Here is a 250,074-nt window from a genome sequence, read left to right on the forward strand (position 1 = left end):
CACACACACATGCTGCTGCTGCTGTCTATTATCTATCCTGTTGCATAGCCACTTTACCCTTACCTATATGTACATTGCTATAGTACCTCAACTACCTCGTACCCCTGCACATTGACTCAGTACTGGTACTTCCTGTATATAGCCATGTTATTTTGACTCTTTATTGTTATTAGTTATTCACTGTGTTCCTTGTGTCACTATTTATATTCTTTATCTTCAACGCTGCATTGTAGGAAAGGGACCCGCAAGTAAGCATTTCACTGTTAGTCTACACCTGTTGTTTACGACGCATGTGACAAATGAAATTAGATTTTTGGTGCTCGGCCATTCATCTCGGCGGATGCCCCCCCCACCCCCACCATAGATATTTAATATCTGTGTCAGCAAGTGTCTCTCCCACAATTCATAGTAAATCTTTCATGAGTGTACAATGTAGGCCTCTGTATTTGTTACCATGGCTACAGTGGCTGGCTTTAACACTACCCAGTCAATCAACTCAGTGGCCATTACAGCTAAGACCAATTTATAAAGACACATTGTATGCTTACCTTATTGAAAAACAAGTGTGTTCTTCCCCCTTTTGAAACTCAACAAAGGAATGCAACTGTTCATTTCTCTCTATGGTTTGACATCGAAGGGAAATGAAAAATAAACCTTTTGTGACGAAGAAAGTCAAATGAGAGATTGTTTTTTAAAGTCCATCTGCTATTGGTTCTCTTAAATCTATCACAGCCCTGGTTAAACCTGTGGTTGAGCAGTAACTGAGGCACATGGCTGATTTGACAGTGGCAGAAGAACATTTATAAATAAACAGGGCTCTTTCTCTCCCTGTTGGTTGATCTTATACAGTGCAGCTGGGAGGTAGCTCATCTCTCGAACCCTGGAGCTGGGAGGTAGCTCATCTCTCGAACCCTGGAGCTGGGAGGTAGCTCATCTCTCAAACCCTGGAGCTGGGAGGCAGCTCATCTCTCGAACCCTGGAGCTGGGTACTCAGCTCATCTCTCGAACCCTGGAGCTGGGTACTCAGCTCATCTCTCGAACCCTGGAGCTGGGAGGTAGCTCATCTCTCGAACCCTGGAGCTGGGAGGTAGCTCATCTCTCGAACCCTGGAGCTGGGAGGTAGCTCATCTCTCGAACCCTGGAGCTGGGAGGTAGCTCATCTCTCGAACCCTGGAGCTGGGTACTCACTGTCAAAGTCAATGACTATCTCATTGAGAGCAATATGAAACAATGGCTTTTACAATAACATACAAGCGCTGTATGATTGAGCTAGGTCATTTCAGACAAGTGGCTAAGCTGCAAGGTCCTTCTTCCTCTCTCAATTTCCTTTTCACGGTCTCCACCTAGTGGGTTCATATTGTGCCTACAGTCAAGGCAGACATTGAAAGTACAGTACATATGCTCTGTCGAGAGAAAGTGTGACATGAGCAAAAAGACATTCAGAATTATTTCTCACATGTACTTTTATTGTAAAGGTGAATTATTCCAAAATATGGTGTGATGTGGTATAGAGGCAAAAAAAGAAAGAGAGAGGACAGAAAAAATAAGAGAGTGAGAACATCTAAATATGAGTTTGGCAAGTCTTGGCTGACATTTTTATCAAAATACACAACAAAAAGAACACAATATCTAATGATGCGCACAATCGCTGCCCTCTCAATGAGGCATCTCTATGTTTAAGCCTCTACATGTTTTACAATGGAATAAAAAGTCACAACAGATTCTTGTCTTGAAAAGAATAATCTATTTGAGGCATACAAAAACCTGGAATGATTGTTCACCTGTGCTTTGTTTTGGAATATAATTGTCAAATTAACAAACTAACCACAGGATACAATATTTTTTATAAATGACTTGGTTGGTATTTTCATTTAATAACGTTTCATTACAATCAACACTTATTTTCGAAAAAAAGTCTTACTGTGTATACAGAGGTACTTTGTACAAACTGTATGGAGTATTGTGGTTCAACCAACGGGGTTATTATGCCCAAATCAACAGGGCAGTGATGTTTGGAGACCTGCCTTAATGATACAGGAATGCTGGAGTGACCCGGATAAAAACATTTGGGTCAGGAAAAAAAATGCCAAAAGCTAATTCCTTGTGATGCCCTAGGCTAGAAGCCTGGACTAATGCAGCTCTTTCTAAGATTTGCAACTGCCCTTTTAAACATGGTGATCATCATAATCTGGCCACAGTTTGAAGTCTAGGGCCACAACCAGTGAAGTGAAGTCTTCTGACTGAGAAACGTTAGACATGCAAGAGTGTCATCACTGCTAGCTAGTGAAGCCAATACAACGGTAGTATAAAGACAAAAATAACATTGTAAAAAAACGTGTTGTATTGTGTGTGGTTTTGAAGTTGTGGTGTACTGTATAGTGTTGGTTACATAGTAATACATAGGCCTGCTGAGTGATGAGGCTACTAGAAGACTAATGACTGACGCTGGTCTCGTCCTCAGCCCAGTGATCCACTAAATGCTTACAGTAATGGCGTCTCTGGAGAATCTCTTATCTCCATCCAATACACAGGTGGACTGTCTCCACCACACTGACTGCCAACCTTGGCTAAATCAACACTGACTGAGTCTGCTTCTCCTTCCTCCCCACAACCCTAACAGAGTGCATCGTATAATATCACAGAGAAACACAGATAAATAGCAGCGCCCCCTAGCAGGGATGGACTTTACAGGCGCGGATCTCCTTCCTGTCCTTGCAGCTGGTGACCTGTGCCGGTGTGTTCTTGGCTCTCTTCTTCACCGCCATGAAGCGCTCCTGGATCCCCCCGCCGCAGTGTTTGGTACAGTCTGTCCAACTGGACCAGGGCCTCATCTTGCAACCTGTGGGAACAAGTCAATGACATAAGAGGGGAGGGTTTCAGATTACTTTCTTTAGTTTGCCAAATCCATCCCGTTTAGTAATATCCTAATTGAATATGACATATCAGTTAAAGATGCACTACGCAGAAATCATTCCGCCATTTCCTGGTTGCTAAAATTCGAATAGTTCGCCTAATTTCAGTTTGTGAAAAACAAGCAAATATAGTACACAGCAGGGTTTCCAAAAGTCGGTCCAAAATGGAAAGTAATGTTGCAGATAAAGTCTGAAGACCTGCATCACTATACTGAGAGTGTTGACGTTTCAAAAAAATGTGGGTGCTTTAGTTCATATTTTATCCAAGCCCTGGCACTGCAGAACGAGCATGAGGAAGGGTATCGCTGGTTGGGGTAAGTTGCTCCAAACCAAGTGAAATCGAAAAAAAAAGTGTCTGAACTCTTCTATAACATGCAATTTACATCCACAATACAGATTTGATTCAAATAAAGTGAACTTCAACGTGAGTGATCACAAGTGAGACCTATCAAATGTGCAATGTTCAAGCCTCCATTGCATGACCAATCATCATCATCATCATTCGTAACTGATTGATCTGTCATAAATTGACAGTGTAAGAACAAGGAGTCCCTGTCCAGCCTCCATTTCCCATTATTACTGATTATGCATGGTAAGTGGTGGGGGGGTAATGCTGCCTAGCAACCCTAGAGGATATACCACGGCGGGGGGATTTGTCACTGTCTACAGCTCATTAGCCCCAGGTTAAAGAGGCCTGCCCCTGTCTCTGTTGGGAGGCAGCAGTCCAAAGCCCACCCTGACTATTTGGCCTCTACCTGCTTGGATCATCAGGACGGCCATCTGTGAGCTGGACCAGTCACTGTAACACCCTGACAGGGCTGATCAGCATTGAGTGTAGCCGCTCTAACAGCCATCGCTCTGCGCCCGGCTGGCAAGGCAGAGAGGGGGTGAGGAGGGGGCAGAGTTGATTCTCATGCCTTGGGCAGGGCGATTTGAGAGTGGGCTGCATGGGCCCCTTGACTGAGAAATGTCTATTTACATTCAGAGGTACAACCGATACCTCAGCGGGACTCATGGAGAATTAATGATGAGTGACTGTGAAATCATCGTCAATGACTTGCCCTATAAATGTTTTGCCCTTTATATTTGGGATATAAAGGATACATCAAGATGGTGTATAAATCATGAATTAAGCATGGCTTGACAATGACATTAATCAAAATGTGGAACATGGCTGAAACAGTTAATGACAATGATAGAGGTGATGAAGATGGTCTTGATGAAGATGATGAAGGCAGTGATGAAGATTATAATAAAGGTATATACAGTGGCTTGCGAAAGTATTCACCCACCATGGCATTTTTCCGGGATCGACTTGACAACAGCCAGTGAAAGTGCAGGGCGCCAAATTCAAACAGAAATCTCATAATTAAAATTCCTCAAACATACAAGTATTTTACACCATTTTAAAGATAAACTTGTTGTTAATCCCACCACAGTGTCAGATTTCAAAAAGGCTTTACGACAAAAGCACACCATCTGATTATGTTAGGTATGAGCCAAGTCACAGAAAAAGACAGCCATTTTTCCAGCTAAAGAGAGCATTAACAAAAAGCAGAAATAGAGATAAAATGAATCACTAACCTTCGATAATCTTCATCAGATGACACTCATAGGACTTCATGTTACACAATACATGTATTTTTTGTTCGGTAAAGTTCATATTTATATCCAAAAATCTGAGTTGCACGCAGCTAACTCTCACGGGGGCGCCCTGGAGTGAGCTTGTGGCACTCTGCCAGACCCCTGACTCAATCAGCTCTTATTCCCTCATCCTTCACAGTAGAAGCATCAAACAAAGTTCTAAAGACTGTTGACATCTAGTGGAAGCCTCCGGAAGTGCAATATGACCCCATAGACACTGTATATTGGATAGGCAAACCTACAAACCTTAGATTTCTCACTTCCTGGTTGGATTTCTTCTCAGGTTTTTGCCTGCCATATGAGTTCTGTTATACTCACATACACAATTCAAACAGTTTTAGAAACTTCAGAGTGTTTTCTATCCAAATCTACTAATAATATGCATATCTTAGCTTCTGGGCCTGAGTAGCAGGCAGTTTACTTTGGGCACCTTATTCATCCAAGCTACTCAATACTGCCCCCAGCCATAAGAAGTTAAACCACTCGAGTGTTGCTTTAGCAGTATGCTTAGGGTCATTGTCTTGCTGGAAGGTGAACCTCAGTCCCTGTCTCAAATCTCTGGAAGACTGAAACAGGTTTCCCTCAAGAATTTCCCTGTATTTAGCGCCATCCATCATTTCTTCAATTCTGACCTGTTTCCTAGTCCCTGCCGATGAAAAACATCCCCACAGCATGATGCTGCCACCACCATGCTTCACTGTGGGGATGGTGCTCTGAGAGGTGTTGGGTTTGCGCCAGACATAGCGTTTTCCTTGATGGCCAAAAAGCTACATTTTAGTTTCATCTGACCAGAGTACCTTTAAGCAATGTTTCTTTTCTGGCCACTCTTCCGTAAAGCCCAGCTCTGTGGAGTGTACGGCTTAAAGTGGTCCTATGGACAGATACTCCAATCTCCGCTGTGGAGCTTTGCAGCTCCTTCAGGGTTATCTTTGCTCTCTTTGTTGCCTCTCTGATTAATGCCCTCCTTGCCTGGTCCGTGAGTTTTGGTGGATGGCCCTCTCTTGGCAGGTTTGTTGTGGTGCCTTTCCAATTTTTTTAAATAATGGATTCAATGGTGCTCCGTTGGATGTTCAAAGTTTCTGATATTTTTTACAAGCCAACCCTGATCTGTACTTCTCCACAACTTTGTTCCTGACCTGTTTGGAGAGCTCCTTGCTCTTCATGGTGCCGCTTGCTTGGTGGTGCCCCTTGCTTAGTGGTGTTGCAGACTCTGGGGCCTTTCAGAACATGTGTATACAGTGGGGAGAACAAGTATTTGATACACTGCCGATTTTGCAGGTTTTCCTACTTACAAAGCATGTAGAGGTCTGTCATTTTTATCATAGGTACACTTCAACTGTGAGAGACGGAATCTAAAACAAAAATCCAGAAAATCACATTGTATGATTTTTAAGTAATTAATTTGCATTTTATTGCATGACATAAGTATTTGATCACCTACCAACCAGTAAGAATTCCGGCTCTCACAGACCTGTTAGTTTTTCTTTAAGAAGCCCTCCTGTTCTCCACTCATTACCTGTATTAACTGCAACTGTTTGAACTCGTTACCTGTATAAAAGACACCTGTCCACACACTCAATCAAACAGACTCCAACCTCTCCACAATGGCCAAGACCAGAGAGCTGTGTAAGGACATCAGGGATAAATTGTAGACCTGTACAAGGCTGGGATGGGCTACAGGACAATAGCCAAGCAGCTTGGTGAGAAGGCAACAACTGTTGGCACAATTATTAGAAAATGGAAGAAGTTCAAGATGACGGTCAATCACCCTCGGTCTGGGGCTCCATGCAAGATCTCACCTCGTGGGGCATCAATGATCATGAGGAATGTGAGGGATCAGCCCAGAACTACACGGCAGGACCTGGTCAATGACCTGAAGAGAGCTGGGACCACAGTCTCAAAGAAAACCATTAGTAACACACTACGCCGTCATGGATTAAAATCCTGCAGCGCACGCAAGGTCCCCCTGCTCAAGCCAGCGCATGTCCAGGCCCGTCTGAAGTTTGCCAATGACCATCTGGATGATCCAGAGGAGGAATGGGAGAAGGTCATGTGGTCTGATGAGACAAAAATAGAGCTTTTTGCTCTAAACTCCACTCGCCGTGTTTGGAGGAATAGAAGGATGAGTACAACCCCAAGAACACCATCCCAACCGTGAAGCATGGAGGTGGAAACATCATTCTTCGGGGATGCTTTTCTGCAAAGGGGACAGGACGACTGCACCGTATTGAGGGGAGGATGGATGGGGCCATGTATCGCGAGATCTTGACCAGCAACCTCCTTCCCTCAGTAAGAGCATTGAAGATGGGTCGTGGCTGGGTCTTCCAGCATGACAACGACCCGAAACACACAGCCAGGGCAACTAAGGAGTGGCTCCGTAAGAAGCATCTCAAGGTCCTGGAGTGGCCTAGCCAGTCTCCAGACCTGAACCCAATAGAAAATCTTTGGAGGGAGCCGAAAGTCCGTATTGCCCAGCGACAGCCCCGAAACCTGAAGGATCTGGAGAAGGTCTGTATGGAGGAGTGGGCCAAAATCCCTGCTGCAGTGTGTGCAAACCTGGTCAAGAACTACAGGAAACGTATGATCTCTGTAATTGCAAACTAAGGTTTCTGTACCAAATATTCAGTTCTGCTTTTCTGATGTATCAAATACTTATGTCATGCAATAAAATGCAAATTAATTACTTAAAAATCATACAATGTGATTTTCTGGATTTTTGTTTTAGATTCCGTCTCTCACAGTTGAAGTGTACCTATGATAAAAATTACAGACCTCTACATGCTTTGTAAGTAGGAAAACCTGCAAAATTGTCAGTGTATCAAATACTTGTTCTCCCCACTGTATATACTGAGATCATGTGACAGATCATGTGACACTTAGATTGCGCACAGGTGGACTTTATTTAACTAATTATGTGACTTCTGAAGGTAATTGGTTGCACCAGATCTTATTTAGGAGCTTCATAGCAAAGCGGGTGAATACAAATGCACACACCACTTAATTTTTTTGAATTTTTTGAAACAAGTAACTTTTTCATGTCCATTACATGAAATCCAAATAAAAATCAATTTAAATTACAGGTTGTAATGCAACAAAATAGGAAAAACGCCAAGGGGGTGAATACTTTTGCAAGGCACTGTATACAGTATATGTCATAAAGGTGACAATGATGACTGACCTGGCTGTTCCTCCACTGCTGCATCTCGTTCTTGCTGTTTGCCCCTTCTCTTCTCTTTCCCGCCGCCCACCTCTCCCCCCCGCCGTCTCTTCCTCTCCTCACTGGCCCTGGAGCCCCTTTTGCACTTCCTGATCTTACACTTCTTCCTCTGGACCGTCTCGGGGCAAGGCTCCCCTCCAAACTGGGGCTCCAGCTTCACCATGCGCGTCCTGATGGTGTGGCCTTTACCGCAGGACTTATTACACTCAGACCACTCCGTCCACTCTGATACCATGCAGTCCGTAGCTGGGGAGAGATAGGAAAGGGTTTGGGGGGGTATTGAAAGGTTGAGTGAAAAGTTACATGCTAAAGTCTCTATTCATGCTCATTGGACAACTACTTACTTACCTGACAATGATGAAAACTCCTTAATTTAAGCGACATAAACTTAGCTGTGTGTTATTATTGCAAGTCAACCCTTGCTGAAAGACACTGAGGGCTTATAATGTCCAGTAGGGGACTGGTATGGTTTTCATTTCAACCAGAGGAACACAAAGAAATGTTTATTGATAAGAACTAAATTGTCATCTTTTCATATGTTATATCAGTCTGCCTGAAAACTAGAAAACTATTTCTTCTTTCAATAATTCTTTCCATAATCCATTTTCACATTTGACTGCATCATTCATGGAATAATACGATTGTGTATTTTTGCGGAACATTTGTTATTACTTTGCAGGGAACAATTGTGTATTTGTTGCAGAACATTTCGTTTTTTACTTTGCAAGGAATCCGATTAGAATATAAATCATGGAGCTCCGCTTTAAATGTCAAAGTACAAGGAGACGGAAGATGTCAAATCCTCCATGACGGAAATCTGCCTGGTGTCTGATTTCCACTATGTCTGTCTCGCAACACCATTTTTAACAACACACAGGCTATTGTTATGCAAAACCAACCATAGGAGTCAGCTATACAACACAGAAAGATCTGGGACCAGGCTATGACAGTGCTAAAAAAAAACATGAATGTAAAATATTACGCACAAAGTTGGCCACTAGTTTCTAGTGGTCACACTGTGTTTTGGCGTTGATGGTAGTGGTAAACAGCATGGCAACATCTGATGGTGATACTTACGACACTCGGGCTGCATACACTGCTCCACCTGTTCCAGCTCCTCAGTACACTCCCCCAAGTCTGGAGACTTGAGCATGCGCTGGCGTGTACGCACTCCCTTCCCGCATGTCACACTGCAGTCGCTCCAGTCGGACCACGGAGACAGCATACACGGAATAGAGTCTGCAGGGATAGATAGACCAAGCATGGGACTGTCAGTCTGCACATAATAATGTCCCCTGCTCTTCAGATCAACTGCTGTTCGGTAGTTTCAACATACAACATTCATTTACGCTACCTTCAACTGCTGTTTTTCATACCTGGGACTTAAAATGATCTTAGTGGGTGAATATACAGAGTGTACAAAACATTAAGCACACCTTCCTAATATTGAGTCTCCCTTCCCGCTTTTGCCCTCAGAACAGCCTCAATTCTTCAGGGAATGGACTCTACAAGCGTTCCACAGGGATGCGGGCCCATTTGGACGCCAATGCCAATATCCTTTGGGTGGTGGACCATTCTTAATACACACAGGGAAACCTTTGAGCATGAAAAACCCAGCAGCGTTGCAGTTCTTGACACAAACTGGTGCGCCTGGCAGCTACTACCATAGCCCGCTTAAAGGCACTTCAATATTTTGTCTTGCCCATTCACCCTCTGAATGGCACACATACACAATCTCTCTATATTGTCTCAAGGCTTAAAAATATTTTTTTAACCGGTCTCCACCTCTTCATCTACACTGATTGAAGTGGTTTTAACAAGTAACATCAATAAGGGATCATACTGTACTGTAGCTTTCACCTGGATTCACCTGGTCAGTGTATGACATGGAAAGAGCAGGTGTCCTTAACATTTTGTACACTGAGTGTATTCTCATGTATTCTCTCCTCTGAGATATTCTGTCAATTTTAGTGTGTACCTAGCCTGTTGGATCTAGATACATAAAAACTACAGATGCCCCTTGGCAGATGGCTGAACAAGGCTGCCTGTCACAGTGCTTTAAGATGTAGTGTCTCTGGCCTGCAGCCCGGGACCTGGGGGATGAGGCAGGTGTTGAGTGGGTGTGGAGGGGCGTTACTCACGGCACTCGGGCATCATGCATTTCTCCACCTCTGCCACCTCCACTTTGCACATGGAACCATCCGAGGGGGGCATCTTCACCATGCGCTCACGTCGCTTCATGCCCAGCCCACAGGTGGTGCTGCAGGGATCCCACTCACCCCACTCCGTCACCACACAGCTACTGGGGGCTAATGGAAGGGACAGGGACAGATAAACGCTCATACAATGGGATGGTTCTTTGTCATGGCAGCTTGCGATTACTGTTATTAACATTACTTGAGAAACTTGGTTTCATTAACACACTGACTGAATAAGCCTGTTGGCATATAGCAGCTGGTCAAAGGAAGTATACCTCAAAAGAACAGAAAGGCCCGAACACTGAATATGCTCACAATTACCACATTTATTGACAATGTTTCGATTCAAACTGATCTTTATCAGGTCAAACGGAGTGAGTGCTCACATCCCAAAAATATTGACACATTTCACCTCACATGACCATTATGCACATGGCTATACAAAGGGCACTAACCATTCATCACAGAGGTGCATATGGTGATAAAGGATCAGGTTCATACAAATAGGGCCGAGTTTAAACCTAGGCAACAGTAAAAAAGATCATGTTGGAAACTGTTAGAATGCCGGCCCACATGACCATTATGTGAATAACACCCACATGACCATTATGTGTATAACACCCACATGACCATTATGCGCAGGTATATCTTACGCATAGTTCGAAGATTTTCAACATAGGATTTGTGGTTGTTTTCATGTCCTGTTCTAGATTACTTTGACTATACATCATCACGCCATCATATTATAGACTAAACATCATATCGTAGTCTTTAAAGCTACAATCCTACGTTGAAACAAAAACAAATGAACACCCCGCCTCTGTTTTGGTAAAAAGCTGAGGGTGGGCCTGGAGAAATGTAACCACTCTCAAGTTGATAGACAGACCAAATGATGCAAGGACTGACCATCCATTATATAAAAATTATAGCTTTAAGCATGTTTTTAGGCTATTCAGTGTTTGTTTACAGTTACATTGTTTACAAACATTGGAGTAAAACTAGCTTCTGTTTTGGGTTCTGATGGGGTATGACAGTTGAGCTAAACTCATGAGACAAATAAGCAGGGTTGGGGAGTAATGGATTACATGTAATCCATTACATGTAAGGGATTACAAAAACAGTAACTGTAATCTCTTACAACAAAAATATTGTAATCAGATTACAGATACTTTGAGAAACTAGATGATTACTTTGAGGATTACTTTTAAATTCAGAAAGGATGTTTGCGGAAAAAAATACTTTGACACTTCTGTTCTCAATGACATTCAAATCAGCATTGAAAAAAGGTGCAAGTTCAAGTTTGTTCCACCTGAGCGAGTCTGACCACAGGTCAGAGACCACTATGTTGACACACCAAATGTGTTTGATGGATTGCGGGAAAAGAGCAGGAATAGGCTTTTGTAGGCTACAGTCCAATCTATGTCTTCCAATGGTGCGACTGCTGTCGACATCCAAAGAGTATCCAACTTGAATAAACGCTTGGAGGTAAGGATGACAGCAGTGGTGTAGTCTACGGCGATACGGATATAACTTATTATTGATATATACCAGTGGCGGTCAGTGCCATTTATGATGAGGGAGGAAATTTTATTTTCATGAGCATGGCCTTATTTCTATTACAGCATGTTGGATGTTTGTCATTCATATTCCATTCACCCAGCTCAATGTAACATCAATAGGTTTAGGCTACTACATGATACTCAAGTTTTCCCTATACCCATCATGAGGTTGCTACAAATTAGCCTATGAATGAAAGTTTACAATGTAGGAGCACACAGGTCGAGAGAGAAATTTGAGATGACAGACAGTGACACTTTCAATACCGCCTTGCACAGTCTTGCCTGCATCTAGTTTATCTAGGGTATAATCAGTAGTCCAACAGTTACAAAAGAGAGTTTCTATTGGACAAATTCAGGTATTTTTATCCCTGCTTTGTTTGCTTTCGCTTAAGAAAAGTTTTTCAACAGAATCGGCGGAATGAATACACCCTTGATCATAGCAGCCACGCTGTATTCATTCTAGAATCTATGCACTCTCACCTTTTCCCTTCGTTTGTGGACTTCAATGAACAACACATCAGCTGTATGTGACCAGGACAAAAAACCTTTCCAAGCCAAACCATGTCATAATCACTGCACACAGCCTACATCGTTGTTCCCATATTAGCTAAATTAACATCCTAGTCAACATAGCTAATAGAACTAATGCGTTAGTAAACCAGCTAAAATCAGTAATGTTACAGTGTATAGTCAGTAAGCAGTTACACCGGCGGGCCCCTTTTGGCAATTATTTAATAAAACCAAAAGCTTACCTTGACTTGGAAGAGTTTCAGTGTTGTGTTGGATAGTCATAGCCAGCTAGCTAACATAGCATCCCTCTGTTTGAGCCAGGCATTTGAGTAACTAAAATAGCCAGCTACATTTGCTAGCTAAAGAAATGACACTCTTTCTTTTGCATTCTCTGTCATTTATGAAGAAATTAATTTGTTGAAAACTATTCAACTATTGTCTTTCTCCTTCGAGTCAACTACTCGCCACATTCACCACATTTTATGCACTGCAGTGCTAGCTAGCTGTAGCTTATGCTTTCATTCTCTGATCCTTTGATTGGATGGGCAACAGTTCATTCTGCAAGAGCTCTGAGGTTGGAGGACGTCCTCTAGAAGTTGTCATAATTACTGTGTAAGTCTATGGAAGGGGGTGAGAACCAAGAGCCTCCTAGGTTTTGTATTGAAGTCAGTGCACCAAGAGGAGGACGGAAGCTAACTGTCCTCCAGCTACACCATGGTGCTATCTCTACAGAGTGCTGTTGAGGGTAGACCTTCATTGCAAATCAGCGTGTTTTAATTAATTATTTGGTGACATGAATATATTTAGTCTAGTTTTTGAATGTTTTACCATTTTTTATTTTAAGAAATTCACTGAGGAGGATGGTCCTCCCCTTCCTCCTCTGAGGAGCCTCCACTGATATCTACATAGCGCATTGATGTGAATCACACTGCTGCTCTCTCATTTAGCTACAACTGATTGCCCACCTCAACAACAGCCCCTTCACATTACACTCCATGCAGTTTTGCTTCAGAGCGAAACACTCCACAGAAACGGCCAACTGCTTTCTTCAGGAAAATGTGAAGTCCAAGATGGACAAAGGGGGCATTGTTGGGGCTGTGTTTCTGGACCAAAGGAAGGCCTTTGATACTGTTAACCATGAGATTATCATCACAAAATTGTCCAAGTTCAACTTTTCCCCCGATGCCTTGAGATGGATGAAAACATACCTTGAAGAGCAATGAGCTGTCGCCCACTCTTAGCTATGATGTTGGCGTGCCTCTAGGGTCAATACTGGGGCCCCTCCTGTTCAGCCTGTACATTAATGATCTGCCTTCTGTCTGTACTGGGTCTGAAGTTCAAATGTATGCAGATGATACAGTGATATATGTGCATGCAAAGAACAAACAACAAGCTGCACAAGAACTCACTACTGTAATGGTCCAGGTTACAAAGTGGCTCAGTGACTCGTGTTTGCATCTCAATGTGAAAAAAACAGTTTGCATGTTCTTCACAAAGAGGGCAACAGATGCTACTGAGCCAGATGTCTATGTGTCAGGGGAGAAGCTCCAGGTGGTATCTGATTTTAAGTACCTTGGCATCATACTTGATTCCAACCTCTCTTTTAAAAAGCATGTGAAAAAGGTAATTCAGATAACCAAATTCAACCTAGCTAATTTCCGATTTATACGAAATTGTTTGACTACAGAGGTAGCAAAACTGTACTTCAAATCTTAACATACTGCTTGACTAGTTGGGCCCAAGCTTGCTGTACAACATTAAAACCTATTCAATCTGTCTATAAACAGGCTCTCAAAGTGAGTGATAGGAAGCCCAATAGCCATCATCACTGTTACATCCTCAGAAAGCATGAGCTCCTGAGTTGGGAAAATCTTGTGCAATACAACGACGCATGTCTTGTATTCAAGATCCTAAATGGCCTGGCACCCCATCCACTCAGTATTTTTGTTAAACAGAAAACCCAAACATATGGCAGCAGATCCACAAGGTCTGCCATGAGAGGTGACTGTATAGTTCCCTTAAGGAAAAGCACCTTTAGTAAATCCGCTTTCTCTGTGAGAGCTTCCCATGTCTGGAATACACTGCCATCAGACACACATAACTGCACCACATATCACACTTTCACAAAATGCATGAAGACATGGCTAAAGGTCAAATCAGATTTGTGAACATAATCCCGAGCTGTGTATTGCCGCTTTCCATGTTGTCTGTAGCTTGTGAGGTGTGGAAACACTTTGTTGCTTTTATGAATTTTGTCTTGCTGCTTTTTGTTCTATGTTGCTCTGTCTGTATGCTACGTCTTGTTTCTCCTATCTTGCTCTGTATGCTATGTCTTGCTTGTTCTATGTTGCTCTGTGTGTGCTCACTGCTCAATGATTGTCTATATTGTAATTGTTTTTAATAACCTGCCCAGGGACAGCGGTTGAAAATTAGCCGGCTGGCTAAAACCGGCACTTTTACTGAAACGTTGATTAATGTGCACTGTCCCTGTAAAAATAAAATAAACTCAATAAAAAAAAATGTAACCAGTGGACAGCCGGTGAAAAATGCGCTCTTGCAACAGCTGCATAGTGTGGATCCCAGCATATGGAATAAAAATGGGGCTTTATTGCTCAATCTAATTCATGCTGATAAAACAAAAGAATCCATAAGCCTAATGGACACATGCTCAAACTCGCACACTTTTGATAGACTTAAAAGGGGCAATCTGTAGTTGCTACATACATTTTTGCTTATAAATTATATATATTAATGTAAGGATATAATTTATTCTTATTATTGTATGTAGTAGAAAGCGGTGGGTTACAAGAAGTCTACATAACCAACAAATAAAGTAAAATGAACATCCATATATGGCCAGCTATGTAAACTTTAACATAGATTTATCCCGCAATAGATGTCGTTCAATTGGTAACATACATGTTTCTTCTTCTAATGCCTCTTAAGAGGGAAGTAATCTAAAAGTAACTGAATGTAATCAGATTACGATACTGAGTTTGGGTAATCCAAAAGTTACGTTACTGATTACAATTTTGGACAGGTAACTAGTAACTGATTACATTTAGAAAGTAACCTACCCAATCCTGGAAATAAGTTATATTCTTACAAAATCAATGTGTATACAGTATATCATGAATTATAAGTACAAAAATGGGAAAGGGAAAGGGGGATACCTGGTCAGTTGTACAACTGAATGCATTCAACTGAAATGTGTCTTCCACATTTAACCCAACCCCTCTGAATCAGAGAGGTGCAAGGGGCTGCCTTAATCGACATCCACGTCTTCGGCGCCCCGGGGAACAGTGGGTTAACTGCCTTGCTCAGGGGAAGAACGACAGATTTTTACCTTGTCAGCTCGGGGATTCGATCCAGTAACCTTTCGGTTACTGGCCCAACGCTCTAACCACTAAATGATGTAGCAACTAAGGATTCTAGCTTTAACACAGAAGACCTGAACCCACAATATGATCCTAATGTCACAAAGACTCAGAGCAACAAGTACCCCCATGTTTCAGTGAGACTCACAGCAGTCATCGTTGACCACACACTTCTCCGTCTCCTCAGTGTTCAGAGAGCAGATGGATCCATCCTCCGGGAACTGTTTGATGTAGCGCTCCCGAGACCTCATCCCCATCCCACAGGACACACTGCACGGAGACCAGTTGATCCACTCTGACATCATACAGGTAGACGCTTCTGGGAATGACGAGGCAAAGACAAAGCCTGGTTAAACCACACTGGAGGCTGTGGTCACCATTGTGTAATGGTGAGTGCAGGGTTCAGTCTGGTTTAACCAGGCTAGAGAAAACGAGCAGGGTAATTAACATGCCATACATGCAACAGCTCTGTCCATTCATTTCATTAATACTAGCTGACACCTCTGAATTACACCTGCACCTTCTTGTGGTAACAAGTAACACACCCGAAAATAATTGATTTAGTCCTACCTAATCTTACTCTGCTCTCTCCAGTTATCTGGGAACAGAGCATGTAAATAGATTTTTTTTCATAGAGGATGGATAAACTTTGGGGAACTTTCCATGGATTTCTCTTTCGTCTGGTCCATCTGCCTGCCTGCGGATTGGAAGCAGCTGTGAGTGTAGCTTAATAAAGCAGAACTAAGTGGATCATTAATAAGAGCTGTAAATAAATGTGGCCCTGATGAGGCCCCCAGGGGCCACGTCCAGCTTCAGGAATATCAATCAACCACGGACGTTAACGGAGCGATACAAGAAAGGAAAGGAGTGACGTGCAGGAAGAAAAGCATACGCTGCCAGTCCTATTAATCGATAGTGTGTGTTGGAGGGAAACAATAGCCTTGAACAATTCAAACACACTTATCAAGCCCTGACAAAGCTGAGATTTGGGGCACGAGTAGAGATAAAGGGAGGAATGACAAACACCTCTGCATGACTGATCATGTGCCTTTTGGCATAGTGGACTAAACTGACAACTTTGATAAGAATTGGACAAAGGACCAGTTAGTTCCTGAGAAACAAAGTTGATGTCAATCTGACTGAATAGAACAGCTTTCAGATCTGTCTTGTGTACTGGAAGAAGAAGCTTTTGTGGAATATCATATTCTTGTCTTTGGATCTTTACCTGGTTGTGGGACTTGATGAAACTCCAAAGTCCCATCTTTACATGTTGTATTTGAATGCAAACAACAAAACTGTATTAATTGTGCATCATACGTAGCATGTAAACCGGGAAAGGGAAAACAATGGCAACAATGTATTTTCTCGTGCTTGGCTAGTAAATTGGAGGAGCGTGACACCATTTCAACCCTAATCCCTGTTCTCATACATGGATATGCTGACTGTCTTTAGTCAATATGACATGTACACGATTACACAGGGGTCACCAGCTCAGCCTGCAGAGCAGCAGACAAACCTTTAGCCAACAACCTCTTCTTTATGACCTGCTTTCTTTTAAACAATAACATATAATTCACTGTCTTTTCCCAATTTTTGGAAGCTATTTTACAGCCATTGGAGATGGAACAACATGTTCTGAGAAAGACAAAACTGTTGGATTTCAATTCTCACAAAAATTCAGACGTTTCACGTTTCACCCAATTTATCAGGCAGGCAAACAACTGTATTCATGTCTAAGCTGAGGCGTCTTTGTCAGCTGACTCATACCAGTGATTGAACGGTGCTATTGAAGTGCATGCATTAGCGCTAAAGGAGAAACAGGCCTATGACACTGTCCTTAGTCCTCACCCTCCTCGCTGCAGCCAGGCCCCATGCAGGGCTTGAAGTCCTGGGTGTGAGGGCAGGGAACACCGAGGTCCAGCTGGGCCTTCAGCATCCTCTGTCTCATCCTCCGGCCCTTGTCACAGCTGGCTGAGCTGCAGGCTGACCACGGAGACCAGTTGGAGTAGATGCACGTCTCTGGAGTGTCATCTGGAGGAAGAAATACTCTCAGACAATGCATTGACAAGTCATCTTGGTCAGCTTGGGTGACAATAACTGCATTGGTTAAATGTCACTATCTTGTCATATTCTAATGAGATCATGTAAATGGGGGTATTCAAACTCAATTTTCTTGCTTATAACCCTATATTTTCACTGCTTTAGAATGTGCTGGTGCTGTATAGGTATGGACTAATGTGCCTAACTGCCTAAAAAAGTCAATGCAAGTTCATACAGTTCAGGTCTTGCTCTAACCACAGTGTATAGTTACTGTACAGTACCCACAGTACGTGTATTGTAATGTACTAGAGACCTTCCTGTTAAGGAAACAGACAGTGTTGCCCTCAACAGAAAGAGGTTAGAGAGAACCCGGTTCAAAGGTAGAATTGGACGTTAATTGCAGAGTGTGGCTAGAAACAAAAACTCCACAGGTTCATTTCTCCTGCTTGCTGTGTTGATGGTGTTCAGCAGACAGACATCTGGAAGTTTAAACATGGATTCAGGCAAAGCAAGTCCAGCAGCTAGAGTGTGTGGCTTTTAAATTGAACATCCCAAATTGGTTGAGATAAAGTGCTTCCACACCTTCCTCCTTCTCCTCCTGGCCAATATCTGCCACGATATCGTCCACAGTGTCCGGGACAATATTGCACTGCTCTCCCTGTGGACAAGAAACATGATTCAACATCACAAACACTGATAAGATTCTCAATTTACCATTTAATATCACATTCTCATCGGAGACAAGGGTAAACACCCGAATATGTGTAATTTATTTTCTTGGCAATCTTCTGTAAAATGGAGGTTCGGTCAATATGACATCTGGTTGTCAGTTTAAAAGATAGATAGACTTTTTTTATGAATTCTTTGCTTCAATTGTCAGGAGATAAACACTGTCATTTTTCTATGTGTTTTCCAAAGACTTGCTATGATCACTATGGCAATATACGCTGAGTGTACAAAACATTAGGAACACCTTCTTAATATTGAGTTGCACCTCCTTTTGCTCTGAGAACAGCCTCAAGTCGTTGGGGCACGGGCTGTACAAGGTGTCGAAAGCGTTTCACAGGGATGCTGGCCCGTATTGACTCCAACGTTTCCCACAGTTGTGTCAAGTTGGCTGGATGTCCTTTGGGTGGTGGACCATTCTTGATACACACGGGAAACTGTTGAGCGTGAAACAGCGTTCTTGACACACTCAAACCGGTGCTCCTGGCACCTACGACCACACCCCGTTCAAAGGCACTTAAATCTTTTGTCTTGCCCATTCACCCTTTGAATGGCACACATACACACATCATGTCTCAATTGTCTAGAGGCTTAAAAATCCTTCTTTAACCGGTCTCCTCCCCTTCAACTACACTGATTGAAGTGGATTTAACAAGTTACATCAATAAGGGATCATAGCTTACACCTGGATTCACCTGGTCAGTCTACAGCCCATTCAAAGAGCTATGTATCCAAAGCAACATTACATGTATAGTGACTGTGAGGAGAGTTATATTGCATGGACATTCACATCTCTTCAGAGAGAGGGAGCAGACACAGACAAAGATAGTGGAATGAATGAGCCAGGTGCTGAAGGTACCTTTCTGGCTATCCTTTCCACCACCACCCGGGCCAAGGCTGTGATAGGGCCTCCCTCAGTGTCGTAGAAGGGACTCTGGGGGTGGTCCAGGCTGGTCAGGGGCCGGATCCTCTCCTGGGGTATCGTAGGCTTGTTGGGAGACTGGAATGGTACGAGACAGGGTGGACTATGAGTGACACAATATGGACATTGGGCTAGGAGTAAGTGTAAGACAGGGTAATATGGGTCCACGGAAGTGGAGTTATTAGAATTACTGTTAGCACTGTTGTACTAGGAGTTAGTATAGGTGCAGAGTTGGTATTAAAGGCCCAGTGCAGTCAAAAATATGATTTCCTGTGTTAAACTGTGTAAATATGTGTGTATATACAGTGGGAGAAAAAGTATTTGATACACTGCCGATTTTGCAGGTTTTCCTACTTACAAAGCATGTAGAGGTCTGTAATTTTTTTATCATAGGTACACTTCAACTGTGAGAAACAGAATCTAAAACAAAAATCCAGAAAATCACATTGTATGATTTTTAACTAATTAATTTGCATTTTATTGCAAGACATAAGTATTTGATACATCAGAAAAGCAGAACTTAATATTTGGTACAGAAACCTTTGTTTGCAATTACAGAGATCATACGTTTCCTGTAGTTCTTGACCAGGTTTGCACACACTGCAGCAGGGATTTTGGCCCACTCCTCCATACAGACCTTCTCCAGATCCTTCAGGTTTCGGGGCTGTCGCTGGGCAATACGGACTTTCAGCTCCCTCCAAAGATTTTCTATTGGGTTCAGGTCTGGAGACTGGCTAGGCCACTCCAGGACCTTGAGATGCTTCTTACGGAGCCACTCCTTAGTTGCCCTGGCTGTGTGTTTTGGGTCGTTGTCATGCTGGAAGACCCATCTTCAATGCTCTTACTGAGGGAAGGAGGTTGTTGGCCAAGATCTCGCGATACATGGCCCCATCCATCCTCCCCTCAATACGGTGCAGTCGTCCTGTCCCCTTTGCAGAAAAGCATCCCCAAAGAATGATGTTTCCACCTCCATGCTTCACGGTTGGGATGGTGTTCTTGGGGTTGTACTCATCCTTCTTCTTCCTCCAAACACAGCGAGTGGATTTTAGACCAAAAAGCTCTATTTTTGTCTCATCAGACCACATGACCTTCTCCCATTCCTCCTCTGGATCATCCAGATGGTCATTGGCAAACTTCAGACGGGCCTGGACATGCGCTGGCTTGAGCCGGGGGACCTTGCATGCGCTGCAGGATTTTAATCCATGACGGCGTAGTGTGTTACTAATGGTTTTCTTTGAGACTGTGGTCCCAGCTCTCTTCAGGTCATTGACCAGATCCTGCCGTGTAGTTCTGGGCTGATCCCTCACCTTCCTCATGATCATTGATGTCCCATGAGGTGAGATCTTGCATGGAGCCCCAGACCGAGGGTGATTGACCGTCATCTTGAACTTCTTCCATTTTCTAATAATTGCGCCAACAGTTGTTGCCTTCTCACCAAGCTGCTTGCCTATTGTCCTGTAGCCCATCCCAGCCTTGTGCAGGTCTACAATTTTATCCCTAATGTCCTTACACAGCTCTCTGGTCTTGGCCATTGTGGAGAGGTTGGAGTCTGTTTGAGTGTGTGGACAGGTGTCTTTTATACAGGTAACGAGTTCAAACAGGTGCAGTTAATACAGTTAATGAGTGAAGAACAGGAGAGCTTCTTAAAGAAAAAATAACAGGTCTGTGAGAGCAGGAATTCTTACTGGTTAGTAGGTGATCAAATACTTATGTCATGCAATACAATGCAAATGAATTACTTAAATCATACAATGTGATTTTCTGGATTTTTGTTTTAGATTCTGTCTCTCACAGTTGAAGTGTACCTATGATAAACATTACAGACCTCTACATGCTTTGTAAGTAGGAAAACCTGCAAAATATATATATATATATATATCCATCCACACTAATAATACTGTAAAATTGTGAAAACTGATCATGCCCTTTTAGTGCAAGAGTGGGTTGAAAAGACTTGAAAAGAGTTCTGCCTGTTTTGGTTTGATGGAGTTTTGGTCTTCCATGGTGACATCACCTAGCAGTAATTTAGTTAAGAACAATAAGAAAGTGAGTTTCAAACCTCTCTGCCAATAACAGCACATTTTCAGTTTTCCACTCCCCACGTGGACCTCTCCCAGACAGTCAAACTCTTGCTTGAGAAATTGTCTTTTCCTAAGAAGCTATTTTTGTTTATTTTTTACCATTTTAAGGTACTTCATTGTTACCCAGAAATGATTTGATATTGAGATTGAAAAAAATGTCTTTATTGGACTTTTAAGTGTAACATGTGCACAGGGCTGGCAGTAACTGTAACACGGGGTATAGTGTCTTAAATAAGACATGTCAGTCTTAAAACGCCTGAAATATCTCTTTTGTATACAAGTTGAGCACACCTAAGATGTAAATGCGGAATCAATAGTAAACTTTGCAATAAAAGCACAACATGTGGTACAGAGGTACAGTATGTACCCTGAAAATAAATAGATATGGATCCACCACAGATTTGGCCTCTGGGGGGCGTGGCAGCCCCGATAATTCAAAATATCTCAAAAATGTAAATACATATTTAGGTTCCAGTCAATGTCTCTACACCAAGTCGAGAGTCTCATCTTTTAGATGAAATTTGAACTAGAGCAAAAAGTCTGATGTCACCGGCACCCATATCGCCTAAATCGGCCTTATTTGTGGCCATACCGGTATGTCAGATTAGCTCAATCGTCACATTATCAACCTCTGAGTATCACAGAAACACTTTGAATAACAGACAAATGTTCATAACAAGTGGCTATGGATGAGATGTATCAAAATATATTTTCAAAACACTTAAAAAACGGTGTATTTTGAATAATGGGGAATTAAAAGAATTTACTACAAAAGGTTAATAAAATCAAAAAGGGTTACTGTTTGACAGAAAGTGTATTTTTTCATCACATCCCAAAATGACCCCTGTTGTTGCTTTTAGGGGTTGAAATACTGTGTGTTGTTGCTTTTAGGGGTTGAAATACTGTGTGTTGTTGCTTTTAGGGGTTGAAATACTGTATGTTGTTGCTTTTAGGGGTTGAAATACTGTATGTTGTTGCTTTTAGGGGTTGAAATACTGTATGTTGTTGCTTTTAGCGGTTGAAATACTGTATGTTGTTGCTTTTAGGGGTTGAAATACTGTATGTTGTTGCTTTTAGGGGTTGAAATACTGTATGTTGTTGCTTTTAGGGGTTGAATTACTGTATGTTGGTGCTTTTAGGGTGAAGATGAATGCACTAACTGTAAGTCGCTCTGGATAAGAGTGTCTGCTAAATGACTAAAATGTAATGTAATATGTAGTATGGGCACAGGGAAGGGAGCTAGTGAAACAGTATGGGCACAGGGCTGAGAGCGAGCACCTCGTCATGTTCAGCTGCCATCTGTTAGGGGCTTCTGTGTTTGATCTTAATATGCATAATTGATCAGCTGTGTAATATTCCTTTTATGAGTGATTTATGACATTGTTTCCTGCTTGGTGCTTTGTGAATCACCTTTCATGCTGCGGTTCCATAACAGTAACTTCAGTTGAAGAGAAGAAAACAAAAGCAATTGAGTCCCTTTCTACTTTAACTCCAGGGAATATAGTTTTAGTTCATTTTTGGCTGATATATTAATTGGTGCTGCAGCCAACATATGGAGCCAAAAACGAAATAACTAAATCACATCTGGGGTATATGAATGCATGATTCATCTGCTTTCTTTGCATAGAAAGTATAAAGGCTATTTACAGAGTGTGTATGATTATGCTGTGTGTGTGTGGGTATGCATTGGATATACTGTATCTTCAGTGTCTTTTCTGGCCTATAGATGGCAGTGTCTTTCCTTTTCTTTTCCCAGTATCTTTTCAAGCCAGCAGAAAATTAACTATAAATTCCAGCGCAGGATTTGTTGGGTACATATTTACAGGGTAGCGACACAAGACTAGTCAGTGAGGCAGCCTCTTGGGTAAATATGTCCGCCTCAATAAAACGACAACACAGTGGATGTGCTGTTTTATGTTTGCAGTGTGTTTTTCGCTGAATCTGTTTATGCTTTTTTCAGCCGAGGTTTGATGATTTGTATATTCATAAGTTATAAACAAGAAATAAAAAAGCAACGCTCCTGCACTATTAATGAAAGTAGATCAACAGCTTTCGTTCCAGATTTATGGCAAAATACAGACGCCTGGTTATGGAAATTAGAATGGCAGAAATATTTTTACTAGATAACTGAAACCAGAGCCATTTACTACATATTGACCCCCATGTCTGGGGCCCCAGGGCCTCACCTCGTAGGTGACCCCGTTGTCGGTGCCTGCGTCCCAAGGGATGAGGTCTTGGTCCAGCCTCTGGACCCAGCCACACTCCTTGGTGCAGAGGTCCTCTGCAGACAGCCCCACGTTCCAGTCAGGGCTGGGCCCCAGCATGCTCAGAAAGGACATGAGGTGACGCGTACGGTCCACTGAGAACTCAGCCGAGGGAGCTGCCCGCCTGAATAGACAAACAGATACAGACATGCATCGTATGCTCCTCAATGTGCAGATTGATCTGATTGATCAACACACAATGACATAATGTTAAAGACTGGTGAAGCCAGCTTGGTTTTCATTTTAATGCATCACATACCACACCAATTATCTGCTTTAAGTGTTGAAATGAGCTACATACTGTCCAAACAAAAACGTATAACACATTTCGTTCATAACAGCTCAACATATTAATAAATAATGACTTGTTTCTATTTAGAACTTAGAGAGAATAATGTTGTATCACTAGAACACATAAAATAAGTGTGAATGAAATAGATGTTACGTCGGAAATGTTTAGGCTGGTGAATGTGCGTGGAGGCAAATAGACAGTTTCTATCCCAAATGGCCCCCTATTCCCTATATAGTGGACTACTTTTAACCAGAGCCCTATAGGCCCTGGTGAAAAGGAGTGCACTATATAGGGAACTGGGTGCTTTTTGGGACTCTATTTATGTGTTAATTTCCACAACACAAATACTAAGAGGAGAATAACAGCCAGTAACATCTGAATAGTTACTGACATGTGAAGAGATACTTATATAATATTTCTCCTTGTCATGTTAATTAGGTGATAAACAACAAAACTCTGTACATTTCTGTAATATAACACGACGTGGGAGTGTAGTACTGCTCAGTTAGATACAACTGATCTAATTCAAGCAGTTCCTGTGAGATGAATAAACAAGTATCGAAACAACAACCTATACTTCGCTGTGCCTTATTTAGAGAACTTATTCCACAAGCACATCAATCTCTTTAAACAATCTCCTTCCCGTTCAGACATCTATGTTGTTCTGATCCCCCTTTACATAAAACACATGTATATGACTTCTCCAAACAGCCTCTTCTAAAGAGAGAAAATTGCCCGGATTAATTGGTTGGCTAATGTTAAAATAGGTAAATGTAACGTCTTAAAATATTGGAACTGGAGGCAGTCAATAACACTAATCACAGAAACACCCAGAGGAAACACATCTCTCATCAAAACAGGAGTCTTCCTTTTGCAAACAAAATACCTCATGAAAAATGTACACAATCATTAATGAATTTAAAGAAAACACCCGCAGGCCAGGCAGGTAGCTATTGAATTAATGCTGGGTGATTATCTCCTCAGCCTGTTTTCTGATTAAGTTAAAAAAATTATGAGAAATTCTGTTTTCATCTAAATTCTCAATTAATGATTATCAAATGATAATCTCTACAAGTAATTTCACCGTTTTTTAGACAGACAATTAACATTTTCAAACCTGTGAAAAGTGAGGGTACTCTTGTACATCACAGTGTACTCACACATTCAGGGGCTGCCATGCTGGCCACTGCGCCTTGGTTTTGATCACAGTCAGAACTTCATCACCCTGTGGATGACAAACACAGAGAGAGAAAGATACATTAGTTTGGTCAAATTAGAGAAAACTGCATGGATAACACAAAGATACCCAACAGGGTTAATTCCTCTCTTTCGTATGAAATCTAAAACACTTTCCAAAGTTGAGAGCTGTGAAAGTGGGCATCTTGGGACCAGATGTGTCTGTTATTTTATAATGGCTGTTTTTTCCACAAGAGGATCCCTCTTGTGAATCACACACAATAGCTCAGCTAAGCTGGCCGGTCTGGGGGAGCAGGGTGTTAACATAGCAGCATTGTCACCTGCTGCTGAAAAATTAAAAAGTCCAGTAGCAAACAGACCCTTTTGATGTATAACTAAGCAGGGGTTGTTGCTGCTCTGTGAGACAGTGTGGTGTCTGAAATCAAACAAAGGAAAAACAGGGTGGTAGAGATCTGTGGTGTTGCCTACTATTGTGCTTTCACACACACACTCCTTCTCTTTGTGGATTTCTATAGAAAACAAGTCATTTTGAGAAAAGAGATATTGACATGGCTACAGGGTCTCCTTGTAGCTTTTTTGTTGTTGAGAATATCAACAGTAGCCAGCATATTGCTTTAACGTTCACTATTGAAGGTTTACTTTTGTAAATCACTTTCCCGAAAAGAAATAAGCTCAACGAGCAGATTGATGGGAACACCACAGGCTACCGTTTGTCACACACCCTACACAGATTTGTAAGCTTCAATCTTGTTCTAAAAAGTAAATGAGCCAATCCAGTTCAACAGTGATTGAACCGAACGGTAGCCGAGCGAGGGCTTCGGAGCTAGCAGACGTGTGGCATGGCAGCGGCTGGCGGATCGATACTGAGTTTCCTGAAGTCCCACACAGAGATGGAATTCATGTCGGAGGACCGGGCGAGGAAGATGACTGATGGCGAGAAGAAGTGAGACAGAAAAAAGGGTGCGAGGTGCAAACCCAAACCGGCTGTGAAATACAAGCACAAATATCATACCCCTAAGACATACTAACCTCTCACCATTACAGGGAAGGTTATTTTTAGCATTTTTCGGGGGGTATGATATTTGTGACTTTGTGACTTTCTTACTCATCATTACTCACGATTCATTCAAGGTTATCTGTAATCATGGGAGCATCCACATTAATGTAGACGTTTTAGAAACATATTCTATTAATATTTAGAATAAAAGTGACTCTAAAATGACACAATACATTATTTACCATTAATTTCTATTGGGCACAAAGTAATCTGAAACACAACCAAAACAAGCAGCAAATGCATCCAACAAGTTTGTAGAGTTATACGCTTGATGTAATCATTATGTGCTAGGAATAAGGGACCAAATAATAAACTTTTCACTACTTTAAAGTGAATTTGTCCCAATACTTTTGGTCCCCTAAAATGGGGGGACCATGAACAAAAAGTGCTGTAATTTCTAAACGGTCCATGCGATATCAATGAAAATACTCTCAAATAAAGCTGACAGTCTGCACTTTAACCTCATCATCATTGTATCATTTCAAATCCAAATTGCTGTTATACAGAGCCAAAACAACAAAAAAGGAGTCCGTGTCCCAATACTTTGAGCTGACTGTATTTGGCAGCCATTAAATAAATATTTGTTTTCAGATTATCCTTCCGGCCTCCCACTGGCTTTTCCCCCCCCCGTAATAACACTCTCTCTCCTTCAACATATACACATTACCACTTCAATTACATACAAGACTGTAGGGAAGACTAAAACACAACCAGGTCTATTTATCAAATCTGTTTGGATTTAACTACGGTCGATTTCATGAACAACGTTTCCGTAAGTATTCAGACCCTTTACTCAGAACTTTGTTGAAGCACCTTTGGCAGCGATTACAGCCTCGAGTCTTCTTGGGTATGACGCTACAAGCTTGGCACACCTGTATTTGGGGAGTTTCTCCCGAGCTTCTTTGCAGATCCTCTCAAGCTCTATCAGGTTGGATGGGGAGCGTTGCTGCACAGCTATTTTCAGGTATCTCCAGAGATGTTCTATTGGGTTCAAGTCTGGGCTCTGGCTGGGCCACTCAAGGACATTCAGAGACATGTCCCGAAGCCACTCCTGCGTTGTCTTGACTGTGTGCTTAGGGTCGTTGTCCTGTTGGACTAAGGTCCAGTCTGATGTCCTGAGTGCTCTGGAGCAGGTTTTCATCAAGGATCTCTCTGTATTTTGCTCTGTTCAACTTTGCCTTGATCCTGACTAGTTTCCCAGTCCCTGCCTCTGAAAAACATCCCCGCACCATGATGCTGCCACCACCATGCTTCACCATAGGGACGGTGCCAGGTTTCCTCCAGACGTGACGCTTGGCATTCAGGACAAAGAGTTCAATCTTGGTTTCATGAGACCAGAGAATCTGGTTTCTCACGGTCTGAGAGTCTTTAGGTGCCTTTTGGCAAACTCCAAGCAGGCTGTTATGTGCCTTTTACTGAGGAGTGGCTTCCGTCTGTCCACTCTACCATAAAGGCCTGATTGGTGGAGTGCTGCAGAGATGGTTGTCCTTCTGGAACGTTCTCCCATCTCCACAGAGAAACTCTGGAGCTTTGTCAGAGTGACCATCCCTGACCAAGGCCTTTCTCCCCCGATTGCTTACTTTGGCCGGGCAGCCAGCTCTAGGAAGAGTCTTCGTGGTTCCAAACCTCTTCCATTTAAGAATGATGGAGACCACTGTGTTTTTGCGGACCTTCAATGCTGCAGAAATGTTTCGGTACCCTTCCCCAGATCTGTGCCTCGACACAATCCTGTCTCAGAGCTCTACAGACAATTCCTTTGACCTCATGGCTTGGTTTTCTGCTCTGACATGCACTGTCAACTGTGGGGCCTTTATATAGACAGGTATGTGCCTTTACAAATCATGTCCAATCAATTGAATTTACCACGGGTGGACTACAATTAAGCTGTAGTAACATCTCAAGGATGATCAATGGAAACAGGATGCACCGGAGCTCAATTTTGAGTCTCATGGCAGAGAGTCTAAATACTTACACTACCAGTCAAAAGTTTCAGAACACCTACTCATTCAAGAGTTTTTATTTATTTTTACTATTTTCTACTTTGTAGAATAATAGTGAAGACATCAAAACTATGAAATAACACATATGGAATCATGTAGTAACCAACAAATCAAAATATATTTTATAGTTGAGACTCTTAAAATAGCCACCCTTTGCCTTGATGACAGCTTTGCACACTCTTGGCATTCTCTCAACCAGCTTTTCCTGGAATGCTTTTCCAACAGTCTTGAAGGAGTTCTCACATATGCTGAGCACTTGTTGGCTGCTTTTCCTTCACTCTGCGGTCCGACTCATGTCAAAAATAGTCCTTACACAGCCTTTACTTTTTACTCATTATTGCTGAATGTGAGCTCAATGACACACAGCGTGTCGCCATTTTTATAGAAAGCTAAACAGTAGCTAGTTTTTTTAACATACTTTTTTTGTAGTAAGTAGCCTACCTAAAGTTTCTCTGATAAATAGCACTCTGACAAAGAATATATCTTAGCCTTTGTCTTCACTTTTATCTTTGCTCTTACCTCCCCAGAATCAAGGCGCTCATATCTTTTACCTTAAAAAGTTTGTATTTTAATTACTTGTCATGTTGACCCTAGGCTGACTTCATGTGATGCCCTGTCCAGCCTCTTGAATCGCCTAAATGGACCCGTCTGTTTGTCTATATCCAGCTACAGAGAAGTCTGGGCCGTAATTGATTTGATTTCAGTGAGGTGCCAGTCAGGCCAGTCACTCCTGCAAGCGGAGAGGAACTGAGAGGCAGGGCAATAAGCCCCCATAACCACACTGCTCTCCCCCATCACATCATGCTCAGAGGCAGGCAGGCAGAGCAGCTCCCCTGACTCAGCCGTCTTGCCAGCGTGTGGCACTCCGAGGACCCAACGTACCCAGTATACTTCTGCCTCCGCCATTGCCGCTCCCATCCGATGCCCGAGCACAATCAAAACCTAGTGACTTTGCCAAGGGATCTGTTGCACGGCAGCGGGAGAAATATTGTCAAATCGTAATAATGTTAAATGAGCTGGGAGCCTCTGGGAGAGTGTGTAATAAAGAATAAACGCTGTCATATTGGAGTTTAAAAGCAATTCTGGGTGACTGTCTGGAGAATGAGACTGGGCTGTGGGAGGTGATGGTGTGGTCTTCTGTTGTGCTGCAACCGTGCAGTTCGGAGGGTGTATTATGCAATCATTACAGGAAACAATTACCCACATAACCTTGTGGCGGACCTTTTTAATCTCTTAGTTCAAACAGTGTGGAATGAAGTACACTATATACTGTGCAGACAACAAAGCACATTGTTAGATATCAATGTATGTATATGTAACAGTTTAACTTTACGTCCGTCCCCTCGCCCATACCCGGGCGCGAACCAGGGACCCTCTGCACACATCAACAACAGTCACCCACGAAGCATCTTTACCCATCACTCCACAAAAGCCTCGGCCCTTGCAGAGCAAGGGGAACCACTACTTCAAGGTCTCAAAGCGAGTGACGTCACCGTTTGAAAGGCTATTAGCGCACACCACCGCTAACCAGCTAGCCATTTCACATCGGTTACATATACAGTAGGCCTACTATTTTAAATAAGGCAAATTAACTCCTGTTATATAATGTACTGTACAGTGCCCTCAAAGTATTCACACACCTTTTTCTACATTTTGTTGTGTTACAGACAACATTTAAAAATTATTAAATTTAGGTTTTGTGTCACTGGCATACATACACACAAAACCCCATAATGTCAAAGTGGAATAATGTTTTTTGTAATTTTAACAAATTAATAAAAAATGTAAAGTTGAAATGTCTTGAATCAATAAATATTCAACCCCTTTGTTATAACAAGCCTAAATTAGTTCAGGAGTAAAAATGTGACCGTTTCAGGAAGCTAGGCACATGTCCCACGTCATTACTTTACAGGAGACGCATTTGAATGCAGTTATATAATTTTTTTATCAAAATTAGTTTTTTGGGCAAAATGCCTTCTGGAACATGTGAACTTTCATGTGCCCTAATAACACACTTGTATGCCATCTGTAAATACGAATAAAATGTTAAATTAGGAGCCTACCTGGTTTAGCCACGGAAAAAGGCAGGAACTTTCCCAATAGCCATGATTGTCTGAAAGAATGGATGGGATGAAAATGCCGAGAGACGAGTTCGGATTGGTCTGCCATGTAGAATGCTTCTGTTTATAACATGAGCTGCTCAGTATGTGTAGATAATCCTTGCTACCGTGGAGTTCTTTAAGATATGGAGAACTGCAAAAATGTTGCTACTGCTCTCAACATTGCTGCCCTGAATTTAACAGGCGCTATCGATGAAGATCAGCGGGGAAAAGTTGTGATGAACTACTTTCTGGAGGACGATCGTCCCATGCTGACTCTCTCTGACTCTGAAAATGAATCAGACGATGAGGAAATCCCTGTTTTAGTTCAAAACTTTTTAATTGAACCAGACAGTGATGGGAAAGAAACGTCAATCAACAGTGTTGTTGTCACGGAAGATGTTGACCAAGTTTTGAAATCAGTGCAATGCCCGGTGGAAGTAGAGTATGCTTGCAAATGCGGAAGGAGTCGAAAAGACACCACAGAAAGCTGTTTAAAACACCTGTGTCCGGACTACATCTTCAAATTAAGGGCAAACATGGCATCCGTGACAGAGAGAGGAGAAGCGTTCATCCATGTACACAGGTAAGAGTCTAGCTACATTTTCAGATATGATATGTTTCTAATTGTGTCCGAAAGTAATTTCATTGCAAGTTAAAGCGTACTGTTAGCTAGCTAGATAACATTAGCTGGCTTGCTTGCTAGCTAATGTTACGTGTATGATCTGTGTAGTAATATTATTCGTATCTCAGAAATCTATTTGCATTGCTAGTTATAGTAATGTTAGCTAGCTAGAAGTTGGAAAATTGCTGCGGGGACTTGTTTCCATTCAGCCACGAGCATTAGTGAGGTCGGGCACTGATGTTGGGCGATTAGGCATGCCTCGCAGTCGGCAATCCAATTCATCCCAAAGGTGTTCAATGGGGTTGAGGTCAGGACGCTGTGCAAGCCAATCGCATTAAGATTTCCCTTTACTGGAACTAAGGGGCCTAGCCCGAAGCATGAAAAAGAACCCCAGGCCATTCTTTTTCATCCACACTTTACAGTTGGCTCTATGCATTGAGACAGATAGCGTTCTCCTGGCATCCGCCAAACCCAGATTTGTCTGTTGGACCCCATAGAACGCATTTCCACTTCTCCAGAGTCCAATAGCAGAAAGCTTTACACCACTTCAGCCGACGCTTGGCATTGCACATGGTGATCTTAGACTTGTGTGCGGCTGCTTGGCCATGGAAACACATTTCATGAAGCACCCGACTAACAGTTCTTGTGCTGACATTGCTTTCAGAAGCAGTTTGGAATTCGGTACTGAGTGTTGCAACCGAGGACAGACGATTTTTACACACTACTCACTTCAGCACTCGGCGGTCCCGTTCTGTGAGCTTGTGTGGCCTACACCACTTCGTGGCTGAGCCGTTGTGGCTCCCAGACGTTTCCACTTCACAATAACAGCAATTACAGTGGACCGGGGCAGCTCAATCGGCTAATTTTAATGGGTGTCCACATACTCTTGTAGATATAGTGTAGTTGGTTAGCCTTAGCTACCTGAGGATTCATGCATGGTGGCGAGCTATGAGAATCAATTTGTATTTGCTAGTAGTATGGGTTGGGATTATAGTTCATTGTTTAGCTAGCAAGCTACCTAGCTACATGTCTAATCAAAAGACTACACTATGCAAGTAACCATTTCACTGTACCGTTTACACCTTCTGTATCCTGTGCATGTTTACTACACTACCATACTAACTTTGTTTAGCACATGGCCTCACATGTCAATCCTTAAAGAGATGGGTGGGGTTAACCTGTCTAGGATGAGAGTGCCGCTAGCGGCACTCCCCCCCCACCCCCACTGAAAAACCAGTGCCGCGAAATTCAAAAACAATATTTTTTTTAAGGCTTAAGAGGGTGTGAACGATGATGAATGGTTGTAGACAAAGAAGAGCTCTCCGGTAGGTGTACCAAAAACATTCAAGGGCCATTTTCTCAAAAGTTGGGTAACAAGTTTAACTTTCAAAGCAGAATTACTTTCCCATTGTTCCTCAACTGTATAATACAATTTTCTAGCACTAAGTCTCTACTTTTATCCAATGTAAAAAACACAATTTTATATTTTGGTACATAAGACCGAATCGAATCGACCGAACCAAATATTTCAAGACTAAAGGCTGGTTTATACTATGTCTATCTACATGTCTGTAGACAGTTGTCACTGTGACATCATGAACATTCTATTGTCATCCGACATCAAACTTGTCGTTGTCATTATGAAAAAGTATAAACAAAAACAACAAGCTGCATGATATCAGCAGCCTGGTGGTCAAAAATAGCATAACTGGTGTAATTTGACACCAACAAACCCAACCGTTTAAAAATGAATTAAGGATATGTCAATCTAGCAAACCAGGCAACTAAAATACATTTTCTAAACAATGTTTTGGTTAGCTTGTTAGCTAGCTAGCTAATGTTAAGTTAGCTCGATAGCCAGTTCAAATAATGACCATATCATAGCTGACAACGTCTTAACTTCAGTACATTTTTTACAATTATCACAGGAAAATTCATTCACAACAAGATCATTATTTACAAGTTAATGGCGAGCTAATTACAGAAAATAGCGGTTGTGAGTGTGACAAAATAAAAGCAGGGCATTCTACCGGAGAATTTTAGAACTTGGACACTGTCTCGTTGGTATAACGTTATATCCTAATTTGACTTTGGTGCAGGTCATGTTGTTCTTTGCATTACCGCCTCTGGTAAACACACACTATATAAAATAAAACCGTTTATTTGTCAAATGCACAGAATACAGAAAGTGTAAACGATACAGTGAAATAATTACTTGCATAGTGGAGTTGTTTGTTTAGACATGTAGCTAGCTAGCTAAACAATGAACCATAATCCCAACTCATACCGAATCTGCAGGTAACTCAATTTATCCAACTAGGTTCAATGTTAGCTAGCTAGTTAACATTAGGCTATAACTAGAATTGCAAAATCGATTTCTGAGATACGAATAGTATTACTACACAGATCATACATGTAATGTTAGCTAGCTAGCTAACAGTATGCTTTAACTTGCAATGAAAACAACTTTGACAAAATGAGAAATATATAATATCTGAAAATGTAGCTAGCTAGACCCTCTTACCTGTATACATGGATTACCGCTTCTCCCTCCCTGCCACTGATGCCATGGTTGCCCTTAGTTTGAAGATGTAATCTGGAGACAGGTGTTCTCTTTTCGACTCCCTCCGTAATAATATTTGCAATCAAACTGCTTCTACCGGGCATTCCACTGATTCCACTGAGGGGTGGCAGGTATTCTAGTGGTTAGAGCATTGGGCCAGTAACCGAAAGGTTGCAAGATCGAATCCATGAGCTAACAAGATATAAATCTGTCGTTCTGCCCTTAACCCACTGTTCCTAGGGCGTCATTGTAAATAGGAATGTGTTCTTAACTGACTTGCCTAGTTAAATAAAGGTTTAAAAAAAATTTAACTTCTTTGTTGCAGTTCGAGATATCTTTAAAAAAAAGCCACGTTAGAAAGGATTACCTACACATACTGAGCAGCTTGTGGAATAGACAGAAGCAAGCTACATGGCAGACCAATCAGAACTCATCTCGCGGCATGTCCAGCACATCCATTATCCCAGCCAATCATGGCTAGCGGGAAGGTTACTGTCTTTTTTCGTGGCTAAACCAATTAGGCTCGTAATTGTTTTTTTAAATTCGTATTTACAGATGGCACACAAGTTTGTTCCAGAAGGCATTTCTGCCAGAAAATGCATTTTGATTGTTTTTAAATTACGATGAAATGCCTCTCCTGTGAAGTAGTGAATTGCGAAATATGCCTAGTTACCTGAAACGAGTCACAAATGTGGAATAAGTCATGGGGTATGAATACTTTCTGAAGGCACTGTATAAGAGAAATAAGCCTTATGCATTTGCATGAATATAGCCTTTATATGAGAACTAATCCTACCTTCTAATAGTTCAATCCTTTACATCCTGACGTTCAAACAAATTGCCCTTACAATGTTTATTTCAATGCAAATCATGGTAGATACTTGTTTTGAATTTTTTACTTTAATCCTTAAATTATACTTTGGCAAAAGGTCATTGTTCTTAATTGATCAAACTTCCTGGCGATCCCGTGTCCTGCCTATTTCATTATAGATAGATTACCAGTGTACTATACCTTCCCCTAATCCTATGTATGGGTTGATAGAGGTTGCTTGATTTCACACAAATTAATAAGATATGGATGTAACATTACAGTATCTGAGCTGGCTGAAAAGCATTACATATCACTGACTTTCCAAGTTAGGTTAAAAAGTATCTCCTGTTACGTGGCATATTCCCAAAAATATGAACTGATACTACATTGAATATAGATTTCTTTGATATCAACAATGACATTCATCTGTGTCTCTCATCTACAGTGCTTGGCATCATTTACACATTACTACTGTGCTGTAAGTCAAATGAGGGAGTGCAAATGGGAAAATGGAGGAGTGCATGGGAGCACTAAACCAGGTTAAATTACATTGACTAAATAAGGTATAGCAAGTCAGGAAATATATATTTACATTAAACATTTTAGTCAACAGACACTCTTATCCAGAGCAATTAGCGTTAAGTGTCTTGCTCAAGGGCACAGACAGACTCTTCACCTAGTCGGCTCGGGGATTCGAACCAGCAATCGTTTGGTTACTGGCCCAAAGCTCTTAACCGCTATGCTACCTGCCACCCTTCATAAATAAAATCAATATGACATACATGATTCCAGACTCCCTGAGCCAGTAGCGTAGCCCAAAATTTGTTGGTGGGAACTGCTAACTTCCTGCAATTCTACACATTTTGCTACAGGGCAGAGAGGAACATTTGCCGTTTCATAGCTCATCTCATGCAATTGAGCACACAATGCCATGAGGCTAATTAAAGCTAAAATAAAGATGTGTTGACTGTGATAAAGGCACTGGATTATGAAATGTCTTGTTTGCTAAATTAACAAATGCAGTAGGCAGCGGTATGGTCCATATAAACATAGAAGCACTGCGACATTTGCCTCAATGCGGTCATATTTGTGGCTTGCTGGGGATGTGGCTTTCATTTAGTTCTTTTTCGCCACCCATCCCATGAGAGTGAATTGTCATTCCAGTTCATCTGAATGTCATTCCAGTGCACTGCTTGCTATGAATTCTATCTGATGGTGTTTGCATGTTTAGGTAAAAATACATAGAATTATTGGGTGGGCCTTGCTCCCCAGTGGGCGGGTCTGGTTATTGTGTGATGTATTTTCAATTCACTGTGGAATTATCTCTTATAGGATGTACGCGGTTTTACGTAATCCCTGGGATGCAAGATATTCAGACTATGTGCCTGTGCTTGCATGCGTGTGGGTTGTCTTTAATGTATTTTTGTATTTCGAAAATAGGGAAATGGGACTATTACACAACATTGGTTTAGGTTGTTATGTTTTTTCGTTTGAGACGGAGTGCAAGGTTAGTTCTTAAGCATAAACATCATTTTGACTGTAATCTGTCTTCTGTCTGACCTAGACTGCGAACTGTGACCAGCTTTTCTCCATTGAATTTCACGTTTGATAATAAGTACATCTCAATGCCTCTCACCGGTCTCTATGGAAAAATCATATGTGGAAAAGATGTCATGATCAAACAGTCTGCTGCCATTTAGTGATTTGCCTCGTCAATTGTGCCGGTCTCTAATCGTTTCGGAGGCTAGCGTTTATACACACACAGCTCTGTAGTGTATTTTATTAATAAATGTCTCGCAACATGAGACAGGAGCCATATGACCAACAACTTGTCTTTCTTTCTCTGCCTCAGGCCTGGAAAAATACTGTGTGATTAAATATGGCCTTTTAATAACATCACTGCGGCAACAGCAAAAGCATCTAGTGTAAGTTTACTCCGGCTCATCAGATAAGGGTAATTTGTCATGTTTGGGTGCTGGAGGATGTTTTCTGCGGCGCCAAGTGATAAATCATCCATAATTCAGAATTTATGTTAGATATTACTTGACTAGAGATTACATTAGTCAAACATAAATCACAGACTATTTAATCATGTCAGGGTATAGGCTCTGTTTTATCAACCAGGGGAATACATTTGTAACAGCAGATCTGCAGGTAAAAGGACATCATGGTATAATGTTGTCTGAGGCTACTCAAGCCATAATAGATACTGTATACCAGTGACGCCTGAGGCTAACCAAAGCTACGCACATTATAAATAATATCAGTGCCTGTCTAATGAAAAAAGAATTCAATCAATCATGGGATTTACAGTGTGCATGTTATGTCAAAACTCCAGCGCATTCTAACATTAAACACTCTCACCTCTATTGGTTCCAAACTACATTCCAAACTACATCACATCCTTTAACAAAGCTAGTCGTGGATACTGAGCATGGTTGATGTGACTAAAGGAAAAACCACATTTCTGTGACACGCTAAATTAGTTGGACTTAAACTATATATACAAAAGTATGTGGCCACCCCTTCAAATGAGTGGATTCGGCCATTTCAGCCACACCTGTTGCTGACAGGTCTATAAAATCATGCACACAGCCTCGCAATCTCCATAGACAAACATTGGCAGTAGAATTGCATTACTGAAGAGTTCAGTGACTTTCAATAAGGCACCGTCATAGGATGCCACCTATCCAACAAGTCAGTTCGTCAAATTTCTGCCCTGCTGGAGCTGCCCCGGTCAACTGTAAGTGCTGTTAATGTGAAGTGGAAACATCTAGGAACAACAACGACTCAGCCGCGAAGTGGTAGGCCACACAAACTCACAGAACGTGACTGCCAAGAGCTGAAGCGTGTAAAAATCATCTGTCCTCGGTTGCAACACTCACTACAGAGTTCCAAACTGCCTCTGGAAGCAAAGTCAGCATAAGAACTGTTCGTCGGGAGTTTTATGAAATGGGTTTCCATGGCCGAGCAGCCGAACACAATCCTAAGATCACAATGCTTAATGACAAGAGCCGGCTGGAGTGGTGTAAAGCTCGCCACCAATGGACTCTAGAGCAGTGGAAATGCGTTCCCTGGATTGATCAGTTACGCTTCACCATCTGGCAGTCCGACGGACAAATCTGGGTTTACCAGGTGCCAGAAAAACGCTACCTGCCCGAAAGCATAGTTCCAACTGTAAAGTTTGGTGGATGAGGAATAATGTTCTAGGCTGTTTTTCATGGTTCATGGTTCAGGCTAGGCCCTGCTTCCAACTTTGTGACAACAGTGTGGGGAAGGCTCTTTCCTGTTTCAGCATGACAATGCCCATGTGCACAAAGTGAGGTCCATATAGAAAATGGTTTGTCGAGGTCGGAGCCCTGACCTCAACCCCATCAAACACTTTTGGGATGAACTGGAACGCCGACTGCCAGCTAGGCCTAATTGCCCAACATCAGTTCCCGACCTCACTAATGCACTTGTGGCTGAATGGAAGCAAGTCCCCACAGCAATGTTCCAACGTCTAGTGGAAAGCCTTCCCAGAAGAGTGGAAGTTATTTTAGCAGCAAAGAGTTAGACCAACTCCATAATAATGTCCATGATTTTGGAATGAGATATTAGACGAGCAGGTGTCCACATACTTTTGCCCATGTAGTGTATGTCTAATTAGCACGAAGCGGCTATACAGATGGTTAAAGCCCTCTTGCAAAAACATACTCTATTGTAAACCTACAGACATACGAGCTACCAGATCTGGTCTCAGAGATGGCTAACTCCAGAGATCCCTTCGGTCTCTACTGAGTTAGGTAGATCTGTGTTTAGTTTTTTTGCACCTGGAATGATCTCCGGTCATCTCTAACATTTGATGTTTTGGTGCCGCTAGGGCAGTTCAGACAGCTGGTTGATATCCTTTTTACTGAGGAATGTGTTTGTTTTCCATTATTGTGTTTTATAAGTTACTGTTCTTGAATTACTTGTAAATATTGTATGTTTTATTGCTTTGGAATTGTAAATATTATGAATTTGTATGATTGTGTGCAGGGCTCCCTTGTAAAAGAGGATTTCATAAGATTTCCCTGTTTAAATAAAGTTTTTAATTGACACTTAAAAACAAGCTTTATGTCTTTCTGTCTGTCTATACTGCTTCGTTACATGGTATTTCTCTAGACAATGTTTAGACCGACGCATGAATTGTTCTGTTGTCAGTGTTCTGTTGTCATCAGACCAGCATTAATTAGTTTAGGCTATGACTCAATTTAATTAACCCAGCCAAAATGAAATAATATTGCAGATACGCTATCATAGCACTTTGACGTGAGACATGACTGAAAACACACCGGCGCATAATGATGAGAAGAAAGTTTGCAGAAGAAAGACACTTAAGATGTTTGGTTTCTTAAAACTTTGACATATTTTTTCAACATTTTTTCAAACAATTTAACATGAAGATGAATAGAAGTACACAAACAGTGTCCCCTCATTTGCCTTTAAAGTTGTAAACATTTCAAAGTCAGTTTTCAAAGCATTTTTTCGACCCTGCCATGGACATTTCAAACTTTCATTCGGGTGTAATTTGACAATTCAAATTTCCAACTAGCATGGGCCATCCATATGCTACTGGTCACACCAGAAAAGTGTCCATCCCTGTGAGAAAGAGCTCCTGAGTGGCGCAGCGGTCTAAGGCACCGCATCTCAGTGCAAGAGGTGGCACCACAGCCCATGGTTCGAATCCAGGCTGAATCACATCCGGCTGTGATTGTGAGTCTGATAGGGCATAATTGGCCCAGCATCGTTGGGGTAGGCTGTCATTGTAAATAAGAACTTGTTCTTAATTAACTCACTTTCCTAGTTAAATAAAGGTTACATTTAACAGTGAGGAGGCTGACAATGAAGATAGTTCTTGTTGCCCAGAGTTACACGTTTATTAGCAAACGTGACAAATAGCCGGCTACAATGTGTACAAAAAAAAATAGCAAACAGGCTGTTATTCAAAGACAATCTGAATCAAAATAAGTAGAGCTCTATCAAAGAAAAAAACATGCTTCAAATATAACTGTAACCGACAGCATGCCAACCTGTTCCCCGTCCTGTCTGACAAACAAGGAAATTACAGGGTTTAAATACCACTAACCATAACGCATCAGCCAATAGGAATAACCATATCATTTCATGATCAATTAACATTAACAATGCAAGACCGAGGTGAGAAGGACGACAATACATGGCGTTACATCGGGATGCCACAAAGTCGGGAGAAGAAGAATATTGGGACAGGGACACAGAAAGGTGGATTTCTGAGGAGGAGTGGAAGGGAAAAAGAAGAAGAGGTCAAAGAGAATGAGGAAAAGAGGTTGGATTTGAATTTGAGGAAGATGGTGATAAAAATTCAGATGGTTTGTCGAAAAAGAGTGGTGTCAAGTGCAAACAAAGTGTGCCGTGTGCCAGACCGAGTTCTGGAGGTGAAATGGAAGTAAATGAGGGCGAGTTAAGTGAGGTGGAAGGTGCGATGAAGAGCTCAGAACCCGACCCTGGCACCAATGAACATGATAAAGAACGATAAAGAACCTGATTAAGAATCTGGTAGTAGGAGTGACATTTTTTAAGAAAATGGATCCTTGCCTTTTGGCGGTTCCATTTGTGGTTTCAGGTTGGGTGGGAAAGGAGTTGGGTGCAGTTTAAATCAGTGACGGTAACCTGTAGAGGACTTGAGATATTTGTTTGTTTTTCTTCTGACCAGAGGGAGCGGGCACTCCGTGTCACGCAACTTGGGGTCAAGATCTGTTTCTTGCTTTGCTCTTAGGAACAGGGCAACATTGAAAGGAGTGATTTATGGGATAGCTTAAAGGGTGGATTTTGAGCAATTTAAGTTAAAGATTCCTGGTGTTTTTGATTCCCGCCGTTTTGATGCGATGCAAACCCAGTGGTGAGCATGGTGAAACAGAGCAGTCACTGTCAGTCCTTTTGAGTTTTGAGTCTTGACCCGACAAGGTCATGTTAGGCTGTATGAGTTATCCTCTTAGAACTTTTGTGCCCAATCCACTGCAGTGTTGCAACGTTTATGGTCAAGTCGCAGCACTTTGTAGGAGGGAGATTCCAACATGTGGGAAGTGTGCAGGAGGGCATGAGCTAGCTGCTAGAGGATTGTGTTTCAGCGGATAAAATGTAGGGGTGCCCATTTCAAACCAAGGAGGATTTGAAACTTTAAAAGACAATTATCTCAATCATCTTTTTGTGGATAGAACCTTATAATCCCAAGTTCTCAATTTGTTAGTCAACTGTTTATAATTACATACATACAGCTTCTCTGCTGTCATTATACGTTGCCTTAGAAGACTAAATAAACCCTTGATCACCAGAATAAACTTCTCTTTGTCATCTCTGCTTCTTTCACGGAGCAAAGACTTTTAGGCACCGGAGAGAAAATGCAATAACTTTCTTCCTGAGCAAAATGACCCAACATGTTTCTGATAATATTTAAATTCGGCTTTGATGCATTTTATGTGGTTGAATATCAGCTTTTATGAAGCTGATAAAGATAGCACTTCTACTGCAAGAAATGCTTAATTCTGCAGGAGTTAATATTAAGGCTATGTGAGAGGTTGTAGACCTAAAGTCAGTGTACAGATTTCAGTTTCCATTTAACCCATCTGAACAGTAGGCTACAGTTCCCTTGACGTGCCATAGGCCTGTTTGATGTCCCCGTCTTGTCACACTGCTATCATCCTCTTTGACCACTTCACCAAATCTTTCCCAAACATTATTTTTCTGACCCTCCCTTCTCATTATTTTCAACTCTCCACTTCGCAGCTTTTCTCTTCTTAAATTAAACTCAGACATTGTTCTTTTTGCCTCAGTGGCTCTACATTTACTTTTTCTGCCCGTTCCCAAAAGCTTTTGGCGATTGGCGTGTAGGCTATTTGGTGTGCGTACAGTTGGGCCCTACAGCTTATAGCCCTATGCATTAATGCCAGATAGCCTAAAAAGAATGAAAGAAAAACCTAAACCTCATAAATTGAACAATAATTATACATTATACATTTATATGTTTTTTCTTTATTCAACCCACCTGCCCTTCATCCACACAATATTTCATGACCCTAAACCTGCCCGCCCCATAGAGTCAACCCACGAATCACTAGCGGTAACTGCTTCGACTGCTTTGCCAGCAGCATACCACCCTGCATCCCACTGCTGGCTTGCTTCTAAAGCTAAGCTGGGTTGGTCCTGGTTGGTCTCTGGATGGGAGACCAAATGCTGCTGAAAGTGGTGTTGGAGGTCCAGTAGGAGGCCCCCTTTCCTCTGGTTTAAAAACATAACCCAATGCCCCAGGGCAGTGATTGGGGACATTGCCCTGTGTAGGGTGCCGTCTTTCGGATGGGATGTTAAACGGGTGTCCTGACTCTCTCTGGTCACTAAAGATCCCATGGCACTTATCGTAAGAGTTGGGGTGTTAACCCCAGTGTCCTGGCTAAATTTCCAATCTGGCCTTCATACAGTCACCTAATCATCCCCAGCTTACAATTGGCTCATTCATCCCCTGTAACTATTCCCCAGGTTGTTGCTGTAAATGAGAATGTGTTCTCAGTCAACTTACCTGGTAAAATAATAAATACAATTTAAAAAAAGACCTTCAGCTGAGTTGACTTTACTCAGTCTGGCCAGGTAGGCAGAGTTCCAAATGAGTTTCTGGCCCCCTGCCCATCCAAGAAATCATCTGACTGGGAGGGATGTTGACTCCATTGATTCAGCTTCTTACAAAAACAAGTAGTGATGAAGTCAATCTCTCCTCCACTTTGAGCCATGAGAGATTGACATGCATATAATTAATGTTAGCTCCCTCTGTACATTTAAGGGCCAGCCGTGCTGCCCGGTTCTGAGCCAATTGTAATTTTCCTAAGTACCTCTTTGTGGCACCTGACTAGGGCCTGTGGGACCTGCCTTGTTGATAGTGTTGTTATTAAGACAGACTTCGCCCCATCTAAGCTACTGTTGTATCAATATGTTTTGACCATGACAGTTTACAATCCAGGGTTACTCCAAGCAGTTTAGTCAACTCAACTTGCTCCACATTATTCATTACAAGATTTAGTTGGGGTTTAGTGAATGGACTAACTTATTTCTTGCTACCCATTCTGAAACGGACTGCAAGTTCTTTGTTAAGTGTTGCAGTCATTTCAGTCGGTGTAGTAGCTGACGTGTATAGTGTTGAGTCATCCACATACATAGACACACTGGCTTTACTCAAAGCCGGTGGCATGTTGTTAGTAAAGATTGAAAAAAGTAGGGGACCTAGACAGCTGCTCTGGGGAATTCCTGATTTCCTGAATTCCTGGATTATGTTGGAGAGGCTTCCATTAAAGAACACCCTCTGTGTTCTGTTAGACAGGTAACTCTTTATCCACAATATAGCAGGGGGTGTAAAGACATAATACATATGTTTTTCCAGCAGCAGACTATGATCGATAATGCCAAAAGCCGCACTGAAATCTAACAAAACAGCCCCCAATCTTTTTATCATCAATTTCTCTCAGCCAATCATCAGTCATTTGTGTAAGTGCTGGGCTTGTTGAATGTCCTTTCCTATAAGCGTTCTGAAAGTTTTGTCAATTTGTTTCCTGTAAAATAGCATTGTATCTGGTCAAACATAATTTTTCCCAAAAGTTTACTAAGGTTTGGAAACAGGTTGATTGGAGCTTTACTTTTCTTAGGTAGCGGAATGACTTTAGCTACCCTCCAGGCCTGAGGGCACACACTTTCAGGTAGGCTTAAATTGAAGATATGGCAAACAGGAGTGGCAATATCGTCTGCTATTATTCTTAGTAATTTTCCATTCAAGTTGTCATTGTTGATAGACAACAATCATTTATTTCACCTCTTCCACACTCACTTTACGGAATTCAAATACAATGCTTGTCTCTCATAATTTGGTCAGTTATACTTGGATGTGTAGTGTTGGCATTTGTTGATGGCATGTCATGCTTAAATTTGCTAATCTTGCCCATGAAAAAATCATTAAAGTAGTTGGAAATATCCGTGGGTTTTGTGATGAATGCGCCCTCTGATTCAATGAATGAGTTCATTTAAGGTGCTCCAAAGCTTTTTAGTATCATTCTTAATATAATTTATCTTTGTTTCATAGTATAGTTTCTTCTCCTTGTTATTCAGTTTAGTCACATGATTCCTCAATTTGCATTACGTTTGCCAAATCAGTTCTGTTGCCAGACTTGTTTGCCTCATCTCTCTCAACCATACAATTTTTCAATTCCTCATCAATCTAAGGCGATTTAACCGTTTTTACAGACATTAATGGGTGCATGCTTATTTGTTACTGGTATAAGCAATTTCATAAATGTGTCAAGTGCAGCATCTGATTGATCCTCATTACACACCAGCAAATATTCTTTACATCATTAACATAAGAATCACTACAAAACTTATTGTATGACCTCTTATACACTATATTAGGTCCAGCCTTTGAAACTCAATCGCAATTGGATATCACAAAATTGGCGAGAAAAAGGGGGTAAAATTACAACAACAATTATTTTTTATTTTTTATAACGTCATCATGGCTAAATCACTGAGCCATTTTCTTCCTCTCCGGGAACTGAATTAGGAAGATTTGCATGTATCATTGTCATGACTGGATGTATAGATACACCATCCAAAGTGTAATTATTAACTTCACCATGCTCAAAGGGATATTCAATGTCTTGCTTTTTTTTACTAGCAATAGGTGCCCTTATTTGCGAAGCATTGCAAAACCACCCTGGCCTTTCTAAAAACATAATTCTACTTTGACATTATGGGGCATTGTGTGTAGGCCAGTGACAAGAAAATCTAAATTAAATCAATTTTAAATTCAGGCTGTAACACAACAAAATTTGGAAAAAGTCAAGGGGTGTGAATATTTTCTGAAGGCACTGTATATGCATGCAGGTATAAGCCAAGCTTGGATCTGTCTTTTATAGAATTGTAGGGAGTTACGCACTAAATATTCTATATTGTCTTGTTCTTAGGCCCATCTGATAGACACTTTTCTTTTGTAGTTTTTTGTACCACTTTTTTGGAGAACTCTTTTCTATAGTCACATGATTTTATCTATATAAACATGTAAAATACACGTAGCCTAACTGTAGAGATACGCTTTTAAAAAACACTGTTTTCCCCAGCGTCAAACTGCTGATAAAAGTATTACCATACCATCCACGTACATTCAGGTCTGAGGTGCTGTAGCTACCCCCACCGAAGCTCTATGGAGATGACTAAATGTAAAATGTAAATGTGTGATTCAGGCTGTTAGGATAGCAATAACCACATAAGCCACGCAATTGCAATTATCTTGTCTCCTCTAGTAACTCTGAACTACATTAATTGAAAGTGACGGTAGAGATAACTGAGTCAAACAATTATAATGAAGAGGGACGAGAACCAAAGTCATCTACTTGTCACACAGAAAATATAATTCACAAATCATCTCTAACAAAGTTAACAGGGTCATATCCAAGGCCTTTGAATGTCTCATCATCAATAAACCAGCCTGTCAAATGTTTAATGAAACAAAGGAATCAACAGCCAGGCCTACTATGATTGTGGGTTTGAAGGGATTGTTCACCGCTCTTTCCCCAAGTTTTTCAATGCACGGCTAACTGATACAATACGTTTCCACTAGCATTGCTAAATGGTACACTACAAAGGCTTGAGCAGAACGTTCCTTGTGGCTAAGACACACGTAGTTTGTTAATCGCTAACATGCTACAGTAAAAAATGCACTCTGGATTTTGATGACGTGGCAGGTGGCAGCATGAAAGGCACAGCTTGTCCCATGAATTAATCACAAAAATTGAGGATTAGCTGATAACTACGAAACAAACATTCTGGATAATATAGAGAATCTGGAACTATTTATTGATCAGCATTTTGATACGCTCGAAAAAGAAGCGGATACATCGAAGCGAACAAGAGAAGACCTTTCCTCGAGTTCTGCGAGCGAAACAGGAGGAAAGTCTAAAATTACTAATTTAACATTGGGGGGGGGGGTCGTTTTTATAACTATGTATCCAGAAGATAGAGTATTGCTTACAAGCATGAGCGAGCAGTTAAAGAACTGGATCTATAGCCTGGGCTACTGGGGGAGGTTGAGGCCTTAAAAACAGGAATGGATTACACTAATAAAATGATGGAAGAAATACGAGTGGAAAATAAGATATTGAATACTACCGTGGACTCCTATAAAGACACTACTACAGAGAGGCTACGGTATGATAATATAACAATGAAAGCCAAATGACTTGCTCTAAAGTGCAGAAGTATGAAAAATAATATTGTTATAATGGGAATAAAGGAGGACGAAAACTATCAGTTAACGGAGGAAAAAGTCAAGTTGTTCTTGAAACATAATCTCAAGATGACGGACAAACAGGTGGAAACAATTGATTTTCAAAGAGCTCCCCGTCCGATCATAGCTATGCTAACCCACTCAAAATGAAAATTGCCTTTTTACAACAGGGTAGGGAATTGAAGAACACCCCATTCTCTATTAATGAACAATTTCCTCATGAAATAGTGGACAGACGGCGTGCCCTGTACCCCACTTTCAAAAGGCTCTGAGCAGAGAAGCAGAATGTTCGTCTAGTGGTGGATAAATTATAAGTAAACAACCAAATGTTCAAGGACTTGAAGATTACAACGTGGCTGTGAGTGATAGCTACCTCCTGTTGAAGTAGTCCCCGACACATATTTGCACCGCATTACACAGTACAAATATGGATTCATTTGTTTTTTACAAAAACATTTTGTAATTATTTTTTTATTTTCTTTGTTGCATGAAATATTTTATATATACAGTGGGGAGAACAACTATTGGATACACTGCAGATTTTGCAGGTTTTCCTACTTAAAAAGCATGTAGAGGTCTGTAATTTTTATCATAGGTACACTTCAACTGTGAGAGACGGAATCTAAAACAAAAATCCAGAAAATCACATTGTATGATTTTTAAGTAATGAATTTGCATTTTATTGCATGACATAAGTATTTGATCACCTACCAACCAGTAAGAATTCCAGCTCTCACAGACCTGTTAGTTTTTCTTTAAGAAGCCCTCCTTTTCTCCACTCATTACCTGTATTAACTGCACCTGTTTGAACTCGTTACCTGTATAAAAGACACCTGTCCACACACTCAAACAGACTCCAACCTCTCCACAACGGCCAAGACCAGAGAGCTGTGTAAGGACATTAGGGATAAAATTGTAGACCTGCACAAGGCTGGGATGGGCTACAGGACAATAGGCAAGCAGCTTGGTGAGAAGGCAACAACTGTTGGCGCAATTATTAGAAAATGGAAGAAGTTCAAGATGACGGTCAATCACCCTCGGTCTGGGGCTCCATGCAAGATCTCACCTCGTGGGGCATCAATGATCATGAGGAAGGTGAGGGATCAGCCCAGAACTACACGGCAGGACCTGGTCAATGACCTGAAGAGAGCTGGGACCACAGTCTCAAAGAAAACCATTAGTAACACACTACGCCGTCATGGATTAAAATCCTGCAGCGCACGCAAGGTCCCCCTGCTCAAGCCAGCGCATGTCCAGGCCCGTCTGAAGTTTGCCAATGACCATCTGGATGATCCAGAGGAGGAATGGGAGAAGGTCATGTGGTCTGATGAGACAAAAATAGAGCTTTTTGGTCTAAACTCCACTCGCCGTGTTTGGAGGAAGAAGAAGGATGAGTACAACCCCAAGAACACCATCCCGACCTTGAAGCATGGAGGTGGAAACATCATTCTTTGGGGATGCTTTTCTGCAAAGGGGACAGGACGACTGCACCGTATTGAGGGGAGGATGGATGGGGCCATGTATCGCAAGATCTTGGCCAACAACCTCCTTCCCTCAGTAAGAGCATTGAAGATGGGTCGTGGCTGGGTCTTCCAGCATGACAACGACCCGAAACACACAGCCAGGGCAACTAAGGAGTGGCTTCGTCAGAAGCATCTCAAGGTCCTGGAGTGGCCTAGCAGAGACAGTAGTAGCTAGTAGACATACTTGGCATTCACATCTCAAAAAATATAAATGAACTTACCACAATTCATTTCAATAGAAAGTTATCAAAAATAGATAGGATTCTGCAACCATGGAGAGATAAATAGTTGACTATTCATGGTAAAATCACATTGATTAACTCTTTGGTCCTGTCACAGTTTACTTACGTACTAATGGCACTGCCTACTCCAGATGACTAGTTTTTTTAAATCATATGAGCAAGAAATATTTCATTTTATTTGAAATGCTAAGCCAGACAAAATTAAATGTGCCTATTTATATAATGAATATGAGTTTGGGGGACTAAAATTATTCAATATTAAAGGTTTAAACCTCTCACAAAGCTTCACTCATACATAAGTTATACTTAAACCAAAAATGGTTCTCCAGTACATTATTAAGAAAGGCTCATCCTTTGTTAAAAAAAAATCATTTTTGCCTTTATACAGATTACAACTTCTCATTTCCAACTAATTGAAAATGAAATGTTGTTTAAAGTATCGCCCTTTCTTAAACAAGCCATACAAAGCTGGTTACAATTTCAGTTTTATCCTCCAGAAAAGATAGAACAAATATTGCAACAAATGTTATGGTTAAACTCAAATATACTGATTAATTAAAAAAACTATTTATGGAAAAAATGTTTTAAAAAATGTATTATATTTGTTAATGATATTATGAATGGAAACGGAGGAGTTATTTTACATATGGGAATATCTGCTTAATCCAAAATTACAACCAACTGATTGCAGCTTTACCACAAAAATGGAGGAGGAAAGTGGAAAACGGAGAAGGTAGGGAACTTGTTTGCCTGCCATATATTAAAGATACAAATTGGCTGAAGGAACTGGCATAAAAAAATTTTAAATACCAGTTTCATCTGAGGACAAAAATGTTGACAGCTGCGCCATACAGGTTGCAAAATAAATGGGAGGAGCTTTTCGATGTTCCAATTCCATGGCATATGGTTTATGAACTGGTACAAGAAACTACACTTGATTCAACACTTAGTTTTTCAATTGAAATCATTATATAAAATTCTTGCCACCAATAGAATGATATATACAGTTGAAGTCGGAAGTTTACATACACTTAGGTTGGAGTGGTTAACTTGTTTTTCAACCACTCCACACATTTCTTGTTAACAAACTATTATTTTGGCAAGTCGGTTAGGACATCTACTTTGTGCACAAGTAATTTTTACAACAAACAAGACTGATTATTTCACTTATAATTCACAGTATCACAATTCCAGTGGGCCAGAAGACTACATACACTAAACTGACTGTGCCTTTAAACAGCTTGGAAAATTCCAGAAAATGATGTAATGGTTTTAGAAGCTTCTGATAGGCTAATTGACACCATTTGAGTCAATTGGAGGTGTACCTGTGGATGTATTTCAAGGCCTACCTTCAAACTCAGTGCCTCTTTGCTTGACATTATGGGAAAATCAAAAGAAATCATCCAAGACCTCAGAAAAAATATTGTGGGCCTCCACATGTCTGGTTTATCATTGAGATGTAACGCTCCTCCTCTTCGTCTGATGATGAGGAATAGGAATCATCGGACCAACACGCAGCGTGGTAAGTGTTCATAGTAAATTTAATCAAAAACTGAACACTAAATGACAAAAAACAACAAATAGAGTGAACGACACGAAACAGTCCTGTAAGGTGAAAAAACACAAAACAGGAAACAACTACCCCCAAACACAGGTGGGAACAGGATACCTAAGTATGGTTCTCAATCAGAGACAACGATTGACAGCCGCCTCTGATTGGGAACCATACCAGGCCAAACACATAGAAAAGGACAACATAGAACAATACATAGAATGCCCACCCCAACTCACGCCCTGACCAAACCAAAATAGAGACCAAAAAAGGATCTCTAAGGTCAGGGCGTGACATGAGAGCAATTTCCAAACACCTGAAGGTACCACGTTCATCTGTACAAACAATAGTGCGCAAGAATAAACACCATGGGACCATGCAGCCGTCATACCGCTCAGGAAGGAGACGCGTTCTGTCTCCTAAAGATGAACGTACTTTGGTGCGAAAAGTGCAAATCAATCCCAGAACAACAGCAAAGGACCTTGTGAAGATGCTGGAGGAAACAGGTACAAAAGTATCTATATTCACAGTAAAACGAGTCCTATATCGACATAACCTGAAAGGCTGCTCAGCAAGGAAGAAGCCACTGCTCCAAAACTGCCATAAAAAAGCCAGACTACGGTTTGCAACTGCACATGGGGACAAAGATCGTACTTTTTGGAGAAATGTCCTCTGGTCTGATGAAACAAAAATAAAACTTTTTGGCCATAATGACCATTGTTATGTTTGGAGGAAAAAGGGGGAGGCTTGCAAGCCAAAGAACACCATCCCAACCGTGAAGCACGGGGGTGGCAGCATCATGTTATGGGGGTGCTCTGCTGCAGGAGGGACTGGTGCACTTCACAAACTAGATGGCTTCATGAGGGAGGAAAGTGATGTGTATATATTGAAGCAACATCTCAAGGCATCAGAAGTTAATTAAAGCTTGGTCGCAAATGGGTCTTCCAAATGGACAATGACCCCAAGCATAAATCCAAAGTTGTGGCAAAATGGATTAAGGACAACAAAGTCAAGGTATTGGAGAGGCCATCACAAAGCCCTGACCTCAAACCTATAGAAAATTTGTGGGCAGAACTGAAAAAGCATGTGCGAGCAAGGAGGCCTACAAACCTGACTCAGTTACACCAGCTCTGTCAGGAGGAATGGGCCAAAATTCACCCAACTTATTGTGGGAAGCTTGTGGAAGGCTACCCGACACATTTGACCCAAGTTAAACAATTTAAAGGCAAAGCTACCAAATACTAATTGAGTGTATGTAAATGTCTGACCCACTGGTAATGTGATGAAAGAAATAAAAGCTGAAATAAATTATTCTCTCTACTATTATTCTGACATTTCACATTCTTAAAATAAAGTGGTGATCCAAACTGACCTAAGACAGGGAGTTTTTAATGGGTTTAAATGTCAGGAATTGTGAAAAACTTAGTTTAAATGTATTTGGCTAAGGTGTATGTATATGTAGCAAAAAGCTGTAAAAAACTAAGATGTGTCCTCCAAAGAGGGTGGGTGGTGGAGGGGTTAATACATTAAAAAAAAGCACTAAGAGAAAACGCTTTTGGTATTTTGTTGTTGGGCTGTTCATTAGTATCTCTGACATCAAGCATGAGGGCTTCGCTACCTCCTCTTTCCTCTTAACAGAAAGTTCCTCAACCTGAACTGAATCAAATCCCTCTCCGTCAAAACCGTAGTCCCTTCTTTCGATTACATGACAACAATTATACAAGAGAACAATTAGGATAGAACACAATCTATATAAAAACATCCGTTAATCTTTTTGTTTTGTTGAAATGCCCAACCATCCATTCCCACTTAGGGTTTCACATGTAATTGCTGATTCATAAGCTCATTCTTGTTCTTGACAAAACTGACTGTGTTCTGTCTGGCTAATAATTCTAAGCCAGTGTCACAGTTAAGAGAAAAAACACCAGGTATGGTGGGCATCTTACCATTCAGCCAGTGTTCAGGGGAGAGGATATTATAATACATTCTTAACATACCAAAGCAATCATATTAATCACCTTCTGGGCTGTGTGATACATATTCAGAATGTTAATCTCGTTGCAAAGGCAATCCCTCAGGCTTGTAATTACCGCCCAGTTTATATATCTAATAAAATTGTGGATCTGCTTCTCCACCATAGTATTACCACTTTTTCAGGCTAGAAAATGTTTTCTTGTAAACATTGGAGATTAGGGGCTTTTATGGCTTGTTGAAAGGGGGAGAGAGCTTCAGCTACTCGCAAAAAGAGTTTTGATATTGCAAGCCTCCTAAAGTTTTCCTTTCAACTTCTCATATCTTATAACAAACGATTTGTGGATTCCAATAACACCCTAGTACGAAAAGAAAAGAGAAACAAGACAATCCTATTTGGACATTCTGTCGGTTAACATATAGAGAGAGCTTTCTCCTGATCCGATCTTTACAATTGATTTGCTGACAGAGGATTTCAGCTTCACCTTCAGTGAGGCCGACAGACAGGCACCCTGTGCAGCAACAATCTTTCATTTCAAATTCAGGGAGCCTTGATGTCTTGAATAGGATATATGCATTAGTTGTCGTCAATTCGGATGACTGATTTCAGTGACTAAATTCTGATTATAAATAAAATGACCTTCTCTTCCAACATCAAAATCAGGTGATTACAAAAACCTCAAAATAAGCAATTCACCAGTGCATTATCAAAGAGAGAAGCTTCACCTATGAATAATACACACTTGATTGGTTGGAAGTCCTGTTGATATTAGCAAATAATACACTGCTCAAAAAAATAAAGGGAACACTAAAATAACACATCCTAGATCTGAATGAATGAAATATTCTTATTAAATACTTTTTTCTTTACATAGTTGAATGTGCTGACAACAAAATCACACAAAAATTATCAATGGAAATCAAATTTATCAACCCATGGAGGTCTGGATTTGGAGTCACACTCAAAATTAAAGTGGAAAACCACACTACAGGCTGATCCAACTTTGATGTAATGTCCTTAAAACAAGTCAAAATGAGGCTCAGTAGTGTGTGTGGCCTCCACGTGCCTGTATGACCTCCCTACAACGCCTGGGCATGCTCCTGATGAGGTGGCGGAGGGATCTCCTCCCAGACCTGGATTAAAGCATCCGCCAACTCCTGGACAGTCTGTGGTGCAACGTGGCGTTGGTGGATGGAGCGAGACATGATGTCCCAGATGTGCTCAATTGGATTCAGGTCTGGGGAATGGGCGGGCCAGTCCATAGCATCAATGCCTTCCTCTTGCAGGAACTGCTGACACACTCCAGCCACATGAGGCTGAGCACATGAGCATTGTCTTGCATTAGGAGGAACCCAGGGCCAACCGCACCAGCATATGGTCTCACAAGGGGTCTGAGGATCTCATCTCGGTACCTAATGGCAGTCAGGCTACCTCTGGCGAGCACATGGAGGGCTGTGCGGTCCCCCAAAGAAATGCCACCCCACACCATGACTGACCCACCGCCAAACCGGTCATGCTGGAGGATGTTGCAGGCAGCAGAACGTTATCCACGGCGTCTCCAGACTCTGTCACGTCTGTCACATGCGCGTGTGAACCTGCTTTCATCTGTGAAGAGCACAGTGCGCCAGTGGCGAATTTGCCAATCTTGGTGTTCTCTGGCAAATGCCAAACGTCCTGCACGGTGTTGGGCTGTAAGCACAAACCCCACCTGTGGACGTCGGGCCCTCATACCACCCTCATGGAGTCTGTTTCTGACCGTTTGAGCAGACACATGCACATTTGTGGCCTGCTGGAGGTCATTTTGCAGGGCTCTGGCAGTGCTCCTCCTTGCACAAAGGCGGAGGTAGCGGTCCTGCTGCTGGGTTGTTGCCCTCGTACGGCCTCCTCCACGTCTCCTGATGTACTGGCCTGTCTCCTGGTAGCGCCTCCATGCTCTGGACACTACGCTGACAGACACAGCAAACCTTCTTGCCACAGCTCGCATTGATGTGCCATCCTGGATGAGCTGCACTACCTGAGCCACTTGTGTGGGTTGTAGACTCCGTCTCATGCTACCACTAGAGTGAAAGCACCGCCAGCATTCAAAAGTGACCAAAACATCAGCCAGGAAGCATAGGAACTGAGAAGTGGTATGTGGTCACCACCTGCAGAACCACTCCTTTATTGGGGGTGTCTTGCTAATTGCCTATAATTTCCACCTTTTGTCTATTCCATTTGCACAACAGCATGTTAAATAAAGGTTAAATAAAAAAAAATGTGAAATGTATTGTCAATCAGTGTTGCTTCCTAAGTGGACAGTTTGATTTCACAGAAGTGTGATTGACTTGGAGTTACATTGTGTTGTTTAAGTGTTCCCTTTATTTTTTTGAGCAGTGTATATACAGGTAGGCCTCCTTAAAAAGTAGTTGAAGAGCAGTTAACTAAAGTAGAGTAGTATGGGTGAAATATTTGACAGTGAGCTACTATAACAAAGGAATAAGAGAGAAATATGGCCATCGACTGACTGAGCCATGATGTCAGATTGTATCCCACTACAAAGTGTGCTATCAAAGGCATCGGACATCAAACATGACAGAGAGGAGTGTGTTAAGAAATAGTTGTCTCTGCAAACGTTCTAATTTCAGCGTGAGGGTGTCCTGAATATGGATGGAGTAACTTTAGGTAACAGTTTTAGACATTCTGAGAAAGATGTGCAAGAATTGCAGCAGATGCAAGTCACCAAAATCCCCAATTGTCAATTTAACCTCATCAAAATGCACAACTAATTTCTTGCCATTTTGGAAACTCATCATATATTATTAGTGAGACAGTAGCCTAGGGGTCCGTATGAAGGCCAGTGCTCTCTCTCCTCTCTCTCATATCCCCACTCTATTCATTACCCAGACAGCACTGAGACATGTTTCCAAGCAGTGTGTGCTTCTCTTAAATCCTCCCCGGCAACATCCCTACACACACACACACACACACACACACACACACACACACACACACACACACACACACACACACACACACACACACACACACACACACACACACACACACACACACACACACACACACACACACACACACGGAGAGCTCAACCATGTCTCTCTACCCAGGCACCATCACCATCACTATCCTCAGCTCATTGTGTCCAATCAGCTCCTTCCGTTTGGCTTCACTGCTCGGCACCAATTAGGTCAGCTTGGTGAGTTTGTCTGTCAGCGGCCAAAGCTCACTACACAACCTCAGGAATGACTCCACTCTCTATACACCTCCCTCCCTCTGCCCTCATCTTCTCCCACAAATAACTGACAACCACTTTCCCATGTCTCTACTCAGTGCTATCTTACGCCAGCTCACTTCACCAGTGCTCTCTGAGACAAGTGTCCTCATTCGTCAACATATCCCTTTCACAAAACAGTCGTAGGTTGGCCAAGGGATACAAGCAGAAGTAAGAAGTATTCTAAAATTAGACTTGGCAGTACAGGTTTGTACTTGTAAGGTTTGGAAGACAATATGAAAATACACTTAAGTTCTGAATCATTGTGGATGAGGAAACAAACTGTTCTTTTCTGCTGAGAGGATACAGTGCATTCGGAAAGTATTCAGACCCCTTGACTTTTTCAAAGCTCCCATAAATTTATTTTTGCAAATGTATAATTTTTTTAATCACATTTACATAAGTATTCAGACCCTTTACTCAGAACTTTGTTGAAGCACCTTTGGCAGCGATTACAGCCTCGAGTCTTTTTGGGTATGACGCTACAAGCTTGGCACACCTGTATTTGGGGAGTTTCTCCCAAGCTTCTTTGCAGATCCTCTCAAGCTCTATCAGGTTGGATGGGGAGCGTTGCTGCACAGCTATTTTCAGGTATCTCCAGAGATGTTCTATTGGGTTCAAGTCTGGGCTCTGGCTGGGCCACTCAAGGACATTCAGACTTGTCCCAAAGCCACTCCTGTGTGGTCTTGGCTGTGTGCTTAGGGTCGTTGTCCTGTTGGAAGGTGAACCTTCGCCCCAGTCTGATGTTCTGAGTGCTCTGGAGCAGGTTTTCATCAAGGATCTCTCTGTACTTTGCTCTGTTCATCTTTGCCTCAATCCTGACTAGTCTCCCAGTCCCTGCCGCTGAAAAACGTCCCCACAGCATGATGCTGCAACCACCATGCTTCACCGTAGGGATGGTGACAGGTTTTCTCAAGATGACAGCTTGGCATTCAGACCAAAGAGTTCAATCTTGGCTTCATCAGACCAGAGAATCTTGTTTCTCATTGTCTGAGAGTCTTTAAGTGCTTTTTTGGCAAACTCCAACTGGGCTGTCATGTGCCTTTTCCCGAGGAGTGGCTTCCATCTGGCCACTCTACAATAAAGGCCTGATTGGTTGAGTGCTGCAGAGATGGTTGTCCACAGAGGAACTCTGGAGCTCTGTCAGAGTGACCACCGGGTTCTTGGTCACCTCCCTGACCAAGGCCTTTCTCCCCCGATTGCTCAGTTTGGCCGGGGGGCCAGCTCTAGGAAGAGTCTTGTTGGTTCCAAACTTCTTCCGTTTAAGAATGATGGAGGCCACTGTGTTCTTGGGGACCTTCAATGCTGCAGAAATGTTTTGGTACACTTCCCCAGATCTGTGCCTTGACGCAATCTTGTCTCGGAGCTCTACAGACAATTCCTTCGACCTCATGACTTGGTTTTTGCTTTGACTGTCAACTGTGAGACCTTATATAGACAGGTGTTTGCCTTTCCACATAATGTCCAATCACTTGAATTGACTACAGGTGAACTCCAATCAAGTTGTAGAAACATCTCAAGGATGATCAATGGAAACATGATGCACCTGAGCTCATCTTCAGTCTCATAGCAAAGGGTCTGAATACTTATGTAAATATGTATATGTAAATAATAATAATATCTGTTTTTATTTTTTATGAATGTGCAAAAATGTCTAAAAACCTGTTTTCGCTTTGTCATTATGGGTTATGGTGTGTAGATTGATGAGAAACATTTTTTATTTAATTCATTTTAGAGTAATGCTGTAACGTAACAAAATGTGGGAAAAGTCAAGGGGTCTGAATTCTTTCTGAATGTACTGCATCTACACTGAACAAAAATAGGAAATCAGTCAATTGAAATACATTAATTAGGCCCTAATCTATGGATTTCACATGACTGGGAATACGGATATGCATCTGTTGGTCACAGATATGCATCTGTTGGTCACAGATACCTTAAAAAATGGTAGGGGCGTGGATCAGAAAACCAGTCAGTAACTGGTGTGACCACCATTTGCCTCAAGCGGTGTGACAGATCTCCTTCGCATAGAGTTGATCAGGCTGTTGATTGTGTCCTGTAGAATGTTGTCCCACTCCTCTTAAATGGCTGTGCGATGTTGCTGGATATTGGCGGGAACTGGAACACGCTGTCATGCATGTCGATCCAGAGCATTCCAAACATGCTCAATAGGTGACATATCTGGTGAGTATGCAGGCCATGCTGTAGAAGAACTGGGCCATTTTCAGCTTCCAGGAATTGTGTACAGATCCTTGTGGCTGTGCATTATCACACTGAAACATGAGGTGATGGCGGTAGATGAATGGCATGACAATGGGCCTCAGGATCTCGTCACGGTATCTCTGTGCATTCAAATTGCCATTAATAAATGTAATTTTGTTCGATGCCAGTAGCTTATGCCTGCCCATACCATAACCCCACCTCCACCATGGGGCACTCTGTTCACAACGTTGACATCAGAAATTGCTCACCCATACGACATCATACCATCTGCCATCTGCCTGGTACAGTTGGAACCGCGATTCATCCGTGAAGAGCACACTTCTCCAGCGTGCCAGTGACCATCGAAGGTGATAATTTGCCCACTGAAGTCGGTTACGATGCAGTTAAGTCAAGACCCTGGTGAGGACAACGAAAATGTACATGAGCTTCCCTGAGACGGTTTCTGACAGTTTGTGCAGAAATTCTTCGGTTGTGCAAACCCTCAGCTTTATCAGCTGTCCGGGTGACTGGTCTCAGATGATCCCGCAGGTGAAGAAGCCGGATGTGGAGGTCCTGGGCTGGCGGTTACACATGGTCTGCGGTTATGAGGTCAGACGAACTGCCAAATTCTTTAAAACGACGTTGGAGGCGGCTTATGGTAGATAAATTAACATTAAATTATCTGGCAACAGCTCTGGTGGATATTCCTGCAGTCAGCATGCACACTGCATGCTCCCTCAAAACTTGAGACATCTGTAGCATTGTGTTGTGTGACAAAACAGAACATTTTAGAGTGGCCTTTAATTGTTCCCAGCACAAGGTGCACCTGTGTAATGACCATGCTGTTTAATCAGCTTCTTGATATGCCACACCTGTCAGGTGGATGGATTATCTTGGCAAAGGAGAAATGCTCACTAACAGGGACGTAAACAAATTTGTACAACACATTTTAGAAAAAATTTACTTATTGAGCATAAGGAAAACTTATTTTATTTCAGCTCATGAAACATGGGACGAACACTTGACATGTTGCGTTTATATATATATTTGGTCAGTATATTTACTATCAATATGAATAGAATGCCTCTAGGCTTGTGTAGGTGTATAGCTACAGGATAATGTACTCTAGGTTTACATCTTGGCAGATACACTATAATTCCTCCCACTGATTATTATCAAATAATTATATGGTAATGTGCATGAACTGTATTATAGACAGTGTTCACTCTCAATGTTACTCTTAGATAAAGATAATAGAGCAGCAGTATGAGAGTGACCACATTGCAGCAGTGGGGAACTGTACAGAGGAATGAAATGTTTGACATGCCGACACGGAGACGGTTCTGCAAATCCTTTTCTTAAGGAATATCACATTCCTACCACAGGACAATAGCTGCCTTGGAGAGAGTGTGAAGTGTGTTTAGGGGAGAAAGTCCAGACTGTCACTCAGACCAGTGTGTGTGCGTGTGTAAGTGCATGCTCTCAGCCCTCTCACTGCGGTACAGGAGGGAGGAATCCACAGAGCAAATTATGGGTAGAATACTGTCAGAAAGGCCTTTGGACCTAAGGGTTCATTTACATAGGAAAACCATGGCCGCCAAATGCTTTAATTGAAAACAGATTCATGAGGGGACCCTCATGAATTAAAGAAGCTCTGTGCATAATGTGGCTTTATTGTGTTTACAGGGTTCTGTGTTATGAGGACTTTAGGAGCTGGAGGGATCGGGCCATATCGCCTGAATCGTAACATGGGAATACTCCTACTACTAGAGACAGAGACATTCAGTACAATCCCTCTGGGGAACAAGCCAAGAACCATGTTGAATGTTTCCAACAACAACAAAAACCCACCAAGGGAACCTTCACTACAAAAGCCTAGGACCTGCCCTTCAAAAGCCTAGGACACTGACCCTCGGCACACACTGTCAATCACACAACAGTTAGTTGTTCACAGCTCCTGCTAAAGTTTCCAGGGCTTTCGGGACTTCAGTATACTGATGTTGCCACGAGGTGACAAAGTACTTCCAAACATTTGAGATTCCATTTGAAGATAGCTTTACTAAGCAGAAATTCATTATTTTATTGTGCTTTAGAAATGTCAAGATTGAAGGGGATCGGAAGAGATGCCGTCAAGCGCTGCCTGGATGCTTCAGGTTTTCACCTGCTTACTGGGATGTATATGGCAGGCAATAAAGGCTGAGTTTGGCTTTCGGATAGGTTTGCAGCAATTTCCTCTGAAGCAGTCAAGTATTCAGATGAAAGTGAAGGACAGCTATGCAAGCTGGCATGCCCACTGATGTCAGAGGTTTGGGATGAAAATCTCAGTGAAATGAAGCCTTCGGGGGGGGGGGGGGGAGTAAAGTAAAAAGACAGACCGAAACACTTAGGATTTGTTTATGAGACGGAGGAAAAGACATTCCAGTCAAAAATAAATTCTATCTGTGAAGTGTCTGGTGAGAGGATAAGATATAGATGCGCTTTGTCAACTTCCAGACCGACGATAACTGACAACAAACTTCCAACTTTGTTTACAGCAAAAACGGAATACTCCAGGAAATAGTCGGACATGTTTGTGCACTAATTTCGATACCTCTGTCCAGATAAAGACCCTGTGCCTAGCTAGCGCATGTTGCCTATGACGTTTACATATAACCTGCAGTATAGAGCTATATCGCATGACACTGATACCATGCTGCTCTACTACTACAGGAAGTCTTTGTGCTCTGCAGAACTATACAAACAAAACAATCTCCAACCAATGTAACATTTCAATCAAATATTCACGTGATTATTCTTCCAGCTAAACAGAAAGTCAAATTAACCCCAGCAATATTGTTTACCTGTGCACACCTGTGGGTGCTCTGAGGCATATCGCTCCTCCAGGCCCAGGATTAAAGATTTGTTAAGAGATCTGGGCTTTGTCTTCATATTATCAGAGCTAATTCCCAGCTGGATGTTTGAGATTCCTCTGTAATCCCGGGCTTACTGGAATCCATGAACTGTGCACCTTTGGACCAGACTTTCTCCCCTGCTGGAGTTGTGTCCACCAGACCTGAACAGAGTACGCTGTCAGACTGGACAGAGTCAAACATGGGTGCTTAGGATACATCCTATCTACGGAGGAAAAGCCTCTCTCACCCCCTGGGAAAGCATTTCAAGTGGGTGGTGGGCACGAACAAACACACACAGGTTTGACCAGCTGTAGTGGAATGTGTATGGCCACTGGCCAGACTGTAAAAAGATTAGTTGGATTCACAGTTCTGTAGAAACCAGATAAAGTATTCACGAGCATATCACATCGTTCTGAAGTGACAATGGTGTATGAAGTCAGAAATGTAATAACAGTCATGAGAGTAGCTCAAACAATAAACACCAGATGGTCGGGGTATGATTACAAAGCAATATCGTTTTACATCTATTTTTCAATTGACAATCGTTGCTGGTTGAGGAAACTTTGATATAACAAAAATATAAAGTACAGAAACTTCTACCTCAGTAAAATTCTATTCAGTTTCAAGTCCATTGTAAAAACAGCCTCACAAGCCAAGAGAGGGGTTAGGCCTGTCTTTCAAATACTGATGTCTCCATGCAACATCGCAAAGCTAAGCTGACAGGCAGCCAGGAAATTGCCAGTTGGTCGAAATTAGACAATTGTTCCTCGGTAAACTACTGGAACTCCTGTCAAACAATGCAGCGGTCTACTCTACTGAATCCTGCCTGAACAAAGGGCTCAGCGAGCAGAAGATTCACACAGGGAAGAATTCTGTGGCGGCCGTCCAAACCGAGATAGCTTAAGACTCTGTAAAAAGTATTGGGCAATATTTCCCATCATGTACTGTGGACTGGACGGGCTAGCAGGCGTGGTGAAAAGGCCGGGCTGACAGAGAGAGCTCCCCAGAGATCTTATTTACTCTAAATTGCCCCAGCTCTAGACTGAGCTAATCCAAGCCTTGTGAGGGGGATATAGAGGGGGACATACTCTATGCCTTCTGTATAAAAGTGATGTGCTGCCAAATGTTTAATTAGAGTCGGATTCAGACGCTGCAAGGCACATTCTTTAAGTTTTCCTGTTTTTTTTGCAACAAGCAACGCAATTAGAGACCACATACTCCACAGGAATCTTTACTTGCATTTTCGAGTCTGGAAATGTGATGAGCATTTTCATGGTTGCAATTTCCTGCGTCTGTGTAGGTTCTCAGCCCACTCCGGTACTCCCTATTCACCCATGACTGCGTGGCCACGCACGCCTTCAACGGAGTCATCAAGTTTGCAGACGACACAACAGTGGTAGGCCTGATAACAAACAACGACGAGACATTTTGCTTGGCCCCTAAGACCCTCACCAACTTTTACAGATGCACCATTGAGAGCATCATGTCAGGCTGTATCACCACCTAGTACGGAAACTGCAGCGTCCGCAACCACAGGGCTCCCCAGAGAGTGGTGCGCTCTGCCCAACGCATCACCGGGGGCACACTGCCAGCCCTCCAGAACATCTACAGCATCCAATGTCACAGGAAGGCCAAGAAGATCTTCAATGACCTCAGCCATCCGAGACACGGCCTGTTCACCCCACTATCATCCAGAAAGCGTGGTCAGTACAGGTGCATCAAAGATGGAACCGAGAGACTGAAAAACAGCTTCTATCTCAAGGCCATCAGACTCTTAAATAACCATCCCTAGCCGGCCTCCACCCAGTACCCTGCCCTGAACTTAGTCACTGTCACTAGCCAGCTACCACCCAGTTACTCAACCATGCACCTTAGAGGCTGCTACCCTATGTACATAGAATGGTCACTTTAATAATGTTCACATATTGTTTTACCCATTTCATATGTACATATACTGTATTTTCGCCAAGGCCATCCTGTTAAACCATTGCTGTAAATATACTATTCTATCCTACATATTCTTCATATATACTACATATTCTATCCAAATACTGTCCATAATGCCTATACATCCCATCTCCCAGTTCACTGGTCACGATAACAACACCCACCCGTAGCACACGTTCCAGCAGGTATATCTCACTGATCATCCCCAAAGCCAACACCTCATTTGGCCGCCTTTCTTTCCAGTTCTCTGCTGCCAGTGACTGGAACGAATTTCAAAAATCGCTGAAGTTGGAGACTTTTATTTCCCTCACCAACTTTAAACATCAACTATCTGAGCAGCTAACCGATCGCTGCAGCTGTACATAGTCCATCTGTAAATATCCCACCCAACCACCCTACCTCATCCCCATACTGTTTTTATTTCATTTACTTTTCTGCTCTTTTGCACACCAGTATCTCTACTTGCACATCATCATCTGCTCATTTATCACTCCAGTGTTAATCTGCTGAATTGTAATTATTCGCTCCTATGGCCTATTTATTGCCTACCTCCTCATGCCTTTTGCACACACTGTATATAGACTTTCTTTTTTCTACTGTGTCATTGACTTGTTTATTGTGTTATTGGCTTGTTTATTGTTTACTCCATGTGTAACTCTGTGTTGTTGTCTGTGTCACACTGCTTTGCTTTATCGCAACTAGCCTACCTGGTTAAATAAAGGTGAAAAAAAAAAGTCAAATCAAAAAGTGTTGGAAAAATTACTGTCTTTCCTGATGTCTTTAATATTCTCTCTGGTATTTAATCTGGTTTCCACTCAGGCTATGTATGTGTCACTGCAACCTTAAAAGGTCCTAAATTATGTCACCATTGCCCTTGATTCTAAGCAATGTTGTGCTGCTATTTTTATTGACTTGGCCTAAGCTTTTGATACTGTAGACCATTCCATTATTTTGGGCCAGCTAAAGAGTATTGGTGTCTCTGAGGGGTCTATGGCCTGGTTTGCTAACTACCTCTCTCAAAGAGGGCAGTGTATGAAGTCAGAACATCTGCTGTCTCAGCCACTGCCTGTCACCAAGGGAGTAACCCAAGGCTTGATCCTAGGCCCCACGCTTTTCTCAATTTACGTCAACAACATAACTCAGGCAGTAGGATCGCTCTCTCATCCATTTATATGCAGATGATATATGCAGATGATATATGCAGATGAGTCTTATACTCAGCGGGCCTCTCCCCAGATGTTGTGTTGCTCTACAACAAAGCTATGTTCGTGTCCAACAAGGTTTCCTTGCCCTTAACCTTCTTCTGAAAACCTCCAAAACAAAGGTAATGTGGTTTGGTAAGAAGAATGCCCCTAACCCCACCCATGTGATTACTACCTCTGAGGGTTTAGAACTTGAGGTAGTCACCTCATTCAAGTACTTGGCTAGACGGTACACTGTCCTTCTCTCAGCACATATCAACACATATCAAAGCTGCAGGCTAAGGTTAAATCTAGACTTGGTTTCCTCCATCATAATTGCTCCTCTTTCACCCCGGCTGCCAAACTAACCCTGATTCAGATGACCATCCTACCCATGCTAGATTACGGAGACGTAATTTATAGATCGGCAGGTAAGGGTGCTCTCGAGCAGCTAGATGTTCTTTACCATTCGGGCCATCAGATTTGCCACCAGTGCTCCTTATAGGACACATCACTGCACTCTATACTCCTCTGTAAACTGGTCATCTCTGTATACCCGTCACAAGACCCACTGGTTGATGCTTATTTATAAAACCCTCTTAGGCCTCACTCCCCCCTATATGAGATACCTGCTACAGCCCTCATCCTCCACATACACAGAACACCCATTCTGCCAATCACATTCTGTTAAAGGTCCCTAAAGCACACACATCCCTGGGTTGTTCGTCTTTTCAGTCCGCTGCAGCTAGCGACTGGAACGAGCTGCAAAAAAAACACTCAAACTGGACCGTTTTATCTCCATCTCTTCATTCAAAGACTCAATCATGGACACTCTTACTGACAGTTTTGGCTGCTTCATGTGATGTATTGTTGTCTCTACCTTCTTGCCCTTTGTGCTGATGTCTGTGCCCAATAACGTTTGTACCATGTTTTGTGCTGCTACGATGTTGCGCTGCTGCCATGTGTTGCCACCATCCTGTGTTGTAATGTGTTGCTGCCATGCTATTGTCTTAGGTCTCTCTTTGTGTAGTGTTTTGGTGTGCCCCATCATATGATGAGTTGGACCACAGAGTGAAGGAAAAGCAGCCAACAAGTGCTCAGCATATGTGGGAACTCTTTCAAGACTGTTGGAGAAGCATTCCTCATGAAGCTGGTTGAGAGAATGCCAAGAGTGTGCAAAGCTGTCATCAAGGCAAAGGGTGGCTAATTTGAAGAATCTCAAATATAAAATATTTTTTGATTTGTTTAACACTTGTTTGGTTACTACATGATTCCATATGTTATGTCATAGTGTTGATGTCTTCACTATTATTCTACAATGTAGAAAATAGTAAAAATAAAGAAAAACCCTGGAATGAGTAGGTGTGTCTAACCTTTAGAATATATATACAGTACCAGTCAAATGTTACCTAAGACCTTCACAAACACAGCCAAATTATAATTTTTGTGATAGAAGTTTCTCTCCGGTTTTGCCTCCAGCACCTTCACAAATCAGCTTTGGATGTGCGGTAGATTCTGCCTATTTTCTACATGTGATAGCATATATCAAATGTATGAATTATTCTGTTAGAATGTTGCAGTCACCCGAGGCCCAGTGGTTATGCTGTTCTAAAATGTGTCCGCCTATGGAAATCAAATGCCCGTCCAACTGATTCGATCTGGCGCCGGGCCTGGCCTTACAGCAGCAATCAGCAGTTGAAACAATAACAACGCATACTTCCCGCTCCGGGTTCGGTAAAAAGCTGACAGATGGGGCTGGAGAAATGTAACCACTCTCAAATTCATTAGACACAAGGATGCTATGACTGACCATCCATGATATCAAAATGATAGACTTAAACAGGTTTTTAGGCTATATAGTGTTTGTTTACATTTACTTTGTTTACAAACATTGGAGTTCTGATGTCGTATTGACAGTTTAACTAAGCTCATGAGGCATTTCTAAAGTCATATTCTTCAAGAATCATATATTTTTTTTAAACAATACAAAACATGCATATAAAAGCGACAACATACAGACCCACACAAATATCCACAACATCAGTCCTACCCAGACCCACCTGCTAACACATCCATCTCCAGCGCCCGCATCACTCTCCGCCACATAGCCTCATACTGCACCATTTTGTTTCCCTCCGTCACCCACACACTTTTAACATTTAGATAATAAAGCATATGACCTTTCCATTCTTCAAGAATCAATGGGTGCATATCATTAATTAATGACTCCAAAATTGTATGTAACAACTGCCTGAATGCCCCTTTAAGGATGACATGCACAGGAGAGAGACATTATTAGCACATTTCACTATAATGAGGTTGTGCAGAAAGGAATATATTAAGGATCATTTCATTTCATTTCAAAATAAATGTTGCTTGACAAAGTTGACATTTGTTTGCTTCATTCTATGTATCATCCTGGTGTTATTATATGCAGTTCAACATCATCACCACAAGGTGTGAGCACTAGCATTTGTGTTATAGTCTTGCTTCACTACCTGTAAACAAACCACTAACGTAAACTCACCCCATTCCGTACAAATGTGCGCAACCGCGACATTCAAACGAGGCTGCAAAGAAAACTAATGGGACTGTAGCGACTGTGTTGACTTCAAAATCTGGGGTGTGAACTACGTTTCTATTCAAGCGTTGGTCGACATGGTAAGGCTCTATAGTATTGGAGAAAAGTTGAAAAAAACTGACCCTCCGTTACATCGTGACGTGTCATGCCATAACGTACAGCACGCATAAAGCTACTATTTCTGTCTTACAATCTCTTTCCACCAGGTGTAGCACTTCTCTCTCGTCGTTTAAAAACAAGAAATGGACAGTGACGGGGGTAAGGGGGGTTACCTAGTCATTTTTTGCGTCATCACTGCAAGCATCATGACTCTCAAAGCCGCTGTTTACATCTGAAGATTACTTTAGCACCGCCCTAAAAACCTGATTCAAATTCGACACAAACCTTCAAATAGGTATGTAATGACACATTATATAAACTCTTTATAGTGTTTTATTTACACTTTATAGGGTGATAAGTTGGACAGATCGAGTGAAAAAAGCAGTTTTGCCACACACATCTCTCTTTCTCACTACCACGGAGTAGTTTCGCTTCCCCACCCGCCATTTTTAAAGAGACCCGACGGAGCTCATTGCCTTGTTGAATTATGCAGAAATGTGCAGCGTAGAGGTCATGCAATTGATTATGTTGGAAAGTGGAGAAATTGTGCTTTACAATGGTATTGACATTACAGTTGATCTGGAAGTATTGCGTTTTTTGGGCACTAAAATAAGGTCAATTGTACGGACCAAGGCGATGTACAAAAGTGAGTGAGTTTACGTTAGCTAGGTCTCATAACCGGGGGTCAATATTACATGCCTAGCACAAGCTAGCGGCTCATTATTATGTTTCTTAATTGAAACTAAGTAGGCAATACAGCTGGATAAAATATAGTTGTGTTTTGAAGAAAGAAAATTAAGAGCTAGTAGAGACAGATTTGTGAGGGCGAGAGAGGGGTTGATAGTGGGGTAATTACTGCTGCTAGCTCACTTTTGACATACACAATGTGGTCGTCAAACATTGGACTCGTATGCTAGCTACATTTAGTTTAATTATATTGTGGGCTGTCATGAGATAAATTAATCTCTATCTAGCTGGCTAACAAAGTAAGCTGAACATTCTCTACCTTCACATCCCACTAGCTCCGTGGTTATTTGCTGTGCTAGCCAAATGTATTTAGCTAACACCACTAGAGAAAACTAATAATAAACGGGAAATAGGCCCATCAGCACACGTATTTAAGGGTCTGCAGAGGTCGTGGCATCTGATAAATGTTTTGTTTAGTGGATCTGGTAGCAAGAAGTTAATGTGTGTATATAAATTGTGTGATCTGTTTTTTGGTTGGATCAAGAAATACGAACTTGTAATTTTGTGCTAGCTAGACAACTAACTTGCTAGATGGCTAGCTAGCTAGCAATTATGGCAAACTGCAGCATCTGATGTTTACTGGGGAACCTCTTGGTTGCACATGCATATAGAACGTATTATTGTTTTGACAATTTAAAAGGTCTATAGCCACAAAACACAGTTAAAACTGTCATTTTGATTCCATGGATGGTCAGTCCTCGCATCCATACCTCTGTCTATACATTTGAGTGTGGATATATTTCTCCAAACCCATCCATCATCATTTTACCAAAACAGAGGCAGGGTAGCAACTTTGTTATTGTTTTAACTGCGGATTCTAGCTTTAATCTTCATTCATTATTTACAAAAATATCCAACAAAACATTGTAATAAAGTGTTCAGAAGATGGAGATTTACATTCTGAGCATTTTTTCCTGCTCTTGTCTTGCGGTGTCTCTTTTAAGTATATTCAGATTAATCCATGTTTTGCCCTGCCTTATCTTGATGCTACTGTTATGTACTAGTGTGTCAGTGTTAAGAAGAAACTATGTCCCTTCCCTGGCAAGAAATGAATGCTGAGCTCCTTCAGTAGCATTTCCCCAAGGTCAGTAGCAGAATTAGAAAATGTAATCACCCCATAACCGGACAATGTCCCTTCCCGGGGCATTGTCAAATGATGAGCACGGAATGTTATAATCTACCCTTATCGTGTGAGAAAGATGAGAAAGAAAGGGCATTCTACAACACCCGATAGCCAGTGTCTCAATTCAACAGAATAGAATAAATTGCTGTGGCTTAGAGCTACAGTGGCAAGAAAAGGCATGTGAACCCTTTGGAATTACCTGGATTTCCGTGACACCACGGAAAAAGCCACTGCTGTCCAAAAAAAACATTGCTGCATGTCTGAAGTTTGCAAAAGCGCACCTGGATGTTCCACAGCGCTACTGGCAAAATATTCTGTGGACAGATGAAACTACAGTTGAGTTGTTTGGAAGGAACACACAACACTATGTGTGGAGAAAAAAAGGCACAGCACACCAACATCAAAACCTCATCCCAACTGGAAAGTATGGTGGAGGGAACATCATAGTTTGGGGTTGCTTTGCAGCCTCAGGGCCTGTACAGCTTGCTATCAGACGGAAAAAATGAATTCCGAAGTTTATCAAGACATTTTGCAGGAGAATGTTATGCTATCGGTCCGCCAATTGAAGCTCAACAGAAGTTCGGTGATGCAACAGGACAACAACCCAAACACACAACAACAATGGCTTCAACAGAAGAAAATACGCCTTCTGGAGTGGCCCAGTCAGTCCTGACCTCAACCCGATTGAGATGCTGTGGCATGACCTCAAGAGAGCAGTTCACACCAGACATCCCAAGAATATTGCTGAACTTAAACAGTTTTCTAAAGAGGAATGGTCTAATATTCCTCCTGACCGTTGTGCAGGTATGATCCACAACTACAGAAAATGTTTGGTTGAGGTTATTGCTGCCAAAGGAGGGTCAACCAGTTATTAAATCCAATGGTTCACATACTTTTTCCACCCTGCACTGTGAATGTTTACATGGTGTGTTCAATAAAGACATGAAAACGTATAATTGTTTGTGTGCTATTAGTTTAAGCAGACTGTGTTTGTCTATTGTTGTGACCTGAATGAAGATCAGATCAAATTTTTATACAAATTCATGCAGAAATACAGTTATTTACAAAGGGTTCACATGCTCTTTCTTGCCGCTGTATGTAGTTGCATTTAACCCTATACAGCATGAAACATTCGTCACTGTCACAAACATCAGGACATTTAGAATGTATTGTGTGAGCTTTGACAAATGAAGCATGAGTTTGCCTCTGGATCTGTGTGTGTGCAGCAACTGTGTTCTCTCTTTTGGATTAGCAATGACTGAGAAATCACAGTAATCTAAATAAAGATCACAATGATACGTACTCAGCAAATAAAACAATACACAGATGGAACAGACTGACGATCTCTAAGAAAAACACTCCATAGACCAGATAGTAGAAACCCCAAACGCACTCTCCCAGACACAGCCATGTTGTCAGGGAGACACTCACAGATGCCAAAACACTAATTATCTAACCCTGCTGTCATATCTATGATTTCACTCTAAATATCTTCCTCTTATGGCTTCATCTTTAGAGAGAAATGTTTACACTATGTAAGCCATTATATGAATGGCCACCATAGAATCATATAAAAAAACAAGAACTCTGATGGCCACATTGATATATGATCAAGGAGATGCCGTTCCAAAGCAAACAGATGACAGGTATGATGAATGATGTAGACTGTTAACAGGCCAGGGCACAGCAGTGGATGGATGACAGAAGGGATGAGCATAGAGATCCTATGAAATTTCTAGAGTGGCTATGGCAAACCCTCAAAGTTCTAGAATGCTTTAAAAATGGCAGCCATTGTTTGTTTTTTATTCCATTCATTGTGAAGGATACGCAATAAAATGTGTTACAAATTTTAAGAAGGATGTACAGTATATATTTTTGTAACACAAAACATCAAACAAACAAACAAACAAACACAAAAACAGAAACACACAGGGTTTTTACATTCAAAGAAAAGCTTAAGAGTATCAATTGGTTTCATTACCGTCTTTTTCTTACAGAGCATAGTATTCAATGTGGCAAAGTAAGTATTTAAATCTACCTTTAAAAATCTTGAATATTATGTTTTTTTAATGCATTTTATAATCAAATTCATCACATACTTTTTGTTAGTGGAGAATCTTGGACTATCAAAAACAAAGTGAACATCAGAAGCTTGCAGATGGATGTCCCTACTGTACCAAAATATTCTACCTACGTCCAGCTGAAAACCCACCCACAACACAGTCACATACACACATTAGAAAAACAAATGCTCAAGAGATTCTGTCCCAGATTGACAAAATGTACATTTCTCATCAACATTTCTAATATATTTACAAATACTTTCATTGAACAGGTAACACCTTAGTTATTTTAAAGAGTGTTTTTCTCACTTTGTTTGTGATCACATATTTGTATGATAAAGTCCATACCTTTAACCAATTTACAACACATTGCAAGTTCCACCTACATTTTGCTATTGGAAAGACACGATCACAAAAAGTTTCTCTAATTAATGAATTATTGATAAAAAATGACTTTGGCTGAATGTAGAAGTGATGGATCTGCATTGACCACAATTTGTTTCAAAAGGAACACCATCTGGTAACACACTATCTCATATTCCTTTAGTGACAGTGAGCTCATACACTCTAAAAAAAATAATTTTATGTATAAAGATGTCCGTCTGAAATGAGAAGCTAACCCACAAGTAAAATGTCCGTTCTAAACCAATGTCATAAAAATAGTGGCTTGTTTTTATATTTTAGGACAAGAATATTCCATATAACATACTTATGAGGGGGGAAAATATGTTTGCATAGAAGGGACCAACAATTAAGCAACTAAGCACATTCTTTCAAATGCATAAGGACACTGCAAAAGGAAACTTAAGCCAGTAAACTTACTGAAAATAAGATTTGGTATTGTAAACCAAAAGGTTTGGGTCCATTAAAGTAATGATTTATCCAATATATATTTTTTGACTTGGTTAAAAGTAGTCAAGTCCAACACATTAAGAACACACACTATATATACAAAAGTACGTGGACACTTCTTGAAATTAGTGGGTTCGGCTATTTTAGTCACACCCATTGCTGACAGGTGTATAAAATCGATCAAACACAGACAAACATTAGCAGTAGAATGGCCTCACTTAAGAGCTCTTGACTTTGAACGTGGCAAACTATACCACTTTTCCAGCAAGTCGGTTCGTCAAATTTCGGCGCTGCTAGAGCTGCCCCAGTCAACTGTAAGTGCTGTTAATGTGAAGTGGAAATGTCTAGGATCAACAACGGCTCAGCCGCGAAGTGGTACGCCTCACAAGCTCACAGAATGGGACTGCCGAGTACTGAAGCGCGTAGCGCATAAAAATTGTCTGTCCTCGGGTTGCAACACTCACAACCAAGTTCCAAACTGCCTCTGAAAGCAACGTCAGCACAAGAACTGTTCGTCGGGAACTTCATGAAATGGGTTTCCATGTCCGAGCAGCCGCACACAAGCCTAAGATCACCATGCGCAACGCCAGGCGTCGTCTGGAGTGGTGTAAAGCTCGCCACCATTGGACTCTGGAGCAGTGGAAACGCTTCACCATCTGGCAGTCCGACTGACGAAACTCGGTTTGGCGGATGCTACCTGGCGGATGCTACCTGCTGTAATGCATAGTGCCCACTTTAAAATTTGGTGGAGGAGGAATAATGGTGCTCCCAACTTTATGGCAACAGTTTGGGGAAGGTCCTTTCCAGTGCACAAAGGGAGGTCCATACAGAAATGGTTTGTCGAGATCGGTGTGTATCAACTTGACTGTCCTGCACCGAGCCCTGACCTCAAACCCATCGAACACCTTTGGGATGAATGGTAACGCTGACTGTGAGGCCTAATCGCGAGGCCTAACCGACCAACATCAGTACCCGACAATACTAATGCTTGTGGCTGAATGGAAGCAAGTACCCACAGCAATGTTCGAACATCTAGTGGAAAGCCTTCCCAGAAGAGTGGAGGCTGTTATTGCAGCAAAGGGGGGGACAACTCCATATTAAGGCCAATAATTTTGAAATGAGATGTTCGACAAGCAGGTGTCCACATACTTTTGGTCATGTGGTGTATTCTTTTTACTTTGTGAGGGTTCCTTTTCCATATAAAGTTAAAGAGTGTCTTATCTAATTGGGAGCAAATAGATTTGGGACTGTCAAAACAACATACATACACATACAGTTGAAGTCGGAAGTTTACATACATCTTAGACAAATACATTTAAACTCAGTTTTCACAATTCCTGACATTTAATCCTAGTAAAATGTCCCTGTCTTAGGTCAGTTAGAATCACCACTTTATTTTAAGAATGTGAAATGTCAGAATAATAGTAGAGAATGATTTATTTCATATTTATTTATTTCATCACATTCCCAGTGGGTCAGAAGATTACATACACTCAATTAGAATTTGGTAGCATTGCCTTTAAATTGTTTAACTTGGGTCAAATGTTTCAGGTAGCCTTCCACAAGCTTCCCACAATAAGTTGTGTGAATTTTGGCCATATCCTCCTGACAGAGCTGGGGTAACTGAGTCAGGTTTGTAGGCCTCCTTGCTCGCACACATTTTTCAGTTCTGCCCAGAAATGTTCTATAGGGTTGAGGTCAGGGCTTTGTGTCAATACCTTGACTTTGTTGTCCTTAAGCCATTTTGCCACAATTTTGGAAGTTTGCTTGGGGTCAAATAGGAAGACGTATTTGCGAGCAAGCTTTAACTTCCTGACTGATGTCTTGAGATGTTGCTTCAATATATCCACATCATTTTGATGCCATTTATTTTGTGAAGTGAACCAGTCCCTCCTGCAGCAAAGCACCCCCACAACATGATGCTGCAACCCCCGTGCCTCACGGTTGGGATGGTGTTCTTCAGCTTGCAAGCCTCCCCCTTTTTCCTCCAAACATAACGATGGTCATTATGGCCAAACAGTTCTATTTTTGTTTCATCAGACCAGAGGAAATTTCTCCAAAAAGTACAATCTTTGTCCCCATGTGCAGTTGCAAACCGTAGTCTTGCTTTTTTTATGGCGGTTTTGTGGCAGTGGCTTCTTCCTTGCTGAGCGGCCTTTCAGGTTATGTTGATATAGGACTCGTTTTACTGTGGATATTGTCACGTTCCTGACCTGTTTTCTGTTGTTTTTGTATGTGTTTAGTTGGTCAGAGCGTGAGTTGGGGTGGGCATTCTATGTTATGTGTTTCTATGTTGGGTTTAAGGTGTTGCCTGATATGGTTCTCAATTAGAGGCAGGTGTTTGACGTTTCCTCTGATTGAGAACCATATTAAGGTAGGCTGTTCTCACTGTTTGTTTGTGGGTGATTGTTCCTGTGTCAGTGCTACACGGGACTGTGACGGTTAGTTTGTTTTTGTCATTTTGTATAGTGTCTTGTTTTGTTTGATTAAATTCATTATGTCTAATTACCACGCTGCACATTGGTCCTCTGATCCTTCTCGCCTCTCCTCGTCTGAGGAGGACGACGTAGACTGCCATTACAGATATAGATACTTTTGTACCTGTTTCCTCCAGCATCTTCACAAGGTCCTTTGCTATTGTTCTGGAATTGATTTACACTTTTCGCACCAAAGTACGTTCATCTCTAGGAGACAATGCTTCTCCTTCCTGAGCGGTATGACGGCTGCGTGGTCCCATGGTGTTTATACTTGCATACTATTGTTTGTACAGATGAACGTGGTACCTTCAGGCGTTTGGCAATTGCTCCCAAGGATGAACCAGACTTGTGGATGTCTACAATTTTTTTCTGAGGTCTTGGCTGATTTCTTTTGATTTTCCCATGATTTCAAGCAAAGAGGCACTGAGTTTGAAGGTAGGCCTTGAAATACATCCACAGGTACACCTCCAATTGACTCAAATTATGTCAATTAGCCTATCAGAAGCTTCTAAAGCCATGACATAATTTTCTGGGAATTACCAAGCTGTTTAAAGGCAAAGTCAACTTAGTGTATGTAAACTTCTGACCCACTGGAATTGTGATACAGTGAAATAAACTGTCTGTAAACAATTGTTGGAAAAATTACTTGTGTCATGCACAAAGTAGATGTCCTAACCGACTTGCCAAAATTATAGTTTGTTAACAAGAAATTTGTGGAGTGGTTGAAAAATGAGTTTTAATGACTCCAACCTAAGTGTATGTAAACTTATGACTTCAACTGTAAGAGGCTTCAACCTTAGTCAGCAAAACTCTTTGCCCGAATGGACAAATCTCTGGCTAACCATGAGTTTAACTTTTTTTTTTTTATAGCCGAGACAACAGGGGAAAGAGTAAGAATCTTCATTCTCTCCTTCTCTTTTGTAATTTTTATTTCTAAAATGGCAGCCATTGTGGTTAGGGAGAAATCCAAAACCAGTCTAACTGGAATTAATGGCAGGTGATGCCTTTTCTGCAGTAAGGCTTGTGATACAGTGCCTTAAGAAAGTATTCACACCCTTGGGCATTTTTCCTATTTTGATGCTTTACAACCTGGAATTAAAATAGACCTTCCCCAAAAATTTTGGGGGGTTTGTAACATTTGATTTACACAACATGCCTACCACTTTGAAGATGCAACATATATTGTTTTGTGAAACAAACAAGAAATACGATTTTTAAAAAGTCAATACTTTGTAGAGCCACCTTTTGCAGCAATTACAGCTGCAAGTCTCTTGGGGTATGTCTCTGTAAGCTTGGCACATCTAGCCACTGGGATTTTTGCCCATTCTTTAAGTCAAAACTGCCCCAGCTCCTTCCAAGTTGGATGGGTTCCGCTGGTGTATAGCAATCTTTAAGTCATACGACAGTTTCTCAATTGGAATGAGGTCTGGGCTTTGACTAGGCCATTCCAAGACATTTAAATGTTTCCTCTTAAACCACTTGAGTGTTGCTTTAGCAGTATGCTTAGGGTCATTGTCCTGCTGGAAGGTGAACCTCTGTCCCAGTCTCAAATCTCTGGAAGACTGAAACAGATTTCCCTCAATAATTTTCCTGTATTTAGCGCCATCCATCATTCCTTCAATTCTGACCAGTTTCTAAGTCCCTGCTGATGAAAAACATCCCCACAGCATGATGCTGCCACCACCATGCTTCACTGTGGGGATGGTGCTCTCGGGATGATGAGAGGTGTTGGGTTTTCGCCAGACATAGTGTTTTCCCTGATGGCCAAAAGTCCCTTTCATATGTTTGGGGAGTCTCTCACATGCCTTTTGGCAAAAACCAAATGTGTTTGCTTATTTTATCTTTAAGCAATGGCTTTTTGCTGGCCACTCTTCCGTAAAGCCCAGGTCTATGGAGTGTACAGCTTAAAGTGGTCCTATGGACAGATACTCCAATCTCCGCTCTGGAGCTTTGCACCTCCTTTAGGGTTATCTTTGGTCTCTTTGTTGCCTCTGATTAATGCCCTCCTTGCCTGGTCCGTTAGTTTTGGTTGGCGGCCCTCTCTTGGCAGGTTTGTTCTGGTGCCATATTCTTTCAATTTTTTTTATAATGGATTTAATGGTGCTCCGTTGGATGTTCAAAGTTTCTGATAAAAAAATGTATAACCCAACCCTGATCTATACTTCTCCACAACTTTGTTCCTGAACTGTTTGGAGAGCTCCTTGGTCTTAATGCTGCCGCTTGCTTGGTGCTGCCCCTTGCTTAGTGGTGTTGCAGACTCTGGGGCCTTTCAGAACAGGTGTGTATATATATATTGAGATCATGTGACAGATCATGTGACACTTAGATTGCACTTTATTTAACTAATTATGTGACCTTTGAAGGTAATCGGTTGCACCAGATCTTATTTAGGGGCTTCATAGCAAAGGGGGTGAATACATATGCACACATTCTTTTTTTGAAACAAGTCTTTTTTTCATTTCCCTTCACCAATTTAGACTATTTTGTGTATGTCCATTGCATGAAATCCAAATAAAAATCAATTTAAATTATAGGTTGTAATGCAACAAAATAGGAAAAACGCCAAGGAGGCCCATTATCAGCAACCATGAGTCATGTGTTCCAATGGCACGTTGTGTTAGCTAATCCAAGTTTATAATTTTAAAAGGCTAATTGATCTGTATCTGGAGCATCAGCATCAAATAACTTTCTTCTGAAACTCGTCAGTCTATTATTGTGCTGAGAAAGGAAGGCTATTCCATGCGAGAAATTTCCAAGAAACTGAAGATCTCTTACAATGCTGTGTACTACTCCCTTCACAGAACAGCGCAAACTGGCTCTAACCAGAATAGAAAGAGGAGTGGGAGGCCCCGGTGCAGAACTGAGCAACAGGACAAGCACATTAGAGTGTCTAGTTTGAGAAACAGACACCTCACAAGTCCTCAACTGGCAGCTTCATTAAAGACACCAGTCTCAACGTCAACAGTGAAGAGGCGACTCCGGGATGCTGGCCTTCTAGGCAGAGTTGCAAAGAAATGCCTTGTGATTGTCATTAGGACTTCATGCGGGGTATATATGATAGATTTTTATCTGTAATTGTAATTTATGTGTGTCTACGTCAAAATTCTGTTTATGGTGTGTCTATGTCTGTAAATTGTTATGTCTGATATTTGTCTGAAATATCGTTCCCCACTGCTGCTGTCTTGGTTGGACCAGGTCTCTCTTGAAAAATGTATTTGATCTCAATGAGTCTAACCTGGATAAATAAAGGTTAAATAAAACAAATAACCTAAAGAACTTGAGACAACAGCATGCAGTAATAATGCCGATTGGCTTAGCGGTCCAAGGCACTGCATCTCAGTGCTGGAGGCGTCACTACAGACCCTGGTTCAATTCCAGGCTGTATCACAACCGGCCATGATTGGGAGTCCCATAGGGCGGCACACAATTGGCCCAGCGTCATCTGGGTTAGGGTTTGGCTGTCATTGTAAATAAGAATTTGTTCTTAACTGACTTGCCTAGTTAAATAAAGGTTAAATGTTTTTTTCAAATAAGCCATGGAATGCGTTGCCAAGCCCTCATCACACTTACAACTTCAAAACCAGCCCTTTTGAGCCACCGCCAGCTTTTGTGCTCATAATTCTGCCTGTGAAAATATAAAAAATATTTCTCACACACCCCCGGACCTATAGACCTACAGCCAGCGCTTAGATTTACCATTGCGTTAGGTTTGTTAAAATAGAGCCCACTGTGCAAATAATCTTCAAATTCATTGTTTTACACTATCTTATGACAGCACTGGCTGACCTTTTATACTGTCATAAGAAGGTTCATGTACATTAATCTATTTGAATTCCTAATTCTATGGATTTGAGAACACTTGTCACTGCCACATACACAAACAAAGTCATAACACAACCTAAAGACTGCTCGTTGAATTCTGGAAGCATGTGTATCTTATATGGACCATTAACTAATATGTTTCCTGTGTAATTCTATCCCTATTTTATTACCAATATCAATCAGTAATAGGTGTTTCAAATGTATATTGAGCACATTCCTATGGGTTTAATTCTACTTTGATTGATATCACAGTAATTTATTTTTACAACAACAACAAATTGAATTATAAACAGAAAAGTTGAAAGCGGAAATTGGTGATTGTTGCCCACCTTCAGAATCCGTGACAACCAATCATATTTGCTTGTGACAGGAAGTCAAACAGAACACTATCCTCCATCTGACACTTGTCAACATTCCCATTATTAGTCGGCCCTCACAGCATTGTGGGAAAGAAAGGATCACATGGGTTATGAGCCTTTCCTGTGTGACCTTTAAGATTCTCTGTGAGGCGGCCATCCTTACTCACCTCTCCCTCCATTAGCCATGCCACCGCTCCTCCAAAGCCATCCCATAATGCCCCTCTGCATCTCATCTGTCCCTGGCCTCAACACTATTGTTGCCATGTCACCCGAGAGCAGGGAATTAGCACTAAATAGCAGAGCGGTGCAGATCAGCCAATATACAGACTTGTGTGTTTCATTAATATGCCACAGAGGGCCTTCCATTAACTGATCAACCTTTGACATGCTGTTTCAGAAGCGGAGACAGGCACATTAAGACATCAGAAAGTCAGATCCAAGCCGCTTTTTGTCCGAAGATCAGATATAGCGGATCAGCAAACATGAACAGTTCGGAACCCATGATGTTTTTTTAGGACCTACCTTCTGTCTTATCTCCTCCTCCATCTTAACTGGAGACCCCAGCTCTGCCACCTGTTTCACCCCTTCGCTGGCGAAGCCACCGTACTCCCACAGGACATAGCTCCTGGAGTGGGACGCCCCGATGAGGGCTGACCAATGATTGGCACGTCCTGTATAGGGTGGTGACAAAGAAACAAAGTTGCCTGCGTGTGTCTGTGTACAGATGTAGGATCTTAATTTGATCACCATGTTACAGGAGAACTTTCCTGCAATTCAGGAAATGTTAAACTCGTAGTGCATTTGAGGTTTAAAAAGGCTACTGAAGTTTGCAATTTCCACTTTGAAATTTAGGACTTGATTTTCCCTTATGAAAAATGTATCAACCCCCTACAAAAATGTGGATGAATTAGAATCCACATAATAATTCACATTTTCTGTTGCTGCAGGACTATTTTCCTGCTGTAGCAAACTGTAGCAAAATTAAGATCCTACATGTGTCGGTATAGCGGCTGACAGATCGCTCCTGGCTTTAACTGTGTCTGCTGGGCGTGTGAGGCTAACAGCAGAGTGGTGGAGACAGTGTTCATTAGCCATGCATGTGGCTGGAAGGCCACTGTTAGATATACTGTGACAGGCCCGCACTTCCACTGGTGGAGCCCTCATCATTACTGAAAGAGTTGAGGCTGGAATAGACCCGGTCAGACCACACACACACACCAACCAATTTGTATATATCATTGTTTTTACTTTGGTCACTCAACACTCCCCTCAGAAACCCTTGAATGTAATTACGTTTTTCCATGATACGCTTCCCTCAGTGAAAGATTATATATAAAGCTGGAGGGAAAGGGAAACTATACAGTTCATCTCTTTAAGCCCAACAGGCTTATAGAGAATCCATGTGATGTGCTTTAATGTACAAAAACTTTTTTCTTGTTTCCTGCCAAAAGTGCCTCTTCCCATCTCAAATTATTTATGGCGATTCCCTTTGTAAGCTGTGACTACATAACACTGACTGCAGGGAATATGTGTGTGGTTCGGATCATCAGCTCCAAAAGAGGAGACTGTATCATAACAGCTATCCAATATCATACTGTTTTACTGACTTAGGCTTACTGAAAAGTATTTGTTTAAATCCCAACAACACACAAATAATTTGAGAGAAATCCTCTAAACCAGTGGTTCCAAAAGTGGTTTCCAGTGAGGAACTCTCAGGGGTCCAGCAAAACCTTCCTAATCTTGTTTTTTTAACTGTTATAAACATGACCTGTGGAATGCAGTGCCGGTCTGATAAAACATTAAATGGCACATGATTACGATCTGTATCGTTGTTTAAAGTCCAGTGCACTCAGGCTGTTATGTTTGTATCATTTTGAGGGGTGCCCATCATGAGCAAACTCATTTGTATGATTTTACTTTGTCTGTGAAAACGATTAGAACAGGCACGTCTGATTAGTCATTTGGGCGTAGTTATACTCTGGGCTTAGCTATACTAGCTATACTACAGCCTCTGCCATATTTATTTTATTTTATTTTACCGTTATTTTACCAGGTAAGTTGACTGAGAACACGTTCTCATTTGCAGCAACGACCTGGGGAATAGTTACAGGGGAGAGGAGGGGGATGAATGAGCCAATTGTAAACTAAACAGAGCATGGCTTTGCGTCTGTGGTTGCACCTTTACAATGCAGAAGGCAGCTCGTCTTTAGTCCAAACCGTTCAAAACTAAAGACCTATTTTATCAGAGTTACATGTTTTTCTTTCTGGCTCAAATTGACAGGAAGCTCTTAAAAGGGTACACACAAATTAACCATCATGAGTAAGAAACTATGAAAACAAACCTTTAGAAAACGTCACAGACAATAGATGATTTGCAGTATGGATCAGATGAGGTCATTACCCCTAATTAAATTAGAAGGGACATTTTAGGTGTGCCACAGAATTTAATATCACATCAAGGTGTCCCAAGGTTCCTAAAAGGTTGGGAACCACTGCTCTAAACTACAATGTGCTGTTCTTTCCTGCAGTATGTTACTCTAGTCAACAGACAGTCTAAATATGTCCAGGGTAAAATGTCATCTTTTTGTGTTTCTTCCAATGTAATGTCTTGCTTAATGACTATAAATGGTGCAGATCCTTTCACTCTCCAGAGCAAACGGACAGTTGAGCAACAGGTGGGAAGTTGTACAGCAATGGCGGTGTGCGTGGGTGTACATACATGACTGCAGTGAAGGACTTACTGGGGTAGTCTTTAGGGTGAATTTTCTCTGACCAGTTCCCATAGAAGGTGACTCTGTACTTGGCCGTCCCACAGGCACAGCATTCCGGAGGGGGCTTCTCTGTGGTCTCCCCAAACACAGCCTCTGAAACACACACACACACACACACACACACACACACACACACACACACACACACACACACACACACACACACACACACACACACACACACACACACACACACACACACACACACACAAAGTGAAGATAAGAATGGTGATCTTGCTTGACCGAATATAATTTTTGAATATGACTACATACAATATCTCCATTATAATCTACTACAGTAACAGATCATATAAAAGCATTGGGCTGTTCCGTGAGAAGTAATATTCGTATAGGACAGATATGCTGTACCTTTCTCACACAGTCTGACAGTGAGGGAACCTTCATCCTGGAAGTAAATGATCCTCTTCTGCACAATGCTGGCTCTGCAGAGGAGAAAGAATAGCATTCCTTCTATTCACTGACAGCACAATGCAATACAGCGCTCATGTTAGCTCACAACTCCCAGGGGTGAACACACACACACACACACACACACACACACACACACACACACACGCAGTGCATGAGGAGGAGCCTCGTAATTACCAGGCTGATTACCGATGCGCTCTAGCGAAAAATAATGTAAGCTTGCGAGACTTCCGGACGGTTTTACAAGGTTACGTGAGGAGTGCAAGAGGCACTGACTGTCTGTTTCCCCTGAGGAGAGGTGGTAAAATCCGCCCCGTCAGAGCGCACGCCAGAGGCACTGCCAGACCTGCTCCCCATCAACCTCAGCAGAATACCAATGTGCAGAGAGCCAGACTGAGGCTGATCCTCAGGACAGTCCATCAAAACTCTGACAGATACTGTATGACTACTCTGTCTCACACTCTCTACAGCTCGTCTCCCAGGAGAGACTATTCTCAGCAGATAAAAACTTTTTGGGGGGTAAAAGATAAAAGATAAAATTGTGATAGTCTCATCAAACCACAGGATCTGAGGCCACGACACGTACATGTGTTTCTCCAAACAGACAAACTCAAGCCCAAACTTTTCTCCACAACTGAATCTTTTGATATATATCCTCAGCCATACAGCTGTTCTAAAGACCACAGTTACGTTGTATGGAGCTCAGCGGGGACTTTGCATGTTATAATACATAATATTCACTATCATTTCATTTTAAAATGGGGCGGCAGGTAGCCTAGTGGTTAGAGCGCTGGACTAGTAACCGAAAGGTTGCAAGATCGAATCTCTGAGCTGACAAGGTAAAAATCTTTCGATCTGCCCCTGAACAAGGCAGTTAACCCACTGTTCCTAGGCCATCATTGAAAATAAGAATTTGTTCTTAACTGACTTGCCTAGTTAAATAAAGGTAAAATAAATAAATAAAATGTGATACAGGTGCATCAAGTTAATGACTTTAACCCAATGTAAATATCTTAACATTTGCTGGCATCAGTGGGATCCAGTTGCAGTTGGGTAATCTTTGGTTAATATATCCCTGACTTCCATGGCTCTCTCCATGGTTATGTTCTTCGAGCCAACGGTTTGGGCTGGGCTTCTGTCCACAACATTAGTTCCTGCGGGAGTGTTTAGGATCCTTTAGTTGTGGTCCCACACACAGGCCTGTGGGCCCTGGCTCCGCATGTCTCCGGCGCTGCTGCCCGCCTGCAATCTCTGTGTCACTGGGGAGAGGGTGGCTATAGAGAGCGGAAGCTCCATGTAGACCTTCATCTCTCGTTCTTCTTCATCTGACTCTCAAACACTGTTTTTTAACCTCACCCTCAAAAAGAGAGTCTGTCTTTCTTCTTCGTCAACTCTAAGACACTATTCAGGTCAAACCTCTAAGGGCTTTATATGCCGTGCCCTATGACATAATAGCCGTTGACATTTCAGTATACAAGATAAACTAGCACTAATGGCAGGACTCTGTAGTGTTGAAGGAGGAGCATCGTGTTGGGATCTCAGCTGTTAAATGTGATATCCTTTATGAGATTCAGTGGGAGGAGGATTGGATCCTCTCCTAGCAGTAATTTGAGTTCTATTTGATGTTCAGTGGATAGAGTTGGCAGCTGTGTTTCATGGCCTTTGTCTGGCAGGCAGCCCAACGCTCCGGTACGAGGTAGAGAGCTGTAGCTGTATTTGACAGGCAAAGACAAAGTGACAGCAATACGGCGGGATTTGCATAGCAGATGTTTCTCAGTGCAACATTTATTGGAATAATACCAGGACTGCAATAAGCCATCTGTCGTATGGGACGGGAAGATATATTAAAAATAACTATTCAAAAAGCTAGGCAGAGAGGAGTGAGTTACATCTAGCACTAAGTCAGTGAAGCTAAGCACTATTTGCAGGGTAAATACAGGGCAGGGGATGGAGAGACAAGATTTGTTAGGGATAAATATCTCTTAAATATCTATACAGCAGAGCTTAATTGTTCAGTATTCATGCACCAATTCGATCTCACCTCAATTTCACATTTCTTAACATAATAAAGAGCTTTCAGGTGAGCAAGCAATATGCCATGGAAATAGTTATTTAACACCCAATTTCAACCGTTTTTGAGAATTATTAGGGCTAGGCTGCCTATTCTCCCTTTATGCTAATCATGCAAGTTTGTGTGTGCGTGGGTAGCGCAGCTACTCTAGGAATCCACTGAGGCAACGCCTAGCCGCCTGGCTTCACAACTCATGAAGCCGATGCAATAAAAAGACACTAAATCTGATCGTGCTTTTCCTGCCAATTCATTTTAGGTCTGTACCAGCAAGTATCCCCCACAAATGACATGTTAACGAAGACATAAACATTTGAAGACATAGTCGAAACAGTGATGAACTGTTGATCGTTGCAAAATGTGTTGTTTACTCTAGAATTCGTCAGCTAATGTTGAATTGGTCAGCTAAAGGGCATTCGGACTGCTAGCTCACTAGCTGTTGTGACAGTACATTTTTCGTTTTAGCCAGTATAACATGTTTACAGTTAAGAGGCTTATTCATAACGAGTTGATAACATATCTAACAGGTTATGAAATTCATATACAAATGCAGTTTCATATGTAAGTGCTATTTTCTTGGCTGCCAACTTTCAAAGAAAGCTTGGAGTGAGATTTTCTTGAAAATCATTGCCCCCTGACACAACCCCAAGATGTGGGGTTTGGGGGTCCTCCCCCAGAAAATGTTTACAGTTTTAAAGCTAATTTCCTGCTATTCCACGTATTTTGACATGGCTTAGGCCTATGACCAATAAATAAATAAATAAACACACACACACACACACACATAGTGCATTCGGAAAGTATTCAGACCCCTTGACCTTTTCCACATTGTTACGTTACAGCCTTATTCTAAAATTGATAAAATTATATTTTTTTCCCCTCAATCTACACACAATACCCCATAATGACAAAGCGAACAGGTTTTTAGAAATGTTAGCAAATTTATTACAAATTTAAAACAGAAATAACTTATTTACATAAATATTCAGACCCTTTGCTATGCTATTGCATCCTGTTTTCATTGATCATCCTTGAAAATTTTTTACAACTTGGAGTCCACCTGTGGTAAATTCAATTTGGAAAGGCACACACCTGTCTATATAAGGCCCCACAGTTGACAGAGAATGTCAGAGCAAAAAAACAAGCAATGAGGTCGAAGTAATTGTCCGTAGAGCTCTGAGACAAGATTGTGTCGAGGCACAGATCTGGGGAAGGGTACCCAAACTTTTCTGAAGCATTGAAGGTACCCAAGAACACCGTGGCCTCCATCATTCTTAAATGGAAGAAGTTTAGAACCACCAAGATTCTTCCTAGAGCTGGCAGTGTGGCCAAACTGAGAAAACGGGGGAGAAGGGCCTTGGTAAGGGAAGTGACCAGGAACCCAATGGTCACTCTGACAGAGTTCCTCTGTTGAAATAGGAGAACCGTCCAGAAGGACAACCATCTTTGCAGCACTTCACCAATCAGGCCTTTATGGTAGAATGGTCAGACGGAAGCCACTCCTCAGTAAAAGGCACATGACAGCCCGCTTGGAGTTTGCCAAAAGGCACCGAAAGACAAGAAACAAGATTCTCTGGTCTGATGAAACCAAGATTCTTTGGCCTGAATGCCAAGTGTCACGTCTGGAGGAAACCTGGCACCATCCCTACGGTTTTTCAGCGGCAGGGACTGGGAGACTAGTCAGGATGGAGGGAAAGATGAATGGAGCAATGTACAGAGAGATCCTTGATGAAAACCTGCTCCAGAGCACTCAGGACCTCAGACTGGGGCAAAAGTTCACCTTCCAACACGACAACGACCCTAAGCACACAGGCAAGACAATGCAGGAGTTGCTTCGGGACAAGTCTCTGAATGTCCTTGAGTGGCCCAGCCAGAGCCCGGACCTGAACCCGATCAAACATCTCGGTAGAGTCCAGAAAATAGCTGTGCAGGAACGCTCTCCATCCAACCTGACAGAGCTTGAGAGGATCTGCAGAGAAGAATGGGAGAAACTCCCCAAATACAGTTGTGCCAAGCTTGTAGCGTCATACCCAAGAAGACTTGAGGCTGTAATTGCTGCCAAAGGTGCTTCAACAAAGTACTAGTATTAGTATTAGTTGCAGATCCTTGCCATCATCTTATTCTATATAGACAAAATGTAATATGTTTATAAGTTGTGAGTCCCCCTACCATCTCTGCCTAGGAAGTGTACAATACAAAAATGTCCTAAAATGATATTTGAGGCCTGGAGCATTTAATATCCAACACTGTCCAGGAATGGCTGCAAAAATACATAGCCTCATATTCATTTTCAAAGACACAATCGGCATATCAGGTCTTTGATGTTATGGGGCTATTTTGCTTCCACTGGTCCTGGGGCCCTTGTTAAGGTCAACGGAAACATGAACTTCACCCAGTACCAGGATATTTTAGCCATAAACCTGGTTGCCTCTGCCAGGAGGCTGAAACTTGGCCACAAGTGGATCTTCCAGCAAGACAATAACCCCAAGCATACATCACAATCAACAAAGAAATGGTTAATTGGCCATAAAATCAACATTTTGCAATGGCCATCTCAGTCTCCGGACTTGAAACCCATTGAAAAAGTAACATTATGACTAACTATTGTTCCCTGAAGGAGGGAAACAAGGCAAAACATACTATTGGGAGTTGCACTCTTACGACTTAGGTTGAAGGATCTACAAATGAAATCCATGGCTTGCTGTATGATAAGCGTGAGGCTCGGATTCATTCCTTCAATTTAATACCGCACTTCAGAGCCCAGGTATGGGCGGAGTGGGGCCAGACAGGTGTTGTACCTTGTTTCCCTCCTTCAGGGAACATTAGTTATAGTCATAACGTTACTTTCCCTTTGTCAGTCAACTTCGGTACACATGCTATGGGGAAATATAATCACGCGCCAATCCAACCCCAATGGGTACTAAATGAACTGGACAATGGAAGACCACCCAGACCTGACCCCACCAGATGTAGCAGCCTGGGTATTATGCACACAATGTGTTGCCTAGTGACTTTCCCCCTACACTGTGTGTTACACTGGGAGCAGTGACATCCAAGCGATAAAAGTAAAAAGTGTGTGGTGATGCCCAACTCGCCGCAGCAGGAATATCTCCTACAGTCAACCCTTTAAACAACACCCAAGACGATGCCAGACCCCTAGTGGAGTGGGTGCGTACACCGCTAGGTAACCTTTGCCCCTTGCTGCTATATGCCAGAGACATACCCTTTACAATCCAGTGGGAGAGACGCTGCTTAGAGAGCACCCTGCCGCGACCTGGATTAGCAAAACAGACAAAAAGTTGGTCACAAAACCGAATAGCTCAAAAAGCTAAGGACCTGTAGGACATAGCCATGACTTTCGGGGCAAAGGCCACTTTTGGACGCAACGTCACCTTAGAGTACAGGAAGAGTGTACAGAAGTCCCCAACACATTTAGTTGAGGCCAAAGCCATGAGCAGGGAGGTTTTGTAAGAGAGAATCTTCAGATCCATCGACTCCCGAGGATCAAAGGGGGCCACATACAGTGCATCCAAAACCAGCGCCAAGTCCCATGTGGGCACAATGGGAGTTTCCACGGGTCCCCGCTTAAAAGGCAGATGATCACCACAAACCAAGGCTGCCTGGGCCAACGGGGAGCCACATGAATCAATGGTAAGCCCTCCCGGCGCACCCAATTCAACGTGGGCTGAATCAGAACCACTGGCGGAATCACGTAAAAGAGTGTTCGAGGCCACTGGTACGCCAGAGCATCTGTTCCCAGCGGGGCACTCAGGTACCTCATTGAGAAAAATAGATGACACCATGTTTTCTCGCGTTGCGCAAAGATCTACGTTGGCCCTGCCGAGCGACTTAAAGATTCGTATAATACTAAACAAGAGAGCTACCCCAGCAACTCTACCGTGGGGATGCAGAAATAGCTAGTAATAGCTAGCTCACCTCAGAGAGTTAGCCAACCTGGCTAGCACGCTATGTAGCATTCGCTTAGCTAGCCTGGTCTCGAAAAGTTCACATAGGACCGGATCATCAAGGTGGGACCGGACCCTTCATCAACAAGTCTGGGAAGAGAGTCAAGCGGTGCTTGCCTCTCCTCCCAGGTTCAGTACCTAACGAACCTGGCCACCCTCTCTCTTCGAGTAGCCTCCTGTAACCGGCGACAGAGTGCACAGGAGCCAGGTTGGGTGCAGGCAGCCATCGCATACCCCACACAGACAACACATTTGCTTCAATCACCCAATCCATCTCCGCTTCCTGCACCTCAGTCCCAGCCGAGTATCGGCAACTGGGAACGGAAAGTTGCCATTGTTAATTGCAAGCTTCCTCAATAATGCTACCAGGGACCGAGGGGACGTTGTACACAGTACGTGGCAATGTGCACACAAACTGGTTCGAGCGAGGGCTGCCTGATCATGCTCCAAACTACACATATTTTGTGGGTATCTTTCAGAGAAAGATGTCTGCATGAATGGGGGCATGATCTCGACCCCAAAACTGGCTTAGTCATTCCACCACTATGGGACAGTTTAGTTGCCGCAAAGTAAGACAGTCTCGTTATCTATTTGTTTGTTTTAGACTCACGCATATCACCTGTAGCTTCCAGCGGGGAGTAGATTTTATTGGCCTTGTCGGGAGGGATTGTAGTTCTTTAACCGAAGTCGTGAGAGTGCGACTCCTCCTAGTATGTTGCCGAAGTTGACTGAATAAAATGGTTAAATGTGGTTTGACCTGAAGAGGGCAGTCCATAAGCGCAAACAAATTATATTAAGGATCTGGAAGGATTTTGTATGGAGGAATTGTCTAAGATCCCTCCCAATGTGTTCTCCGATTTACAAAACATTTTAGAAAAAGGCTCAGTGCCATTATCCTCGGAAGGTATTGAAATCAGAGCTATAGATTTTGACCCCTACCTTTTTCAGAAATATATTACTTTCTTTCTCTGAGCAATTGAGCAAAGGAATATAAATTCCTTATTTTTGTGAGCATACAATATACAGTAGCTCAGTGTTTGAATAATTTATTATATATAGAGTAATTTTCCCTCATTTTTATCAAGGGTGTCAATCATTTCAAACCCCACTGTAGGACTGTCTGTTGCCTTTTCGTTGTCACAGCCCCCTAGAGTTTAGGCTCAATGCCAAACACGAAACGAGGGGACCAGGCTAATTCAAGTGTGGATTAAATCGACCATAGCACATGATGTCAAAAGGCAACATTCTGCATTTGGGACGGGAGTAACAGCAACCTAATTTGTTGACAACATTATACAAGACAACAGTGCTACCATGCTGCTCTTTCTACAGTTTTATAAACTCAGAGGAGAACATTCTCTCTCTCCATTCAGCTGTGTCTGCTCCACTCTAACCTTGAGGGCCGTTTCTTTATAAAGCGCATCCAATCCTCTTGATCCCTTACAAACCTAGACAAATAATTTGCTTCAATGTGCCGCGGTTCACAGTTCTGTGGCAGGACATGGCCATGTTTAGTATGAAAACATTCTCGAAAGTTGCAGATTTTAACATAAATAATCAATAAAATTTAAGACGGGATATACTGTGTTCAATACCGGAGGAAAATAAAGTGTAGCGAGCTTTCAGGTCACGCGCCTCTAACAAAGATTAAACTTCCCTCTACCCTCGTTCTGAACAGTGCTACTTCTTCATTTCTCAAAGGAAAAACCTCAACCAATTTCTAAAGACTGTTGACATCCAGTGGAAGTGATAGGAACTGCAAGAAAGTCACTTAGAAATCTGGATTCCCAATGAAAAATCATTGAAAAGAGAGTGTCCTCAAAAAAAATTATTCTGAATGGTTTGTCCTCGGGGTTTCGACTGCCAAATAAGTTCTGTTATACTCACAGACATGATTCAAACAGTTTTAGAAACTTCAGAGTGTTTTTTATCCAAATCTACTAATAATATGCATATCTTAGCTTCTGAGCCTGAGTAGCAGGCAGTTTACTTTGGACACGCTTTTCATCCGGACGTCAAAATACTGCCCCCTATCCCAAAGAAGTTTTAACTCGTGAGGCACAGTTGAAACTGGAGGCACAGTTGAAAAGTTAACGCACTGACTATACAATTGGACTAATTAGAAAAATAAGAGCAGTACTTTTTTTAACCACCTTTTTCTCCCCAATTCCGTGATTCCGATCTTGTCTCGTCACTGCAACTCAGTGCTCGGGAGAGGTAAAGTTTGAGTCATGCGCTCCCTGAAACATGACCCGCCAAGCCGTGCTTCTTAACACCCGCCCGCTTAACCCGGAAGCCAGCTGTACCAATGTGTCGGAGGAAACACCGCTCAACTGACGATCATAAGCCTGCAGGAGCCCGGTCCGCCACAAGGAGTCGCTAGACTGCGATGAGCCAAGTAAAGCCCCCCCGGCCAAACCCTCCCCTAACCCAGACGGCGCTTGTGCGCCGTCCTATGGCACTTCCGGTCATGGATCGAACCCCAGACTGTAGTGCGATGCAGTGCCTTAGACCACTGCGCCATTCGGGAGGCCAAAAAGCAGTACTTTTTAATGCATGAGGTGTGGCATGTGAGCGTGAGATGAGGGTCAAATACGTGTCTCACGCCCAATGCGTGAAAGCAGTGGCGACCCGTCATTCAGGGAAGGTGAGGCAGAGCCCTACCTGTTTTGAGCCCCACCTGTTTAGAGTAAAAAATAAGGTTTTTGCATGTTATTTTGGCATTTATACGTGTCACATATCAGTTTGCAGACAACGTAAAAAAATAAAAAAATAAATAAAAATCATTCAGTTAATAAAGCTGCATACAATCATGGTCTCTTTTTTTGCTGTCTTGAGTAAGGCAGCTCCAAAAAATGCAGGTTTTTCAGCCTAGCTCAGTGCTTTCTGTGGTGATGGGGCAGTCAGTGAAAAATACGGGGTTGGTAATGCTCTCTAGTTGCGCCGTAATTGGCTCAGTGTTCCGTCACTCATGGGGACAATACGGGTAGAGCTCGAAAATTCAAGTCTCTTGGGTACTGCCATAGAATTACATTAGATGTGCCCATCCAAGAAGGCTCAGATAAATTGGACACAGAAAATTACGGCTAATTATGTTATATTTACAGTAGCAATATGTCAACATCATACTTTAAAAAAAATTGCTAGCAGTCATCATCATGAATCAAGTCAACAATCTACTGGCAAATCCTTTTCAATCCTTGTCATATGAAGAGAAATTATGGAGGGAAATTATAGATAAAATGTATCGGTGCTCATCGGCCACTGGACATAAACATTACACAACAAGTTGGAAATTGCAAATTCAACAATGAGTGATTTGGAAGGCATCTGTGACTACCTGCAAGCATTCAAAGCAATCACTAGCCTACTATTCAGATTAGTGATTGTGTGGTCCAAGTGTGTGGTCCAAGTCTAGGTTTAAGGGTCTCTTTTCCAAGCTTAAAAGGATAAACATTCACATTGGCCATGCTGTCAATCCAGCATGACTTCTGCCGTGTTCGAAACAACTCGGAACTCGTAAATCTCAGACTTCAGTGAGTTCAAAACAACTGAGAACTCGGATGAAAATGAGGTCCGACTGGGGAAATACGTTTTGAATGGTTATCCAACTCGGAATTCCAAGTTGGGAACTCGGGCCTCTTTCTAGAGCTCCGACCTGAAGATCACTGACGTCATTATTCAACCTTGTTTTTTTCTGAGTTCCCAGTTGTCTTGAAAGCACCATAAATCCAGAGAATGCCAGACTTTGATGACAAAGTTTGATAACATTTTCCACAAAGGACCAACGCACCACCTTCCTGTTCAAGTGAGCACAGCAAAACAAGGTGAGTCCAAAAATGTCTTGTATGCTGCTGCATACATGACGTAATATGCCAGAAAGATATGTATACTTTAGTTAAGAAAGTAATACTAAATGTATGTTGTGTAGCAAGCCGTTAGTAGCCCATGTGCCTCACCTTAATAATTTTCTCCCTTTCCCCTCATAAATTAGCCTACTGTTCTGACTTGGTGGTGCACATTTAGCCTATAGCCTGTTTTAGAGAAATGTCATCATCAAATATTGTAAAAGCTCTCATTATGTGCTTATATGCCTTGTTTCTTTATTCTACGGTTCTGAGTTGGTGTAGAGGGAGAATACTGTAAGAATAGCCCATGTTCTGAATTCTGTTGCTGTACATTATACAAGTGCTCAACAAATATTTATAATTACTAAGTCTGTCCTAGCTCACTCATTGTCTTAATCGAAATTACGGATTGCCTCTTATCAGCTCGTCCTCCCCTTATTCCATAGTTTGTACATCTCAATTGTCAGTAGAGACCACATTTGTTTAAAGCAAGTCAGCCATATCAGCAGTTTTTTTTAAATGCAGTAAATGAGGCTGAATGAACTGTTTCTCTGCCAGACAAGGCTCCGCTGATAGCCAGGTGAAGCAGTGGTAAGTATTTACTCCATGGTGCAAAAAAAAAAACTTTGCTGTTAGGACAGCTTTATGTAGGCCCTAACAGTTTGTGTGCACTGTTTGTCACCGTTATAGTGCAATTCATGTATTGTTTAGTGCTGTGTAGTGGCTTTACTGGCATGCATCTAACAACATTACTGAGTTTGCCTCACCAAGACTTACATGCTAAAATCACCACTGTGTGAGAGGTGGCAGATCTGTATTTTGGAGTTTGTTGCTACATTTAGCAAATCTTTTAGGTTCCTAGCTACCATAGCAACTGAAGTTGTTTTCTTTATGGCTAGCTAGCCTAGCTAGCCTAGATACCTGTATTCCAGTTTGTCTATTTATTCAGTTGGCTCTTTGCTATGTTGTGTTATTTGTTCTAATGAATTGTTGAACCCTATGAAATGAATCTGTATGGACAACTCATGAAGCTGATGCAGGAAAAGACACTACATCAGATCCTGCTTTCCTGTCAATTCATTTCAGGCCCCAGACAATGTGGGGGCTCATCCGGGATTGCTACAGTGGAGTGAGGAGACAACCAGCCTGCTACAACTTCAGCACAGCGATCAACAGCAGGACAGAACTAGTCTACGTGTAGACCTATGGTGTGAAGTTTCAAGTAGTTGTCCACAACAGTTAAATGAACTGGAGCTGCGAGCAGTGGCACCTTTAGTTGAAAGGGAGACAGCATTCCAGAGACAAATGACTGTGATGAACTGTTTGAGTATATCAACATACGGTTAAGCTTCTCTGCATTGATGGAATCAGAGGATCAAGGCTTCTCAATACCACTTAACTTGAAAGATGATATTGATGCGATGGTTAATGGTGGAGAGAAAACACAAAAAGAGAGACAGTCAAAGGGAATGAAGGAGGTGTCTAGGACCACAGGGTTCCAACCAATAAATTTGCATGTCTTGGGGGTATGATCTTTCATCCTCTAACTTTCTCACTCATCATTATATTCATTCAGGATGACCTGTAATAATGGAAGCATCCATATTAATGTAGAAGTATTTAGAAACATATTTTATTCTTATTTACAATAAAAGTGACTCCAAAACGACACAATAGATTATTTACCATAATTTCTATAAGGCACAAAATAATCTGAAACACAACCAAAACAAACTGCAAATGCATCCAACAGGTTTGTAGCTATTGGGTTTTGTGGGTTACTAGAGATCATACATCCAGGACTTTTCCAGAATTGCCAAAGCGTTGTATGAATTGCTCCAAAACCACCAAAAAAACAGGTGACCTGACACTCCCAGCTGTCAAGAAGAAATCCAAAACGAAACAAACATTCAGACATAGGCCAACTCCCATCAACAGCACTGGTGAACTGGTCAGCCGAACATCTACAAACCATAAAGCGGCTCATAGACCTACTCAGCAGCCCACCAATTACCTTTTCAGAATTTTAACTTCCATTTGTCCTTCACACAGATGCGTCAGGTGAAGGTTTGGGAGCTGTGTTCTACTCGGCCTTGTCTCAGGATGGTAAGTTGGTGGTTGAAGATATCCCTCTAGTGGTGTGGGGGCTGTGCTTTGGCAAAGTGGGTGGGGTTATATCCTGCCTGTATCCTCGGATGGGGCCACAGTGTCTCCTGACCCCTCCCGTCTCAGCCTCCAGTATTTATGCTGCAGTAGTTTATGTGTCGGGGGGCTAGGGTCAGTCTGTTATATCTGGAGTATTTCTCCTGTCTTATTCGGTGTCCTGTGTGAATTTAAGTATGCTCTCTCTAATTCTCTCTTTCGGAGTACCTGAGCCCGAGAACCATGCCTCAGGACTACCTGGCATGATGACTCCTTGCTGTCCCCAGTCCACCTGGCCGTGCTGCTGCTCCAGTTTCAACTGTTCTGCCTGCGGCTATGGAACCCTGACCTGTTCACCGGACGTGCTACCTGTCCCAGACCTGCTGTTTTCAACTCTCTAGAGACCGCAGGAGCGGTAGAGATACTCTCAATGATCAGCTATGAAAAGCCAACTGACATTTACTCCTGAGGTGCTGACTTGTTGCACCCTCGACAACTACTATGATTATTATTATTTGACCATGCTGGTCATTTATGAACATTTTAACATCTTGGCCATGTTCTGTTATAATCTCCACCCGGCACAGCCAGAAGAGGACTGGCCACTCCTCATAGCCTGGTTCATCTCTAGGTTTCTTCCTAGGTTTTGGCCTTTCTAGGGAGTTTTTCCTAGTCACCGTGCTTCTACACCTGCATTGCTTGCTGTTTGGGGTTTTAGGCTGGGTTTCTGTACAGCACTTTGAGATATCAGCTGATGTACGAAGGGCTATATAAATACATTTGATTTGATTTGAATAACCCCTTGATTTATGTTATGAGCACTCCTAAGCTGAATGCCAATGGGCATAGATGGGTGGGAGAACTGGACGATTTTTTATTTAACAAAGTATAGGCCAGGACAAACTAATGCTGATGCAGACACTGTCACAACTGCCTGTGACTCTGGAGGGGCATTTGTAGGTGGTTGACAAGGAATTGTCACAGGAGACAATCTCAGCCATTTGGCAGGGGAGTAGGATGGCAGAGAATGAGTCCTCTTGGCTGGCTTCCTTGAACATCCAGTTCTGTCCCGTTGGAGAAAAGACTGAAATGCTGCTGCCGGCTGTGACCAACAACGAGATCTGGAGAGCTCAAGAGGAAGATCCCACTATAGGCTCACTGCTCAAGCTCCTCAGAGAGAACAATCAACCACTTGGTCAGCAATGGACAAACTAGAGCACTGCTCTGAGAAAATACCTCCATGAATGGAACAAACTGTATCTGGAAGGAGGTGTACTGTTCAGGGGAGCAGGTTCAAATAAACAACTGATTCTACCGGAGGGCTACAGATGAACAGTCCTTTTATTGGCCTGTTATGCAAAGAGAAATTGAGGATTGTGTTACCATGAAATTCCAGTGCATCAAGCTACTACCCCAGAAAACTACCCCAGAAAACTACCCCAGAAAACTACCCCAGAAAGGGCCCCAGTGGGAAGTATGAGTATCACCTCTTACTCTCCTCTTGAACTGACCTCTTGACTAGGTACCTTGAGAAAAGTACCGGAGGGCATGGGTATATCCTAGCGTAAAATAGGTACCTTCTAGCAGTCAAAATGACATAGATTCAGCAGGAGGCAGCTAGAGGTGCAAATGGATGTTGAATTTATTTTCACAGCGCTGGTGTTTCAATATGATTTTGATATTTACAAATATTTACAAAACGTATGACTTTAAAATGTCAGCATTCAAAAGGAAAAACTCTCGTCTGGCAAAACCTGACTTAACCCGTAACGCACAGGTTACCAGGCTCAGATTCAGCCTTTAGATGATCAAAATATATTTTTCCATACTGTCTCCCAACTTGTCTGTCTGTCAGAAAGTGTCAAATCTTTTTCCCATACAGTGGATAGAATTAATTGTTTTTGTGCTGCTAGAATTAATTGACTATAGACATAAGAAACAACTTATTCTGAGGATCATCTGTTCGTTAGAAGTTTGACCAATAGGTGTACCGGTAAATCTGGTAATTCTGCTCCACAGAGGACCCCATAGGCTCGAATAGATAGGTGAAGTTGAAGGTAAACGCAAAATGATGAACCTGGGACATTAAAACACTGGCGAATTTCCTAGAAATTCCTAGAGTCCATTCACATTGAATATGTCTTTGAAAGTATAAATACCCTTAGACCAAGAATCTGATATACAGTGCATTCGGAAGGTATTCAGAGCCCTTGACTTTCCCACATTTTGTTACGTTACAGCCTTATTCTAAAATGTATTAAATACATGTTTGTCCTCATCAATCTATACACAATACCGCATAATGACAGAGCGAAAACAGGTTTTAGCAAATGTATTAAAAATAAAAACACAGAAATACCTTATTTTCATAAGTATTCAGACCCTTAGCTATGAGACTTGAGATTGAGCTTAGGTGCATCCTGTTTAAATTGATCATTCTTTAGATGTTTCTACAACTTGGTAGTCCACCTGTGGTAAATTCAATTGACTGAACATGATTTGGAAAGGCACACACCTGTCTATATACGGTCCCACAGTTGACAATGCATGTCAGAACAAAAACCAAGCCATGAGATCGAAGGAATTGTCCGTAGAGCTCTGAAACCGGATTGTGTCGAGGCACAGATCTGGGGAAGGATACCAAAACATTTCTGAAGCTTTGAAGGTCCCCAAGAACACACTGGCCTCCATCATTCTTAAATGGAAGAAGTTTGGAACCACCAAGACTCTTCCTAGAGCTGGCTGCCCAGCCAAACTGAGCAATCGGGGGAGAAGGGCCTTGGTCAGGGAGGTGACCAAGAATGCGATGGTCTCTCTGACAGAGCTCCAGAGTTCCTCTGTGGAGATGGGAGAACAACTATCTCTGCAGCACTCCACCAATCAGGCCTTTATGGTAGAGTGGCCAGACGGAGGCTACTCCTCAGTAAAAGGCACATGACAGCCAACTTGGAGTTTGCCAAAAGGCGCCTAAAGGGCTCTCAGACCATGAGAAACAACTCTTTGGCCTAAATGCCAAGCATCGCGTCTGGAGAAAACCTGACACCATCCCTACGGTGAAGCATGGTGATGGCAGCATCATGCTGTGGGGATGTTTTTCAGTGGCAGGGACTGTGAGACTAGTCAGGATCAAGGGAAAACCTTCTTCAGAGCGCGCTGGACCTCAGACTGGGGCGAAGGTTCACCTTCCAACAGGACAACGACCATAAGCACACAGCCAAGACAACGCAGGAGTGGCTTTGGGGCAAGTCTCTGAATGTCCTTGAGTGGCCCAGCCAGAGCCCGGACTTGAACCCGATCTAACATCTCTGGAGAGACCTAAAAATAGCTGTGCAGCGACCAGTGGTGACTCGTCATTCAGGGCAGTTGGGGTTGCCTGTTTTGCATGTTATTTTGGCATTGGAGACCTTATAGCTTGAGAGGATCTATAGAGAAGAATGGGAGGAACTCCCGAAATACAGGTGAGCTAAGCTTTTAGCGTCAAACCCAAGAAGACTTGAGGCTGTTATCGCTACCAATGGTGCATCAACAAAGTACTGAGTAAAGGGTCTGAATACTTATGTTATATGTCCGTTTTTTTATTTGTAATACATTTCCAAAAATGCCTAAAAACCTTTTTTGCTTCGTCATTATGGGCTATTGTGTGTAGATGGATATAAATGTTTGTTTTTTCATCCATTTTAGTATAAGGCTGTAACGTAACAAAATGTGAAAAAAATCAAGGGGTCTGAATACTTTCCGAATGCACTGTAAATGGTTTCTTACATTCTAAGAATTCTTTATTATGCCATATTGGAGAGTATGAATGCCATTTAAGATTAAAACTCATGTTTCTCTGTAGCTTTCCACACATTTACTCAATATGCTATCATAGGTCCAAACAATAACGTAACATTTTTAGGAGTCAATACAGAAAATAAATCTTCTAATCTTATCGGATTAATGATTGACTCTTCTATAGTAAGCCAAGGAGCTGACACCTCTGGGTTTAACCAGGTCTTCAGGAAATTCATTTGGAATGATAGGTGGTAAAATTCGAAATTTGGAACTACAAGTCCACCTAATGCTTTTTTTCTCTGTAGTGTTGCGTATTTAACAGAAATAAATAATTCTTAATAACAAACTGGCTTTATTTACAAATTAGTAAGAATGTATCACCCCTTGTTCAAGAATGGCCTTTTTCCTCGCTCACATTAGGTTATTTGAAAACAAAATAATCTCCAAAATATCGTTATTTTTTAAACAAAGCGATTATTATTATTAATTTAGAATTATATAAAAGTCCCTTAGATATTTTCACAGATCAGATTTTCCCTAACGAAAAATGCCCCTTAGAAATTAATTTAGAATCCTCCAATCCTCTAAATCAAATTATTGGCAGAGAGTCAAGTCATTGAAATAAATATTTTTAGATATACTGTAGGCCTACCGTAGGCGACATGAGTCTCACTAGTGTTGAGTAATGTGCTGTTAAAAGTGGTGTAGGTCTTATTTATTTAAAAACCATATTGAAGTTAGAAGCAATAGGATTTGAAGAAATAGCCTCCCCACTGTGGTCAACTACAGTATTTCAGCACTGCTTCGCGCTGCTCTGAGACAAGCATGGGGAATGGTCTTGATAAATCAGTGAGATTTTAATTTTCACTGAATCTCAGTTTGGGTATTGGTTAGACGACAATTAGGGTGTGGAAATGTTATGCTCTTAGTACTGTAGCCTACTCCCGACCCGTCACGTTGTACAGTGCCATATTTTCCTAACGGAAACCCTGAGGGTTTTCTTTTTCGCTTTCTTGGAATAGAAACACTATAATATTAATCAAATTAATTAAGCTAAATTTCTTCAAATCAATCCCATATACTATGTTCTTACAAAATGTTTTAAATTCTCTAGTACAGCCAATATTGAAGGCTATCAAATGCTTCTTAAAGATACCCTCTGGTGGTCAAACTAGCACTAACTAGCATTAATGGTAACAATGGCTGACAATTAAACAACGTGCCATAGAATTCTGCAGCAGCCCGCAAGATGTGCTGCAGCAAGACGCAACTTTTACAGGAAGAACCATTGTAATAACTAAAGGGTAGTGCCAGTAGATACAATAGAAGAAAGATTCACATACATGGTGTGGATCATATGTATAAATCTAGCCCCAAAACTAAAATGTTCAAGAACAAGCCATAAATATTCCCACTCTAAGCAGTCAAAGGTCTTTTCTGCATCTAATGATAACACTGCATATGGGGTATCCAGGTTAGAATCCTCAGCAATCACATGAAACAGGCAGTGCATGTTATCGGCTGCCTGACGAACCTCTAAGATGTAAAGTCCCCTGTTTAGGGGATCTGCGTGGTTCTGGTACCGGTATATTTTCTGAACCTGTATGACGTAGGATGTGAAATCTAGAGCTCTGTGAGACGTTCACAGTGATGGGGGTAGACGTTTTGATCAAGAGAGACTTTTAGAAAACAAACATACAAATATATGCATTTTACAGTTATAAGGAAGGGGAAATCTTATAGTTATCCGTTACTACATTTAGAAAGCATATACTGTAAGTAATGTCAAGCCTTATTCATAATACATAATAAATATTTCATATTTTCTTCATATTTGTACTGTGTACTTGAGATGGTGCCCTCAAAAGTGACTACACCTCAGCAACTTATAACTATTTTTTACAAGAAAGGTAATATTTTAACCTTTGAGTATGCAGCATTACTAGTTATTGTTAATGGCCCTGACAAATAACTACTTTTGGGGATTACGTAGACTACATTTGATTACATTTAACCTTGTTCAAAACTTTCTCTAGGCGCATGGCTAGAACTTTGACATACATCTTCATGTTCTGTTACGATTAAACTGATTGGCCGATAATTAGCACAATATGTGAGGTCTTTTCCTTTCTTAGGGATTAGGGATATAATAGCTGCACTCATCCCAAAAATTGAGAATGAGTTAAGGAGGTATTCCATCAAAACCAGGCGCTTTCCCTTTCTTCATATTTAAAAGAACAGCTTTCAGTTCACATAAAGTGACAGGTTCCTTTCTGATAAAGTTTGGGCAACATAAGGTTCTCCAGGAACTGCCGACAAGCAGAAGTATCAAAGCTATGTGAGGAACTGTATAAATCAAAATAATATGCTCTAAAAGTTGCATTTATTTATGTAGGATCAGATATTTATTTCTGATGATCTTGTTTCAGCATGTTTAAGCTACAGTGCCAGTAAGCTGGCTAGGCCTACTCCCTTGAAAATGTTATATTTGTCGCACCCTCTGCAAAAATGAATTCTGTTCTACATTGCAACAGGTCATTAAATTCCAGTCTACTTGTTTTTAGCTCAATTTCTCTCTGTTTAATAGTTGTTTTTAAGCAAGTCTTCCAGCATTTTACAATTATGTTCTAATTCACTGATCTTCTGAAGTCTTAATTTCTGTAAATGAAATGAAAAAGGTCTAGTGTTACCTTTTATGAAACCTTTTGCAGTTAACCATACCATAATTTTAGTTATTTAACTAGGCAAGTCAGTTGAGAACAAATTCTTATTTATAATGACGGCCTACCCAGGCCAAATGCTAACCCGGGCGACGCTGGGCCGCCCTATGGGACTCCCATTCACGTCCGGTTGTGATACAGCCTGGAAATGAACCAGGGTCTGTAGTGACGCCTCTAGCACAGATGTAGTATTTTAGACTGCTGCGCCACTCGGGAGTAATTGAGTCCTCCACTGAGAGATAATTTATTTCAAAAAAGTATTTTAAATTTAATCTAAACAGTTATGTAGTAAAGTATTATTAAATCTCCATCTCAGTCCACGCTTTCATTGGGAATATTTGAAAATTGACAAAGAATGGGATTATGATCAGATAGAATGGCCGGTAATGTTTTAATAAATTCCATGTAACATACAATATCAGTAAATGTTAAAGCATAGTCAATTCTCGAGAAAGTCTTAAATCTAGCAGAAAAGCATGTATAGTCCTTAGTTGTGGGATTATGAAATCGCCAACAGTCATTAAGATTAAGATCTTTAAGAAATTGTTTGGAAATTGTTTGGAAGCATTCACTTGTGATGAGCTATGAGAAGGTCCAGATCTATCTAACTTAGAATCAGGGAAAGGGAAAGGCGGATACCTACAGTAGTCAGTTGTCCAACAATGTATTCAACTGAAATGTGTTTTCCCGCCTTTAACGCAACCCCTCTGAATCAGAGAGGTGCAGGGGGCTGACCAAAGGTTGCTGGATTGACAAGGTAAAAATCTGTTGTTCTGCCACTGAGCAAGGCAGTTAACCCACTGTTCCCCAAATCAATAATGGCATCCACGTCAGTTCTAATAATAAGCTTAGAATCCGATAAATTGAGCAAGCTTCTGGTTCCAGAAGGGAGAAAATTTTTGTCATATGAGATAGGAGCATAAATAGATACAAATGCTATTTTCCTTCCATAACAGAGTGGAACATTCTGTATGTAACTATAAAAATCTGTCCTGTTTATAATTTCCACTTTTTTCAATTTTAAGGGGTAAATTGTGTTTATGTACAATAAGCACCTCTTTAGATTTCGATGTGAAAAAGGAAGCAGCTGCCAGTTTGTAGTATTTGTTTTGAGGTCTACAGTCATCACCCTTTAAAAGATGTGTCTCTTGCAATAGAGCAACGTCAACTTTATTCCTATGTAATACGTCAAGACATTTAATTTGCTTATTTGGCTCATTAGGACCCCTCAGATAACAGGAAATAATCACTAAATGTATCTGAATTCCAGGGGGAGTGTAATTTATGATAGCTATAGAATTACTATTCAGTTGCCAACTAAATAACTGTAAACCAGATATTCCAGGAAAAACGGTAAACATTAATTGTGATAAAATGACATATCAAATTACAAAACCCTTCAGATTGCCATCCCACCCTAAAAACCCTACAAAATGTATCAAAGCAATTGAAACAAATAATCCCTCCACTCCCTGACAGGTTAGGACACAACAGTTCTCCCTCTCCCCTCAATGTTAGACCCATGACTGAACGCAGTGGTTTCAACTGCAGTGTCTAAAACCCTCCCCATATCCCTCCATTTCCTAAATATTTGTGCATTAACTGACACAAAGGAGATATGAGAAAGGCAAGAAATGCTCAAATGACTAAACAATTAAGCCTAAATGTAGCACAAACATGGAGATCTAAATAATTCAGTGGTGATGGTGATAGCTGACTATAGCTATGCAGTTGTCATAGCAACGTGAAACAAGCTATCTAGCTGCTGGCTAGGTTAGCTAGATAGCAAGCTACCACTAGACAAAGTTAACACAGAAAGTTGTGAACGTAACTTAGTTGTAAAATAAAACGTTTTGTTTGTAGAATCTAGGTTAATTTGCAACAACATGTAAGTTATACTGGACACTACTGAAGAGAATTAGTTAGCTAGCTAACAGTTGTGATGACTTAGCTGCTAACGTTAGCTGTAACATTACTGTCCAATCACCCAGCTAGCTAGAAAGCTAGTACGCTAGCTTGCTGGTGCTCTGTTGCTTAAGTTCAAAATGATCACAAGCAATTAGATCAAATGTTCCTCAAAGTTCCTTGAAGGTGTGGATAAATTCTCTTGACCAGTTAATTTAATCCATAGGTTCCCCGGTGTTTGCATGGCCCCGTTGTTGAGTCTTCCTCCTCACAACAGGACCAGCGGCGTGGTGCTCACTGCGGTGCTCGTGGTTGTCCTCTCCCAGTGATGCCACAAACTCCTCTGTGTCTTGTGCTGTGGTGATTGACAGGTGTTTTCCCCTGTGTGTGGTCTGGAGCGTAGCTGGAGAGGAATGACTGGATGGCCCTCTGTCGGAGTTTGCTCCGGACATCGTTGAAGGCTTTGGGGCGTTGGGAGGTGTAGGTGCTGTAGTCAGGGAAAACCACAGTACCTTGCCGGCATGGTGAATGAGCTCTGTTGCTCTGGCTCCTTGTAGAATGGCTTGGTGGTCATTGTACCAGAGGACCTTGAAGATCAGCGTCCTTGGTCTGTCGGTAGCATTACTAGTCCCAGGTCCCGAGTAAATGCCGTGGGCTCTTTCTATCTCAACCCTGTGAGATATGGATGGGATCCATTTAGGGATCATTCCCTGTAGAAATTCGATGGGATCGTCAGCCTCTTCTCCATATTTTAAATAAATTAATCTTAAATTTGAGCAATCTGAACGGTCCTCCATTTCAGCCATCTTGAGCTGCATCATCTTTAGTTGTGAAGAACAGTTGTTGATTTTCTGTTTGCTTTCCCTAATTCCACCTTGCTGATTGTCCACTTTAGTAGGCAGGTTGTCAACCACTTACATCCATCTCCCAATGTCAATTGTAAGTGCTTCAGCAGCCGCTAAAGTCTCTTGATGTATTTCTGTTGAGTGGTTCCACCGCCTCAGCTAACACCCATTGTAACATAGCTTCAAAAGAGTTCTGTTGCTTGGCTAACGCCTCAGAAATGTAGCCAGCTATGAAGGCCTCAGTTTCAGTGCTGAGGGCTTTCTTCTGACACTTAACTATAGGCAAAGAACTCAGAGAAGTGCCATGTTTCTTTCCTCCTTGGGTCATTGGCATTGTTAGTCAGTCTTTGGTTCATTTTTTAAGAGTTAATTATAGAAATAATGTGTTTAAAATATGAAAAAAGAGGAATTGGGTTAGCGGAGCTCTGGTGATTAGAGCGATGATAATGCCTGTTGGTCACGTGACCCCTCTTAAAAGATCTTTAATGACTATATTACACGCTTTGGATATCCAGCCAAACTTCACCACAACCTGGGCCGTGAGTTTAAAATGACCTGTTCAGTTGCCTTGCTATCAGATTACCTCAAAGAACAGCCAACAATCATTTGCACAGGGAAAGTCTAAAAAAAATAAGCATAGCTCTTCAACCTGGGGCTTGTCAGAAACCTATGGGAAAGAGGAAGGCCAGGAAAACTGAGAGCCTACTGGGAGAAGGATACCTACATGGTTGTGGAACAGGTGGGTGAAAACCCTGTCTACAAAGTTCGACCTGATAATCCCACTGGGATGCAGAGAATCCTTCACCGCAATTTGTTACTACTTGTCAATGACTTGCCTTCGAGACAGAGGGAAAGATACTAGGCCATGATCCAAATAAACGACGGACAAGGAGGACTCAATAGGAATCAGCACCAGTCAGAACTGAGAACAATCTGAGTGACACTGACCTCTCTGATGATAAGGACAATGAGATGGTTTTGTCTTTGTGTCCAGAATTTCTAAATGACAGACAGCTGTGTCAATGGGTGGGTTTCCCTACGGGTCCCTTTCCTATGGGTCCTGTTTTTGTTTTACATCCATGGGCTTGGCTTATTAACACTAAAGATAATAATTACATCATTAATACAACTTTTTTTTAAATAATAATGATGCTAGCTATACGTTAGGCCTAAACTCACCTGTTTAACCTTCCAGCTGTCTTGAAATCCTAGCAAGAAACCATATTGATGTTGCAATGTTCCAAGAAGCACACCTGCTGCAAAAGGACATGCATAGAATAGAGAACCATTTGTACAAACTGGCTGTTTTTTCATAAGCCCCAAACAAGGCTAAAGGTGTAATCATAATGATACATAAGAAACTCAAAATTACCATCTTGGTTAAAGGCGAAGACCAAGAAAGCAGAATCACTTTCCTTAAATGTATCCATAATGGAAAGAAAATTTCCTTTAATAATGTGCATGTTCCAAATTCATATGATCCTATGTTTTTTTTTATTCTCTGAACAGCATATTGTTAGAATTAAATGAATTACAACTGGTGTTTTAACATGTTTTAACCACTCCTATATAAATGGTAGATTATCGGAAACGCAACAAGAAGGACTGATTTCATTATTACTGAAACAGGATCCAAGTGGTATATATAAAGATCCAGTCCATTTAAAAAAATGGAGGTCTTTTACACTTCAGTGTTGTGATGCAAAAATTCTAGCTAAACGCTTGGCGCATAGAATTAAAAAGGTTTTGTCAGATATTACTCATCCTTATCAGACAGGTTTTTTACATGGACGATACATTGGAGATAATATTAGACAAGTACTGGAAACAATAGAACACTATGAAATATCGGGGAAACCAGGTCTGGTTTTCATAGCTGACTTTGAAAAGGCTTGATAAAGTACGACTGGAGTTTATATACAATTGCCTGGTATATTTCAATTTTGGAGAACCTCTTATAAAATGTGTTAAAGTTATGTATTGTAACCCTAGGTGTAAAATAGCAAATAATGGCTATGTCTCAGAATGTTTTAAACTGTCAAGAGGAGTAAAACAAGGTTGTCCGCTATTGCCATCAAAATGTTAGCTGTTAAAATTAGATCCAACAATAATATTAAGGGATTAGAAATCCATGGCTTAAAAACAAAGGTGTCATTGTGCGCTGATGATTCATGTTTTCTTTTAAAACCACAATTAGAATCCCTCCACAGCCTCATAGAGGATCTAGATACTTTTTCTGACTTCACCAGATTAAAACCAAATTATGATAAGTGTACTAAAAAATAATCAACTTTTACATTACCGTGTAGTTTACCAATAAAATGGTCTGACGGGAATGTGGACATACTAATTATACATATCCCAAAATAAATAAAAGATCTCACTCCAATAAATCTTTATAGAAAGTTAGCAAAAATAGATAAGATCTTGCTACCACGGAAAGGAAAACATTTTGTAGAAAAATCATCCTGATGAACTCTTTAGTCATATCACAGTTGACCTATTTGCTTATGATTTTGCCTACACCTAGTGTCCTGCTTTTTAAATTATATGAACAAAAAATATTATATTTTATTTGGAATGGCAAGCCAGACAAAATTAAAAGGGCCTATTGATTTATTGAATATGAATTCGGAGGGCAGAAATGATTAAATATGAACTAATTAGACCTCTCACTAAAGGCATCAGTCATACAAAAGTTATACTTAAATCCGAAATGGTTCTCTAGTAAATTAGTAAGAATGTCTCACCCCATGTTCAAGAATGGCATTTTTCCCTTTATTCAGATTACAACTGCTCACTTTCGGTTATTTGAAAACAAAATCATCTAAAAAATACCGTTATTTTTTTAAACAAGCCTAGAAAGTTGGTTACAATTTCAGTTTAATCCACATGAAAAGACAGAACAAATAATTCAACAAATAATGTGGCTAAACTCAAATATACTAATAGATTTTTTTTAAGCGTGTTTTTCGATAAAAAAAAAAAAAAAAAGGTATAGTCTTTGTAAATTATATCATAAGTAAGACTGGTGGAGTCACACATGCAGCTAAACACAGATATATGGAAATGTCTGCTCTAGCCAAAATTACAACCAACTAATTGCAACATTACCACAAAAATGGTAAAGGCAAGTGGAAGAGGGAGAAAAGTAAGGAACTTGTCTGTCGGCCCTGGATTAAAAACCAAAAATGGTCAAAGACAATTGTGATAAATAAAAATATATACCAGTTTCATTTAAGGACCAAAAAGTTGACAGCTGTGCTATATAAAATGCAAAATAGTTGGGAAGAGATTTTCGATATACCGATTCCATGGCACATGGCTTATGAATTGACACGCAAAACTTAGAATTTTTCAATTTAAATTATTATGCAAAATTCTTGCAATCAATAGAATGTTATATATATGGGGGATACAATCTTCCCAGCTCTGCAGATTTTGCTGCGAGGAGGCAGAGTCATTAGATCATTTATTTTGGTACTGTCCATACGTAGCTCGTTTTTGGTCACAGGTCCAGGAATGGCTGAAGAATTGCAACATTTACCTAGAACTAACGCTGCAGATAGCAATACTGGGTGATTTGAAAAGTCATAGTCAATCAATCAATAATATAATAATTATTTTTGCAAAAAAATGTATCTTTAATTTACAATCTGTAGAAACTATGAGAATAGAAAGGTTCAGTACTTTTGTGAAGCATCACAGCACAGTTGAAAAATATAAAATATAAGATAAATGTAAAATATACGGGGTCTGTAAAATGTATATAGGTTCAGAACTTTTGTGAAATAGCACTGTTACAAATAGAAATCAAACTGGATGGACATCAGAAACAGAGGAAGGCCAGGACTAAAAACAAACAAAATATAACTATTGTAAAATAGATTGTGTCTGTAAACTGTGTATAAGATGTATAAACTCAAGGTAGAAGCCTACGTGTTATTGTTTATTAGTTTACTCCAATTGGAGCAGGGGTGGTAGGGTTTGCGGGAAATAATAAAGGGATGTTCTAAAAAAAAGTTTGTATATATATATATATATATATATACATGTGTGTATATGTGTATATATGTATGAATGTCTATGTATGTATATGGATATATATATTTACCCCAAAAATATATGGGGGATTGGAAATGATACAGACAATTACATTGATGGACTCAACAATCTATCTGCAATATTAAAGCTGATCCACCCACCAAAAAAAAAATTACAACTGGTTATCGGGACAAATTTGAATGCCATTCTGGACATGCGGGACCAAAATCTGTATAACAAGCTTCTCAGTAATGATCAATTAGCAGATATTGCAACTATTGAATCTGAATCAGGTGAATTACTATCATAACCAACATTAATTAACCAAAGATTCTCCCATTTCTATAAAGAATTCTACAACCCTCTGATTGTATATCCACACCAAGCCAGATTGAGTCATTTTTTAAAAAGATATAAAAACTCCTCTTCTCTCAACTGAGGAAGCCAGCTTACTGGGAGCCTACATCAGCTTGCTGGGAGGCCACATTGGATAACATGAACAAAAGGAACATCACCAGTATTTCTTCTGAGGTCTATTTAAAAATGTGGAACCAATTAAGTCCACTGTTACTTGAAATGATTAGCAGAGCCGTTCACAAAAAGGTTCATTTGGAAGGGATGTAAATACAGCAGTAATTTACCTTTGTTAAAAAAAAAGTTAAGGACGCCATCCAGTGCTCTCACTATTGCCCTCTACCTTTGATAAACACAGATATTAAACAATTTTATAAAATTCTGTTGTCCCATCACGAAAAGTACATCTGGACCAAAGCGGGTCTGTTAAAAAAAGGATTATCCTCAGATAACCTCTATCGTTTATTACAGATCTAACATTCTTCATCAGAAACTAAAGCTCCTTGGGCAATGATATATCTCGACGCAGAAAAGCTTTTGATAGACTAAAATAGTCATATCTTTGGTCAGTTTTGAAACATATGGGACTTGGCTTCAATTTTTTTAAATATTATTAAAATACTATATGCCAATCCCTCAGCCATAGTGATAACATGCATTACCTGCTCTGTTCCATTTAGACTAGAAGTAGCAGGCAAGGTGATCCCATCTCAACTCTGCAATTTGTATTGTCTATGGAGCCCCTGGCCAAGGCAATTCGACAACGTAAAGAAATTACACCAAAAGCTCTGAGTTCTAAGGATGACATCAACTAATTACACGCCGACGATATCTAACTTTATCTCGATGATCTATCTCAATCCCTCCCAAAAGCTCTGAAGATCATAGACAAATTCAGCTCCATCTCAAATTATAAAATTGCCAGAAACATTCATTTAATTTTACGGCTGCATGTGCACAGTTCGGCGCGACACAACCATTAGACCGGATGACATGTTTCTGCGCATAAGCTATGCTAGCTAACGTCATGACATCGCCTACAAGTGTAACCAGGGATTTTATTGGAGAAGCAATTTTTACATACAGTGCCTTAGGAAAGTATTCAGACCCCTATTTTGTTATGTTACAGCCTTATTTTAAAATTGATTAAAATGCTTTTTCCCCCTCATCAATCTACACACAATACCACATAATTTATCATAGAAAATTTAAATATCACATTTACATAAGTATTCAGACCCTTTACTCAGTACTTTTCTGAAGCACCTTTGACAGCGACTACTACAGTCTTCTTAGGTATGAAACTTGAAACCAAGATTGAACTCTTTGGCCTGAATGCCAAGCGGCACGTCTGGAGGAAACCTAGCACCATCAAACCCTCTGGGTTTCCGTTAGGATGGAACAGAAAATATGGCGCTGTACAACGTGACGCTCATGAATTCAGGCCATTGTCAGATTGTAAATTCAGACCGTTTCGCTCTCGGAGGGCACGCTGGACGTTCGGGCCGAGAAGTAGGGTTGATTTGAGCGGTGTGGCCTTATAACGACAGTCAAGCATCCGAGCTAATGTTGGCTAGCTTGCTAGCTAATTCCAGTCACAAATGAGACCACTCTGACCATTTTACTTGCCCTAGCTGAGCTGGTAAGGCAGTTTTCGTGTTAACCAGAGCGTTGGTGACTGTAAATGTGGTACTGGAAATAATTTAATTATGCTTTTTTCCCCGACGTTTACTGAGCGCTCGTAAATTAATTATTCTGCGCTCTGGTACACTCAGACGAGAGTGCTCTGAAATCCGTGTAGAGAGTAGGCTGGATACATGAAATTCTAAACAAAGTTATTTTCTGATTAAAACTAGTTCATTGCATCCAACTAGTTCATTGCATTTTTCACCCTGCCAGCTCCTATTGAGCACTGTGGCACCAACTCACCTTCCGAACGTTCTATTCCCAGCTAATTGTTCAACGTCACAATGCCTGCTTCGCTATTGTTGGCAATGAGACCTGCTTACGTTGTTTTATAGTTAAAATGTAAACAACAAAAAAATTATATTGGAACTTTGCGGTCTTCCCATTGTTTCCTATGGGGGAAACATAGGCATATCTGTCTATTTCGCCAAATATCTCGCAATGTGTATATTTAGATTTCTTTCAAGTCAGACGCCATTTTAAATCATGAGCATCTCCTCTTTCTAATTATGTGAGCCTGGTAAGCTAGCTCGGTTGTCATCAAATGCTAGCCCCAAAATACTTTTTGCCCTTGGAACGCTGAGCTCCCCCCATTGTTTTCCTACGGAGAGGCATGCTGGTCTATTTCGCCAAATATCTCACTGTGAATATTTTGTTTTTTTCAAGTCGGGCACCATTTTAAATCAGGAGAATCTCCTCTTTGTAATTATGTAAGTCTGGGCAACGAGCTCCTTTGTCATCGATCGCTAGACCAGAAAAAGTCAGAAGTTTTTATATTTTCCCTACTTTCTCATTATGCAGACATAAGCACAGTTGACACCATCGAGGTGCTTATGTTTACCGTCTACACAAGATTTTTTTCCAGTTTCGTCCGACGAACAGATTGTAGTGCTAAAATAAAAAGGGATACATTTTTTGTGCCATTTAGGCGAAATGGGATTCTAAGAATTACTCCAGTCAAAACAGGCTCTGCGAACGTTCGATTCCATTAATTTGCTATGGGCTCTCGCTAGTGTTCCAGCTTAGCCAACGTTCTTCAGCCATTTTTGACATTTTTTTTTGACTCGTTCTATTGTCCAGCCTATGGATAGCCAGAGCAAATTTACGAAAGCACCCGAATGTCCATTGAGAACGCACAACGACTATACCATTTTGCTCAGCTAAGAATGACGGGAATAATCAAGTCAATAAACGTTGGGTAGTTAGCCTATAGTTAATATACTGGCAAGTTTGATGTATAACTACTAACGTTAGGTAGCTAGCTAACATACCGGTACATACTGCTGTAATGATATACTATGTGGTTCGTAAGGACAGCGTAGCTAACAAATTTTCAGCGAGGTAACTTATTTGAAAAGTCATGACTTTATGGTCATTATGACCTTTGGTCATTAGGGCAAATCTGGTCTGTGATAGGAGTTTTTTTTTCTTCACACCTTGCTCAGCTATTAGACTATTCTTTGGTAAAGGTTGAATAGTCTATTGTTCAGCTATTAACTCCCCTCCCCAGCTTGCAACAAATTGTTGTTGTTCCCATCTTGTTCCTTTCCCTCTTCCATGCTCTCTCTCTATCCATCTGTCTCTCATCTGCAGGTATGTTTTGATGTGAGAGAGGAAGCCAATCCCGTCATCGCCACCTCACCCACTCTTAAGGTAACCTTCGAGCCAAATGGGGGCCCAATGCTGGTTAGGAGACACCGCAATTGTGATGAACTGAGAGAATATTAGGGTAGCATTGTAATTCATTAATCATATGCTGTCTGCCGCTGTACTTATCTCTTTCCCTTTCTGTCTTCTATACCTCTCTCCCCACCTCGTCTTTCTTCCTCGTTTTATAATGCGCACACCAGATTGAACTTGTATTTATTATATAATATTACAATTATCATAATTATAAATGCATGTATTATGTATTTTTAACACCTGGATAATGAACTTCTTTCAATAAAGCGTTTCACATTCTCTACTAGTTGAAATTAAGTATCTCATTGAAATACTATCCTGTGTCCTCAGATTAATGCAGAAGGGAGTTAGACATGCATCGTTTTTTAATGCATATATGAATTACAAATCAATCATGTTTCTAATCTATTGCATAGTTACAATGTGTAATCATTGATGTCCCAGGAGCAGGAGTGGTAAACACTGTTGAAATGTATAATTCTAATACATACATGCAGACAGCATCATTCAAATAATGGAGTTTGATATGACTGAAAAGATTGTCTCAGATTCATACCTGAAACGCACCTTTATTTGCCAATGAAGAGTACATGTTCAGCGAATGTATATTCAATGTACAGGCTACAATGTGGGAATCTCATGCGTGGTAATAACTACAGTACATGTACAGTTGAAGTCAGTCTGTAAATTGTTTACATTTAAATTGTTTAAATTGTTTAACTTGTGTCAAACGTTTCGGGTAGCCTTCCACAAGCTTCCCAAGATACGTTTGAATTTTGGCCCATTCCTCCTGACAGAGCTGGTGTAACTGAGCAGGTTTTTAGGCCTCCTTGCTCGCACATGCTTTTTCAGTTCTGCCCACAAATCTTCTATAGGGTTGAGGTCAGGGCTTTGTGATGGCCACTCCAATACCTTGACTTTGTTGTCCTTAAGCCATTTTGCCGCAACTTTGGAAGTATACTTGGGGTCATTCTCCATTTGAAAGACCCATTTTCGACCAAGCTTTAACTTCCTGACTGATGTCTTGACATGTTGCTTCAATATATCGACATAATTCTCCTACCTCATGATGCCATCTATTTTGTGAAGTGCACCAGTCCCTCCTGCAGCAAAGCACTCCCACAACATGATGCTGCCACCTCCGTGCTTCACGGTTGGGATGCTGTTTGTAAAAAGCCTCCCCCTTTTTCCTCCAAACATAACAATGGTCATTATGGCCAATCAGTTCTATCTCTCCAAAAAGTACAATCTTTGTCCCCATGTGCAGTTGCAAACCGTAGTCTGCCTTATTTATGGTGGTTTTGGAGCAGTGGTTTCTTCCTTGCAGAGGGGCCTTTCAGGTTATGTCGATAAAGGACTTGTTTTACTGTGGATATAGATACTTTTGTACCTGTTTCCTCCAGCATCTTCACAAGGCCCTTTGCTGTTGTTCTTGGATTGATTTGCACTTTTCGCACCAAAGTACATTAATATCTAGGAGACCGAACGCGTCTCCTTCCTGAGTGGTATGACAGCTGTGTGGTCCCATGGTGTTTATACATGCGTACTATTGTTTGTACAGATGAACATGGTACCTTCAGGCCTTTGGAAATTGCTCCCAAGGATGAACCAGACTTGTGGAGGTCTACAATTTATTTCTGAGGTTTTGGCTGATTTCTTTGGATTTTCCCATGATGTCAAGCAAAGAGGCACTCAGTTAGAAGGTAGGCCTTGAAATACATCCACAGGTACACCTCCAATTGACTCAAATGATGTCAATTAGCCTATCAGAAGCTTCTAAGCCATGACATTTTCTGGAATTTTCCAAGTTGTTTAAAGGCACAGTCAACTTAGTGTATGTAAACTTCTGACCCACTGGATTTGTGATACAGTGAATTATAAGTGAAATAATCTGTCTGTAAACAATTGTTGGAAAACTTACTTGTGTCATGCACAAAGTAGATGTCCTAATCGATTTGCTAAAACTATAGTTTGTTAACAAGACATTTGTGCAGTGGTTGAAAAATGAGTTTTAATGACTCCAATCTAAGTGTACGTAAACTTCTGAGTTCAACTGTATATAGAACTTTCATCCTTGGCCCAATAAAGTTATTATATTCTACTCTATCCATAGGCTTCATTAATGCCATTCAGACTTGAAGTTGATACAACAACTATGATAGCTGAGGTTCATAGATTAGTATGAATATTAGTTCATACACAGATCGGCTACATATTGTAGCTAGCTACACATCCATAGGCATACAGTTATTTTTATCCTCCACTACACAATAAGCAAGTAAATAGTTAGCTAGCTATATTTCTTCAGCTGCATTGCAAGGCAAGTTTACACAATTGTACATTCAATTTGAAGTAAATGCTTTAGCTAGCTAGATTCTTTACATCCATTGTTTCACAAGATGACAGCCTGGTTTGCTGGTGTTCTCATTAGACCCTAAAACATTAAACAACACGGATTACAAATTCATTCTCCTAACACTAGCTAGCTGGCTAATGTTAGCTAATCAGATAATGGCTATTTAGCAAGTTGGCTATTTAGCAAGTTAACTTTATGACAACAAAATATGCACAAACGTTTGTCTCTAAATTAACATATTCCTCTCAATTGTACATTTCTTGCATGACTCGTTATGACGTTATAACTACTTACATTGGGTTCCACCGTAATTATTTGTCAGCCATCTTTGTTGAAAAACGCCACCAGGCACGGGTGGCTCGCGTCAAAACTTGTCATTGGAATCACTCGATATGATTGGTCATATAAAAACATTGGGACCCAAATGCATAATGAGTGCTCTAACTCCCCCTTGTGGTGGTCTGGAGCAATGAAGCCATGACACTGGGTACCTCTTAAGTCCCGCAGTGCAAGCTCGCAACTTTTAAAAGGAGGAACCACTGTAGCACCATCCCTACGGTGAAGCATGGGGGTGGCAGCATCATGCTGTTGGAATGGTTTCCCAGGCAGGGACTGGGAAACTAGTAAGGATTGAGGCAAAGATGAACGGAACAGAGTACAAAGAGAGAGATCCTTGATGAAAACCTGCTCCAGGGCACTCAGAACCTCTGACTGGGGAGAAGGTTCACCTTCCAACAGGACAATGACCCTAAGCACACAGCCAAGACAAAGCAGGAGTGGCTTCGGGACAAGTCTCTGAACGTCCTTCAGCGGCCCAGCCAGAGCCCAAACTTGAACCCAATCGAACATTTCTGGAGAGACCGGGAAATAGCTGTACAGCAACACTCCCCATCCAATCTGACAGCGCTTGAGTGGATCTGCAGAGGAATGGGAGAAACTCTCCAAATACAGGTGTGCCAAGCTAGTAGCGTCATACCCAAGAAGATTTGAGGCTGTAATCGCTGCCAAAAGGTGCTTCGACAAAGTACTGAGTAAAGGGTCTGAATGCTTATGTAAATGTAATATTTCCCTTTTTTATAAATTTGCAAACATTTCTAAAACCCTGTTTTTGCCTTGTCATTACGGGGTATTGTGTGTAGATTGAATAATGCTGTAATGTATCAAAATGTGGGAAGAGTCAAGAGGTCTGAATACTTTCCAAATGTACTGTAAGCTTTCTGAAACCTGTCTCAAAAAAAAATATATCACTGACAAATCAAATTGGTCACATAGACATATTTAGCAAATGTAATTGTGGGTGTAGCGAAATGCTTGTCTTCCTTGCTCCAACAGTGCAGTAGTATCTAACAATTCACAACAATATACACAAATCTAAAAGTAAAATAATGGAATTAAGAAATATACAGTACCAGTCAAAAGTTTGGTCACACCTACTCCTTCCAGGGTTTTTCTTTATTTTTAACATTTTCCACATCGTAGAATAATAGTGAAGATATCAAAACTATGAAACAACACATATGGAATCATGTAGTAACCAAAAAAAAGTATTAAAAAATAGTCTTCAAAGTAGCCACCCTCTGCCTTGATGACAGCTTTGCACACTCTTGGCATTCTCTCAACCAGCTTCATGAGGCATGCTTTTCCCAACAGCCTTGAAGAATTTCCCACATGCGCTGAGCACTTGTTGGCTGCTTTTCCTTTTCCTCTGCGGTCCAACTCATCCCAAACCATCTCAATTGGGTTGAGGTTGGGTGATTGTGGAGGCCAGGTTATCTAATGCAGTACTCCATCACTCTCCTCAGTCAAATAGCCCTTTCACAGCCTGGAGGTGTGTTGGGTCATTGTCCTGTTGAAAAACAAATGATAGTCCCACTAAGCCCAAACCAGATGGGATGGCGTATTTCTGCAGAATGCTGTGGTAGCCATGCTGGTTAAGTGGGCCTTGAATTCCAAATAAATCACAGACAGTGTCACCAGCAAAGCACCCCCACACCATCACACCTTCTCCTCCATGCTTCACAGTGGGAACCACACATGCAGTGATCATCCGTTCACCTACTCTGCATCTCCCAAACACACAGCGGTTGGAACCAACAATCTCCAATTTGGACTCATTAGACCAAAGGACAGATTTCCACGGGTCTAATGTCAATTGCTAATGTTTCTTGGAACAAGCAAGTCTATTCTTATTGGTGTCCTTTAGTAGTGGTTTCTTGGCAGAAATTCGACAATGAAGGCCTGATTCACGCAGTCTCCTCTGAACAATTGATGTTTTGTCTGTTACTGGAACTCTGTGAAGCATTTATTTGGGCTGCAATCTGAGGTGCAGATAACTCTAATGAACGTATCCTCTGCAGCAGAGGTAACTCTGGGTCTTCCTTTCCTGTGGTGGTCCTCATGAGAGTCAGTTTCATCATAGCGCTTGGTTTTTACGACTGTACTTGAAGAAACTTTCAAAGTTCTTGGCATTTTCCAGATTGATTGACCTTCATGTCTTAAATGAATGACGGACTGTTGTTTCTCTTTGCTTATTTGAGCTGTTCTTGCCATAATATGGGCTTGGTCTTCTACAAAAATCTTCTGTATACCACCCCTACCTTGTCACAACACAACTGATTGGTTCAAACGCATTAAGGAAAGAAATTCCACAAATTTAGGCACACCTGTTAATTGAAATGCATTCCAGGTGACTACCTCATTAAGTTGGTTGAGAGAATGCCAAGAGTGTGCAAAGCTGTCATCAAGGCAAAGGGTGGCTACTTTGAAGAATCTCAAATATAAAATATATTTTGATTTGTTTAACACTTTTTGTTACTACATGATTCCATATGTGTTATTTCATAGTGTTGATGTCTTCACTATTATTCTACAACGTAGAAAATAGGCAAAATAAAGAAAAACCCAAGAATGAGTAGGTGTGTCCAAACTTTTCACTGGTACTGTAAATGTTAGATCGAGCAATGTCGGAGTGGCATTGTCTAAAATACGGTAGAATAGAATACAGTATATAGATATGAGATGAGTAAAGCAGTATGTAAACATTATTTAAACATTATTAAAGTGACTAGTGTTCCATTATTATTCAAGTGGCCAGTGATTCCAAGTCTATGTATAAGGTACAGGGTTTGCGTAACTGCGCCGAAGCCGGCTAGTGATGGCTATTTAACAGTCGGATGGCCTTGAGATAGAAGCTGTTTTTCAGTCTCTCGGTCCCCTCTACTGACCTTGCCTTCTGGATGATAGCGCTTTGAACAGGCCGTGCCTTCGAGTGGTTGATGTCCAAGATGATCGTTTTGTGACATCGGGTGCTGTAGGTGTCCTGGGGGGCAGGTAGTTTACCCCCGGGGATGCGTTGGGCAGACCGCACCACCCTCTGGTGAGCCCTGCGGTTGCGGGCGGTGCAGTTCCCGTACCAGGCGGTGATACAGCCCAACAGCATTGATAGTTAATGTTTTTTGGTCTGAACGCAAATCTAAGGGTGGTGGTGTTGCTATATACATAAAGAAGTTTTCAGCGATCATTCTGACTTCTTCTACCAAACCCAAGCAATGTGAATATCTGTCTTTCAATATAAATCCCTGCGCATCCTTGAATCTTGTTGTCTCCTGTTGTTATTGACCCCCATCTGCTATTGATGGCTCCTGGATTGTATTTTTTTTTATTATACTCACAGAATGTCAAATCTCAATGTGTGCTTATGGGTGACCTGAACCTAGATTGGTTGACATCCAACTCTGATAAACTCTGATTGCATTCAACCTTGTTACATTGTTAACAAAGTGTCCTCTAAAATGGTCTTTGATCTTATTTCAAAGAACACTCCACATTGTTTTAATGCTTCTGGTGTTTTGCAAATTATATAAGTTAATAAGTTATCACTATACTACTATCTATATAAGGGATGGTTCCTAAATTACCTCCGCGTATCATCATGAAAAGAAACTGCAGTTTGATATTCAGAGTTTTTTTTAAAATTGCCTGGAATTGAGTTGAATTCATCCCTGTTGTTGAATTAGCCTTTTCTTATTTCCATGAAGTATTCAAGGATGTATGCAACAAACATTCCCTAATAACTATCAGCCCGTATCTAAATTGCCTGTCCTGGCAAAGGTATTGGAGTCCCTTGTCAATAAGCAGCTTAAGGCCTACCTCCACTCCAGGAACACAATATTTTGAGTGGTGCGCAATCAGGTTTTCAGGTCTAGCCACAGCACTGTCACAACACACTTGGAGGGTTTTGAATGATAGGCATTGTGCCCTGGATAAGAAGCTGCATTGTGTATCTGTATTCATAGACTTGTCAAGAGCATTTGACACTGTGGACCATACTGTCTTGCTGCAGAAGTGTATTGGGATTACTGGTCATGCTCTGGAGTGATTTGTGAACCACATGTCAAATCGAATCCAGTGTGTTAAGACAGAGGGTTGTAAGTCGGACACCATAGAGTTGTGCTCGGGTGTGCCTCAAGGATACATTTTAGGTCCCGTTGTTTATTATTTATATCAACAACATTGGGAGACATATTGAGACAGCGGATGTTCATTTTTATGCGGATGACACTGTTCTCTATTCAAGTTGCAGCAGTTTGACTTTGGCTTTTGAAAAAGCTCAAACAGTGTTTAACACTCAACAGCATCTGTATGATTTGAAGGTTGTTCTGAAATCCTTAAAAACAAAATGCATAGTATTTTCCTATCCTAAACACTCTGGAAACCATGTAAATACTACCTCGGAAGGCCATCCTATAGAACAAGTGAGGACGTACAAATATCTGGGAGGTTGGGTAGATGAGAAGTTGCGCATCACCACCCATGTAAAGAACCTTGTCAGGAAACTCAAGATGCGTATTGGGTTTTATTACTGGCATAAAGCTTGTTTTTTTCATTGCCGCCAGAAAAGAGTTGATTCGTCAAACTTCTTTCTGTGTTGGACTACGGTGATACTATGTATGTGCAAGCCTCAAGCTCTATACTGAAGGCTCTTGACTCTATCATGCAGCCCCTCGTTTGGTCCCCAATCTGAGATGTCTAACTCACCATTGTGATCTCTACAGGGTTGTCGGGTGGACATCACTAGCAACACGCAGACGTGTACTTGTCTCTAGTTGTCAGCTGATGTCACTAGTTTGCGTTGCCATATGTAAGGAAGCATGTTGTTGAACTTCAAACACACCACACACATGCCTCCACGCACACACGTTGTTTGCTGTTGTATTTGTGCTGTTGACAGTGTCGTATGTCTGTGTTGTTTGTTTTGTCTTACATTGTTTAAAAAAATATATTTTTTTATCCCAGTCCCCATCCCCACAAGAGGCATTCTGCCTCTTGCCAGGCTGTCATTGTAAATAAGAATTTGTTCTTATTTTAGAAGAAATTGTGAATTGTGCTAAGGTGCCAATGTATTTGACCACATCTGTATCAATATTGAGAAATAGTATTCTGAAACAAATCATTGTTAGCTTTAACAGGTCTTGTCCCATCTTGATTACTGTCCGGTAATATGGTCAAGTGAAGCAAAGAAAGACTTGGCAAAGCTGTAGCTGGCTCAAAACAGAGCTTTGCGCCTTGCACATACAGAACTTATATCAACATGCATGCCAGTCTTTCCTGGTTGAGGGTTGACGAGAAACTAACGGCTTCTCTTCTAGATTGAAATGAGAAATATTACTGAGGGGACACTCAAACACATGTTTTTATTTTATTATATATATATATATATATATATATATATATATATATATATATATATATATATATATATATATATATATACACACACACACAAGTTATAAATCATTGTATTTAAAATGTGTGACTGTCTGTTTTTGATACTTGTTTTGTGCTTTTTGTGGAACTCAGAAAGAGTAGCCTGCTGCTTCTGCAAAAGCAAACAAATAAATTAACAAATCCAGTGGTTTATGGTAGTGGTAGTAGTGTAATAACTGTTGTAATAGTATCAGTATTTAAAAAAGGTACCCACTTGAGGATGACACAGCCGCTGCCAGAAGGTGGTGCTGTCCAGAACACTTGGATCCGGGTCCTCCTGCGGGGGGTGCTCTCCGTCACAGCCGGGGGACAGTTGGTCATGAACTGGGTGTCCTCCTCATCTATGATCTAGGGAACACAGGAAACCAGTCAGAATTACAACACTTCTCACCAAAATCCCTTTTTGGACAAAAAGCAAAAGAATTCAAAAAAAATCTAAACAATTTCCCCCCCCCCCAAACACACACGTTTTTCCAAGAAACAACAGTTCTAGATGCAAAAAAAGTGAGTAATTGAGTCAATAACATTTTCCATTTTCAAAAATAGATCAAGAATCTTTGAGAAATGTATTTTAACTTTCACCCATGGTGCTCTGCTCACTACATCTGTGCCGAAAAAGTTTAATGTTTTAATTATCACAACTCAGACATGATTCATTTTCATTATTGATCTATGCTATTATTCAGGGCTCCTTGTAATAAACCAATGGTTTAGCGTTTTAGACAGGCTGTAATTTGTATTCTGTTGTCACCTCGCTGCTGGGTCACACTCCACTACGCCCTCATACCAGGATCAATAGTGTATTTCACAGTCACACGTGGCTGAATGTTTTCAAATGGAATCCTTTTCAGACGCCAACACTGGCATTACACGTACTGTAACAATCTGTTTTGTGTAGTTTGATATGTGAACAACTTCTCTTAAAACTGATGAAAACTCAGATGTCTTCAGTTCAAAATGATAGATAACAGAGTTGTCGTAATACATTATGACATTGAATTCCACTGTAGGTATGTTGTTTCACCTCATCTCTCTACAAATGTGACTGATTGATTGACAGTTGAGTGTACAGTGCATAACATTCTAGGCATCCCTTCACCTGTCCTTGAAAGTAGGACAGTAATAAAATAACTTTTGAATTTATTTATACTCCAAATTACGCAATGAAACAGTGATAAAACAGTGTTGTGAGTCCATGGTGTGTCCAGCCCAGTCCCCCTCTATGTCACGGCCATGAGAGAGTAATAAAAGCCAGGCGTGACGAGCAGCAGACTCACACAGAGATGACCTCTGGGGCCCCGTTGAATGATCGCCAGCTGCCCTGACTCCACAATCATATTGATCTAACAGCCAGATGCTTTACACATGACAGAAAGTAAGGGAGGGAAGCAATTTTCCTTGATACATTTGTGTAAGAGGAAGAATTCCTTCTGGAGGTCTTTTAGAAGAAAAAAAAGTCTTCATTGATACTGACAATTGTTTCAATTTGCATTCTGTCTAGGCACCCGTGAGCCCAGTCTTCCCTCCCTATAACTAGTATCTCTCACTCTCTCTGTCTTTGTCTCTTTCTCTCTGTGGCTCTCTCTTTTCTCTCTCTGACTCACATAAGCTCCACCAGGATTCCTCCGTAGTATTCCTTAGGCCTCATTATACTCATATTGAAATGTCTTTTTGTGCCTCTTCACCATTGAGGTCCTGTCAGTCACAGGCAGCTACAAACAACTGACAGTGCTGAGGAAAACAACACATTTATAGGAGGAAGCTGAACTTGGAGTGGAGTTACTTCGGAAACTGTGCTTTTCTTACAGAACACCCAGCCTATATCTATTTGTTACCCTGTGGGAAGGAGGAGGGAATGATTCCATTGTCTTGTAGGGGGGGGAGGGGGGAGTCTGGAGGAGCAGCTGAACACTGCTGTTTTCATAGTCATTCCATCCCGGGTGACACAGCAAACACAGATGCTTTGCAGCGCCTGCTGAAGTGTATGTGTCTTTTCAAGGAGATGCAGATGGGAGAAAATCAAGACATGGAATAAATGATAGCTTGGCAAGCGACTAAGGGCGGATGTAACTTTCTGACACAATATTTAAAATGTCACAACGTGATTTAAAAGTAGCATGTTTCTTCCGATCTCGATGGAAATCTCCAGACTCGAGAGCACTAAACATTTGCCTTGAGCCTCCTATCAATCAAATCTTTACATTACTACGGAAACCCGTAGAGATGTTCAAGCAATCTCTAATATCAAATCTTATTATGTGATATTTTTCAAACAGTACAAATGTCTGAACATGTTTGCTACAGTATTAGATAATCAATATATAGAGTTATACCTCATATTACTGTATACTTTATTAGCAGATTGACTTAACTTCTTATGGCTGGGGGCAGTATTGAGTAGCTTAGATGAATAAGGTGCCCAGAGTAAACTGCCTGCTACTCAGGCCCAGAAGCTAAGATATGTATATTATTAGTCGATTTGGATAGAAAACACTCTGAAGTTTCTAAAAAATGTTGAATGATATCTGTGAGTATAACAGAACTCATATGGCAGGCAAAGACCTGAGAAAAAATCCAACCAGGAAGTGGGAAATCTGAGGTTTATAGGTTTGCCTATCCAATATACAGTGTCTATGGGGTCATCTTGCTTCCACTAGATGTCAACAGTCTTTAGACAGTCTTTAGACAGTCTTTAGAACCTTGTTTCAGGCTTCTACTGTGAAGGATGAGGGAATGAGAGCTGTCTCAACCAGGTGTCTGGCAGAGTGCCATGAGCTCACTCCGGCGCACCCCCGTGAGAGGTAGCTGCGTTCCTTTTTGTTTCTAAACACAAAGGAATTCTCCAGTTGAAACATTATTGAAGATTTATGTTAAAAACATCCTAAAGATTGATTCTATACATCGTTTGACATGTTTCTACGAACTGTAATGGAATGTTTTGACTTTTCGTCTGGCCTGCGGGTCATGAATTTAGATTTTTGAACTAAACGCGCGAACAAAGAGGAGGTATTTGGACATAAATGATGGACTTTATCGAACAAAACAAACATTTATTGTGGAACTGGGATTCCTGGGAGTGCATTCTGATGAAGATCAAAGGTAAGTGAATATTTATAATGCTATTTCTTACTTCTGTTGACTCCACAACATGGCGGGTACCTGTATGGCTTGTTTTTGTGTCTGAGCACCGTACTCAGATTATTGCATGGTGTGCTTTTTCCATAAAGACACAGCGGTTGCATTAAGGAGAAGTTTATCTAAAGTTCCATGTATAACACTTGTATCTTTTATCAATGTTTATTATGAGTATTTCTGTAAATTGATGTGGCTCTCTGCAAAATCACCAGATGTTTTGGAGGCAAAACATTACTGAACATAACGCGCCAAAGTAAACTAAGATTTTTGGATATAAATATGAACTTTATCGAACAAAACATACATGTACTGTGTAACATGAAGTACTATGATGTCACGCCCTGACCTTAGAGATCCTTTTTATGTCTCTATTTTGGTTTGGTCAGGGCGTGAGTTGGGGTGGGCATTCTATGTCTGGTGTTCTATGTTTTCTTTTCTGTGTGTTTGGCCGGGTGTGGTTCTCAGAGGCAGCTGTTTCTGTTTTGTGTTGTTTCACCAGACAGAACTGTTTCGTTTCGTTCACTCTCTTTGTTGTTTTTGTTGTTTCAGTGTTCAGGTTATTTTATTAAATTACAATGAACACTTACCACGCTGCGTTTTGATCACCTTCTTTCCAGGACGATCGTTACATATGAGTGTCATCTGATGAAGATCATCAAAGGTTAGTGATTCATTTTATCTCTATTTCTGCTATTTGTGACTCCTCTCTTTGGCTGGAAAAATGGCTGTGTTTTTCTGTGACTAGGTACTGACCTAACATAATCAGATGGTGTGCTTTCGTCATAAAGCCTTTTTGAAATCGGACACTGTGGAGGAATTAACAACAAGTTTATCTTTAAAATGGTGTAAAATACTTGTATGTTTGAGGAATTTTAATTATGAGATTTCTGTTGTTTGAATTTGGCGCCCTGCACTGCACTGTTTGTTGTCAAGTCGATCCCGTTAACGGGATCTCAGCCGTAAGAAGTTAAAAGGAGATCACTTGGACAGAAAACACAGTCTTAAAGTAATGATGGACTGTTGTTTCTCTTTGCTTATTTGAGCCGTTCTTGCCATAATATGGACTTGGTCTTTTACCAAATAAGGCCTTCTTCTGTATACCATCCCTACCTTGTCACAACACAACTGATTGGCTCAAACACATTAAGAACGAAAGAAATTCCACAAATTAACGTTTAACAATGCACGCATGTTAATTGAAATGCATTCCAGGTGACTACCTCATGAAGCTGGTTGAGAGAATGCCAAGAGTGTGCAAAGCTGTCCTCAAGGCAAAGGGTGGCTACTTTGAAGAATCTCAAATATAAAATATATTTAAATTTGTTTAACACTTTTTTGGTTACTACATGATTCCATATGTGTTATTTCATAGTTTTGATGTCTTCACTATTATTCTACAATGTAGAAAATAGTAAATTGACCAGTTCGGCCACTTGGGTACATTTGGGCAAACTCGTGAGGGACACCTGGCAGACTTTAAAAAAGAAATGTTTAACCTTTATTTAACCTTTCCCTGCTACATGTAATGCACTAGCACCCTTTGACCTAACGAGCAGATATCCAACTGAGCCAGCTTGTCCGTCTATCCATAGCAACGTAGAAACAAAGTGATGCTTTTAATCTCTGTAAACACAAGGTTATATCTAATCTGGGCTCATCTCTCTCCAAACAAACTTAGTTTGCTTCCCTTGCTTCCCTGGGTAATAACTTCTCTGGCCTAGATAAATAAGAGCGAGGAGGGTTAGGAAATCTGTGTTTGTTTCTCTGAGGTCTAAGGCACAAGTGGAGTATTTTACTAACTTTATCTACAGATACTTTAGTTTTATTTAAATTGATTGAGGCCATTGTTTGCACATCTCCCAGCAGATGTTCATTAGGATGGGAAATAAAATGTGCTGTGTCATGCTGATCTCATTGAATAATTTGTCAATTATTTGTGCAATTAAATGATGACAATCAGTCCCACTTTATAATAGGTTGTTATCAATTTCTAGCTTAGCGATACACAAGCAAATTTGCCCTTCTTCTGTTTGACGGGCAGAGCCCACAATGGATGGAAAATGAACCTAAACCATACATACTTGTCAGGCAATAAATAGTACACTTTTATTTTGTATCACTCAAATATACAAATAAATGGTGGCTACTATTGAGAGATACCGTTAATGCATTGGGTGGGCTCTGGGCTTGCCCCCCAGCTGTGAATGGATTGCTTGATATTTAATGAAATGTAACATTATTGACAACTTCTACAAAGACCTAAAACCAGTCAGTAGTAATGCGATTGTAATAATCATGTCATGACCTCAACAGGACCATAATGCATATTGAATGTATTTGATTATCTATTATGGGTGGCATTAGGGATATTTGAAGATGCCAATGAAAATGGGATTCAAACCTTGAGAGTAGAAAACGGTTACACACTCAAGGAGACGAAGGAGCCAGTGTGGGCTGAAGCTAAGCAGGTTGTGGGAGCGTTTGTTCCTTTTTATATTATGAGGTAGTTAAGGATGTTTGTTCTCACTGTTGGAGAACTCTCTCACTCAGTAGGGGGTGTATTTTCATCGCAAGTTGAGCGAAAGAGACAACTCTTTCGTTTAGCTGTTCTTACTGAGGTTTTAGGAGGGATGTATTGACTCTTTTAGTGGTGATTTTGTAATACAGATAATTACTCAAATATGAGCACAGACAACATGCACAGTATATTACCTGGAATTTGCCAGTATAGTGGTAGTCTCTGGTTCCTTCCGTCCCCTCCTTCAGAGCGATGAGTGTAAAGCCTCTAAAATAGGAGGGACTGGAGGCGTACAGAGTCACTGGAAACAGGAAAGGAGGGGAGTTAAGAGAATATAGGTCAAAGATAAAGTAAGTAGTCCCATCCCAAGTGCAGACCCTCCCAGGTACTGAGAAGAGAGACACAAACTCAGCCGGTGAAGCCTACTACAGTATGTGGGCCATTTCCTGGTTGCTCAAATTCGAATAGTTCGCTTCATTTCAGTTTGTGACAAAACAAACAAGTATAGTGGAGAGAATCATTGTACCAAATAAACCGCTGTGAAAAATATTTTCCATGACAAAAATATTGTATTTTCAGCTGTTTGAAGGGGTGTACAAAACCAAACGTAAGAAAGACTGACATGCATGTTACTGACACTTTCCCTCTGTGTACATCTAAGTGCGACATGTGCTGATTTGTTCGGGACCAACTTCAATTTACCTACAGCTGAAGTCGGAAGTTTACATACACTTTAGCCAAATACATTTAAACTCAGTTTTTCACAATTCCTGATATTTAATCCTAGTAAAAATTGCCTGCCTTAGGTCAGTTCGGATCACCAGATTGTTTTAAGAATGTGAAATGTCAGAATAATAGTAGAGAAGATTTATTTCAGCTTTTATTTCTTTCATCACATTCTCAGTGGGTCAGACGTTTACATACACTCAATTAGTATTTGGTAGCATTGCCTTTAAATTGTTTAACTTGGGTCAAACGTTTCAGGTGGCCTTCCACAAGCTTCCCACAATAAGACGGGTGAATCTTGGCCCATTCCTTCTGACAGAGCTGGTGTAACTGAGTCAGGTTTGTAGGCCTCCTTGCTCGTACACGCTTTTTCAGTTCTGCCCACAAATTTTTTATAGGATTGAGGTCAGGGCTTTGTGATGGCCACTCAAATACCTTGACTTTGTTGTCCTGAAGCCATTTTGCCACAACTTTGGAAGTATGCTTGGGGTCATTGCCCATTTGGAAGACCCATTTGCAACCAAGCTTTAACTTCCTGACTGATGTCTTGAGATGTTGCTTCAATATATCTCCATAATTTTACTTCCTCATGATGCCATCTATTTTGTGAAGTGCACCAGTCCCTCCTGCAGCAAAGCACCCCACAACATGATGCTGCCACCCCCGTGCTTCACGGTTGGGATGGTGTTCTTCAGCTTGCAAGCCTCCCCCTTTTCCTCCGAACTTAACGATGGTCATTATCCAAACAGTTCTATTTTTGTTTCATCAGACCAGAGGACATTTCTCCAAAAAGTACGATCTTTGTCCCCATGTGCAGTTGCAAAACCGTAGTCTGGCTTTTTTTATGGTGGTTTTGGAGCAGTGGCTTCATCCTTGCTGAGCGGCCTTTCAGGTTATGTCGATATAGGACTCGTTTTACTGTGGAAATAGATACTTTGTTTCCTCCAGCATCTTCATAAGGTCCTTTGCTGTTGTTCTGGGATTGATTTGCATTTTTCACACCATTCTTTTGATTTTCCCTTGATGTCAAGCAAAGAGGCACTGAGTTTGAAGGTTAGCCTTGAAATACATACACAGGTACACCTCCAATCGACTCCAATTATGTCAATTAGCCTATCAGAAGCTTTTTAAGCCATGACATAATTTTCTGGAATTTTCCAAGCTGTTTAAATGCACAGTCAACTTAGTGTATGTAAACTTACGACCCACTAGAATTGTGGCAGTAAATTATATGGGGAAATAATCTGTCTGTAAACAATTGTTGGAAAAATGACTTGTGCCATGCACAAAGTAGATTTCCTAACCGACTTGTCAAAACTATAGTTCGTTCACAAGACATGTGTGGAGTGGTTGAAAAACGAGTTTTAATGACTCCAACCAAAGTGTATGTAAACTTCCGACTTCAACTGTATGTCCTTTTTGCCGCACATGATCATTCAACTGGGCAGTAGTCCAGGTGCGACAACTAGAACCTGTAGGACCTGTCTGGTTGATTTAGATGTCAAGAAAGCAGCGCAACGCCTGATCATGAACAAACCTCTTCCCATTTTAGCAACAATTGAGTCAATTGATCTTATTTAGGGACAATACAATGAATAATAGCATTATTGTTTTTAAGTGAGTACAAAATCAGACTCTAGGCTGCAGTGAAAATGTCATTTGAATAACAGCCATAAAGCCCTGTGATTTTAATGTTTCATTCCATTTGGATCTGCTGTGGGTCTAATCTCAACCGTTTATAAGGTCTTGAAAGGCACATTAGCAGGCCAGTCTGGCTGTATTTTAAGTTCTGATAGTGAGATGCGGTGTCACTTCCAGATCATCATTCTCCCAATTTGTCCTATAATTTCACATGACTGGGCAGGGCTGAAGCTATGGGTGAGCCAGGCCCACCCACAGTGGAGCCAGGCCCATCCAATCAGAATAAGTTTCCACACAAAAGGGCTTTATTTCAGACAGAAATACTCCTCAGTTTCATCAGCTGTCCCGGGTGGCTGGTCTCAGAAGATCCAGCAGGTGAAGAGCTCGTTCAAAACTTGAGACATCTGTTGCATTGTGTTGTGTGACAAAACTGCACATTTTAGAGTGGCCTTTTATTGTACCCAGCACAAGGAGCACCTGTGTAATATTCATGCTGTTTAATCAGCTTCATAATATGCCACACCTGTTAGGTGGAAGGATTATCTTGGGAAGGGAGAAATGCTCACTAACAGGGATGTAAACAAATGTGTGCACTAAATTTGAGAGAAAGAAGCTTTGTGTGTCTGGAAAATTTTGGGGATCTTTTATTTCAGCTCATGAAACATGGGACCCACACTACATGTTGCATTTATATTTTTTTCCCGTACCTTTCAAGACGGTAGCCCGCTTTAATTAAACAGCATGGAAACAACTCGCAAATGCGCATATTGTTATTATGCAGATTTTAGAATATTTCCATGAAAATCTTTAACCAATTGGATGGAAACCTAGCTATATACACCCCAATGACTCTGGCAAGTGCGCTAGTCCAGTGTCACTTTGATTATGCCTCCACATCATGGTTCACCAGCAGCCCCAAACATCTAAAGCATAAACTACAGACAAACTTGTAAGAATTGTACTTAAACTCAAGCATTTTTTGTCTGTATCTATGAAATTGTATATGTATTTATGTAAAATAAAATAGGGACCACAATGGAAATAGGTCCTCGACTTTATAGTGCAATCACGGTCACTTTTAAAAATCTTCACACTGTGTGTGTGTCAAACCGTATTTGTCGCATACGGCTTTTTTTGTCGCATTTCACCTTACCGTGAAATGCTTACTTACAAGCCCTTAACTCTATTTTCTTCAACTGCATTGTTGGTTAAGAAAATATTGACTAAATAAACGATATGTAAAAAAAAATAAAAAAAATATTGGGAAATCCAATAGTAACAAAAGAAAATGACGTAACAATAACAATACTATACAAAAACGGAGTATCGGTACCGAGTCAATGTGCAGGGGCACAGGTTAGTCGAGGTAATTTGTAAAGTGACTATGCATGGATAATAAACAGCGAGTAGCAGCAGTGTAAAAACATATCTTTGACAATTTTTGGGTCCTTCCTCGGACGAAGATGCAACCAGTCAGGATGCTCTCGATGGTGCAGGCTATGGTGGTTGTTTGAAACATGTAGGTATTACAGACTCCGTCCAGGAGAGGTTGAAAATGTTAGTGAAGACACTTGCCAGTTGGTCTGCGCATGCTTTGAGTACAAGTCCTGGTAATCCATCTGGCCCCGCGGCTTTGTGAATGTTGACCAGTTTAAACTTGCCTAGTTAAATAAAATAAACAAATATTTCAAAAGTATCTCACATTGGCTCCGGAGTGCGTGATCACAGTCGTCCGGAACAGCTGGTTCTCTCATGCATGTGTAACGGATGTGAAATGGCTAGCTAGTTAGCGGTGGTGCGCGCTAATAGCGTTTCAATCGGTTACGTCACTCGCTTTGAGACCTTGACGTAGTGGTTCCCCTTGCTCTGCAAGGGCTATGGCTTTTGTGGAGCGATGGGTAACGGTGCTTCGTGGGTGACTGTTGTTGATATGTGCAGAGGGTCCCTGGTTTGGGCGAGGGGACGGACGTAAAGTTATACTGTTACACATGCTTCAGTGTTGATTGCCTCGAAGCAAGCATAAAAGGCATTTAGCTCATCTGGTAGGCTCGCATCACTGGGCAGCTCTCGGCTGTGCTTCCCTTTGTAGTCCGTAATAGTTTGCAAGCCCTGATGGTTCATCTGAGGGCATAGCGGGATTTCTTATAAGTGTATAGCGGATGTGGCCTGTAATCCATGGCCTGTTTCTGAAATGTACGTACGGTCACTGTGGGGATGAAGTCGTCAATGCACTTATTGATGAAGCCGGTAACTGAGGTGGTATACTCCTCAATGCCATTGGATGAATCTCGTAACTTATTCCAATCTGCGCTAGCAAAACACTCCTGTAGCGTAGCATCCGCGTCATCTGACCACTTCCGTGTTGAGCGAGTCACTGGTACTTCCTGCTTTATTTTTTGCTTGTAAAGCAGAAATCAGGAGGTTTGAATTATAGTCAGATTTGCCGAATGGAGGGCGAGGGAGAGCTGTGTATGCGTCTCTGTGTGTGGAGTAAAGGTGGTCTAGAGTTTTTTTCCTCCTGTTGCACATGTGACATGATGGTAGAAAATACGTAAAACGTGCATATCTAAAAAAAATAATAATAATTGTATATCCCAACAACAACAAAAAATGATTGACAAATAAAATCAATCAATCCAAAATGTGCAGTGGCCATTTGATGAATGGAAAGAGACATCCGTTACAAAACACCAACATATTTAAAAGCTTTTGATACTGGGTAGGCCTACAAGATAGGGAAGGAGGTATTTTCTGACATAGTCCATTTATTGTGATGTTTAAAAATGTAAAGTGCCGGAGTCGTTATGCTTTGTTTATTGGTTATGTGGTGCATTGGAACAGAACATTTGTGGAAAATTCATTGCATATATTTTATATAATTATAAATATGGCATCAAAATGTTGAAAATCTGATTTCCCCCTAGCTGATCATTGTCTGCAGCCAGCTCTGATCGTAGTGTAATGAAACAGGCAGGGAGAGTGTCTGACTACTAAATGGAATGGACAAAAGTTTTTGGAGAGATTTTCAGTGTTAAACACAATTCATATTAGCAGCACAGTTCTGTTCAGCAGTGGGAAGGACGTGGCACACTCACCCTAGCCTACATCAGCTGGTGAGCTGCAGGCGAGCAAGCGATGAGTGTGGGCAGACAGGCTCCGAATACACATATCGCGCAGGCAATGCTTGCTTCCATGTAGCTAACTAGTCACCACCAGACTTCTAGTTAGTTACCCTTTGCCTAGTTAAGAAGCACAAGCTGCTTTGTGAAAATAAAAACAATACTCCCTTGAGTATAGAAAAGTTGTTGAATTTGAAGTCTCACTCAACCCTCACACTTTTCCCACTGTATTTCATAGCCAGGTTCTGTAACCAACATACTAACCAAGTCTCCCTCATATCCTCTGACAAAATTGCTTGATTCTATCCATTACCATCCAAAAGATATGACCCACAATAACGGTGCTACGTTTTTTCTTTCTATTGTGCATTTTACATTCATAAAGCGTATACCGGGCTTTTCTAAAACTAGGCTATTTGCTGACCGAACAGTTAACTATTTGTTTAGACAACACCTTGTACACTCATGTTACCTCAGTAGCTAGCTATAGCTAAGAACCTGGGGCGCGTTCAGCAGGAAGCAACGTTTTGGAACATTCGGATAGAAATATGCTATGTAGAACAAACATGCCTCTCTGACATTTTGAATAAGGAATAATGTTGGCTCTGTTAATAGAATTTCTATCTGCAGAGTTCAGGTATATTTTGCAACTGAACGTGGCCCTGGTGGCATGGAAAGAAAGGGAAATGGATAGCGAACAATTTATTGACTAAATCCCACTACGGAATATCTGACTGGGTAAATAACTTTATTTTGAGTTCATGTGGACCCAGTGACTCAGACTTGAACACTTGAACCAGGACTCAAGCACGAGGACTCGGACTTCAGCCATAGGGACTTGTGACTTGACTCGTGATTCGACCATTGGTGACTCATTATTTAATCGGACTCAAACACAAGGGACCTGGAACTCGATTCTGACTCGAGGTTTAGTGACTCGACTACATCACTGGGCGAAACAGTCATTAGCTCCAGTTCAAAGTCATTAGCCCCATTCTGCTTTTGGACATCAATGTGGCTGCAACGTCTGTGGAACGTTGATAACAATGACAACTGAGTGACGGAGGTGCAACCCATACTACTTTGCATCTGGTGATTGTACTACTCTCCGTTTCTCTCCCACTCTCTCTGCTTGTGTGTGTGCTTGTTTTGTATGTAATATGCAATATCTAGGTAGGCTGAATTAAGTCCCCTTACATGGCCAGATAATTGTTATATATTATTTACTTGTCTGTCATATTTCTGCTGTTGGGAAGAAAATATGTTATGCTTGGGAAGAAAATATGATGTTATGCAGAAGAATATGTTGGTAGGACAAGGCTATGTATGTTTGATCAAATGGAAGTTAGTGATTTATGTTTACTATAAATGAATGAGGCAATACAAATGTGATGTGACTAAAATGAAAGGGCATTTTGTTGACTAAAATGGCCCACTGTTTGTGCTATTTTGACAATAACAAGACTAAATCATTATTTAAATGACAAATCTGACTCAGACTTAATGCTATTTTAGTCAAAATGACTAAGACTAGACTACATTTTTTTTAAAGAGTGCCAAAATGAACACTGCATTGGGGAGGGGGGGTGCATTTGTTTTATGACACCTTGAGTTGGACCAACCCCGCCCCCCGTAAATTTTGAACTGTCCCTATATGTTTTGCATTTCAAGTGACATAATGAGGTGTGATAATTAGCCTACTCTGGTTGGATACATTTGCGAAATGAAGTCCCTTGTGCACGGAACTTAAACTTGACTTTGGTGTTAGGCTACTGGAGTAAGCTAATTTCTGATAGTTCTCATTTCAAAGCCACCAATTTGGTGGGTATAACAAAAGCCAAGCAAGTAACTGTAAGTAAAATGTGCTCTAGTTGCATACCTCTGTAGATGCTAGCAGGTTGGTAGTTTTCGGGGTCCCCCTCGACTCTTAGCCGAAACTCATTGTAGCCATCTCTCCGTGTACCCTGTGTCTGTGCCCGTAAAATCCTGCCGCAATATCCATCCGACTTCGCGTGCTTATCTGTGGGTTCTTCGACGAAAGCGAGAGCATTGCACATAAAACTCGAAACCAAATACTGCAAAAGCAGCAAATGCATATACATTCCCATAATGTATGTTGTGGTGCGAAGTTATTTATTCCACCTATAAAAAGGAAACAAAATATAGGAGTATAAATTCTCTCACCACAGTCCCCACGAAAATAAATACCTGCAAACTATTTAGCCCTGACACTTGGTAGAAATTGTGTGAGAAACCGCGGTGAATCCATCCCAGACGAGCGGGTTTTGAAGTTCGATGGCACTGCTTCAGTACCTATAGTTACACTGATTTGAGAGGAAAGCGGTGATAGGTGGCTTGAGTGATGAGTTAAGGGAGTAGGCTAATTCTCAGGGTCCGGGAAATAGCGAAGCGCAGCATTGAAACGAATAGATTGAAGCGATGAAAGCAGCAGAGTTTAAACAAAACCCAGACATTCCTACCAGTGGCCGCTGTGAGCCTGTGACCGAGGAGCGTTTGACATTCTTGATGAGACGCAGGAAAGCTGTCGGCCAATGTTTGCACAGCCGTGGATCTCACAAGGTAATTACATCAGCGCGCTCCATAACAATTGTGCGTCTTTTCTTTGCGTAAAACATTGTATTAATGGTAATGGTGATACAATCGTTTGGTATGTCAAAACCATGTCTCAATTAGTTACTTTTGACGATGAAATAATTATAGTTTATTTGAAAGTGCATGATTTATTTTTAGGGAATAGATCGGCTTTAATATTACATATAGATTGTGGCTTCATCGATCTAATTGTCTGCATAATTTCCAATCCCCCATAATGTATTTATAAAACATATACAATACCAGTCAAAAGTTTGGACACACGTACTCGTTCAAGGATTTTTCTTTATTTTCACTATTTTCTACATTGTAGAATAATATTGCTGACATCAAAACTATGAAATAACACATATGGAATCATGTAGTAACAAAAAAAGTGTTACACAAATCAAAATGTATTTTATATTTGAGATTCTTCAAAGTAGCCACCTTTTGCCTTGATGACAGCTTTGCACACTCTTGGTATTCTCCCAACCAGCTTCACCTGGAATGCTTTTCCAACAGTCTTGAAGGAGTTCCAATATGCTGAGTTGGCTGCTTTTCCTTCACTCTGCGGACCAACTCATCCCAAACCATCTCAATTGGGTTGAGGTTGTGTGATTGTGGAGGCCAGGTCATCTGATGCAACGCTCCTTCACTCTCATTCTTGGTAAAATAGCCCTTACACAGCCTGGAGGTGTGTTGAGTCATTGTCCTGTTGAAAAACAAATGATAGTCCCACTAAGCGCAAACCAGATGGGATGGTGTATTGCTGCAGAATGCTGTGGTAGCCATGCTGGTTAAGTGTGCCTTGAATTCTAAATAAATCACAGACAGTGTCACCAGCAAAGCACCCCCACACCATCACACCTCCTCCTCCATACTTCACGGTGGAAACTACACATGCGGAGATCATCTGTTCACCTACTCTGCATCTCACAAAGACACAGCAAATTTGGACTCATCAGACCAAAGGACAGATTTCCACCGGTCTAATGTCCACGCAGTCTCCTCTGAACAGTTGACATTGAGATGTGTTTGTTACTTGAATAATTTATTTGGGCTGCAATTTCTGAGGTTGGTAACTCTAATGAACCTATCCTATGCAGCAGAGGTAACTCTGGGTCTTCCTTTCCTGTGGCGGTCCTCATGAGAGCCAGTTTCATCATAGTGCTTGATGGTTTTGATTGGCTCAAATGTATTAAGAAGGAAAGAAATTCCACAAATCAACTTTTAACAAGGTACACCTGTTAATTGAAATGCATTCCAGGTGACTACCTCTTGAAGCTGGTTGAGAGAATGCCATGAGTGTGCAAAGCTGTCATCAAGGCAAAAGGTGGCTACTTTGAAGAATCTCAAATATAAAATATATTTTGATCTGTTTAACACTTTTTCGTTACTACATGATTCCATACGTGTTATTTCAAAGTTTGATGTCTTCACTATTATTCTACAACGTGGAAAAATCCTGAACTTTTGACTGGTACTGTATATATATATATTTGTTTATATATTTTCCTTTACTATTGTCCCCTAACCCTACCACCCCTCACCTAACTTGACTAAACTAATAGGTTTACTTCCATCTTATACATACTATATACATTTTACAGACACAGTATATTTTACAATAGTTATCTTTTGTTTGTTTTTAGCACAACTTATTATTGTAATCGAATTATATTCATCTCATGTGTAAAAGTCACATGTGAGATATCTGGAAGTGAATCAAATGTAGCTACAGTATGTGATCATTCATTTAGGCAGACTGTTCAATTTCAGATCAATACATATTTACTAATGGATAGTAGCCTACCATAGGTCTATCTATAAGGTCCATGTCCAACCCATTAAAACACGGATGAAATGAGATAATACATTAATAGAACAGTATTACAAAGTACTTTTGATACAGACATAGGCTATTGTGATGTTTCACTGGGGCATCATAACATTTGTATTCATTTTAAGTAAATTTCCTCAAATATCTGAGACCAATTGTCATATCTTTTCATCATCTGCAAAGTGTCCTCCTTATTCCAGCTTTTCTATGAGCCGCTCAAAAGGATGGAAATTGAAACTATGCAGACCAGTAGGTGTCACAAGAGTATCCTCACACCTCTAATGGCCAGCGTCTGTCAGTAGCACCCTCCATCCATTGTCTTCTGTCCACACAAATCACTTTGTATACTGTACATAGGCTATACTGTGCCTGCCAATGCGAGTTATTAGTGATCTGGTCTGTATTGAAGATTATGGGAGTTTATTCGCTCTCCTTTCGTACTTTAGCCTACGTTATCATAGATGGCTGTGTGGATGTCTGCCATAATGCTCCCCGTGCTACCGTTCACTAAAAACCTCATTGAGGCAAGCCAATCTCTGCGTTGCTATGTAAACATTTCCCCTAGCAAGGTGAAATAAACATCACTTAAGGTGCGTGTTTGGTATGTATGGTAAGGAAAGGTATTCTGGTGTGGACCTGGGAGTGGGACCATGAGGTAGTGGTAACAACACGTAGAGGAGAACAGTGCCTGAGGCTGGAGGTGGTTACTCTGCATCTGCCATGACGTTGTCTGAGGAAACCCATCTGGCATCCAATCTCTATAACATGTGTATGTATGAGGGGGTGGCTGTTTCCCGTATAGAGGCATGTGTGGCTGTTTTTGCAATACTGTTGTGCAATGGTTCATTTTTATTTTACATCATGCATAAACACAGACACAGATGTGTACATGTACGCTTCAACCTACCAACGTACGCCTCGACCTATTACCTAATCAATTTTACTGATGATGCCTGACATTAACAACAATCAAGGGCTTCTCGCAGTACTGAGCCGAACCCAGCTAGACGATGCTGTAGTGTGTAGTTAAATAAAGGTTAAATAAAATAATTAAAAAGTGTTCTGGACTGGTTACGTATCCACCATAGTTGCTTAACTGTGCTGGAAATGACCGTTTAAAAAGAAAGCGTCAGAGGCAGCTTGGTTTGGGTCAGTACGATGGTGTGAAAAGGGTTTAAGATAAAGATATGAATAATATCATATACCATGTTCTGTATCTTCATAAAATAAATCTATTAATAACGTGTAATAGACTATAAAGTGCTTGGTCACTCTCAGCAGGCAGTGTGTTGTGTGCTGTGTCAGTCTGATCTGCTTCTCTGAGACTATACATTGCACTTTGATGGGAGTTGCAGGTAATTGATTCAGACGTCCATTACACCCTTCTTAAATATTCTAAACGTTTGGAGGCCATCAGATGCAATTACAGTGAGTAAAGGCAGATAACTGAATCTAAATGCATGTCCTCAGGTAGTTGCAGTATTACTCTCTGAGTGAGACTATATCATATATCCCAAGTAATATTTTAAATAAACACACTGTTGAGGTAGTGCTTAGCTGTGTTGATACAGTAGCGCAGTCTATCAGAGATAATGGTGAGAATTAAGATAGGAAATGTGTTGATTATTGAATAATCCACACACTAAAAGCCTGAAACTGTCTAGGAATTGCCCAATTATGTTACAGTTCTTAAGCAGTGTTTCATTTAATTTGAGTGAGATATAAAGTAACTGCCTAGTAGAAGAACTAAAGTATATACGGGGTACTTCATTTAGCACCTCCCTGTATGAATGAACACTATGTAGCATTAGAGTGATCCTGAGGTTAGCAGACCATTCTTCACCCATGCTGATGTGATGTAGGCTCGCCTCACTGAGCTTCCACACATAGTGAATCTTTCTCCTCCTCAGGATGTTGGCTTCCAATTGGGCTGCTGGAGACGAGGAGCATATAACTACATGTGTAACTCATTGTGCTGAAGTACTGTACATCACCAACCAACATATGGTGAAAAAACTGTTGGTCGCTAATCCCGCGAGACCTAGAATCATGACAAACCGTCTAGCTGGAGCTCGTCTGAGCAGTCGGCTGTGAATGCCCTCACCCGCTAGTACACTTAATGCTGATTGGTTTTTGTTTTGACCACTATAGTGCTGCCTGGTTAGAAGGGGATGTTGAGGCCCTTTACTGTAACTTGGTCACTCACACGGACGCCAGTGGCAGTAGGTGCCGTTTAAGATTGGGGAGGATGTTTTTTTTCTTTTATGAGCCATGGCCTTATTTCTATTACAGCATGTTGGAGGACTGTCATTCATATTCCATTCACCCAGCTCAATGTAACATCGATAGGTTAAGGCTAATACACACATTTCCCCTATACCCATCATGAGGTTGACTACAGCCTAGCCTACGAATTAAAGTTTATAAATTAGGTGCACATGTCGTAAGTCAAATTGGAGAAATCAAGGTGACAGACAGTGACACATTCAATACCGCCTTGCACACTCTTGCCTACATCTAGCTGATCTAGGGATATAATCATTAGTCCAAACAGTAATTATGACGACTTCCAGAGGACATCCTCCAACCTATCAGAGCTCTTGCAGCATGAGCTGACATGTTGTCCACCCAATCAAAGGATTAGAGAATGAATCTAGTACTGAAATCATAAGCTACAGCTAGCTGGCACTGCAGTGTATAACATGTGGTGAGTAGTTGACTCCGAGAGAAAGACAATAGTTTAACAGTTTGAACAAATTAAGTTCTTCAAAAATTAAGGAAAAGCAACAGAGAGAAAGAGAGCTAGTTATATTTGTTAAAAAAAAATCATTTTCACTTTCACTTACTTAGCTAGCTAATGCAGCCTGCTAATTTATCCCACTCAAACACCTGTCTGCCTTTAGTATCACTAACAAGGTTTCCAGCCAACCTTTTTATGGGAGTAAAGTATGTTGGATAAAAAATGTCGAAGTTCGGTGAACTTTCCAAATGTTGAAAAAACTAAATACGCTACACAAGTTGAGATCTTTTTGTGTTGGTAAAATGAATGATGGGAGAAATGTCAGTGGAAAGCCTGCTGATGTATTATGACGCTACAGATGAAATAAGTTATGATGAACTTCACAGGCTGGTGAAGTCCAATAAATATCTAGCGTCATATTCTGCTGACATGATAATCGATGCTTTGCTGCCGTTTGAATAATACAAATAATCTTGCTCTTTTATGCATATAATCTTATCATGTAAGATACACGTGCACTCAAGCCAACAGCGCACGTGCCAATATCAGAGTGGGCACACTCGCTATATCACGCAACATTTTTGGTGAGAAAACCATCAGTAGAGTTGAAAATGCAATGCAAACCCATTTAACTTGTATTTTTTATTCAGTACATGGGTATTTAACAGCAAAATGTATTTATAGCCAGGTGCCATGAAGCTGGCAATACGCATCTGGTCTCCAGTGCGTATCCTCGGGCCGGGGTACATGGCACCAGCCCTACGCATGGTTTCTCCTGTACGTGTGCAAAGCCCAGTGCGGCCTATTCCACCTCGCCGCACTGGCATGGCTACGGTGAGCATTTAGCCAGGTAGGGTTGGGCAGGCTCGGTGCTCGAGACCTGTAGTGCGCCTCCACGGTCTGATCTATCCGGTGCCTTCTCCACGCACCAGCCCTCCTGTGGCAGCCCCACGTACCAGCTCTCCTGTGGCAGCCCCTCGCACCAGCCCTCCGGTGCCGGCACCACGTACCAGGCCTCCAGTTCCAGCACCCCGCACTCGCCGTGAGGTGCGTGTTCCCAGCCCGGTACCACCAGTTCCGGCACCACGCATCAGGCCTACTGTGCGCCTCCTGGGTCCAGTATGCCCTGTTCCTGCTCCCCGCACTCGCCCAGAGGTGCGTGTCCCCAATCCGGTACCACCAGTTCCGGCACCACGCACCAGGCCTACTGTGCGCCTCAGCAGGCCTGAGTATCCCGTCTGTCCAGCGCCGCCAGGGTCTCCCGTCTGTCCAGCGCCGCCAGGGTCTCCCGTCTGTCCAGCGCCGCCGGAGTCTCCCGTCTGTCCAGCGCCGCCAGAGTCTCCCGTCTGTCCAGCGCCGCCTGAGTTTTCCGTCTGTCCAGCGCCGCCTGAGCCGCCCGTCTGTCCAGCGCCGCCTGAGCCGCACGTCTGTCCAGCGCCGCCTGAGCCGCCCGTCTGTCCTGAGCCGTCTGAGCCGCCCGTCTGTCCTGAGCCGTCTGAGCCGCCCGTCTGTCCTGAGCCGCTAGAGCCGCCCGTCTGTCCTGAGCCGCTAGAGCCGCCCGTCTGTCCTGAGCCGCTAGAGCCGTCCGTCTGTCAGGAGCCGCCAGAGCCGCCCGCCAGTCAGGAGCCGTCAGAGCCGCCCGCCAGTCAGGAGCCGCCAGTCAGGAGCCGCCAAAGCCGCCCACCAGTCAAGAGCCGCCAGAGCCGCCCGCCAGTCAGGAGCCGCCGGAGCCGCCCGCCAGTCAGGAGCCGCCGGAGCCACCCGCCAGTCAGGAGCCGCCAGAGCCGCCCGCCAGTCAGGAGCCGCCAGAGCCGCCCGCCAGTCAGGAGCCGCCAGAGCCGCCCGCCAGTCAGGAGCCGCCAGAGCCGCCCGCCAGTCAGGAGCTGCCAGTGCCGCCCGCCAGTAGGTGCTCCAAAACGTTCAAGGGCCATTTTCTCAACAGTGGGGTTACAAGTTTATCAGCTTTATGAATGTGCTATTCAATGTGTTTCTATGGGCTATAGTAGTAAAGGCCAAATTTAATATTGAATCTTTTTTTTTACATGATATACCTAAAGGGGTCCTAAATTCAAAATCAAATATCTAAATGATCCATGGTATGACCATCTTAAAACAATTCCATATGATAGCTTAGTAGAATCCCCCCCCCCCCCACCCATCATCTTAGACTTTTAGAGGTTAAAGGAATTGACCCATTGTCAAATACACCATTAAATGATTTAACAATTGAATCAATATTTTGATGTGAAACCTTAGTGGAAACCTGCCCATTTGTAACAAGCATGGTAACAAGCATTTATCATTACCCTTCTGTAATTACAGCACGCAATTATTACCAGGTACATGTTGTTATTACATTGTAAATATGAGTCGTTACAGTTCACTACAATACTTTTCAGTTTAATTACACATGTAATTACACTGTAATAAGGACCACTTAAAAGGAAGTGTTACCAAATGTGCATTAATCTGTCACCAATTGGAGGTAAACCTAGCTAGTGTAATGAATGTTAACATATTCTAGCCACACTTTCCTCTGCCCCCTGTTCCTCCCTGGCCATCTGCCTCTGTCAGATGCCCAATCTTCCAGCTAAACATGATTGAGAGTGGGAACAAGCATGATGACTGACACAAATGCTGCATATATTTGTAGGGTACAACAACAAGTCTCCTTTTAAATGGGGTGAAAACTCAATTTTGCCTGGTCCAAGTTAAGACTTAATTGAGCATAGAACAATGGAGGTGTCATTTTTTCGAAGGTACACAAGCTGGAAGTCTTTCTAAAGTTCACTCTTAACTATTTATACATCAGTCCACACAGCTTGGAGGACTGCTGAGTCCACATATCCACCACTGTATTAGGAAGTTCAAGCTACTTCTGAAACAAAAGTTAATGGTGCAATCTTGAAGTCCATAAAAATTGGAATTATACCTCATCAGCAAACCTACAGTAGAGTTACATTTTGGACACCCTGATTTACATTTCTGTGTCCTGGCTTTCAACTAAAACCTGAATGCCAAGTTACATCATTTTTGCAAAGTCATGAGTTTATAATCTATATTTCACAAGAATACATACAGTGGGGAGAACAAGTATTTGATACACTGATGATTTTGCAGGTTTTCCTACTTACAAAGCATGTAGAGGTCTGTCATTTTTATCATAGGTACACTTCAACTGTGAGAGACGGAATCTAAAACAAAAATCCAGAAAATCACATTGTATGATTTTTAAGTAATTAATTTGCATTTTATTGCATGACATAAGTATTTGATACATCAGAAAAGCAGAACTTAATATTTGGTACAGAAACCTTAGTTTGCAATTACAGAGATCATACGTTTCCTGTAGTTCTTGACCAGGTTTGCACACACTGCAGCAGGGATTTTGGCCCACTCCTCCATACAGACCTTCTCCAGATCCTTCAGGTTTCGGGGCTGTCGCTGGGCAATACGGACTTTCGGCTCCCTCCAAAGATTTTCTATTGGGTTCAGGTCTGGAGACTGGCTAGGCCACTCCAGGACCTTGAGATGCTTCTTACGGAGCCACTCCTTAGTTGCCCTGGCTGTGTGTTTCGGGTCGTTGTCATGCTGGAAGACCCAGCCACGACCCATCTTCAATGCTCTTACTGAGGGAAGGAGGTTGTTGGTGTAGATCTCGCGATACATGGCCCCATCCATCCTCCCCTCAATACGGTGCAGTCGTCCTGTCCCCTTTGCAGAAAAGCATCCCCAAAGAATGATGTTTCCACCTCCATGCTTCACGGTTGGGATGGTGTTCTTGGGGTTGTACTCATCCTTCTATTCCTCCAAACACGGCGAGTGGAGTTTAGAGCAAAAAGCTCTATTTTTGTCTCATCAGACCACATGACCTTCTCCCATTCCTCCTCTGGATCATCCAGATGGTCATTGGCAAACTTCAGACGGGCCTGGACATGCGCTGGCTTGAGCAGGGGGACCTTGCGTGCGCTGCAGGATTTTAATCCATGACGGCGTAGTGTGTTACTAATGGTTTTCTTTGAGACTGTGGTCCCAGCTCTCTTCAGGTCATTGACCAGGTCCTGCCGTGTAGTTCTGGGCTGATCCCTCACATTCCTCATGATCATTGATGCCCCACGAGGTGAGATCTTGCATGGAGCCATAGACCGAGGGTGATTGACCGTCAACTTGAACTTCTTCCATTTTCTAATAATTGTGCCAACAGTTGTTGCCTTCTCATCAAGCTGCTTGCCTATTGTCCTGTAGCCCATCCCAGCCTTGTACAGGTCTACAATTTATCCCTGATGTCCTTACACAGCTCTCTGGTCTTGGCCATTGTGGAGAGGTTGGAGTCTGTTTGATTGAGTGTGTGGACAGGTGTCTTTTATACAGGTAACGAGTTCAAACAGGTGCAGTTAATACAGGTAATGAGTGGAGAACAGGAGGGCTTCTTAAAAAAAAACTAACAGGTCTGTGAGAGCCGGAATTCTTACTGGTTGGTAGGTGATCAAATACTTATGTCATGCAATAAAATGCAAATTAATTACTTAAAAATCATACAATGTGATTTTCTGGACTTTTGTTTTAGATTCCGTCTCTCACAGTTGAAGTGTACCTATGATAAAAATGACAGACCTCTACATGCTTTGTAAGTAGGAAAACCTGCAAAATCGGCAGTGTATCAAATACTTGTTCTCCCCACTGTATAAAAAATTATGCTATGCACAGCAAATCATAGGTTTATGTAATGTTTTTGAAAATAATTGAACACGATTATATGTTGCAGTAACAGTGAAGAGCTCCCACACATGCAGTACAGTACCCTGCTGTACAATAGATAGAATCACAAAGCAGTACCTAAAAAGCACTACACTGCAGTGGGGACTTAAATGAACCCATCTCCCTCTTGCCTTAGGATGTGTGTTACACAATCTCAGAGCCTCACTCCCTCTCAGTTTGCTGACCATCAGCTGAATGGGCACTCTCCTTTCCCTTGGCTCTATTCCCAATGTGTTTGGCTTCACGTTGCCCACCTGTGATTTAGATTGTGTGGTCAGCTGTTTCAGATTGTCTTTTGGAGCCCTGGAATTTATAGCACATGAGAGAACTTGGGGACAATGCAGTGATACACTATATGGGTAAAAGTATGTGGACACCTGCTTGTCGAACATCTCATTCCAAAAACATGCATTAATATGGAGTTGGTCCCCCCTTTGCTACTATAATAGCCAATCTCAGAGCCTCACTCCCTCTCAGTTTGCTGACCATCAGCTGAATGGGCACTCTCCTTTCCCTTGGCTCTATTCCCAATGTGTTTGGCTTCACGTTGCCCACCTGTGATTTAGATTGTGGGAAGGCTTTCCACTAGATGCTGGAACATTGCTGTGGGAACTTGCTTCCATTCATCCACAAGAGCATTAGTGAGGTGGGCACTGCTGTTGGCCAATTAGGCCTGGCTCACAGTTGGTGTTCCAATTAATCCTAAAGGTATTTGATGTGGTTGAGGTCAAGACTCTGTGTAGACCAGTCAAATTTTTCCACACCGATCTCATCAAACCATTTCTCACTTTGTGCACAGGGGCATTGTCATGCTCAAACAGAAAAGGGCTTTCCCCAAACTGTTGCCACAAAGTTGGAACCACATAATCATCTAGAACGTAATTCTATGCTGTAGCATTAATATTGCAACTAAGGGGCCTAGCCTGAACCATGAAAAACAGCCCCAGGCCATTATTCCTCCTCCACCAAACTTTACAGTTGACACTATGCATTCGGGCAGCTAGCGGTCTACTGGCTTCCGCCCAACCCATATTCGTCCTTCGTACTGCCAGATGGTGAAGCTTTATTCATCACTCCAGAGAATGAGTTTCCACTGCTCCGGAGTCCTATGCAGCGAGCTTTACACCACTCCAGCCGACACTTGGCATTGCGCATGGTGATCTTAGGCTTGTGTGCGGCTGCTCGGCCATGGAAACCCATTTCATGAACCTCCCAATGAACAGTTCTTGTGCTGACGTTTTTTCCAGAGGCAGTTTGGAACTCGTGGTGAGTGTTGCAACCGAGGACAAATTATTTTTACGCGCTCGGCTCTTCAGCACTCGGCGGTCCCATTCTGTGAGCTTGTGTGGCCTACCACTTCGCAACTGAGTTGTTCTTCCTTCTAGACGTTTACACTTCACAATAACATCACTTACAGTTGACCTAGACAGCTCTAGCAGGGCAGAAATTTTACGAACTGACTTGTTGGAAAGGTGGCATTGTCACGTTCGTCGTAATGATGAGACCAAGGCGCAGCGTGCATAGAGTTCCACATAATTTTAATAAAGAGAAATTCACTAAACAAAACAATAAAGAACAATGAACGAAACGTGAAGCTATACAACTAGTGCAGACAGGCAACTAAACATAGACAAGATCCCACAACTAACAATGGGGAAAATGGCTACCTAAATATGATCCCCAATCAGAGACAACGATAAACAGCTGCCTCTGATTGGGAACCATATCAGGCCACCATAGAAATATAATACACCTAGATGACCCACCCTAGTCACTATCACACCCCAACCAACACAGAGAAAAACAGCTTACTATGGTCAGGGCGTGACAGTACCCCCTCAAAGGTGCGGACTCCGACCGCAAAACCTGACTCAATAGGGGAGGGTCCGGTTGGGCATCTATGATGGATGACGCAGGGCGTCGGGGGCGGCTCCGGTGTGGGGCGCATCGCTGGACGCTCCGGACTGTGGGTCGTCGCCGGAGGACCCGGACCGTGGATCGTCGCCGGAGGAACCGGACCGCAGACCGTCGCAGGAGGTTCCGGACCGCAGACCGTTGCTGGAGGTTCCCGGACCGCAGAACGTCGCTGGAGGTTCCGGACCGCAGACCGTCTCAGGAGGCTCCGGCCCGTAGACCGTCTCAGGAGGTTCCAGACTGTAGACCGTCTCAGGAGGCTCCGGACTGTAGACCGTCTCAGGAGGCGCCGGACTGTAGACCGTCTCAGAATGTTCCGGACTGTAGACCGTCTCAGGGGGTTCCCGGACCGTTGACCGTCTCAGGGGGTTCCGGACCGTTGACCGTCTCAGGAGGTTACGGACTTCCCGCTGGACTGGGAACTGTCGCCGGAAGCTCTGGACTGGGAACTGTCGCCGGAAGCTCTGAACTGTGGAGGCGCACTGGAGGCCTGATGCATGTGACCGGTACCGGTGGCACCGGGCTGATGACACGCATCTCAGGGCGAGTGCGGGGAAGAGGCACAGGACGTACTGGGTTGTGAAGGTACACTGGAGACCTGGTGTGTATAGTTGTTCCGGAACTTTAACACACGTTTCAGGACGAGTACGAGGAACTGGCACAGGTGGAATCGGACAGCTAACACGCTCCTCAGGGCGAATGCATACTACGCCAAACCAACAGCTCTCTCTCTTCACTCTCCTCCAATTTGATCAACAAATCCTCGAAGGTCTCTAACTCTCCCCTCCGTTCACTCTCCTCCAATTTGTCCAATAACTCCTCGACAGTCTCTGACTCACCCCTCAACTTCGCCGACTGCTCCATGTGCCTCCCCCAACAAAATTATTGGGGTTTCTGTGGCCTACCTCCCCGACGTCGTTGCTGTCCTCTCATGCTCCTAGGTGACTCCCGCCAAGGAAGGCGATCCTGTCCTACCAGGATTCCTCCCAAGTCCAGGATCCCCTCCCATCCAGGATCTCTTCCCAAGTCCAGGATACTTCCACCTCCTGGGCACGCTGCTTGGTCCTTTGTTGGTGGGATCTTCTGTCACGTTCGTCGTAATGATGAGACCAAGGCGCAGCGTGCATAGAGTTCCACATAATTTTAATAAAGAGAAACTCACTAAACAAAACAATAAAGAACAATGAACGAAACGTGAAGATATACAACTAGTGCAGACAGGCAACTAAACAATGTTATACTCTTGTCAGCAACTGGTGTGGCTGAAATAGCCAAATCCACTAATTTGAAGGGGTGTCCACATACCTTTGGTCATGTAGTGTATTAGCTTTAGATCTGGCCTTGGGAGCCTATGGTTCAAATTATTTTACAAAAGCAATTTATACCCAGTTTATATCCAATGAAATGTCCTAAAAGCCAAATATTCAAATATACACTTCTTGTTGCATTTATTTTCATATTTTTGAGTGATGATTGTGCAGTAATGGAATGAGGACAAAGAGGGGGCACCACATCTAATTTCAGTAACTCATTACCAGTAACTCATTGGGGTGGCAGGTAGCTTAGTAGTTAGAGCATTGGACCAGTAACCGAAAGGTTGCTTGATCGAATCCCCGAGCTGACAAGGTAAAAAACTGTTGTTCTGAACAAGGGAGTTAACCCACTGTTCTGAGGCTGTCATTGTAAATAAGAATTTGTTCTTAACTTTCTTGCCTAGTTAAATAATAATTTAAATAATGGTCTCCCTTTATGAGTTTACTCTAACCCACTGTGAAATCTCAGTTGTGAAAACTCTCACATACAGGTATCTGCCAAAACAAAGGAAACACCAACGAAATTCCTAAATAGGGCATTGGGCCACCAGAACAGCTTCCATGTGCCTTGGCATAGAACTCTATTCGAGGGATGCAACACCATTCTTCCCTAAGAAATTCCATCATTTGGTGTTCGAAAACATTGTCTCAAGCGCCTCTCCTGTATCTCTCGTAAGTATTTAATAGCATATGTACATTTAGCAGATAATCTTATCCAGAACGACTTAAGTGTTTTGCTCAAGGGCACATCCACAGATTTTTCAACTAGTCTGCTCAGGGATTTGAACCAGCATAATTTCGGATACTAACCCAACACTCTTAACCACTAGGCTACCTGCCACCCCGTGGTCTATGGTATATCCCCGGTATAGCCCCCCTCTCCCCTAATCTGCGTCAGACGCACTCATAAATGTGCCGCTACTCACAGAATGTTTCAGAGATAAAGTTATAGGCTACTGCGTGCATTTAATCAAATGTTCGCAGTCAAACAACCAATAATACTACACGCATCTGGTTCTTCTCCCGTGTTTGGTCTGGACTGTGTTCTGGTATGAATGGAGACCACCCTTTTTGAGCGAACCCTGGTGCGTTGTTCAGTGCGCTCCCGAGTGTGGATAGTGTTCACACCAGTCCAAACGATCCGAATTAAGGGGGAAAATACACCAGAGTTCGGAAAAACCACTCCAAACCAATTTGGTATGAAAGCCCCCTGAGACAGACACACACACTTTAAGCCCCTAGGCTAATTTGAGACCCCTCTTTCAAGGTCACTGAGATCTCTTCTTCTAGCCATGGTAGCCAAAATAATGAATTTGATACATTACTCGAAGCATGGCGGGATGTTAATTGCTTAATTAGCTCAGGAACCACATGTTTCTGGGAGCACCGGCTTTCAATATACTTTCTATCCCTCAAGTTTATTTTATTTTGTCATTTACCAGTATAATAGCTTGCAGCATCAGCAGAGTTTTTTGAACATGAAGTCCAGGGCCTTAGAGGACCTCAGGGCCCAAACAGATTCAAGAAGCTAAGTTTCTTACATGTACATTTTTAGAAGCTTTTTATTTTCATCTCAGCATTTGCAACAACACACTGTCAGCTCCTTGTGCTGGCTGCTTAAGGCAGTGGATGTGAGGTGAAGCACATAGAGGAGTGAATCCTTGACCTGACTGACATCTGACAGGGTAGGTAGGGAGCTTCTGCATAATGCTGACCAAGCAAAGATTTTCATTGTAGAGTAGCGGGGGAAGTTCCAGTTGAACTTCCTTTCACTATCACCTTTGTTGCTCATTATGAATATAAAGCTACGTTACCTCATGGCTCTCTTGGCAATGAAACGACTCAACCGAAAAGTGGTATGCACAGTTATGTTGTGTGCCAGTTGATGACCTGCAAAGACCTGGATCTGATACAGATTATTTCATCGTCAATCTCATCTCTCCAAGATGGCGTAGCAGTGCGGACATGTTTGTTGATGTCCCGTGTAAATTTTAGAGCTAGAATGTCCATCAGAAGCTAGCCATCAGAAGCTAACCAGCTAATTAGCTACTAGCTATTTAGTCATTGTTAGCCACTGCTAGCGACCTTTACCTTTAGCTCAGACATCAGCCGGTTTTAGCCTGGATAATACCTACCAGTCTGCACAGCGCGATATTAACCCTGAGCATATCGGACTGCTTTTCTCCACTACATCACCGGATTCCTGCTGTAAGGTCTGGACCATTACACCGGATCATCGCAGCTAGCTAGCTGCTACCGAGTGGCCCAGCCCCGAAGCTAGCCTTGAGCCAAGCCCATCTCTCGGCCTGCTCTGTTGACCCTATACACAGCTGATGCCGCCCGGACTCTTCACTAGCACGAACAGAAGCCACTACATCACCGGATTCCTGCCGTAAGCTCTGGACCTTTGCACCATCATCGTAGCTAGCTGCAACCGAGAGGCTATAGTGGCTAACGCCCTTGTCCCGAAGCTAGGACCTGTTAGCCTCAAGCCAGGTGCATCTCTGGCTAGAAAACTAAATTACTCTAGCCCCGCCAATCCATCACGACTGGTCTGCCGACGTAATTCCGTCCGATGTGCCCTCAACCGGCAATTGCCGGACGTCGGTGAAGACGCTTCTGCTAGCCCTGGCCTGCTAACTTTCTGAACGCCGTGTCTCCCGCTCGCCTAGTGTAGTAACGGCTTCCCTGTTTCATCTATTGCTGTTCACTGGACCCTATGATCACTTGGCTACATAGCTGATGCCTGCTGGACTGTTCATTAATCACGGTACTCCATTTAGTTTATTTTGTTTATCTGTCGGCCCCAGCCTCAAATTCAGGCCCTGTGTGTAATTAACTGACCCTCTCTGCCCATTCATCGCCATTTTCCCTGTTGTTGTTGTCTTAGCTGATTAGCTGTTGTTGTCTTACCCGTTGTTGTCTTAGCTAGCTCTCCCAATCAACACCTGTGATTGCTTTATGCCTCGCTTTATGTCTCTCTCTAATGTCAATATGCCTTGTATACTGTTGTTTAGGGTAGTTATCATTGTTTTATTTTACTGCGGAGCCTATAGTCCCACTCAACATGCCTCAGATAGCTCTTTTGTCCCACCTCCCACACATGCGGTGACCTCACTTAGTATAACTAGTGCCTCCAGAGATGCAACCTCTCTTATCGTCACTCAATGCTTAGGTTTACCTCCACTGTACCCGCACCCTACCATACCCCTGTCTGTACATTATGCCCTGAATCTATCCCACCACGCCCAGAAATCTGCTCATTTTATTCTCTGTTCCCAACCCACCAGACGACCAGTTCTGATAGCCTTTAGCCGTACCCTCATCCTACTCCTCCTCTGTTCCTGGGGTGATGTAGAGGTTAACCCAGGCCCTGTGTGTCCCCAGGTGCTCTCATTTGTTGACTTCTGTAACTGTAAAAGCCTTGGTTTCATGCATGTTAACATCAGAAGCCTCCTCCCTAAGTTTGTTTTACTCACTACTTTAGCACACTCCGCCAACCCTGATGTCCTTGCCGTGTCTGAATCCTGGCTTAGGAAGGCCATCAAAAATTCTGAAATTTCCATCCCTAACCACAACATTTTCCATCAAGATAGAGCTGACAAAGGGGGAGGAGTTGCAATCTACTGCAAAGATAGCCTGCAAAGTTCTGTCATACTTTCCAGGTCTATGCTCAAACAGTTCGAGCTTCTAATTTTTTTTTTTTATCTCTCCAGAAATAAGTATCTCGCCTGTTATAGACCCCCCTCAGCTCCCAGCTGTGCCCTGGACACCATATGTGAATTGATTGCCCCCATCTATCTTCAGAGTTCGTTCAGTTAGGTGACCTAAACTGGGATATGCTTAACACCCCGGCCATCCTACAATCTAAGACAGATGCCCTCAATCTCACACAAATTATCAAGGAACCCACCAGGTACAACCCTAAATCCGTAAACATGGGCACCCTCATAGATATTATCCTGACAAACTTGCCCTCCAAATACACCTCTGCTCTTTTCAATCAGGATCTCAGCGATCACTGCCTCATTGTCTGCATCCGTAATGGGTCTGCGGTCAAAAGACCACCCCTCATCACTATAAAACTCTCCCTAAAACAATTCTGCGAGCAGGTCTTTCTAATCGACGTGGCCCGAGTATCCTGGAAGGATATTGACCTCATCCTGTCAGTAGAGGATGCCTGGTTGTTCTTTAAAAGTAATTTCCTCACCATCTTAAATAAGCATGCCCCTTTCAAAAAATGTAGAACGAAGAACAGATATAGCCCTTGGTTCACTCCAGACTTGACTGCCCTCAACCAGCACAAAAACATCCTGTGGCGGACTGCACTAGCATCGAATAGTCCTCGCGACATCCAACTTTTCAGGGAAGTCAGGAACCAATACACACAGTCAGTTAGGAAAGCAAAGACTAGCTTTTTCAAACAGAAATTTGCATCCTGTAGATCTAACTCCAAAAAGTTTTGGGACACTGTAAAGTCCATGGAGAATAAGAGCACCTCCTCCCAGCTGCCCACTGCACTGAGGCTAGGAAACACTGTCACCCCACGATAAATCCACGATAATCGAGAATTTCAATAAGCATTTCTCTACGGTTGGCCATGCTTTCCTCCTGGCTACCCCAACCCCGGCCAACAGCTCCGCACCCCCCGCAGCTACTTGCCCAAGCCTCCCCAGCTTCTCCTTCACCCAAATCCAGATAGCTAATGTTCTGAAAGAGCTGCAAAACTTGGACCCATACAAATCAGCTGGGCTAGACAATCTGGATCCTCTCTTTCTAAAATTATCCGCCGCCATTGTTGCAACCCCTATTACTAGTCTGTTCAATCTCTCTTTTGTATCGTCCGAGATTCCTAAAGATTGGAAAGCTGCCGCGGTCATCCCCCTCTTCAAAGGGGGTGACACTCTAGACCCAAACTGTTACAGACCTATATCCATCCTGCCCTGCCTTTCTAAAGTCTTCAAACGCCAAGTTAACTAACAGATCACTGACCATTTCGAATCCCATCTTACCTTCTCTGCTGTGCAATCCGGTTTCCGAGCTGGTCACAGGTGCACCTCAGCCACACTCAAGGTACTAAACGATATCATAACAGCCATCGATAAAAGACAGTCCTGTGCAGCCATCTTCATCGACCTGGCCAAGGCTTTCGACTCTGTCAATCACCGTATTCTTATCGGCAGACTCAACAGCCTTGGTTTCTCAAATGACTGCCTCGCCTGGTTCACCAACTACTTCTCAGATAGAGTTCAGTGTGTCAAATCGGAGGGCCTGTTGTCCGGACCTCTGGTAGTCTCTATGTACCACAGGGTTCAATTCTCGGGTTGACTCTTTTCTCTGTATATATCAATGATGTCGCTCTTGCTGCGGGTGATTCCTTGATCCACGTCTACGCAGACGACACCATTCTGTATACGTCTGGCCCTTCTTTGGACACTGTGTTAACAAACCTCCAAACGAGCTTCAATGCCATACAACACTCCTTCTGTGGCCTCCAACTGCTCTTAAATGCTAGTTTAACTAAATGCATGCTCTTCAACTGATTGCTGCCTGCACCCACCCGACTAGCATCACTATTCTGGACGGTTCTGACTTAGAATATGTGGACAACTACAAATACCTAGGTGTCTGGCTAGACTGTAAACTCTCCTTCCAGACTCATATTAAGCATCTCCAATCCAAAATTAAATCTAGAATCGGCTTCCTATTTCACAACAAAGCCTCCTTCACTCACGCTGCTCTCGTAAAACTGACTATCCTACCAATACTCGACTTTGGCGATGTCATTTACAAAATAGCCTCCAACACTCTACTCAGCAAATTGGATGCAGTCTATCACAGTGCCATCCGTTTTGTCACCAAAGCCCCATATACCACCCACCACTGCGACCTGTATGCTCTCGTCGGCTGGCCCTCGCTACATATTCATCGCCAAACCCACTGGCTCCAGGTCATCTATAAGTCTTTGCTAGCTTCGCTTTATCTCAGTTCACTGGTCACCATAGCAAAACTCACCCGTAGCACGCGCTCCAGCAGGTATATCTCACTGGTCATCCCCAAATCCAACACCTCCTTTTGCCACCTTACCTTCCAGTTCTCTGCTGCCAATGACTGGAACGAATTGAACAAATTGCTGAAGTTGGAGACTTATATCTCCCTCACTAACTTTAAGCATCAGCTTTCTGAGCAGCTTACCGATCGCTGCAGCTGTACACAGCCCATCTGTAAATAACCCATCCAACTACGTACCTCATCCCCATATTGTTTTTATTTACTTTGTTTCTCTTTTGCACACCAGTATTTCTACTTGCACATCATCATTTACACATCTATCACTCCAGTGTTAATTTGCTAAATTGTAATTACTTCGCTACTATGGCCTATTTATTGCCTTACCTCCTTACTCCATTTGCACACACTATATATAGATATTTCTATTGTGTTATTGACTGTACTTGCACATCATCATTTACACATCTATCACTCCAGTTTTAATTTGCTAAATTGTAATTACTTCGCTACTATGGCCTATTTATTGCCTTACCTCCTTACTCCATTTGCACACACTATATATAGATCTTTCTATTGTGTTATTGACTGTACTTTTGCTTATCCCATGTGTAACTCTGTGGTGTTGTTTTTTGTCGCACTGCTTTGCTTTATCTTGGCCAGGTCGCAGTTGTAAGTGAAATCTTGTTCTCAACTGGCCTACCTGGTTAAATAAAGGTAAAATCATTTTTTTAAATAAAAATATTCTCTCGGAGGATTCACAATAATATGATGATTGCTGATAGCGGGGTCAGTTAGACAAAAGGGATAGCATGTCTGTAAGTCATTGGAGTTGGACTGGACAGGAGATTACATTGACTCTAATGAGAACCTGCACTACGTCTACTGAACTAGTATAACAGAACCATATGCTGCTGTGCTGGGTGAACAATGAGGTGAACTCTGTTAACCCCTAAGTAAAACTAGCGTAAAACTAGCATTGAAAGCTTGATCAGCATGCCAGGGCGGCCTGATAGAGAGGGGGCAGGAGAGGCATGGTGGCTTCCTGTCCTAATCTGATTAATGTTAACATGGTTGGGAGCTAATGTACTGTGCCAGGGACTTCTTTCACTGGTTTTAATGGAGAGAGAGAGGCAGCTGATGCAAATAGACTCCATATGCGTTCCTCCACTTCCCTATACTCCTCTCACTCCTCCACTTTTATTCCATTAAATCTAGATGGGACAATGTTTCAGATAACCTCTATAACAATAAGTTGCAGCATGGCAATAAAAACTGTCGAGAGAATGAATGAATCATTAAATGCAAGATAGCAATTTTCAAAAATATATTGCTTAAAGCATAAGAACAGATGCTAAATATTACCTGAAACGTTCCCGGTCTATCTTCAGTATTCAGAGAGGTGTGTGAATAACTGGACACTTTATTTGAACTTCAGCAAGTCCAGCCTCAAACAGGATGTGTCTTACAGGCCTGCTGGGGAGAGTCAATTCAGCCAAGCTTTGGGCTGGTGTTCGTGTTCACAACGGGTCAGGTCCCTGAGGGAACAGCAGACGCTCTCTGACGAGCACCATCACCACAGGAAAGACGTCAGAGGGAGATGAAAACAGAATTATAGAAGTACAGTAACAGTGCCTTCCTCATTCCTGACCAAAGACAACAACCAGAGATTTAACAGTAAAAGTAAAGAAATCAGAACCATTGATTAATAAATGACTATAGTAACATTGCCAGCTAATGAACAAGACACCCAACCCCACCTCAACTCACAGAGCCACAAAGTATATTACAGACAGCAGCCAAAAAAGGGAATAATCTGAAACAAATGTGAAAGTGATAAAGCAGAGGAAAGCTGCAGGTCCATGGGGTTTGTGCTGTACCTAATAATGCTCTGTGTGATTTGTAAAATCCCTGCTGGATCCAAAGCCCTGCCAGCAAGCACTCTCCTGCTTCCATACGACAGCTCTGCCGCTAACAAACAACTGGTGTTGGTGTGTCACAGGGTGCTGGGGGGGGATCACTTGTTTATAATTCAAGGCTAGGGCCATGGAGGGGCCCTCGCCGTCTGCCAGTGTAGGGCCCAGGGGCCCGGGATGGAGGCCAGATGAGATGGCTGGGAGGCTGTTGTACACCCTACAGAGTACAACAGCTGTCCTATGGGTGATGTAGGTCCATGAGGTAAATAAAGCCTGCAGTAGAATGATAAATATGTAACATGACAAAAAGTCATCATTCAAAGCATGAATCACATTGAAGTTAAAATTCAACGCCATGCAACTCTAGTTACATAAGCTAACTAGAAGTTTCTGGAGAGAGCAGGGAAACTGTTTATTCATTTAGACCTGAAATGATGTCCTGCGCATATCTTTTCTCCTGTTGAGCTACAGTAGATGCAGCTCTATTTGCATAGAGGACAAAGGCATTCTGAGTCTCTGAGAAAAACCTAGCTAGACAAAATTAGGCCTGACAATGTGAGAGTGAGAGAGAGAGAGAGAGAGAGAGAGAGAAAGAGAGAGAGATCATTCATGAATCTAAACAGAGAGGAACAGAAGAGTCCCTTGTCCTTCTAATATAATTGCCTTTCTCTGCCCAACTCTTAGTCTCTCCTTCAAGTTTCTAACCTCCTCCTTCCTCCTTCCATCCCTCCCTCATCCCAAATCGGTCTTCCAAATGGACAATGACCCCAAGCATACTTCCAAAGTCAAGGTATTGGAGTGGCCATCACAAAGCCCTGACCTCAATCCTATATAAAATGTGTGGGCAGAACTGAAAAAGCGTGTGTGAGCAAGGAGGCCTACAAACCTGACTAAGTTACACCAGCTCTGTCAGGAGGGATGGGCCACAATTCACCCAACTTATTGTGGGAAGCTTGTGGAAGGCTACTCAAAACGTTTGACCCAAGTTAAACAATTTAAAGGCAATGCTATCAAATACCAATTGAGTGTATGTAAACTTCTGACCCACGGGGAATGTGATGAAATAAATAAAAGCTGAAATAAATAATTCTCTCTACTATTATTCTGACATTTCACATTCTTAAAATAAAGTGGTGATCCTAACTGGCCTAAGACTGCAAATCTTTACTATGATTAAATGTCAGGAATTGTGAAAAAGTGAGTTTAAATGTATTTGGCTAATCTGTATGAAAACTTACGACTTCAACTGTATACATTTACGTGACCTATTTTATTGATTTCCCACCATTTTAGAAAGTCAGAAGACAGCCACCCAGACCTTCCTAGGACGATGTCAACATCTTCTGTCGAATTTGCCTCCCTCTGGTACGCAGCTCCATTTATATAACTTCACAGTAACGTTACATCCTTAGAAAAACATTTATTCAGCTCGACTGCTTCACTGCACAGACCTGGCAAGCAATCGCTGAATTTGTCTCAAGCAGGTGGATCTAAATACGTAACTTTCATAGTTCTATGAAAAAGAATGCAACCTAAAACACTTCCTTAAACCTAAAATAAGTAAAGAAGTAATTTGTGTGGAAGTCATGCATTTGTTTTAAGTCAGAGGCAGACATAGCATACCACCCTGCATCCCACTGCTGGCTTGTTTCTGAAGCTAAGTAGGGTAGGTCCTGGTTAGTGCCTTGATGAGAGACCAGATGCTGCTGGAAGTGGTGTTGGAGGGCCAGTAGGAGGCACCCTTTTCTCTGGTCAAAAGCAAATATCCCAATTCCCCAGGGCAGTGATTGGGGACATTGCCCTGTGTAGGGTGCTGTCTTTCTGATGGGTTGTTAAAAGGGTGTCCTGACTTTCTGTGGTTGCTAAAGATCCCATGGAACTTATTGTAAGATTAGGGGTGTTAACCCTGGTGTCCTGGACTTCATACCATCATTGGCACCTAACCATCCCCAGTTTACAATTGGCTCATTCACCTCCTCTCCCCTGTAACTATTCCCCTGGTTGTTGCTGTGAATGTGTTAGTCAAATTACCTCATAAAATAATGGATCAAAATAAACAAACACAGTACATATGCTCAGAAAGACAAAATATAGCCCTTGTCTATAGGAAGGACTCATGCTGTTTAAATGGCTCAAATGTTGATTTAGAAGTTCACAGATTATAACTCTATATGGACATATTATTAAGAATGAAAAGTCTTATTCATTCACATTTTTTATTATTTTTATTATACCATCATATTTGTATATGTTTTGTTGTATCTATTTTTTATATAAAAAAAAAAAAAGTTTGACCCCTTTTTCATGATATCCAATTGGTAGTTACAGTCTTGTCCTATCGTTGTAACTCCCGTACGGACTCAAGAGTGTTGATGTGTTCACTATTATTCTACAATGTAGAAAATAGTAAAAATAAAGAAAACCCCTTGAATGAGTAGCTGTCGTAAAACTTTTGACCGGTTGTGTATGTAAATTAGATATTTCTGTATTTCATTTTAAATTAATTTGCTAAAATTTCTAAAAACATGTTTTCACTTTGTCATTATGGGGAATTGTGTGTAGATGGGTGAGAAGGAAAAAAAAGAATACATTTTTGAATTCAGGTTGTAACATAACAAAATGTGGAATAAGTCGAGGGGTGTGAATACTTTGTGAAGGCACTGTATGTACATAATAGGTAGGGATAAAGTGACTAGGCAACAGGATAGATAATAAACAGTAGCAGCAGCATAATGTGATGAGTCAAAAGAGTTAGTGCAAAAAGCGTCAATGCAGATAGTCCGGGTAGCTATTGGTTAGAGGGATACTTCGAGATTTTGGCATTGAGGCCCTGTATCTACTTCCCCAGAGTCAGATGAATTTGTGCAGACCATTTTTATGTCTCTGTGTCCATAATGAAGGAAGTTAGAGGTAGTTTTGTGAGCCAATGCTAACTAGCGTTAGCGCATACTGGCATATACTAATAGCATACTAGCATACACCCATAGACTTCCAGTGATTGAGCTAACAATAGTTAGCAATTGCACTCGTGCTAGTTAGCAACTTCCTTCAATTTGCACGCGGAGCCATACAAATGGTATCCACAAGTTTATCTCTCTGGGGAGGTAAATAAAGGGCCTCATTGCCAAAATACCAAGTATCCCTTTAACTATTTAAATAACTATTTGGAATTCTTATGGCTTGGGGATAGAAGGTGTCGAGGGTCCTGTTGGTTCCAGACTTGGTGCATCAGTATGTTCTCATTAATCTTTGATATGCTGGTAATAAGTCCACTGAGGGTATTGACCTCGCAGAGACTGGCTCATATCTGTACTTTCTGTATGTTTGTGTCCAAAGAGACACATCCAGATATTGATCTTGAAAGAGTTTAGTCAACTTTCCCATTTACACACACTGTCTGGGCAAGAATGAGTAGGTCAGAGTGAAAATAACAAGACGTTATAGACTCAAACATGATATAGATGTGTATGTGTCACGATCGTCAAAGGGACTGAGAGAGGACCAAGGCGCAGCGCGTGGAAAGTACATCTTCTTTTATTTTAAAGAAGGAAAAAAACAAAACAACAAACAGAACACCGTGAAGCTATACAAAAATCAGTGCTGACACAAAACACTTCGACATAGACAATTCCCCACAAACAGCTAAAGCCTATGGTTGCCTTAAATATGGCTCCCAATCAGAGACAACAATAACCAGCTGTCTCTAATTGAGACCCAATTCAGGCAACCATAGACTTTCCTAGATACCTACACTCAACCATAGGCACAGCTAGACTACTATACTAAACATAAACCCAACTACTCTAATAAACCCCCTAAACCTTACAACCACCCTAGACACTACAAAAAACACATACATTCCCCATGTCACACCCTGACCTAACTAAAATAATTAAGAAAACAAAGAATACTAAGGCCAGGGCGTGACAGTATGAGTGGTGTTGTGTGATCATGTTGGTGAAGTAGGCTGAATGAGTCATCTATCCAATCTATAGATACGGTCAAATATACTGAACAAAAATATAAATGCAACATGCAACAATTTCAAAGACTTTCCTGAGTTACAGTTCAGATAAAGAAGTCAGAGAATTGAAATAAACTAATTTGGCCCTAATCTATGGATTTCAGGTAAGTGTTTACCATAAGGGTTAACCTTAAGGAATAATTTCCCCTTCCATAAGGGAATGTTAAGGGCATACTTAAGGAGTTTTACGGTAGTTTGAAGGCATGTATGACAGAAAGAGTATCTGGTAACCATGGAGACGGCCTGATTCACTGACTAAACATCTCTTCAAAGAGATCGCTTTCATTTTGTGAGATAGCAAAATATAACTTCTCCAATCAAGACACGATAACCAAATTGTTTCAGAAGATAATAAGCACGTTTCTTGGAGTTACTTGTTTCTCAACTTGCTTATATCAAGGCAGTTTACAGAGTAGCTAACTAGCCAGCTAGCTTTGTAGCCATGGATTGTGCACCTTCCATTGTATAGCTAAGTAGTTAGCTGGTTGATGTTTTCTTTTCGTAACCAGAGCATGTGAAGGCAACATACACCTCCACAACTGCTGTTTATATTGATATCCATACTGAATGAAGCCGTTAAGGGACCACAATAACGAAACTATAAACAGGGGGTACCAGTACAGAGTCAATGTGCGGGGGCACAGGTTACTCAAGGTAAGTGAGGTAATATGTACATGTGGGGGGGGGGGTCAACGCAAATAGTCCGGGTAGCCATTTGGTTAGCTGTTCAGGAGTCTTATGGCTTGGGGGTAGAAGCTGTTAAGAAGCCTTTTGGACCTAGACTTGGCGCTCCGGTACTGCTTGCCGTGTGGTAGCAGAGAGAACAGTCTATGACTAGGATGGCTGGAGTCTTTGGCAATTTAGAGGGCCTTCCTCTGACACCACCTGGTATAGAGGTCCTGAATGGCAGGAAGCTTGGCCCCAGTGATGTACTGGGCCGTACGTGCATTGCGGTCGGATTCAGAGCAGTTGCCATACCAGACGGTGATGAAACCAGTCAGGATGCTCTTGATTGTGGAGCTGTAGAACTTTTTGGGGATCTGGGGACCCATGCCAAATCTTTTCAGTCTCCTGAGGGGGAATAGGCATTGTTATGCCCTCTTCACGACTGTCTTGGTGTGTTTGGACCATGACAGTTCATTGGTGATGTGGAACCCAAGGAACTTGAAGCTCTCAAACTGCTCTATTACAGCCCCGTCGATGAGAATGGGGGCGTGCTAGGTCCTCCTTTTCCTGTAGTCCACGATCATCTTAATCACATTGAGGGAGAGGTTGTTATCCTGGCACCACACTACCAGGTCTCTGACCTCCTCCTTATAGGCTGTCTCATCGTTGTCGGTGATCAGGCCTATCAATGTTGTGTCTTCAGCAAACTTAATGATGGTGTTGGAGTTGGGTGAACAGGGAGTTCAGGAGGGGACTGAGCGCACACCCCCGAGGGACCCCCGTGTTCAGGATCAGCATGGCAGATGTGTTGTTACCTACCCTTACCACCTGGGGGTGGCACGTCAGGAAGTCCAAGATCCAGTAGCAGAGGAAGATGTTTTGTCCCAGGGTCCTCAGCTTAGTGATGAGCTTTGAGGGCACTATGGTGTTGAATGCTGAGCTGTAGTCAATGAATAGCATTCTCACTTAGGTGTTCCTTTTGTCCAGGTGGCAAAGGGCAGTGTGGAGTGCAATAGAGATTGCCTCATCTGTGGATCTGTTGGGGCGGTTTGCAAATTGGAGTGGGTCTAGGGTTTCTGGATAATGATGTTGATGTGAGCCATGACCAATCTTTCAAAGCATTCCATGACTACAGACGTGAGTGCTATGGGATGGTAGTCATTTAGGCAGGTTACCTTGGTGTTCTTTGGCACACGGACTATGGTGGTCTGCTTGAAACATGTTGGTATTACAGACTCGGTCAGGGAGAGGTTGAAAATGTCAGTGAAGACACTTGTCAGTTGGTCAGCGCATACTCAGAGTACACGTCCTGGTAATCCGTCTGGCCCTGCGGCCTTGTGAATGTTGACTTGTTTAAGGTCTTACTCACGTTGGCTACGGAGTGCGTGATCACACAGTCGTCTGGAACAGCTGATGCTCTCAAGCATGCTTCAGTGTTGCTTGCCTCGAAACAAGCATAGAAGTAATTTAGCTCGTCTGGTAGGCTCGTGTCACTGGGAAGCTCGCGGCTGTGCTTCCCTTTGTAGTCCGTAATAGTTTACAAGCCCTATCACATCCAACGAGCTTCAGAGCCTGTGTAGTAGGATTCAATCTTAGTCCTGTATTGACGCTTTGCTTGTTTGATGGTTCGTCGGAGGTCATAGCAGGTTTTCTTATAACCATCCGGGTTAGAGTCCCGCTCCTTGAATGCGGCAGGTCTACCCTTTACCTTGTGCGGATGTTGCCTGTAATCCATGTCTTCTGGTTGGGGTATGTACGTACGGTCACTGTGGGGATGACGTCATTGATGCACTTATTGATGAAGCCAGTGACTGATGTGGTGTACTCCTTAATGCCATCGGAAGAATCCTGGAACATATTCTAGTCTGTGCTAGCAAAACAGTCCTGTAGCTTAGCATCTGCGTCATCTGAGCACTTCCGTATTGAGCGAGTCACTGGTACTTCCTGCTTTAGATTTTGCTTGTAAACAGGAAGTAGAAGGATAGAGTTATGGTCAGATTTGCCAAATGGAGGTCGAGGGAGAGCTTTGTATGTGTCTCTGTGTGTGGAGTAAAGGTGGTCTAGAGTTTTTTTCCCTCCTCTGGTTGCACATGTAACATGCTGGTAGAAATGAGGTAAAACGGATTTAAGTTTGCCTGCATTAAAATCCCCGGCCACTAGGAGCGCCACTTCTGGATGAGCAACTTCTTGTTTACTTATGGCCTTATACAGCTGGTTGAGTGCTGTCTTTGTGCCAGCATAGGTTTGTGGTGGTAAATAGAAGGCTATGAATAATATAGATGAAAACTCTCTTGGTAGATAGTGAGGTCTACAGTTTATCATAAGGTACTCTACCTCAGGCGAGCAATACCTCGAGACTTCTTTAGTATCGCGCAGCAGCTGTTATTTTCAAATTGAAACACACCCCCTCCTCTCGTCTTCCCAGGTGTAGCTTCTCTGTCCTGCTGGTGCATGGAAAATCCCACCAGCTGTATATTATCCGTGTCGTCATGCAGCCACGACTCAGTGAAACATAAGATATATATATCCTTCGTGTCGGACTCGTTAAATAAATATTATTCTTCCAGTTCGAGTTTAGTAATCGATGTTCTGATGTCCAGAAGTTATTTTCGGGCATAAGAGAAGGTAGCAGCAACATTATGTACAAAATAAGTTAAAAAAAATAAGTTACAAACAATGCAAAAAAACTAGCAAAATAGCACAGTTGGTTAGGAGCATGTAAAATGTCAGCCATCCCCTTCAGCGCCATTCTACCATACCTGTTGAGTATGCAGGCCATGTTGTTTTTGCAAATTCAGCAAAAAAAGAAACGTCCCTTTTTCAGGACCCTGTCGTTCAAAGATAATTCGTAATAATTCAAATAACTTCAAAGATCTTCATTGTAAAGGGTTTAAATACCATGCTTGTTCAATGAACCATATACAATTAATGAATATGCACCTGTGGAACGGTCGTTAAGACACTAACAGCTTACAAACGGTAGGCAATTAAGGTCACAGTTATGAAAATGTAGGACACTAAAGAGGACTTTCTACTGACTCTGAAAAACACAAAAAGAAAGATTTCCAGGGTGAACATGCCTTAGGCATGCTGCAAGGAGGCATGAGGACTGCAGATGTGGCCAGGGCAATAAATTGCAATGTCCGTTCTGTGAAACGGCTAAGACAGCGCTACAGGGAGACAGGACGGACAGCTGATCATCCTTGCGGTGGCAGACCACATGTAACAACACCTGCACAGGATCGGTACATCCGAAAATCACACCTGCGGGACAGATACAGGATGGCAACAACAATGCCAGAGATACACCAGGAATGCACAATCCCTCCATCACTGCTCAGACTGCCCGCAATAGGCTGAGAGAGGCTGGACTGAGGGCTTGTAGGCCTGTTGTAAGGCAGGTCCTCACCAGACATCACTGGCAACAACGTCGCCTATGCGCACAAACCCACTGTCGCTGGACCTTGTTATGTTCGTACAAATATGTACACATGTTAAGTTTGCTGAAAATATACACAGTTGACAGTGAGAGGACGTTTCTTTTTTTGCTGAGTTTATATTTGTTCAGTGTATATTTGCACCCTTGCACTTTACCAATATACAGTATTTGACCGCATATGTATCTTCAGTGCCTGTTGAATCATGGGACAGCTTCAGCAGTGATGAGATCTGACAGGTAAAGCAAACAAAACCATCGAACGTATTTCATTATTGGACATAGAAAACCCCATTTAATGCATGATTGTGCTTGTACTTGAGAGAGGAGACTGCTCCACACCATAACAAGGGAATTTGCCCAGCTCAGCGACAGGAAATTACTTTTGAACAGCTTGATTAATGATGTTTATGAGCCATGAGAAACATTCAATAGAATATCATTATTTCTGTGACCACACCCCTGACGCTTATGTGTATGCTCTTTCACGTGCATCTGTTTTCCCCAGTGATTCATACGGCGCTAAATTAGACATCAGATTGGCTGTTGAGAATGATGACTGATTGTTTATTTTTGTACCTCTCAGTGAGGGAGGTCAAAGACAAACAGATCAAGACGAGCACTTCAGTCAATCAACAAGCCTACATGTTCACTATAGTCTGTTGATTGATAGGGGAACATGGATGATAGCAGGGACAAGAGACTATAATTAATGAATGCCTACTTGTAAATCCTCTGCCTACAGTATGTGAAAGAAAGGGCAAATTATTTCACATTGAATTGTATGAAAGGCCTCGACTGACACTCTCTGACAAGGAAACAGCGATGTCATCGTAGGAGAAAAACCTAGCTAAACCTAGCTGGTGTGACCTCACAGGTTGAGGTCACACCAGGGTTCCAAAATAGTTATCCTCTCAATTAGGAGAGAAGGTGATACATAGATTTGTCATTTTGGTTCTCTTTCTTAAGTGTCTGACGGGAGTGTTTTCAATAATACAGCACTCCAGTCAGTGAATAATGACTTATAGAGGTGCCAACGTGGGCGCTAGATAAGGTCATTCCAATTAGTTCAATAACAAAGAAAAAAGTTGTCCTCCAGTTTAGTTTAGTTTATTGGAATCCCCATTAGCTATTGCACATGCAGCAGCTACTCTTTCTGGGTTCCACATAAAATGGAAAAATACATGACAGAGTGTTGGACAACTTCTTATTTCTTAACTTGTTTCAAATAAAATAACATTTTATTTGCACATGCTTCATCCACAACAGGTTTAGACTAACAATGAAATGCTTACTTACGGATCTTTTTCCAACAATGCAGGGTTAAAAATAAAATAAAAATAAAAAATAGCAACAGCGAATAACAAATAAAAATAATGAGCAAAAACAACATGGCTATAGGAAGTAGAAAATAACATGGCTATATACAGTATGTAGGGCATGATGCAATATGCTATTCTTTACTGCTTATTGAGGGCGTGTTCGGAAAAGCTATCAATACATCTCCCAGCGATTAGATCCAGATATGCTAGCAATCATCTTTAACGTGAAAGGAATGTCAAACTGTACTATAGAAAGGTCCATCTGATTTGTCCTGGAGCCCATTTCTCAGAAACAGTAAAGTAAGAATAAGAGCATGCTTTGCTGAAACAGTCAGTGGTGTAAAGTACTACTTTTAAGTTAAAAAAAACTTAAACTAAGTAGTTTTTGGGGGTATCTGTACTTTAATATTTATATTTTTGACAACTTTTATTTTTACCTCATTACATTCCTAAAGAAAATGATGTACTTTTTACTCCATACATTTTCCCTGACACCCAAAAGTACTCATTACATTTTGAATGCTTACTAAAATGGTCTGATTCACACACAGATCAATAGAACATCCCTGATTTTGCCTCTGATCTGGCTGACTCACTTAATACATGCTTTGTTTTTTAAAAGATGTCTGAGTGTTGGAGCATGCCCCTGCCTATCTGTAAATACATTTTAAAAAACTAGAAAATGGGGCCGTCTGGTTTGCTGTCTGTGTAATTAACAAATTCAATGAGCTGCTCCTATCAGGATATAAAAACAGCACCACATATGACTTCCTTTCCCACGTTATTTTAGTTATTCTTTAATTATGTTCATTACGGTACAGTTCAGTTTGTAAACCCAGACCAAACTTTTGTACTTTTTTGACTTTCGGTACTACTTTACCATCGAGGACCACTTTGGAAACAAGCATTTTAAATAATACTTTCAAGTGATTTCCTCTGGGTCCACATTGTACATTTTGTTGTATATGTCTGTTACACAAAATAAATTATTTTCAATTCAATTCTGTCAAATGTGTCTCATGTCGTCTACTGATTGAGAGAGGATCAAGTCTGTCTATCAGCACAGCCGATGTCCCCTGGCGTGGGCGCACCGTGCCTGCTCCGTGCCTGCTCCGTGCTTTACTAGCTCTACCCTGTCCTTAGGAACCACTGCACTCACTGGGAGTCAGGGCTGCATCATGTTAGCTCCCCACTCATGCTGCACAGAATAATGCAACACGGCATATAGAAATGTTAAAATTGTTAATTACTTTTCGCAAACAATGTCCATTACAAGCTAGAACACTTTAAAACGGTAGCTTCTAGCTTTGTAGGCTAACTTTAAAGCTGATGCGAACATCAATTCACTACCCTAGTACTTTGTGATAATATGGAAACCATAATGCAAAGTATGCTGATTTCAAAGCTGTCACCAAAAACGTTATTATTTCACTTAATCTTCTCTCCTTCTCCATTTGCCTAATACATCACTGTTACCATGGTTACCTCATGGATATTCAGTCTGAATGAAGTCACCCTAAAAAGACACAAGAGTCTCTACAAGTCAGAATGTTGAATAAAATCATATTTTCGATTACTTTACCGGTTCTCTGTGCTGTTGGTCCTTTTGACAGTAGGAAGTGGAGATAAAATGTCCACAGGGAAGTATTATTAATCCGACTTTTTGGGGCACCTGTCTGTATATGGCTCTGTCGGATTGCATTTCTGGTTTGTATTTTCAATCTCCTTCACATGATGCACAATATTTAAACAATAGCCTTTTCCTCGCAATCAGCTGGAAGTGCTTGCATCTTACTGCAAATTGACAGAAATATCTCATTTAAATAAGTATTCACACCCCTTTGGAATTACCTTTGGCAGCGATTACAGCTGTGAGTCTTTCTGGGTAAGTCTCTAAGAGCTTTGCACACCTAGATTGTACAATATTTGCACATTATTCTTTTTAAAATTCTTAAAGCTCTGTCAAGCTGGTTGTTTATCATTGCTAGACAGCCATTTTCAAGTCTTACCACACATGTTAAAGCCTGTCAACTTTAACTAGGTCACTCAGGAACATTCACTGTGATCTTGGTAAGCAACTCCAGTGTATAGGTGAACTTGTCTTCCAGTGTCTGTTGGAAAGCAGACTGAACCAGGTTTTCCTCTAGGATTTTGCCAGTACCTAGCTCTATTCCGTTTCTTTTTATCTCCAAAAAACTCTCTAGTCCGTACCGATGACAAGCATACCATAACATGATGCAGCCACCACCATATGAATAACATATGAATATCACTGAGTACCACAAATATGAAGAGTGGTACTCAGTGATGTGTTGTGTTGGATTTGCCCCAAACATAACGCTTTGTATTCAGGACATAAAGTTCATTTCTTTGCCACCTTTTTTGCAGTTTTACTTTAGTGCCTTATTGCAAACAGGATGCGTGTTTTGGAATATTTTTATTGGGTACAGACTTCCTTCTGTTCACTCTGTCATTTAGGTTAGTATTGTGGAGTAACTATAATGTTGTTAATCCATCCTCAGTTTTCTTCTATTACAGCCATTAAACTCTGTAACTGTTTTAAAGTCACCATTGGCCTCATGGTGAAATCCCTGAGCGGTTTCCTTCCTCTCCGGCAACTGAGTTAGGAAGGATGTCTGTATCTTTGAAGTGACTGGGTGTATTGATGCACTATCCAAAGTGAATAATAATAACTTCACCATGCTCAAAGGGATATTCAATGTTAGTTTTTTAACCCATCTACCAATAGGTGCCCTTCTTTGCGAGGCATTGGAAAACCTCCCTGGACTTTGTGATTTGAAATTCACAGCTCGACCGAGGGACTTTATAGATAATTGTATATGTGGGGTACAGAGATATGGTAGTCATTCAAAAATCATGTTAAACACTATTACTACACGTGTTAAGCAAATATTTTCTCTTACATTTATTTCTGTATGCCATAACAAAGAAGTTGAATATTTATTGACTCAAGATATTTCAGCTTTAGATTTTTCATTATTTTGTCAAATTTCGAAAAACATCCTCCCACTTTGACATTATGGGGTATTGTTTGTATGCCAATAACAAAAAATCTAAATTTTATCAATATTAAATTCAGGCTGTAACACAACAAAAAAATGTAAAAGTCAAGGGGTGTGACTACCTTCTGAAGGTCCTGTATTGTGTTTGCGCAGCATGTGAATTGCATCACTATTGAAAATACAAACCGACAGAACCATATACAGACCAGCATAGTAAAAGTCTGGCTAATAACACTTCCCTGGGGATATTTTGTCTCAGATTACCTCCGACATAAGGATAAAATATGCGGACCACAGGTATGTCCAAATTAAGTTTATTAAACATTCTGACTTGTAATGGGACTGTTCGGAAATGTCTACATGTTAGAGACAGATTGCAATAACGTATGATGTGGTGAGCTGATACTTAAAATACCTGCACCGGCATTGTAAGATCTGGCATGCGTCAGCAACGCCTGGGCAGAGGAACGCTCCCTTTGAAACTCTATGGTGTAACTGTGCATATACCTAGTGAATGACATCATTACTCTTAAAGAGACCACAAACACTTTTATAAAAGAAGCGATCACTTCTTCTATGCAAATGTTGTTGATCAATACAATAAAATAAGTCCCAAATAGAAGGTAAACAGCTTTCGGGACCCATTTGTATGCATTTTGAACGAAGGAAACCGGTGGATTACTGAGTCAAGTGCGCCAACTAAACAGACTTTTTGGGGATATAAAGAAGGACTTTATCGAACCAAAGGACCATTTGTTATGTAGCTGGGACCCTTGTGATTGCAAACAGAGGAAGATTTTCAAAGGTAAGTGATTTATTTTATTGCTATTTCTGACTTTCGTGATGCCTCTGCTTGTTTGGAAAATGTTTGTAATGCTTTTGTATGCGGGGCGCTGTCCTCAGATAATTGCATGGTGTGCTTTCGCCGTAAAGCCTTTTTGAAATCTGACAAAGCGGCTGGATTAACAAGAAGTTAACCTTTTAAACGATGTAAGACACTTGTATTTTCATGAATGTTTAATATTACGAATTTTGTATTTTGAATTTCGTGCTCTGCAATTTCAGAGCACGATGTTGTCGAGGTGGGGCGCTAGCGGGATGCCTATCCCAAAGAGGTTTTAACAGCACATGTGTAGTCGATGTGTCTATCTAACATATGTTGTAAAACGTGTGCTGAAAGTTTGGGAAAAATAGGATATCAATTATAATTTTTTTACAACCCCCAATTTGCACCACTTCTGTAGAATCACCCTTTAAACAAAGAGAAAATGAGTCCATAAAAAGACTGGCTAGTGATGTGTCTTTCTGAATGGTTCTCTCTTCCTATTCTACTTCTGTGTCCAAAGGATCACTGTGACTAAGTGGATTTTGGGTGGCAGTGGCAGAGTCCCTGGCACACTCTCCATCACAGATGCCAGGGGAGAAGTAAGATCAATTGGAGATTTTGACATGATGAGTCTAGGTCAGACCCAGTCCAGCCCAAAAATGATCTATAAGCTTGTAGCCACTATAGCATGTCACTGGCAGAGACAGCATGTTGTACATAATTGCAGTGTAGATCTATGAGACAGGAAAGGACTTCACTGGTGTGTTTAGTGAATCCTAAACACACACACGTTTGTTTTACTATGCTTGTGGGGACCAAACAATTGATTCACATTCAAAATCATATTACCCCTAACCCTTAACCTAACCCTAAACTTAACCCTAACCCTAACCTTAAACCCAAATCCTAACCCTAATTGTAACCCTAACCCCTAAGCCTAAAACAACCTTTTTCTTTGTGGGGACCAGCTAAATGTCCCCACTTGTCCAAAAACACACACACACACACACACACACCAACCCTGGTCCTGGTTCGTGTTTCTCCTTAGGTAGTCGTCAGTCTTTGATACCCAACCGCCTCTCTCCCCAATGCTCAGTGGTGGGGATCTGAGTGATGAATTTCCACAGCACTAAGCTAATAATGTTGAGCGAGAGAAAACAAGTCGAACCGCAAGTATACAGGGGAAAAAACAACTTTTGCTGGAAATGAGGGATTTATGATTTGGAGACTGGCTTTATAGCCACAGCAAAAAAACAAATAAACATTCAAATGGCTGTAAAGAGGAAACAAGATCCCATAATTGCAGGAAATAGGGAAACCGAGAAACGTAAGTGAATTACACAAGGGGAATAAGTTTATCACATCAAAGTACCACACTATGCCACAGTCCCCACCACCAGATGAGATGAACTCTCTCGCTCGCTCTCACACACACACACGCACACGCACACGCACGCACGCACACACACACCCACACACACACACACACATCCACATTCTCAAATCCCATCATCCCTTCAGACTGGAGAGGGACAGAGAGGCCCATTTCAGGTCATTGACTTACTAAAGAACACCATACCTCTCAACTGTCACTATGCAATGTTTTCATTAAGTGCCTGCCGTTTGCTAAATAGCCTATAGACTCATTGTAGCCGGCTACCTTGTCCACTTCATTAATTAACCAGGCTTCTTTTCATTTAAAAGTTTCAATCCGCTAGTCAGAAAGGTCCGTATAGCCTTCTCCCTCTATAATTAACTATACAGTATGCATCTTCTAGTGATCTATTGATAGAACAGGTGCCTGTCAGTCACAAAGCAAGGAATGACAGGGACACACTGCTGATTTATCAGACTGGCGCCTGTCCCGCCTCTCGGTACCTGTGTAATTTCTGTGCACTCTGGTTGGCTGCAGTCACATTTATTTTCAGAGAGGAGGAAGAGCATGATGCTTCTTGATCTTCTCCTGGTTGTATAGGAGAGCATGTGCATCATCTCCTGTGAGTGAATTTACACGTCCCATGTAATGTAAGTGGTGACGATGAGTTGAAATCCACATAATTATTGTTTTGTGGCACAAAGATTTTGTGTGTTTCATAGGCATACTACAGCCAGCCACAGAGTAGGGACGCGTAGTCTATTTACTGTGCTTTGATTGACAACCGAATAGCAAGTGTTGAATAGTTTATAAAAGGTGTCAAACTGAATGATTTAAAGTATTCCTCCTAAATATCTTTGCTATTCAGAAATCATACAACATAGCTATATGTCCATGGAATCGCATCGGGACAAGTAAACCAAAGATCTTGTTTGTATATTCCTAAGATTTGAGGCACATGTTGAAACTTGCCAGTGAGCACTAAAGTGACTCATCAGTGTAGCCTAGTGATGGGTTGTTCGCAAATGAACAGATCTTTATAAACTGATCTTTTAGGTGAACAGAACCCAAATCGCATCGCTGAGAGAGCCACTCATTTGACTCCCTAATTTGCATACTGGTAGGCTACTACTGCTTTATGCCGATTATTTTCAGATAAATTATGAAAACATTCAATGAAGATGTTGAATTCTCACTGCAGGAAATCAAATCAAAAATCGAATCAAATTTTGAGGTGATATGTACATGTAAGTAGAGTTATTAAAGTGACTATGCATAGGTAATAACAGAGAGTATCAGCAGCGTAGAAGGGGGGGAGGCAATGCAAATAGTCTGGGTAGCCATTTGATTAGATGTTCAGGAATCTTATTGCTTGGGGGTAGAAGCTGTTTAGAACCTAGCTGTTTAGACCTAGACTTGGCGCTCCGGTACCGCTTGCCGTGCAGTAGCAGAGAGAACAGTCTATGACTAGAGTGGCTGGAGTCTACGTAGAGGAGAGAGAGCCTCATTCTGGTCCAAAATATGATAAAAGAAACAGATTGAAGGTTATGAAAGCTAATGTCATGATACTTGGTATTACTATGGTGTACAAAACCCGACGTGCACCAGTAACATAGAGTACAAACACTTACAAACAAACAATTCCACACAAGGACATGGGGGGAACAGAGGGTTAAATACACAACACTTAATGAGGGAAATGGAAACCAAGCACATTCAGAGACTTGTCCCGAAGCCACTCCTGTGTTGTCTTGGCTGTGTGCTTAGGGTTGTTTTCCTGTTGGAAGGTGAACCTTCGCCCCAGTCTGAGGTCCTGAGTGCTCTGGCGCAGGTTTTCACCAAGGATCTCTCTGTACTTTGCTCCTTTCATCTTTCCCTCGATCCTGACTAGTCTCCCGGTCCCTGCCACTGAAAAACATCCCCACAGCATGATGCTGCCACCACCATGCTTCACCGTAGGGATGGTGCAAGGTTTCCTCCAGACATGACGCTTGGCATTCAGGCTTATTTAAGAGTTAAATATTTGTTTCATCAGACCAGAGAACCTTGTTTCTCATGGTCTGAGAGTCCTTTCGGTGTCTTTTGGCAAACTCCAAACTTGCTGTCAAGACTGCCCAAATGTGCCTTTTACTGAGGAGTGGCTTCCGTCTTGCCACTCTACCATACAGGTCTGATTGGTGGAGTGCAGAGATGGTTGTCCTTCTAGAAGGTTCTCCCATCTGCACAGAGGAACTCTGCAGCTCTGTCAGACTGACCATCGGGTTCTTGGTCACCTTCTGACCGAGGCCCTTCTCCCCCGATTGCTCAGTTTGGTGAGCTCTTGGAAGAGTCTTGGTGGTTCCAAACTTCTTCCATTTATTAAGAATGATGGAGGCCACTGTGTTGTTGGGGACCTTCAATGCTGCATAATTATTTTGGTACCCTTCCCCAGATCTGTGCCTCGACACAATCCTGCCTCTGAGCTCTACGGACATTTCCTTCGACCTCCCGGCTTGGTTTTTGCTCTGACATGCACTGTCAACTGTGGGACCTTATATAGACAGGTGTGTGCCTTTCCAAATCATGTCCAATCAATTGAATTGACCACAGGTGGACATCAATCAAGTTGTAGAAACATCTCAATGATGATCAATGGAAACAGGATACACCTGACCTAAATTTCGAATCTCATAGCAAAGGGTCTGAATACTTATGTAAATAAGTTATTTATGTTTTTTATATTTAATAAATTAGCAAAAGTTTATAAAAACCTGTTTTTGCATTGTCATTATGGGTTATTGTGTGTAGATTGATTAATATTTTTATTTATTTAATACATTTTAGAATAAGGCTGTAACAAAATTTGGAAAAAGGGAAGGGGTCTGAATACTTTCCCGAATGCACTGTGTATGTCACTGGCTGGAAGGTCTAAATGTGTATACAATCACAGGGTCACACAACCTTAAACCTGTCCAGTCCTGAAGGATATGACGCTGTCCCATCTGGAGGACAGAATTGGCGTGACACACCATTGGCCGCAGACACAGACATCACTGTGCTTCCTATAATCAGAGATGACCAAATTGAATGTAAATGGGAAACGCTATAAAAGCATATAACAGGATGCTAATTACATAGAATGTAAATGGTAACAAATGATGAATCACAATAGGATGCAAAGTAGCTGTTACAACAAAAATGTCCACAGCAAGCCTACTTCATGATTCTTGAGGCGGGTTTAAGCTCTTAAAATAAAAAAAGCACTCTGGAAACATATAGCTGATATGCTGATATGATATGCCACATTGCAAGACCTGCTTCATAGATTCTGATTTCCATCACATCAGGCAGAATGTGCTGAGCTCAACAGAACTCTTTATTGTCACACCTGCTATGCAATGCATAGCTTACTGTATTCACAGACTGTTAGTTGCATCTGCGTAATGATCCATTATCCAGCATCTGAGAAGAGAAGCATCTGCTAAATGACATTACTTTCATTCTAGTGTAGTACATAACCCTGGCCGGTTCTACTCACCATGTTACCAGGTACTGTAGTGTAGCTTGTTATTGTTCAGAAGACAAAACTGCTTACACCCTATTATGTCCTCAACCTACTTCCCAGAAAGAAGCATTTTACTATTTGGCTAAGCCTCATTAGCAGCAAACATCTCTAAAAGCTCTAAATGTTAACTTGCAAATATGACCAATTCCTCTGTGACAAGGCACAAGTTGGGGGCTGTGTTATAGCTTCAGTATGTAATAACCCAGTTACTGTGAGGGGGATGTGTTATCTCTGTGAAGCAGCTGCTGAGTTGTACTGATATGGATCCAAGCACAGTTTACATCCTGGTGGGACAGACATAACAACATACACAGACGGAAAACAACTAAATACAGTAGTTGAATGCTTTGAGTGTGTGTGTGTGTGTGTGTGTGTGTGTGTGTGTGTGTGTGTGTGTGTGTGTGTGTGTGTGTGTGTGTGTGTGTGTGTGTGTGTGTGTGTGTGCATATGATATCTCTGTATCAGTGGAGGGATGTAGATGGGACTGTTCCTTTTTCCGATAACTGGAAACAGACAGAAAAACAGGATGTCATAAGACAGATATTTATGCAAACACAAGGATGGTGATGAGAGATTATGCCAAAAAGAGCTCACAGTTCTTTGTACATTGTTTGAGGTTTCCGTGGAATTCTGAATTCAGACCAGGAGTCTACATGACTGCTTAGTGTAGCCTAAGCTCTCTCTCTCTCTCTCTCTCTCATTCCTATTCCATCAGTTCTTTCCCACCTGAAGTACTGTCCCTGCCGGAAATGTGCATTTATGCACCTTGTCTGTTCGAAAACATCAGACTTGTATCAGAATCCAAAGCCACCTCTTATTTTGGATCAGAGAGAAAGGGAGGCAGGGGAGCACATTAGGAGCAGCTCTCCATCCATCGCAGTGCGGTGCACATTGGGTACGGTGCACATTGGGTGCGGTGCACATTGGGTGCGGTGCACATTGGGTGCGGTGCACATTGTAAAGCAGCGACTGCACTGTGGATTTTACCTACCATATAAACTCAGCAAAAAAAATAAACGTCCCTTTTTCAGGACCCTGTCTTTCAAAGATAATTAATAAAAATCCACATAACTTCACAGATCTTCATTATAAAGGGTTTAAACACTGTTTCCCATGCTTGTTCAATGGACCATAAACAATTAATGAACATGCACCTGTGGAACGGTCGTTAAGACACTAACAGCTTACAGACGGTAGGCAATTAAGGTCACACCAGGGTCCCTGCTCATCTGCGTGAATGGGCCTTAGGCATGCTGCAAGGAGGCATGAGCAATATATTGCAATGTCCGTTCTGTGAGACGCCTAAGACAGTGCTACAGGGAGATAGGACGGACAGCTGATCGTCCTTGCAATGGCAGACCACATGTAACAACACCTGCACAGGATCAGTACATCCGAACATCACACCTGCGGGACAGGTACAGGATGGCAACAGCAACTGTCTGAGTTACACCAGGAACTCACAATCCCTCCATCAGTGCTCAGATTGTCCACAATAGGCCGAGAGAGGCTGGACTGAGGGCTTGTAGGCCTGTTGTAAGGCAGGTCCTCACCAGACATCACCGGCAACAACATCGGCTATGGGCACAAACCCACCGTCGCTGGACCAGACAGAACTGGCAAAAAGTGCTCTTCATTGACGGTTTTGTCTCACCAGGGGTGATGGTCGGATTCACATTTGTCGTCGAAGGAATGAGCGTTACACCGAGGCCTGTACTCTGGAGTGGGATTGATTTTGAGGTGGAGGGTCTGTCATGGTCTGGGGCTGTGTGTCACAGCATCATTGGACTGAGCTTGTTGCAGGCAATCTCAACGCTGTGCGTTACAAGGATGACATCCTCCTCCCTCATGTGGTACCCTTCCTACAGGATCATCCTGACATGACCCTCCAGCATGACAATGCCACCAGCCATACTGCTCGTTCTGTGCATGATTTCCTGCAAGACAGGAATGACAGTGTTCTTCCATGGCCAGTGAAGAGCCCAGATCTCAATCCCATTGAGCACGTCTGGGACCTGTTGGATCGGAGGGTGAGGGCTAAGACCATTCCCCCAGAAATGTCCGGGAACTTGCAGGTGCCTTGGTGGAAGAGTGGGGTAACATCTCACAGCAATAACTGGCAAATCTGGTGCAGTCCATGAGGAGGAGATGCACTGCAGTACTTAATGCAGCTGGTGGCCACACCAGATACTGACTGTTACTTTTGATTTTACCCCCCCTTTGTTCAGGGACACATTATTCCATTTCTATTAGTTACATGTCTGTGGAAATTGTTTAGTTTATGTCTGTTGAATCTTGCTATGTTCATACAAATATTTACACATGTTAAGTTTGCTGAAAATAAACGCAGTTGACAGTGATAGGACGTTTCTTTTTTTGCTGAGTTTAGTTAGTGCTGAGGTCCCTTTAGTGGAACTAGTGGAAAATATTTTTAAATGGTCAGAAACATCTGAACAGATTACATGGAATCACAGTGCACAACTTTGTGTTTAACCTTGGAAGGGTCTCCTCTGTGCATACTGTTAGCACAGTGTCCATCTCACAACAGACTCAGCATGTCCGTCTTCTTCATTTATTCTGCAGTGCATGTTAACCTCTTTAATGGCTAGACCTAAGCTGTTCAGAACTCCTGCTAATTGATGTTAGCCTCACTGTGTTTTTCCAGTCTCCCTCGCCGTCCTGCCCTGGGTGTCAGGGTCCGGTTGCATAAAACATTTAAGTGTTTCCCTTAAGAAATTATTTTCACTTACCTAAGAGAATTGTTTAAGGGCGTTGCATAGAGCCCTTAGGTAAGGGCATACTTAAGGGGTTTTACAGTAGTTTGAAGGCATGTATGGCAGAAAAACTATCTGGTTACCATGGAGATGGCCCGATTCACTGACGAAATGTCTCGTCAAAGAGATCGCTTTGATTTTGTGAGATAGCAAAATCAAAACAGGATAACCAAATTGCTTTATAAGATAATAAACCGTGTTTCTTGTAGTTACTTTTTTCTCAACTTATTTATATTACTTTCTAGTATGTCAAGGTAGCTTACAGAGTAGTTATAGCTAACTAGCCAGCTAGCTTTGTAGCCATGGATTGTGCACCTTCCATTGTTTGGCTAAGCTGGTTGATGTTTTCCTTTCGTAACCAGAGCAGATGAAGGCAACATTCACCTCCACAAATGCTATTGTCACGCCTGCTCCCGCTCCCCCTCTCTGGCGCTCCAGGACGCCAGGCTGCCCTTCATTACGCGCACCATCATTGTGTGCAGCTGCGCAATATTGGACTCAACTGGACTCCATTACTTTGTTGATTCCCCCCTCTATATCTGTCTGCTCCTCAGTTCGTTCCCTGTCAGAATTGATGTCGTTATTTTTCCCCTGTCCAGACGCTGTTCCTGTTCTGTTTCATGTCCATTGTTAATTAAATGTTCTCCCTGTACCTCCCTGTACCTGCGTCGATCCTCACAGAACGCTGACACCCCTAAAGGAAGCATCAGGGAGTTTGTGTTTTTGTTTGTTACGTCGGGTCCGGGTGCCGTCACCGATGGAACCGGGGGTGCCTCAGCTAGCTCGTTGGGCTTCCACGCCTTAGCTGGCTCGAGAGATCTTCTTGCCTCGGTTGGCTCGGCAGACGCCCACCCAACGTCATGCTTTAGTCGGCCCATCAGGCTCCCACGCCTCAGACGGTTTGTCAGGCTCCCACGTCTCAGTGGGATCATCAGGCTTTCAAGCCTCAGCCGGGTCGTCAGGCTCCCACGCCTCAGCCAGCTTGTCCAGCACCCATGCCTTGGCCGGCCCGTCAGGCTCGCCCAGGTGGGACGCCAGGTGTGTGGGGGGGGGGGGGGGTGTACTGTTACACCTGCTCCCTCTCCACCTGTCTTTCGCTCGAAGGTGCCAGGCTGCCCTTCATTACGCACACCTGTCACCATCATTACACACAGCTGCACAATATTTGACTCAACTGGACTCCATTACTTTGTTGATTACCCCATCTATATCTGTCTGCTCCTCAGTTTGTTCCCTGTGTCAGCATTGATGTCGTTATTTTTCCCCTGTCAGAACATTGTTCCTGTTCTGTTTCATGGCCGTTGTTTATTAAATGTTCTCTGGACTAATTGTATCTGGACTAACACACATTATTTCCAAAAGTTTACTACGGGTTGGTAACAGGCTGATTGATCAGCAATTTGAGCTAGTAAAGGGGGCTTTACTTTTCTTGAGTAGAGGAATGACTTTTGCTTCCCTCTAGGCCTGAGGGCACACACTTTCATGTAGGCTTAGACTGAAAAAATGGCAAATAGGAATGGCAATATCATCCGCTATTATCTTCAGTCATTTTCCATCCAAGTTGTCAGACCCAGGTGGCTTGTCATTGTTGATAGGCAACAATATTTTTTTCACCTCTTCCACACACTTTATGGAATTAAAAATTACAATGCCTGTCTTTTATAATTTGGTCAGTTAAACTTGGATGTGTAGTGTCAGCATTTGTTACTGAAATGTCATGCTTAAATTTGCTAATCTTGCCAATGAAAAAATCATTGACGTAGTTGGCAATATCAGTGGGTTTTGGGATAAATGATGGAGCTGAAGTTTGCCTTTTTGCCTAAAATTTCATTTATTCATTTCATTTCAATTTCATTCATTTTTATTATCATTCCTTATATAATTTATCTTTGTTTCATAGTATAGTTTATTCTTCTTTTTAGTCACATAATTTCTCAATTTGCAGTACGTTTGCCAATCGGTTGTGCAGCCAGACTTGTCATTCCTTTTACCTCATCCCTCTCAACCATACTATTTTTCAATTCCTCATCAATCCACCGGGATTTAACAGTTTTTACAGTCATTTTATTAATGGGTGCATGCTTATTAGTAACTGGAAAAATGTATCACAGCCTTTTACATGTATTATCCAGATACTCACTGTTAGCACTTTGTGGTCTATTGCAGCTTCCCACAATAATTGGCTTTTGGTGAGGCAAGTGAACCTGTAGCCATATTACTTCAACAGTATTTAACATGAGAACCTTTCTAAGTTTTACAGGAATTTGGCTCTGATATTGTGACGGTTTTCTTCGGAAGGAAGAGACCAAGGCGCAGCATTCTTTGAGTTCCACATAATTTAATAACGAAGTGAAACTTTGAAAGGACAAAACAATAAAGAATACAACGACCGAACAGCTTCGATGTGCAAACTACCTGCACACAAACAAAGAACAAGATCCCACACAGAAGGAGGGAAAGGGCTGCCTAAGTATGATTCCCAATCAGAGACAACGATAGACAGCTGCCTCTGATTGGGAACCACACTCGGCCAGAAACAAAGAAATACAAAACCTAGAAATAAAGAACATAGAATACCCACCCAAATCACACCCTGTCCAAACCAAAATAGAGACATCCGGCTGCAAAACCTGAACCTATAGGGGAGGGTCTGGGTGGGCATCTATCCGCGGTGGCGGCTCTGGTGCGGGACGTAGACCCCGTTCCACCTCTGGCTCACCCCACTTTGGTGGCGCCTCTGGTGCGGGGACCCTCGTCGCCGACCCCGGACTGGGGACCCTCTCCGCAGGCCCCGGACTGGGGACCATCGTTGCGGGCCCCGGACTGGGGACCCTCGTTGCGGGCCCCGGACTGGGGACCGTCGCTGCGGGCCCCGGATTGGAGACCGTCGCTGGGGGCTCCGGACTGGAGACCGTCGCTGGAGGCTCCGGACTGGAGGCCGTCGTTGGAGGCCTCGTGCCGTGACTCATCACTGGAGGCTTTGTGCCGTGGATCATCACTGGAGGCTTGGTTCGTGGAGCAGTCACAACCCGTCCTGGCTGGATACCCACTTCAGCCCGGCACTTTCGAGGCGCTGACACAGGACGCACTGGGCTGTGCAGGCGCATTGGAGACACCTTGCGCAGAGCCGGCGCAGGATACACTGGACCGTGGAGGCGCACCGGAGGTGTAGAGCTTCAGAGCTAGCACAACTCATCCTGGCTGGATACCCCCTGTAGCCCGGCAAGTGCGGGGAGCTGGAACAGGCCGCACTGGGCTGTGCTGGCGAACCGGGGACACCGTGCGTAGAGCTGGCGCAGGATAACCTGGACCGAAGAGACGCACTGGAGGCCAGGAGCGCTGAGCCGGCACCATCCGTCCTGGCTGGATGCCCACTCTAGCCCGGCCGATGCGGGGAAATGGAATATAGCGCACCGGGCTATGATTGCGCCCTGCCCGGTCACTCTCTCCCCACAGCAAGCACGGGGAGTTGGCTCAGGTCTATAACCTGACCCCGCCAATCTCCCCGTGTGCCCCTCCCCCCAAAACAAATCTGGGGCTGCCTCTCGTGCACGCCTCGTTGAGCCAACTCCTCGTAGCGTCGCCGTTCCGCCTTAGCTGCTTCCAGCTCCTCCTTAGGACGGCGATATTCACCAGCCTGTGCCCAGGGTCCCTTGCCTTCCAGTATCTCCTCCCATGTCCACTCCTCCAGGAAACGCTGCTTGGTCTTTTTGTGGTGGGATCTTCTGTGACGGTTGTCGTCGGAAGGAAGAGACCAAGGCGCAGCGTTCTTTGAGTTCCACATAATTTAATAACGAAGTGAAACTTTGAAAGGACAAAACAATAAAGAATACAACGACCGAACAGCTTCGATGTGCAAACTACCTGCACACAAACAAAGAACAAGATCCCACACAGAAGGAGGGAAAGGGCTGCCTAAGTATGATCCCCAATCAGACACAACGATAGACAGCTGCCTCTGATTGGGAACCACACTCTGCCAGAAACAAAGAAATACAAAACCTAGAAATAAAGAACATAGAATACCCACCCAAATCACACCTTGACCAAACCAAAATAGAGACATAAAAAGGCTCTCTAAGGTCAGGGCGTGACAGATATAGACCGCAACACCGCCCACATTGGTATTTCTGTCTTTTCTGTTGATATTATAACCATATATTGCTACCATTATATAATCAAAAGTATTATCTAAGTGAGTTTTAGAGATAGTCAGAAAATGAATGTCATCTGTTACTAGCAAGTTACGGATTTCATGTACCTTGTATCTTTGGCCACATATGTTAATGTGGGCAATTTTTTGCACTTTTCTGGGATGCTTGATTGTTTTTATTGCTTTACTGGGAGGCTTATCAGAAGTAGACATGACAATGTTGTTTATGTTTGAGCTGATAGTGCAGGGTGAGCTGCACACAGTGGACTTCCTACTAGGGCACACCGCCTTAGTGCTAACAGTATAACTCTGTTTCATAGGCACATGATTACTGTATGCTGTAGGATCGACAGAGGCACTCAGGGGAGTTAGAGGGACATAAATTAGGTTACTTATATTGTGATTGCCAAAGCCCCTGGGATAATGTACATTTGCTACATCATTACGACAACTCAGCGACACAATGGTAGGGATTAGCTGAGCTGGGCTTCAGTCATTGATAAGTTATTGTCTCAATGCATTCTTGAAATGTGTGGACAGAGTCCAGTAGCCAAGGTGATTTGGATGGACTATGTCATTCCTGTAGAGCATCATCTGTTCCTAGAAGGTGTCAAAGTTATCTATAAAAGTCATTTTATCTAGCTACAGTCATTTTTTATTGGAATTGGAAGCCCCCAGGGAAGAAGGTGCCGGAACCTTTGGATCCAGGTCGACGAAGTTGTTTTTAGTCTGTGTCCGGTCCGGGCTTACCTTCGCCAAGGAGGCCCCCGTTGCCAGAGGTCTCTGTTTTCGACTTCCACATTGAGTGACATGTATCCATGGCTGGTTGGTAGGATCAAGAACAGGAATATCCACCAAGTCATCCAGGAGCATCCTACTAACTCCATTCTCTACAGGGAAGGGGGAGTCAGCCGTGGAGAGTTCCACCTCAAAAAGCACAAGAGACACCCACCATCTCAGATTGTTCTGAAATAGTTTATGTTGTTAGAAACAGATAATATTAGCATTCCTGCAAGATTATTTTTTGAAGTATAATTTGATCTCTGAGAAATTAAGCTATTTGATTGCATCCAAATTGGCTATTTTAATTTAAACGATTTAATTTTATAGAGAAAGGCACATGGGTGCAGTTTCTTGTCCTCCTCATTCCACTGTGAAAGGACCGCCCCTGCTCCGGTGTCCGAGGAGTCCACCTCCACCACAAAGGGACAAGTCGGATCAGGATGAACGAGGATGGGTCCAGAGGTGAAACATCCCTTGAGCTCCATGAATGTAATGTCAGCCTGGGGTCCAGCAAAAACGGGTCTGGGACTTGCAGGTTAGGACCATGAGAGGTGCTACCGACGCACCAACGTTGCTTTTAAAACGGCTGTATTAATAGGCAAACCCGAGCAACCGCTGGACCTGATTGAGTGAGGTGAGACGGGGCCAGTTGGGGACCGCCTCAATCTTTACGGGGTCCATTTGGATGCCTGTGGTAGAGATAATGTGACCCAGGAAGGAAACCTGGGATACGTGGAACTCACACTTCTCTATCTTCACATATAGTTGACTCTGCAGGAGGCTTCTCAGGACTAGTGGATATGCAGTGTGTGTTCCAGAAGGGTCTTGGAGAAGATCAAGATGTCGTTGAGCAAAACAAAGACAAACAGATTCAACATATCCCTCAGGGTGTCATTGACCAATGCTTGAAAGACTGCCGGTGAGTTCGATAATCCGAAGTGTATGACTAAATACTCATAGTGGCCACTAGACGTGTTAAATGCAGTCTTCCATTCATCTCCCTCCGTGATTCTCAACCAGATTGTAAGCGTTGCGGAGGTCCAATTTGATGAAGAATTGGGCCCCTTGGACCAACTCCAATGCGGAAGACATCAGTGGTAGGAGGGAATAATTATTGATCGTAATCTGGTTCAGTCCTCTGTAGTCGATGCAGGGACGCAGGCCTCCATCCTTCTTACCCACGAAGAAGAAGCCTGCACCAGTAGGGGATGTAGAGGGGCAATGAAACCTGCCTCCAGCGACTTCCGGATGTAATTGTTCATGACTGTTGCTTCAGGGGTCAAGAGGGAGTACAAACAACCCCGGAGAGGTGTGGTGCCGGGAAGGAGTTCTATGGCACAGTCATAAGGATGATGAGAGGGAAGGGTGGCGGTCTGCCTCTTACTGAAGGCCTCCTGGAGGTCGAAGTATTTAGGAGGGAGAGCGGAAACTTCTTGGTCTTCAAGGTATGCAGGAGGACACGGCGAGGCTTTTGGTGGGGGTCTTAGACAATTAGTCTGGCAGTCCTTACCCCAGTCTAGTAGGTTTCCCGTGGACCAGGAAATGAGTGGATTATGTAGCGCTAGCCAGGAGTACCCTAGGACAAGGGGGATCTCGGGAGCAGTGATCAACAGAAAACTAAGAGTCTCAGAGTGGTTCACCCCAACCTACAGTAGAATGGGATTGATCTGATATTCCACCTGACCCGGGGCCAATGGGGCGTCCATCGAGGGTTTAAAACTTCTTATGGCTGCAATCCCATTAACACACATTATTTCCAAAAGTTTACTACGGGTTGGTAACAGGCTGATTGATCAGCAATTTGAGCTAGTAAAGGGGGCTTTACTTTTCTTGAGTAGAGGAATGACTTTTGCTTCCCTCTAGGCCTGAGGGCACACACTTTCATGTAGGCTTAGACTGAAAAAATGGCAAATAGGAATGGCAATATCATCCGCTATTATCTTCAGTCATTTTCCATCCAAGTTGTCAGACCCAGGTGGCTTGTCATTGTTGATAGGCAACAATATTTTTTTCACCTCTTCCACACACTTTATGGAATTCAAAATTACAATGCCTGTCTTTTATAATTTGGTCAGTTAAACTTGGATATGTAGTGTCAGCATTTGTTACTGAAATGTCATGCTTAAATTTGCTAATCTTGCCAATGAAAAAATCATTGACGTAGTTGGCAATATCAGTGGGTTTTGGGATAAATGATGGAGCTGAAGTTTGCCTTTTTGCCTAAAATTTCATTTATTCATTTCATTTCAATTTCATTCATTTTTATTATCATTCCTTATATAATTTATCTTTGTTTCATAGTATAGTTTATTCTTCTTTTTAGTCACATAATTTCTCAATTTGCAGTACGTTTGCCAATCGGTTGTGCAGCCAGACTTGTCATTCCTTTTACCTCATCCCTCTCAACCATACTATTTTTCAATTCCTCATCAATCCACCGGGATTTAACAGTTTTTACAGTCATTTTATTAATGGGTGCATGCTTATTAGTAACTGGAAAAATGTATCACAGCCTTTTACATGTATTATCCAGATACTCACTGTTAGCACTTTGTGGTCTATTGCAGCTTCCCACAATAATTGGCTTTTGGTGAGGCAAGTGAACCTGTAGCCATATTACTTCAACAGTATTTAACATGAGAACCTTTAAGTTTTACAGGAATTTGGCTCTGATATTGTGACGGTTTTCTTCGGAAGGAAGAGACCAAGGCGCAGCATTCTTTGAGTTCCACATAATTTAATAACGAAGTGAAACTTTGAAAGGACAAAACAATAAAGAATACAACGACCGAACAGCTTCGATGTGCAAACTACCTGCACACAAACAAAGAACAAGATCCCACACAGAAGGAGGGAAAGGGCTGCCTAAGTATGATTCCCAATCAGAGACAACGATAGACAGCTGCCTCTGATTGGGAACCACACTCGGCCAGAAACAAAGAAATACAAAACATAGAAATAAAGAACATAGAATACCCACCCAAATCACACCCTGTCCAAACCAAAATAGAGACATCCGGCTGCAAAACCTGAACCTATAGGGGAGGGTCTGGGTGGGCATCTATCCGCGGTGGCGGCTCTGGTGCGGGACGTAGACCCCGTTCCACCTCTGGCTCACCCCACTTTGGTGGCGCCTCTGGTGCGGGGACCCTCGTCGCCGACCCCGGACTGGGGACCCTCTCCGCAGGCCCCGGACTGGGGACCATCGTTGCGGGCCCCGGACTGGGGACCCTCGTTGCGGGCCCCGGACTGGGGACCGTCGCTGCGGGCCCCGGATTGGAGACCGTCGCTGGGGGCTCCGGACTGGAGACCGTCGCTGGAGGCTCCGGACTGGAGGCCGTCGTTGGAGGCCTCGTGCCGTGACTCATCACTGGAGGCTTTGTGCCGTGGATCATCACTGGAGGCTTGGTTCGTGGAGCAGTCACAACCCGTCCTGGCTGGATACCCACTTCAGCCCGGCACTTTCGAGGCGCTGACACAGGACGCACTGGGCTGTGCAGGCGCATTGGAGACACCTTGCGCAGAGCCGGCGCAGGATACACTGGACCGTGGAGGCGCACCGGAGGTGTAGAGCTTCAGAGCTAGCACAACTCATCCTGGCTGGATACCCCCTGTAGCCCGGCAAGTGCGGGGAGCTGGAACAGGCCGCACTGGGCTGTGCTGGCGAACCGGGGACACCGTGCGTAGAGCTGGCGCAGGATAACCTGGACCGAAGAGACGCACTGGAGGCCAGGAGCGCTGAGCCGGCACCATCCGTCCTGGCTGGATGCCCACTCTAGCCCGGCCGATGCGGGGAAATGGAATATAGCGCACCGGGCTATGATTGCGCCCTGCCCGGTCACTCTCTCCCCACAGCAAGCACGGGGAGTTGGCTCAGGTCTATAACCTGACCCCGCCAATCTCCCCGTGTGCCCCTCCCCCCAAAACAAATCTGGGGCTGCCTCTCGTGCACGCCTCGTTGAGCCAACTCCTCGTAGCGTCGCCGTTCCGCCTTAGCTGCTTCCAGCTCCTCCTTAGGACGGCGATATTCACCAGCCTGTGCCCAGGGTCCCTTGCCTTCCAGTATCTCCTCCCATGTCCACTCCTCCAGGAAACGCTGCTTGGTCTTTTTGTGGTGGGATCTTCTGTGACGGTTGTCGTCGGAAGGAAGAGACCAAGGCGCAGCGTTCTTTGAGTTCCACATAATTTAATAACGAAGTGAAACTTTGAAAGGACAAAACAATAAAGAATACAACGACCGAACAGCTTCGATGTGCAAACTACCTGCACACAAACAAAGAACAAGATCCCACACAGAAGGAGGGAAAGGGCTGCCTAAGTATGATCCCCAATCAGACACAACGATAGACAGCTGCCTCTGATTGGGAACCACACTCTGCCAGAAACAAAGAAATACAAAACCTAGAAATAAAGAACATAGAATACCCACCCAAATCACACCTTGACCAAACCAAAATAGAGACATAAAAAGGCTCTCTAAGGTCAGGGCGTGACAGATATAGACCGCAACACCGCCCACATTGGTATTTCTGTCTTTTCTGTTGATATTATAACCATATATTGCTACCATTATATAATCAAAAGTATTATCTAAGTGAGTTTTAGAGATAGTCAGAAAATGAATGTCATCTGTTACTAGCAAGTTACGGATTTCATGTACCTTGTATCTTTGGCCACATATGTTAATGTGGGCAATTTTTTGCACTTTTCTGGGATGCTTGATTGTTTTTATTGCTTTACTGGGAGGCTTATCAGAAGTAGACATGACAATGTTGTTTATGTTTGAGCTGATAGTGCAGGGTGAGCTGCACACAGTGGACTTCCTACTAGGGCACACCGCCTTAGTGCTAACAGTATAACTCTGTTTCATAGGCACATGATTACTGTATGCTGTAGGATCGACAGAGGCACTCAGGGGAGTTAGAGGGACATAAATTAGGTTACTTATATTGTGATTGCCAAAGCCCCTGGGATAATGTACATTTGCTACATCATTACGACAACTCAGCGACACAATGGTAGGGATTAGCTGAGCTGGGCTTCAGTCATTGATAAGTTATTGTCTCAATGCATTCTTGAAATGTGTGGACAGAGTCCAGTAGCCAAGGTGATTTGGATGGACTATGTCATTCCTGTAGAGCATCATCTGTTCCTAGAAGGTGTCAAAGTTATCTATAAAAGTCATTTTATCTAGCTACAGTCATTTTTTATTGGAATTGGAAGCCCCCAGGGAAGAAGGTGCCGGAACCTTTGGATCCAGGTCGACGAAGTTGTTTTTAGTCTGTGTCCGGTCCGGGCTTACCTTCGCCAAGGAGGCCCCCGTTGCCAGAGGTCTCTGTTTTCGACTTCCACATTGAGTGACATGTATCCATGGCTGGTTGGTAGGATCAAGAACAGGAATATCCACCAAGTCATCCAGGAGCATCCTACTAACTCCATTCTCTACAGGGAAGGGGGAGTCAGCCGTGGAGAGTTCCACCTCAAAAAGCACAAGAGACACCCACCATCTCAGATTGTTCTGAAATAGTTTATGTTGTTAGAAACAGATAATATTAGCATTCCTGCAAGATTATTTTTTGAAGTATAATTTGATCTCTGAGAAATTAAGCTATTTGATTGCATCCAAATTGGCTATTTTAATTTAAACGATTTAATTTTATAGAGAAAGGCACATGGGTGCAGTTTCTTGTCCTCCTCATTCCACTGTGAAAGGACCGCCCCTGCTCCGGTGTCCGAGGAGTCCACCTCCACCACAAAGGGACAAGTCGGATCAGGATGAACGAGGATGGGTCCAGAGGTGAAACATCCCTTGAGCTCCATGAATGTAATGTCAGCCTGGGGTCCAGCAAAAACGGGTCTGGGACTTGCAGGTTAGGACCATGAGAGGTGCTACCGACGCACCAACGTTGCTTTTAAAACGGCTGTATTAATAGGCAAACCCGAGCAACCGCTGGACCTGATTGAGTGAGGTGAGACGGGGCCAGTTGGGGACCGCCTCAATCTTTACGGGGTCCATTTGGATGCCTGTGGTAGAGATAATGTGACCCAGGAAGGAAACCTGGGATACGTGGAACTCACACTTCTCTATCTTCACATATAGTTGACTCTGCAGGAGGCTTCTCAGGACTAGTGGATATGCAGTGTGTGTTCCAGAAGGGTCTTGGAGAAGATCAAGATGTCGTTGAGCAAAACAAAGACAAACAGATTCAACATATCCCTCAGGGTGTCATTGACCAATGCTTGAAAGACTGCCGGTGAGTTCGATAATCCGAAGTGTATGACTAAATACTCATAGTGGCCACTAGACGTGTTAAATGCAGTCTTCCATTCATCTCCCTCCGTGATTCTCAACCAGATTGTAAGCGTTGCGGAGGTCCAATTTGATGAAGAATTGGGCCCCTTGGACCAACTCCAATGCGGAAGACATCAGTGGTAGGAGGGAATAATTATTGATCGTAATCTGGTTCAGTCCTCTGTAGTCGATGCAGGGACGCAGGCCTCCATCCTTCTTACCCACGAAGAAGAAGCCTGCACCAGTAGGGGATGTAGAGGGGCAATGAAACCTGCCTCCAGCGACTTCCGGATGTAATTGTTCATGACTGTTGCTTCAGGGGTCAAGAGGGAGTACAAACAACCCCGGAGAGGTGTGGTGCCGGGAAGGAGTTCTATGGCACAGTCATAAGGATGATGAGAGGGAAGGGTGGCGGTCTGCCTCTTACTGAAGGCCTCCTGGAGGTCGAAGTATTTAGGAGGGAGAGCGGAAACTTCTTGGTCTTCAAGGTATGCAGGAGGACACGGCGAGGCTTTTGGTGGGGGTCTTAGACAATTAGTCTGGCAGTCCTTACCCCAGTCTAGTAGGTTTCCCGTGGACCAGGAAATGAGTGGATTATGTAGCGCTAGCCAGGAGTACCCTAGGACAAGGGGGATCTCGGGAGCAGTGATCAACAGAAAACTAAGAGTCTCAGAGTGGTTCACCCCAACCTACAGTAGAATGGGATTGATCTGATATTCCACCTGACCCGGGGCCAATGGGGCGTCCATCGAGGGTTTAAAACTTCTTATGGCTGCAATCCCATTAACAGTATGATATGACAACAGCCAGTGAAAGTGCAGGGCGCCAAATTCAAACAACAGAAATCTCATAATTAAAATTCCTCAAACATACATGTATCTTATACATTTTTAAAGGTAATCTTGTTGTTAATCCCACCAAAGTGTCCGATTTCAAATAGGCTTTACAGCGAAAGCACCACAAACGATATGTTCGGTCACCGCAAAATCACAGAAAAAGACAGTAATTTTTCCAGCCAAAGACAGGAGTCACAAAAAGCAGAAATAGAGATAAAATGAATCACTAACCTTTGATGATCTTCATCAGATGACACTCATAGGACTTCATGTTACACAATACATATATGTTTTGTTCGATTAAGTTCATTTTTATATCCAAAAACCTCAGTTTACATTGGCGCCATGTTCAGAAATGCCTCCAAAATATCCAGAGAAATTGCAGAGAGCCACGTCAAATAACATAAATACTCATCATAAACTTTGATGAAAGATACATGTTTTACGTAGAATTAAAGATACACTTGTTCTTAATGCAACCGCTGTGTCAGATTTCAAAAAGCTTTACGGCAAAAGCACAATATTCAATAATCTGAGAACAGCGTTCAGCCACAAAAGGAAGCCATACAGTTACCCGCCAAATTGTGCAGTCAACAAAACTCATAAAAAGCATTATAAATCTTCACTTACCTTTGCTGATCTTCATCGGAATGCACTCCCAGGACTCCCACTTCCACAAGAAATGTTCGTTTTGTTGAACAGTCGGCTGGCCGCTTCTCGTCTGCCGACTGGGTGGTCGAGGACTCGACATAGCTCAGCGGTGAAGGCTACTATGGATCTGCAAGATGGTGGCTGCTGTTCCCAAACCGCCATTGCCCATGCCAGCGCCTTGCCCGAGAGTAGAGAAATGGTGTAGGCGATCATGGCCCGATCGGTGTGGAACGAGGAGGACTGTAGCTTGAACACCAGAGAACACTGAGTGAGGAACCCCTTGCATTCTCCCCGGTGGCCGTCATACCGCTCGGGGGCTGGGATCTTGGGTTCCCGGTGCAGATTCCCTGGAGGAACCACAACGACATCTGTAGCACTGGGTGATGAGACCTGGGCATTGGCTCCTCCTGTGTTGGGGGCGTGCCGTGGTTGGAAGGACTCAGCAAGTGCCCGAAGGGTCCCAGAGATTTGAGAGAGCTGTTCTTGCTGCCGTCCTAACAGTGTTCTTTTTTGGGCTAACACATTCCGTATCTGCGTGATCTCTGCTGAGTCCATGTTGTGGCAGAAGCTTGCTGGGAGGTGGTAAGGTTGGACCCAGGTACAGAGAAGAGACCAAACGAGGAATCAGTGGTTAAGGATAAACATAATACTTTACTGAGATACGGTAGCCGCAGGATCACAGTACACTTGAAAAAACAGCAAACAATAAGTCTCAAAAACTCACTCAGGAAACGAATGCACACAGTAAACAGCTTCTGCAAAGGACCACAGAAAACACACCTCTTTTAACAGGGACACAATCATGAAATAATAAGACACACCTGAGTCCAATAAAAGTCTCTAGGGCGGTCTCTGCCGCCCTCTGGTGCCAAGAGGAACCATGACACATACCAAACCTTATCAACCACTTGGACGGGGAAGATACCCTGTCACGCCTTCTTCACGACTGTGCGCGCTTTTGTGGGCATCAGAGCCTGTGTAATATGATTCCACCTTATTCCTATATTGTCCTTTTGCTCATTTGATGACTCTTCAGAGGTCATAGCGGGACTTCTTCTACTTGTTCCTATCCTCGGCCATAGCCTCAGGGCTGTCTGCATACCACTGTGTGCGGTAGCCCGATCCTTTAGTTTAGTGCCAACCTCAGTGTTAATCTAGGACTTTTGATTGGGGAAGCAGCAAACCTTGACTGTGGGGACGTTGCCTAGGCATTTCCTAATGAGGCCGGTGACAGAGGGGGTTCGCTCATCGATGTTATCAGAGGAGTCCCGAAACATATTCCAATCAGCGCTAGCAAAGCAGTCGTGCAGCATAATCTCTGTTTCTGGAGACCATTTCCCAGAGTGAGTTATGGGTAATTCATGTTTGCGCTTCTGCTTGTAAACAGGGGGCATGGGTATAGAGTCATGATCTGAATTGGCGGATGAGCGAGGGGCTTGTATGCTTGCGTGTGGGTAAAATAACAGTGGTCTAGTGGCAATGGAAGTTGGGCAACGCTTGTCTTAATGATACGGAATAAAAATTGACGGCAACCAGAAAAGCAGCCTCTAAGTTTTCCTGCTTGGTTATAGCCTCGTACAGTTCGTTAAGTGCCAGCTTGTTATTTTTCTTGTCCTGGGGTGAAACGTGTACAACAGTCACGATAACAGCTGAAAACTCCCTCAGGCATTTGACCATCAGGTATTCCAAGACGGGTGAACAATGGGTCGACACTTCCAGAACACTCGAATCAGCACACCAGTTATTGTTGATGAAGAGGCAAACCCCTCCCCCCTTCGATTTCCCCGACGCCACTGTCCTGTGGGCACGGTCAATGAAGAATCCATCGAGTTGGATTGCCATCTTGTCCAAGAGCCAGGTTTCATAAAAGCAGAGAATATTGCAGTTTCGAGAGTCCCATTAGTAGCAAATCCGCGATCGGAGGTCATCCATTTTATTGTCAAGTGACCAGTAGAATAGAGGGAGGAGGGGGCATTTCTCCCTTCGCCTTAATCACGGCAGGATCCCCCCTCTCTTGCCTCTGTAACGTTGACGTTTCCTCTTGAGTAGCCCTAAAATTGGGTCAGAATTACAGAAAGAGCCCAGGGCAGATGAGTCAAAGTTGAAGACAAAACTGGTAACTAACTGCTGATCTGATGTTCAGAAGTTGTCGGTTGTAAGAAATGACAGCGGATACATTGAGAAAATAATGTAAAAATAAAAAACAAAAGAATCACAAAATAGCAAAGTTGGGTTGGAGCTTGCAAAACGGTGACCATCCAGAGCGGCGCCATCTTGTAGAGTTTGTCAAGCAGGTCGAGTGACCGCATGTGTGGAGTGTTCTGCTCTCAAGACCAGCCAGGCCCGGTGGGGAGCACAGGACTGCCGCTCCAAACCCTGAATGCACACACACGCACGCACGCACGCACGCACGCACGCACGCACGCACGCACGCACACACACACACACACACACACACACACACACACACACACACACACACACACACACACACACACACACACACACACACACACACACACACACACACACACACACACACACACACACACTCGCACACACAGCAGAGGAATCTAAACAATAACCCCAAGTAATTCTGCAGTCCTCCATTGGCTTCAGTCAGCAGTCTCAGCACTCTCTCCTCACAGTGAGGGCTCATCTGAATACAAACAAACTCAGATCGATACAACCCACTGTTTAATCACATGTAATGAGGACTCAGGACGGCTGTAGGTATCACATTATATTTGGCTTAATTACTATTATGAAATATTTGGCTTTAGAAAGATCTGTCTTGAAGTATTGCACTTCATTATAAGTGCTATGGAAAGATAATTGAGGTTTAGATGAAGAAGTGGTAAGGATTTGTCTTTGCTTTCAATATTGTGAAAGGCAGTCAAGATGGCTATTGATTGTTTTTTCTGCTACTGTATATGAAACATTGAATACATTAGCATTTTAGTCATTTAGCAGACGCTCCTACAGTGGCGTAGTGCAGTTTCACTGGACCTCCCTGCAAGGTCCGAGCATTTTGTTCACGGCTTATGTGTTTATATGCAATCTGGGGGTGGGGGGGCAGATATATTTTCCTCAATAAAGTAGCTATCAGCAAAGTCGCAGCTAGTAGGAAAAAAAGTAAATTGCTAGTTCAAAAAAGGCAAGGATGACACACACACACACACATACACACACACACACACACACACACACACACACACACACACAGTCAAAAGTTTAACAAAAACCCTTGAATGAGTAAGTTCTTTATTTTTACTATTTTCTACATTGTAGAATAATAGTGAAGACATCAAAACTATGAAATAACATATATGGAATCATGTAGCAACCAAAATAAAGTGTAAAACAAATCAAAATATATTTTATATTTGAGATTCTTCAAATAGCAATGAATACTCAGGGAGAAAAAGGTGTAGATTCACGCGCAGAGCGCGGCCGAAGGAATCGTGGTCACAGGCAGGCAATGATCAAACACAGGTAGGCAGTCAAAAACAAACAATACCTCAAAACAGAAAGAACTGAACTAAATAGGGAGCTGATGAGACCAGGTGAGAAACGAACATAGGTGAAATCAATGAACAAAAATGAAAGACAGGGCTACGTCCCAGAACACAAAAAAAAATAATACAAGGTTGACTAAGAAAAGAAAAGCAGAATCTTATAGCTTTGATGACAGCTTTGCACATTCCTGGCATTCTCTCAACCAGCTTCACTTGGAATGTTTTTCCAACGGTCTTGAAGAAGTTCCCACATATGCTGAGCACTTATTAGCTGCTTTACCTTCACTCTGCGGTCCAACTCATCCCAAACCATCTCACTTTGGTTGAAGTCGGGGGATTGTGGAGGCCAGGTCATCTGATGCAGCACTCCATCACTTTCCTTCTTGGTAAAATAGCCCTTACATAGCCTGGAGGTGTGTTGGGTCATTGTCCTGTTGAAAAACAAATGATAGTCCCACTAAGCCCAAACCAGATGGGATGGCATATCGTTGCAGAATGCTGTGGTAGCCATGCTGGTTAAGTGTGCCTTGAATTTTAAATAAATCGCAGACAGTGTCAACAGCAAAGCACCCCCACACAATAACACGTCCTCCTCCATGCTTCACGGCGGGAAACACACATGCGGAGATCATCCGCTCACCCACACTGCGTCTCACAAAGTGTTTCTTGGTCGAAGCAAGTCTCTTCTTCTTATTGGTGTCCTTTAGTAGTGGTTTCTTTGCAGCAATTCGACCATGAAGGCCTGATTCACATAGTCTCCTCTGAACAGCTGATGTTGAGATGTGTCTGTTACTTGAACTCTTCAAAGCATTTATTTGGGCTGCAATTTCTAAGGCTGGTAACTCTAATGAACGTATCCTCTGCAGCAGAGGTAACTCTGGGTCTTCCATTCCTGTGGCGGTCCTCATGAGAGCCAGTTTCATCATAGTGCTTGAGGGTTTTTGCGACTGCACTTTCAAAGTTCTTGAAATGTTCTGTATTGACTGACTTTATGCCTTAAAGTGATGATGGACTGTCATTTCTCTTTTCTTATTCGACCTGTTCTTGCCGTAATATGGTCTTGGTCTTTTACCAAATAGGGCTATCTTCTGTATACCACCCCTACCATGTCACAACACCGCTGATTAGCTCAAACGCATTAAGAAGGAAAGAAATTCCTCAAATGAACTTTTAAGAAGGAACACCTGTTAATTGAAATACATTCCAGGTGACTACCTCATGAAGCTGGTTGAGAGAATGCCAAGAGTGTGCAAAGCTGTCATCAAGGCAAAGGGTGACTATTTGAAGAATCTCAAATATAAATATATTTTTGATTTGTTTAACCTTTTTTTGTGTTCTAAAGTGTTTTTTTTATGGGGGATGGAGGGGTGCTGTGGGAATTTTTTAAAAAAGAAGCAATTTTTGGAGAGGTAAGGTTTCAGATGTTTTCGGAAGATGGGTAAGGACTCTGCTGTCCTATTACCAGGGTGAAACTCGTTCCAACGTTGGGGTGCCTGGACAAAAAAGAGCTTTGACTGGCCTAAGCGGGAGCTGACCTCCCATAAGGAGGGCCAAGAGATCTCCGCCCAATCATTGCCGTCAGGGGCTGTGCTTGACGTCGACTGAAATACGTAGGTGCTGTTACTCAATTTGGGTGTCGATACTGTTTATATTTAGGTGCAGGAACTCAGCAATACCTTTGAGCTAATATTCTATAAGAGGCACAGGAACTCAACCCAGGAGTGTTTCTAGGATTTGAAGACATTCTGGGCTTAGCCCAAAGCCAGAATTTCAATGGCTAAATGCATGCATTTGGCCCACTTTGAGATTAGAACATTCAGAGATTAGATATTTGTCAGGTAACTTGCACCGTCCCACCTGCCACAGTAGACACTGCCAGTATTCAGTTACAGTAGCAACTGTGAGTCTCTCTACTCTGGAACACATACATCTACAGTGTATTGCCAAAAACCTCCATACCACTCAACAACTTCCTGGTCAGAGTCTAACTGACTAAAGAATCCCACAGTACCCGAACACCCTCTCTCTCTCTCTCTCTCTCTCTCTCTCTCTCTCTCTCTCACTCACTCACTCACTCACTCACTCACACACACACACACACACACACACACACACACACACAAATTAGAATCCATAGTGCAGCTATAAGTGATACAGTCTACTGTGTGCACACCCCTCCTCTGCCTCTCTGAATTGCGTTCTCTGTGTCATCTGTTGCTGTCTCCAATGTCTGCCCTCTTCTGTTGCTGTCTCTTTTGTCAACCCTCCTCTCTCCTCCTGTCCTTGTTGTAAAAAGTGTAAAAGTAAACTATTGTTTTAACAGTAATTTCACAGGTTTTTTCACCTCAAATGTAAATATTTTGTAAACCATGTTTTACTTTTCACTGTCTGTGTAAATACAATTTATAAAAATCTATAGAGGCCCGTTCTGTCCTTCTGGTGTCTCTCGCCATCATATCCTATTCTTCTGTTGCTGTCTCTGTGTCTTATCTGGTATGTCTCTCTCTATCACTTATTATTATGTTGCTGTCTCTGTGTCTTGCCTGGTGTGTCTCTCTCCATCACCTATTCTTCTGTTGCTGTCTCTGTGTCTTATCTGGTGTGTCTCTCACCATCACCTATTATTATGTTGCTCTCTCTGTGTCTTGTCTGGTGTGTCTCTCTCCATCACCTATTCTTCTGTTGCTGTCTCTGTGTCTTATCTGGTGTGACTATCTCTCTCGCACCTATTATTATGTTGCTGTCTCTGTGTCTTGTCTGGTGTGTCTCTCTCCATGACCAATTCTTCTATTGCTGTCTCTGTGTCTTATCTGGTGTGTCTCTCTCTATCACCTATTATTATGTTGCTCTCTCTGTGTCACGTTCTGACCTTTATTTTCCTTTGTTTTTGTCTTTAGTTAGTATGGTCAGGGCGTGAGTTGGGGTGGGCAGTCTATGTTATGTGTTTCTATTTTGAGGTTTGTCAATTGGCCTGATATGGTTCTCAATCAGAGGCAGGTGTTTTGCATTGTCTCTGATTGGGAACCATATTAAGGTAGCCTGTTTTCACTGTTGGTTTGTGGGTGATTGTTCCTGTTCGTGTGTTCCTGGTTTTTCTGTGTTCACTAGTTCGGGACTGTAGCTTCGTTGTTTTTTCGTCTGTTTATTGTTTTTGTTCATATTGAGAAGTATTCTAATAAATTATGGATACGCACCACACTGCGCTTTGGTCCTCCTCTCCTTCTAACGACGAAAGCCATTAGAGAATCACCTACCACTAAAGGACCAATCAGCGTGGTAACAGGGAGCGGCAGCAAGAGCAGCGCAAGAAGGAGGAATGGACATGGGAAGACGTTTTGGAAGGCATGGCTGCTACACATGGGAGGAGATCCTGGCTGGAAGGGATCGCCTCCCATGGGAACAGGTGGAGGCAGCTAGGAGAGCAGAGGCAGCCGGAGAGAGGAGCCAGCGATATGAGGAGGCAGCACGGCAGCGCGACAGGTACGAGAGGCAGCCCCCCCAAAAAAAATTTGGGGGGCACACGAGGAGTGTGGCTAAGCCAGGTAGCAGACCTGAGCTCACTCCTCGTGCTTATTGTAAGCAGCGTGTTACTGGTCAAGCACCGTGTTATGCGGTTAAGCGCACGGTGTCGCCAGTACGTGCCCATAGCCCGGTGCGCTATAGGGCAGCCCCCCGAAAGTGTCATGCGAGTGTGGGCATCCAGCCAGGGTGTATTGTGCCTGCTCAGCGTGTCTGGTCTCCGGTACGCCGTTTCGGTCCAGGGTATCCTGTGCCGGCTCTGCGCGCTGTGTCTCCGGGGCGCTGGGAGGGTGCAGTGCGTCCTATGCCTGCGCTCCACTCGTACCGGGCAAATGTGGGAGTGGAGCCTAAGGGAGAGATGCGTGTAGTAGGCACTAGATCTCCAGTGCTCACCCACAGCCCGGTTCAACCTGTGCCTGCACTCTGGAGGGTCCGGGCTAGAGTAGTATTCCAGCCTGGGGGAGTGGTGCCAAGGCTGTGCACCAGAGCTCCAGTGCTCCCCCACAGCCCGGTCCTTCAGGTGCCTCCTCCTAACACCAAGCCTCCTGTAGGTCTCCCCAGCCTGGTGGGTCCTGTGGCAGCCCCACGCACCAGGCTGTCTCTCCGTCTCCTCCCTACAGGTGTGCCCGTCTGTCCAGCGCTGCCCGTCTGTCCAGCGCTGCCCGTCTGCCCAGCGCTGCCTGCGCTGCCCGTCTGTCCAGCGCCGCCTGCGCTCCCCGTCTGCCCAGTGCCGCCTGCCCTGCCCGTCTGCCCAGCGCCGTCTGAGCCGCCCGTCTGTCCTGAGCCATCAGAGCCGCCCGTCTGTCCTGAGCCGCCAGAGCCGCCCGTCTGTCCTGAGCCGCCAGAGCCGCCCGTCAGTCAGGAGCCGCCAGAGCCGCCAGTCAGGAGCTGCCAGAGCCGCCCGCCAGCCAGGACCTGCCAGAGCCGCCCGCCAGCCAGGACCTGCCAGAGCAGTCAGTCAGCCAGGACCTGCCAGAGCAGTCAGTCAGCCAGGAGCTGCCAGAGCTGCCTGTTAAGCCGGCGATGCCGGAATTGCCTTTCACTCCGGCGTTGCCGGAGTCTCCCGCCTGTCCGGCGCTGCCGGAGTTGTCCTTTACTCCGGTGCTGCCGGAATCTCTCGTCCATTCGGGACCCATGGCTAGGGTCCCCAGTCAGAGGTCGGCGGCAAGGAGCGCCGCTCATAAGAGGCCACGGGGGCGGTTGAGGCGGACTAAAACTATGGTTAAGTTGGGTCCACGTCCCGTGCCAGAGCCGCCACCGCGGACAGACGCCCACCCAGACCCTCCCCTATAGGTTCAGGTTTTGCGGCCGGAGTCCGCACCTTTGGGGGGGGGGGGGGGGGTACTGTCACGTTCTGACCTTTATTTTCCTTTGTTTTTGTCTTTAGTTAGTATGGTCAGGGCGTGAGTTGGGGTGGGCAGTCTATGTTATGTGTTTCTATGTTGAGGTTTGTCAATTGGCCTGATATGGTTCTCAATCAGAGGCAGGTGTTTTGCATTGTCTCTGATTGGGAACCATATTAAGGTAGCCTGTTTTCACTGTTGGTTTGTGGGTGATTGTTCCTGTTCGTGTGTTCCTGGTTTTTCTGTGTTCACTAGTTCGGAACTGTAGCTTCGTTGTTTTTTTGTCTGTTTATTGTTTTTGTTCATATTCAGAAGTATTCTAATAAATTATGGATACGCACCACGCTGCGCTTTGGTCCTCCTCTCCTTCTACCGACGAAAGCCATTACACTCTGTGTCTTGTCTGGTGTCTCTCTCCATAATTTATTATTCTGCTGCTGTCTCTGTGTCTTGTCTGGTGTCTCTCTCCATAATTTATTATTCTGCTGCTGTCTCTGTGTCTTGTCTGGTGTGTCTCTCTCCATCACCTATTATTATGTTGCGGTCTCTGTGTCTTATCTGGTGTGTCTCTCTCTATCACCTATTATTATGTTGCAGTCTCTGTGTCTTATCTGGTGTGTCTCTCTCTATCACCTATTATTATGTTGCAGTCTCTGTGTCTTATCTTTTGTGTCTGTCTTTCTCTCACCTATTATTCTGCTGCTGTCTCTGTCTTATTTGGTGTGTCTCTCTTCATCACCTATTATTATGTTGCTTGTATCTGTGTCTTGTCTGGTGTGTCTCTCTCCATCCAATATTCTTCTGTTGCTGTCTCTGTGTCTTGTCTGGTGTCTCTCTCTCTCTCTCACCTATTATTATGTTGCTGTCTCTGTGTCTTATTTGGTGTGTCTCTCTCCATCACCTATTCTTCTGTTGCTGTCTTTGTGTCTTATCTGGTGTGTCTCTCTCCATCACCTATTCTTCTGTTTCTGTCTCTGTGCTTTATCTGGTGTGTCTATCTTTCTCACACCTATTCTTCTGTTGCTGTCTTTGTGTCTTATCAAGTGTGTCTACCTCTCTCAACCAATTATTATGTTGCTGTCTCTGTGTCTTATCTGGTGTCTCTCTCTCTCTCTCACCTATTCTTCTGTTGCTGTCTCTGTGTCTTGTCTGGTATGTCTCTCTCTCATCACCTATTCTTCTGTTGCTGTCTTTGTGTCTTATCTGGTGTGTCTCTCTCCATCACCTATTCTTACTGTTTCTGTCTCTGTGCTTTATCTGGTGTGTCTATCTTTCTCTCACCTATTATTCTGCTGCTGTCTCTGTGTCTTATCTGGTGTCTCTCTCTCTCTCTCACCTATTCTTCTGTTGCTGTCTCTGTGTCTTGTCTGGTATGTCTCTCTCCATCACCTATTCTTCTGTTGCTGTCTTTGTGTCTTATCTGGTGTGTCTCTCTCCATCACCTATTCTTCTGTTTCTGTCTCTGTGCTTTATCTGGTGTGTCTATCTTTCTCACACCTATTCTTCTGTTGCTGTCTCTGTGTCTTGCCTGGTGTGTCTCTCTCCATCACCTATTCTTCTGTTGCTGTCTCTGTGTCTTGTCTGGTGTCTCTCTCCATCATTTATTATTCTGCTGCTGTCTCTGTGTCTTGTCTGGTGTGTCTCTCTCCATCACCTATTATTATGTTGCGGTCTCTGTGTCTTATCTGGTGTGTCTCTCTCTATCACCTATTATTATGTTGCGGTCTCTGTATCTTATCTGGTGTGTCTATCTTTCTCTCACCTATTATTCTGCTGCTGTCTTTGTGTCTTATCTGGTGTGTCTATCTTTCTCTCACCTATTATTATGTTGCTGTCTCTGTGTCTTGTCTGGTGTCTCTCTCCATCATTTATTATTCTGCTGCTGTCTCTGTGTCTTGTTTGGTGTCTCTCTTCATCACCTATTATTATGTTGCGGTCTCTGTGTCTTATCTGGTGTGTCTATCTTTCTCTACCCTATTATTATGTTGCTGTCTCTGTGTCTTATCTGGTGTGTCTCTCTCCATCACCTATTATTCTGTTGCTGTCTCTGTGTCTTATCTGGTGTGTCTATCTTTCTCTCACCCTATTATTCTGTTGCTGTCTCTGTGTCTTATCTGGTGTGTCTATCTCTCTCTCACCTATTCTTCTGTTGCTGTCTCTGTGTCTTATCTGGTGTGTCTCTCTCTATCACCTATTATTACATTGCGGTCTCTGTGTCTTATCTTTTGTGTCTGTCTTTCTCTCACCTATTATTCTGCTGCTGTCTCTGTCTTATTTGGTGTGTCTCTCTTCATCACCTATTATTATGTTGCTCTCTCTGTGTCTTGTCTGGTGTGTCTCTCTCATCACCTATTCTTCTGTTGCTGTCTCTGTGTCTTATCTGGTGTGTCTACCTCTCTCTCACCTATTATTATGTTGCTGTCTCTGTGTCTTATCTGGTGTGTCTATCTCTCTCATCACCTATTCTTCTGTTGCTGTCTCTGTGTCTTACCTGGTGTCTCTCTCCATCACCTATTCTTCTGTTGCTTTCTCTGTGTCTTATCTGGTGTGTCTCTCTTTCTCTCACTTATTATTATGTTGCTGTCTCTGTGTCTTATCTGGTGTCTCTCTCTCTCTCTCACCTATTCTTCTGTTGCTGTCTCTGTGTCTTGTCTGGTATGTCTCTCTCCATCACCTATTCTTCTGTTGCTGTCTTTGTGTCTTATCTGGTGTGTCTCTCTCCATCACCTATTCTTCTGTTGCTGTCTCTGTGCTCTTATCTGGTGTGTCTACCTCTCTCTCACCTATTATTATGTTGCTGTCTCTGTGTCTTGTCTGGTGTGTCTCTCTCCATCACCTATTCTTCTGTTGCTGTCTCTGTGTCTTGTCTGGTGTCTCTCTCCATCATTTATTATTCTGCTGCTGTCTCTGTGTCTTGTCTGGTGTGTCTCTCTCCATCACCTATTATTATGTTGCGGTCTCTGTGTCTTATCTGGTGTGTCTCTCTCTATCACCTATTATTATGTTGCGGTCTCTGTATCTTATCTGGTGTGTCTATCTTTCTCTCACCTATTATTCTGCTGCTGTCTTTGTGTCTTATCTGGTGTGTCTATCTTTCTCTCACCTATTATTATGTTGCTGTCTCTGTGTCTTGTCTGGTGTCTCTCTCCATCATTTATTATTCTGCTGCTGTCTCTGTGTCTTGTTTGGTGTCTCTCTTCATCACCTATTATTATGTTGCGGTCTCTGTGTCTTATCTGGTGTGTCTATCTTTCTCTACCCTATTATTATGTTGCTGTCTCTGTGTCTTGCCTGGTGTGTCTCTCTCCATCACCTATTCTTCTATTGCTGTCTCTGTGTCTTATTTGGTGTGTCTATCTTTCTCTACCCTATTATTATGTTGCGGTCTCTGTGTCTTGTCTGGTGTGTCTATCTCTCTCTCAAGTATTCTTCTGTTGCTGTCTCTGTGTCTTATCTGGTGTGTCTCTCTCTATCACCTATTATTACATTGCGGTCTCTGTGTCTTATCTTTTGTGTCTGTCTTTCTCTCACCTATTATTCTGCTGCTGTCTCTGTCTTATTTGGTGTGTCTCTCTTCATCACCTATTATTATGTTGCTCTCTCTGTGTCTTGTCTGGTGTGTCTCTCTCATCACCTATTCTTCTGTTGCTGTCTCTGTGTCTTATCTGGTGTGTCTACCTCTCTCTCACCTATTATTATGTTGCTGTCTCTGTGTCTTATTTGGTGTGTCTCTCTCTCATCACCTATTCTTCTATTGCTGTCTCTGTGTCTTATTTGGTGTGTCTCTCTTCATCACCTATTATTATGTTGCGGTCTCTGTGTCTTATCTGGTGTGTCTCTCTTTCTCTCACCTATTATTATGTTGCTGTCTCTGTGTCTTGTCTGGTGTGTCTCTCTCTCATCACCTATTATTCTGTTGCGTGTCTCTGTGTCTTATCTGGTGTGTCTCTCTCATCACCTATTCTTCTGCTGCTGTCTCTGTGTCTTATCTGGTGTGTCTCTCTCCATCAACCTATTCTTCTGTTGCTGTCTCTGTGTCTTGTCTGGTGTGTCTACCTCTCTCATCATTTATTATTCTGCTGCTGTCTCTGTGTCTTGTCTGGTGTGTCTCTCTCCATCACCTATTATTCTGCTGCGGTCTCTGTGTCTTATCTGGTGTGTCTCTCTCCATCACCTATTATTATGTTGCGGTCTCTGTGTCTTATCTGGTGTGTCTATCTCTCTATCACCTATTATTATGTTGCAGTCTCTGTGTCTTATCTGGTGTGTCTATCTCTCTCTCACCTATTATTATGTTGCTGTCTCTGTATCTTATCTGGTGTGTCTATCTTTCTCATCACCTATTATTCTGCTGCTGTCTTTGTGTCTTATGTGGTGTGTCTATCTTTCTCTCACCTATTATTATGTTGCGGTCTCTGTGTCTTGTCTGGTGTGTCTCTCTTCCATCTATTCTATTATTCTGCTGCTGTCTCTGTGTCTTGCCTGGTGTGTCTCTCTCCATCACCTATTCTTCTATTGCTGTCTCTGTGTCTTATTTGGTGTGTCTATCTTTCTCTACCCTATTATTATGTTGCGGTCTCTGTGTCTTGTCTGGTGTGTCTATCTCTCTCTCAAGTATTCTTCTGTTGCTGTCTCTGTGTCTTATCTGGTGTGTCTCTCTCTATCACCTATTATTATGTTGCGGTCTCTGTGTCTTATCTTTTGTGTCTGTCTTTCTCTCACCTATTATTCTGCTGCTGTCTCTGTCTTGTTTGGTGTGTCTCTCTTCATCACCTATTATTATGTTGCTCTCTCTGTGTCTTGTCTGGTGTGTCTCTCTCATCACCTATTCTTCTGTTGCTGTCTCTGTGTCTTATCTGGTGTGTCTACCTCTCTCTCACCTATTATTATGTTGCTGTCTCTGTGTCTTATTTGGTGTGTCTCTCTCCATCACCTATTCTTCTATTGCTGTCTCTGTCTTATTTGGTGTGTCTCTCTTCATCACCTATTATTATGTTGCGGTCTCTGTGTCTTATCTGGTGTGTCTATCTTTCTCTACCCTATTATTATGTTGCTGTCTCTGTGTCTTATCTGGTGTGTCTCTCTTCATCACCTATTATTATGTTGCTTTCTCCGTGTCTTGCCTGGTGTGTCTCTCTCCATCACCTATTATTCTGTTGCTTGTCTCTGTGTCTTATCTGGTGTGTCTCTCTCATCACCTATTCTTCTGTTGCTGTCTCTGTGTCTTATCTGGTGCGTCTATCTCTCTCTCACCTATTCTTCTGTTGCTGTCTCTGTGTCTTATCTGGTGTGTCTCTCTCTATCACCTATTATTACATTGCGGTCTCTGTGTCTTATCTTTTGTGTCTATCTTTCTCTCACCTATTATTCTGCTGCTGTCTCTGTGTCTTATTTGGTGTGTCTCTCTTCATCACCTATTATTATGTTGCTCTCTCTGTGTCTTGTCTGGTGTGTCTCTCTCATCACCTATTCTTCTGTTGCTGTCTCTGTGTCTTATCTGGTGTGTCTACCTCTCTCTCACCTATTATTATGTTGCTGTCTCTGTGTTTTATCTGGTGTGTCTATCTTTCTCTCACCTATTATTCTGTTGCTGTCTCTGTGTCTTGCCTGGTGTCTCTCTCCATCACCTATTCTTCTGTTGCTTTCTCTGTGTCTTATCTGGTGTGTCTCTCTTTCTCTCACTTATTATTATGTTGCTGTCTCTGTGTCTTATCTGGTGTCTCTCTCTCTCTCTCACCTATTATTATGTTGCGGTCTCTGTGTCTTATCTGGTGTGTCTCTCTATCACCTATTATTCTGCTGCTGTCTGTGTCTTATCTGGTGTGTCTCTCTCATCAACCTATTCTTCTGTTGCTGTCTCTGTGTCTTATCTGGTGTGTCTACCTCTCTCTCACCTGTTATTATGTTGCTGTCTCTGTGTCTTGTCTGGTGTCTCTCTCCATCATTTATTATTCTGCTGCTGTCTCTGTGTCTTGTCTGGTGTGTCTCTCTCCATCACCTATTATTATGTTGCGGTCTCTGTGTCTTATCTGGTGTGTCTCTCTCTATCACCTATTATTATGTTGCAGTCTCTGTGTCTTATCTGGTGTGTCTCTCTCTATCACCTATTATTATGTTGCGGTCTCTGTATCTTATCTGGTGTGTCTATCTTTCTCTCACCTATTATTCTGCTGCTGTCTTTGTGTCTTATGTGGTGTGTCTATCTTTCTCTCACCTATTATTATGTTGCTGTCTCTGTGTCTTGTCTGGTGTCTCTCTCCATCATTTATTATTCTGCTGCTGTCTCTGTGTCTTGTTTGGTGTCTCTCTTCATCACCTATTATTATGTTGCTGTCTTTGTGTCTTATTTGGTGTGTCTATCTTTCTCTACCCTATTATTATGTTGCGGTCTCTGTGTCTTGTCTGGTGTGTCTATCTCTCTCTCAAGTATTCTTCTGTTGCTGTCTCTGTGTCTTATCTGGTGTGTCTCTCTCTATCACCTATTATTATGTTGCGGTCTCTGTGTCTTATCTTTTGTGTCTGTCTTTCTCTCACCTATTATTCTGCTGCTGTCTCTGTCTTGTTTGGTGTGTCTCTCTTCATCACCTATTATTATGTTGCTCTCTCTGTGTCTTGTCTGGTGTGTCTCTCATCACCTATTCTTCTGTTGCTGTCTCTGTGTCTTATCTGGTGTGTCTACCTCTCTCTCACCTATTATTATGTTGCTGTCTCTGTGTCTTATTTGGTGTGTCTCTCTCCATCACCTATTCTTCTATTGCTGTCTCTGTCTTATTTGGTGTGTCTCTCTTCATCACCTATTATTATGTTGTGGTCTCTGTGTCTTATCTGGTGTGTCTATCTTTCTCTACCCTATTATTATGTTGCTGTCTCTGTGTCTTGTCTGGTGTGTCTCTCTCCATCACCTATTCTTCTATTGCTGTCTCTGTGTCTTATTTGGTGTGTCTATCTTTCTCTACCCTATTATTATGTTGCGGTCTCTGTGTCTTGTCTGGTGTGTCTATCTCTCTCTCAAGTATTCTTCTGTTGCTGTCGCTGTGTCTTATCTGGTGTGTCTCTCTCTATCACCTATTATTACATTGCGGTCTCTGTGTCTTATCTTTTGTGTCTGTCTTTCTCTCACCTATTATTCTGCTGCTGTCTCTGTCTTATTTGGTGTGTCTCTCTTCATCACCTATTATTATGTTGCTCTCTCTGTGTCTTGTCTGGTGTGTCTCTCTCATCACCTATTCTTCTGTTGCTGTCTCTGTGTCTTATCTGGTGTGTCTACCTCTCTCTCACCTATTATTATGTTGCTGTCTCTGTGTCTTATTTGGTGTGTCTCTCTCCATCACCTATTCTTCTATTGCTGTCTCTGTCTTATTTGGTGTGTCTCTCTTCATCACCTATTATTATGTTGCGGTCTCTGTGTCTTATCTGGTGTGTCTATCTTTCTCTACCCTATTATTATGTTGCTGTCTCTGTGTCTTATCTGGTGTGTCTCTCTTCATCACCTATTATTATGTTGCTTTCTCCGTGTCTTGCCTGGTGTGTCTCTCTCCATCACCTATTATTCTGTTGCTTGTCTCTGTGTCTTATCTGGTGTGTCTCTCTCATCACCTATTCTTCTGTTGCTGTCTCTGTGTCTTATCTGGTGCGTCTATCTCTCTCTCACCTATTCTTCTGTTGCTGTCTCTGTGTCTTATCTGGTGTGTCTCTCTCTATCACCTATTATTACATTGCGGTCTCTGTGTCTTATCTTTTTTGTCTATCTTTCTCTCACCTATTATTCTGCTGCTGTCTCTGTGTCTTATTTGGTGTGTCTCTCTTCATCACCTATTATTATGTTGCTCTCTCTGTGTCTTGTCTGGTGTGTCTCTCTCATCACCTATTCTTCTGTTGCTGTCTCTGTGTCTTATCTGGTGTGTCTACCTCTCTCTCACCTATTATTATGTTGCTGTCTCTGTGTTTTATCTGGTGTGTCTATCTTTCTCTCACCTATTATTCTGTTGCTGTCTCTGTGTCTTGCCTGGTGTCTCTCTCCATCACCTATTCTTCTGTTGCTTTCTCTGTGTCTTATCTGGTGTGTCTCTCTTTCTCTCACTTATTATTATGCTGCTGTCTCTGTGTCTTATCTGGTGTCTCTCTCTCTCTCTCACCTATTATTATGTTGCGGTCTCTGTGTCTTATCTGGTGTGTCTCTCTATCACCTATTATTCTGCTGCTGTCTGTGTCTTATCTGGTGTGTCTCTCTCATCAACCTATTCTTCTGTTGCTGTCTCTGTGTCTTATCTGGTGTGTCTACCTCTCTCTCACCTGTTATTATGTTGCTGTCTCTGTGTCTTGTCTGGTGTCTCTCTCCATCATTTATTATTCTGCTGCTGTCTCTGTGTCTTGTCTGGTGTGTCTCTCTTCATCACCTATTATTATGTTGCTCTCTCTGTGTCTTGTCTGGTGTGTCTCTCTCATCACCTATTCTTCTGTTGCTGTCTCTGTGTCTTATCTGGTGTGTCTACCTCTCTCTCACCTATTATTATGTTGCTGTCTCTGTGTTTTATCTGGTGTGTCTATCTTTCTCTCACCTATTATTCTGTTGCTGTCTCTGTGTCTTGCCTGGTGTCTCTCTCCATCACCTATTCTTCTGTTGCTTTCTCTGTGTCTTATCTGGTGTGTCTCTCTTTCTCTCACTTATTATTATGCTGCTGTCTCTGTGTCTTATCTGGTGTCTCTCTCTCTCTCTCACCTATTATTATGTTGCGGTCTCTGTGTCTTATCTGGTGTGTCTCTCTATCACCTATTATTCTGCTGCTGTCTGTGTCTTATCTGGTGTGTCTCTCTCATCAACCTATTCTTCTGTTGCTGTCTCTGTGTCTTATCTGGTGTGTCTACCTCTCTCTCACCTGTTATTATGTTGCTGTCTCTGTGTCTTGTCTGGTGTCTCTCTCCATCATTTATTATTCTGCTGCTGTCTCTGTGTCTTGTCTGGTGTGTCTCTCTCCATCACCTATTATTATGTTGCGGTCTCTGTGTCTTATCTGGTGTGTCTCTCTCTATCACCTATTATTATGTTGCAGTCTCTGTGTCTTATCTGGTGTGTCTCTCTCTATCACCTATTATTATGTTGCGGTCTCTGTATCTTATCTGGTGTGTCTATCTTTCTCTCACCTATTATTCTGCTGATGTCTTTGTGTCTTATCTGGTGTGTCTATCTTTCTCTCACCTATTATTATGTTGCTGTCTCTGTGTCTTGTCTGGTGTCTCTCTCCATCATTTATTATTCTGCTGCTGTCTCTGTGTCTTGTTTGGTGTCTCTCTTCATCACCTATTATTATGTTGCTGTCTTTGTGTCTTATTTGGTGTGTCTATCTTTCTCTACCCTATTATTATGTTGCGGTCTCTGTGTCTTGTCTGGTGTGTCTATCTCTCTCTCAAGTATTCTTCTGTTGCTGTCTCTGTGTCTTATCTGGTGTGTCTCTCTCTATCACCTATTATTACATTGCGGTCTCTGTGTCTTATCTTTTGTGTCTGTCTTTCTCTCACCTATTATTCTGCTGCTGTCTCTGTCTTATTTGGTGTGTCTCTCTTCATCACCTATTGTTATGTTGCTCTCTCTGTGTCTTGTCTGGTGTGTCTCTCTCATCACCTATTCTTCTGTTGCTGTCTCTGTGTCTTATCTGGTGTGTCTACCTCTCTCTCACCTATTATTATGTTGCTGTCTCTGTGTCTTATTTGGTGTGTCTCTCTCCATCACCTATTCTTCTATTGCTGTCTCTGTCTTATTTGGTGTGTCTCTCTTCATCACCTATTATTATGTTGTGGTCTCTGTGTCTTATCTGGTGTGTCTATCTTTCTCTACCCTATTATTATGTTGCTGTCTCTGTGTCTTGTCTGGTGTGTCTCTCTCCGTATCCTATTCTTCTGTTGCTGTCTTTGTGTCTTATCTGGTGTGTCTCTCTTCATCACCTATTATTATGTTGCTTTCTCTGTGTCTTGCCTGGTGTGTCTCTCTCCATCACCTATTATTCTGTTGCTTGTCTCTGTGTCTTATCTGGTGTGTCTCTCTCATCACCTATTCTTCTGTTGCTGTCTCTGTGTCTTATCTGGTGCGTCTATCTGTCTCTCACCTATTCTTCTGTTGCTGTCTCTGTGTCTTATCTGGTGTGTCTCTCTCTATCACCTATTATTACATTGCGGTCTCTGTGTCTTATCTTTTGTGTCTATCTTTCTCTCACCTATTATTCTGCTGCTGTCTCTGTGTCTTATTTGGTGTGTCTCTCTTCATCACCTATTATTATGTTGCTCTCTCTGTGTCTTGTCTGGTGTGTCTCTCTCATCACCTATTCTTCTGTTGCTGTCTCTGTGTCTTATCTGGTGTGTCTACCTCTCTCTCACCTATTATTATGTTGCTGTCTCTGTGTCTTATCTGGTGTGTCTCTCTTTCTCTCACCTATTATTCTGTTGCTGTCTCTGTGTCTTGCCTGGTGTGTCTCTCTCCATCACCTATTCTTCTGTTGCTGTCTCTGTGTCTTATCTGGTGTGTCTCTCTTTCTCTCACTTATTATTCTGTTGCTGTCTCTGTGTCTTATCTGGTGTGTCTATCTCTCTCTCACCTATTATTATGTTGCGGTCTCTGTGTCTTATCTGGTGTGTCTTTCTTTCTCTCACCTATTATTCTGCTGCTGTCTGTGTCTTATCTGGTGTGTCTCTCTCATCACCTATTCTTCTGTTGCTGTCTCTGTGTCTTATCTGGTGTGTCTACCTCTCTCTCACCTATTATTATGTTGCTGTCTCTGTGTTTTATCTGGTGTGTCTATCTTTCTCTCACCTATTATTCTGTTGCTGTCTCTGTGTCTTGCCTGGTGTGTCTCTCTCCATCACCTATTCTTCTGTTGCTGTCTCTGTGTCTTATCTGGTGTGTCTCTCTTTCTCTCACTTATTATTCTGTTGCTGTCTCTGTGTCTTATCTGGTGTGTCTATCTCTCTCTCACCTATTATTATGTTGCGGTCTCTGTGTCTTATCTGGTGTGTCTTTCTTTCTCTCACCTATTATTCTGCTGCTGTCTCTGTGTCTTATCTGGTGTGTCTCTCTCATCACCTATTCTTCTGTTGCTGTCTCTGTGTCTTATCTGGTGTGTCTACCTCTCTCTCACCTATTATTATGTTGCTGTCTCTGTGTTTTATCTGGTGTGTCTATCTTTCTCTCACCTATTATTCTGTTGCTGTCTCTGTGTCTTGCCTGGTGTGTCTCTCTCCATCACCTATTCTTCTGTTGCTGTCTCTGTGTCTTATCTGGTGTGTCTCTCTTTCTCTCACTTATTATTCTGTTGCTGTCTCTGTGTCTTATCTGGTGTGTCTCTCTCTATCACCTATTCTTATGTTGCTGTCTCTGTGTCTTGTCTGGTGTGTCTCTTGAGTTTTGCAATCCAAAATGGTTAAGGGGATACTAGGGTAGCTTAACTTGTTTGGGTGTGTGTCTGGATCAGCTTAACATCATCTTCCCTACTAGTTGCCCAATGCTGCTGCTGTTGTAAGTGCTCCATTGGCCCGCTGTATTCATCTGTCCTTCCTCCTTGGCTCATCTGCAAGGTAGCAAGGTAGATGTGCAACATGTCATTAGTTAGGTGTAAAGGGTGACTGCACTTCCTGATTTGGTCTCGTTTTAGATTTGGTTCATTAAGAAATGCTAGTGGCCATGGCTGTATTGGGGTGTGGTTTGATGTGAGTGCCTCATGTGTATGTTCACAGGTGGGAAGAGTTAATTATTTTGCCAATTAGCTTCAGCCGGCTGGTGTAAGACCTGACTCACTGTATAGTCTATTTATCTCCAGGGCTAGTTAAGGACCATCAATACATTATTACAGAATATAAATGAGACAATATTTTCATGTTGAACAACTTTTAGTTTTCTCATTAAATACTTTCAATACTTGTGTATGAATTTCTACAACTTATAGTTGCTTTGATATTTTTAAGTCATTAAAATTTGGAGCTATTTGGAGTGGCAGCTGCAAGCGACCCGGTCGTAATGCTTGTGGTAAATCTGGGTTGACTTTAGCTATCCCTATGGGGATAGTTAGGGACCATCGGAACACAATGTACACTACCGGTCAAAAGTTTTAGAACACCTACTCATTCAAGGGTCTTTCTGTATTTTCACTATTTTCTACATTGTAGAATAATAATGAGAACATCAAAACTATGAAATAACACATATGGGGGAAAAAGTGTTAAACAAATCAAAATATATTTTATATTTGAGATTCTTCAAATAGCCGTCCTTTGCCTTGATGACAACTTTGCACACTCTTGGCATTCTCTCAACCAGCTTCATGAGGTAGTCACCTGGAATGCATTTCAATTGACAGGTGTGTCTTCTTAAAAGTTAATTTGTGGATGTTTTTCTCTTCTTAATGCGTTTGAGCCAATCAGCTGTTGTGACAAGGTAAGGGGTATACAGGAGATAGCCCTATTTGGTAAAAGACCAAGACCATTTTATGGCAAGAACAGCTCAAGTAAGCAAAGAGAAACGACAGTCCATCATCACTTTAAGACATGAAGGTCAATACGGAAAATTGCTAAAACTTTGAAGATTTCTTCAAGTGCAGTCACAAAAACCATCAAGCGCTATGATCAAACTGGCTCTCATGAGGACCGCCACAGGAAAGGAAGACACAGAGTTACCTCTGCTGTAGAGGATACGTTCATCAGAGTTACCAGCCTCAAATAAATGCTTCACAGAGTTCAAGTAACAGACATATCTCAACATCAACTTTTCAGAGGAGACTGTGTGAATCAGGTCTTCATTGTCAAATTGCTGCAAAGAAACCACTACCAAAGGACACCAATAAGAAGAAGAGACTTCCTTGGGCCAAGAAACACGAGCAATGAACATTAGACCGGTGGAAATTTGTCCTTTGGTTTGGAGTCCAAATTGTAGACCGCCGTGTCTATGTGAGACGCGGTGTGGATAAACGGATGATCTCCGCATGTGTATTCCCCACCGTAAAGCATGCAGGAGGTGTTATGGTGTGGGGGTGCTTTGCTGGTGACACTGTCTGTGATTTATTTTGAATTCAAAGCACATTTAACCAGCATGGCTACCACAGCATTCTGCAGCGATACGCCATCCCATCTGGTTTGGCTTTAGTGGGACTATCATTTGTTTTTCAACAGGACAATGACCCAACACACCTCCAGGCTGTGTAAGGGCTATTTGACCAAGAAGGAGAGTGATGGAGTGCTGCATCAGATGACCTGGCCTCAACCAAATTGAGATGGTTTGGAATGAGTCGGACTGCAGAGTGAAGGAAAAGCAGCCAACAAGTGCTCAGCATATATGGGAACTCCTTCAAGACTGTTGGAAAAGCATTCCAGGTGAGGCTGGTTGAGAGAATGCCAAGAGTGTGCAAAGTTGTCATCAAGGCAAAAGGTGGCTATTTGAAGAATCTCAAATATAAAATACATTTAGATGTGTTTAACACTGTTTTGGTTACTACGTGATTCCATATGTATTATCTCATAGTTTTGATGTTTCACTATTATTCTACAATGTAGAAAATAGTAAAATACAGAAAAACCCTTGAATGAGTAGGTGTTCTAAAACTTTTGACCGGTAGTGTACATTGTGTTCCGATGGTCCCTAACTATCCTCATAGGGATATCCAAAGTCAACCCAGATTTACTACAAGGATTACGACCGGGTCCCTTGCAGCTGCACTCCGAATTGATGATTACTTGTGTGCTGCCTGCTGTGGGCATGTGGGTAACCCAACTTTAATTTCCGTTGCGATGCAGTCACGACCACAAGTCTCACAAATCTTTGTTTTGGACAAGACTGACTTTATGACCAAAATTATCCTATTTACATTTGTAGTCATTTTTGACAGTAGAATAAATGTTTCTAACTCATATTGATGCCACATAGACTGTTTCTAAATGAGAAGTTGGTGTTTAGGGGCAGTTTCTCTTTAAATTTACTGTGTACTGACATGACCAGGGCAACTCAACTGTGAAGAAAAATTCAAGTGTACGCATAACAGAGCACCATAACTCCAGACATGACAGATAAGAAGCTACATAGCCCCTAGGCTATATGAATATAAAGAGGCATGAGCCAAAACAAATTACCTGTAGAATGGAACATTTAATAAGTTATAAGACCTCTATGATTCATTTCATTTAGTCAGTTCTAGCAGCTAATGTGAGATTTTTAGAATAAATAACATTTGAGGACACATAACTTAAGGGCCTATGTATTTTCAATGTTTTGTTCAACTACAATCTAACCATTAATCTGGCAAGCTCTTCCCCTCTCTTTCTGGCTGCCCCCTTACCTTCTAAGTTAAATAACTCTGACTGACACCCAATAGCTTAAGGGTGCTGAGCGATACCATATTAGCATTAGCCAACCCTTATGCTGAGGGAGACTAGCTAGTTAGCTACCACCAACCCTGGCTAACTCTACTGCTCTTGCTGCACTTTGACTTTCTGGCTGTTCTGCCCCCTCCAACTCATTCACTTCTGCCTGCTTGTGCTCAACCTGCTCGCTTTTTTGCCTCTCTTTCAGTAGAAGTTCAGAATATCCATATTTGCTCTGTGCTATGCTGCACACTGACTGAATGACAGGTGTTTTGCTGAGTGATGACATTGACATGTAACCGGTGCTGTAACGGTGGGGGAGAGGTCAAGGCATGTGGGTGGTTCACTGCATTGTGAAATCTCAACCAATCACAGCAGGCTCCAGGGGCTTCTTGCAGTGCCTGCTACTGCCTAGTGCAGTATATTGTATTGTTAATTTTGTCATAAAAATGTCAGTAAAACTTTTTTTATATACTGAATAGCACAAAAATGTGTGTTTATGGAAACGGCAGCATATCCTAGTGGTTAGAGCGTTGGACTAGTAACCGGAAGGTTGCAAGATCGAATCCCCGAGCTGACAAGGTACAAATCTGTCGTTCTGCCCCTGAACAAGGCAGTTAACCCACTGTTCCTAGGCCGTCATTGAAAATAAGAATTTGTTCTTTACTGACTTGCCTAGTTAAATAAAATTTAAAAAATATCAGCCACAAATGTACTTTTAAAAAAGGACCATCAAAAGATTCGGGGCTGGACCAAAAACATCTAGCACTTAAGCCTCAGAAGCCCAGGCCTAATGACGCCACTGACTCAAGCAGTAGAACATTTGAGGTGCCAGTCCTCAGTTCAGGTGAGCTCCTGCCCAAGTCAAGCATTGGTCAGGGGTAAGAAAAGTTAAAGCGCCCTGTCAAAATGTGCTAGCAAATTCTAAATGTTCCAGCCAGCGTATACATGACTGACTTTGCACATTGGTTGCAATGCATCACATCAGATGACACGAGAAGCATCACCCATTAATTAATCTGACAGAAGCCCTCCCTCTCCTCTTTTTATCTCTCTCTTCTCTTTCATCTGGAAGGTCTAGCTACCATAGAGGAGCCTGGAAAGGCCCCCTGCTGTCACAGCTATTCTGTATCGGAGGAAGGTAATAGATACAGTGTCTGTTGGTGGAAAAAAACAATCTAGATGGGCCTCTGACCAGTCAGCATGTTGTGATAACCATGACAAGCGAGGAAGCTACTCTTAGAAAAAAGGTGCTATCTAGAACCTAAAAGGGTTATTCGGCTGTCCCCATAGGTGAACCCTTTGGAGAACCCTTTTGGCTTCCATGTAGAACCCTTTTCACAGATAAAAAAGTGTTCTATGTAGAACAGTTTTTTTCTAAGAGTGTATGTCAGATAACTCCCTGGGAAAGGAGCTACTCAATTTTGTATTTTATTGGCAATTATTGGGCGATTCACTTGATTAAATTCATTGTCAGTTGTAGCATAGTCAGCTGAAAGGTTATTCTTTGCAACAATAAAACAATAAATGTTCGCCTGGTGGATCTGAAAGAATGACACAAAAGATACCGATACAGGTAAAACTTTACAATAACCTTCCATTTGTAAAGGGTTTATAAAGTGGTTATAATTACGTTAATGATTATTTAATCATTTGTAAATGCAATATAAACCATAAAGAAATGGTTATATCGTATTAGTCAAAGTAGTGCAATAACACATCAGTGTTTGCCAAGTAGTGAGCCACTATTTCTGTAATTTTGTGGCCCATAATGCAACTCTTTAGAAAATAGGCATGGCTTCACAACATTTTCAAATTTTAAGAAAATGGCAGAAAATATGCAGCCGAAGTACGACCAGAGCGGATACAAATTCATTACTTTAACTAATTATGACAAATGTTAAGAAAATGTTGAGCAATGTAATAAATTAATGCCTTTTCAAATAATTTACGTTGCATGTTATGTTGTCTGACAATTTGTTAGCCTCGCTAGCCTTACGAATGCATAGCATATCATTACAGCAGTGCATTCGGAAAGTATTCAGACCCCTTGACTTTTTCCACATTTTGATACGTTACAGCCTTATTCTAAAATTGGTTAAATTGTTTTTTCATCTCATTGATATACACACAATACCCCATAATGACAAAGCGAACACAAGTTTTTCGAATTTGAGCAAATGTATTTAAAAAAAACAACGTATTCAGACCCTTTACTCAGTAATTTGTTGAAGCACTTGTCCTACAGCCTCAAGTCTTCTTGGTCATGACGCTACAAGCTTGGCACACCTGTATTTGGGGAGTTTCTCCCATTCTTCTCTGCAGATCCTCTCAAGCCCTGTCAGGTTGGATGGGGAGCGTCGCTGCACAGCTATTTTCAGGTCTCTCCAGAGATGTTTGATCGGGTTCAAGTCTGGGCTCTGGCTGTCCCGAAGCCACTCCTGCATTGTCTTGGCCGTGTGCTTAAGGTCATTGTCCTGTTGGAAGGTGAACCTTCCAACAGGTCCTGAGAGTTCTGGACAGGTTTTCATCAAGGATCTCGCTGTACTTTGTTCTGTTCATCTTTCCCTCGATCCTGACTAGTCTCCCAGTCCCTGCCGCTGAAAAACATCCAAACAGAATGATGCTGCCACCACCATGCTTCACCGGATGGGATGGTGCCAGGTTTCCTCCAGACGTGACGCTCTGCATTCAGGCAAAAGAGTTCAATCTTGATTTCATCAGACCAGAGAATCTTGTTTCTCGTGGTCTCAGAGTTCTTGAATTGTCCTATGCCAAACTACAAGCTGGCCTTTTACTGAGGATTGGCTTTCGTCTGGCCACTCTACCATGAAGGCCTGATTGGTTGGGTGCTGCAGAGATGGTTGTCCTTCTGGATGGAGGCCACTGTGTTCTTGGGGACCTTCAATGCTGCAGAAATGTTTTGATACCCTTCCCCAGATCTGTGCCTCGACACAATCCTGTCTTGGAGCACTACGGACAATTACTTCTTGGTTTTTGCTCTGACATGCACTGTCAACTGTGGGACCTTATATAGACAGGTGTGTGCCTTTTCAAATCATGTCCAACCAATTGAATTGACCACAGGTGGACTCCAATCAAGTTTTAGGAACATCTAAATGATGATCAATGGAAACAGCATGCACCTGAGCTCAATTTCGAGTCTCATAGCAAAGGGTCTGTATACTTATGTAAATAAGGAATTTCTGTTTTTTAATTTTGATACATTTGTTATAACCCATTTATTAATGGTTTATAAATGCATTTACAAATGATTAAATAACCGGCTAATGTAATTATAAACCCTTTACAAATGGAACCTTATTGTAAAGTGTTAACGATTCAGGTAGTGTTTTAATTTTGGCTCTAGCCAAAGGTTATGTTGTGGACCAGTCTGACACCTCTCCAGATAACAAGAGAGAACTCTGTTGTTAAAGGGATAGTCAGTTAAAAATAAACAATGGTAGTAGAAAGGCATATCGAAGCTGGGAAGTTGATAGTCTATTAGGCTGTTATGGAGCTTGTACACTTGAATACATTTGCGCAGTGTTTAAAATACAGGTAACTGACAAAATAATGGAAACACTTGAGTAAATGAAGGATACAAAGTGTATTAAAAGCAGGTGCTTCCACACAGGTGTGGTTCCTGAAATTAATTAAATAGTTAACATCCCATCATGCTTAGGATAAAAAATATAAAAATGTATAAAAATGCTGGGCACACCAGAATTTTGGCTACCATGGCTATGCCCCCATAGGATGACAATGCCCCATCAACTGGAGTGGTCACTGTATGGTTTGATGAGCATGAGAACTATGTAAACCAAATGCCATGGCTGTCTCAGTCACCAGATCTCAACCCAATTGAACACTTATGAGAGATTCTGGAGTGGCACCTGAGACAGCATTTTCTACCACCATGAACAAAACACCAAATGATGGAATTTCTCATGGAAGAATGGATTGAAGCTGTTCTGGTGGCCCAACACCCTATTAAGACACTTTATGTTGGTGTTTCCTTTATTTTGTCAGTTACCTGTACATCTTGACAGTATTGTAAAGCCTGTGTAACAGAATGGGTCTCAACCTGTGTTCATTTATCACCATGGGCCTGAAGGTGACATGCATCGTCCATGTGTAATAGAGTGTGGAGAAACACACCCCGGGGCAACGTCTACCAAGGAGCTTTAATGCCCCTGACAGGCTACACAAGGAGGCCATGCTGCAGTGATAAGAGCTGATATTATTCACTACACCTTCATATCACATCAAACATTGTGCAAAGCCATTTCTGCTTGGGCTGATAGATGCAGGCCTGGTGTGCTATTCATCAGAACTATGTCAAACAAGCCTCTTTGGGCTCCTCATTCCTCCAGAGTTAAGCCTCCCCCCCCCCCCCCCTCCCCCCTCTGTGTCTCCCCCCTCTGTGTCATTGGTTGTTGACGCACTCATCTGACAGGAGGAGAAAATCCTCTGTCGTAGGCTAATTGGGAGATGACTGTGCTCCCATTCTTAGGTTTGTCTTCAGTTCTATCCAGTTTGGGGACTTTAGAGCTGTACTTTAGGCCTAGCTCATTTTAGTTCCCTATTAATGTATCTACTGTTCCGCTTATCTAATATGCACAACTATAGTATAAGATATTCTTTTATTTGAAAGGACTTCATTTCTGGTGGTCGTGCTTGTCCTGTCTGCCAAGACTAATGCTGGAGCTGTCCTGTTTTATTTTCACTGTAATCGCTGCTCTGTGTGTTGAAAGCTTAGGATAGAGGACAATGGGACTGTCATTTCACTAGCAGAGAATAAAATAACTTTTATTGTAAGTCCCCTAGCTGGATGTCTTGCCAGGATCATATTTGCACAAGGCTGTAGACAATGACTAAAACATTCAATATAGGGCTGGAGTTAGGGATAACATTAAACCTTGCACAACTTATCTGAAATCGCTGAAGGTTAAGGAAGGTCAAAGGTTCAATCTAAAAAATACAAATAGCAGATAACATTTGGAACTTTGATGAAACCATGTGGTCACAGGAGCCGTGGCAGACGCTGACTGCATCATTATTGAGATTTGGCTGGTACCTCCTACAAGGTCTCTGAGAAGCATCAGGTAGCCCAGTCTGAAACCATAGAGCTGCATACAGAGGGTCTAAAAGATGTTGTGATTCGTCTATAGGCATACATGATGTATGGTCCTGTATCAACATCTGGCATCATTTGTAATATGACAGTCACAGTTTTTCAAATTTAAAGATGAATCAGAGATATTGCAATATATTCCCATACAATCCAACACAATCGGTTCCAGTGAACTTACTGTAAGAGTGTACATGAATTATTTAGCAACATTGAATCATAACCATTGTTTAATGGTACAAAAATTGAACACGAAATGTTAGAGCAAAATTTAAACTGCCTGTTCTCCGTGTGACATTTTAACAATGTCAGTAATTCATCACTCTTACGAAACTGCTTGTTATGAGAAACTAAATGTGAATGTAATATTGATTTAAGCAATTGTACCTTCAAGTGTTTTAAAGTGAAATCCCAGCTAATACAGATTTATGGAGGGCACTGTCTCCTCCAGAAATCGAGAGTAATAATGTCATGTGCTTTGCCAAGAAGACCATCATCCGGATGAATGGGGCAGCGATTACTCAAAATTAGATTCTCGTCATCTCTGCATTGGAATTTGTTACAGTTTTCCATTATAGTTTGCTATCAGTCACCAACCAATCATTCTTATTAAGTGAAACAGAGTTGACAATGTGGCCGTCAAAAGAGGGTTATTTTGTAAACCTAATACAGTGGATGCATGGATAAAATACCCACCTCAATTACCTGGCTGTAAACGTTGGTTCCCACCTTCACTCTCACCCACACACAGGTTTAGGCCTATATACAGTACATTCTCAATACATATCTCTGCCTGGCTCAACTTGGTACTAGCTTTCCTGCCCCTCAAAGGAATTTGAATATATTTCCCCCTTAAAATGCACTCCAATGTCAACTTTAGGAAAGTTTTACACAGTTAGGGCTGGATTTAATCTGTAGCACCGAAGATCAGTTTTGAAGCGGGATTGAAATTTAAAGGCAATCTTTCTGTGTTCGCAGAGATAGCATTAAAGGTAAACGCTGCATATGTCGGCTCAATCGAAAATTACTTTTAGATTTCGACCGTGCTACAACGCTGATCTTCGGCACTACGGATTGAATCCAGCCCTTAATTTTTGCTTCTGTTTTTCAGAATAACAGCTTTAATGTACTATATGTTCTCTCTCTATCCTCTGTGTCCCTAAACTCCAAAGAACATGTTGAATTCGTTTTTATTTTTGGTTCAAATCACTCCTGGAATAGCATTACCAACAGAGAGCAAGGAGAGAGAGAGTGTGAAAGACAGAGAAAGGGAGTGTGGGACGGATGGACGGACGGACGGGACGGACGAGACGGACAGACGGACAGGAAGGACAGACGGACAGACAGAGACAAAGGAACTTTGACAGCACAACATTCTTCTCCTGTGGGTCGTGTTTTGGTTGCGTAATCTTCAAATCAAATTGTATTTGTCACATGCACTGAATACAACAGGTGTAGACTTTACTGTGAAATGCATACAAGCCCTTAGCCAACAGTGCAGTTCAAGAAATAGAGTAAAGAAAATATTTCCTAAATAAAATAAAGTAAATATAAAAAGTAACACTGTTGAATTACATAACAATAACGAGGTTATGTACAGGGGGCCCGGTACCGTGTAAATGTGCGGGGTACAGGTTAATCGAGGTAATTTGTACATGTAGGTAGGGGTAAAGTAACTATGCATGGATGATAAACAGCGAGTATCAACGAAGGGGGTGGGGGGCAATGTAAATAGTCCGAGTGGCCATTTGATTAATTGTTCAGCAGTCTTACATCAAATCAAACTTTATTTGTCACATGCCCTGAATACAACAATTGTAGACCTTGCCATGAAATGCTTACTTACAAAACCTTCACCAACAGTGCAGTTCAAGAAAGAGTTAAGGAGCCTTTTGGTCCGAGACTTGGCGCTCCAGTGCCACTTGCCGTGCGATAGCAGAGACAACATTCTATGACTTGGGTGACTGAAGTCTCTGACAATTTTTGGGGCTTTCCTCTGACACCGCCTAGTGCAGCGTCGGAAGTCGGAAGTTTACATACAGCTTAGCCAAATACATTTGAACATTTGAAAGTTTTTCACAATTCCTGACTTTTAATCCAAGTCAAAATTCCCTGTCTTAGGTCAGTTAGGATCACCACTTTATTTTAAGAATGTGAAATGTCAGAATAATAGTAGAGAGAATGATTTATTTCAGCTTTTTTTCTTTCATCACATTACCAGTGGGTCAGAAGTTTACATACACTCAATTAGTATTTGATAGCATTGCCTTTACATTGTTTAACTTGGGTCAAACGTGTCGGGTAGCCTTCCACAAGCTTCCCACAATAAGTTGGGTGAATTTTGGCCCATTCCTCCTGACAGAGCTGGTGTAACTGAGTCAGGTTTGTAGGCCTCCTTGCTCGCACACGCTTTTTCAGTTCTGCCAACACATTTTCTATGGGATTGAGGTCAGGGCTTTGTGATGGCGACTTCAATACCTTGACTTTGTTGTCCTTAAGACATTTTGCCACAACTTTGGAAGTATGCTTGGGGTCATTGTCCATTTGGAAGACCCATTTGCGACCAAGCTTTAACTTCCTGACTGATGTCTTGAGATGTTGCTTCAATATAACCACATAATTCTCCTCCCTCATGATACCATCTGTTTTGTGAAGTGCACCAGTCCCTCCTGCAGCAAAGCACCCCCACAACATGATGCTGCCACCCCCGTGCTTCACTGTTGGGATGGTGGTCTTCGGCTTGCAAGCCTCCCCCTTTTTCCTCCAAACATAACAATGGTCATTATGGCCAAACAGTTCTATTTTTGTTTCATCAGACCAGAGGACATTTCTCCAAAAACTACGATCTTTGTCCCCATGTGCAGTTGCAAACTGTAGTCTGGCTTTTTTATTGCGGTTTTGGAGCAGTGACTTCTTCCTTGCTGAGCGGCCTTTCAGGTTATGTCGATATAGGACTCGTTTTACTTTGGATATAGATACTTTTGTACCTGTTTCCTCCAGCATCTTCACAAGGTCCTTTGCTGTTGTTCTGGGATTGATTTGCACTTTTCACACCAAAGTACGTTAATCTCTAGGACACCGAAGACGTCTCCTTCCTGAGCGATATGACAGCTGCGTGGTCCCATGGTGTTTATACTTGCGTACTATTGTTTGTACAGATGAACGTGGTACCTTCAGGCGTTTGGAAATTGCTCCCAAGGATGACATCATGGGAAAATCGAAAGAAATCAGCCAAATCACCAGTCTAAACGTCAACAGTGAAGAGGCGACTCCGGGAAGCTGGCCTTCTAGGCAGAGTACCCCTGTCCAGTATCTGTGTTTTTTTGCCCATCTTAATCTTTTCTTTTAATTGGCCATTCTGAGATATGGCTTTTTCTTTGCAACTCTGCCTAGAAGGCCAGCATCCTGGAGTTGCCTCTTCACTGTTGACATTGAGACTGGTGTTTTGTGGGTAGTAGTTAATGAAGCTGCGAGTTGAGGACTTTTGAGGCGTCTGTTTCTCAAACTAGACAGTCTAATGTATTTGTCCTCTTGCTCAGTTGTGCACCAGGGCCACCCACTCCTCTTTATATTCTGCTAAGAGCCAGTTTGCACTGTTGTGTGAAGGGAGTAGTACACAGCGTTGTACGAGATCCTCAGTTTCTTGGCAATTTCTCGCATGGAATAGCCTTCATTTCTCAGAACAAGAATAGACTGACGAGTTTCAGAGGAAAGTTCTTTGTTTCTGGTCATTTTGAGTCTGTAATCGAACCCACAAATGCTGATGGTCCAGATACTTAACTAGTCTAAAGAAGGCCAGTTTTATTGCTTCTTTAAATCAGCACAACTGTTTTCAGCTGTGCTAACATAATTGCAGAAGGGTTTTCTAATGATCAATTAGCCTTTTCAAATGATAAACGTGGATTAGCTAACACAACGTGCCATTGGAACACAGGACTCATGTTGCTGATAATGGCACTGTACACCTATATAGATATTCCATTCAAAGCATCCGTTTCCAGCTACAATAGTCATTTACAACATTAACAATGTCTACATTGTATTTCTGATCAATTTGATGTTATTTTAATGGACACATTGTTTTTGCTTTTCTTTCAAAAACAGGGACATTTCTAAGTGACCCCAACATTTTGTGGTCCTGGATGGCAGGAAGCTTGGTCCCAGTTATGTATTGGACCGTACGCACTACCCTCTGTAATGCCTTACGGTCAGATACCGAGCAGTTGCCATACCAGGTGGTGATGCAACTGGCCAGAATGCTCTCGATGGTGCAGCTGTAGGATTTTTTGAGGATCTGGGGACCCATGCCAAATCTTTTCAGTCTCTTGAGGGGGAGAAGGTGTTGTCGTGCCCTCTTCACAACTGTCTTGGTGTGTTTGGACCATGATAGTTTGTTGGTGATGTGGACACCAAGGAACTTGAAACTCTCGACCCGCTCCACTACAGCCCCGTCGATGTTAATGGAGGCCTGTTCAGCTCTCCTTTTCCTGTAGTCCACGATCATCTCCTTTGTCTTGCTCACATTGACGGAGAGGTTGTTGGCCTGGCACCACACTGACAGGTCTCTACCCTCCTCTCTATAGGCTCTCTCATCATTGTTGGTGGTCAGGCCTACCACTGTTGTGTCATCAGCAAACTTAATGATGGTGTTGGAGTTGTGCTTAGTCATGCAGTCGTGGGTGAACAGGGAGATCAGGAGGGGACTAAGCACGCACCCCTGAGGGGCCCCTATGTTGAGAATCAGTGTGGCAGATGTTTTCTTGCCTACCCTTACCAACTGGGGGATGGACCGTTAGGAAGTCCAGGATCCAGTTGCAGAGGGAGGTGTTTAGTCCCAGGGTCCTTAGCTTAGTGATGAGCTTTGTGGGCACTATGGTTTTGTACGCTGAGCTGTAGTCAAATAACAGCATTCTCACAAAGGTGTTCTTTTTGTCCAGATGGGAAAGGGCAGAATTGAGAGTGTGATTGCCTACGGAAACCAGACAAACGGTAGCACTGATTATATTCAGATACACATTTTAAGGCAAATTAACACACTTAAGTTTAGCCATCACTATTGCATGAGGTAGAAAAGTTCTTAGTTCTTGCCTTTCCTACCCTGAACTTATTGTCTTGACCCACTGGGGAAAAAGTGTCTGAATAAACATTGTTTTCACATCATTTGAACCAAAAAAATTCTATGTGATGACGTTGAATCAACGTGGAAAACTGATTGGATTTTGTACAAAGTCTGGGAATTTCGTATTTTCTTTAACCTAAATCCAATGACGGGTTGAAATGTTGGTTGATTTCACATTGAATTCACATTAGTTGACAAAATTAGACGTGAAACTGACGTCTGTGCCCAGTGGGGTGTGTCCAATTGAACAACCTATGAGTAATCCTTCTTAGTTTTAAATTAATTCAACACAAGTTTGGCTGTGTCAATTTATTTTTTCTGTGCATGTGTGGGGCAGAAATGTATTTCTCTCTTCAATCTCCAAACTTCCGGCGCCGGAAAGAGATGGCCGCCTCGCTTCGCGTTCCTTGGAAAATATGCAGTATTTTGTTTTTTTATGTGTTATTTCTTACATCGGTACCCCAGGTAATCTTAGGTTTCATTACATACAGTCGGGAGGAACTACTGAATATACGATTAACGTCAACTCATCATCGTTCCTACCAGGAATATGACTTTCCCGAAACGGATCCAGTGTTTTGCCTTCCACCCAATACAATGGATCTGATCCCAGCCGGCGACCCTGTGCGACGCCGTAAAAGGGGCAAACGAGGCGGTCTCGTGGTCAGGCTTCGGAGACGGGCACATCGCGCTCCACTCCCTAGCATACTACTCGCCAATGTCAATAAGGTTGATGAATAAGGACAATAAGGTTGATGAAATCCGAGCACGGGTAGCATTCCAGAGAGACATCAGGGATTGCAACGTGCTCTGCTTCACGGAAACATGGCTAACTCAAGAGACGCTAACGGAGTCGGTGCAGCCAGCTGGTTTCTTCATGCATCGCGCCGACAGAAACAAACATCTTTCTGGTAAGAAGAGGGGCGGGGGGGTATGCCTTATGATTAACGAGACGTGGTGTGATCATCATAACAACACACAGGAACTCAAGTCATTCTGTTCACCTGATCTAGAACTCCTCACAATCAAATGTCGACCGCATTATCTACCAAGGGAATTCTCTTCAATCATAATCACAGCCGTATATATTCCCCCCCAAGCAGACACATCGATGGCCCTGAACGAACTTTATCTGACTCTTTGTAAACTGGAAACCACACACCCTGAGGCTGCATTCATCGTAGCTGGGGATTTTAACAAGGCTAATCTAAAAACAAAACTCCCTAAATTCTATCAGCATATCGATTGTGCTACCAGGGCTGGAAAAACCCTAGATCATTGTTATACTAATTTCCGCGACGCATATAAGGCCCTCCCCCGCCCCCCTTTCGGAAAAGCTGACCACGACTCCATTTTGTTGATTCCAGCCTACAAACAGAAACTAAAACAACAAGCTCCCGCGCTCAGGTCTGTTCAACGCTGGTCCGACCAATCTGAATCCACGCTTCAAGACTGCTTCGATCACGCGGATTGGAATATGTTCCGCATTGCGTCCAACAACAATATTGACGAATATGCTGATTCGGTGAGCGAGTTCATTAGGAAGTGCATTGACGATGTCGTACCCACAGCAACGATTAAAACATTCCCAAACCAGAAACCGTGGATTGACGGCAGCATTCGCGTGAAACTGAAAGCGCGAACCACTGCTTTTAACCAGGGCAAGGTGACCGGAAGCATGACCGAATACAAACAGTGTAGCTATTCTCTCCGCAAGGCAATCAAACAGGCTAAGTCCCAGTACAGAGACAAAATCGAGTCGCAATTCAACAGCTCAGACACAAGAGGTATGTGGCAGGGTCTACAGTCAATCACGGATTACAAAAAGAAAACCAGCCCCGTCGCGGACCAGGATGTCTTGCTCCCAGACAGGCTAAACAACTTTTTTGCCCGCTTTGAGGACAATACAGTGCCACTGACACGGCCCCCTACCAAAACCTGCGGGCTCTCCTTCACTGCAGCCGAGGTGAGTAAAACATTTAAACGTGTTAACCCTCGCAAGGCTGCAGGCCCAGACGGCATTCCCAGCCGCGTCCTCAGAGCATGCGCAGACCAGCTGGCTGGTGTGTTTACGGACATATTCAATCAATCCTTATCCCAGTCTGCTGTTCCCACATGCTTCAAGAGGGCCACCATTGTTCCTGTTCCCAAGAAAGCTAAGGTAACTGAGCTAAACGACTACCGCCCCGTAGCACTCACTTCCGTCATCATGAAGTGCTTTCAGAGACTAGTCAAGGACCATATCACCTCCACCCTACCGGACACCCTAGACCCACTCCAATTTGCTTACCGACCCAATAGGTCCACAGACGACGCAATCGCAACCACACTGCACACTGCCCTAACCCATCTGGACAAGAGGAATACCCATGTGAGAATGCTGTTCATCGATTACAGCTCAGCATTTAACACCATAGTACCCTCCAAACTCGTCATCAAGCTCGAGACCCTGGGTCTCGACCCCGCCCTGTGCAACTGGGTCCTGGACTTCCTGACGGGCCGCCCCCAGGTGGTGAGGGTAGGTAACAACATCTCCACCCCGCTGATCCTCAACACTGGGGCCCCACAAGGGTGCGTTCTGAGCCCTCTCCTGTACTCCCTGTTCACCCACGACTGCGTGGCCATGCACGCCTCCAACTCAATCATCAAGTTTGCGGATGACACTACAGTGGTAGGCTTGATTACCAACAACGACGAGACGGCCTACAGGGAGGAGGTGAGGGCCCTCGGAGTGTGGTGTCAGGAAAATAACCTCACACTCAACGTCAACAAAACAAAGGAGATGATTGTGGACTTCAGGAAACTGCAGAGGGAGCACCCCCCTATCCACATCGACGGGTCAGTAGTGGAGAAGGTGGAAAGTTTTAAGTTCCTCGGTGTACACATCACGGACAAACTGAATTGGTCCACCCACACAGACAGCGTTGTGAAGAAGGCGCAGCAGCGCCTCTTCAACCTCAGGAGGCTGAAGAAATTCGGCTTGTCACCAAAAGCACTCACAAACTTCTACAGATGCACAATCGAGAGCATCCTGTCGGGCTGTATCACCGCCTGGTACGGCAACTGCTCCGCCCACAACCGTAAGGCTCTCCAGAGGGTAGTGAGGTCTGCAGAACGCATCACCGGGGGCAAACTACCTGCCCTCCAGGACACCTACACCACCCGATGTCACAGGAAGGCCATAAAGATCATCAAGGACAACAACCACCCAAGCCACTGCCTGTTCACCCCGCTATCATCCAGAAGGCGAGGTCAGTACAGGTGCATCAAAGCAGGGACCGAGAGACTGAAAAACAGCTTCTATCTCAAGGCCATCAGACTGTTAAACAGCCACCACTAACATTTAGCGGCCGCTGCCAACATACTGACTCAACTCCAGCCACTTTAAAAATGGGAATTGATGGAAATTATGTAAAAATGTACCACTAGCCACTTTAAACAATGCCACTTAATATAATGTTTACATACCCTACATTACCCATCTCATATGTATATACTGTACTCTATATCATCTACTGCATCTTGCCATCTTTATGTAATACATCTACCACTAGCCACTTTAAACTATGCCACTTTATGTTTACATACCCTACAGTACTCATCTCATATGTATATACCGTACTCTATACCATCTACTGCATCTTGCCATGCCGTTCTGTACCACCACTCATTCATATATCTTTATGTACATATTCTTCATCCCTTTACACTTGTGTGTGTGTATAAGGTAGTAGTTGTGGAATTGTTAGGTTAGATTACTTGTTGGTTATTACTGCATTGTCGGAACTAGAAGCACAAGCATTTCGCTACACTCGCATTAACATCTGCTAACCATGTGTATGTGACTAATAAAATTTGATTTGATTTGATTTTTGATTTGTTATTTCCTCCTGATTTCAAGCCTATCTCTTCGTCCTTGTACTGCACACAGTCAGACATTTCAGTGGGCATGTTGTTTAGATAAAGAGTACAACAAGGAAGGGACGATTCATCAAAATGAATCAGACTGAAGCAAAACAAAACTGTTTATTTTATTTCGTTCTAAGTTTATATTATAATGTCCACTGATTACCAATGCATGGGCTAGGCAATCTGAGAGTGATGTTTGTCCAGAGTTTAGCACTCTGGAGAAGAGCTGTGTGCAGCAAGCATGGTATGCTATGGAGGCACTGTATGAACAGAACATAGTGTATCACTGTATGTCAACTGGTGTGTTGAGTGTGAAACTATTCCCTCATTACTGTCATTTAGTTTCAGTTCATGGACTTTAATTGATGCATCTCTCTAAATGGGGTCACCTTGCAGGGTCAGGTGGTGGCCGGGTGGGTGGGTGGAGGGATAGCCTGTCATTAGTTAGAGAACAGCCAGTGAGGGTGAGGTGGAGTGAGCTGAAGGCTCTGGCCCTCACCCCTTTGTGGAAGTGTGGGCTTAAATCTGGAAAGCTCTTTCACTCTCTCCCATTAGTCGCTGCTAGGTAATAGTGTATGGCATTCAGCCTGATAATGAGTAGTAACATGATCATATAAAACTGACATGATGTAGGGAAACACTTACATTTAATTCATTATATTTTTTCACATTTTCTTATTTTCAATATCATTAAATGTTCAACTTGATAGGCATTAATCCATGAATTTCTATTGATGTTTAGCAGTCAGTCTTCCTTTGCAAACAGGGAGAGAGAGAGTCTGAGAGATCAAAGGATCCAGGTCACTGGGTCTTGTGGTTTACAGTTATTTTGATAGTCCTAGGGCACTACAGTTTGTTCCACAGAATCCTGCTTCCTTGATAGTGCAAAGTAATGTGGAAGGTAAGTGGAAAAGCAGTTGAATTATACATACTTGTGTTGCGGTTGCCTGAGCCAGTCTCATGGGGCCTCATAAGTGACCTAAGACCTTTCCACCCCCTAACAGGCTCTGATTGACGGTTGTAATTTGTTTCCGAGCCCCGGTGTTATTACAGCTGTGCAGATAACCCTGTGCCTGTTCTGAGCTGGAAAGAGACGTAATTGTTGCCATGGAAATTAAACACACACAGCTGTGGTAAATAAGAAGGGAGGGTTCAACTACTTGACCCCTGGGTAAATATGCTGTCTCCCTTTTCAGCCAATCAATAGAGTCCAGATATTTCCAGGCGACAGAGCTCACTTCATTCACATTGTTTAAGAAAAAAAGTTGGTGGTAGGTTTACAATCTTTGGGTGTACATTGTAATCTGCATTGTTGTAAAAAGCTATTAAACATTTTGTTTAAAATCGGCTTCCAAATATTTTAAAGAATAATATGTGTTTAAAGCAACTTTATATATTCATGTTTGGAGAAGCGCTTAAGGCCTACTGTTCACAACTCCATTGAGCATGAAAAAGTGTGAAAGATCTCGACCAGACTGGGCTGGTATATGTCTGTTCAAGCTGCACCGAGAGCTTGAAGACTAGAGTTTGAAGACTATAGAGCCAATGAGTCATATAGTGATGCTTTGACGGTTTGAATACCAAGCGCTATTTATTATTTTTCTGCCATCTTACCCTCACCTCCTGGACCATTGACCTCTATTCACATGCTAATGTATTGGAGTAGCGAGGTGATTGTTATGTGTGCTTTGTGGCAGTGTGGCAGTGTGGCATTGTGGCAGTGTGGCAGTGTGGCAGTGTGGCAGTGTGGCAGTGTGGCAGTGTGGCAGTGTGGCATTGTGGCAGTGTGGCAGTGTGGCAGTGTGGCAGTGTGGCATTGTGGCATTGTGGCATTGTGGCATTGTGGCATTGTGGCATTGTGGCAGTGTGGCAGTGTGGCAGTGTGGCATTGTGGCATTGTGGCAGTGTGGCATTGTGGCATTGTGGCATTGTGGCAGTGTGGCATTGACAGGGATCTTCTGATACTCATCTCCTTCTGTCCCTTTCATCAATCTGTCCATCCGCAGGAACTTTCAGATGGAGATAGACATTTTTACCTTCCTTTCACAAATGATTTACACAGTGCTGGTGTAGAGCTACCTCAATACCCTTCTCATTAAAAAGCATGATTTTGCCATTTTATAAAACATTCTCTATTATGATTCAGTAGATATCGTAAAAAATATATGCTTAGATAGATACCTGATTTGAATGACCTTATTCTCCAAGCAATTATTGAGTGAGTGTCTGCCATAAAAATTTCAGTTGGTGATTAGAATGAGCAATATTCAGATAAGGCAATGCTTTGAGACTTAATTATATGCATGTGGATGTTCTGAAGTTTAACCCAATAATGACTCATAAGGAGAGTGAACACACTGCATCTGTACAATAGTACAATTACAACGTCCCTGTTTCAAACTGTATAGCAAGCAAACATCAGCAGTCACTATAGGCAATGCTCCATGCAGCTGAAAAGTCAGGCTGACACTAAAACAATGTCCTGCTGAGACTGAGGCTGTCCTAATATGGACACCGTACTACTCTGCCATTCTCCTGGGTCAATGCATCCCTAGATTATTCATCTCATCTAATAAAATATTGATCTCGTCATATACCTGGGAGTTGACATGGAGCTATGTGCTCTCTTAGAGACAACGTCTTTCCTTTGATTATATTTGCCCTCTACTCCACTTCTTATGAATCGTGCGCAATATAAGGAAAGGAATCCTCTGAGATTGGTTTGTACGCAACAGGGTGGGGGGGTTGGGGGGGGGTAATCATTTCTTTATCGATTCATCAGGAGGAGTTTGGGACAGACTTGAGAAAATGCTGGCATTTCAGCGTTTTATGCCTTATGATTTTTTTTTTTTTTTAACAATGGTGATTTTATCAGGGACTGGAATTCAATCAAAAGTCAGAGCCACTCTCTCATAGCGAGATGTCAAAGTTATCAAAGGCAGGCCGGTTTTAAGTGCATGAAAGTTTAGATTTGGTTTGGCTCAGGAAATAGCTGTAGTGAATACATGATGCGGACTCGCCATGTCATAGTACTGGGCACTGAGCATGGTGTGGATCTCTGTGGTAGTCTGTGGATTTAAACCAACCTTCTCACAAGCATGTTCTTTCACAATAGCATATTAATAGCACATGAATTCACAATTGCAAGGCCAGGGCGGCAATCAGTGAACTATTGTGCTTCATGAGACACTACAGAAGGCAATAGCTACCTACAATTTCATATCTATGCTTCCTTTGGAACTGAAAAAAATAAACACAATGAATTGGCTTTCCATTGGCAGAGAGTGTGTGGCGCCCAGAGAGGCAGCCACAATGTTTTGCTGCCGCTCAGGTCTTCGTTGTTTTGTCTGTCGGTATAGTCTGTTTATTGTGGCGGCACCATTTCACTGGGTCAAGTACCCGTACAGCATTAAGTACCGAGTAAGCCACTGTTTTTCAATGGAGGAGGACGTTATGCTCACCTAAAGAAAGATAGGCTGCATAAACATTGCTATGGCAGGTTTTATTGAATAGGGCACTGTGTATTTACTTGTCTGTGGTATTTTTATATTCATTTGGAACTTTTCAGGCTCTAAGAATGTCATTTAGATAAACCAGTGCAAATCTAACAATTTACAGGATGGTAACAAATGATGTACCTGTATATTTGAGAAGGGTCCCAAGACGTACCTGGGGGTGTTGTGGGATCGTGGGTTGGCAGACTTGAATAGCTGACAGAAAGCGCACACAAAGCCGCTAGCCAAATCATAGCACCACATGATGATAATTCAATTTCCCGTAATGATGCCTCACAGTGAACCCAAATGGTTCTGTTTTTCGACGTAACAAGTATTTGGACAGCTGGGTGACCGTGAGACTTTATGATCACCTGTTCGTGGGATGGTTTTTCTTTAGGAAGATAAATAACGGTGGACAGGCTCGTAGGTGGATAAGCTGTGAGGGGGGAACCAGACATTTCAGCCCATGTTTCAGACACTACCTCAAATCTCCCGGCTCCTATCTGTCTGGATCTGTCAGAGCTGATGGCTGTGACAGACTAATACCAATTGGATGCAGCTCAAGATTCCGTGGTTCCTTTTCAGTATGCCTGACCTTTCCGCTGGGATGGTTCATGAGAAGAGCTGACTGTGGGCTGGGTTCCAAAATGCTCTAAGTTAATGGCCCCTTGGATAGATGAAAGAAAGATGGCGAAAAGCCCAATTAGGTATTAAATTCACTATTACATTCATTCAGTATCTAACTATTCCCCTCATTCTATGACTACACCACCCTACTGTAGGTATCACCAAAGAGCATAGGGAACTCCGTGATACTCATTATTTTTAGGCTACTTATTTCCTATAGACTTATTCTCAACACTATTAATGTTTGCCTGACTTAAGACAGCTCATTTATTAATTCATAACCATTCATTATTAGGAAGAAAATGAATGAAAATATAAGTTCCAAGTGAGATGAATCATTTCATGTCCGCAGCTTTTATATTTTCTTATTTACTGGCTCGACATCATAAGCTTTTGAAGCCGGGGGAGCTGACTACGATGAATAGGATGAAAAACAGATATTTTAACACATTTCTGAGATTCTCTGCAAAACTTTCAGGATACAATTGATTTTCTATTCACTAAAAGCGCTCTGTGATTATATGGTATTTTACTGCACCTATAGAATATTTCAAGAAAAAGTGAGAAAATTGCTGTGATATCTGGAAAATGAACAGAGTTCATCACTATTTGTCAAAGCAGTCTCGTGTGTTTGAAAAGTATTCTAAAAAAGCCTAAATTGTGAGTTTTTCTTTTGGGGAGGGGGGGGGGGGGCTTGGGCAGGTGAGCTGTCAGACATTTGCTTATCACTGTTCTTATTAGATGAACAGCTTTTCAGTCATGTTAGGTGCCAAAGAGTGTGGTAGACTGGCAGATAACAGTAGGCGTTCTGAATTGTGTACCCTCTATCCCTATGTACCCTCCATTCCTTATGGCGTACTCTCACTCACACAGAGGAAGCCAGTAATGCTTTTCTGATCTTAAATTGAATCACTTCAATTGGGATTCTCCCTCTTCAAGTGGTGGGTGCTTTAGGGATGGGGGTTCAGGAGGATGGGGTTGGGGTTGGGGGGTAATGTATTAGCAAGCAAGAAGAAATCAATTTTTTACTGATTGGAATTATCATACCCAATCGACCTTGGCAATGTTCAAGACAGTGAAGTGGAGAAAAACCTAGTCTGTTTTTGAATGAAATTACCAAGATTGGCAATAATATGAGCAGCGAACTATGGCAGAGTCATCACAAGGATTATAAATCAAAACAGTGGATGTCATAGCTACATCCTGTAATAAAAAATGTTGGAGGCTTGGCGCGACACGCCCGGTGTCGCCAAGATGAAAACTCATGTCAGAGGGCTGAGCAGGAAAGAAGCTTGTTTTACAATCTGTGGCTGTTTCCTGTAACCTATACATATCAATTTAATTAAGTCGTTAGAAAAATGATTAGATGCAACATTCTGCTCTATAATTTGTATCGATTCGCAGCAATAGGCTTATGCTTTCCTCAAATTGCTTTTCCTGAGTACTTTGCATTGCTAAGGGAACTGGGAGCAAGTTCAAAAAGACTGTTGATATTGAGTCCTGGCCTGTACCCCCTCTGTTAGGTAACTATTCACCCAGCTGGCTCTGTGTGTCTCTGTACTCTGTCTCCTGCTCTTAGAGAGTAGGGATGGAGCTGGAATACCACACACATCAGGCTACACAATAACATTGAAGTACTGTACACTAGGATAAGGAAACCCATCTCCTCTTCCACATTAACACATACAGAATATGTCGTCATACAGCCACTAAATCATATGTCTGAGTTGAGAAAATGCTACTTTCTAGATAAAATGTATTGTGAAATGTATGTGTTCCACTGTGCACTTCGTCAATGCTTATTTTAAATGTGTGTAAATTGTAAGTATTGTTTTGGTCTGTAATGTCTTTTTCGGTATGTGTCTGTCACGACTTCCGCCGAAGTCGGCTCCTCTCCTTGTTCGGGCGGCGTTCGGTGGTCGACGTCACCGGCTTTCTAGCCATCACCGCTCCATTTTTCATGTATCCATTTGTTTTGTCTTGTTCCCTGCACACCTGGTTTTCATTCCCCAATCCATATGTATTTAATCCCCTGTTCCCCATCATGCATTACGTTTTGTCTATGTTCCGTGTTTGGGCACATTTTATGTTACTTTGTGCTGTCATTTTGGACCGGAATAAAAAGTGCGCCTGTTCACTACACTCTGCTCTCCTGCACCTGACTTCGCCTCCAATACACACTCCTAACAGTGTCGGACCCCAGTAAGACTAGCTGTCGCCACTGGCGTCGGCTAATGGGGATCCTAATCAATCAAATCAAATCAAATCTACCAACCAAAAGTGGCTTGCATTCTTTTGATCATATTGTAAGTTATCTGAATTTGTTCCTTTCTCATCTGGATTTAAAAGTAGTTTTTGGTAGCTGAACTAATGAGCAACTAGTGGTATAATTTATGCCCATATTCATTTGCAGCTTCCCATCTAATGTGAAGTTGTTTGGTTCAGCTTTTTAAATAGAGCACTCTACAGGCTTTTAGGGATTTGCTGTTTATCAAAGTCACTCTGTTGAAAGAGGAGATGGCTACTGTGTTGTGGACATAGATGAACATGCAACAATCCCCTAATGAGTATGACCATAGTCCTATCCCAGTTTTATCCCAGTGTTATTTTATGTAAAAACCTGCTAAATGCTGCTAAGATATATAGTGAGTGCCATAAGTTATCTATGAATTATTTCACATGCTCTCTGGTAATTTATTCAATGAATACGCTACAGTAGCTAATTCGTTTCCTCTGTGTCTTGTGCTATGAATAATACCTAGTCCTAAGTAGCCTATCATCTCCATTTACTTCACCAGGTCCTGGCCTTTTATAATTGACAATAAGTACCTATAATATCTTGATATCATCTTTTATCATTTCCCTGATGGAAAATAAGACTGGTAATTTTCATCCTGGCAACGTACAGTACGCGTCCCCGTCTCGTTGCTTAGCTCTTTGTCTGTACGTTCCGTTTTCTAATAGATAATAAGGCTTTTTTGTATTCCTTTTATAACCTGTGGTACTCTAGCCTGTAAGTGTTTCATGACTATGTCACTCCACATGCTTTTTGAAAGATAGATTTTCGTCAATCCAGAAGCCCAGATATTTATAATCATGCAAAGGATCAATGAGGGCACCGTCCAAGGTACGTATGCGTAAATCATCAAATACACTTTTATATCATTTGGAAAATAACATATACTTGGTTTTACCTGCATTAAGTACCAATTTCAGTTCAACAAAAGCTTTCTGCAAATCAATGAAGGCAGATTGAAGCTCTGACAGTCAGCTGTGGGGGCAATAGCATACACCACAGTGTCATCTGCATACAGGTGAAATGTACCATTTATTTTGCAGAATAACCAAAATTGTTAATGTAAATAGTGAAAAGAACTAGACCAAGAATCGATCCCTGTGGGACAACCTGATTTAACCAACAATGTATATAAAACCTGGATTGCTGATGCTATGTATTGGCCAATGAGAGGCTTTGAAGCCACCGGTCGGCCATATTGGTACTCCACAGTAGGAGCAGTCCTCCAAAGGAATGAATGGAATTCTACAGTTTTTCAAATAAATGTTTCAAAGACAAAATTACATGCGTTTAAGTATTTTTTGTTGTAATGGGGACCATAACATTAGTACTTTGTAAAGAAAATACTTAAAGGAAATTGTTTGTATATATTTTTTAAATATTTTTTTTAATGTTTAGCTCACATAATATAATTTAAAAGTATGCATTAAGGTGTCTGTAATAGAATACATGTATCAAAAAACGAATGTAGACATAAATAAATGCATTTCTATAGCTTCCAAAATCTTTTTTTACAATGGAGGAGGGGTACCAAGATGGTTGCGCACTGGCTTCGATACAGCGCCCCCTGTCAGTCATCCAGGGTTTATACTGTACACATCATTGGATTTAACATCATCAGTAAATACACACTGTCCTTTAAATCATTTTCAAACCAGCTACACATGGCCTGGTCCAGGCCAATTGATTGAAACATACCAGAAATGAGCCTGTGGGATTTCCATACAAGTTATATAAGCAAGTTTTAAATAAAGAGCTAATTTAATTGCCTTATTGGTTTCTAAGATGGGAACCTGCTGGGTTGTGAGAAGTTACTCATAGCAGGGTTGAAATTTTGCGCTACTACAAAAACACAGACAACGCTGCTTATTCTCAAAGCACTCTATCTCTCTCAACTAATCATTTCACTGAAAACCTCCCATTGACTCTAGAATTACGAGAAGCACTTATTTGGAAAGTGACCACAATTCCTCCATAGAAAGTTACCTTTCCAATTTTGGGGGGAAAGGTCCTTTAAATGTTTGTAATTAATACTTTGGAGAAATGTATTGATTTAGCCTTATCACGGCTGGGCTCAAGCCTCAGACTGTGATCATCCTGGCCAGAGCTACCAGAGGAGAGTATATACCCTACCCCGTGCTGCAAAGACACTCAACAATCAGTCCAGGTGGAGTTATCACCAACCACATGAGTAATGCCTGTTGGAACCACCTGAAAGACGCTTTCAGATGAACCGTGTTCAGCTGCTCACAACAACCCTCAGTGTGCTGACTGTGCACCCAAGCTGCAGGAGATTTAGGCTTATCAGACCAGAACAAACCCCTCCTGTCTCATTGTGGCGTGTTTAGGCACTGAGGGCTGGTTACTGCTACTCCTCATTGTTTAGAAACAGTTCATGTACTGAGTGGATCATTACAGAGCAGACTCCAGTGCTTCCACATGCCTACACGCAACTTGTGTCTAACAGACTCTCTGTAGAGGATTGGAATTTTGGTAAAGAGGCTGGGAAAACAAAGACTTGCCTACAAAGAGTGCATGCAGCATGCTTCCATCTGGTGGGAGTCTGCTCAGAGTCTCAAACAAGGTGTGGAACTCATCGGGGAATATGTGCGCCGGAGAACCAGGAGTGAGAGAGTCTTATTCCATTCATGTATCAATGATAAGTCCATTCAACATTTTGTTTATTTTGTCTTTAGAATTAATATTATTAAGTGCCTATTACAGAGATAATGTGTATCTGATAAAGATAATCCATCAAAAATATGTTTTTGCTGTACGAACGGTTTCCTGCAATTTTCATCAAAGCGATGACTTAATGAAAGTTCACGACCCAAAAAAAGCACTTTGCTGATTTACAGCGCCATTAGTCTGGTCTGTTTAATTAAGCCAGATTTCATTAGCACGTCTATTACACAGAAACAGTGTGATTTAAGAGGTTTACCAGACAGGTGTACAGAGGGAGAGTGTGTGAAAATGACATGCTTTCATGAAAGGTTAGGGAGGTCTGGAGTGGAGGTGGCACAGGAACCAGAGATATATCAAGTAACTTTACAATAATGGGCTCTGTAGGCTATACCGTTCATCTACTCATGATCATTGCCAAGGGCTGCTCAGACAGTATGCCTAAAACTACTCATTGGGCTCTTGTAGCAATTAAGTAAAATATGAACTTTGATGCATTTAGTTTTAAGTCAGATATTGATCGGCGTGTTTTTTTCTCCCGTCTTTCCCGTTTTTTCCAAAGTCCCGTCTCGTGATGCCCTGAACGCTCCTCTTGTCAGCTCTGACAACAGACAGCAGATACATTCATCTCAGCAATGAGAGTTGTTTTGAAAAACAGAAGACACTTGTTGAATCGCTATGTATGAAGTGGGTGAAGCAGTATGTAGGTAGGGCAGCAGTCTCTAAGGTGCAGGGTAGAGTACCGGATGGTAGCCGACTAGAACAGTGACTAAGGTTCAGGGCAGGGTATTAGGCGGAGCCCGGCTAGTGGTGACTGTTTTAGTTGTTTTGAAAAACAGAAGACACTTGTTGAATCGCTGCTTACAGTGAATAAATATTGAACTCTGACCATAATTATGATGATATTACTGTATGCAGGAGCGTATAAAACTATAACTTGAACACATCATCGGACTGTCTGAACCCACACAGTACAGTGTGGCAACACCTTCACCTTTAACAGTTTGTGAACACACAGTATACCGGCTATAATTTGTGATTTAACTGTCTTTAATTGGCAATGAGATGCTCTTTAACCTGGGACACCTTGTGGCACCTGAGTTATGTAATGTATGGAAAAAGTGTGTACAGTACTTGTACATATGAATCCTGTCTCGAAAAAACAAGCATTTCATTTGCCACCACATGGCCATTTGCATTATCAGTCTAATTGTAAACATATTGCAGTGTATAGCAGGAGTGTCTGTGTGCGTGCAAAACTCAGTCTAAACAAGTCCATCTGATATCTTGTTGTACACAAGTCATGGAAAATGTCTGCTTTTTTTTCTTCTCACCCTCCCTGCATTCGTTTATAGTGTAGTGGCATTCATATGAAATCATTTTAACATCTCCAGAGTGCAAACAAAACAAGGGCAGTAATCAAATCAAAATCAATTCAACGTTTTTGGTCACGTACACAGATTTGCAGATGTCATCGCAGATGCAGTGAAATGATTGTGTTTTTAGCTCCTAAAGTGCAGTAATAATACCTATCAATAAAAATAAAAAATTTACACACATAAATAAACAAATTAATATATATACAGTTGAAGTCAGAAGTTTACATACATTTAGGTTGCAGTCATTAAAACTCGTTTTTCAACCTCTCCACAAATTTCTTGTTAACAAACTATAGTTTTGGCAAGTCGGTTAAGACATACTGTATACTTTGTGCATTACACGTGATTTTTCCAACAATTGTCTACAGACAGATTATTTCACTTATCATTCACTGTATCATAATTCTAGTGGGTCAGAAGTTAATATACACTAAGTTGACTGCATTTAAACGGCTTGGAAAATTCCAGAAAATTATGTCATGGCTTTAGAAGCTTCTGATAGGCTAATTGACATAATTTGAGTCAATTGGAGGTGTACCTGTGGATGTATTTCAAGTCCTACCTTCAAACTCAGTGCCTCTTTGCTTGACATCATCGGAAAATCAAAAGAAATCAGCCAAGACCTCAGAAATAAATTATAGACCTCCACAAGTCTGGGTCATCCTTGGGAGCAATTTCCAAACGCCTGAAGGTACCACATTCATCTGTACAAATAATAGTACGTAAGTATAAACACCATGGGAGGGAAAAGGGGGAGGCTTGCAAGCCGAAGAACACCATCCCAACCGTGAAGCAGGGGGTGGCAGCATCATGTTGTGGCGGTGCTTTGCTGCAGTAGAGACTGGTGCACTTCACAAAATAGATGACTTCATGACGTAGGAAAATTATGTGGATATATTGAAGCAACATCTCAAGACATCAGTCAGGAAGTTAAAGCTTGGTTGCAAATGGATCTTCCAAATGGATAATGAGCCCAAGCATACTTCCAAAGTTGTGTCAAAATGGCTTAAGGAGAACAAAGTCAAGGTATTGGAGTGGGCATCACAAAGCCCTGACCTCAATCCTATAGAAAATGTGTGTGCAGAACTGAAAAAGCATGTGCGAGCAAGGAGGCCTACAAACCTGACTCGATTACACTAGCTTTGTCAGGATGAAGTGGGCCAAAATTCACCCAACTTATTGTGGGAAGCTTGTGGAAGGCCACCTGAAACGTTTGACCCAAGTGAAACAATTTAAAGGCAATGCTACCAAATACTAATTGAGTGTATGTAAACGTCTGACCCACTGGGAATATGATGAAAGAAATGAAAGCTGAAATCAATGATTCTCTCTACTATTATTCTGACATTTCACATCCTTAAAATAAAGTGGTGATCCTAACTGACCAAAGACAGGGCACTTTTACTAGGATTAAATGTCAGGAATTGTGAAAAACGGAGTTTAAATGTATTTGGCTAAGGTGTATGTAAACTTCCGACTTAAACTGTATATATTTGGCTCATGGCTCATCTAATATAACGTTTTTTTTATTGCTAGGTATTACTGCACTGTTGGAGCTAGAAACACAAGCATTTCACTGCACCTATGATAACATCTGCAAATCTGTGTATGTGACCAATAAACTTTGAATTGATTTTAGAATGCAAAGTCCCGTCTCGTGATGCCCTGAACGCTCCTCTTGTCAGCTCTGACAACAGACAGCAGATACATTCGTCTCAGCAATGAGAGTTGTTTTGAAAAACAGAAGACATTTGTTGAATCGCAGCTTACAGTGAATAAATATTGAACTCTGACCATAATTATGATGATATTACTGTATTCAGGAGCGTATAAAACCAGGATGAGCCATGACTAGAATACAGTATGAAGTGGGTGAAACAGTATGTAGGTAGGGCAGGAGTCTCTAAGGTGCAGGGTAGAGTACCAGATGGTAACCGACTAGAACAGTGACTAAGGTTCAGGGCAGGGTATTAGGCGGAGCCCGGCTAGTGGTGACTGTTTAACAGTCTGGTGGTCTGGAGATAGAAGCTGTTTCTCAGTGTCTCGATCCCAGCTTTGATGCATCTGTACTGTCACCGCCTTCGAAATGGTAGCGGGGTGAACAGGCCGTGGCTCGGGTGGCTGAGGTCCTTGATGATCTTCTTGGCCTTCCTGTGACACCGGGTGCTGTAGATGTCCTGGAGAGCTGATCACAGAGCCCTATGGAGAGCCTCTAGAGAGCCCTATGGTTGCCGACGGTGCAAATACCGTACCATGCGGTGATACAGCCCGACAGGATGCTCTCAATGGTGCATCTGTAGAAGTTTGTGAGGGTCTTAGGGGCCAATACGAATTTCTTCAGCCTCCTGAGGTTGCCACGCTGTCTGTGTGACGGTTTCAGGTTGCCGGTGAGCTTTAGATCCTCTCCACTGCAGGCCCATTGATGTGGATGGGGGCGTGCTCTCGCTTCTATCTTCTATAGTCCACAATCAGCTCCTTCCTTTTGTTAACATTGAGGGAGAGGTTATTTTCCTGGCACCAATCCCCCAGGGCTCTTACCTCCTCCCTCTAGGCTGTCTCGTCGTTGTTGGTAATCAGGCCTACCACTGTTGTGTCGCCATCAAACTTGATGACTGCGTTGGAGACGTGCGTGGCCACGCAGTCATGGGTGAATAGGGAGTACAGAAGAGGGCTGAGCACCCACCACTGTGGGGCCCCTGTGTTGACGATCAATGTAGCGGAGGTGCTGTTGCCTACCTTCACCACCTGGGGGCGGCCTGTCAGGAAGTCCGGGACCCAGTTGCACCGGGAGGGGGTTCAGACCCAGGGCTCTGAGCTTAGCGATGAGTTTGGAGGGCACTATGGTGTTGAAGGCTGAGTTGTAGTCGACGAACAGCATTCTCACATACCACAAAGTCAAAGATTACGTGATGAGTGTAAAAACACTGCAGTGCATCAGACGATTACAGAAGATCGAGAGGGCAACAAGTACAGGGGAATATAAGAACATACAAACTGGTGGATCATTATGGACAACTCCCCCAGGTCAGCAGAGACATTTCCAGAGCACCTCTCCTGCGGTCATTCTACCTCTGAGATAAAGAGGTGGTTTGGTCTCTGGATGTGAAGGGGATGTGGGAGAGACACACAGGGACAGAAATAGCTGCTGGCGGGCTCTGGGATTAGAGGAGGTGGTGCTGATGGGTTGTGTGTGTTTGTGGGGAGGGGGGGGCACAGCTGGCCATGTGGAGGTGAGAGAGGGGATAACAGGATACACAGGAACAATCACATAAAGCCCCCGCCGAGGGTGCCAGTCAATAGATAGAGGGAGAGATAGATGGAGAGGTAGAAAAATATCCCAAACTGGACAGTGGCAGGAATAGAGAGAGCTGCTCTGGTCTTGTTCACAAGACCTGTGTCTACACAATTACTGTAAGTGTAGACACAGAACAGTAACATATTATACAGTACCAACCAGTCTAAGAAAAGCCTAGTCAGAGGACGCCTTAGAAACCCACCCAAACAATGGCTAGGTTTAGGGCTACACTCTTACACTCCAAAAGGGTTCTTTGGCTGTCCCCATTGGAGAACCATTTTTGGTTCCAGGTAGAACCCTTTTTTGGTTTCATGTAGAACCGTTTTTGTTCCATGTAGAACCCTCTCCTGAAAGGGTTCTGCATGGAACCCAATAGGGTTCTATCTGGAACCAAAAAGGATTCTTCAAAGTTTCTCCAATGGGGACAGCCAAGGAACCATTTTAGGTTCTAGATAGCAAAAAAATATCTAAGAGTGTAGGGTAACGGTTGACCAGAGATGTGGACACAAACCTATGGTTAGAGATGTGGCCATGAAGCTAGGCTTAGTGTTATCTAGTAATGGTAGCTAATACACTTATTCACACTGGGACAATAGTGCAAGTCCTGACAAGTCACTGAGTGTTATGATTTGTATCCATAGCTGTGGGAAGTAGGGGTGCTGAGGGCACTGCAGCAGCCCTGATAAATCACAATAAATCAAATAATAATAATAGTAATAATAAATAAAATGAAAAAAATATTATTGCACTAGGCCTTTATTACTCCTGTATGATCTGAAAAAAATACTAGTCAGCAGAGAGAAATTCTTCACCCTCAGAATACAGTGTTTCCCAACCCTGGTCCTCGAGTACCCCCTACAGTACACATTTTTATTGTAACCCAAGCACACCTGATTCAACTTGTCAACTAATCATCAATGAGTTGAGTGAGGTGTGTTTGTCCAGGGCTACAATGAAAATGTGTACCGTAGGGGGTATTCAAGGACCAGGGTTGGGAAACACTGCTGTAGTAATCCTCAAATACTTTAAATGCTTTGTCCGGCACACTGAGAAAATCCTACATTAGAGTCGTGGTCGACAGCACCCCCACCCCAAAACATTTTCCCGCGGCCATGCCTTTATCCCTTTGTCTCAGTTTAGGTCTGGCAACCTACCCCTGGAACGTAGCCTAAGATGTGTTCATCAGAAGAGTTCATACTCTATGACACAGAGATCAACCTATTGGTAACATCACTGCAATCTCTCTTTCAAGAGTAAAAAAACAGTTGTGCCGTCGTCAAAAACACCAAATGTTATGAGGACGTATCATCTAAATACACCTTGCAATGAAAAGGAATCATGGTGTAGGCGTACACCCAAACTTTTGTCAATACATTGGTACATTGAGATAAATACTTTTTGTCCCAGAAAACAATTTCACATGGAACGGCTTAATATTCTGTGCTTTCACACAGGCTGTAAAATTGTATTAAAGGTTATTTCCAGGTCACTGCCTTCTTTAAAACAGAGGACAATATTCTGTGCAGAAAGCTGCTGCTGTCCACCGCTACCATAAAAATACAAATTGCCTGCAGGATATGGTTATATTCTGTAATCAATTATCTTGGGGACAGTCTCGCAAAGCCAGCTAAACTAGAAGAGAGCCCCAATCGATACACAAGACCAGACAATGAGATGTCATATTCAGGAGACTTAGATGACAAAATGGCATCCTTTCAGAGAAAAGCATGCCTGGCTCTTGCTTTCTCTCCCATTATTGAAGTGCAAGCATCTCTTCCTGAGTGCTACCTGTAATTGTGGCGGTGCTGCGAGGAGTCATTAGTGTGGAAAGGAGACAACAGTGTGTGTGTGTGCGTGTGTGTGTGTGTGTGTGCGTGTGCGTGTGCGTGTGCGTGTGCGTGTGTGTGTGTGTGCGCGTGCGTGCGTGCGTGCGTGCTTAGAGTGCTGATATTGCATCCCCTACTGCCTGATCATTTGCATTTAATAAAGCAAAAAAACATTTGTTCCCGAAACTCATGAAGTAGGTCTCTGTGTTATAATTGCCTTACATTGCCTCTCCATCAGTGATTTAAATTACCCACAGTGTATTTCTTGTGTATCCTAAGATAAGTGACATATTCTGAAGAGAGGGAAACGTTACGCTGAAGGAGACTAGCAATACATTGGGGATAAGTGATCACTGCAATGACTGTTACGATTTCATAACATGAACAAAAATGGCCTACATCTGACAAAACATACACAGAGACATACACACACTGCAGAAACGTTTGTAAGATCTGTAAAGTTTTAAGTGCCAAAGGCTTACATATTTCATCACTCTCCTGGCTCGCCATTTCTGCCCTCCCCCTCTCTCTCTTCCGCTGTCTCTCTCTCTCTATCACTCACTAGCTCTCTCTCTCTCCCCCCTGCCCTCCACCTCTCCCCCCTCTCTCTTCACTTTACAGGTCTTCACATTACTATTTAATCAGAGCCTCTCCTCTGCCAGGTATATTCAACTGTAATTACAGTTTCAGTTTCTTATTAGCAGATAAGACTTTGATAATGGGCCCTGGGAGGGAAACCAAACCTAATTAATTCTGCCCAAACAAGGTGTCTGGCTAACTCTCACCGCTCCCATATTACACTGGAACAAACGGCTGTTGAGATCAGCGTCCCAGAACAGATAAGAGGAAAACTGCAGCCCTCTACTGGCCTGTCCCCCGTAGTTTACAAAGACAGCCATCTAGAGCGAATGGCACCCTGTCATCATCCTGGCTCAACTGAACCAGTGTCTCCCCCTGTGGCTTTGAATCTAACAAGGACATCCAATTCTCTCTCAATGAATGACATCCGCTATGAGGCAGTGGCTTCTTTCCACCATCTCTCCATTTGGTCCTGCCAATTACAAGGAGACACTCAGGCTGCGTTCCAAACACAAAGTAGACAGCCCTTGGCCCTCTGCCATCAGCCCTTGAATTATGTTTTACATTGTCACATCCGAGTGTAACTTAAATGTCTCTTGCCCAAGCGAGGGAGAGTGATGATCTAAGAGGCAACGTCCTTGATGGAAATCTTGGAAGTTGTGCCTAAAAGCAACCAACCTAAAGCTATTGATGTACCTAGAAAGCTAACCTAACCTGAGTGGTGTTTCTTTCTTTCCGGTCCTTTACCGGATTGGTTCTCTTTTGCACAGTTGAAACAAAGAGAGGAATAGGCGGGAGCTAGCCACCCGGCAGTTCCGCTCTATGGACAACGATTCCCGTTATTAGGACGGAGACATAAGCATCTCATCATTATATCCATATCTCTGGCCTTACTGACTCCCAGCTGAATGAGGGTTGGACGATAAGAGCTAAAAAACATGAATTATTCTTACAATGATGGCTCAAAAAATATGACAAACTGAGAAAGACACTGGTAGTAGTTATTCCTGTTTGAAAATTGTTCACTCAGATTATATTGAACATTTTGAAATAAGTCTCATAATTGAGCATTGGGTGATTACATTACCAGTAGGCCCTACATGAGATATTTTCAAAAGAATGACTGATATAGCCTATTTACTCATAGAGGGGTAGTTAGCCAAGTGGTTAAGCATGTTGGCCCAGTAACCAAAAGGTTTCTGGTTCGACTCCCTGAGTGGGCTAAGTGAAGAAATGTCAATGTGCCCTTGAGCAACGCACTTAACCCTAGTTGCTCTGGATAAATCAGGGTTTCTTGAACCCAATCCTGTTTTGTTTTTTGCCCTAGCACTACACAACTGATTCAAATAACAAACTTATAATCAAGCTTTGATTATTTGAATCAGCTGTGTAGTGCTAGGTCAAAAAACAAAACGTGCACCCGGGGGGCCAGGACCGAGTTTGGGAAACCCTACGCTAAATTACTATAACGGATTGTGAGATAGGAGAAAATGTTAGCTAAATATTCCGAAAAAAAATTCGGGGGAGGTTCTCTTCTGCACTGTTCAACCAATCCAGTAAATGTGAAGGAGGAGTTAAGATGGAGTGTCGCCTTGTTAATATTCCGGATAGAAACAACTTCAGAGAGCTAACGTTAGCTAGCCATGACTGCTATGTTAGGTTACAAGCTAGCAAATGTGCCGTAGCTAGCTGCTATATGTTTCACCGGGGACTGTAAATAGCAAGGTGCACATCCAAAAGCAGAAGTTGTGTCACAGGCTCTCTTCCTTTTCACCTGAAAACCGCTGATGGCACAGAGGGTGTGGTTTCCAATACTCCTGATAGGTTGATATTTCATTGAGGGTGGGAGTAGAGAACGTAGACAACAGATGTCTAGTATCATAATCCCTTGACACGGTAGTGAGAGATAAACCGATCTGTTGGTTTATTATTGTGGGGTTTTGGTTGCAATCAAGCATGTAATCTCCTGTTACTAGCGTTTTAAGAAATCCAGTGACAACCTGCAGGAGCTCGTTAAATTCTGCCTGTCCGTTGTAAACGACCCAGTATGATCGGCACATTGGAGCTTTGAATCATATCATCAGTGGCCGTCATGTCTAGCTAGCAATTAGCAATTTCGCACATTTTTATATTTTGTGACATTTGTTGGTATTATATTTTGTGACATTTGTTGGGTATGGTTACAAATAACTCAGAATTGTCAAATATTTTATTTACAGAATTTTGCAGTTTACATTTACATTTAAGTCATTTAGCAGACGCTCTTATCCAGAGCGACTTACAAATTGGTGCATTCACCTTATGATATCCAGTGGAACAACCACTTTACAATAGTGCATCTAACTCTTTTAAGGGGGGGGGGTTAGAAGGATTACTTTATCCTATCCTAGGTATTCCTTAAAGAGGTGGGGTTTCAGGTGTCTCCGGAAGGTGGTGATTGACTCCGCTGACCTGGCGTCGTGAGGGAGTTTGTTCCACCATTGGGGTGCCAGAGCAGCGAACAGTTTTGACTGGGCTGAGCGGGAACTGTACTTCCTCAGAGGTAGGGAGGCGAGCAGGCCAGAGGTGGATGAACGCAGTGCCCTTGTTTGGGTGTAGGGCCTGATCAGAGCCTGAAGGTACGGAGGTGCCGTTCCCCTCACAGCTCCGTAGGCAAGCACCATGGTCTTGTAGCGGATGCGAGCTTCAACTGGAAGCCAGTGGAGAGAGCGGAGGAGCGGGGTGACGTGAGAGAACTTGGGAAAGTTGAACACCAGACGGGCTGCGGCGTTCTGGATGAGTTGTAGGGGTTTAATGGCACAGGCAGGGAGCCCAGCCAACAGCGAGTTGCAGTAATCCAGACGGGAGATGACAAGTGCCTGGATTAGGACCTGCGCCGCTTCCTGCGTGAGGCAGGGTCGTACTCTGCGAATGTTGTAGAGCATGAACCTACAGGAACGGGTCACCGCCTTGATGTTAGTTGAGAACGACAGGGTGTTGTCCAGGATCACGCCAAGGTTCTTAGCACTCTGGGAGGAGGACACAATGGAGTTGTCAACCGTGATGGCGAGATCATGGAACGGGCAGTCCTTCCCCGGGAGGAAGAGCAGCTCCGTCTTGCCGAGGTTCAGCTTGAGGTGGTGATCCGTCATCCACACTGATATGTCTGCCAGACATGCAGAGATGCGATTCACCACCTGGTTATCAGAGGGGGGAAAGGAGAAGATTAATTGTGTGTCGTCTGCATAGCAATGATAGGAGAGACCATGTGAGGATATGACAGAGCCAAGTGACTTGGTGTATAGCGAGAATAGGAGAGGGCCTAGAACAGAGCCCTGGGGGACACCAGTGGTGAGAGCACGTGGTGCGGAGACAGATTCTCGCCACGCCACCTGGTAGGAGCGACCTGTCAGGTAGGACGCAATCCAAGCGTGGGCCGCGCCGGAGATGCCCAGCTCGGAGAGGGTGGAGAGGAGGATCTGATGGTTCACAGTATCAAAGGCAGCCGATAGGTCTAGAAGGATGAGAGCAGAGGAGAGAGAGTTAGCTTTAGCAGTGCGGAGCGCCTCCGTGACACAGAGAAGAGCAGTCTCAGTTGAATGACTAGTCTTGAAACCTGACTGATTTGGATCAAGAAGGTCATTCTGAGAGAGATAGCAGGAGAGCTGGCCAAGGACGGCACGTTCAAGAGTTTTGGAGAGAAAAGAAAGAAGGGATACTGGTCTGTAGTTGTTGACATCGGAGGGATCGAGTGTAGGTTTTTTCAGAAGGGGTGCAACTCTCGCTCTCTTGAAGACGGAAGGGACGTAGCCAGCGGTCAAGGATGAGTTGATGAGCGAGGTGAGGTAAGGGAGAAGGTCTCCGGAAATGGTCTGGAGAAGAGAGGAGGGGATAGGGTCAAGCGGGCAGGTTGTTGGGCGGCCGGGCGTCACAAGACGCGAGATTTCATCTGGAGAGAGAGGGGAGAAAGAGGTCAAAGCACAGGGTAGGGCAGTGTGAGCAGAACCAGCGGTGTCGTTTGACTTAGCAAACGAGGATCGGATGTCGTCGACCTTCTTTTCAAAATGGTTGACGAAGTCATCAGCAGAGAGGGAGGAGGGGGGAGGAGGGGGAGGAGGATTCAGGAGGGAGGAGAAGGTGGCAAAGAGCTTCCTAGGGTTAGAGGCAGATGCTTGGAATTTAGAGTGGTAGAAATTGGCTTTAGCAGCAGAGACAGAAGAGGAGAATGTAGAGAGGAGGGAGTGAAAGGATGCCAGGTCCGCAGGGAGGCGAGTTTTCCTCCATTTCCGCTCGGCTGCCCGGAGCCCTGTTCTGTGAGCTCGCAATGAGTCGTCGAGCCACGGAGCAGGAGGGGAGGACCGAGCCGGCCTGGAGGATAGGGGACATAGAGAGTCAAAGGATGCAGAAAGGGAGGAGAGGAGGGTTGAGGAGGCAGAATCAGGAGATAGGTTGGAGAAGGTTTGAGCAGAGGGAAGAGATGATAGGATGGAAGAGGAGAGAGTAGCGGGGGAGAGAGAGCGAAGGTTGGGACGGCGCGATACCATCCGAGTAGGGGCAGTGTGGGAAGTGTTGGATGAGAGCGAGAGGGAAAAGGATACAAGGTAGTGGTCGGAGACTTGGAGAAAGACAAAAGTTTGAGTTTGTTTGTTCATTGTTAGTGCTATCCGGGATCCTTGGGACGTGCCTACCCTAAACCTTAACCCTAACCATTTTACATTTCAACTTCAATGGGGTAGGGCTGTCCCAAGGATCCCGGATAGAAAGCATGTTTGTTCATCACAGCCGGATTTTACTATGAAGTGAAATAGAGTGGTGAACATAGTGATCAGACTAGTTCCACCAGGCTAGCTCGCTGCCATGCCATTTTTCTCTCTTTTTTAGATTGGCACGCTGTGCTTTGTGACAACAGTAAAAAAAAAAAAAACTGTTTTTTCTTTGTTTTTATAGCTAAAGAATCTCTGTAGTTTTACCTTCTATTTTTAAAACTGAAAAACGCAAGTAGGCCTAACCTATGTGGAATTCTCCATAAAAATACATTCTTAGTACACTGCAGTTAGAGCAGCAATTTCCCCTGTGTTCCCATTCTCTATCAAAACGTAAATCCTCTGAACAGTTTGAGCCCTGTGCTCTGATCTTTTGCTGAGTTCCCCAATTTCATAATTCTCATTTGTTTGCCTTTCAGTGATTGCTCATTAATTACTGTGAGAAGCGATTAAACATCTCTCATTACAGTGGGCCTCCCAGGCAGATGAGCTGAGCCAGCACTGCCTGAAGGGCCTCCAAGCCCTTATTTACACACACACACACACACACAAACTGCTGGCCTAAAGATGCTGTTCTGTGCAAATCTGATGGACAAGTGCACAGTCCAAGCTGAGTGCAAAATCAACTCCAGCAGGCGGTGAAAGGATTAAGAGGCAAGCCATCCAAGGACAAAACAGAACATTCTCAAATCAAAATCCTTCGCAAGCACAAAAGAAAGCTGTCGGATTTTTCCATTCAAAGTTACATGTCCTTGGGCCATTTGGAAGACAGAACAATTAAAAATGTGTTGTTCTGATAAGCTAATTATCTATCTACAGTACCTGTCAAAAGTTTGGACACATCTACTCATTCCAGGGTTTTTCTTTATTTTGACTATTTTCTACATTGTACATTTGAGCTATAAGACACCAATATTGAAAGGGGTGTTGGTTGTTTTGCTCAATGACGCACACAAGCTTCACAGGAGTGAAGGCACAACGTGCATAAGGGGGTCAACAGTGCCATGAATAAAGTGACCAAACTTGTGTCTAAATTGTATCTATTGTATCTCAGATATAGGATAGACATTTCAAAACCTTATTCTTCATGATACATTTTTGGACTGTCTGTTTTTCCATGTACAAATGTGATACTCAATGCATTTCTATGGGCTATAGCAGTAAAGGACAAATTCAATGTTTTATCAAATATTTTTTATATAGAGTAACAGTCAAAAGTTTGGACACACCTACTCATTCCAGTGTTTTTATTCTTACTATTTTCTACATTGTAAAATAACAGTGAAGACATCAAAACTATGAAATAGCACATATGGAATCATGTACTAATGAAAAAAGTGTTAAACAAATCAAAATATATTTTAGATTCTTCAAAGTAGCCACCCTTTGCCTTGATGACAGCTTTGCACACTCTTGGCATTCTCTCAACCAGCTTCATGAGATAGTCACCTGGAATGCATTTCAATTAACAGGTGTGCCTTGTTAAAAGTTAATTAGGGGAATTTCTTTCCTGCGTTTGAACCAATCAGTTGTGTTGTGACAAGACAGGGATGGTATACAGAAGATACCTCTATTAAGTCCTTATTATGGCAAGAACAGCTCTAATGTGACCCGTTTCAGGAAACTAGGCGTATGTCATGGGTGACTACTTCACATGAGAGCCTTTTGAACGTAATCTTTTTTTTTAAATCAAAATGAGTTTTTTTGGCCGCCTTCTGTAACATGTGAACTTTCACGTGCCTTAATAACAAACGTGTATGCCATCTGTAAATACGAATAAAATTGTAAATTTACGAGCCTAGTTAGTTTAGCCACAGAAAAAGTCAGCAACCTTCCCACTAACCATGCTTGGCTGAGATAATGAGTGGGCTGGACATGCCGGGAGATGAGTTTGGATTGGACTGCCATATAGCACGCTTCTGTTTATTTGAGCTGGTTAGTATGTGTAGGTAATCCTGTCTAACACGGCTTTTAAAATATATATATGTTGCTTAGTAGAACTGCATAAGTGTTGCTCTCCACTTTCTGGAGGACCGAGTTTTGAAATCAGTGGAATTAGAGTATGATAGCTAAGGAGATGTATAAAACACCTGTCTCCAGATTACATCTTCAAACTAACGGCAACCATGGCATCTGTGACAGAGAGAAGTGTCCAACCATGATGTATACGGTCTAGCTAGCTACATTTTCAGATATTACACGTTTCTAATTTTGACGAAGTTGTTTTCATTTCAAGTTAAAGTGTCTGGCTTGCTAGCTAAAGTTACGTGTATTATCATATTATTCGTATCTCAGAGCCATTTGCTTGTCACTGCGACAACTGTTGATAGACGTAACTTAGCTGGTAAAATCGCTCTGGCTATCTACTCCGATTTCAGACCACGGGTAAGATAGTCTAGTTACAGTAGCTACATTTTCAGATATATAACATTTCTAATTTTGACATAGGTAGTAACGTCATGAGTTGGGATTATGGTTAATTGTCTTAACAAAAGGCTCCACTATGTAAGGAACCATTTCGGGTGCGTTCGTAAATTCAGTCTGGCTATCTACTCCGATTTCAGAGCACTCTCGTCTGAGTGTGCCAGAGCAGCAGAATAACTCATTAATTTACGAACGCTCAACACCCGTCGAATATGGCCGGTGTCAGGAAACGTTGGCAAAAAAAAGCCTAATTCAATTGTTGCCAGCAGCACTGTTACAGTCACCAACACTCTGGATAACATGAAAACAGTTTAACCAGCTCTGCTAGGGCGAGTAAAATGGTCAGAGTGGGGTGTTCTCTCATTTCTCTCATCTCAAGCTAGCCAATGTTAGCCAGTTAACTTGGGTGCTTGACTGCCGTTGTGAGGTCAGAACGTTCGGATCAACCCTACTCATCGGCCAGATCGTCCAGGGTGCGCTCTGAATACGCCGAGAACGAATTTACGAACGGACAATCTGACAGCACAGTTGCAGTCACCAACACTCTGGATAACATAACAGCCTAACCAGCTCTGCTAGGGCGAGTAATGTTCAGTGAGCTGTTCTCTCATTTGTGTCTGGAAGTAGCTAGCAAGTTAGCTTGGGTGCTTGACTGCTGTTGTTAGTACAGAACGCTCGGATCAACCCTTAAAGAGATGGGTGAGGCTGAAGCTTAAGAGGGTGTGAATAGGTGATGCTGAATGGGTCTAGACAAAGAAGAGCTCTCCAGTAGCAGTACCAAAATATTCAAAGGCCATTTTCTCAAAAGTGAGTTTACAAGTTTATCAACTTTCTAAGCAGAATTACTTTCCCATTGCTCCTCAACTGTAGTGTATGATATACCATTTTATAGCTCTTTTATCCAATGAAAAAAACACAATTTCAAATTTTGCTGCATAAGACCGATTTTAGCCAGTTGGTCACAAATAAGCAAAGAGAAACAAGACATGAAAGTCAGTCAATCCGGAAAATTTCAAGAACTTTGAAAGTGCAGTTGCAAAAACCATCAAGCACTATGATGAAACTGGCTCATGAGGACCGCCACAAGAAAGGATGACCCAGAGTTACCTCTGCTGCAGAAGATAAGTTCATTATTTTATTTATTTTATTTATTTTATTTATTTTATTTATTTTATTTATTTTATTTATTTTATTTATTTTATTTATTTTATTTAACCTTTATTTAACTAGGCAAGTCAGTTAAGAACAAATTATTGTTTACAATGACAGCCTACCAAAAGCCAAAAGGCCTGCAGGGACAGGGGCCTGGGATTGAAAAATAAATAAAAAATACAATATAAATATAGGACAAAACACACATCCTAACAAGAGAGACAACACAACACAACATAAAGAGAGACCTAAGACAACAACATAGCAAGGCAGCAACACATGACAACACAGCATGGTAGCAACACAACATAACAACAACATGGTAGCAACACAACATGGTACAAATTAGAGTTACCAGCCTCAGAAACTGCAGCCCAAATAAATGCTTCACAGAGTTCAAGTAAAAGACACATCTCAACATCAACTGTTCTGAGGTGATTGCGTGAATCAGGCCTTCATGGTCGAATTGCTGCAAAGAAACCACCACTAAAGGACACCAATAAGAAGAAGACTTATTTGGGCCAAGAAACATGAGCTATGGACATTAGACCGGTGGAGATCTGTCCTTTGGTCTGATGAGTCCAAATTTGAGATTTGTGCTTCAAACCGCCGTGTCATTGTGAGACGCAGAGTAGGTGAACGGATGATCTCCGCATGTGTGGTTCCCACCGTGGATCATGGAGAAGGACGTGTTATGGTGGGGGGTGATTTTCTGGTGACACTGTTAGTGATTTATTTAGAATTCAAGGCACACTTAACCAGCATGGCTACCACAGCATTCTGCAGCGATACGCCATCCCATCTGGTTTGTGCTTAGTGGGACTATCATTTGTTTTAAAACAGGACAATGACCCAAAACCCACCTCCAGGCTGTGTAAGGTATATTTGACCAAGCAGGGTGATGGAGCGCTGCATCAGATGACCTGACCTCCACAATCACCTGACCTCAACCCAATTGAGATTATTTGGGATGAGTTGGACGCAGAGTGAAGGAAAAGTAACCAACAAGTGCTCAGCATATGTGGGAACTCATTCAAGACTGCTGGAAAATCATTCCAGGTGAAGCTGGTTGATAGAATGCCAAGATTGTGCAAAGCTGTCATCAAGGGTGGCTTGATGATCAGCAAAGGGTGGCTACTTTGAAGAATTTGAAAAATAACAAATTTTTTGATTACTACATGATTCCATGTTATTTCATAGTTTTGATATCTTCCCTATTATTCTACAATGTAGAAATTAGTACATTTAAAGAAAAACCCTTGAATGAGTAGGTGTGTCCAAACTTTTGACTGGTACTGTATATATATATATATGTGTGTGTGTTTCTAGAGGTCAATGTTGCCATTATGGTGGTTAATTCATTAATGATTTCACCTTCTGTGTGCGTAGTTTGGTCCAGTTCAGGGGTAGTATGGATCCATCATGACAACCAGATGAAGATCAAGCAAAACACTAAGCTATCAGGGATTGAGAGCAGTGGAGGCTGCTGAGGGGAGGACGACTCCATTCCAGCCATTGTTATGAGCCGTCCTCCCCCCAGTAGCCTCCACTGGTTGAGAGGCACCCTGTTATTAAAGTTGGATATAATCCCATTGCTTTTGCAGAAGCAGTGGTCCTGGAGGCTGTGCTCTGTGTGTTGACTACCTCAGTAGGAGAGAGGAAGAAACAGATCAAAACCATGTGGTGAAGAGGGGATTGTTTTTGTCACTGCATCACTGCCTGGGGCTTGTTCCATGGTCAGGGAGATGAGACGTGACAGACACCTTGGCAGGTAGGGACATCAGATCCAGAGCCGCAGGGGATGGGTTACCTGGGTATTGTGTTGTTGTTAAACAACACAATTAAACTGGTTAAACTGGTCCCGTATGGCTCAGTTGGTAGAGCATGGCGCTTGCAACGCCAGGGTTGTGGGTTCATTCCCCACGGGGGGACCAGGATGAATATGTATGAACTTTCCAATTTGTAAGTCGCTCTGGATAAGAGCGTCTGCTAAATGACTTAAATGTAAATGTAAATGTAAACAGGGTTGTCTCAGCAGCAGCAAGATAAAGAGCAAGCAATGACGTCATTCCAACCAGTGTTGCCTGCTGGGCAGGCCCATTAGACAAGAGCCATGTCTGGATAACACTATAACGTGTTTGAGAAGAAATCCAGGGGCATCATGGGAGGAAAATAGCATCTAGACCTCCATTAATGCAAGAAATGTTTTGCAAAAGGAGAGTAAGATGAAACCTTAATGCATTAGAGGAATTCTGCCTCCCCCTTATGGAAATACAGGAGAACTGCCAGTTGAGAAGCACACATTTACTACGAGCTGAGTGTGTTTTGGTTCAAGTAGGTTCAACTTCTTTAACATCATTGTGCGATCCTGGTGCTGTCCTATCACAACCACGAAGGGCGCTCCAATCGTTTAAAACAGCACTCATCAAGATCTGTTGCCTACGCCTAATAGTCCTACTCATCACGTATTATTATTATTACAAATAGAAGATGATCCCTTCGCACAATGGTGGTCGTTTAGAAAATCTCGATCAAAGCTGAATTACTGAATGATTGCCTCGCTGCTTCATGTCACGAGAATCTGTCTATGGTAGATTACATAACGAATCACTAGTATTTTACATAACAGAACCGAATATAATAGCATAACATACAGTAGTAGGCCTATAAACAGGCTAATAGTTTGTTATTAACGTCATCTGTTCTAATTCGCTCACGAAACACTAATTCAGGAATATCGAAATGCATAGGCTATTCCCCTAGAAAATGATTGGCATGCAGATGCAGTTTCACCGATAAAACTTAAATAATTACCATTCGCCATTGACAGTGATGATGGCCTATTTTAAAATTAGGTATGCCTGTGTTTGAGGGTATTAAAAATACATGTTTTTCTTGAGACAATATGTGTGGGCATAGGCAGACGTTGGAGACAATTGGAGGATGCATTTTATGCATATTCTATCAGGGCTCTCCAACCCTGTTCCTGGAGAGCTACCATCCTATAGGTTTCCATTCCAACCCACATCTAGTGCACCCGATTCTAATAATTAGCTGGTTTATAAAATTAATTATGTTAGTTATAACTGGGGTTGAAGTGAGGGTTGAAGTGAAAACCTACAGGAGTATAGATCTCCAGGAACAGGGTTGGCGAGTCCTGTTCTATAATGATACATACTTCATTTACTTTTTTGTTGTTGCGTTCCCTCACCTAAAAAAGTCAAGGTCCATGACGTGGGTTTCAGTGCTCATAGAAAAGTCAAGAAATCCAGTCAAGAAAAGTCCTTTAACAGGCTAGAGCTGCGGTCTTTGTAAATCCTCCAATGTCACTGGTCAAATGAGTTTCACACTGGGGAAGTTCTGCTCTTTACACAATGGGAACAATGCACGTTAGATGACTGTGAGACCCTGACATTTATTCAGTGAACTAGTAGAAAATGTCAAACAGTGAAAATGTCAGACACCTCCCTCACATGCAGGTTTCTACAGTAGGGGAGAGTGGGGTAAATTGAGCCAAAGGATTAGTTGAGCCACCCCTTGTTTCTAGGAAACCATACACAAAGTGAATCATGTGACCAAATATTTAGTAAGAGGTCATCATTTCATGGAGTCTGTGAAGGAAGAAAACACATGAAAAAAGTGGTAAGCAAGTTAGGTCATTTAAAAAAAAACGGATTTTCACAAAGTCAAATTAATTTATTGTGTTATAGGTTTCATGATGATTATATCTAAACCCCAACATTAGTTGGGGTCTCTATAAGCTACAATATGAGGTTCTAAACCTAGCATGAATGTCCATTTTTGTAGCCGTGTTGTCCAATATAGTCAAAATGTTTGTCTTGGGGTAAGTTGAGGCAGGGTGGGATAAGATTTGAATCCCGAGCCAGCTAGGTGAAAAATCTGCCGAAGTGCCATTGAGCAAGGCACTTAACCCTAATTGCTCTTGTAAGCCGCTCTGGATAAGAGTCTGCTATATGTCAAAAATGTGAAATGGAAGGGTAAGTGATATTGAACAGAGATCTATATCCGAATGTTGGTCTACATTTATGATGTGCAATATACCACAACCCCATTCCATTAATTAAAATTGGACCTACCAACA

At 42.5% G+C, this 250,074-nt stretch overlaps 1 protein-coding gene across 2 annotated transcripts; it reads right to left on the minus strand.

Annotated features, from left to right (window-relative positions):
• Window positions 1-1,445: 1,445 nt before the first annotated feature.
• On the minus strand, window positions 1,446-130,329 carry LOC139540020 (spondin-1-like). 2 transcript variants are annotated; one of them, XM_071343509.1, is made up of 16 exons: window positions 129,687-130,329; window positions 122,516-122,622; window positions 116,883-117,016; window positions 79,453-79,526; window positions 79,054-79,176; window positions 76,835-76,983; window positions 24,903-24,967; window positions 23,373-23,574; window positions 19,043-19,183; window positions 18,040-18,115; window positions 17,266-17,448; window positions 15,566-15,733; window positions 9,915-10,082; window positions 8,851-9,012; window positions 7,735-8,019; window positions 1,446-2,839 (listed from the first exon to the last, which is right to left on the minus strand). In XM_071343509.1, the coding sequence occupies exons 1-16, from the start codon at window positions 129,913-129,915 to the stop codon at window positions 2,670-2,672; spliced, it is 2,436 nt and encodes an 811-aa protein (XP_071199610.1). In that variant the 5' UTR covers window positions 129,916-130,329; the 3' UTR covers window positions 1,446-2,669. The 2 variants fall into 2 exon arrangements, with proteins under 2 accessions (XP_071199610.1, XP_071199609.1); XM_071343508.1 differs by having other exon boundaries at window positions 15,566-15,736; window positions 129,687-130,328.
• Window positions 130,330-250,074: the final 119,745 nt, after the last annotated feature.

This window comes from Salvelinus alpinus, chromosome 15, assembly GCF_045679555.1.
Source record: "Salvelinus alpinus chromosome 15, SLU_Salpinus.1, whole genome shotgun sequence".
In the NCBI taxonomy this organism is placed as follows: domain Eukaryota; kingdom Metazoa; phylum Chordata; class Actinopteri; order Salmoniformes; family Salmonidae; genus Salvelinus; species Salvelinus alpinus.

Coding starts and splice junctions, on each gene's coding strand:
- LOC139540020 (XM_071343508.1), bottom strand. CDS start 129,915: ATGGGAATGTATATGCATTTGCTGCTTTTGCAGTATTTGGTTTCGAGT. Junction 23,575..24,902: donor GCATGGCAGCCCCTGAATGT/GTGAGTACACTG, acceptor TTGTCTATTCAG/GCGGGCAGCTCCCTCGGCTG. Junction 18,116..19,042: donor TGGAAAGGATAGCCAGAAAG/GTACCTTCAGCA, acceptor TCTTGTCCACAG/GGAGAGCAGTGCAATATTGT.